At 38.6% G+C, this 288358-nt stretch overlaps 5 protein-coding genes and 1 pseudogene across 7 annotated transcripts in view; 2 read left to right on the top strand and 4 right to left on the bottom strand.

The window, feature by feature from the left end:
* LOC128526154 (uncharacterized) overlaps positions 1–15604 on the top strand; it is a 122879-nt gene extending 107275 nt beyond the window's left edge. Inside the window, exon 5 of the mRNA XM_053497747.1 lies at positions 14415–15604. Within this exon, the coding sequence (XP_053353722.1) occupies positions 14415–14601 (187 nt within the window). The 3' untranslated portion in view covers positions 14602–15604. The remainder of the gene's footprint in view (positions 1–14414) is intronic.
* Positions 15605–53222: 37618 nt separating this feature from the next.
* On the bottom strand, positions 53223–68422 carry lmo4b (LIM domain only 4b). 2 transcript variants are annotated; one of them, XM_053498919.1, is made up of 5 exons: positions 67947–68422; positions 66004–66247; positions 60350–60446; positions 59803–59958; positions 53223–54184 (listed from the first exon to the last, which is right to left on the bottom strand). In XM_053498919.1, the coding sequence occupies exons 2-5, from the start codon at positions 66237–66239 to the stop codon at positions 54176–54178; spliced, it is 498 nt and encodes a 165-aa protein (XP_053354894.1). In that variant the 5' UTR covers positions 66240–66247; positions 67947–68422; the 3' UTR covers positions 53223–54175. The 2 variants fall into 2 exon arrangements, with proteins under 2 accessions (XP_053354894.1, XP_053354895.1); XM_053498920.1 differs by having other exon boundaries at positions 66004–66244.
* A 42795-nt stretch (positions 68423–111217) lies between these two features.
* Positions 111218–226222, bottom strand: hs2st1b (heparan sulfate 2-O-sulfotransferase 1b). Its single transcript, XM_053497709.1, has 7 exons — positions 225819–226222; positions 132387–132625; positions 120139–120224; positions 118516–118654; positions 118158–118255; positions 115593–115750; positions 111218–112825 (listed from the first exon to the last, which is right to left on the bottom strand). Exons 1-7 carry the CDS (start codon positions 225940–225942, stop codon positions 112599–112601), a joined length of 1071 nt encoding a protein of 356 aa, XP_053353684.1. The 5' UTR covers positions 225943–226222; the 3' UTR covers positions 111218–112598.
* LOC128527276 (uncharacterized) lies at positions 138755–138873 on the bottom strand (annotated as a pseudogene).
* Positions 226223–246701: 20479 nt separating the features above from the next.
* On the top strand, positions 246702–269144 carry dzip1l (DAZ interacting zinc finger protein 1-like). The gene is made up of 16 exons (XM_053499092.1): positions 246702–246853; positions 251206–251738; positions 253202–253286; positions 254129–254253; positions 254359–254520; positions 256109–256228; positions 257569–257631; positions 257783–257929; positions 258047–258077; positions 258404–258469; positions 258566–258687; positions 258948–259125; positions 265236–265404; positions 267952–268163; positions 268375–268511; positions 268859–269144. The coding sequence occupies exons 2-16, from the start codon at positions 251250–251252 to the stop codon at positions 269003–269005; spliced, it is 2253 nt and encodes a 750-aa protein (XP_053355067.1). The 5' UTR covers positions 246702–246853; positions 251206–251249; the 3' UTR covers positions 269006–269144.
* Positions 269145–270672: 1528 nt separating this feature from the next.
* Positions 270673–274023, bottom strand: LOC128526796 (claudin-18-like). Of its 2 annotated transcripts, none has more exons than XM_053498949.1 (5): positions 272780–273136; positions 272186–272350; positions 271958–272090; positions 271745–271852; positions 270673–271630 (listed from the first exon to the last, which is right to left on the bottom strand). In XM_053498949.1, the coding sequence occupies exons 1-5, from the start codon at positions 272997–272999 to the stop codon at positions 271489–271491; spliced, it is 768 nt and encodes a 255-aa protein (XP_053354924.1). In that variant the 5' UTR covers positions 273000–273136; the 3' UTR covers positions 270673–271488. The 2 variants fall into 2 exon arrangements, with proteins under 2 accessions (XP_053354924.1, XP_053354923.1); XM_053498948.1 differs by lacking the exon at positions 272780–273136 and adding an exon at positions 273680–274023 and having other exon boundaries at positions 270674–271630.
* Positions 274024–288358: the final 14335 nt, after the last annotated feature.

Below are 288358 nucleotides of genomic sequence, written 5' to 3'. Positions count from 1 at the left end.
ACCTACTACATGATTGAGATGTCATCATTAGGGCGAGCATGCTGTTATAGGATATTATGAGGTGTGTAGTGTGGAGCAAAGGTTCTGTGGTGCTCGATATCAGACAATCAAGTATACATTTGAAATCACTATTCAGCCAGTGGGGAAATTAAAAGGAACATTTTAAATGAAACTGCTGTTTTCTGGCTCGACCACATATACTATATAGACACATACACTATATGACCAAAAGCTGTGTGGACACCTGACCATTTACACTCATATGTCGGTCAAAACACGGTGTTGGTGCTGATTTTATAAATATAACACTTACTTCTGAAGTTTATGGAAGTGACCAATCTTATATTTTATATAAGCCCAAGAAAAGGTAATTTTTCAGCTTTAAACTGTTATAAATATAACAAGCTACTTCTGAAGTTTATGGAAGTGACCAATCTTATATTTTATATAAGCCCAAGAAAAGGTAATTTTTCAGCGTTAAACTGTCTTGATTCAAACAGAAATTATTTAAATTGCATTATTTAAATTGGTGTAAGATTTTAGAAGCATGTGCTCAAAGTGGTTTTGAAACTTAAAAAAAAAAAAATCTGTAGTGTCCGTAACCATGTCAAATTTATTCTGTAATATCTTAACATTTTGTATTTTGTGATAATAAACTTTCAATGTCTTTTTTACGTGAAATTTTAATTGGCAAGGTTCCATCTGAAAGCCAATAAAGATAATTGAAAATGTCAATAAAAAAAAGTTAAGGATACTACATAAAAAGACATGAAATAGTATTTAGCAAATGTGTTTCTTTTCATCTGATATAAATATAAATGTGTATGCATATTTACAAAAAAAAATAGGCATTGATTGGGAGATAAGAAGTATTAAGTATAATGAAAAAAAGGTGTTATATAATCCTATCTGAAAATTTACTTTTTTTTTTTTTTTTACCCAGATGAGATGTTTAAACACTAATACAATGTTTTGGTATCATCTTTTAGAACATTCCCGATTTAGTCGCCACTTTGCTGATATACAGTAATAACCTCTATTACTCTGGAAAGGCCTTCCACTGGCTGTTGGTATTTGTGCCCATTCAGCCATTAGTGAGGTCTGTCATCAATGTCAGCTGAAAAGGACTAGTGCATAATCAATGTTCAATTCATCCCAAAGCTGCTTACCTTTAAAAAAATAAAATAAAATAAAAACACTTCTAAATCGTAATGTAGGGAAAATTAGCAGTGTGTAACAAAATGTAAAAATTTTAAGTCAGTTTATCTGCTCACTTCAGGAACTGTATTACACTGTGAAAAAAAAAAAAAGTTAAATATGTCTTCTCTAGAACTTTTCCCATGTGGCCATGCATGGACACTCTGTTTAATGAGAATTGTGCTGAGGTAATGAGGGGACAAGGGCTATATTAAGATTCCCATATTAGGCAGTTAACCGGCTGAATGCTCTGAGTGAGATAGAAGTTCTCATGAGTGTGTCAGGTCTTATACAAAGCTCAGAGATTTCCTTTCTATTGGAAAGATGGTACAAATCACCACAAAATAGGTTCTGTGTAATAACCATTAGTCAGCAGAGAGAAAAAAACTGAAGTGGAACTGGAACTATGGTAAAATTATGGCAAAAGTTTCATTTATCATAGACCAAAGCGGAACATCATTCACAAGAGGGGGAAAAAAAAGGTAGACTGCATACTATTTTTTTGCACATGCTGTATGAGTATATTGTTTTGGTGTAAATGTTGTGAAAATAATGTTTTTTTTTGTTGCTGTTGTTTTTTTTTTTTTTTTTTTTTAATAAACCCAATATATATATATATATATATATATATATATATATATATATATATATATATATATATAAATCAGCCTGCAATTTAGCATTAGTAATCTTTTAATAAAAATATAGCAAACTCGTGGTTGTGTTTTAGTGGTGAGTCACTAGGTGTGTTTATATGGACCGCACTATTCCACTAATAATGGGTATAATCGCCTATTCTGAATAAAAGTGCATCATGTAAACCACCGCAACAGTCTGAGCCAATCTGGCCCAATTAGAAGGAATTTTCAGTCAGAATGATAGTAATGTGACCACTTGATCGAATCTGGTTTCTCTCACGTTGGAATAAATAAAAATAGTAAATATTGTCTTTTTGCACATGATTGCCCAATGTGGGGGTTTTATTGGGTGATGTAATGAATTTCCAGAAAGGAAATGTTGCACCCATTCCTGATCTGTAAATGTTTGTGTTCTGTGTCTCTTTACTTTGGGCTTTTTTATACATTGGTTCTCTGGCTGAGGAAGGGGCTCAGATTGGCCCAGCACTTCATTATAAAGTAAAGTTTCTAACCAATAACACTGACTAAGTTCTTGTAATCATTCATAATGTAGAAGGCAGGATTTAACAGAGAAGATGCTTTAGAACCACCGCTCTCAGTAAAGGTATATTCTTATTTAATGCTTTGTGCGTATAAACACACATCAAGTCAGTGTCCATGTAAACAGATAAGTTGGATTAGTTTTAAATAAAGAACTGACAGTAAATTAGAACAAATTAGAAAAAATGTTGAGTTTTGCTAAACAGAGGACAACAATTTCAAAGATTGTTAAAGATCATGAGAAACTGCTTGGTCGGAACTACCTGTCATACACACTACATACAGTACATTCACACATACTATGATACTGTGTATCAAGAAGCTTTTTTTTTTACACTTTTTCTTATCAATGTGTGGGATAGAAGTGAGCAGTAAAATATGTGAGCAGTAGAAGTTTAATATATTGTGAAATTGTGTGATTTTTTTTCATGTCAGCAGTTGATTTGAAGAAATTATCTGGTCTGGTGGTTTCCTCTGAGAATGAATACATAAATGCATTTATTACACACACACACACACACACACACACACACACACACACACACACACACACACCAGATTACTCTCGCAATGTATAATGATCTGAAATAAGATGTGAGTAGATAGTCTTGCAAGAAGATAGACTTTTCCTGATTCTCAATTTTAGTGTGTATGTGCATGTTCAGGGTGGCCTTGTGTAATGACAAACTCCGAGTTACAAGTCCTATTATGCAGTTTAGTGTTCCACAGAAACCCATATCTGTGCAAAGAAATGAAGTAATCTCTGAATCATTTCAATGAAACTGAAATTGGACACACACTCACACACACACACACACACACACACACACACACACACACACACACACACAGACTATCTCCCCTGTTGGTTTTGAGTCTTTCGCAATATAAGTAATTGGAATAACACTCTGGGTGCTCTGCATCATTAGCAAATGAGCAGCCTGCTTTTATTAGTCTCCGACTTGTAAATAATGCATTAAATTCTCAGCGTAAACATGATCAACTGTTTGCCATGTTCGTGATGGAAACAGAATGTTGCTCGACTTCCCCTTAGTCCTACAGCAAGTTCAATGTGAAAGCTGATCCTTACGGAAATAGTGATACAAATACAAAATCACCCCCGGGGTGTCCTTCTCTGATAACAGGGGACATTGAAATTTGACATGAACCTTTTTTTTTTTTATTTCTTCACTGCTCTCAACTTGTTTCATTGTTTTTGAGAAAACAAACATGGGGCTGTTTTTAATCAAGGCAAAATGCTCCTATTAAACGTTTTCTTTGGGTGAAGAATGTACCTTATGAGCTGGTAATTAATATAATGGCTGCGCTGCTAATCTGCTGTTGTTCCAGCTCTCATCGTGCTCACATTAGTGAGCTGTAATTTTACGGGAGGAAATTGGTTTATGTTTAAACAACATGTTAAATAGCTGCAGAGAAATGGTTGTGCAATGCTGTGGTCAAGTAGGACTTGTAAATCCGTATACCGAGCTACCTTAAGGGGGAAAACGATGTGTGTGTGGGTTAAAGCACATTACATTTCAGACTCAGTTTAGAAGTGACTTCATCCTGTAATACTTTACTATAGTTTTCAGGCCAAGTGGTGTACTAAGGCTGTTTAAAACATGCACGCAACGTGTCCGGCAGCCTTTGCGGTTTCAATGCTTCAGATCTGCTGGAGGCCTGAGTTAACTCTGCAGTTTTCACTCAAATTTTGATGTCATTTAATAGGAACTTCTGAATCAGTAGCACTGTATTGAGTTATTAAAAACAACAAAATTAATAAAAATGATGCTTAACTCAAACCAGGACTTGTAATGAAATATCTCTTGAATAAGGGTACGGTGATGAGACTCTTACATTCTTACATTATAAAGAAGGCTGTACTGTACATTAATACAACTGTACAAAGCCAACTTTCTAAAGCATTCGGTAAAATGAGTTGTTTCGATCATTAAAGGCATTTTTTTTTGCAGGACATTGCATGGCCTCATACTGCCCACTGCACCACTTGCACATTACAGAAACTTAGCTGGGAGTTATTGCCACAACCCCCATGCAGTCCTGACTTTGCTCAAAGTGATTTCCAGACGTTTATTCCATTAAAGGGGCTTTTTGGCGGCCAATGTAAAGCAGGTAGTCCGATCATGGCTCCGGAGAAAACTTTCTACCGTGATGGTATACAAGCACTACTAAAACTCTGGGATAAGTAGTTTAGTGTGGCAGGGGATTATATGGAGAAATAAAGGTAGTTTTTACTCTGATCTGTTATTCTGCGCAATCAAAAGTCCTGGTTTGACTTGAACAACTCTCATATCTTTTGTTTATTTTCAAATTGCATATACAACTGGGACAGTGTTCAGCCTACAGTGTATGTAAATTTGTTGGCTCAGAATAGCAGATATCCATTAGTGTTTATTTTTTAGCAAGGAAAAAATTCAACCCCAAACCAGTGCCAAAACTTACAGAGGGACAAAAATCACCTTGGAATATTTTTAAAGTATACAGGTTAGGGAAGATTTCAAAAGTTATTCAATACTTGCACAGAAAATTTTAAAGGTCGGCTTATGCAGGTACTTAAGGTGATTGTCTGGGTTTCTCATTTAGATTATTTAACTTTCCTGTGTGTAGTTTATAAGTCTGAGGTTGGCAGATTGTTTTATAGAGTAAAAGCTCATGAAGCAGAGGTTTAAAATAGTATTTGATCCACACATCCAGTTATTAAACATTTAGGTTTATTTCATTGAATCCCCTAACTGTTTGTTGTACAATGCAATGATGTGTTTGTAAGATATAAGCTTTCTCTCATTATTTTACATTTTTGTGTTTCCAAATTAATGTAATAACAATTTTTTAATATGTGTTTCCCCTGTAAAGAAGACATGCCCACCCATTAATGGATATGCTCTACTTCTTTAACTTAAACTAAATCTGTAATAATTTGTAATCAACCTATTATCTCTATGACTTGATCTGTTGTGTTTTACATGAAATAAAAGCACCAGATAGCAAAGATATGAACCTGTTTTAATAATGCATTGAATATTATATTTAAAATTCATAGTCTTGTGTGTTAATTATCATTCCTTTTTATAGGTTATATAAGAGAATAAAATATGGATCACAGAGTTTTCTATGTTTTACATATGATTTATAAGTAAATAATATCTCATCTAATCTCATCTCATCGCCTAGACGGCTTTATCCTGTATTCAGGGTCGCAGGAGGGGTATATCCTGGACAGAATCCCAATCCATTGCAAGGCACACACACATGCACACAACCTTTCTCACTATGGGCAGTATGGGAACGCCAATTAGACTAATCTGCATGTTGCTGGACTGTGTGAGGAAGCCGAAGTACCCGGAGGAAACCCTCCAAGTGGAACGGGCGGAACATGCAAACGCCATGCACGCAGAAGCCAGAATCCGAATCGAACCCGGACCCTGAAGGTGTGAGGCCACAGTTCTAACCACTAAGTAAATAATATATTAACTATATTGAAGAAAATGTTACCATAGGAAATTTGTACTGTTTCTACATTTAATTTAACTGAATCTAATGATATGAAACCTCACTGAACTGGCAGTCTAGAGTAACAGTTTGTCAGCTGCCTCTGCGTCCTCTATTCCAATAAAAGCCGATCACTCTAGCATCAGGGCTGACCAGTGCAACATTTACCTTGACATGGTAGTGAGTGTATTGCCGGTATGAGTGTATCAGACACAGCATGATGTTGCTGAGATACTGCTATCAAAGTGAGATGCAGTAAGATATTTGACTCAGACTAAAAACACTTCTTTAAAAACTCTTTATTCTGTATTAAATTTGTTTATTCGACATGGTATGAATAATAACAACATACTGTAGCATCGTATACCTATAGCAGAGTAGGCCTTAAATTATATTAAACAAGCGGCGTGCCGAAAGACTGATTTTGGGATGTTTACGCTGAATGAGATCAGTGTTTGTTTTTGGAAGAAAGGGAGTTGTTTAAGCAGTGGGAACATTTGTCTTGTTTCCACCCGAATGTCTCGAAATTGATCTTGACTCATGGGTAGAGTGTAGCCTCATGAGCCAGCAATAGCAAAGTGTGAGTGTGTGTCGCTGCCGAGCTCACAGAACGGACATGCACTCACACACAGAAGCGTCTCCGCACTCCGCACATGATTCACTGCTTCGCGCTTATAGCTTTGTGCGCTCTCTATTTGCAACACCTAGCGCGCCCTGTTAATGAGCACTTTCACTAACAGTGTTATGTTCGCTCAGATCTAAGTTCTTGCACTCTTAATTAATTATGCTTTTTAAACAGCATAGGTGTGGATGTAGAAATGAGAAGTATCATTAATTGTTTTCGAATGATTGCTAATAAAGTGTTGTAACATAAAGCTTTGCTCTGATAGCAAACGTATCTAATTTCATTTGTCAGGAGCTTCTATTCAGTTTGCTTGCCCCCCACTGTGGTTTTGTCTTTGAGAGGGGGGTAAATGACCCAATACTCTCCATAAGCAGTGCCCATGTTTCTGGTACAACGTTACAGTTCAGAGGCACAGTTAATTAGAATGAACTCTGAAGGAACATATATCACAGTCCTCGGAGCGTACAGTTCTGTTTGCTCTGTATGTATTGTTTGTTTGATGGAGTGCAGTGAGTACTATCTGATGCGTTGTTCCCCAGAGGCGTTCAATGCAAATTAACAGCCATCGTAGCGTGTGCAAAAAGCTTATTTTACCTCTCCTAATTAATAGCAGGGGAGTTATTTACATGCAAGTTTTTTTTTATATGTTTTCCACTCTTTGTGTTCATGTGAACATTGGGATTAGCTAATGTCTCTATGTGACTGCAAATGTATGTGCTGGTTTAAAAGTGATGGGGTTGGGCTTGGAATGAAAATGAATTTGCCTTGCTAAAAAAAAACATGGTTACATGTAAAAAATCTACTTTGAGCTAAAGACAAATTAGCTTTTGATTTATGTTTTTTCAGATAAACTTAAAATGAATTGAAAGTCAATTTAAACACCTGACTGTTACTCCATGAGGTGAAATAAAGTACCAGTGAACTAAGCCAGTGGTGCTCAACTCCGATACTGGAGGACCACCTGTACTGCATATTTGACTGTTTCCCCTACTAATGGCTGTTAATTAGCTGATTAATTAAATAAGGTGTGTTGCTACCTGAGGAAACACTAAAGAGGGTTCTATGTCAAAGACAGGTCATATACAGTATTCACTGATATTTTAGTATTTATCAGTATTCCTCTCTAGTTTTGAGGACCCAAACCCCCTCCTGAAGTGTTCTACCCTTTCTAGAGTACTTCCTCCTGGCTCCTTCTCTTGTTGGAATAGGTGCTATAATTTGCAATTTAAGATAAGATAAGATAAGAAGTCTTTATTTGTCTCATATACACTGCAGCACAGTGAAATTCTTTTCTTCACATATCCCAGCTTGCTATGTAGCTGGGGTCAGAGAGCCGGGTCAGCAATGATATGGCACCCCAGGAGCAGATAGGGTTAAGGGCTTTGCTCAAGGGCCCACCAGTGGAAACATGGCAGTGCTGGGGCTTGAACTCTTCACCTTCTGATCAGTAACCCACAGCCTTAACCATTAAACCGTCACTTCTCTATGGTGGCCCATTTCAGGTAAAGCAACTTTTCAGACCAAAAAGCATTTTGTGCTTACCTTGTGCTTAAGTTTTTTGCATTTTTATAAATGTGTATTATCAGTTAATTTTTTTCTTTCAACGAATATGATATACCTCAAAAGGGTCTTATTGAACTATGTCTATGTCCCCTTTTCATTGCAGTAATAGAAATATGTGTGTCCAAAAAAAAGGCATTTTATGATCATTCTATTTGAATCCTACCTACAGCTTTACCTGCAGAAAGACTGAAAAACCACTGAGAAACCCAAGGTAGAAATGTCAGTACTGTCAGCATGTTCTCTAAATTTTTAGCTTTGACAGTTCCTAAAGCTCAACTACATCACTCCTGTATATAATTGGTCTCAACTAGGAAGAGCATGAAAGTAAAAACCTCCTCTTCACAGTTTGGTTGCAATCTGTGGAATCCACACCTCTAGGCAGATTCTCTGTAAACCTTCATGGTAAAGTGATTAAAAAATGACTATTTATTTGGGAAAAAATTCAATCTGTAATACTTGTAAAATGTGTTATAATCACCATGCTCCATATTGGTTTGTATTCATTAAAAAAAAAAAAAAAAAAAAGATTGCAGTTAAAATAAGTTCAGTGCTGACGATACTCATTTATTCACAAAGCCATGGTATGATTCTGGTCTTCACTCTGCAGCCTAGATTTTCTAGTAAACAGCGTTGTCTCTGCAATATCTAATATATAGTGTGTGTGTGTGTGTGTGTGTGTGTGTGCGTGTACGTGCGTGCCCCCGGAAGGGAGTTTTGCCACGCAGTGGCCATGCCGGCATTTCAATGTCCTCCTGCCGGTTGTCACAGTGTGTCTCAATCACTGTGACACACACGCACCACCCCTCTTCCTTAGCACAGCATCCTTCCCCGCTTATGACATCTTAACCTTTGGAAAAGTGCTCACAGACAAGCATTTAAGAGAAAACACGAAAACAGCCTTCCTCCTGACCTTTTCATGCTGTGTATTCTTATTCAGTTTCTTTTAGGAAGCAGAGATGCCTATTAATTTATTGTAGAAGGTTATTAATTGAGGGAAATACAATAGAGCACAGCTTTCGTCTCTAGACGGGGGATATTAAAATCGTGGCTCTGCACACAGCAGTTAAAGTTGTTCCACTTAGAACCTTTTTGGAGAATGTTACAGGTATGTTTTTTTGTCCCGTTCCTGACTGATTTTCCCACTTTCTTAATTTCTAACTTCTCCATATGTGAGACAGTAGAGGTGTTGTTTTGGTCTTTTAACTTGTGTTTAACATTGCTAGTGTCTTGTTATCACTGAATATCCAGGAACTAGGCTCCCTTGGGGCTTTTGATCATTCTGTTAGAAACTCTGTTAGAATAAACCTTGTTCCTAACAGATAAGGGCAATTAAAGATGTTACAGTACCTCTCACTAACTGTACTGTGTCATGGCTTGCTTTCAGAGACCAGATAAATCAGTTAAGTTGAATCATGTGCTTTAAGTATTTAAAATTTGTTCGCCAATTTTGCCAGAATTACATAGTCAACAATAGTCAGGGCCTTTTACAGCAGCTTCAATAATAATTTTTTTTAAAAATGGCGATAACCTTGCCAAATATTGTACAGAAATCTCATTGACCCCCACCTTTTAATGTTTTTTTTTTCTAGCAAAATAGATTAAATATAAAAAAATAGACTGAATTAAATAATTGAATTTTTTATTTAAAATAAAAAAAATAATTTTTGTTTCTCAAGTTCTCATTCATGTTGTTTTCATTGTTATTGCTGGTGGTGGACGCGGTGATGGTGTTTTAATTGCCGATGCCATTTGTGGAGCCCCGCGATAGATTGGCACCTTGTCCAGAGTGTACCCCACTTCGTCTCCTGGGATAGACTCCAGGTCCCCCTGACCCTGAAATGTACAGGATAAAGCAGTATATAAGATAAGTGAGTGCCATTTGTGGAAATGATCAATTAATATTTTAAAGTATATAGTGTGAGAATGGAGACGTATAGAGGGTGGTATGATACAAGAAGCTTCACTGGATTGTTGAGCATCTCATCAGCAATCAGCTCCTTTACAACATCTAGACCAGACCACACTACAGTAGATACACACAACACATCAATGCTTCCTCCTGTTACATTCACCCCCCACCCCCCCCCCCCCCCCCCGCCAATAATGCTCACCGCCTTATCTGTCACTGCTGCTTAAATAATGTAATTAATGAGTTAATTAACATTTCCATAATCTATTTTAATAAATCTCATGCGGCATAATGAGATATTCCAGGCTCCAGGCAATGACAATGTGCTCTGGAATGCTGCTCAGTTGGGATGGGGAGGGAAAGAGGGTGGGTGCAGGGTATTAAGAGCTCTTCTTCTTGAGTCTCGACTCACTGTGACAGTGTGGAAAAAAAGGAGGGGATGGAAGGAGGGATGAAACACTGATGAGTTGGGAAGAGAGCTCGACCCTGACAAACGTCACAGGACTTGCTGGTTATGCACAGTGAACGTCCTGTGGCAGTTTTCTGTCTCCTTCTGTCAAGCAGCCAGGCTTCTCTTATTCTAAGATTTCCAATCTCTGACGATCTGCCACATCATGTTTGCTATGCCATCATGGCTGCTGTTTGATAATGCTACTCGGGTTTGTGTAAACAAGGCAGGATATGAAGCTGAGCAACCCGTTGTAAACGACTCGAATCTGTGTGACACATATAGGGAAAAAAACAAGCAGTCAACAAGCATCTCGTGTAAGTGAGGTCACAACACAACAGATTTGGAGCGACTTTACTACAGAAGAAATGCTGTGCGCACAGGGTTTGCTGTCAAAGTGAATCCAGTTCAGGCCTGAGGGGTTACGCGGTTAGGCCAAAGAAACCCGTGGTCATCATATTAAACTTGGAAATATATTGATTGTCCACTGAATCCTCTCTATTTCAATCTTAAATAATCCTGTCATGTATATTGTCCATATATTTCCACATTATAAAGAAATAAACCACAGTAGTAATCAAGTGCGTACAAAATACACAGAATGCATAACAATGTACAGCATTAGGCATTGAAGATTCAAGAATTTTATTTGTCACATACATGATTGTGCAATTACAACAGTAGTGAAATGCAATATGAATACCAAAAACTGTATGTGTACAGTATGTATGCACAAAATAAAAAAGACTAACTAGAACAAGGGCTGATCAACACTGATTAAACACAAGTGTAGTCCAGTAAAAAATAATTTCACCTAAAAGGTCGCTTTAAATGACATGCAATTTCCTACAACAAGCCCGTTGTTAATTTGGCTTTTAACGTGACATATCCCACTGTGTCACGTGTCCATTTTAGTTAGAATTTCTTTTATTTCTATCTTTTATGGCAGCAACATTTGGAGAAATCATTGGGAGTGACATTTGGGCAAAGGCCCCGAGCCATATTTTCAAGCTGTTTGGAAAGAAAATACAAGAGGAGCGATGGTAAGATGGCAAGATGGATTACCAGCGAGGCGATACTGTGAACTTCCTTATCTGCTGACAGCTTGGTTACCGTTAAGAACACGAAATGTGTTTTTCAATTCAGCACAAATGGAGGTCTGCTTTGTCCCTGCAGACCTTCATTACAGAACTGCACGATCAGACCAGATAGCTGCAAATAACAGCTTAAAAATAACTTCAGAACATTGCCTGATTCGGTCTGTGATTCCAGTTTTATTGGCTGTTTACTTTGGCAAACACTTTCAACCAGAAATGTGAGAAAGTTCTGTTTATTGACATCCTCTTCTGGAGGACAAACGACTTTGTATTTGAATTAAATGTCCTCTTGCTCACACTAGTTGTATGTGATCTGTTATGGCCTTGAATCTCTATAAAGATGGTAGTGGTTTTTTTTTATTTTTTTTATGTAGATTATATAATTAGAAGCATTAAGAGAAAAGCATATTACAATGGCAGGATTTTTTTTTTTAACCCAAAGGTCCTTATACAGCCCTAAGACCATGTGCCTGCTAAACACTCTTCAGTTCCATCAGAACATTTCTTACTTAATCAAGTGAGAATCAATTGTTTCAAGTCACTGCACTTCCATGGCTGAGAACATCCACTGGACAGTCATTGTTCAATAAGGTGCCATGGTGTTCTTTCCCCATCAGTGTGTGTCTTGCTGGGGGTAAATGCTTCATCAAAGTGCTCAGATTGAACTGTAACCTAAGAGCGATCGTGTCCAAATGACACTCCTCCATCTCTACATCTCTATTTCTTTGTTTCGGGTTGCCTGGCAACATTGAGTGGCCCGGCTCTCTAAAAACGAGATGTTCTTGATTGCCAGAGTGAATGACTGTTGTAATGAATCTCTTTCTGAGAAATACTTAGATATGGATGCCCCCATGAGTCACCAAGGTGACTCGTGTCACTGTAACTGATGACATGACATAGCAAGTCTGTATATGACCTCAGTAATGCACTGGACCAGCTGAGCATAAAGTCACAAAAATCTGAGTCAAATAAAATAATTAATTCAAAATTTTGATTGATGATTCCTCTTCTTGTTAATTGATGCTTGTGGGGAAGCATTAGGTGGTGGACAGAACTTTTTAAACATACTGTGTATAGTATCATTAGTGGTAAAATAATAAATTGCAAATCAGTCATTTTTTAAATGTAAATGGGCAGACAGTGTATGTATTTTTACAAGACATCAATAATAACAGCTTCTTATTGTTTTTACCTGCATATATGGATTGTTTTTTCCCCTTGATGCCAAGATGTGCCTAATGAGTTTTATTTATTTAATACCTTATTCAATTCATCATCATCTTTTTATTAACTTAGTTTACAAACTTTATTTTATTATCTTGGGTAATTCGCACATTTGTACAACACTTTGGACAACATTTGTTGTTTTTAAATGAGATTTATAAAATAACTTGCCTTCCCTCTAAACTCTTTAGCATATGAATACTGATACACAGATTCATCTCTATCTACCTCACCTGTAACACATTCAATCTCTGATACATTTGCCTATGATACAAAAAAATTTAATTACTTGCAATACATAGCTATATAATCATTCACTCACTCATCATCTATACCGCTTTATCCTGTATGCAGGATCACAGGGGGCCTAGAGCCTATACCAGGAGACTTTGGGGATGATGCAGGGTACTCCCTGGATGTGGTGCCAATCCATCACAGGGCACTTACAGGGACTGTACACGCTCATTCACACATTATGGGCATTTTGGGAATGGAAATCAGCATAATCTGCATGTTTTTGGACTGTGGGAGGAAACCAGAGCAGCAGGAGGAAACCCACCAAGCACGTGGAGACTCCATGCACACAGACCCCGTGGCAGAAATTACTCCCAGACCCTGGAGGTGCAAATTGGCAGTCCTAACCACTATGCCACTGTGCCACCAACTATTTAATATAAATGTAAAAAAAAATTCTAGTACTTATTCTTATATATTTTCTTTTTATAATTTTTAATCACAAGATAAATCGAACATAATTAGAAACATGTACATTACATTTTGTAATAACATGCAGAATCAAGTGAAAATTCCAGTTTCTCAAGAATCTAGATCCAGCTTTAAGATTTGTTACATGAAAGTTAAAATGTATCATATTTATCACAGTAAAAAGAATTTGTTCAATTGTGGTAATTACAGAGAAAGTGAATGAATGAATGAATGAATGAATGAATGAATGAATGAAAAAATCTTGAAACCTTTGCCAGAGACCACCATCTCTCACACATTTGACTTTTTGTAATACTGTAGAATGCCTAATTACCTAATACTTTTTAATTAATCATAAGAATTTATCTACAGTATGATGCTGTGTAATGTAACACATTTGCTGTTTGCTTAAGGATCCAAAAGCATGCGATGTGAATAATGCATACAGTATAAATTAATATGAATTTGTTTAAATATGATTTATATAGGATTAACACTTCCATGTATGTGTGTACTAATTTTCTGCAAAGATTTTTGTCCCAAGTGTTTCCATTTTTCCAGAGGAAGAGAGCTTGGTTCAAAGTTCACACTTTAATATCACCTCATAAATGAACACCTCACCTTAAAAGTGTTTCAGTTGGATTCATTTCACTTTGCTACCTTTCTTATAATCTCAAACACCTTCCATTTGTCTTAATTATTTAACCAATTAAATGTGTCAGAGTAACCGTTTGTGTGACATTTCAAACGGATCTGCTCATTAAGCAAAACCTCTCTTCGAGCTCGGCCAGACCGAATGCTCTGTGCTGTGTTTGGGGAAATACATTTCTTAATGCATTTCCAAAACTTTCTCTAGGAGCCATAACTATGTAAAGGATATAATCTTTATTTTCCTTTATTTATATTAGGCCAAGTCTCTACAATGTTACATAAGTGTCATATTTTTTCCTCTTTTAAGGTTCTTATACTGCTATGTCGCCAACCGTTTCCAGAAAGCACAGCAGGCATCCTTTAGTCTTCAACCTCGGAACCAGGAGGCGGAGCAGGAGGCTGGGGTCAAAGTTCATAACCACAAGGCAGATGCCCTCTGGCAGTGGAAAAGCATCCCTGTGGTGGAAAAGGCAAAGCAGATTGACTCACAGTGATTCATTTAACTTCTGGACAGGATGGAGGGTCTGCGCGCTGCCCTGATGGCTGGCTGCGTGTCAGGAGTACCAACCTGGCGCGAGCAGCCGAGCATTACACACCCCGTCTCACATGGAATTCACGGGAATGTGAATAATGATTGAGAATGATTTTCATGGATTTGATTTCAGCCTTACCCTGACCTTTTAAAATGGTTAACCGTTTAAAATTTGGCATACGTGTTAAAATTGCTCCAATATTCTGTGCGTGAATGGATGAAGGAGGCTTCTGGCTTTGCCGTTTGCCTACTTCCTCTCTTGTTGCACTTGAATTGGGTAAAAGCCAAAGTCCAAAGCTATCCAAACTGGTGTGGGTCCAGAATTTCATTCCAACCAGAAGCACACCTGATTCGGCTGAGTAAACTCTTGTTTAATGAGCTGTTATTGCTTGATCAGTTGAGTCTGATGTATCCTCATTGGTAGGAGGCATGCAGTAATTTCACTCCTTGTCTTTGTACTTTAGGGCCACATGCATGTGCACATTGTATATGTCACATTTTAAATATTTTATTGGTTTATTGCACTTGTCACTTTAAAACGGGTGATTTAGCTAAATTGTACAGTAAGATGTGCAGGTGTCCATTCAGTTCTTCAGTAGTAATGATTTTGAACTCTAATGGCAAGCAAAAGAGGTTTCTTTTCTCTCTTCACTCTACAATCTGTGATTAAATAAAATTTGAATACATTTACATTTGTTGCAGGTGGTTGTGTTGTGAGATATACTCACCTGACTCAAACTGACTGTGTATTATTGATATAGATCGTTATCTTGCAGTGTATTTACTGTACTCTCATGCGATATAGGGAAGTTAAGTATGAAGTTAGATATGAGAGAAGTTTGTTGAGAGTTATCTTAAAGTTACTAAAAACTTACTATGTAAAGCTGCCAGCACAGGGTGATATATTGTTTTATTGTTGATTAAAAATGCATAATTTATTCATTCATTCATTCATTCACTAGACATGTGGGTATTGAATATGTGAATGGGTGAAGTATTCAATAGTTGTTGGTTCCATAGCCAAGTGTGTATATAAGATAAAAGGCAAATGTTAAATAATTTTAAGCACAAATCTGGTTTTGCTGACTTTTTTGTTTTTTCATTATTTGTTTATTCGTACATTTATTTTCAGTAGAAGTGCTTCATTCTGGTCAGTGTCCCTGTGGGTAACAGTAGGAATATTTTGAGAAATAGAACAAATTGTGTTTATTAGAAAATAGTACAGGCAGGATACAAACAGATGAAACTGTTCATGCCAGGGGGAATAAGAATATAAAAATGTAAATAGGGGTAGGTGCAAGCTCATAGACCTTGTAATCTGTGGTTATACCACATTCCCTGAACTACAACTGCAGGCTGGCACAACTGAGTCTCCTGTATTGTACCATGAGTTGTCTTTTGCAAGAAAACATTCTGCTTGCCTTTATTCTTACAAGAGTTATATACATTAATGGGACATCAGTCCATCACAGAGCAATATACACACATTCTACTTACACCTAGGACTATTCAACCTACTGTACAGACATGTTTTTGGGATTTGAGACGAATTCCGTGTTCACTCAGAGAGAATATGCACAGACAATAACCTGAGCTCAGGAGTAAAAATGAACATGAATTGACCATTGCTGTGAGGCAGCAATGCAATATACAGTATGTGTGTGTGTGGGTGTGTGTAATACTGTATATTCAATATATAATTATCATTATTATTATCAAAGCACACAACTCTTATATTTAGTCGAGTCCCACAGTTAATTTGTGATTATTATGACTATAAAGGGATAGTACATGAATACATCTGTTGTAGAAATTACACTTTACTTGCATAAACAATTAAAAAAAAAGATTATGTATGAGAAAAAAGAAAAAAAAGACTGGGGTTGTTTTTCAGCAGATGTGATTTGCTTCTGAACTACATTCGGTGCGCTTTGAACTTTACTCTTAATTAGATTTGCTCGGAATGATAGTAAACCGAGTGCTTTGTTGTATCTTATTATAATATTAATATTCCCACTGTTTTTGCCACTTTATGAAGAACTGTTTTTGTTTTTTGGAAACTGTCTTCATATGCTCGATATCTTGTTACATTTTTACGTTAACTAATGTAAAATTATATGCAGCATGCCTGCGATACCCAGGTGTTTGCTGTTTCGAGGTGGTTTCGAATGTTGCTTTTCTTTTAAAAACACTGATTATAGTCCTCCATGAATGCGGTCATGTAAATGTAATTTTCTGCTATTGGCAGCAGTGGAAATTAGATTTTCAGCTATTGGCAGTAAAATATATGGTGTAAGTTGTAAAGTCATATGTTTTCACTTTTATATTGCTTACCTAGTATTTGCTTGGGATGCCACTCTCATTTGACTGTGATATTGAGAAATAAATTATTATTATTATTATTATTTCATGTTGCATGGCTTTTTTCTGTTCCACAGTGACTGCAGCATAATGTAAATTAACCTATTTATCAACCACTGCTAAAATAAATGGCCTCACATGGAGAGGGTTATACAGTACATTAGAAGTCTTAGTCAGTTGTTTAATTGGCAAATGGATAAAAGAGGACGGAGGATATTTCTTTGTGTTTTGTTTCATTTCAGACTCGAGTAATACCATCCTTCAGCAGAGCGATAAGAGGGCAGGGAGAGCGGCCTGAGGGCAGTCAGCGAGCCCTTGACTTTATCTGTGTGCACTCTCAGCAGCTGCGATATAAATGGATCCTTTTTATTTGGTATCTCAGTGGCACTTCCTGTCTCAGTGGGCTTCCTCCTGTGCCAGACCTCTATGATATCCTGCACTGTGGCTCACTGTCTTTCCATGGTGAGTGTGCATGTGTGGGTGTGTATCAAGTGCCAATTGGCCACTGAGGTTGGGTAATGCCACAACAAAAACAGCAGCAGTGAGCATTAGAGGAAGAGTAAGAGTCTCCTGCTATAGAGTTTGAGTCTCCGGTGAGTCCATGCCAGCACGTGGAGTGTGTTCTCTGGGCTTAGTGTGTGCACATGGGGCCAGATGGGCACTTTTATGAGTGCATGAGTGTGGATTACTCTGCCTGCTACATCTGGGCCTCCACATGGCACAGCAGACTGTGGCCTTGCTGACGTCCATGCCCGCCGACATGGCGCTGGCACGAATGCCACCCGAAAAGGTCACATGCCCAAACTGCAGCCACGGCACTGAAAGGAAGCTTGTGCAGAACCCTGCTTGTGGTGTGGGGTCTTTATGTAAATATGGGACATTTTCTGTAGTTGACTTTTTCAAAAATCTGGCTAGATTTGGGTGTTTAATATAAAAAATGTGAGTTCCCTTTGAGCTAATTAGTATTTTCAAATATAGCCGCAGAGACCAAAACTGCATTCTGGGACAATTTTAAAGTGCCCTCATTGATGCCTTCTCACCATTAGCTCTTACTGCCATTCCAGAGACCATTTAAATACTATATTAACCCAAGTTAATATAACCCAGCTGAATTGCCACTTAAAACAGGAGGTAGGGCAAACTTCAGGCTCCAGAATATAAATAAATAAATAAGCTGGATGGCATGTATATAATGGGGTATAACCTCACTGCGAAGTGTGATTCACGTGATCTAGTTCAGCCGGGATTAGAAGATCTAGGAAAAGATAATGGGAAGTACAGTAAGTGGTTTTCAGTTAGTCTTGGGTGTCCTGATGAGCACAGTGTGTAGAAACAATGTCCCAATTCATTATACCAGATTGTACAATGGAAAGCCGAACACGTATCATTAAACCTGTTTGTCTTTAAGTAGGTGTCCTCTCTCTTTCTGTAGGCTGTCCCACCTTGCCATTCCACTCCATTACAGATGGGGTAGACTGATCGTGTGGCCAAAGTGCTTTTCAATTTACATGAAGACCAGACTCTCGTCTTCCTTCCTGGAAATGAAACAAAAATGCTCTCATTGCTTAACAGCAGTACAGATAAGTAATCTGCTTTGGCGTGGACGGACACAGACATCATAACTAGCTGTTAACCCACAGATGGCAATCTCACGAGAAACAGAACAGCTCTTGTTTCTTTCTTCTCTACCCTGCACCCCTTAGACTCTCTAAGACTCTCTCTCTCTCTCTCTTAATTCCCTTACATGTGTGTCATACTTCCTCATTACAGTGATCTAATGGTAGACTCTGATAAAAAAAAGCTGAAGTAAAAAAACAGGAATAGATAATGACACTACGAAAAAGCATCACACATCATGCATTGTGAAGGAATTCTAGTTTTAATAAAACACACTAGGTTTGGGGGTTTTTTTTGTTTTAGTTTTTTTTTTGTTTGTTTTTTTGTTTTCCAGTTTATGTGATCTTGTTATGCAGTACTGATGTTAGTCATTAGGCTACACTGCATAAAGGGACTGTTGCTTGTATGGTGTAAGATGATGAACTCCAGTGCCTTTCAATTAATATACTCTTACTTCAGGTGTGACTTAACTTAACACGTAACTTAACACTAAACGTAACAAGGTTCTCCTTCATTCTGAGCTAAAGTCTAATTTTGTGCTCTCTATGTCCCATTACTCACGGCCAGTAGGAATTGCAGCTACGGTAAAATCTATAAAACATAAGTACACTATTGAACCATGTTCTCAGTACTCAGAAAGCATTATGTGTGACTTAAAAGCTCTTACACGTGTCCGTCAGTCTCTTTTAGAGTTAGTGTCATATTAAAATTATTTTAAAATCAATTTTATTTTAAATAGATTCCATTTCCATTCTCTCTCTCTCGCTCTCTCTCTTTCTCTCTCTCTCTCTCTCTCTCTCTTGCCCTCTGTACATGTAAATAGCGAGCCATGAGATATGCCAAACAAACAAATCCAGTCCATGGAGGCACCAACCCATAACCCAAAGGATCCGCTGCTAATGTCCTGGTGTCAGACACGACAGCACACTCCCAAAAGTCTTGTGGAGTGACGCCCCAAGGGATGAGAACTGCCCAGTGAAACGAATGCAATAATTTTGTAGCATTGGTGTATGCATGAGTACGGTCCTTTTGGAACTGGTGTGGGGATGTTTTTCTTGGCTCTTTGTGTTGTGCTTGACCAACTATTTAATATAAATGTAAAACTCCAAGGTACATAAAGACATGGATAAGCAAGATTGGTGTGGAAAAACTTGACTGGCCTGGCCCGACCTCAACCTGATAGAACACCTTCGGGATGAATTAAAGTGGAGACTGCGAGCCAGGCCTTCTCATCCAACATCAGTGTCTGATCTCACAAATGCACTTCTGGAAGAATGATAAAGTTCCCATAAACACACTCCTAAAACATGTGGAAAGTCTTCTCAGAAGAGTTCAAATCTGTTATAGCTGCAGAGGGTGGGCCAACATCATAATAAACCCTATGGATTAAGAATTGGTTGTTACTCAAGATCACATGCATGTGAAGGTAAGCGAGTAAATACTTTTGACAATACAGTGTGTATATACTGTATATTTGTACAATGCTACTCATCATTCACCTTCAGTAAACACTGTGTGCTAGGCAGGGGCATGCTGGATCTGGAGCCTATTACAGGAACACTAGGTAGAGGGTTTGAATACAATTTGGCGAGAATACAAGTTAAAAATGTGCCACAATCCACAGACACATGTAAAACTCATCAATCTACATACCTGCATGTTTATTCAAATGTGTGAGGAAAGGACTTAAAATAAAGCAGAAATATATATATGTATTTTTTCATGCTCCTTGATATATTAAATCTTATGATTTTAGTATGTTACAGTGCTAACAGAATGGTGTAAAGTGTTCATTCATCCCAGGAGATAAACAGATGTATCATTCCTCTACATTTATTCTCTAGGTAAAAAGCATCATGCTGCGATTTAACTGCAGGTGGAACCGTGTTGGCTTTGAAGCACTACAGCAGGTCTGGCAGTACAGGAGTCCATGCCAAATGGCCAGTACTTTATACCATGGGGGACTTTTGATCTGTAACTCAGCACAGAGATCTAAGCGCTTGGATTACCTAAACCCTGACATCGTTTAGAATGAATATAAAAAACCTTGCAGTAAGGTGTAATATGAAACATTTATGTACAGTACTGTGCACATGTTTTAGGCCCCATTATCTTTAGTTTTATCTTTAAGTTTTGTTATATATGTTTATCATATCTCTATTACTATGTAATGTATAAAATCAATCACTAAAAAAGCAACATATGCCTGTAAAGATATTATAGCAACATAATGTATATTATATAAAATTTTTCTGATGGAAGGAAAAACCTAATGTAGGCTCCCACTGTATGTCTTTTATGGAAATAGAGTTAGTATTACAAAGTTACTTTTCATTTTGCTCAGTAAAAGATAACAGCTGTTTTACTTACAGTACTGTGTAGTGTGCAAAAGTCTTGGACACAAAAAAAAGCCAAAAGCAAAGATGCCTTTGAACACCTTTGTTCCTAAAAAAAACTTCCATAAACATGAGTAGAGTAATAAAATAAACACAAGAGTAATAAAATAAACACAGTAATTTTTTTGTGAATAATACATTTCCTGTTCCTTAAAATAAAATGTATACATTAGTAACATTTACCATTAACGACATATTATGTATGTGTGTGTGTGTGTATACACATACAGTATAAAATTTTATGTCTTATGTGTGTGTAGAATTTTTATTCCATCAATAATACAGTATGTGATAAATATAAGCACTTATCATACATGTAACAATCTAAATTGTCAATATAACTTAATGCTCAAAATTTTACACATGAAAAATAAAATCACACATATTGCCCGGCAAATGTCTCCATGTAATCCTGTGTGCAACATAGCAATGTATCATGTCAATAGTCACAATATGTACATACTGTCGAGAGGATGCCTCCCTGACTATCACTCCCTAATTATTAATATGTTTAGAAACTTTGTTGAAGGTCAAACCCATATTTCTGTAGAATCTCTGAAGCACAATAGTGTGGAGTTTTATGTACTGAGTGCACTTACAAGGACTTCTTTGCCATGATATTTATGTTTATTATCCTCTGTTTTTGCCTGATGGAAATTCTCTAAAATGCAATATATTTAGATCTGTTTTCTTGCCTTACAAAGACGCCCATCTGCTCTGAGCTGCATATGTAGATTGTTCAGCTCTGAGCATTGTGTCCTAAATGATTAAAATCACATCATGCTGTTAATGCCACAGGTATTAATATGACATCAGTCCTGATGCTAAATTTAGCCGAACTCCAGTTCCAGCTAAAACAGATGATTATAATGCATAAACAGGGGACAAGAACTAGCTGTTTATTTTGGATTTACCATTTTAGATATCATCCAAGCAAATTTTATAGAAAGCAGAAGTTGTTTATTTATTAATTTTTAAAAGTCTTTAAAAAATTAAAAATGCATTGACATGGCTGTTGCTATCTGATGGGCTGTATTTAATGTTTCAGGATACCCTGATCTCCAGGGAGGTTACACACAACAGTCTCTATACTGTAGGTTTTTTAATCTGGCCAGTTTGGTTAGAGCAGCCAGACAGGAATGAGCAATCATCATATATTTTACACTCTTTACAACTGTGGTGAGCAGAATGGAATCTCAACAGGCATAAAATATTGAACTTTGAGGTGCATGAGCTAAGACTGCAGAAGCCTCAATCTGCTTTTAGTCAACCAAGAACAGTGGTCTGAGTCTATCATGGGCACAGGCTTACCCAAACTGGACAGCTAAAGACTAGGAAAAAAAAATACAAAAAGGAAATTTTCAGTCTCCAACTGTCCAGTTTGGGTAAATCTGTGCCCATGATTTGTTTTTTCGCACCATTCTGTGTTAACTCTAGAGACCGTTGTGTGTGAAAATCGCCGTTTCTGAAAAACTCAAACCAGCCCATCTGGCACCAACACTCATACCATGGTTAAAGTAACAGATATCACACTTTTTCTTCATTATGTTTTTTAAAAAGGTAATCATAACTGATGCTCCTGACCTGTATCTGCATGCTTTTATGCACTGCAGCCCCATGATTGGCTGATTAGATAAATGCTTCAATGTCCAGGTGTTTTTATTCAATTGAATTGTGTGTGTATTTGTGTATATTTATTTAGAAATTATCAATTAGAAAATCTTATTGTGCTACATATACAATATAAAGCTGTGGTGTGGTGTGGTATTTGTCAGCAATGCAGAATAGTAAAAAAAAAGAAAAAAAAAAGTACTGTATATTAATACCAGTTCACTCCTGGCTCAAGTATATTGATGTGTAACTAGCTAAAAGATCATTAGTAATGATTCTCTTGACAAATGCTGCTTGTTACTAGGAGACATGCAACTGTCCACGCAACATGTTACTTAAAAGACCCTGTGGTTTGATTAAATAAATTACTCTTAGCCAGTATAAGGTTCTCTGATACACAGTGACACGGCAGGACTGCTGCTACACTGAAAGAGACATGGGTCTGACCTTGATTTAAGGAAATTATGCATAGCGTCATAGGTCTTTGAGATACAGGCTGACAGTCTGGCGGTCTATACTGATTTGTCTTGACATCGAACCGTGTTGGACTACTTAAGGGCCGACTCACCTGATCACCTGTCAAACCATGGCTGCCAAATAAAGCCGAGACAGAAACACAGTCCTGCTTCTTTCAGACTTGAGTTTACTTATGTAATAAAGCAGTAGTAATACAGTGTTTGCTTATACTTAATAGGAAGGTGTAAAATAATACACAGTGTCGTATCTTGCGAGCTCATCTAAGACAAATCGACAGGAGGATCTGGTGATAAACTCTTGATGTTTTCACTGTCCAGTCCGGGTGAATCTGAAAAACCCTGTCCAAAGTCAAGCATTTTATAAATACAAATAAGTTTAACACATTTGTGTGTGAGTCATGCATAAGTGACCTCTTCTTCAGCTTCGTCTTTCACCCGTAATCTGATGCGGTGATACGTAGAGGAGCGAGAACTGGCTGCAGCCCCGCTCGTGATTTATGATTGAGGACATCTTCATAAAATATCAGAACAATCAGAGCTCTGTTGGGAGAAGATACCAAAGTGTTACGTACATCATGCAAGACAGAAAGGCTGGAGGCTGGGCTGGCTGGAAGAGCATTGAGATGGAAATAAGGTGCCTGTCCTCCTCATATGTGTCCTCTCTCCCATTTTAAATAGTGTGTGAATTAGTACTATATATATATATATATATATATATATATATATATATATATATATTTTTTTTTTTTTTTTTTTTTTGGTTTAAAGAGTAGCAACATTGGTCATTTAATCCACATTAATTTTACCTGATTGTTTTGATTGTGGATTAATTTTCTGTAGCAGCAGATCTGACAATAGTGCTTAATAATGTATTACATATTATTTTCGAAGAAATGTGTAAAACATATTATGTTAACATATTAAAATGACAGGTTATTGTTTCTCTAGTAACGGCTTACACAAATTATGTATTAGCATATTTATGTTCATGGCAGTATGTCCACTCAAGTAAAATAATAATAATAAAATAATGATAAAGTGAATAATAATGATAAATAATGCCAAATAATGGCAAAATAGCTTTTTTTGTTAGACTTATTAAATAGACTTAATTAGATGTACAAAGTAAAAAAAAAATTGTAAAATTCACATAATACCAATATCTAAAAGGGACCGACAAGCTAGATCCTTTTGTCTTCAGTAAAAACTATGTAGAAGGTACATGGTACAAGACTACATGCTGTTGAAGTGAGGTGTGTTTATTGTGCCTTTAAATTAAAACATAAAGAATTAACTTGCTTTGCAGCTGTTCAACATCATTCAACATAATTACAAGTAGCATTCAAGTCAAGTCGGGACTTGCGAATGAAGGCGTAAAACTGATTGACATGTACAGAAGGCTTCAAGCACAGTCTTAGCCGCAGTAAAAGTTTTGAATGGTTTTTTAAAGAAGACTGCACATCTGTGAATTTCAGCTGTGGTGGCTTAGGGCCCACAGCGGTCGTTTCTGTGAACATTCAGCTAGAGAAACGCCTGATCATTGAAAATCAATGGATAACTTGTCACCCACTTGTGGAAGACATCTGTTTGAGGGAACCATACATTTAATCATTCAAGAACACCACTTGCACATTACAGGAACTCAGATGGGAGTTATCGACCTCCCTCAAAGCCATTTCCACATGGGACATTAAAGTAGTTCCTGAGAAGACAGCATTTTAAACTGTCTGATCAAGACTCTTACGTACTGAGAAAACTTTGTACCTTGATGGTACTCAAGCACTAGTGAAAAACTGAGATAAGTGAATTAGTGTAGCAGGGGATTATCTTGAAAAAATATAGGCAGTTTTTCTTCATATAACTGTTTTCTGCTATACTGCATAACCAAAGTCCCAGTTTGACTTGAACACCTCTTGTAAAACGTATATTTTTTTTAAAACAAAAAAAATTGCTGGCAAAATGCTGTGGTATCAGATTAATAAAACATTTCAGGATGTGCTTTTAGTAGATATTTAAGGTGGTAACAGTAACTCCACTCCACATTAAGCTACCTCACACCACCCTGTTATTGATTATTTTCTCATAACAGTACACTGTATCATGTTTTATTCTTTTAGTGTTTGACTATTAGATGTTATTATTTTATTATTTTGCCTCTTTAAAGTTTTAGAGATCTAAATTAAATTACCAATATGGTCCTGTTTTTGCATTATCCTTATACTGCATATAAGCCTATTTGTTAGGGGCTTTAGAACTTTCTAATACTGTAGGTGTGCTACCCCAGAAGGTATGATTAGGGATCCTATGGGGACATTGAAGTTATCACAGATGGCTAGACCAAAAAAACTACATAGAAAATATTAGCATTGAACAATGCTGTGTAATGGCTGAGTACTGTAAGAATCAGTTACATTTCCAGGAATGGCCACGAGATTAAGATAAGGACTGTAGCAAATGTGTCGTTTTTGAGTGAACACATCATGCTAGGTAAGATCGCTGCTTACACATGAAAGCAATGTTGATATAGATTTTTTTTTTGTTGTTAACTATTCTTCAAAATTCAAGGAAGAGGATCCTTATGTTCAGCTAATTGCCTGACAAGTGTAGCACAGATGTCATTTTTTTTTTTTAAACATCATTCTGGTATTTTCAAAAAGAAGACCAAAAGCTCCTGTGTTCAAGCAGCGTGAAACGAAAATGTGTGCGAATGAAGGACTAAAGCTAAATGTCTTTCCAGCATGGACCTCACCTGACCTTTCGAAACACATTAGCCGAAGTGAGGTGTCTTTGTTCCAGCGGCTCTTTCCCCTGCATTCCCACTGACAGTGAAGCATGGAGGGTGTAGGCCACCGAGGAAAAGCTTTTACACTCGTGTCGACAAAAGACATTTCACATGTGCTGTTATATCACTGCTGAAGCCATCACGACCGACGTCAATGTAGGAATTCTGCATCTGCTTGAAAAAACAACAAAAAAAAACAAAAACAAAAAAACAGATGATGATTGTAAATAGTGGTGTCTCGGGTGCCTCACGAACTCCGTGTCATTTTGCAGCTCGCGCTGATGGATTCGCACCAAGTGAGTGAATGGACGAACAGCAATTTATATGTTAAAAGTACCTTCAAGTGCCATGATGTAGCTTTCAACACGCACACTTAATTCCTCTTCCATCATTACTATTCCAGAAATGTCAACGATTTTCTGTCAGGTTGTCGCGCCCAAACACAGAAATCATCTCCAAGTAACACAGTGTTCTAGTGAGACAAATTTCACCTGACATGAGCAATTGTGTGCCGACACCGGCATATTTAGAGTTGTGTGAAAGTCAGAAAAGATGTGTAATTCTTTTGTTCCTAGCAATAAAAAAAAAAAAGAAAAACTTGCCAGTTGCTCAAACCCACTAGGAATGTTTTAACAGAGCGGTTAATTCTGTAATTAATTAAAGGAATCACAATTCAGTGAGCACTTCAAATTAATCTTTGGAGACTTTCTTTCACGCGTTTGACTGTGTTTTTCACATCTAGGGCATTGCAGAAATTACAGTTCATCATCATGATGATCATTTTCTTCTTCTTTGGTGCTATTTCTGGATTTGAGGTATGGCGCCGGTCTTGTCTGTACTTCTTACAACGCAGCTTGTCTCATCATGTCACATATGTGCTACATCTCATTGTGAATACGACATAAGACGTAAAGAGTGCGTGCATGCTGTTTTTCAGTTCGGCTTGTAGGGGAGTGAGAATTGTGTGTGTGTGTAGGGGGGGGGGGGGGGGGGGGTTGTTAATGAGGAAGCACAGAAGCTCGACAGACAGTGTAACATTTGTGTGCCGTGCCTCCAGGGTGTGAGCAGAGTTGTAATGTTGCATTATTTACTTTTAATGATGAAATGGCTAAGAAGGAGGATATGTGCCAGAAAGAAGCATGCTTTTGGTGAGATGTTAATTGGCAGAGCCATATTAAGCGAATCAGGGGGTCAAAAAGAATCTGCTTTCTGTTAAAATGCTGAGATGGGCATGACACAAAGACAGAGAATTCGTCTTACTTTTTATACTGTATAAGTGTAGAGAAAATAATATTTGCATTTCAGTTCACTCTGTGTGTGCATTTGTACCTGTAACTGCTTAGCCGTCTACATCAGCATGCAACTCGAAAAACTTGTGGCAAATGTTTTCTCTCAAATTGGGGGACTTTCCTGTTTCTCAGGGCTGGCAGTGCCATGAAATATTTGTACAGTGCGCTCATGGCTTTACCTCTCATTAGGCTAGAGAAGAGGCCTCGGGCCGCTCAGGAACAGGAGCCACGCTATAAATACTCGAACGGGGTGGCTCGGTGTGCAGCATGCCGCCATTTGGCGGGTGATAAGGCGCTAATTAGTGGCTCTTAGCAGGAATACCACTTGTGAGGAATGCAGCTCATGTTGGCGTTGTCACCGAATGATCATACCCAACCCCTCCCTCCTCCTCTCTCCTCCTTCCCTGCTCCAACACTTGAAAGATGTTCCTATTAACACTGGCAAGGAGAAATCTGTTTTTTCTCCCCAGCCTGACAAATGAAGCTAGTGGAGTCAGTAGATTAAGATAAGAACTTATCTTCTGCTTCGAGACAGAATTTTATGTGTTTTGCCCACCCCACCCCCCCTCCCCCCCCAGCTCACCCTCCTCCCAGTTCCCTCCCTGCAGTAATTAGGGGGCTATGTGGTCAGAATCAACTGATAGGGGTTTTAACCCTGACATATGCTGACCTTTAACAGCAAAGGGGTGGGCAAAGACAAATTCTAATCTCATTTATGCCGAAGAAAGAGTGGAGAAACTCCCTAGAGACTCTCTCTCTCTCTCTCTCTCTCTCTCTCTCCCTCCGTCCTGCTCTTTCTTCTCATCTCCCTTCAGGTAAATGTGATGAGGGTGCTCGGTCCGAAGTGCGCTTTCTCCCAGACACTCTTATTAAAGCGCACAATGGATCTTTGGGGTCAGTGAACACTGTAGCTCTTTCGTGCTTGAGAGCATCACTTAGAAATATTCAACAAGGCTTCAGTGTAGGACAGCCTCGAGATATTTAAAATGCCCTTTTCAAGTTCAGCACAAGCGGGCTGTCTTAAAACGGTATCGCCGTAGAAAGAGACAGCGGAAACACGGTCCACCTGATCATATAGAACTAAATATCAAACAGATATCATTACTTTATCCAGCAGATCAGAGCCCCAGCACAGCCTGGATGTTCTCAAACAGTGATCAGTTGCTTATTAAGTCCAAGATTTCCTATGATTTTGTGTGTGTGTGTTTAAGCGTCTGTTGAACTTATGCCAAGTTAAATATTTGATGGAACAGGCCAGGCGTGGATGCTTCTAATCTATATTTCTTACTCTTATCGCATTAATGTGTGAGTTGCTTCTGCTCTTGCACTGCAGGAAGCCCCACTCATCCGCACATTTTTTTCTGGTTAGCCTTTGTGCCTTGCTGGGTTTCATGCAAATCAACTAAACTTCAGCTTAAACTAGTGGACATAGTGGGATAGAAGATCCTTCTATCATTTCTCAGAAAATGTCATGTCATGCCATGCAAAGCGTCTTGTTGATACGTAAAGCTATGTGACCTTACTAATTACTGTAGCTGAAATCTGAAAACAACCCAACAAGCACAGAAATCTGCTTGTTTACCCCTCCATGTGGTAGCCAAACCACCCTTCTTTTTTTAATAGGGAGGGACTCCTAAATAATGAAACAAGCAGCAAAACACATTATGCTTCCCATTTTAATGGCGTTTAAGTGAGGGTTGCTACATGAAAGAGCTTCAGTGGGACCTCAGTGGCATGTGTGGCTGTTGGGCACGTTGACGTGGCTTTGATGTGAGCCCTAACAAGCTTGGCACTCAGCTCTGCGGCATATCAAACCCAGCCCGACTGATATGAGTATTCCATCTGCGTGAGGCACTCTCGGTAGTTGTGCCATCTATACCTTTAATTTGATATTCTCTAATTTCTCAGTGTGGGCACCGTTCAAAAAGAAAAAGAAAGAGAGCCCATTAGTTTGCTGTAGATCTTCTTTCTTTAATTTGTTCTTTGGTTCACTGTGCTCAGCTTGACCATCAGCCCTGTAAGAGTTGTCATATTTATCAGTGCACTATGTAATGGGATCAGAAACTATTTACATTTTGGAATCATTTAGCACCAGCGGGCATTAATAATTGAGATGGTGCAAAATCAAAAAGACTCAGCTTATTCAAATTGTGGTTTGATGTCCCTGTTGACAGAAAGGCATTTCACAAGTGGCCTTGAATGCAATTATTTCAATTCTGAAAATTTTCTGGAATATAAGGATCCATAAACAGGAATGGAGCAAAAAGGATTGTCACAAACATAAAACGGATCCCTCTGGGAAGCAAGTGGAGAAAATCTCAGTATTTTATGTTTTTTTGAAATGTCAGTCTATGGTCAATGAAATCTGAGAATAAGCTCCACTTTCAGTAATCGTAACTAAATGACAATGCAGCAGGTCTCCATTAGACCAATTCTTTTGACAAACCACATTAGTTGGGCTGTGCTCTTTGTGTCACTTGCAGCAGTTGTGTCCCTGCTACATTGATGGATTGTGGTGAACTGGGAGGAGACGGCTTACAATTGGCCAAAAGCATGGACAATTATTAGCCATAAGGCTTAGATGAGCACACAGAGGCCTTTAATACATCAAACACAATCTTGAGTAAATACCGCCTAGTCATTTATCTGTTTGCTTTGCAGCTGGGTGTGTATGTAGCATTGTTTCACACAATTTATTCACAGTTCAGCTGATGGTAAATGTAATAAAACAGGGCTCTGAATGGTGACAGATTCAAAAGAATGTCTGAGAGAAACACATTTGTCCTCTGTCTAAGACCCAGAAAGGAGATAATCTCAGGTTCTCTGGAATGGATCCATATTGTGTTTCAAGATGCTATCTATGCAAATCAGAAGTCTCCGGAAACAAAAGAGGTGCAAAAACTAGTACACTTTCTCATTTGGAAGAAGCTTTTATGCAGAGCGACTTTCCATTGAAGGTTATGGGCTGTGCTCAAGGGCCCAGCTTGGCAGTGTCAGGATTTGAACTTCCAACCTTGCAATTAGTAGCCTAGAGGCTTTAACTGCTGAGCCACCACTGCACCACTTGTCATAAGCTATCTTGTAAAGTCATCGCTTAATGGGTGCTGGTCTACAAGCATTTGCATTTGACGATGCCCTTCCAAAGGAGACATCTGAAATGTGATGGCTTCAATAAAGTGTCAGAGAGAACTATGTGGCATGGTATTAGCTAATGAAGTTTATTTTAAAGATAGGCCCGACTATATAAATTACCCATGAGGCAGTGGAATGTGGATAAACCAGATGAACAAAATACACAAAAAAGGCATATCGACCTATAGCTTGGAGCTCCCCCAACCCCCCCCCCCCCCCCCATCAGCCATTAACACTAATATAACATACATTCACACACCAGAGACATTCAGACCACTGATTTTCAAACACCAGTGTTGATGTAATCATTAACCAGATGTTTAATAACATTGCACATTACGCGATGGTAAAAAGTAAAAAAAAAAAAAAGTATATACCTAAACTGGCTTTCTTCTATTGTTAGGTTTTAGGACGAGGATGCCCTTGGCACGAATGGATCTGCATGTTCATTGGGTATATTAAGAGAGGCACACAGCTGAAGAGTCTTCATTACAATTGTAAATTTCTGCCCCAGGGCCTCCAGCCCAGTGCTAGATTACATGAGGTCTGTGCTCATGGACACAGCCTGGGTCTGATTGAGAGTCCAGCGCACCTAATTAATTTCATTAGAAAGTGAAGTCATCTTCTAGCAGGAATTAATATTTGGAGCGTCGTGCCACTAATTCATTTCCAGATTTAATTAGCTCCGAGAAGAAATGTTGCTTGGGCAAAGAGGACTTTTTAATTATCAGCTTGGATAAATTTGAAAATGTTGATGCCTGAGGGTTGAGTTAATTAAAACCTGCATTATTTTAACTTTAATTAGTTCCCATCTTTGTTTTGCTCTGCCATATGGCTATGTCCTGTAGTCAAATTTAGTTAATTAAGCTAATTAAGCTAATCATTTTAATTACTCAAGACATTGTGATTGGATAGACGATGACTACAAGTTTATAGCCCACTACTTGTTTTTCATTAAGTTGAAGGGACAGTTATTTCTGATTGCAGCTGGCAAGCTGCATGGCACTCCAGCAGACTCTGAGATATTAAGGACACAGCATAATTGCATTCCTTGATAAAAACAACATGTCACAAGCACAACTCTTTTAAATTTAGAGCACCATCTATTAGCATTCTGTAGAACTGTGTGTGCTGGTCCAGGGCTCTATCTGATTAAATGGTAAGGCAGGTTCAGTCAAGTAAGAGAAGCCCTTCTCCATCTCCTTCTCTCCGTCTCCCTCCCTTCATCTCTCTTCCCCTTTCTCTTTCTTTCTCTGTCTGTCTCTCGCCCCGCCGGCCTTGCAGTTCTCTCAATCTGTGATCTATTGCGCATGTACTGACACACACAGAGCTTTGAGATTAAACTTCATTAAATTCACTCATGTAAATTTATATGGGGTGCCATGGACCTCCAAATAACAAAGCTCTCCTGTGATTTCTCTCTCCCGACTTGAAGTCCAGTAGTATGTTAAAAGTGTCATAGGATTTCGACGTTGTGCTCATGACTTGGTAATATGGCTTATTACACTATTTATTTACATTAGGCTCTTTTCATGATGAACATACTTTGCTCTTCCACGTTATTGAGGATACACTGTAATGTAAGAGATACAAATAAATCTCAACTAAAAAACAGTCTTGCTAAAAATGTGTGCTTTTGTATCATAATGTTATTTTTTTATTTAGGAAAATTAAATATTTAATTATAAGTAGATATTAATAAATGTTATTTTTATGTTGTGAGACTGAAATCTATTTATTTCTTTTTCAGTTATATGCTATGTACATGTGTACATAGATTTTATTGTGTACCTGGAATTTCTTTCAGAATCAATCAATTATCTTGCAGTTACTGTTCCCTTCATATCAAACATCAGGGGGAGAAAGGATCCTAGTTATGGGCTGTGGCTAGGTTGTTGGGCTGTACAGTGAAACCTGGGATTACGAGCATTCCAGGATTGGGCTTCTATTCCAAAACACTTGTAAACCAAATGTAATTTTTCCATAAAAAATAATAGAAACTCAAATTATTTGTTCCACAGCCCAAAGAAATAAATACATAAAAATAATTAATACAAAATATAAAGTAAAAATAAAAAAAATAACCTGCACTTTACCTTAAATGCGCGCAGGTGCTGTTTGTGTGTGTGTGTGTGTGTGTGTGTGTGTGTGTTTGGGTCTGTCGTTATATGTGTGCGCGCACGTAAGTTGACACTGTGCTGGTTTACAAACAGAGAGAGAGAGAGAGAGAGAGAAAGTGTGTGAACCGGCACGGTGTAAAATTACACATGTGCACACACATAACGACAAGCTGAGAGAGAAAATGGATTTTTAACCATTAAATAAAAAAGTAAACATAAATCCAGACAGATAAGTGTTTCCGTTTATGCGCGCAGGTGTTGTGTGTGTGTTGGGCCTGTCGTTATATGTGTGCGTGCACGTAATTCGACACTGTGCTGGTTCACAAACACACACACTAAAGGAGGGAAAGAGAGAGTGAGAGAGTGTGTGTGTGTGTGTGAACCGGTGTCAAATTACGCGCACACACACATAGAACAGGCTGATGGAGAAAATTTTTAATCTTCTAATGAGACTTTCTTTTGCTTTACACGAGTGCACACACATGTGTCATAAGAAACAGTAAAGCGCACTGTACACACGCGTTTACAAAACAGTACACACATGCACGAATGTTGATTATACCAGTAAGAGACGTGCACTAAGACCTAGCAGGGGAGATGATTACCCACAATTCCTTAGCACAAGAGAGAGAAAAAACAATAGCTCAGTTGTGATCGCGTGATGCTCAGCATCAAAACAAAAAGCGCATGCGTGAAACATGATACTCGGTACTCGTAAACCAAGACTTGCTCATTTTTCAAGTCAAAATTGAATAAAAAAATCTTTTCCCGTCTTGAGGAACAAATATGCTCAAATGTACCCAGAACCATAAAAAAACATCCAGTAAGTGGGTGGAAACTCCTTGTTGGTAAAGAGAATGGCCGTGATGTGAAGTATGAACTAAAAAGCAGGCTACAGTAACTCAACTACTATTTTCAATCATTGTAAGGAGAAAAGCAACTCAAAATGCACAACACATTAAACCTTGAGGCGGATGGGCTACAACAGCAACAGCCCAGATCAGGTCCCACTCTTGTCAACCATCAACAGAAAAAGGCTAAAGGGCTAGTTAGGGATTAAACTAGGAACTCATTTCAGCCCATGTAGAATTTCAAGGAGCTTTGCATAAGCCTTGTATTTTCAGTAGACCCTGATTACAGAATACAGAAAAACAGCACTGCTTGAGAGACATTACAGTCCCATAGAGCAGAGGTGCAGGCTTGTTTTTGGTAACATATCAGCTTTATGCGTGTGTCAGTTCATTCCACTAAGCTAGCTCAAAAGTAACAGCTGTGTTCTGTCCTGCCATGGCGACACACACAATGTCCTGTCCACTGACATATGCAGGGGCGGAGTGGCCTAATGAAATAACACACCCAGACATCATGTCAGTGGTCTCCATTATGGTTAAAGATTTTGGTAGCCACAGTCTGCCCACTTAGGTAATTTGTTTCTGTGTATAATCCCATTGCCTGCTATTAAATTAAACCAACTGGTCATTTGGGTTTGGGGGCTATAAATAAATCCTGTTGCCATGAGACATGGGAAGTGTGTGTTTCGTCTCATTCGATTAAAGGGGAACCACTTCATAATTTCATCTGCAAAAGTGACCTTGATTGCCAGGTGACCTCAGCGGGTCTGACTTCCACCAAGTGGCCCTGGCTAATGGCTGAAAGAGGTAATGTTAGTTGCTAATGTATTTCGTACTTCAGTCATATCCATGTCCTGTGATTCCTCCTGTCATACTGGTTAAGTGAACAAACAGACGCTCAGACGCTCAAACAGACATACTTCCTTTTTATGGACTATAAAATGAAATGTAAAAGATATAAATAAATCTCGACTAAAATATGGTCTGTTTCTAAAAGGTAGTGGTTTTGTATTATATTTTTTTATAATTAAAGGTAATCGATAGTTATAAGTAGGTGGCATGGCGGCATGATGGTTAGCACCATGGCCTTGCACCTCCAGGGTCGAAAGTTTGATTCTTGCCCCGAGTCTGTGTGTGTGGAGTTTGCAGTTTAAGTTTGTTCTCTCTTTGCTTGGTGGGTACTTTCTTTGGGTACTCAGATATGCTCATTGACATTCCCAAAATGAACACTACTGAGTCCCAAATCGCCTGTAGTGTGTGTGTGTGTGCCCTGTGATAGATTGGCACCCTGTCCAGTGGATGCCAAAAGTCTGCGGGCATCAGGTCCAAGCACCTTGTGATCCTGTACAGGAAAGCAGAATGCATGATGAATTAATGTATGAATGATAGTTGTAATCTATAGTAGATTTTAGTAAATATTATTTTAAAATCAGATAAATCAAAAGTTCCTTGCTGGGAAACTAAAATCTGTGTGAACAGCTTGTTTTCTTTATCTTTACCTCTTTATTTCTTTATTTTGTTCTTTTGTTTAATTGTTGTTTATCCATTTACACTGCCAGGTTTTACAGGTACACTGCCAAAGAGTTTGAAAACTTTTATTACTTCAAACATAAATCCTTCTCAACAAACATTTCACTGGTAAAGCAATTAATCCTATATATAAAACCATAAAACACACACGCACATGTACATATAGGCTGTTTTACATTGTGTGATTCCAAAGGTCTCTTAAGATTGTTGAAAAAAAGTGATTTTATAGGGTAATATAAAGATATCTGTTTTATCTATGGAACATTCCATTTGCATGTCCCAATCGCCACAATATATTTGCTAATGGGTTTTCTATGAGTTTCATATTCATGTGACGTTTACCAACTTCTTATACATACTGTACCAAAACTTTTTTTTTTTTCCCTGCTATTCAAATTGGCACTCAATTGGCTGCAGGTAAGAAGTTGACATTGTGAACACCAATCCTGACTCGCAACTGAATCATTTCCATGTGATATTTGTCAACCAGCAAAACTATACAGTATACAGTAAATGTAGGTTAAAGTGATCAACTATAGCATAATCAGTGATAAAAATAGCATTTACACGCACTGTCAGTGATTGTTGTGGTAACTAAAATACGACATTGCCGCAGATAATACACTCTATTATGAATGTCAAAAAGTAAGAAAACAACATGCTGGGTGGTTGATAAAAATATTGCTGAAGTGTTATATTGAAACAATATATCCCTCTGGATCCTTTATATTCATTTAAAAAAGCCAATCAGAGTAAATATGCCAAAGCCAATGTTTCAGTGAGAGCCTGTAAGTGCATTTTAAATGTGACTTTGTTACAGGTTGAGAAAGGACAATGTGTGTGTCAGAGGTGCATGAAACACTAGCATAAATCACTAATGACCTAAGGCTAACTTGGTATACAATAATATCACACGAAAGCATAGGGACACTAAAAAGGGGATACCATTAGATGTAGAGCATCACATCGCTGCATATATATGTATAATCTGACATGCATGAACCAACTTAAATCCACACCACCTACATTTTTATAACATCTATTTGTAGCACTGCCTTCATGTTCCAAATAAATAATAAAACTCAACATAAGGTCACATGTGCCTTTAAATAATGCTGCAAAAGGGCACATGATGACAAGATAGTCTAGAAGGGACCAACGTGTTAATCCCAGTTTTGAAGCAGCTCCAAATCTCTCCCTTCGCTCTATCTGCCCTGCATACCCCACTAATAAAGGGCTTAATAGATTAACTAACAGAAGGCCATAACTGAGACTCCAGCTAGTTGACACCAGGAGGGGCATCTGCTCAAAGGCCACCTTTCTGTACCATGGGCCAGAATCACCACAGAGTCCCAGACATGGAGCTTTCGTCCTGAACCGCTTGCTAATTCCACTCCTCCTTTTCCTCCTCCTCCTCCTCCTCCTCCTCCATATCTCCAAGCACAGCTATGGCACAGAGGTTAATTAGATCCATGCATTTATTTATGACTATGCTCATTAAGCCTCATGTTCTCTTCGACATAAAAGAGCTCATTTTACATTTTTTACTAAAAGCAGAACAACGTACATTTTTATCCCAACAGGAAACTGTTCACGTTCTGTAACTAGCATAAAAAACGTATTTATATCATAGACTTTAGGCTTAAGCTCTGATTTTATGCTGAAAGGTACAAAGTGAATTTTTAATTTCTACCCTATAGTCAGTTTTATAGGGTTTATAGGATAATTATGAGCTCACATTGCTGGCTGTACACAGTTATGTGAGTTTTCAGTGTACAGCTGCTAGATTTGTACATTACGTGTTCCTTATGATCTTGTATTCAAGTCTGCTCTCAAGACTTGTCACAGACTGATCTCTGGCTTTGGTCTAAAAAAATTAAGGTTTGTGTTTTTTTTTTTTCTTCCTTTTGACATATGCAAAGTTTGACAAGAACAAAAAGGTTCTCTGTCTTGCTCTTGACTCTTTCATTTGGACTTGACTCTGTCTTGACCTTTAAACTCTCAAAATTTCTTTATACACTTCCATATTTTCCATATCTTTCAGTCACATGATCAGTAAAGAGAAGATACTCCCTGTGTAACACAGCAGCTGCCACAAGTGGTGTGAATGTATTCAGTAGATTTGTGGAGAATGCTGAAGCCAAGAAAAGGATGTTGACACTCTGTTACTGCCATTGCACGCACTCCAGCAGTAATGAATTGCAGGTATGTGTCACTTAACGTTCGCAATACATTCTGAGAAATAGAACATTATGCAATTTGGATGTTGTTTGAACTCCACATTACAGTATAAACTTACCAAAGCTATGAGGAATGCTGTAGTGTACGCACTGTGGTGAAGCACAGAAATAATGTTATGAAACAACGGCATGGAATACTTTGCATTCAAAGCTGTACGTTAAACTCTGCATCCCTCTATGGTGATAGGGAGCTCTCCTCATGTACTAATGAGAAGCTACATGCAAAACTGGTAGAAGAAGAGGGTGGGCCAGGGGTAGCTCAGTGGTTAAGGCATTTAGACTACGGTTCGGAAGATCCCAGGTTCAAATCCCACAACCACCAAGTTGCCGCTGTTGGGCCCTTGAGCAAGGCCCTTAACCCTCAACTGCTCAGATGTGTAATGAGATAAAAATGTAAGTCGCTCTGGATAAGAGCGTCTGCCAAATGCCTAAATGTAAATGTCTAAATGTGATGGTGCTTTAAAGTTAGGTTTTTGTATTGCTTACATTTCTCCTGATTTTCAACTATTGTTTTAATTTAAAAAGGCTTTCGTGCACCAAAACTCCTTGATCTAGTATCATTGGTACTAAACTTCACACTTAGATAACCACAAACACAGCTGCAGGCTGATTTATCCATTGTGCCAAAACCATCTGAGATGGAGTTAGAGTCTTCTGAAAAATCATGCAGAATTCACACTTATATAACCCAGACAATTTCGACAAAATATTTTGGCATTTGTGCCTTTTAACACCCTTGTGACTCAAAGAAAACATGCACACAATGTTTTTTTTTTTATCAGTTTACAATACCTATTGCTTTATTTGTAAAAAAAAAAAAATGCCCATGCTCTGAACAGGCAGAACTATAGCAAAGTAAAGACACAATCAGCTTTCTTGTGTTAGTATTTCAAGAAACCGGGCAGCATTGAAGCAGGAGCATCCGGAGAAAAAAGTGTTAATGACTAGTGTTTGGAAATCTAAAATAATGCAGTGAATGCTGTCTCGTTTTCTCCATTACTTATTTACACTCCATCTGTGCACACACCTGCCATCAGTATGGGGCGAGCTGTCTATTTCCATACATGTTTGTTTACTTTGCTAACAACTCAGAGGAACATTAGATATATTGGGTATTTCGAAGTAAACCAGAGCTTCTGCAATGCAGGACACGGATACGGGGACGTTAATATATAAATTGGAGAACTAAGCAGATGAACCATGGATAAAAAGGGAAAGCTCTTTGGGGTCCATTTGGAGCTGCTTGAACTACTTGCTTAATTATATGTAAAGGTCAATGGTGGATAGAAGGATGAAATGCCAGTGAAAGGGTCATTGGTTAAGGCTCTGTTTTCTGCCTAATAGCATATTCTACCTTTAGCATATACACAGCTTTCCCATCCATCATCCACAGAGCCATCTTAGAGAATTAAAAGCAGCAGCTAATATGCACTGACAATCATGCCAAGATAAGGCTAAACTGAGTGGGCAAGAACATGTGTCCAAGAAAGTACTTCGAAATTATTTATCTATGGGAATTTCAATCAAGGTGGCACTGTGGCGCAGCTTCAAGGTCCCTGCTTTGATTCTGACCTCAGGCGGGCCGAGTGTGTGGTTTTGTTTCCCCTTTCACTGTCTAAAACTACGTACTGTAGGTAGGTTAAATCTGAGACCAAAAAAATGCCCAATCAGGATGCAGTGTTTACTGGGAATTAATTAATTTATATGGAAAAAAATGACTCTCGCTTTGTGATTAGAAGTAGACCTGCCTATTTAAGGGACTGTTATACATACAGTATCTACTGTATATCATTATTCCAAAGTCAACCCCATTTCCCCATGACCTCTACACCAGACATGTCATCACTTTAACTTTTAGCAGCGTATTACTAATTATTTTCAATTAGCTTATAGCAAACTCCTCTGTTCAAGGATGAATATGGTGACAGACGTCTATTGCAAAATAGTCTACTTGAATCATGTATAATTTGACTGACTGATTTCTGATTTCATGATTTATGACTAGGACAGGGATTGTACTCAAACACTTGTTAATTTCATTCAATCTTGTTGTTAAGTGCTTTTAACAATGTTGCAAAGAAAAAAAATATTATTAGGAAAAATCTAAAAGATAAATTATAATCACTAATTTGTCCCTGATGAGCAAGCCGGGGCTACTTTGGTAAGAAAAAACTCCTTGCAATTAGAAGAGGAAGAAATCTTGAGAAAAGCCAAACTCAACAAGGATCGCATCCTGATTTGGTCGATATCAGATGGGTATAGCAGACATTGATTTATAATCATACTGTGTGCTCACTTACTCACTCATTGTCTGTACTGCTTTTTTCTGTATTCAGAGTTGCGGGGGACCTGGATGCCAGGAGACTTAGGACATAAGGCGGAGTAGGGGTAGACCCTGAAGGTGCAAGGCGACAGTGCTAAACACTACCCCACCGTGCTGCCATACTGTGTGCTATGAAATTTCAGTATACCAGGAAAGGTGTTTAGGTATAAAGTTCAGATACAAAGACCCATTTATTAGTGGTATTTGGTCTTAAACTATTTAGTGACTGCAGTCACAAGCCATCACAGAAAAACTCCCTGCAACAGCCCAATCCAAGACCATCTTCATGCTTATCAAGGGGAACTGTCCTGGGTCACTACATGCATCCTGAGCAGACCATACGGGGCCATTCTCTGCACCAGCCAGAGACCTCCATGTAACGAGTACTCCAACCAGAAGCAGGGCACTGGGATGTGTCAGACAGGTCCAGAGGGCAGAAGGGGTCAGGATCGCTGGCAACTCAGGAGTGCCATGTGTAGCTTGAAAGACAGGGATAGATACAGTCGAGCGAGAGAAAGAGAGAGAGAGACTAAACACTAGCACTAAGTATGCAACCAGTTAGTGAAAAACAACTTTTTTCCAGTGAAATTTGTGAAAATCTAATTGAAGTAAAAACTTTATCTGGTACATATGGCTGTTAATTGTTAATGGCATTGAACCTTGAATTTTTCTATCAATAATCACTGTTTAAAAACATTATGTGTTAAGCAATTCAGACAGGGTCAAATTCTGGCATGAGTGTAAGGCATGGCAACTACAGCAAATGAGAAACGACTACAAGTAATGGGTCTAAAGAAAACGTGTGTGTGTGTGTGTGTGTGTGTGTGTGTGGGATGGGTTGAAAATGAACAGATAGATCCACTCCCCTGGATGTAATTGCTCAGATAAGAGGAACTCACACTGCCTCTCTACGGAAGACAGCAGGCAACTTTGTGATTTAAAGCTTGCTAATGCTCCTGGCTTCAAAGCCTCAAAGAAAAATCATTAATAGATATATTTAACAATGTGAAACATTAGTCACTGCCATCACACTCTCTTTGCAGCCGCGCTTGAAAGAGAGAGATAGAGCGCCTTAAAGAACTTATTTCAAATACTTTATTAATAGGTAATGAGATTACTCTTCTTTGGCTGCTGCTTTTTCTTCTTCTTTGTTTTTGTTCATGAAACCGATATCTAATTGAATAATAACAGAGAAGTTCACTGATCATTTTTCAATTCACAGGGTTCATAATAGTGTATTCTATCAGCTTTTTTTTTTTTTTTTTTTAAAAAAACATTTTCCTACGTCCACAAGAAAAAAAAGATCATTTAGTATGAACAGCTGTAATCCTCACAATACCAGATAAATCCATCTGGGGATCGGGAGTACATTATTCAAAACTTATATCATTAAGCAAATCACAAAGAAATCAAACAGGGGTGAAGTGGCGGCTTTTCTTGCTCTTGATGTGGTTCCTCCAGCACAGAAAGAGAGATTTGCAGATTTTTTAATGAGCTCTCCTCTCGACGTCTCGCCCTGGTTTGGCTGATTAATGAAAGCATTTGGTGACCTTTCACTGTTCTTATGGAGTGTTCAGCCCTCTCCAATTCCATTCCAAGCTCAGACAAGATCATGCTCGCTGCTGCATTACTGCTGGATTCCCACTCACTTTCATAAAGTTTTCTTCCTCATTTTGTCAACACTTTTTTATACTTTGCCAAAATAATGATTTCAACTTATTTTATTCATAAAGATTTTAAACTCTCGCACCCAAGAAATAGCTGCAGTGCTACTAATTTGTTTGGACTTTCTGTTGGATTAGTTGAACAAAGTTGTTCAACTGTCATGTGTTTCTTGCAGTTGCATGATGTCCTAATTTCCCAAGCAGTCTCTCACATGGCATCAAGAGCAGTAGGAGGCAGATGATGAAGTGATCCTAAGCAAACGAAATGAGTGCCAGCCCTGCTGCTGAGGCCTTCACAATGGGCATCTAAGCTTGGTTATCACTAGCACATACTCAGCCCAATATGCCCTATTCCCTCTACTATCACTCATATGCACCAGATCCATTACACATTATAACCACAAAGTAATGTAGGAAATGAAACATAATTATTTTAGAGCAATCCTTTGTAGAGACAATACAGAATGTCTCAAAGCATCTCACAGATATCAGTGTCTTTATCTCCAGTGAGTATGCCAAAGGCATCAGTGGCAACGGAAAATTGGGTGTAGAGAATGAATCCTTGGAAGAAACCAACAATCATCAGGAGGAAGTTATCCTGCTCCTGTGAGCACAAGAAAAGTTTATAAATAACAATAAGAATGCCAATGTAAAAATTGCTGTTATAATTGTAATACTAGAATTAAAGGACACGTTAGTAATTGTCAGCTGTGAATGTGGAAAAGAAGGATGATCTTAAAGTCAGGATAATGGCTGAAGGAGTTTCTATTTAAGATCTGGTAGGATGTCATAAGCCATAGGATAAAAAATAAGACATCGTAATAACTTGAAACGGCTGGTGCAGAATTTCTGCTTTTGAAATGGTGGTAGTGGGAACTTATGGGAATCAAAATGGCTAAAGTTGAAATGTTTTATTATGGTGGGAAAAATCTCTTAGGGATCATAGAATGGCTGGGGTAGAGCTGTTGGTTATGGGAGGGTAGGAGTATGAGCTTATGGGCCTCAGCATGGCTGGTGTAAAATTGATGGCTTAAGGATGGTGGGATTAGGTGCTTGTGGGCAGCGAAATCGTTTGAGAAGAACAGTCAAGGTTAGGATAATAGAAGTAGCATTGTCATATTGTGTATAGGGAAGTCAGGTTAGAATTGTCTGGTTTTGGATTGTAGAAATAAAAATTCTTGGGTTTAGGGTGGTAAGAATAGCATTGTCAGGTTTGAGAGGAAAGAATCGGAATTGATGGTTTTAGACTGGGAAACTAGGAGTAGCATTGTTTGGGATTTGGATGGAAGGGTTTGGGATGGAAGCAGGAGACTTGTCGGGTTTGGGTTGACAGAACTAAAATTGCAGAGTTTAGCATGCCAGGGGTACTTTTGTCTAATTTTTGGTTGTATAAGTAGAATTGTCAGGATTACGGTTGTAGGAGTAGAATTGTTCAGTTTAGGATGGAAGTTATGGAATTGTCAGGTTTGAGATGGTAGAAGTAGCATTGTCAGGTTTACAAAGAAAGAAGTGGAATTGATGGGTTTATGATGGGAGGTGTAGCTATATGAGTTATGGGCTATCAGGAATAGAATTGCTGAGTTTAGGATGGCAGCAAAAGTAATGTCTGGTTTTGGATTGTAGAAGTAAAACTGTTTTAAATAATAAAAGTATTTTTGTCAGGTATAGGATGGCTGCAGTAGCATTGTTATATTTAGGATGACAGGTTTGAGATGAAAGGAGTAGAATAGATGGGTTTGGCATGATAGGAGTAGAGTTTCCAGTTTGGAATGGTAGAAGTAGAATTTTTCCGTTTTAAATGGTATGAGTAAAAAAAAAAAATTTGGGATAGAATTAGGAGTAGAAATGTCAGATTTATGCTGTCCAAAGTAGAACTGTCGGGTTTGGGATGGTAGAATTACAATTGTCGGGTTTAGGATGGTGGGAATAGAATAGATGGGTTTAGGGTGACATGGGTAGAATTGTCAAAGTTTGACATTGGAGAATTATAATTGGCATTTTTGGGATGGCACGAGTAAGGGTTGGATGGTAGAAGAAGAATATTAAATTCTTTAATTAAATTTTATTTATATAGTGTTTTTAACAACGGTTGTTGTCTCAAAGACGCTTCACAAAATAAAAATAAAAAGTGCGTAAAAGTAAGAAAAAAATGTGTTTAGATAATAAGATTTAAAATAATATATGTATTTAAGATGGTAAGAATCCTGGGTTTGGGATGTAGGAAAAGAATTGATGGGTTTATAAGGGTAGGAGTAGAATTGTAGGCTTTGGCATGGTGGAAGTACTGTAGAAGCTGGTTTGCCTTAGAATGATTGAAACAGAACTGTCTGTTTAGGGAGGTAGGTGTAATAGATTGTTGGAGGGCCACACCATCAGGAAAATCACTGAGACAACAGCCATTGTATGGCATCATTTACAAACTCAGTAGAAATAAATACATGTGAATAAAGTGGACATAGCTCCCGTATCTCACATGCTTGAAAACGATGTAGGCTTTAATTCCTAAATGCATCTTACAGCTAGTCAGCGTGTGCGCATATCTTTTTTAAGAGCTTTTTCGAGCCAGTATATTCTGTGAGTTTGGCCTCACCGCAGGTGTCCTTCCACACTCAGGCGTGCTTTCAGGCCAGCACTTAAGAGGAGACACACATGCCATGTTGTCGCAAATTGTGGCTGACTTAATGGATTATTATTGTTACTGCATTCCCTCAATGCATGGCCCGGAAGGGGGAAGAGGCTTAGAAATGTCTTTCAAAAGCCCATTCAGTCAGAACCTACTACCAGAAATAGTTATACAGTATAAGGCTTTGGTATGGATTGGTTATGTTTTTATTCTTTCATCAGTGCCCCCCTGAGGTGGTAAAAGGAAAGCGTGTCGAACCAATCTTTAGGAGGACATGTGACGTATATGTGGTCAGCCTTCAATAGCCCAGTCTTTGATCTTTGGCTTCAAATTGGATTTTTATTCTTGAACATTGATTTGTCTTAACAGTGTGAGAAGGTATTTGTGCCCATACATATATCTTGGCCTAAATATAGCGTATGTGTAATTATCCTTAATGTTAATTTAAAAATTATTATCAGCAATGTATGTACTGTAGCACTAATGGAAGGTGATGCACCACGCTAGAGTGAGTTATTTTCAGATGACACCATTAACCTTTTGTTTTAATGCTTTTGCACTTAGAAAGATAAAACCTAGCTGAGTGTTTGTGTGCATGTGTATGTGTGCGTGTAGTTAGGCTCGTACACCCAGGTGAGCTCAGAGTAAATGGGAGTAGAGTTACTAATGGGGCTGAGTCTTCCTCTTTTTGTTTGGTGAAAAAAGAATGAAGTATCCCGTAAACGCCTCCCTTCCAGGAGTCCATTGTGGCCCCCAGGGGAAAAGGAGGAGTGAAGGAAGGGAGAAAGGGAGAGAGAAACAGAGATGGGTGGTGTTTTCAATCTCATCACATTACAAGTGCATTTACACGACGGGCGAAGATGGCCGTTGGCGAAAAGTGAGCCTTCTAGTCGTCGCTAGCTAACCCTTTTAGCTGGAAGAAGCACTGGCTTTCTGGTGCCACTCACAACTACGTTAGCTGTACGCTCATAATGGCCTCGGATTGGGTTACCCCTTTACTTTAGAGCAAACAGAACTGGCCTTAATTGCCTTACCAATATTTGCATGTCCCTCTTCATGTTATCGAACACCGTGCTAAGTAACTGAGCACCTCCGTCCGACCAGGTGCTATTTCTAGTTTGTTTGCACATGCCACGGTAAAGGCTGTTGAAACAGAACAATTACTAACCAGATTTCACACCATAATGGAAGGATGAATGCTTTCTCAATTTCCCCAGACTTTCTTCCTGGCACAGGGGCACTGTGAACACAGAAAGGTCATGACCTTAATACCTGCTGATCTTGGCTCTGTGCCAAATATTGAAATTTACGTTTGTTTTGTTTTTGCATTTCATAAAAAGAAATATCAGTACATTGCTTAAAATTATATTACTAAGACTTCACCATAGTTATTATTTTTAAAAGTTCATACAGTAAATGATAAAATCTGTATGTAATTACTGAATGTGACATTTGATTTTTTTTTTTTTTTGCCAGATTTTATTACTTTTGCTAGGTTTAATATTTGCCTTAACAAACATATAATTCATATTTATATTTTATGGTTTGCCCATTTTTATTCATTTTTATTTATATATTTATTTATTTATTTATTAAATATGTTGAACCATCCAGGAGTCTCTGGGAAAAGTAAAAACTTTAAGCTTAGCATAAGCCCAGAGTTGGCTACTAGTTAGGCTACACCTACTGTATGTTTCCCCTTTATACTTCATATCTTCTATTTTGACACCACTTACTGTAACTCTGCTTCATGTCTCTTCAATTCGATTCATGGACAAAAGCGCAGCAGAGGACAGCAACTGACTAAATAATGAATTTAATTACTCTGAAAGTGTCAGTAGGAATCCCTAAAGGCTTCATCTTTGGGTTAACTTACACAAAATCTTAAATTAAAACTCTTATACAACTGATATCTATGACATTTAATTATCTTCAGGCTTAAATGAGGTAAAGGTCACGTTTACATGTATGTTAGCTTAGCTGTGTCGCAAATAATGCTAAATATTTGTAATTTGTCTACCTCCACTTAAAATTTTACTAGGTACATAATAGGATAAAACTTGTTCTAAGTAATTATAATATTAACATTTTTGTTAACAATTAATTTAAAATGTGAAAGTGCCTGTTAGTAATCATTAAAATATGCTTTTTTAAATTAATATACAGTATAACACAATAAAGACAAACATTTTGGAATAAATAGATTTTAATTTAAATAAAAAATTAAAATTAAGTACAATATATATATATATTTATATATATATATAAATATATATAATTTGCATAAATTATAAATAGATAATATCAGTTCTTGCTGTCTACATAATTCATAGACCCCCAGTTAGATGGTAGATTGCCTGTTTACAAGAGGACAAATTATTCCTTATAATGTCAAATGAGAAAATAATAAAAAATAAGAAAGCTTGGTTAAGTTAACCCAATTGCCTTGTCAACTAGCTGTCTGCTTGCATATTTATATTAGCCAAAATATATATATATATATTTTTTTATTTTAATGAGAACTCTTCAGTTAAACACTAGCGTTTATTATTTAGCTAATTCGATGTTGCTGCCGAGCAGGAGGTTGCGTCAGACATCGTTAGAGTAGGTAAAAGAGAAGACAATGTTCGGAGCCTTTAATTATTGAAACTGCAAATTAATTATTAATGTGCATTATATGAGGATGGGAATAATCTGGGGAAGATAAGCTTTTCCAGTGAGTGTGTTAAGAGCACATAGCATTGCGCAGTCACAGTAGTAATGGCAAAGTGTGTGTGTTTAGATGTGTTTAGATGTGCGCAGTTAGGCATAATGGTAAATGCATGTTAAAAAAAAAAGTAAATGTGGGAAAAGGCATTTTAAGGAATATGGGATGTCTTTACGTGATTCTGGTTAAACTCTCTATTGCTCTTTAAGTAATGACAGACTTGGACTCCTGCAGTGAGGGCTAACAGTCTTTCATAGTGTCACGTTTATTTTTTATTTTTTTTAATCCTTCATGGATTTCTTGTTTTACGCCAATTTTTCCACTCTTGCCTCTAATTTACTGCCTGTATCTGCTTATTTAGTCAAAATTGATGGCCGGGAAAATGGATGTAATCTATTTAACCTCTATTTTTTCAGCAAAAAAATGAAATATATAGGGAATATATAGGCAATCTGAAAAAAAAAAAAAATGTATATCAGGTGTTTGAAGATAAAGGGATTTCATCCGGTGGCTGTCATGTGAGACATACCTTTCCAACATGCATAAAGGTTTTAAGTGCATCTTTGAAATGGGGCTGAAATGTACCACATTCCTCCCTGATGAACAGACTGAAAGTGATGAAATGTTGACCTACATAATGACAGAGCTAAGTGCTCAGTGTTTACACCCACTCGCACACTTTCGCACAACGCCCTTGCCACCTGGCCAAACAACCAGTAATTCAAAGGACCCGAAGAGGATTCTGACTCTTTCATTAAAGATATTTTTTTTACAATGTATTTCTTTATGCTTATAATGTATGGACTTTAGGATTAAATGAGTACAACTTCATACAAGCAGAAAGAAAAAAAAATGATAACAGCATATTTACATGTGCATTGTTTATGGAGGTCCTGAGACTTTCACATTCAGTAGCTGTATGTTCTCTCTTTATCTATATGACTGTAAGCAGGCGGGTGGTAATCTGTTTAAATATCACAAAGCAACAGGCCCAAACATGCCATGGCATTCACAACTGCTCCTAGGGGGACTCTCTCTCTCTCTCTCTCTCTCTCGCTCTCTCTCTCTCTCGCTCTCTCCACACACACCTTTGAAACCTAAAAGTAATCCACTCTCCTAACTGTTGTAATTACTTTGTAGTTTGCAGAAGAAAAACAAATGATGTAGTTAATTTCTTTTTTATTATGAATAAATCAACTGAAACATAATTGTGTTATCATTAGCATAATGTCAAAGGATCTTTGTTTCTTAAATGAAATATAATAGGATTTGATTCAGATTTCATTTAGTATTCATGGCTTTTGTCCAAATGCATTACATTTAACAGAGAGCACCATTAAATTATTCTCATCCTCATTACTAATGCTTAATCATCAGAACATTACTGATACTGATGTAATGAAAACAAACTCATGTTTCTGTTAGCTCATGCTGCTTGACTTTTTTTTTTTTTTTTTTTTGGCGCAGTGTTCCAGGTTGACCTACATCCTTTGAAACATAAAACTTCTACAGCATTACCTGTTTGTAATGCCTTTACATAGAGTTACACTATATGGCCAATGTTTGTGGACACCTGACTTTCACACACTTATATGGGTCTTTCCCCAACAAAAAGTTATCTGGGATGTATTTTTATGTTGTAGCATTGTATTTCGCTTTATTGGACCCAAGAGACTTAAACCTGTTCCAGCATGGCAATAGCTGCAAAAAAAACGAGCGCCATAACAACATGTTTTGCCAAGGTTAATGCGAACGAACTCGTGTGGCCTGCACAGAACCCCGGCCTCAACCCTACCGAACACCTTCGGAATGAACTGGAATGCTAAAGGTGCCCAAGGTCTCCTTGTTTGTTATCGATACCTGACTTCACTAATGCTCTTGTGGCTGGATGAACACAAATCCCCACAGCCACACACTTTCCCAGAATGCTGGAGGTTACTGCAACCTCAAAGAGGGAATAAACACCGCAATAGGATGTTAAACATGCACATATGATTGTGATGCTTAAGTGTCTACAAAATTGTGACCATATAATGTGTAATATGTACAGTAAAGGAAAAAGGTTTTTTTGTTTTTTGGTTATCTCTTTGAACCCATAGATGTGTATTTACACGTGCACTTGGTTAAAAGACAGTATAATGGTATAACAATGAAGGCGATATGTTAAAATGACAGTAGAGCTGCTATTTGTTTGCCATCAGTACGAACTGACACAAAGATGCCATATTTAAAGCACAATAATTGACAAGTAACTTTATTAAGTATTAAATATGCAATGCACTATAATTTGTAGAGTACCCTTATGTACTTTTATGACTTATAGCATTTAGATTACACTATTACTAAAAGATCCAACAATCACAGGGCGATTTTCTGACTGAGTTTTTGCAAATATAAAATAAATGGATAGAAATTAATCAAAAAGGCCAAAATATGACTATTTGTTTTACAGTTTTAAAAAAGCAGTGAATTCTGTAAACCATTCCCTTTTAATTAAGATTAAACTGCCCTTTTTTATAATCGTCTTGTCTTTAACATCATATCAAAAACCTTGTCTCATTTTAACTACTTGATTAATAGAAGCAACACCACTGTGTCATTTTCATTAAAAACAAAATGATATTTTTGGTTTAAAATGAATTTTTTTTTGTCCAAATTTTATGTATTTAACAGATTAAATTATCCTCATCCTTTCCTAAGCCTCATCACCAGAACGATTATCATTACTCATATAATTAATACTGTTTTTCAGTACCAGCTCCAGCTGTTGTTGTCTGCTGTATCACCTGTTGTTCATCAAATTATTTAGAAATCCTCACTGTATCCATTAGACATAATGATTTGAGTACACAGTTTAAAAGAAAAAAAAAAAACAACTCTGACTTACAAAGGTTAAAAAAAAAACCTAACAAAGCATATGTTAGTTGCCTAAACCATCTCTCTCTCTCTCACACACACACACACGTGCATTTTGGTCAATATTTCTGCAGTCTGTAAGTTAAAATGCACTTTCACTTCCCATTCTAAACGTGAAAAAAGCATTCCTTGAGCGAACTGTTAAAGCACTTAGGAAGCAGGGTGTGTGTTAAAACTGATTTCATTTCCTCATGCCACTGCTAACGGCTACACCTGCTGTGACGGCATATTTCATGACTCTGATGAAGATTTTAAAAGCAACAAGTGAGCCTATATGCAGGACTGTGGTACACTTTTCGCTTAAACTTTAGTTAATTTCCTGTGCTCTCATCTGTCATCAGCCTTTTTTTTGAAATCATCATAAAGTGTTTGAAAAATGTCTAGGACTAATGTCGTTTACTATGAAAATGTTCCAGCAGTGTTAATGAAGCATGATTGAGGTCATGATACTGTAAACTACTACAGGGTCCAAGAGTATGAGTTCACTATTTTTTTTATTCCTTTTTTTATTAGGTTATTTTATTACTTTTTGATTTGAGAAATCACTGTAATCACTGTTAAGACAAGAACTCTGCTTTTCATAAATGGTGACCATGCAATGACCATAATTAAACGATCTTATTCGGTTCATGTACTGTTAAGATCCGCCTGTCTAATGAGTGCAACGTCTAAATTTTCTTAATTCTGTGATCTGCGTCTATATAAACTCTCCAACTCCGTAACTGTTCACTCCAGTCGAGAATATGTCTATTTGTTGCACAGTTGCCTTTCAATTAAAAATAAACTGCCCTGTCACAATGAAATTGCCAACACTTTGAATATTTTAAAGGAATCTATTAAGCAAATTTTTGCCACACAAAGAAAAGAAAGGAAATTCCCGTTTTCCATTTGCATTTTTTTCTTCGTATAAACACAGTTTTATTCAGTTCTGCTGATGTTTTTTTAATTTCTGATTTAAAAGATTAAAACATACTTATTTGTTAAAGACCATAATCCATGTTGCGGCTCAGCTCCACCTATTGAGGTTTTTTTTATATTTTTTTAAATTATTTTTTTATTTTTACCTATAACAGATTGTAGCTAACCACAGCATGTTTCAGCCAAAAGCAAATGACATTCAATGCTCTGTTGTTGCGTGTAAATAAAGAACACCAAACTCAGCCCCTTAGAAAAACAAGAAACAATGGCTGTCATTTATTTACAGTGGAAATATTTCGACAGCTATCCCCTAAGCTTTACCAGGATGACCCAAATGTTTACATCGGACAGCTTTCTCAATAAAGATTTTATTTTTTTAAGTTTTAGATTTTTTACTTTGACCACCAGGTTTTAATTTTTTAAATTAATGTCTTTATTCATCACATATACATTATTACACAGTCAAATTCTTAATTCTTTGCATATCCCAGCTTCTTGTTAGCAGGCTGGGGTCAGAATACAGGGTCAGCCATTAAACAGCACCCCCAGAGCAGACAGGGTTAAGGGCCTTTCTCAAGGGCCCAACAGCTGGAACCTGGCAGAGCTGGGGCTCGAACTGACGACCTTCCAATCAGTAACTCAGAGTCTTTACACACTGAGCCACCCACTGCCCCGAAATGGATCAGTTTCCACACTTGATTGTTATTAATACTGAAGCTGAAAACTGGATCAGTTCTCACTGTCCTTGACCTCAGGAGCTGTACAGTAGGTACAAACTAATATCTTGGTTTTCCTGTCCAGTTAATGTTCAGTAATTTTAGCTCTTAAGAAACAGATGGGTCAGGAGATTTAGCTCCTTATCAGTTGCATTGTAACTTTTAGGTCACTAGACAGGTTAAAATGGAGAATGGGATCATTAGATAACACTGTCCACATACAATAGATCAGCAGTTACTGAAACATGTTTTTCCCCATTTACGTCTAAAATGTCTGAAAACAAGTATTTTCTTTCCAGACCTGTTTCAGGGAAGTGCTTTCTGGTTTCTGGTTGGCTGGAATAATGTACTTTTAGAGGCCTTGGGGGGAGGGGAACTCAACTCATTCGCATTTAAAACCTGAAGACACTGAAACAGCTTGTTTGGGACAGGATTACCGAGCACATGATCCAGGTGTTTCAGCTGGAATATTAATGTAGACACGTTGTGGAGACTTGTTTGTAGATTTGTTTGAAAAGGAGTATAATTCTATGTGACCTTCGAATGTTTTGCATTTTAAATTACACACACTGCCACTGCTTATTTTACCGAGTTCCCACTCTAGGGATTGTCCAATTTAAGGATCAAGTATTAAATTGGACAAATAATTGCAAGCTGTTTAAATATGATGATAGAAAGACGTCCTTCCTGAGAGAAGGCATTACAATCTACAGCATTCAATCATACAAACTACAGCATTAGCAATCATTCTAAAGTCATATCGGACCAACATTCTTGCAGTCTGTGCAGAGAACTGATAAAATCAGGGAATGCATTAAAAAGTCAAAAGCTCCCGTACTTGTTTTAAAATATGATTGAGGAGCCTTAATACTTTGGAACTTTTCTGTGAGTGGTGTTCGGATTCCACAAAGTACTAGACATAGTTAGGTATAATTACCTCTGTCAGGAGGTTAAAGCATGGCCACAGATTTGTCAAGATTATGAACCCATTTACCCAAATCAGCTCAGAAACAGATGCACAGCAACAAAACAATTGCGATGTCTGGGATTCGAGTGCTATTTAGAACATGTGGTCTGAATTGTAGGGGAAAGGTCACAAACATAAGGACATAAAGACGCTTGTAATAATCTGCATGCAGAAGTAGAACAAAATCTTTTTAGAAATATCGCCAAATATGTAAGACCTTACAGAAAGAGGCTCACTGCCGTAACTGTACCTATAGACAGGGTTGACCAAAGGTTAACTAAAGACAAAACTGGTGTTTAGTGTCATTTTTGCTTGTTCCAATAATTTTGGAGCTGACTCTTGGGAAGAATTCTACATGCCAATTTTCAAAAAGAACATGGACTGTGAGCTCTTAAAAATCTTTCTGTAGTAAACAGGAACTGGTTATAATTCAATCTGCAAACCACAGACCTGAACCAAATGTTCCGTAATAAAAAAAATAAATGGGGGAAAAATCACTCTATTTCTCAAATCAAAATTTAGGGAAAGCGCTGTGGTTTTCATAAATAGTGACCGTGCAATGACCATGATCAAACTTGCAAAATACACGGTCACATTCGGTTCATGTACTGTTAAGATCCACCTGTCTAATGAGTGAGGCAGAACCGGCCAGGCTTTCTGTGTATTATGCTAATCAGATCCCCTTCATACCCATTAGGTCGCGCAACGGCTTCAAACGCCGATTTGTTCTGTAAATAGTCCATTCATGCTGCGCTGAAACACCTTTCTCTCTCCCAGCGGTAATTGAATCTTCAAAGGGGGCGTTTGGCCCTGCGTCCGCAGCACTAAATAGCATGTTCGTCTGAAAAGAAGGACCAAGGATACATGTTTATCCGTTTCCAATTAGCCAGCCCATCATGTGCATTCATAATTACTGCGGAGAAAAGCTGAGGAGACACAATGGAGGGCTGGATGGATGCTCGGAGATGTCTCTGCATTCAGGAAGGTTAATGGAAAAGCATAGTTTTGCTAATGAGCCCTTTTCTCGAGAGAAACTCAGAGATAAATCGCTGTGATAATACAAAGCATTCGGCTCTCCTGATGGGGGAGGAAAAAAATTTTAATTTGTAGAGCTAGAGAGCTAGCGATCAGAAAACTGTGAGCTCTAATCCCAGGACTGCTAAAGAAATACTGTTGAACCCCTGTGCAATAACCTCGAACCTCAATTACGAGCTCCATGCGGATATTGTGTGCTACCCTGGATAAACATCAGTACTATGGAAATGTATAAAACACGAACGCTATTAAACATTTCATACCGACAGGATGCAAAGAATCCTGAAATCATGAGAAGCAAGACAAATCTGAACAGGGTCACAGAAAGAAGTGCTCCCTTTCTGGAACTTTTTTTATTAATTAAATACACCATACTGGAGCCAATGTCTCTGAAAATATCACAAATAGATTTCTCTCTCATTCAGCATTTACAAGTGGACAGCTATGCGTTTCTTAGCCATGGTTTCAGGTTCCGGGGAGAAGGGGCGGGGTCACGTGGAGGATGTACGGTAGCCACGTTGGGACAAAACATTTACATGCATACATACGTGATAGTTTTACAAATACACCAAGAGTGTTCATGATTCGATTAGCACAAAAAAAGCCACGGATACCCAGTCTTTTTGATTTTTGAATCACCCGAAAAGAAAAAAGAAGAAAAAACACATTCCCTTTACAACATTTAAAATATAGAAAGTGGAGAAAGAGCATTGACGAAAAAGAGAATAGATAAGGAAGTAAGAAGGAACAAAAAAGAGGTAAAAAGGAAAAAAAAACAGTCTGTTTTGCCCCTCTTAATTATCAAACAAATGTAAGAACTGCGATACGAAACACTGCAGCTGATTAGCTTCATTTGTCTGACTCCTTTTTTTTTCTCTCTCGTTTATCCAAAATGTCCTTCTGCTTGGTTTAGTTCTCTTTTCACTCTCTGCCTCCCTCTCTCTCTCTCTTTCTTTCTTTCTCTCCCACCCTCTCTGTCTTTGAGTCCCACAGGGTCTGATCGGTCTCCTGTAAGTCATGGAGTCCTCAAATTTCCATTGAAAGCGTCGTAACGCTGGGAATCCGCCTGTGATCAGGGGTCAGGTCAGAGGGATTCTGGGATATCGTAAAGGGGGAAGCTGGGGAAGTGCTGCGACTCCGGAAGTGAATAGGAAAGGAGGGTGTGGGGGACGGCGGTCTGGTCAGGACTGAGAGATCTTCAGTGACAAATGATCGAGGGCTGGAATGAAGGCACACATCCCGCTTTGAGCAAATCCACCCTCCTAACACACCTGAAGATAGAGAGAGAGAAAGAGAGAGAGAGAGAGAGAGAGAGAGAGAGAGATCAGAACATGTATTAGACTTTCCCAGAACAGGACAAGCATTATTCCAAAGTAGGCCAGTGTGTAGCAGATGGGATGAATTACAACCACGCAGTCATAGCACCGCTCCAGTTTAAACAAAAACAACAACCTTTTTAGTTTTTAAGGTTGGAGATTTTACACCTGTGTTCGATACTTCTGAGGGTCTTGCCTTCAGAAATATAACGCATGCAAATACAAGATAATGATGAGGGTGTGAGAAAGCGTGGCAGAAATATCAGCTTTATTTTCATAACCTGTGTTTAAGGGGAATATATTAGGAAAAAGTGCAATTGTGTGTGTCTGTGTGTGTGTGCGCGCGTGTGTGTTATTGTGATATCTAATTAAATCAGTTCCCGAGTTTCCTCTCACTCCCTTTAAAAGCCCAATGTGTGTGTGTGTGTGTGTATGTGTGTGTGTGTGTGTGTGTGTGTATCACACTGACATTTTCATAATGACACACAGTTAGAATTCACTTTAAGAATATTGTGACATTTTTCTAAAATTGAACCTTCTTCGTTAGAAACTGTTAACTTAGAATTTTTTTTTTGTGAGTTTTACAATTTACAATATCCCTAATGAGGATTTCACTTTTTTTGGAAGATTAGAGGTGATCATCTCAGTGTGATAACAGGGAACAGGTGAAAACTAAGTATGCTTCACACTGAGGTCTTCATTTATTAGTAGATAATCTACATCATGTCGTTCACTTTACTATACAGTTAAATTATCTATAAGTCTAAATATGATTAAAAAATGAGCACAACGACTAATAATAATAATAATAATAATAAAGCAAAACTTGGAACAAATAGCCCTTTATATATAAGATCTTATTTCTCAGTGGTAAATCAGTAATACATGTACGACAAAAACAAGCAAATAAATAGAAGAAGTAGAAAAAGAAACTTGGAATATTCCAAAAATATCCTTGTACATATTTCTGTGTCAAATGAAGGTGGTGTTCTGTACTGGCAGCTCTGCTAAAGCAGCCGCTTAATTTATTGATCGGCGAGGCTTTGGAAACCATCTGCTGCCCTATTTCCTCCGCATTAACTCGAAAGAACGTTTTATGAAGTTAGTCTCTTTTTGTCTCGGTTTTGAGCAGCGCTTCAGCACAGCCCCCAGGGTGCACGGCTTCTGCGGAGCGGAGCAACAGGGAAAATTAGAGGCACGTCTAAGCAACAGCGCTCCGCTTTCACAGGCATTGGAGCCCAACTTCTTTTCTCTCGCTGCTGTTCCTTTTGTTTTAAACATTCTAGGGGCAATTTACTTCTCCCTTCCTTCCTCAAGTTACTAGGAGGGTTTCAGTCTATTAGTAATTGCAAACCCCCCCCTCACACACACAAACTCACACAGACACACACACACTTTCGGAGGGCTAATTAAGGAGAAGGCAGGGAAGGTTTGGCTCCCTCGGGCTCGGCCTCAGCATGAGAAAGGTAATTTGTCTGTCCTGAACAAAGAGATTAGGGAGAAGCCAGGAGGCCCACTTAATAAATGAGCATCAAATGTCCTGAGCTGCCGACATGCACGACGCCAATTATGTCGCCATGAAATCGCAAATAATAAAAACATTGGTGGCCAGACGGGACCTCATATCCGCTGAAGTAGGGGAAGCTTTCGGCTCCTCTCTCCGATCCTCCCCGTATGTTGCTTCTGCATGGATTTCACGGCGTAGTTTGCACAGTTTTTCCGGGCCGACTCGGTCACTCAGGGCTCAGGGTTCATTCAGAATGGAAGAGTTCAGTATTGAAGGGCTCAGACGTACACACTTCACTGTATCTCAACTATCAGGAACTGTACTGCTGTTGCTGAAGTCCATAATAACGCAATACTCTACGGCATTATTCATCTCAAGCATCTGCTGAAGACACTTGGCTGTGTCGCTCTTTCTTTTCTTTTTTTCTTCTCTTTCCTCTCTAGTGAGCAGGCAGAGGTGCCGGCGTGTATTTAAGACTTCTCTCCTTGCTATAATTAAAGCAGCAGAGCCAATATTCAGATTGCATTTTAGCATTAATAATTCAGCTGTTTTCACTACAATTGATGTCGCGCCATAAATAAACAATGAGGCCTCATATTTACAGCCGCAGCCGTCGAGCGAGAGGAGCGAGGGAGGGACCAACGGCTTAAGCAGACATTTCAAATTAAGCTAGATAATGCAAAGGCATTCAATTTGAGACACGCCACCCTCTTAGCACTGATTTGTAAAAGTGACGAGCTCTTAAAAGCCTTCTGACGGAATACCGAGCTTAATGGAGCTCTTTCCTTCATGCCCTCTTCATCTCTTGTCATCTCACTCTCTTCTTCCTCACTGGTCTTTTTTCCCGCTCTCCTTTTTTTCTAGGCTTTCTGCTCCCTCGGGCTGCCCTTGTTCTCAGTCCTCCCTTCTTTCCTTCCCTTTTTCCGTTCTGGAAGGTGAAATCTCACACACACAAACGAACACACAAACACACACACGCACACACTCTCTCGCACACAGACTCGCACCCACCCACACAACTGCGCTGTCTGCGTATCAATACTCATTATGTGTCACTAAGCTGCTGCTGATACAGTCGGATGGCGATGAACTCTGTGGTTACTCACTGTCCCAAAGGCCAGAGCAGGAATTACATAAATAAATCTCTCATTTTATTTATTACAAGCTTAGCATGCTGCCCGGAAGGACTGAAAACCGAGGTCATTACATTGAGATTACAAATATTACTTGCAATAATGGAAAAACGTTGGCGGAGACACTGGTGGAGAGACACTGGAACACTGTCAGCAGTTGGCGGAACACAGTTAATAATCCACCAAAAATAGATAATTAAATAAGAAATTTGTTTCGTTCTGCAGAAATCGACGGTTATTTAATAAATACCAGGTTGTTACATGAATTAAATAAAATTCGACATTTCAGATTTTTGTTACTGGGTTTCTTTATTTATGGAAGCCTATAGTGAGACTATTTATAAAAAAAAAAAAAAAACAGGGATGCTGCAATACAGTATAGTGAGTGCTCTCAGGGATATTCAGATATTATTTAACGGATTTAAAAAAATAAATCAATAACTGTGTAATACAGCTAAATCTCCCGAGAAATTCCTTCTTATTTAAATGGAGCCAGTTTAAAAATAAATATATTTCGAAATATATATTATATTATGTAAATATTAATACGAAATTTGTAGTTTAGTTTCCACACTATTTGGTTAAACGTCCTGTGTTATTTTTTTTCTAGATATAATGCAATACGTGTGTTTTTTTAAAGTTTATCTATAAATACATTAGAAGAAAAAAATTATATCCCATGTGCCTCTGTTTTTAGCACCTTTTCGCCTAGCATATAGGAAAGTGTTGTTGTTTGGCTTTTCTATTGTAAATGTGATGCATATCGAATGAAGGCGTGTAAAACAGCGACGCAGCAGGTGATATTCTGACCACGAGGCAATAAGTCAGGATCTGCTGATTGGCATCGGTGAGCGCTAAAAATTCAAACCTGTGTCATCAGAAACGAGGGCGATCCATCCGCTGTGCAAAATTACAATTTGTCTTCAGTCAATAGGATTTAATATCTATTGTGGCTCTTGAGGCAAAGCGCAAATGAATCAATGTCATCAATACATAATCAGTCTGAAATATGAAGGCTGCAGAATTACGTAGGAAAACTTTTTACTTTTTTTTTTGTTCACACACACGCACCCACACCCCCCCCACCTCCCCAATCACCCCTCCTTTCTCTCACTTAACCAACAGCGAGCTTGCGTTAGCAGTCCTCTCATTTTATGGAGCTGACATTAATTGTGACAAATTAGCTTTCACCGAGACTGAATTGCTCTTGTCTTGCAGGCCTGACCTTGGGCCTGAGGGGCTTTCGGCGAGCGAGTTAAAGTGCTTTTAGATCCGCTGTCATTTTTCCCCCTTTAAAAAGCAATTCTGCTGCTGTCACGCTTCCTGTGTCGTCCTCTCCGGATAACAACCAGACGTTTAGTTACTCGCAGCGACTGTAGATAAATATACATGCTAAGCTACAGGCTTAGTGACAAACAGCAGTCGGGTTCGTACGCGGCGAGCGTATGTTGGGAATGTAAATCCATTACACCACTATGAATGACACGGGACGGGGACGGGGACGGAGACGGGCGTGGCGAACGAGAAGACGACGCTGCCACGAGAGATCGTGTTTCAGAACGACGGTCGCGCCGGAGGACTAACGAGAAACGTGAAATCTGTTATGCAAGTCTGCAGCACTCAGTGAAGAGATTTCGTCAAATTAAATGATAAATTATAGCTTTTTAATGAGCGCCAGATGTCAGATGTGGGCGACATGCCAAAAAAATTGAACAGCGTGAAAGTTAGAGATAATAATGAAAAATATCACAACTGATAAACAAACACGGCTGCAAAATTGTAGATTTACACTGAAAAGTCATATTTCATGTATATAGTTTTTTTTTAACGAAATGATTACAGCTATTTAATAATACATTTGCAAGGAAATTAAATTGTTGCTTTAAAGGAAGAGTTCAGCCAAAAATGAAAAGTGCATAATTTTTAGTAAATTTGATCCCTAATATAATCAATCAGCCAAGACCTGGCTGATCAGCTCAAGTTAGATTTTTTTTTTGTTTTGTTGTTAATAATAACGCTATAATCGCAACTCAGATGAAGCTAATGAGTAAGAAAAGTGTACAGCTACTAAGAGACATCGTGCAAAACGTACGTTTAAATCATAACACATCTTCCTCGACATGTGATTCGGACCGGTAACGTCATTATACAATACAATAAATAAATTTGTATAATAACAAGATTACTTCATATTAAAAATATACAAATAAAAACTATATTGTTATCAAACTTTACTAACATAAAATTAAAATCCATAGGTTTGTGCGGAGTTATTCAGGATTCACAATGGCTACTGACTTTAACTTAAAAAAAATAATAAATAATTTTCATAAATGCGATGAGAAATTATATACTCTGAGGCAACTGTGTTATGATTTATATAAAAACTGCATGCAAGGAAACTTTCCTTATTTAAAAAATTAGCCTCATGGACCAACCTTAAACAGGCAAACTTAGGATAGTTACACACACACACACACACACACACATACACACACACACTGTTTACATTTACTGCTCAAAAAAATTAAGGGAACAATTAGTCCCGGTTTGACTTGAACACCCCTCATATGTATGTGTATGTAAGGTTCAAGTCAAACCAGGATTAAGTGTTCCCTTAATTTTTTTGAGCAGTAAATATAAACAGTGTGTGTGTGTGTGTGTGTGTGTGCAGTATATATATATATATATATATATATATATATATATATACACTGTTATTGTTCTTGTTAGAGTAAAAGGATGTATTAGTCCTATTGTACAAAATATTATCACATGTTTTATATCGGTTATGAGAAAAGTATGGCGAAAGTGTCGTAATCTCAAAGGCTTCCTGGACAAATGCTGACATTACAAAAGCCGATCTGTCTGGTTTGTATTTCCGAGTGTGTTTATGAGACGACGGAGTCTGAAGCAGGGGAGCTGGTGTTTACCTTCTGGTCAGGAAGTAGCGGGTTCGTCTGCAGTGAACTCAAGTGGCCGTTCATGAGCGCTGTTGGTCTATCGTGTTCGCAGAACAAGCTGCCGTTGATGTAGTGGAACCGGTCTCCGGGGACAAGCCGGTTCCGGCAGGTAGAACACGTGAAACACTGCCAGAGAATGTGACAATAGGCTCTCGTTACCCATAATGCAACAGTGTAACTTTCACTCCCGCGCACAGAATCATCATTTGGTCCACATCTGATTGTTTAGTACAAACTTTATAATCATAATAAAGTATTAAAAAAATTATAATTAACGAGCACAATAGTTAGAAATAAGCAAATTATTTGTAATTTTTTTTTAAATATTAATAGGCTTCCTAAAAGTATGAGAAAGAATCTGTTATGTTGGTTATTATATAAATTGTATTTATGATATCAATTTTATAGCTAATGATATCAAATCTCAACAGGTTATTAGACTCTTTTGAGGTTTATTTGTGTGGATGATGTAATGACCTCCAGCATGTGGGGGGGGTGCAGGGTGAGGGGGGGTTACCTTGAGGTGGTACACGTTGCCCTGCGCCCTCATGACCAGTTCACTGGCTGGGATGGATTGGCCACAAGCACTGCACGCCCCGCTGTTTCCGAATAACCTACAAACACACACACACACACATTGACAAAAAAGTTAGCAACAGCGCAGGCAGAGACAGATGGCAAAACATTTAAACACGGATACATGTATGGCCTGTAGCTACTGATATCCAAGACAAACATACACACACACACACACACATTCGCAAAGTGAGAGATTGAGTAAATGAGTGAGTGAGAGAGAGAGAGAGACTCCAGCAAAAATAGAAATTACAAATGAAAGAAAAAGTAGCTACGAAGTTCAACAATCTCACAAACAGTTCTGAAATATAAGTCTTTATTGCGAAATGTACACCATGCTTATTGAAGTGAACTTTATTACAGTATTTATTATAACTTTGGATGGAATAAAGCAGAATTAATATACGCACGGCGTCTGTTTGACTGCCTGTTTACACTTGACTGTGATAATAAAATCCTGCAGTGAGGCTTAGCTTATATCATTGCAATCCTGTGCCTGCAGCAATAGCTACACACACACACACAGACAGGCACACACACAGAGAGAAACAAATGGCATCTTCAATTTTTCTGATATTGGAAAATGTAAAATGGTTGTAATGCCAGCCGTCCAAATGAAAAAATCCTGTCGTGTCCTCCAAAAGCTTGTAGCGCTGCCGCTCGCCTACGTATTACCTTCAGCACTCGTTTTTTTTCACTACCTATAATAACCTGGAACATAAGCAATCAGGACCTAAGAGCATTTGATTGTACATCTAGGGGAAGACGTAGTGCTTTAGCCATTAGGAGCGCGGCGCGTGCTCCGTTTCCATTAGAAACCCTCGGCCAGCCTGGCTTGATATATAATGTGCATGGGTTAACCTTTTCAATCACGGTGTCAACACTTTAGATTTGCTGGCGCTCATCTCTTTCATCCCTAACCCTCTCTCCCTCTCTCTCTCGGCCTCTTGATAATGAAATGCTTGCTCCTGCTTCTCTTCTATCTGCCTTCAGAGTCCACAATTTAGATTACTTCATCTCGCCGAGCAACAAACTGAATGAAATTTCGATTTGAGCCGAAAGTAATTTACTGGGATCTGGACCCATTTGTCATCATATCTCACTGGTGTTTGCTCTATCAGTGCACTTTTCCTATGCAATCAAATAAGACCACAGCATCTGACAAGCTCTGGCGGGAGGGAGGGAGGGAGGGAGGTAGGGAGGGAGGGAGAAGGAGGAGTGAGCGAGATAGAAAATGTGGAAGGGATGAAACGAGTGGAAGGAAGGGGGGGGCAGATATTCAACGGGAGCGCGAGGCAAAAGAGGTGCGGGGACGGAAAAAGCGCAACACTTTTAGAAAGCTGGCGAAACTTGCACCGAAGAAATAATGAGGGAAAAAAATCTGACGGATATTAAATAGTAGACGTAAGTGCTGAATCGCACCTGGGTGTAATTGAATTTCTTATAAACTTAGTATGCGCATTCCTAACGTGAGAAAAGCAGCATGCTTTCACAACTCTGCGCTGTTTCTGGAAATCTCCCTACGCTTTGCATGTTTCGCAGGGGTGTGCTCTGGTGGAAAAAGGAAAACGGAAAAAAAGAAAGCATGTCGCTTTAATATCGGCGCTCAGATAGCTGCTCATAGGCAAGCAGAGAAACAAATTTTGCTGTGGCATCGATTGGGGAGGCTCAATCAAAACTCAATTTCAAAAGTAATTAGCTCCAGGCCTGTGACAACGGCGCGCCTTCGACGGCGTAAATTGAACGGACGAGCCGTGGAAAATGTCAGAGGGATATCTTTAAATGCTGCCATTCTCCTCAACTGCCAAATGACATCTACCTTAATCTTCCGATAGCGCTTCTGCTCGGAAAAGCTTTTCCACACACTCAACCCGTCAGCACTCAACACACATTCCACTGTTTACAGTCTTGCCATAGTTGGGTAGGGTTGGTGTCGTCGTTGCTGGGTTTTTTTTGTTTTGTTTTTTGTTTTTTTAATTTCCCATGTGTGGACATCTTTAGGAAAAAACGAGAAGACACAAGGAAGCAGGATTTCATTTTATCAGTCTGAGCTATACGTGGTGGGTTAATGATTTGACCAGGGGTTGGCTCCTGATAGTATTTGATTTAAGGGCCTGAAGGCGTTAGGTGCTCAATTAAGTCGCTATCAGTCTGCCCTTGGCCTCTAATGGTCTCTCTCTCTCACCATTGAGCTGCAGTGTTAGGGAGAGGCGGGTAGAGCAAGCCTGGGTCAGTATAATTAAAGCCTGGGGACTCTTTAATTGCAGTGACACCGCTGGTTTTCGCCTCCTCCTCCTCCTCCTCCCCGAACCGTGCCGTTCTCTGCCTTAGTTGTTGTTCTCTTTCTTTTTGCTTTTTTCCTCCAGGCTATTCGCTTGGCGATCAATCACACATAACGAAAAGATGGTCTTGTCAACGAGACATCACGCAATGTTGATTTATTAAGGTTTTTCCATTGCGGAGCAGAAGGCTAAAAACAGACGGTCCCGACCACGTCTGTCTTTCATAAGAGAAATATTTGGAGCTGTCTACACTCCATCGAACGATGTCTACTGGATTTAATTTGGACGCTGGCTGTGAGGTGAATTACAACCTAGTGGAGCAATTTAGGGCCATCTGGCAAATGCTGGCCTCTTAGGCAGAACCTTTTGAGCAGAGTGATGTAAGGTAGTACAACAATGATTTCGGCATCACAGTCCATTATAAAAATGCCTCTCAACATTAGCAGCCAAAGAACCTTAAAAGCACCGAGTTTGATACTTAAGCCCGGCTTTGCATAATGGCAAGGCTACATTAGAGGAAGAGATGGTGAGGGGGGGGGACTGAGAGTGGAAAGGGGAAAACGAGAGAGGCAGGGAAAGGAAAGGGAAGAGACGGAAAGGGAAGAGAAGAGAGGGAGGGGGGGCAAAAAAAAAAAGGCAGCCAAATTACACTTGGTTAATTCAGAGTAACAGATCTAGTCCCTGGTGGATTGAAGTCCTTGAATTAATTCTGTTATGACAAATCAAGATAAACGTTTCCCCTAAATTGCATGCGATTTAATTAATTTCTGAGATCCCAGGTTTTTTTTTTTTTTCTCTCCTCTCTCACAGCCTAATAGTTCACATGCTCATGTGCTGTCACTGTGCTCGAGTGGGCTAACTTCAAAGTGATATTAAATAACCAACTATTAGATTTACCTAGCACGTTCTATTGGAAAAGTGCCATTTAATTACCTAGGCCTATTCAATTAAAGAGACAGTGCCCCCTCTCCCTCCACCCGCCTCTTACGGTCATGTGATTATTCAGTAGCGAAATTAATTCTCTCTCCATCACTTTATACTCTGTTGCCTGAACATATAACACACACCCGGAGCTTAGAGGAACATCATGGACAAAGCTTGTAGAAATAGTCGAACATATCTATATTTGTGCAATTCTACCTAATGAGTTGAAGAATATCCGTAAAATATTATCAAGTAAATACATTTATTTATTTATTTTTTTTAAAAAGGCTGAATACTTTCTGCGCACAACTTTTCATTGTTTCTGTAACTCACTCAGTTCCAGATGTTTACCTTCTGTAAAGTAAAGTTCCCGTTTCCATTTAACGGTCTCCTGTCTGACTGGGTTAAATGTGTAGCGATGGCGCCCGCTGGTTTCATCTCCCGGACTGAAATTAGATGGCCATCATCCCAGGCCGTTCACCTCATCTCCCATTAGAGGAAATGTGATGCATTTTCACTCACAGTGTCCCAATCAATTGGCTGAGTGTTTCTGCGTAGGCGGTATTAATATAAGTCAGTCGGGATATATAACTCCATTATTTACACTGCAAGGCCAATTTAATAATCCATTACAAAAATAAGACAGGCCCCTTTAAATCCCCCTCCCTCCCAGAGGGGACTGGTCTTCGTAATAATCCCCCCTTCATCTCTCTCTCTTTCTCTCTCTCTCTCTCTCTCTCTCAAAAGCCAATTTGGTTAATTAAATGTTTTGTTTGCGATGCGGCTCTCGTTCATTTCGGACACGTCATTGGGAGCGGATCGGAGCCAGGGACTAGATCTCATTAGATAAAACCCATCAGGACTAAAGGAAAATGGAGGGGGACTCTAATTAAAGCTTTTAATTGTGTGCACTCGCTGTCAGATGTTTTTCTCTCTCTCTCTTTCTCTCTCTCTCTCTCACTCTCTTGTCCTTTCCTCTTATCTCTCCTCAGATCATCACAGGCCTGTGTGAGCTACACACTAATTACAAAAAGAAAGGTGCAGGCACTTTTCCCCCTCCCTGTTCTTTTTAATTAGGGCTGGAGGCCAGGGTCGGCTAGCACTCGATCCCTCCAGATCAGGTGCAGTGGAAAGAGTGGAGGCTCTCGCCGTTTGCACCCGTCCTCTCACTTTTTTTCTTTCTTTCTTTTTTTTTGCCCTGCCGCACACCTGCGCGTCGCGGCCTAGCTTTTCTCAGGAAAGCAGCACTTGATCCGACTCACATCACGAGCCAAGGTAAACACTCGCTAATGACTAGATTGCCAAAGACTCTCTCCCTCTCTCTCTCTCAACAGTAGCCTGGAAGATCAGCACCCATCACAGATGACATGTCAATGTTATTTTTGCACTCCCACTTTATGAAAAACATCCAAATCAGATTAAGTAAAAAAATTTTTTTTTAAAAGCTCATCAGTTTTAAGATGCTATAAATATATCTCATGAGTAAACTAACTTTAGTGCTTAGTTTAAAACCTAAACAATTCTAGGAACATTTCCAGAAATCAAAAAGGCTAAACTTCCCGAGTTCAAGTGCACTTTACTTGCCCTTGCTGAGGTCAAACTGTTGAATGATTGCCCTGTCAAATCAGGCAACACCAGGTGAGTGAGACTACAGTGACCTAGCCTTCACTCCAAGTGTCAGACGGCCTTGTGTAAATATTTAAAAAGGCCCTTTTTACTAATTAAATTGTCTAAATTCCTGCACACGTCAAACTCGGCCTAGCACTTGAGTCTTCTAGTATCTTTTGAAGCAAGCACCGCTGTGGTTCCCTTCTTTCTATGATGAAAAACAAGCCCGGCAGATGTTCAGCAGAAAGAAGAATCCCTTTCGTCTCAGGCTCAGCCAGCATGTCAATTGCTTGACCTCTTTCAGCAAGGGGACTTTACCCACAACGGTTTAACGAGCGCCGCTGTGGCAGAATCCGAGACACACGTTTTCAATGGAAAAATCGGCCGCTCTCCCTGGGACGCCCAACACCTTACAACTTTTCCCATAATGTCCTGCACTCCTTCACATCATTACATTCCAAATGTTATTTCACATGGCAATCAAACGGCCTTGACGCCCAGCTGGACGTCTTCAGAGATCTAAGACACACTTAGATTAAGAGGCACTCAGTCCATTAGACTGCAATATAATATCTTATATACTGCCTACATGCAAACATTTGCCACTCTTCATCAGATGAAATAATACACGCCCCATCATGTATTCCGCTGAAATCTCTCCATGCGGACTTCTGTGATCTTATACCGGAGTATCTCGACATGGACGGTAACACACACACACACATACAGAGAGAAAAAGAGAGGCATGTGAACTATTAGGCTGTTAAGAGTCAGGTCTGACCTGATGTAGTCGTTTCTGCACAGGATCATGCCGCTCTTGGTGTAGCATGAGGTGCCGATCTCTCCGAGCTGGGCTTGGCAGCACGAGCATTTGAGGCAGCGGCTGTGCCAGTAGCTGTCCATGGCGTAAAGGAGGAAGCGATCGGCGATCTTCCCCCCACATCCCGCGCAGCGCTTCCACGACATGGTACCGGCTCCAACTGGTGCGGACTGAGCACTGCCTCCTGGGTTTACCATCGTCTCTGCTGGGACACAAACAAACACATGTTAATGCTTATTTGGGGGACTTTTTATCTAAACTGCAGGTGCGCCGCTTCTCAGAAGAGGGTCCATAACCAGCCGTCAATGATAAGGAAAAAACTTTCTGGTTGCAGTGAGGATCTTATCCGCCATTTTAGCAGAACGACATGTAATCCAACAACAACAGCAAATATAACAATAAAAAAGTCATTAAAAAATTGACTTGCTGGCCTAATTTTTTTACTAACTTACTTTTCAAAACAAACTGGATCCAAAGTGATGCCCCTTCAAAGATCATTTTGATTATAAGGACCTTTTTGGATGTCATAACACACGTGCGTGTCTCAACCTCGTCTGAAGCACTAATCTGCCCTTGATCCTTATCTAAATGCTGAGGTCGGCTCTTTGGTGATGAATGTCTGCTCGCCTGATAACATTGGGGCTGCTGGAACAATTAAAGAGGCGCTGCATGGCTTTTGTCGAGCTCCTTAAATTGCTTTTAAATAGCACATTACCCTGAGCTGAGCCATTCTTCATGCCGGGTCAATGTTTTCTCTCTGGCTAAGAGAGTGTTATTATTGCAAGCGGAGCTGGAGCCGATCATGGCCATTATTAAAGGTGCATGAGCCGTTCACTAGTGCACATATTGGATTGGATAGGATTGGATTGGGTGAGTTTTGTTTTATTACACAGGAGCCCAAAGGTGTGTTGTATTAACACCTGCATGAAACAGTGCAAACAAACACTGAACACTGTAAGAAGGCATTAAACACTCAAACAGTTTATTAGAACCTTATTAGGAATGCTCTCTCTCTCTCTCTCTCTCTCTCTCTCTCTTAGAAATACGGGTCCAATTAACCAAACTAATTCTGTGCCTGGGCATCATGTGAGAACGTACAGTTTGTTAAAGTCCGTTAAACCCTTATGAGAGGGGATCGCGATCGTGCGGCATCCGCGCATGCGCATTTCCGCGCTCGCGCCCGACGCGCGCGCTTCTACTTCTTCTCGTGCTTCGCCTCCTTTCCAACTAATTGGTGCAATTTTCATTCACTTTAATCTTCTCCAATTTCATTCTCCAGTCTAAGAGCAAGTATTTACTGAAAGGTAATGAGAGAGAGAGGGAGAGAGAGAGAGAGAGAGAGAGAGAGAGAGCTGCATTCAGTCTAAAGCCCATTAGTGGAGGCTCTTTTAGCAATACCTCAGTGCTGATCAGATCTAAGAGCAGATGAATGGGAAGCAGGGGAGGAAGATAAAGCAGATCAGACCACAGGCAACTTTCATTCCGGCTTGAACAAGAAGGAGGGCGGGGGGGTAGCAATTCATTTAAACACAAAGTTATACATAAGACATATCAGGCACATCATAGATCCGATTAATTAATGCACGGATTATTTACTAGACTTCACATGCACGCAGCCTGGGCACAGAAAAATAACATGCTACAGAAAAATATTAACGTGTTTACATGATAAACAGATCTGCACGAAGTGCTTATAATTACACCAACCATATGCTCAGTTGTAATGTCACGTTTTCGAGAGCAAAGTGAAGTGCACTGTGGCTTACATTAACTCTAATCACTGGACATGAAGCAGCCATCTGCGACCTGCCTATTAATTGTTTTGATTATTACTCCATTAATTAATCGATCCCGTTACAAAATTCTCTGGTGTCTAAGTTGAGAAAGAAAAGCGTCAAACTCACCTCTTGTCTTTCTTTCAGATGGAAAAACGCAGATCTTTTCGCCCGATGATATTGCAACGTGTGTTCTTCAAAATAAAAATAATAATAATAATCTCAGAAAGTGCTGGAGGACAGAGAAAAGTCCCGATTTTAAAGTCCAATGTAGTGAAGCTTTTCTGTGCAAACACACACACAGAGTCAGGCGCGTGCGTGCGCCCGTGCGCGCACACACACACACACACACACACACACACCAACACAGAGGATCAAATGGAGTTTTCAGATTATATTTCCACTGGTGTCGTCACGTTTTTGTTCAGGGATTCTTTCCTCTCGCGATGATTAAAATGTCCGAGCTGTCCGTTAAATGCGATCCAAGGAAGTCTTGATCATTGCGTGTGAAGCTGTGCGTCTTGTCTCTCTGCGTCTCTCTGTGCGTGTCTCTGCGTCTCTGCGTGTCCCGCGCTCCTCCGTCTCCTCCAGCTCTCTGTCCTGCTCAGCGCTCCGACTCACGCTTTTGCTCTACATGTGTCACTGACAGGCGAGGGGGGAAAAATGAGAGCCCATGCCTAAACTCTGGTTGCCAGGTTGGTCCAGATAACCGTGTTTAAATCTCTGTGATAATTCATGTAAAAACATCATAATATTGTAGTACATTTACATTAATACATTATAATGCGTTTTTAAATATAGTAAACCTACAATATAATGATTTTATATAAAGTATATGCAACGCACATTTCCTTCTTTATAAATATTTTACAGTACACAATCTGGCAACACGACGCAAACGCGACCCACCTCTCATTATGACGCCGATCCACAGTAGCCAATCAGAGCGCGCGCTTTTCTTCGAGTGAAATAACAAATTGGGCCAACCAAGACACACTGAAGTTGGCTCTTAGATGCTCCTTCTTGAAGGAGTTAGAAAAAGGAAAACAGTTCAGAAAATATTTATTTTGGATTATATTCTGTATTTTTCAATGTGATTGATTTTTTTTATTGCATTGTATAATTGTGCACAGTGTGTGGACAGGTTTCTGTCAGTACTCTGCCAAACCGTGGTTTAATGAACGTTCAAATGAATTGCTACGCAGGACTGCCAGACTGCGTCCAAAGATTTTCCGACCAAAACACGGTTTATGTTCCTCCAAATGCACAAACTTGCCAAACTTTATATTAAACTAAACCAAGAAAACCAAATGAATAGACAACTTTTTTAGTCAGGCAATGCTGTTGAGGAAAATAATAGCATTTAATTTTAGCACTTGGCGGCGCAGTGGCTTAGTGGTTAGCACTGTCGCCTTGCACCTTCAGGGTCAGTGTTCGATTCCTGCCTCGGGGTCTGTGTGCATAAGGTTTGCATGTTCTCCCTGTGCTTGGTTTCCTCTCACATTCCAAAAGATATGCAGATTAGACTAAGTGGCATTGCCCTTTGTGTGTTAATGAGCATGTGAGCCCTGCGATGGATTGGCACCCCAACCAGGGTCAGTCTGTACCCCACTTTGTGCTCTATGTCTCCTGAATAAGCCCCTGTATAAAAGACCATAAGTGTGTGAGTCAAACACTTTTTGACATCTTAAAATGTCTCTGCCTGAGATTAAAATTCTATTTAATTAATGCATTCTATCAGGTTATATCTACACTCTACATTTAAGTAAACAAGTGAAGGCCCAATGCTAGTGCTGGTCCACACACACCATCTTCATCAGATCTTCACACCAACATGCAACGATGGAAATGAATTCATCTGAATCTGGCTGCCATGACACATCCCTAATGTGTCCAATTCCAAACATTCATTCATTTATTTATTCATACAATCAATCCTTTTTACTAACCACTTCACTGATTAGGGTTATGGTGAATCCAGAGCTTTAACACTGGGTGCATGGTAAGTACATAGGTACCTAAATGAGATGCCAGTCTATCACAAGGAATTCCAAAAGGCCAGGAAAACCACAATGAGAACCGTACACTCTTGACTGAAGAGCTGAGTCACCGTGCATCTTCAAACGAAGACTGAAGACCAAACTCTTCATTAAACACTTAAACAAGCACTAAATCCACACTGCTTGTTTAAATAAAACCACTTGTACTGTATTGCTGCTGTGGAACATGGTTTAGCCTCATAGTATTCTTGAATACTGAACTTTTTGTACTAGGGTAAGTAAATAGTTTAACAAAAACTACGAAACTCTTCTGGAAGTGTTCCCGGATAATTGTAAATTTTGTGACTTTTGTCCTACAAATTCAGTTTTTATAGTCTTTACTGATCCTTATTTGACTATGCTCAAATATATTTAGCCACTCATTTTTTTCCTTCTCTGGTCAAAGTGGTCATAAGAATCACTAAACTAAACGTGGCCCTGTTTGTGACTGTATGTGAATACTGTTTGAAGCTTTCACACACATGTTCTTACACAGTGGCACCATCATCTGTCCATAAAAGAAATTACAAGTGAAACTGAAAGTAGGTGAACAGCCTGTTTCCAGGTCTTGCACCTGGACCTGTCATGCAGTGAACATTTTAATCTGTTTTCCTGATGCATCACATCTGATATACCTTATCATTAATAACCTTTTTTATAAATGTCCGAGCAGGACACACTAAAATGCACAATGCACTGGGACCATAGAAATAACATTGAATACATCTTTACTTGTCACTTACATTATAGTACAGTCAAATCATTTTTTTCTTACATATCCTATCTTGTTGTTTGGATCAGAGCACAGGGTCAGCCATCACACATGCTGCCTAACAGTGGAAGATTGACTTAATCTTAAAAAAAATAGTCTTAATCTCTGAGTCACAACTGCCCTGAGATGCTAGCCGCCAGTGGCACCATGATAAGTCTGATTGTAAGACACCTAAGTTACACTATGACTAGTAATGAGTGAAGTGTTTCTAATAAAAAAGTTTGCTGCTATCAAAAGTCATGTATTTTTTCATCCTTAGACAATCCCACACTATCTAAAATAAAGAGTGAATCCTATGACAGATATCCAGAGAAGCAGTTAGCGCTGGCCTTTCTCAGAATATTTAATAGTTTAATTCATGTCTGTCTGTGAAAATCTATTTAAGCATTAAATAAAAAAACAAATCTAAAATATAGTTGCAAGCACCAGAAAGACAGTGGGCGTTTTGTAAACAACCCAAAATAACTGATTTCCTGTTGAGCAGAAAGAAAGTAATGAAAATCAGCACACAGGTTGGAATCTGCTACCATCAGGATGCTTGAGCATCTGTGCCATCGCCACCCGTGCGCACCAGAAAGACAGTGGGCACATGCATTTAAAGGGGAACTACCAATAGCATTACAACATAATATATTCTTTATCATTATTTATAACTAAGGAAGTTATCAGCCACATTGCTGCTGAGCGCACCACACATGTGCTATTTAAGCATGTTAAGACCTCCAAAAATCTCCGGATGCTGGAAAAAAAAACCTCACACTATGATGTCATTCAATGTGATGTCACTCAATAAAAATGCCACTCAGGACGTTACAAATCTAAATGAACTATGTATTAAAATAAAGTAGAGGAAATTGTCCGCCCCTTGCACTTGAAAACGATGAATGATATAACAAATATAAACTGTACATAAATAGGCAAGTATTTCAAATAATTTGCGACCTTGCCAAAAAAGAATCTATTTCATCCATAACATTTTGTGCCAGTTAAGAAAAACTCCATCACCCCTTCACAGCATGTTTGCGCTACAATCCAATCCAAAATCAAAAGCCATCATAAAGCATTTAAGCAACACTAAAATAGGAATGGTCATGAGTGAAAACAGATTAAAGTAGATCAACATTCCAGTATAATTTATGTATTCAGACCACATGCACTTTGAAAGAGCAAAAGGCGTGTGTATTGTTCTGGATATTAAGCACTGATACTGAAATGAATCAGAAAACAATTTGTCATGTAGAAATGCTGCTATTTTAAGGACCGTTTAGCTTTCCAACTTCTTTGTTCTAGCTTGAAAGGAGAGGATCTGCTTATTGTTCTAGCACGTGGTACACACTTGCTGGCGCAAAAATAAATCTGCTGAAGCAACCACTCATATATCACGACAAGTTTTTGCTTGTGTTTGTGCAAAGTAAAAAGGAGCAGACATTTATAGAGAATGGCGATGAAGTTGCAGCTCTTACTTTAAGAAAACCATGTAAAATCATGGACACACTCTTCCACTTACGGCCCTACTTCCATCTGATTTTGAACTCTGCAAGCTGTGTTTTCTTGGAGAAATGTTTTGATGCTGCAGGAAGTAAGAAAGTTTGGTGACATTCAGCGATGAGTTTCAGTTTCTGTGGGCACTTAATCAGTTCGGGAACAAAACCACATAATTATGAGTTGCTTCTGGCTTCATTAGTAAGACATACAGTGTGTAAAGAGTCTCCTGCAGCATGTCTTAATGGTTTAATTGTGCCCAGTCCTAGTTGATTGCAAAGCTCTGTTTGATTTCCCTGCTGGAAAGGTAACTCTATTCCACCCAGGATTAGCCCCCATTCTCTTCTCCTAGAACAATAATTAATTTATCTCAACTATTAAAACTAGAGGGAAATTAAGAGACGACTCTGAATGGGTGCCTCGAAGGAAAAGCATTCTTTGTTCTTTGGCAGGTTTTAATGAGCTTTGCATAGATGCGGAAGGAAAAATTATTCTTTCTTTTTTTTTTTTTTTGAAATATGATATTCACTGGATAAAGGAGGGAGAGAGGGTGTTGTGGAGATCCCCAGGGAAAACAGAACCCTACCCCACCTCACCCCACCACCATACTATAGTGACTCTTCATAGAGCAGATGGGGAAAGAAATGCAACAATGTGCAATAAAAGAGTGTAAATGATTCAACTGCCCTGACATAGAAGACATCAAGCCGCACCGATACCCGAGAGGAGTGACATCAAAATGAAGTTTGTGTCCTTAGTTGGAAACTATATTAGAGAAATTGCTATAAGACACTCTGAACGAATAAAACTACTTTTCTCCTTGTTTCATAAAGCTATGTTCTGAATAATTGAGGCTATAAACCTAATAGAGACAAAACATCTCTCTACAGCACAGAAACTTCTTTGAATATATCACTTTTTAAATAAATGCGGACATTGGTGGCTTATTAGTTGGTTTCTCATCTAGCAGGCAGAAGGCCCGGGTTCAATTCCCACCCAATGCCCAAACCCCAGCCACTGGATGCAGTGTTGGTCCAAAGCCCGGATAAAAATGGGAGGGTTCCGTCAAAAAACCTGTGCCAAGCTGTGTGCGGATAGGATGGTCCATTGTGTCGATCTCTCGATGGGAGCAGCCGAAAGACTAACAACAACAACTACAAATTAAATACATGAAATGGTAAATTTAATCCCTCCATCCATGAGCCTTTTTAGTACAACTAGTCATCGTGGAAGCCACTGGTGACCACTGCATTTTTGTACGTCCGGGGAACCCGGAGGAAACCCACCAAGCCTGAGGAGAACGTGCAAACTCCATGCACACAAACCTGACACTGGAATCGAACCCAGGACCCTGGAGGTGCAAGGCGACAGTAATGGTAAATTACTCTATATCTATTGTGATTTCTAAATCAATCATGGTGTCTGTGCAGGAAGATCAGAATCGAGCATACACAAGAGTGTCCATGAACCTGAGAATGATGGCTTTAAAATGATTTGTTAAGCCATGAATTTATTTAGTATAGAACATCCTTCCAAATCATTTGCTTTATTATTTTTTTTCTTGCTTTCAATTACACACCGAGTGAATCCAGGAGCTGCTCCTTGCAGGTAAAACAGCTTTTCTTACACCATCTTGATGTGCTGTGTGACACAAAAACATCTAATGACAAGATGGATCAGTTGTTTCTCAGCTCACCAGGCTGAAAAAAAAATACTGAAGTCATTTCTGTAATAGGTTGTTATCGATCGCTTTGTCAATCTGGTGTCAGCTGAGAGCAAATAAGTGAGCTTAATTAAATACTAATAGATAATGGCCTTATAAATAGTCTGGATGACCTGAAAAACAGATGAAGTAACAGAATGAATCGGGTGGCGTTTACAAACTTAAACATAGTCTTCATCAAGGATTGTACTCTGCATCCTCGATGTGCAATTATACATTATGCATGTCATTAAAGCACGATTAGACTCTGTCATACTTTACTCTCTCAGTCCATTTATTTGGGGGAGAAAAAAGCTTGTTTGTAATTAGATTGTTGTAAACAATGATAAAACTGTGTTTTCATGCATGCAGTTGGATAATTGGCTACTCACAACAGTGCAGATTAATTTGTTAAGCTACCCTGAAAGTATTCATATTCAGTGTTTTTCAAACTGGGTTGTCAGGACTCCCAGGGGCATGAGAGGCATTTTTTATTTTATCAATTAAAGTGCTTTTATTATAACCATTTGTTATTAAGATTAATAAATAATTCAATAATACATCTTTAGACAGCATTTTATACTGGTCAAGGATGCAAGGGATCACAGAAACACTGGGGATGAGTGGGAAAACACCCTCGGTTAAATGCCAGTCACTCGCATGGCACTCATTTCCACCCACACTTACACCTAGGGACAATTTAACATATCAAATCTACCAGAGGTATAATTTTACGAGCAAGGAAAAAACTGGAGAACCCAGAGGAAATACACACACACACACACACACATAAACACAGAAGATTCACAAAAAACTGCTTTATAAAATGTTAATAATGTTAGTGGTCTGTGCTCCCCTTTAATAATACATTGGTGCTCGATGTTTATGCAAATATATCTTTTTGGGCTAACCAAATAAAAAATAACAGTGAAATGATGTATTATTGGACATGGTGTTAAAGGCATTAGCTGGGATAGTAAGTGCTCCATTATTGTATGTGATTAACAGCCAATTTCCATCATGGATAATTATTGGTGTAATCATGAGACCTAAGAAAATTATACAGAACAAGAAAAAATACTTAACCTTACCCTTAAGATTAAGATTTTAACATTAAATAAGAATTGTGTGTTTAAAATTGGTATTTATTTGCATGTGTGGCACCGTTTGTGATTGGCAGTGTGCCCTGATAGACAGTGAGAGCTTATATCAAATCATATCAATAATTTGCCAAATGCAGTGTTTAGCATGCATAGCAATAGTATCAGTGTTTGGTAAAGGGGTCAGAGCATATGGAAAATGTAAGCAATCTCTGGCTAGTGGCTGTTAATGGCCTGCTTAATAAGATGTCTGGCTCTGTTATTTATGTGTAATTATTGTAGAGGGTAATTGTTTGTCCCTTAAACAGTCATAAATACTTTTATTATTTCCTACGAGCAGTTAGAAAACTACAGCACCAGGTTTTAGGATACAATCCTAGGACTATGCTACTAAATTCAAAATAATAATGATAATAATTTTAAAAATAATAGTATAAAAAAATAATAAATAGTAATAATAGTAATAATATAAATAATAATAATAATAATAATAATAGGTAGTTAATATCATGACTTATCAACATACACCAACCAGTCCCCAAGTGTCTAATTGTATATCTGGAACCAAAAATTGGACAGACTTGCTTAGCACAGGTGACAGATTCTTGATCAGAGATCTGAAGAATTTTTAGGTAAAGTCGACTTGAACACTTTTTCATGTTCCTCAAATGTTCTTGAACATTTTTTTTTGCAGGATCCTTGGGTTCATTATCCTATTAAAAGAGACCACTGCCATGAAGGTATGTCCTTGGCATGCAACAATGTTTAGGTAGGTGGTAAATGTAAAAATAACATTTACATGAATGGCAGCATCCAAGGTTGCCCAGGAGAACATTGCCCAGAGCTTCACACTGCCATCCGCAGGCTCGCCTACTTTCTATAGTGCATCCTGGTGGCATCTCTTCCATAGGTAAGTGACTCACACACCAAACACAAGACGAGGCTACCTTCTTCCAGTGTTTCATGGTTCTGTTCCAGTGCCCATTGTAAGGGTCAGCATGGGAACTCTGACTTATCTGCAGCTACAAAGTCCCATACACAGCACCTTTCATAACCATCATTAACATTCTTTTAATAAAGAGCTAGCCTTAACTCCAGATGTGCATCAGTAAGCCTTGAGTGACCATGAATCTGATGCTGGTTCACTGGTTGTGTCCTGGGAACTCCCCACAAGCCTTGCTGTTCTGGAGATACTCTGATCTCCTGGTCTTGCCATCACAACTTGGAAGTCTCTGAGATGCCTACACTAATAAATTTCTGCTTTCAACACATCAACTTTAAAAACCGACTGTTTTATATTTGATTATTAGGGTTACATATTGGCAAGAGATAGCTAGATCTCCTGGATTGAACAAAAACAATCCTTATAAAAGGTAATTTGGTGTTTTAAGGGTACAGCTGTTTGGTGTCGCATTAATTCCACACATGCATACACACACTCACACACAAACACACACACATTGCTGAGCCCCCTCTAATTATGTTGATCAGAAAAGGTGCAGCCTCTGAAACAACATCGCTCTAATGAAAGCATACCAATCCTTAATGAGTCACTATGTCTTGAGAAAAAATTTCATAATTATTCAACCCAGCACAACGGGAGACTAAAATTCATCAGTCAAAGCAAATTAGCCCGGCTCCATTACAGAGCAGCGGCATCTTGCAGCGACGCTCACATTATTAGGCCTGTACACCCATCTCAGTAATTGGGGGCATATTTTATTTGGCTTTGGACCCACTTCATTCAAGGACTGCTTTTATCGGTTTTATTCACCCTGACACCTTGCAGCGTGCTTTGCTGCCTCAGAAAACAGAGAAAAACTGTTGAGTGGCTTTCGAACAGGGGAAAGCAGCGACAGACAAAAATGCAATTTTCTCCGCGGATTATTGACAAGAACAAAATTGAAATGATTGCGGATCAGTGCACATCTGTATCACCAGGCGTGCTTCAATATCAAATGTCAATGACTTTCCAATACTATTCATTTTAAAGACACTTATTCGCAGACGAGCGATTGTAATACATTCTGAGACCTATGATTTATGGCACCATATAAATAAAGTCTGTGCTCCATGTGTTATACGAATGAGTATGTTTGCTTCACATAACATAAATGTCTGCTAGACAAACAGCGTGGCCTCTTTTTCCAGCATGTGAACAGATACTGAATGCAGTTTCAATAAGGAAATGTGTTCACATCCACAAGAATCAGCTTAGCTGAAGGTCTGAGAATGTTTGCGCCAGCTTAAGTCTTTTTGTTAACAAGGCCTAAGGACATCAGCCTGCAAGACTCCATGCTGACTACCTCCTCTCATCTCCTCTCATCCTTTTTTTCACTCCGGCCTGTCACCGAGAGCCTCGACAGCAGGAAAGGATGAGAAAATATGACTTCCTCCGCTCTTTAATGCCCATCAAATGAGGGAGGAATGAAAGAGGTATATTGTCCGGTCAGGAGAGGGGGTTTGCTCTGAGCGTCACTGCTGCTGTAGCTCGGTGGCTAAGGGCAGGGAAGATCATTTCAGAAGGATGATAGACGTTCGGCGCCCCTCACACACAGTCCCTGTTTGTCTTTGTTAGTTGTGTGATGGTCTTTGTGTCTGTCTCATACAATCTGTGGACCGACAGATCATCGGACTTGCTGACACGAGTGACTTTAATCACAGCAAAGAATCTATGGGTCAATCAGTGAATCTGATCAAAAAAACAGTGTTACTATGTGCATATGTGGGAGAGATGTTTTCAATCATTGGATTAACACATCCAACTAAGGAGGAGGGAGAATAAGCCAAGGAATTCGCTTTAATCTGGCTTTTTTCCAAAATAGATTAAAAGTGCCTAACTAGGGGTTTTTTTTTGTGTGTGAAATATAACTTATTTTATAACTTGACAAAACATAACACCGATCTATTTTAAGAAATTTTCACATCTCATAGACATAAAACAATATTAATTCATTATATTGAATAATAATTATTATTGAACAATAATTATTCAAAATAATTTTTTCAATACCTGCTTTCTCAGCACTTTTTTGCCATCTTTACACTCAGCAGGAGACAATTTTAAACTTAAACTATTCATTCTAGTTTGTCAGAGCTTATCTGAACTATTCACAATTAGAGTTTTTGAATGGTAGCATCATGAAATTTCTGTGAGTGTTCTATTGAACAATGCGTTCCTGCACTGTGACAAGCCCTTATGGAAAAATATCACATGAACATGTTTTAACTTTTTTTTACATTAGTAATACTGTATGTGGAAGTGTAATATCCTAAAAATGCCTGATTTGCATGGACATAAATCCCTGTAGATGGCACTTCCAGGGTCTAGGTTCAATTCCCATCTCTGTGTGCACAAAGTTTGCATGTTCTCTCCGGTGCTTGGTGGGTTTCCCCTTAAAGACATGCAAATTGGCGTTCCCAAATTGCCCGGAGTGTGTGCATGTGTGTGCCCTGCGATGGATTGGCATCCTGTCCAGGGTGTACCCTGTTTCATGCCCTAAGTCTCCTGGGATAGGGTCCAGGCCCTCCACGACCCTGAATACAAGATTAAGTATATATATGATGAGTAAATCCCTGTGATTAAGTGATAACAAAATGTTTAAATATTAATATTTTTACATATAAATATACAGATAATTTGTTAGGAAAGTTACAAAAAAAAAAAAAAAAAACAATATGCCATACATAAGAAAATTTTTTGGGAACATTAAAAAATTTGTGTTTATGGGAAAGGATAAACTGACAGATTTTAGATTAACAGGAGAGAAATTCCCCATGAACTCAAAAACAGTAGAGTAAAATTGTTTATAACTACGTGTCTAACACCTAAATTAAGACTGAAAAGCATATTCAAACAATAAGACCTAAACATACAGCATTGTCCAAATATCTTGTGTCATCTTAAATTTCTTGTATTTTGATGTAGTCTTGAGAAATCATTCCCCAGACTTCCTGAAGGACGTTTTTGGCTCTCATTTTCAGCCTAGTCCCTGTACCCGATTATTTTGGAGGATTTTGTTTTTGTTGGTTAAGCCGCACAGCGCCTTATAAATCATTCAAGCGAGGGAAAAAAAAAAACTCAAGGCATGAACTAGTTGAAAAACAGGGGCAGATGATGACAGATGATCAGGCCGGTGATTAGTGCACTGGTGATGTTGAATGCTGAGTAGTTGGAACAGATGAGAGGGGAAATGAGGTTGCTGCTAAGGTTACATAAACAACCAATTTAGAAATACTTCAGGTGCTTTGTAGCCTGTCTGAGTAAAGCATTTTTTTTCCATTTCTTTAACTTGGTCCACATCATTTAATTTATTTTATATGAAAAACTTGACGGGAGGTTCAAGACTTTTGCACAGTCCTGTATATAAAGTCATACAGAAGATGAGGTGAAGTTTAGGACGAGAAACATCTTCATTGTCTAATTCAATTCCAGAATGCATTAATTAACTATTAATGATTTTATCCTCAATTGTTTTTTTTAACATATTTCATAATATGTCATCCCTGTGAGAGGAAAAAGAAATGAGACATGTTCAAGGCTAATGACCTGACCTGTTTGGACAAGTGAGTTCATGAGAAACAATGTGGTCTGAGCTCTAATGGGCTCTAGTTACACAGCAGCTCAATCAAGGCCAGAGATGAGCATATGAACCCGATCCTCCTAACAGGCCACAATGCCCATGAAGATGAAAAACACCTTGCAGCCCCGGTATAAAGTGCCATCTAATCTTGCCCTATTCTATTATCGATAGACACTTAACACTAAAAATGAACTTATTTCAAGCTACAATGGTTATTTGTAATGAGGTATCGGGTAACAATTGGACAAGAAGAGTTTTACCTTCTTTAAACGTTGACGAAAGCAACTTACTGGGAGCCCAACACTATTAAATAAAGGTCATGCAAATATTTATTTATCAGTTTTCTCCTGGTTTATAGCCCTGTAATTTCCAGCAAACATTAAATGTTTAATGAGCTAGAAGATTGGAGAGGTGATGATGAGGAGGAGGAGGATGAAGCCGGGGCCTAGGCATACCACACAGCACTGCACTTGGTGTGTGTGTGTGTGTGTCTGTTTGTGTGGGTTTGAAATCTCTTCAATCAGACCGTGTCATTTGACCAGGCTAATCTCCTCTTCTTACAGCTCATTACAACTGTGTTTGTCCAAAACAATGGCTCAAAGTAATGAAAAAGACTGCTGGGAGCCTGAGCTGATTGGAAGGTAATAAAAAATCAGGGAAGAGTGAAAATGGCATCACACACACATACACACGAGTGTATTTTCTCTCTCTCTCTCTCTCTCTCTCTCTCTCTCATACACACACACGGCCTGAAAATAGCAGCCTTATCATCCCTGTTTCATTTAGATTTGATTACTGACGGATTATAATGCAATCACAACACAGTGTGAGAGGTAGCTATGGGAACGGGTCTTAAGCGTGTATCTTGCCACAGATCTTAATTTGAGTTTGAACACTTTAGATCACTCAGATACAAGAGACGAGAGGGGGATGCATGGAAACTAACACGAGAGAGGCACAGAGAGGCTAGCAGTAATGGGAACGAGAGATGGAGAGGGCGGAAAGAATGCTAAGACAGACTCTTTCTTGTCCGTCCTGTTGTATTTCATATGTGATTCAATTTGTCTTTCAGAGAGAAAATCAATTTCTGATGACAATCCCGTGTGCCGAAATGAAAGGCTCCGAGTTCCAGAGTCTTGGGAAAGTTGCCTCTGGAGACGGACGCTAATCTCGGCAGAATGAATCATTCACACTCTTATTTGGACATCTGTGTTAACTTTTTCTCCCCCTCCTCCTTTTCTTTTCCCTGCCAAAGTTTCCCTCATCCATGATGGTTTTATTAGAAGTTGTCGCAGGTGGCTGAAAGTTCAGCAGTTCAGTTGGACTGAAGGTTTCCTCATAAAGAAAAACCTGGTCTCATGTCCCATCAAGATTGTGTTGTTGCCTTTGACATCCTAATACACACCATTGTATGGGCACTGGGGAGGACTGACCTCACAAGGACAAAGGGCATTCTTTTACTTAATAGTTTGACTATTTAAATGAGATTTTTACATTAGAGTAAATCTTATTCCTTTGTTTATGTATAGGTGTGGATTTATATTCTAGAACAGCAGCTCAGACTACTGAAGTTGTGGATTAAAAGTGAGTTGTCCACTAGAAAAGAGTCTTCAGTCTTCAGTAACATGATGCTGACTTATCAATTTCAAGAGAAAGGAACAAGAAAGAGGCTGGTGACGGAATGGAGCAAACACATAAACAAAAAAAACAAAAAAATCCCAGATCATCTAATAGTGGTTCCCTACAAATACCCCTAAAGTCATTGTGTATGGATCCATTTACATCCCCAAAATGTTATGGGGACGTTCCCTGGACGTCCTTGGGACATTTGGGGGACTAAATGCCAACATTCACATAATGTCCTGTGGACATTTTATTTAGGACCAAAAATCTATACAAAATGAGAGCTCTTCATTGTGTTATTGTTTCTCTTCTCATACTTTTCCTTGCCTTTTTCCTGTGGATGGCTGCAACAACCGCCAGGATTTGGGCTCGTACTGTATCTCCAGATGATAGGGCGAACGCATTGCACCTTTGGGGACCATATGGTAAATTACTGCAGTGTCTTAATTAATACCATGTGCAGCTGGTACAAACAATAAATCTAATGCACAGCGGTAGTAACCAGGGGAACGTCCCAGAAACGTCCTGTGGAAAGCTATACTGTCTCGTCCCTGTCACGTTACAGAACTAATGTTAAATACGTTTTCTGTGGGACCACATGGAACTGTTCCATACCATCAGATTAGGTATGTTAGACCCTTTAATAAAGGTAAATGAGGTCCTAATAATGTTGACCAGAGAATGCTCGTATGGGAACCAAATATAAAAGTCACTGCAATGTAAGAGATACAGTAGCACTGCATGACATGCTGTTATTGGAAAATAACTAACTTTGGGGCAGGAATGCTCTACTGTTTTGTGTAAGGCTGCATCACACATTTAACACATTTGGCATCTCACCACCCTATTGTTGGATACTTTTCTCTAATAGCACGACCCATTATTTAGGAATATAGACACCTGAATCATTCCTTATTTGATTAAACTTGGTACATTTTCCCATCCTATCCGTGGGACAGAATTTAAGGAAGCTTACCGCTTTTAAACGTTGCCATGGTAAATGGGTTAAACTTGATGGAACATCAGTCAGATCAGCCTTTTCACAAATACACATGTCCACTGGAATAATACAAACCCTGTAATGGAATTACTACAGCGAGAGAAAAGCACTGAAGGCAGTGAGCTGAAAAACAAAAGCGCGCAGTGTATGATCAATAGAAAGGTAATTAATGAAGTGAGTAGGATCCCTGGCTGCTATAGATTTCAATGGGACACATGACAGAGCTCCAAGCACACAACTGTCACTGCTACACTGCGTGTCATAAAGGATGTTGTGTCCTTTGCTGATGATTATGTTTATTTGAAATGAATTAACACATGAAAATCAATGCCCATCATTTTCGCTCATGAATAGCGACGTCCATCATTGTCAGGCCTGAACAGTTTTCGTTTTTCGTTTGTGTCCCGTTAAAAGGAACATGAATATTGAGAACTGAAGTGTTACAATTGAGAAAGGGTATTAAATCTCTAACAGAGGGGAATATATGTTTTCTCAGATGCTTTGTTAGGCATATATACTTGTTACTAGCTGAAGTCTGTGTAGTTGACAGTAAAAGAGTTTGTAGAAATAGTTAAAAAGTTAAAGCTAAAATTGAAGCTCATATACATGCCTTTCTGTCTGTGTGGCAGAACTCGCTGTATAACTTTTTAATACAAGGTTGAGTATTTAATTAATACTAATACTCATACTCAACCTTTAATTATAAGGTCGAGTGTCTTACGCCTTGTTGTACTTCTTTCATCGTCAACCAAATACACTCCCTGTTTGGTAATTGGAAAGTGAATCACAGATGAGAAATCGCAAATTTTTCTCCCTAATTTAGAAATTGTGTCCAATTCCTCCCCGTCACTAGGGGGCTCCCACATTAAGGCTACTACTACCACCCAGTCGGGAGGGCTAAAGACTATGACATGTTTCCTCCCAACCGCATCTTTTCAAACTGCTCGCCCACACACCATTGTGGGCGGCGTAACACACTCAGTGGACAGCACTATCCGCTCCTTCCGCTTGCGTGAGCTCACAAACGCCCCTGATTGGCTGTAGAGCAATGATTAATGTGGGAGCACTAAGTACCTCTCATCCCTCCCCTCTGAGAGAGCACGGTCAATCAGCTCTCTCTAGACCTCCGGCTGCAAGAGGTTACAGCATCACCCGGGAACCCAACCAGCGATCTCCGGGTGATAGGGCAAGCACTTTACCACTGCGCCACTTGGAGGCCTCATTAGTAGTATTAATTTTAAAGTAAATTATTTTTTTAAGTAAGTTAATTAAGTCCAGCCAGTCTTGTGTGATGCCGTGTACAGTCGCGTACAGTCATTACAGACAGGTTTGGGTGTAACGCGTTAGGTCCGCCATTTAAGTACTTAGTTACTTTTTCAAAAATGTAATCCGTTATTTAGATAATTTATGTAATCCGTGAGCCAGACAGCAGTCATTCCCAATCCCTTAGTGTGTGTGTAAAATACATCCTATAGTAAAAGCCCCACCCCCGATAACCCGTCCCCTCTGTTATTCCTGCTGTTATACCCCTATCTCACCTATGATGTTTGACAATGAAAGGACTGATGCACGGAAAGATGGAAACCTAATCATAGAGCCAAAACTTGCGGTGAATCATGATGAACCATACTTATGGCCACTGCGCGAAACCACATAGGTGAGATAGAGGTATTAGTAGTTAACAAATTATGAGCCAAACTTGATGATGGTAGAATATTTATAAAGGTCTTGACGAAAACAACATGCATGAGGAATCACAAAGTCATGAATGTTTTATACATATTACATGTTTTATAGTTCCTACTAACTTACCTCTTTCAGTTCTTTAAGACTACTATTTTCACTGGTTGCCATCTGCCCATAGATTAGAAATTTAATGATAAAATATGTCCCAATAAAGAAACTGAGTATTTAATGAACTTGGTATTATAAGGTTATACCTGGGTTAAGAAATAATGTGACATATAGCATTATAAGGCTAATGTTATCCTTACTTAAGGTTTGTATTCCACTATCAGAGATTTGTTACAATTTGACCTCAATTTGGTCATAGTCTGGACTCAATAACATTTCCTGATTTGCAAGTGATTTATAAAATATCTCAAATTTTATCTGTAAAACTTGCAAATGAATATCCATTAAAAAGAACTTGACCAGTGCACTGCTCTGATTAGGCATTAGTAACTGCACTTCAAGTGTGTATTTGATTGACTATTAATGAGGGTGTATTGTGCAGGCAGAAGCTTTTAGTTCTTCATGCTATCACATGAAGCAAGAGTGGAAGACCTTAGCTCATCCAGAGCCATGCAATTAACAGGAAGTGTAATGCCACTGCTATGCTGTTAAGGCTCAAAGTTTGCACAGCAAGGAAGTTAGGTTTTAAAATAGAGCTGCTCAGCAACACTGAACACTGGCTCTGATTACAATTACAGATTACATGTGGCACTTTGCTGATTCAAAATCAATGAGGCCAAATTTTATGGGGGCCCCCGTCAAACGGTGGCAATGAGCATCCCAGAGCCATTCCTCCCAATCAAAAGTTTCTGCTCTGTATAATTTCACGCAATCAGATTTCTCCACAGTCATCCAGTGCAATCAGGTAATCAGTGGGACACATTAACAAGATAAATGGGGTTTAAAAAGTGGGTGCGCTCTGTTTGCAGGAACTTCCCATGGAGAAAGCCCCCCTTCCGCCACAGACGGAGGAACCGCCATCTCATATATGCCACAGCAGCTGCTTAGGCAACCATAGAAAAATGAAATATATTGAAAATATATTATGATATATTCTATTTAGAGATTGCAATATATCATCAGCATACTGTAATAAATTTCATTTGACAGTTTTGGGCTTGGAAAAAAAGTTATTGCTTTTTATTGGTTTACTGTTTATTGTTTATTATAGTGTGCTTAATATTGCTTCATTCAAAGTCATGTTGATAACTTTGGAAACAAATTACAAGAATCAAATATGACTAATTTGAAGTCTAAATGTCAAGTAGAAAAATTATTTGATTTAATGGCTAAACAAATATTATGGAGGTTCAATGTCATGCTGTGGGAGTAAATATATACATCGGGCCTTGGACTAATCATGATCTAATTATGGTTCATCTAAAAGCCTCGCTAATGATTTGAATAAGGATCCTGAGATGATTCACTGAGATAAACACTATTTCTTTCCAGCAGCCATGCAAAACGCAGACTGCATCGACAACAATGCTGCATCAAATGACTGTCAGTCTTTTCCCAGGAGCTCTTTCATACGTAATTTCCAGCTCATCTCTTTCTTCAAAAAGTTAAAAACCAACAGTCAATCAACTGGATGTCTTTTTGTTGCCCTTTTCAAGCTGAGTGGGGTGATATTTTGAACTAAACTGCCATTTCTCTCAGTGGACACACACTACCATTATCACCATTTAGACTGGCTCTGGAAATAATGAGACAAAACAATATGAACACAACAAAAGCACCAACAACAGAAGGGCAAAAAAAAAAAAAAGAGGCTCTCTTTAGCTCTTGGGGGAATTTAACCAGGATTCTAATTAAGCCCTTCCTGAAACTGAATACTCAGGTCACACCAGTTTCTAATTTGAGCCCCTCTACTTCCTCTGTCTTTATGTGAGACCTACAGTCAATAACAATGCTCAGTAATAGAGAGTTAAGTTGCTCTCAATTCCACAATTGACCGTTAGGAACCGCAGACGAGATGGCAAAGTAACCATAATGAATAGGCTGAAGAGGGAGAATAGTTTCTGCTGTCCTGATCGCATGTATAAAACACTGAGGGCTGGGGCTGATGGTTCCTGTGGTGGATCCAGAGCATAATTAAACACAGACTTCACAGAGGGAGCCAAGCTTTATTAATTTCATCTAGCCGAAAACTTGAATATTACACACCTAATATATCTTATTTATTTGCCAATATACTTATCTGCACGAGTAATATCTGATCTCCTGGCCCTTATCTACAATTTTCCAGACATCCGATCATTGGGCTATCTTTCATTTTATTCATTGTGTGCATGTGGGAGGGTAATTGCCCAGAGATAAGTGTGCTCTCTCTCTCTCTCTTTCAGCTTGAATGGATATGGGTGCTCTCCGTGGTCATTTGGATGATCAGGGGAGTCTAAAACCTTTTTGGATGCCTGACTTTGGGGCAGCTCCGCCACTCATGACCAGACGCCCCAATCTTTCAATCAGCCAACCTATTTACTTCCGTAAAGCACCACTGGCTGGCATCACACACCAGTAGCAATGCCGCAGCCTGAATTTTGAGCTTTATGCTCACATAACCCTCGGCATTCAGCCTAATAACTATTCTTCCACCACATGAAAAATGAGACTTGCGTGTGTGTGTGTGTGTGTGTGTGTGTGTGTGTGTGTGCCTGTCAAGCAACAAGACTACAGATAGCCATGTGAATTATACATAATATAGACTTATAATATAGGGGGATATTATCAGCAGCATAACTTTATGATTTGGGACATAATTACAATTTTGGGATGTAGTAATTTGTATGAGGATAACAAATTCAAGGTTTATTTTACTTTATCATTTGGATAAACAATGACATTTTTATTTCTTACATTACATTAAGTCATAGCACAAACATTTCAGGAAAGCTTGTTTACATAACATTTTGTTAATATTTCATTTGAGCATTTGGCAGATGCCATTATCCAAAGTGACTTACATTTGAGCAGTTGGGGGTTCAAGGGCCTTGCTCAAGGGCCCAACAGTGGCGACTTGATGGAGCTGGGGTTCGAACCTGGAACCTTTTGATCACTAGTTTAATGCCTTATCCACTAAGGTACCCCTAACCTGGTTAATTGGGGAGAATCATGTACCAGAAGTAAATTACAAAATGACAAAATGAAATGTGATGAAAGGTTGCATGTAACGAGTCATTGACTTAACATAAAACAACTCTTGCGCATACTTCTTTGATTGCAAAAAAAATAAAAATAAAATGCCCTGAACGTGCCTTAGTATACAAACTTGACCGGCCAGGATTTTCTTCACCATAAAGGCAAGGGTTTTTTTTTCACTGAGAGGCCTGACTTGTAATGCAGCTGCCATGTTAAGTGTTACATGCTGCCTGTTTTTTTTTCAAGCCATTGCCCCTCTGTATATATGCCATCAATTCACATTTTCTGTTCTAAATTACATTAGTAATTTGAGACAGATATTCATAGTGTATAGGAAGGTTTTATATAACTATAAAAAAAAAAATCAATGAGTTTATTTTTGGTTAGTCTTCCAGTATTTGCTAGCTACATATTCCCTGCAGGCCCAGTTAAGATTAAAGGAACAATTTTCAAAAAATGAACATAACTGGATTTATTGACTACTGTAGATTTGATCGAGTGGAAAATTTGTAGAGTAGAGTATTTTTTTTTTTTTTTTTTTTGCCAAACTATATGATTAACACTCAAGACCAATTTCATCCATCAGTATAAAAAAAGCACAAGAAATCATCAAACTGGAATGAACAGTAAAAGAGCATTTCAAGGAAAGACCTCTTTTCAGACCAGGCAGGCATGCTGGAATCAACAACAGAAAATTAATTGCAGACAAAATCAATATAGACTGACGCATTAACACTAGAAAATAGAAGAGCTAAATGTGTGTATGTATGGGTCACATAGTGTAGCATATATGATGAATGTTCTGGCACTGATTTGCTAAGTCAAATCCATGTGAACACTTAAATACCCACAAAGACAAACTCGAAACAAAAGAGGGGGGAAAAGATGCACACTTGATCCAAATTGCACTCAGATAAATGTTCAGAAGATATATGGGGATGTCAGGGTAACAAATTAGTCTAGGTGTATTAGCAAGACAATGCTTATTTAGAACATAAAAAGGAGGAGAAATAATGGAGGGGAAAGTTGTAGATCATTTGTCATCACCAGTCTAACATGTTTTGATATTTGCTCCATATTTCATTTGCATTTTTAATTTGCCAGCAGATGATGCTCTCCCTGATTAATGTGCAGTTAATTACTGACAGTCAGACTGCTATCAGATATGGAAAGCGTCACTGGCATGATGGTAAACAAGCTTGAACTTGTAGACAGCATTAATGAATTGCAGAATACGACCAATTCTGTACTGTAGAATCACATAAAAATCTAACAATGTATACTTTATGTACATTAGACCAGGCCTAGGGTCAGATTTGATGTGTTTGAGCTCATCCTAAATCCCATTGCAGTGGCACTGATGTTTCACCGATACTTTGTGTGCTTTTAACCTGAAATAATATATACTGTACAGTAATATCTTTTTACTGGACAGTGGCGTGATGCCAGAATCAAGGGGGATGCAAATACTTAGTCATTTCTGGTCATTTTGTGTTTCTAGATTTTAAGTAAAATATTTCAAGCTTTTTTGTCTTTTTATTTTGATGAATATGGTTTACAGCTCAAGAGAAAAATAAATGAAAAAAATGTATATTACATTCAAGTTTGAGTAAATTACTATTTATACAGTACAGTATAAATATTTCAGTACACATTTGGAAGACAAATGACCTGATAGTTGTCTAGAAGATAATCATCCAAGCCATCCACAAGAAGGATAAGCCACAGAAGGTGCTGTATTGGTGCATATTCATGAGAAGTTGACTGGAAGGCAAAAATGTGGTAGTAAAATGTCCACAAGGCAAGAGGGATGACCATCACCTCAAGATGATTGTCAAGCAAATCTGATTTAAGAACTTGGGAGAGTTTCACCAGGAGTAGAGTGAGTCTGAAGTCAGTGCATCAAGAGCCACCATGCACAGATGTACAGTATTCAGGAAATGGCCACCAACTGTTGCCCTCTTAAAATTTGCTAAGGAGGAAAAGTCCTGAACCATTGCTTAGTGGTCAAAAGTCCTATTTTGTGTTCAAGGTAAATTTCTGCATTTCATTTAGAAATCAGGGTCCCAGAGTCTACAGGAGAAGTGGAGAAGCAAATAATCCAAGCTGCTTGAAGTCCAGTTTCTTATGAGGCACAGCAGGCAAAGAGCCCAAAACTGCCGACCCGGCCTCCAGATTCCAATCCAATCAAATGGTTCTGGGATTTCCACTGGACAACAAGTCTAATCCACGCTGGCACAACCCAGCAACCAACAGCACCCACACATCTACTGTCAAAGTCCTGGTGCCAGACACCACAGCACATCCCTAAAGGACATGTGGAGTCATGCACCAAGAAGACAGAGCCTACGGAACCTACACAATACATGACACAATACATTATTTTTTACATATATAAGATTATATTACATTTATAAGAGATACTATATTCACAATGCCATTTACCATTTAGCCATTTGACAGACACTTTTATCCAGAGTGACTTACAAAAGTGCTTTGTAGTTTCCATCAACAGATAGATCTTTACATTGGGTTACTAGGTTACTAAGTACCATTAGTCTAACACTGTTGGGAAAGTTTGTTTTTGGCATGGGGGAAGATTAGTCCAAGTACTGAAGAAACAGATATGTCTTAAGTCATCATTTAAATATTGCCAAACATTCAGCTGTACGGACATCTTGAGTTCCACCCTTTCCACCACTTAAGTGCCAAAACAGTTCAGCCATTGTTACTTTTAAGAATAAAACTTTCAATGTTTCTTCCCTTACAATCTCTGTATTGGGTAACAGGTAATTTTATACGAATGACTTGGGGAATATTAAAAATGTTTCCTAATGGTGAATGTGTTCAGGTAACGCACAGTGAATGTTGTGGCGCACAACTAAAGTTTCTAATAGGTGACTTACAGGAAACAGTTTCACATTGTTTATGTTTAATGGATTCAAAAGGTAATGTAAGACTAATATAATTTTTTAAATAATTTATTGTAAAGTGTAGTTAGAGTTGGCTTTAACAAACAAACCATAGGTTTTCTAAGTGGGATATATCAGCTTGTAGTGAAGAACTTTTTTCTTATGTTTCCAACGTCTTTTACTGTACAGTATATATTTCCAAATGAAATATCAACAAGGTACTAATGGTACCCGGGTTATGAAATTACTCTTAAATGTAGATCCATGGATTTCCAAATATTGCAGTGCCAAGGCACCATGACTCCAGGTTTTTTCAAAAAGCAATGTTTGAGCACAGTCACAAGCATAAGAACAGCTACACATGTACTGTATGTATTTATTGAAACAACAATTTGGTGGCAGTAAACTATTCAGCCAGATACAGGAAGATTATGGGAGGTATCATTTACTATTTGTACTTCATTGTTTCCAGTCTAAAAGAAAAACAATGAACATAATAGAAAGAACTGAAATCCTGGAAAAACCTAATTGAGGTGCTTCACATAATATCATTTCACAATGACAAATTGTGATTGTTACATTTCATTTTTTCCTGCAATTTTAAACTTAAAATCACTCTTCGTCTTTCCTGTTTAAAATGGCTTAGTCCAATTTCTACGAGGGCTTTTTCCGGTGTACAATGAGGTAATGGAAATAAATAGGACTTGTATGTCTAATAGGATAAAAGAGAGAAAATAGGACTGTAAGTACCATTTTTATAATGGCTTATGCAGAGTAAGAGCCTCTGATTGCAGGAAATGGAGATCTTATCTGTTGCATTAGTGCATTGAAAGCCTGTCCTTTGTAATCTGGATTATTCAACAGACCCTATATTTTGCCTTTTAGACTGCATATATTAGTCTTTCCATATGTGTGTGCTGACTCCACTCTGCATATTCATTAAAACTGAGTTTCACTGAACTTTAAGTATGGTACATAATGCAAACACTGATATAATGTAATCTTGACCAAACGAGAGTGACACAAACCATCAGCATTCATAGTTTTTCCCCAAGAAACTGAGGAGAGCAGAACTGTACACAATACTGTATATTACATAAGACATAAGCAAATTCCAGGGCAATTCCATGCAAATGTCACTCTTACCATACGACACAAAATTAGAAATATTTTATGGGGTTCCTACAAACCTATTTTACTAATGTGCTAAAATATTGCATCTGATTTAGATTGACTAAATTTACTCACTTACCCTGACTTAAACCCTATACCATTTATCCTGTACAGGTTTGCAGGAATCCTGGACCCTGTCCCAGAGACTAAGGGCACAAGGTTGAATACACCCTGGATGAGATGCCAGTCTGTTGCAGGGCACAAAAGCAACACACTCAGTCACATACTACGGTGAATTTGGAAATGCCAGTTAGCCTAATCTGCATGTTTTTGGTCTGTAGGGGGAAACCAAAAGTACCTGAAAGAGGCCCATGAAGCATGAGGAGAAACCCCTTACATACAGACATGAGGCGGAAATTGAACCCTAGACTCTGAAGATGCAACGCCACATAACCAACCAATATTTCTGTGCCACCTAATAACTAAACTCTTTTGACAATTTTTTTTTAATGAAACAAAAAATGTCCAACATTGGGCATCAAAAAGCACCAAAGCGGCACTAAAATTATGAAAACTACAAAGAAAAAGCAAGAAAAAAGAAAGAGTGATAAAAGGAGCGTAAAAATGTCTATTTGCTGATTTAATTATCTCACGACTAAATCAATCATTTCATGATTACTTTTGTCATAATTACTTTTCCAAATGTTTCATGGAAAATTCACTATTCAAGCATGTTCTTTATATAGTTTGCAGATGACTGATTCAGACATTCACTTCCATAAAATGATAAATGTCACATCCATAGTGTTAGTTTATATAAAGTCATTTACACAAACAATTACCGTGTTTATTTAAACTACTTTCATGGTACAAGTGTTATGCTTTATGCATTTCTCTTTAAAATTCAGTAATTTTGCAGAAAACCTGTACACTCTCTCATAAAGGTTTGTCCATTTAATGTCACGTCCATATAAAGTATATTTTCATGATGTAAATAATGATAGGAATTTTAAGGATTGAAGAGATTACTGTACATTAAACATTATGCAAATTATTTCACTGATACTAATCTTGTCCATGCTTTGAGGCTTTTGTTTACCAAAGTGAGTCCACTTGTCACATCTATAACAATAGAATCACCCTCCACCTTGTTATGGTGAAATGAATATTAAAGCTATGTAAACTGTGTTGTGTTAAACACTCTTCTTCATCCATACTATAGGTTCAAAGCCTCTTAAACTTTGACAGAAATGCATTGTAAATAATTACATTTAAGTTTACCGAATGGAGAAAGTGCACAATCTCCCCGTGCTTGGTGGGTTTTCTTTGGGTACTCCGGTTTCCTCCCACGGTCTAAAGACCTGCAGATTACGCTAATTGGTGTTCCCAAATTGCCCATAGTTTGTGAATGAGTGCGGGAGTGTGTGTGTGTGTGCGTGCGTGCGTGCGTGCCCTGCGAAGGATTGGCACCCTGTCTAAGGTGTACCCCGCCTAGTGCCCTAAGCTTCCTGAAATGGGCTCCTGCCCCCCGCGGTGTATAAATAAGAAAGTACATAATATTCAACTTATTAGTACATCCCTTACAACTTTTATTCCTAGATCACTTCACGTATAGAAAAGAAAAAATGGCCCAAATTCCAAGAAACAAGTAAAGGTCACATCAGAATACACAGTTTGGTTAGCCATGGAGGTCAACCAATTAATTCCTCTAGCCACCCCTAATGAACAGCTGCCAAAGTGTACAATCAAAGGGCAATTGGGAGGCAGGACTGGAGGTCAGGGTGCCCCTGCCAGTTCTGCACTGCTCAAGGGGAGACCTGTGCCATGGTTCTGCATGTGGCCTAAAATATAGAGGCAGACTGAACCAGGGATGTAAACTATGTTTGTACGGATGTCTTGCTCTTGTATACAAGGATAGGATTGTAAGCTAAAACAATAACAGAAAAAGGACTAGGGCTTTAAACAGAGATAAAGCAAGATGCTTTGGCAGGTTAGAGGTCAGAGACAAAGACCAGCTCAGGGTCAGGAGATAAGAACCAGATCAGGGTTTGAGACAGACACTGCAAAGGGAACAGGGCCTGATACAGTGGAACATATGTTACATCTAAAAGAGGAAAATAAAGAGACTAAAGGGCGGGATGGATTGTGGATTGTGAATTAAAACCACAAAGGAAACAAATGTGTATTAATAGACTGGAACGTAATTGGTGAAAAGAGATAACAACCAATCACAAGAGGGATTGTATGCGCAAGGACAAGATTATCATTATACTATTACCAAATAGGGAACAGGAAACAGGTGGAATCCACATGCAGTAAGTGCTAGCCAGAACAGGATACAATGACCAAAAAAGGGAAAGCTGTAAAGATCCAAAAAGTGTCTGACACTGTAGGTAAAGAACAATTTCACAATATACAGAAAAAACAATGAATATGAGGTATACAAGATAGGTTTAGACAGAATATCATAGACCTTTTAGCGTGATGCTGATAAGATCAGTCTGGATACAAAACATGTTGCTTTTATTATGGCTAAAGTTTCTCTCTGAAAGCCTTATTACCCATAATGCTCCATGCCAAAACAGCAGGAATTGATCTACTTTAAGCTCGCACTACATACAGTAACACTTTCTCTTCTAAATGCCCATTGTCAAAAACTTAAAAATAAGTAATGCAATTCGATCTATACAACAGCAGGTATTGGCTTCCATTCACTGATTGATTCTTTACTTTAGGCATGTGTATCAAACCCTATATTTTGAAAGCACATAATGTCTTACACGCATGCCTCCATTACCCACCACACACTGGTCACAGCACTGTCAGCCCATGGACACTCACAGGACTTTTATTCACACATTGTTGTCACTTTTGCATCAGGATGTAAAAGTTCTAATGATTCTACAGTATATCCTTTTCAGTGCGATTAAGGACTAAGTGCTGTTCCATTGCAGTGTATTGGATTTTAATGGATTTTATTTACTTTATATTTTACCACTCATCCCACATTAAGTTCCTTACATATGAACATTCGGGTTATGAACTTTCCAAGATACGAACATGTCTTAACGTGTGTTCAATTACGAAAGTTAGATCACATATCTGGTGTACATGGTCACATGCATGCAGCGTGCATCCCAGGATGACTTATGAACTTGCTTCAGGAACGAAACTTGAGAACTACATGTATACTCCTACTGTATATAACACAGCTGTAGTATACCTAAACCTACATCACTGACATTTTGTGCACATGACAAACAAACTTGGAGGCTAGACACTAATACTGCAATTTTCAGCACTTACACTAAACAGAAATGGGAAATGTAGGATTCCAATTGGTTAATTCTATTCATCACCACTGCAGCTGCGAGCCAATAAAATGCGGTTAAACAAACTGAGGCAGTTGTTTGTTTGCTATTGTGGCCAAACAAATATAGATTCATAATTTCACAATGTCTTGATTGTTACTCTATTTCTGTCCAAAACATGTTATTTAACACACGTAGTATAATCATCTGCTTTGCATGTGTGTTATATTAACCTGCCACAAATAAGCATTTCGAAATGTAGTAAAATGTTTCAAGGAGATTCGAACACCAGATCCCCCCTTTAACTATGCCTCTAATTGTAGGACAAAGACACATCTGCTTTCTGAAAATATACAGTATTCCATCCCTTATTAAATTTTAATTAACATGATGATTGCTTGTTTTTCCTTTGAAAATCCTACCTTCCATAGTCCATCGGTAAACAGCCTGCCAGAAGAAACAAATGTTGAAACACTCATGAATGCAGGCGATTGTTTTCACGGTTAGCACTGAACCACATGTTTTTGCATGCTTAGAGCCCAGAGAAATTATTTGGTTTAGACTCCACTAACACACATACAGTCCATTCATTCTTTTACATACCACAGTATCTTTATGGTAGCTTTTTCTCTCTCTCTCTATCATTTTGACATAAACATGTTTAGGATACAAAGAGACTTGCGCTAGATTTTGCTTACATGAACATTTTGTTAACCAGAATTCAAACCATTTTAAAACCTTATTCCTATTATTGTCCCAAATTCAATAAACATATTCTTTCAGAAGGATAGATTTTTGACATAATTTCAAAGGGAGCAATAAACTTAGTTTGACAATGTCCCCCTTCAGACCAAAATAATAAAAGCTCATTTATACCTCCTTAAATATGTCAAAATGAAACATGAGCAGGAAGATAAGCTCATCTGTGTGGCATTTTAGCACTGATTCAAGCAGGAATGAGTGGGTCTTTGTTTCAAGGCAGGCTAACAGGAAGTGGTGGCAGAGGGACAGCGAGGGACACTCATCTCCTGGATTGAAGGAATGCTTGGAGATGCAGGATCCCTTTTTGATCAGAGCTCGCTGATGGATCAGTCGGAGAAAGGCAAATTAGGATCAGGCTGGCGCTTGCTGACAACAGGGCCAATTCTGATATCCTTTCTTCTCTCAATGCGGTTTGTCTCTTTCATGATGACTTTTTTCGGATAGCATGAGAAACTGGCCTCTAACCCTGGTCGTTGACCACCGAGTCCGTAGCACAAGGCCAGAATTCAGCGTGGACCTTTTTAGGAAGGGGATACGGGGGCTGATTGAAAATGAGGACTACTTTCCCAACAGTACTACAGAATGTTTCCTTTGAGCAGTGTGAGCTATGGGAGCTTTCACAGAGGAAAGGGAGGCTGATTGATCTGAGGAGGGTTTTTTTCCTCTCTGCTTGTTAAACAAGATAAAGCTTTCATTAGGAACGGAGCAGAGGGCACTGGGGCCTGTCCAGTAGCTGGAAAGCAAGTTTCCTTGTTGGGCTGAAACGGTGGCTGTGATTAATGTGTGTGCTGTCCACATTTGGGAAAAGCAAAGTGGAAAAAAAAAGAGAATAAGACAAAATGTGTGTGAGAATAAAAGAGCGGGGCATTGTGTAAACAAATGTCCGTCTCAGCAGTGGTTAAATGGTGGTATAATAACTGGGTATAGGACCTATCCACGTGCCATCGGGTACATTGGGCAACAAATAATCCCCTCCCTGGAGATGTTTCCATCATTTCAGTGGCAGTTTCTTGTAGTGTCAGGTTGCCAGCTTGAAGCTCGATTGTATCTGAGCCATTAAGGGTGAAGGACCGTGGCTCAACAGTGCCAGCAAATAATAAGAAGAAGATGAAGAAGAAGAAGAAGAAGACAATACGTACTTCAATTATAGTAGATCTTTTATCATCTACAACTGCTTTTAATACCATTAGTAGTAGTATTACTAGCAGCAGTAGTAGTAGTAGCAGTAGAATTAGTAATAGGAGGAGGAGGAGGAGAAGCAGAAACATCAGTTTTACAGCATTTGATTAGCCATTTGTGATGGTTGAACCGACAACACAGCACTGTTAAATCTACAGCAAACCTGATAAAAGTGAGCATCATAAAGACAGACTGGGAAAAGGAAATTGTGCATAATAGACAAAAAAAAAGAATGAAAGAAACAGTGTGTGCTTAAAGAAAGAGAGAGAGAGAGAGAGAGAGAGAGAGAGAGACCCTGCACAGAAAGAATTTATGTCCCTGTCAGGTTTCTTTTTCCTCACATTGCTGAAAACAGTAAGGCTGTGGAATGAGGCAAATCAAAGATGGCTACCGACAGGACAAGGACGCCGTTATTTCATCTCGAAACAATAAATTCCAAAATACAGAGACACTTACAAAGGGCTGATTTGGTGCACACAGTTCTCTCCATACTGTTAGCATAGCATAGTGTAGCATCAAGGTCATCTCTGTTTATAATACTGTACCTACAGAAGCAGAACCGTCTGCTCACTGAGTAATTGAGTTATACACCTCAACATGCCACAAGTAGCTATAGATCCATCCCATTGATTAAGCTATCAAGAATCGAATTAATGTTAATACAATCGGTGTTCAAGTTAAACTGGAACTGATGATGAGAATCTTAGCCGCGGTAAAACATTTGAATGGTGCAAAGGTTTTAAAGGAGGCTGTATGTCCGTGAATGATGATGCTGAAAATTGAAAATTTATGAACAACTTATCACCAACAGAGACACTTGTTTGTGGGAACTGTACACATAATCATTCACAAACACCACTTTCACATTACAGGAACTCAGCTGGGTGTTATTGCAACATCCCCCGTACAGTCATATGAGTTCCTAGGAGGTCAGTGTTTTAGACGGGATCATCGATCCAGCATATTGAGAAAACTTCCTAACTTTTAAAATACTGGGATAAGTGCATTAGTTGTAGCAGCGGATTATATACAGCAATAAAGGTAGTTTTGGCTCTCATAACTGATTCAGGGCACAAAAGTATTACAGATTTGAATTAGGTCACAGGATGCTAAAACATGTCTTCAGACTCATTTCCTCTGATTTACTCACACTATCATTCACTTACTTACTTATTCTCTGTAACGCTTATCCTGTACAGGGCTGTGGGGCCCTGGAGCCTATCCCAGAAGACATTGGGCAGAAGGCAGGATAGACCCTGGAATGGATGCCAACCCATGACAGGGCACACAAGCTCACACATACTTACACAATAGTCCATATTTGGGAATGTCAATTGGCCTAATCTGTATGTCTTTGGACTGTAGGAGATAACCAGAGTACTCGGAGAAAACCCACCGAGCACAGGGAACACAAGCAAACTCCATGCACACAAATCTGAGGCAAGGATCAAACCCTTAACCATAGAGGCTTGAGGATCACTACACATATGTGCCACATCTGGTTTACTCATCAAACACTATTAAAAAATAAACATGTGTTGTGGTAAAAATAGATATGTATTGAATTAATCATTAATATAAAACCCATATAATTGTAATTTAGCTTAGTTTTAATTAAATTGTGTGTGAGAACCAGAGACAAAGAGAGAGAGAGAGAGAGAGAGAGAGAGAGAGAGAGAGGTGATAGCATCAAATGCCAAATGCACCAATGCTACCATGCTGTAGAGCAAACAGAGTACGCACTGGATACCAACATATCAGGTAAGTATAGTATATAAAGAAATCTTCAACCTAAAGATAATAAAACCTGTAAAATCATCTTTTTCCTTTTCTCTCAGGCAGCATGTTCTGGCTTTCCATCAGACATATGACTGCCCCAATGCTGGCAGCTTAATGGATATAGGGGCACTATGTGTGTGCGTTGGGCACTTGGATGCATTAGGATCATACCAGCTGTCACTCTGTACACAATAAAAGAGTAAAATACACCAAGCATGGCACTCAAAAAGACTCAACTCCACTCCTCTGTCCATCCTGAAACCAGAAAGATGATAAAGGAAAGAATTGCAGACAATTGTTTCATTCAAAATCCTCATCGTACAGCTATACTTTAAATATATATATAAATAATGTGACTCAGAATTATAAAAGAATGCAATAAAATGTCCAAAACAAACTATTCTAAAGACTGTCTACTAAATATTTTTTAAAGCTTCTCAAAAGCCCATGATACTGCTCAAATGAATATTTATTGTTTTCCCAAGTTCAACATTATCTTCTCATTAGAGTTCTAATATATGAAAATGAAGTGTACGAGAACATCGGCCAGACAGTTGTCATTCTGTGCTCCCATTCTTCGGGATGAATGAGTCTGTATGTGCTGATTCTTCATCAGTCAGGCTAAAATGAGGAGCAGGTGAAGGCTTAAGTCTGAGTGGGAGAGAGGAGTTTGTTGGGGTTGGATTTGCTCACTGGGCCTGTTCCCTCTCCTGGGAGCCTGATTTCACTCACTAACACACAGCTTAGGCAGTCATGAGCGGAAACAGGAAACATACACATTGGCTGAGGACCAGTGGTTGAGGAGAATACAGGTCACGCTGACCCATAGCTGATGAATCTGTTGTCTTGACGTCTGTGTTTTTTTTTACTGTGGAATGTGCTGAGTAATGCCTGATAGCTTTGCCCATGTAAATGTGTAATACTGGATTATTTGATGTAATGTTATCACATGGTTGTTACTGTACTTTTAATAAAGGTATGCTATGCAGGGAATCAAACATCACAGCATGTTATCACGAAGCTGTAATCAAGCTGATTATTTTCCAATAGCATTACTGGAGTGTTTTATTTTCCTTACATCACAGCAATTTGTACATTATATTGCTAAAATAAAATAAATGTAAAAAAAAAAAAAAAAAGTATAATAAACAACACATTGTACACTGCATGGCCAAGATAATTTGCTTGTCTAAAAGCTTGGCCTACTTTAAACTAAGGCAATAACTAAGGAGGTTGCTGTTGGTGTTGTTGTGTTAAGTATAGTCGAATGCAAGTTAAACTTCATGGAAGAAAAATAGATCACTTAATGGAGGTCACTTAAAAAACAATAGTAAAAATCACAGCCATGTTTAACAGTGAAGGTATGAGCATTTCCAAATGCACAATGTGATGAGAACTCACAGGACTGGGACTAAACAGCTGTGGTCATGAGAAAACCTCTTGTTTGTCAGACTTATCAGAAAATAAAGGCTTCAGCTTGCTAGGGAGAACAAAGATTGGACTTTGAAGCAATAACAAAAAGATCACGTGGTCTGATGAGTTCTGATTATTCCAGAATGATTTGTGCATCAAGATAAGAACGTATCTTGAGCCTTAAGGCCTCATGCCCTAAGTCTCCTGGGATAGGCTCCAGGCCTCCCGCAACCATGATGCTGTAGATGATGGGTGAATGACTAAGTGAGTGACATGAGAAAATATGTGCAAAAAAAAAAAAAAATCCGTTTAGGTTATATAAAATAGAAATTTTCAGTAGTCAAATTTTCACCACGTGAAGGGTTTTCCAAGGTCACCACACATATGCATGTAATTGTCTTCCTAACGAACATTAATCAGCTCAAATGAAAACAACATGCTAAGAAGACGTCTAAAACTGGGCAAACATCTATACAGAAACAGCCTCGTATTTCTTAAACATTCTGGGGGAATCTGTGAGGGAAAACATTGCTTATAGAATCGTAATTACTAAGCGATCTGCAGATGCCTGAGGGCCAAATGTCCATCAATAATTTAGAAACGGATTGTCCGTACAAAATGTTTTTGGCTTTCACGGCACCACTCATGCATATTTTTCACTCGTTCCATTGTCACAACTGTGGCATTTCACCAAAATGGAAATCCCTGCCCTGCTGAACAGTAGGGTCAGCTCTTTATACTCGTTCTGAAAAATCTGTAACTGATTTCGAGCTAGGGTTTATGTTGCCTGATTTAAGCACTTCCAGACACAATGTATTATTGTTTGTGAGTAGCTTAACTTTTCACATGATTTATCTATACACACTTGGCTGTTCACCTCGACACCAAATTCCTACTGTCAGGCAAAGCGGGAGGACACGTGGACATAAATAATCCCCCCAAATTTATATGTGCTGCGTCTCAGGGGCATGAAAAATCTCCCTGATATCAGGCCGCTGCTGGAAAAGTCCCAGTCAGTGTTCTGGTTTTAAGCATCTTCACACTCCCTTAACTTCTTTGCCCGGATATAAAAATGGCTCACCAACTGAGAGATTGGATTTCACAATTTCTTTTTCCAAAAGACTGTGAAGTCGTTTTGAGCATGCTGCATTCTTCTAGCACGAAATGAAGCTCTGATTAGAGACACCTGTCATGGAGCGGCCTTTCATAGCTCACTTCTGATCTGGGTGCATTTTTGGATTCCAGTAAATGTTACATACAGTTTATAGTTGCCCCGCTACCACACACACACACACACACACACACACACACACTAAGCCTTAGGTAAACACCCCTGATATTGGCTTACCCTCCATGACAGGATTGTAGTTATAGAGCTCCGTAGTGGGGGAGGACTGAACCTGACACCCGCGGCCACTGTCGGTCACACCTTTATGTTTTATGGGTGTGATGGGAAGGGCAGGTTCAAAACCCCCTGTATTTTCAGCAGCTGCAGGGAACGAGAAGGCAGCGCAAATGCCTACAGAGTTGTAATTCGTTACGAATTATAAAACATATTTGACAAAAGCAGGCCATTCTCCTTTGTGTGTGTGTGTGTGTGTGTGTGTGTGTGTATTTTATCCATTGCCAGTAATGCATCTGCTCCGTACCAAAATCCAACACTGGAACACAGAAGTCACAAAGTTACACATTAACCCATTTCCCCCTCTTTCTTAAGCAATCTTAGGGTTGAAAAATCTGTTGGAAAAGATAGATCTGTAAAAGATAGAGCTAAAACCGCAGACTTTTCAGAGAGCACTAAATCAACATAGCGACTACACAATTTGCAAGAATTCCTCTGCATGTTTGGCCTTTTTAGCTGTCACAGGCCTTGATCCATGGTGCACGCCGCTCCGACAAATATATACTGCGTGTATTATATTTGGCTGTTGGAACAGTGTTAACTCGACAGATTCATACATCAAATTACATCTAGCAACTGTTAATGCAACTAAAGGTCTGTTTTTAACTTTGAGGTTGGAAGAGAGAGACCGGATCTTCCGTCTGAGCCCCTAGAAAACTGGCTCGATGCAAACTGAATCCTCTGAAAGGGAAAAGTGGAAGTGGGATAAGGAGGGAGAACGAACTAGTGCCAGGACTGTGGACTGTTGTAATTAGTTGCACCTGTTTTCTTTAGCACTGCTCTGGTTTCTCTGTACAAATGCTTGTAGAGGAGTCATCAAAGTTTCACTAGGCTGATCCTCCTCAATACACTCTTTGTTGCAAGTTAACAAGGAAGCAGCCGGCTAAAATGTGTGACCAAAAGTTTTGGCAGTGTGATGAGTGGCAGTGTGATGTGTACAAATTGTGGTGTAGTGGTTAGCAAAGCTGCCTTCCAAGCAGTTGACCCGGGTTTGATGACCGGCCAGCATAGCAAACTTCGTGGGGTAGGGGTAGCTCAGTGATTAAGGCACTGGACAACATTTTGGAAGGTCAAAGGTTCAAACCCTAGTTGCACCCCCAACAAGTTGCTGATGTTTGGCCCTTGAGCATTGCCCTTTACCCTTAACTGCACAAATTTATAATGAGATAAAAATGGTAGGGCACCTGCCAAAAGACATGAATGTAACTATAAAAGTCTAAAACAATAAAACAATATAGATATATACAGTAAGGTAAATAATTTAAACAGGAATACTGTTAGAACGCATTAAAGGTTGTGTCTCGACCAAAACTAGAAAAGGTAAAACTTTAAGGTAAATGTGAAGGCAGTGCTACCTAGTGGCTAGTAGTGATTACTGCACCCCCTGACCATTGGATAACTTTATTAACTTTTTCTGGGGGAAAAATAATAATAATAAATTGTTTTAAATGAGAAGTATTTAAGGACTTGTTTTAATGAGATTTTGATGATTCAACCTCACAGTTTTATGTAACTCTGGCAATAACATCAATAGGGGTTAAGCCAGTTGCTGCACCATTGATATGTTCTGTCCGGTGTCTATTGATGAAAACTCTGAATAAACTTTTCTGGTCACAGTTATTTATTTATTTATTTATTTATTTGTTTATTTATTGCAGCTTTAATAGACATGATTGTCATTATTAATAAGGCATCATTAAATGCATCATATTTTACAATTTCTTTAACAACACAGGACTCAGAGCTCCCACAATCTGTGTCTGTTCAAACTCAAGCTAAAATACTTCTCAGAAAATACTTTAATATAATATTACTTTAATATAATATTATATATAATGTATCTATAATATATATAATATATATATACCCCCAGTTATTTATTTGACTCCTCTTCCAAACATGCCATTTTAGTGTCTATGTAAATTAGTTACTGCTGAGCCGCACCTACAGTACCAGAGAACAGCAGAGCTGAGCAACAAGGCAGGGAATGGTGTCTACGTATATGAGGTCACAATAGTGGAACAATCTAATTGGCTTGCTTAAGCCCCGCCCCATAGAGAAATGAAAAAAAAACAAAGATTTTTGCCCATTGTTTGTTTATTTGCTTGTTAATATGGACACACACACACACACACACACACACTGTAGAGCTGAATGACTAAAAGGGAATTTTGCTTAAAAGGTCCCATTTAATGCCTAAAAGTGTTTATACTACAACACTATTCAATGTTTATTGCTGACTGTAGATAAGGGATTTATTAATTTTCCAAAAGAAGCTCTGAAAGTACTTGCACTAGTTATTATATTAACTAACCCAACATTAACCATACCTATAACATAAAAAATTGCTTTGGCCCAAGAGGAGTAAACCACTTCAGGATGTAACTGATCATCTTGGTGCTTTGCAGTGGGCGGCATTACATCAGCACATCACTGATTATTTTCATATTACAACACGATAATACTGTACCATGGTGCTGTACTTCTTATAGGGCTATAACAATCTAGTCCCCTATGCAACAAATTATGCTGCGGTTGCTTAATTTATAGTTTATTAATTTTCTGGTCTGGAAATTAGCTCTGCCCCCAGCCAGAAGAAAGTTTTTCAGTTCTGCTTGGCATGTACTGAATAGTTTCAACAGAGAGGATGTATTCGGTTGAGGAAGGGCAGAGAGTCACTGTTTCATTGCAGTTGCAAATTGCTGGCAACATTACAAACTGGCCCTTTAATGGTCACCCACTCGAAGTTTTTCCCCAAACACTCATCTAAGTTTATGTTGTGTGTAATATAAATAACAGCAGAGGGGAACAGAGGAGGATTAAATTTAGTCATTGCTGATAAGTAAGCATTCGTAATCATTGAAGCATTTTCATAATGAGTTGGGGAGAATTGAATTTACAGTTAATCACACTTAGTGTGTAGTCTTATTAAATGCAACACTCATTATACAGAAACTTAAGAGTTAAAAAGGATGTGATTCAGGTAAAGTATTTAACCTGCTAAGACCCGAACTCTAACGATGTGTGCCTTGCATGTTTTTTTACAGTTTCTAATTATCAGCACTTCTAATTATTAAACTGGAAATTATTATTGAACGTTAAGAGAACGGTGAGGACGGTCGGGTCTCATGTTAGGTCTAAGATGGCACTTAAAATCTGGCATTGTGTGACATGCAATTGAAGTGTGGCACGTTTTTAGAGAAAGACTCGCAGCCAGAAGAGATACATGTGTGTCAATCAGAAAGGAAAATAATTTGGAAAAAGAAACCCTTTGAGTAAAATGGCAGTTCAAATGAAGTATGACACATGGAGCGGGCTGATAATGTAGGCCTTCAACTTGTAACCTCTAAAAGAGCACAATGCCAAATGAGAGGAGAGTCAGTAGAGCGTAGGAGAGGAGCGGGTAAATAATGTAAACCTACACCATTATCTGCTTGGCAAAGCTCATCAGTGAGCCTCTACAATAGCTACAATTGAATTGCTGATTGCATCTCTCTCTTTCTCTCGCTCAGGCTCTGTGTCTAATTGGTACAAAAGGTAAGCAAGCCAATACAGAGAGAGAGAGAGAGAGAGAGAGAGAGAGAGAGAGAGAATGTCTGTGGCCTACAGTATGTCAAGGTCAGACCGATGCCACATATTATTTAGGGGCAGACTGTCACTAACAGATTTTATATATATATATATATATATATATATATATATATATATATATATATATGAAGAATGTTTTCAAAAGCATCTTTTGCTTACGACATATTTTTGTATGTGCCCAAGACTTTTGCACAGGACTATAAGTAAAAAAGTTATTAGGTTTTACTGAGTGTGCTGGAGAATATGAGCTCTTCTGGTAACACTCGCCTCTTTCTATTTTTATGCAAATCCCAGGAGCGTACATTAGGTTTTTTGCTTCCATCTGAAAACTGGTCTGTCTTGTACTATATATTTCTTTTTTTTACAGCCATGCATATATTCTCCTGTAATGTTATTTATTTATTAATTTTTAAGTTATATAGGAAAATACTGCATGGTTTTGTACATACTTATCAGACATGATAAACATAAATAACAAAATTGGTACAACTTATATGGTGCCTAAGACTTTTGCACAGTACTATGTATGTACAGTAATTACATCAGCACATGCGTGTACTGTAGCTTCATAAGATCCCCATAAAGTTAACCATTAAAGTGATGCCATGTTAAAAATCCAAAAGAAAGTGGAATTTTTAGATCACATCTTTCTTTCCATGTCTATGTTCTACAGCAGCTACAGACTTCTGATATAAATAAATGAATATACGTACACTGTTATAGCAGGTTTCATTTATGTCTCGCTAAGTGTATTAATAGTTTAACTGTACACGTCCTTATTTCTAGGGAAATAACTTTTCAGCTAAAATAGTTGCAGTGTAGTCAGTAATTGTTTTTTAATTGTTTTAAAAGAACAGTTCTAAAATGAAATATCCTTACATTTCATTAAGCATTCATCAGGACCCTAATCATGGAATTAAAAAGACCCAGCACTCACATTATTGCTTGTTTAGTCAACTTTGATGCCCAGCAGAGTGGTCAGTACTGCACCATTTGGTAATTTGGACTGCATCAAGAAGCAAAGAACAACCATTTTAAGCTTTCTGTGCTTCTTTTCACTCAGCAGGCCTGCTTTCCGCTTTCTTGCACACTGAAGCTAGATTGCCTAAAAAACTGAAAAGAACCTGAGCATTTTCTTTGGCTTGACATCGCATTTAAACTTTAGTTTAATCCCAATCATCACAGTGCCATGTTTCCACCGGACACCAGTGTTTTCATAGCAGCCGTAATGACTGCTCTTGGCCACGAGCTGGCCATGATCTTCATCCTTCTGTCCTGCAGGTGGGGGGTCTCTGCTTTTACAGTCTGCTCTCTCTCTGCTGTATAAAATAGCGGATTTTTCCAGTTCGTCCTTCACCGCCCACGCAGGAGAGCCACTTTTTGTCCAGGTTCCAGAAGGTTGCGGTCATCGCGCCAGGCCAGACTTCATTAGTTAAATGAGGTTGTTATTTTCACTCTGATTTAAAAGCTATTTCTGCAAGAACACAGCACCACTATTGGGTAACGAGTGCAGTAAAGAACACAGGCTTATGTGCCGTTTAAGGCTCAGATGTGGTTGCAGAGTTGTCGGAACGACTCTAGAACCACATCTAAGACATAAATTCTAAAGAGGGCCGAGCTTGAAAGACTTGGGCCTGAAATGACAGATACATGGCCAATCTTTTTTACAGACGTTTTCCAGTTTACCGATGGCCATTAGAGTGCTTAGCCCGCTCCAGGGACTTTATGGGTGCGATGTGTAAATTGCTGGTACAAGTCAGACCTTTTCTTACGGAGGTCATTGAGGGGGAAAAAAAGGCCTCTCTGAAGCACTCAGCTTGTCCTCTGGAACAAAAAGTCACGTCTGCGGCCCACCATTTGCACATGGTGAATTAAGCAGTGCTGCGTCATTATGCGAGAGCACTGAGAGAGAGCCACAAATTGCCCAGAACAGAGTAAAGAGCCTTATTTATAGTCACCACCAGAGCTGAAAGCCAGTGCTACACTAATAGAGCAATCTGTATTCTTAATGGTAATGCCTCAGTTCGTTTGTTCCATTTGGCTTGGTACAGGTGCATTAAAGGGTCTCGTTGAACAGATCCAGCTGAGCGGGTACAGAGTGTGAGCGCAGCACGCCCTCTGCTGAACACAAAGCCAGGAGCACTGAGAGATGACATGGAAAATAACCGTTATGTACTTTTTGGGTCAAAATGAAATATTTTCTGTTATTCTTATGTGATTTGTCTAGTGTGAAGCTTTCTATGCTTTTCTCCATTGAAAAAATTTATAAATCTTCCCAAAAAAATTCTAAAAAGGTACAGTGTGCTACAGAACATTTAGTCATTTAAAATAATTGGCACAATATTACAGTATAATATTATTATAAAATGAATTAATAAAAAAGATGGGTGTTAAAGTCATAAGAACATACAAATTAAATGTTTTTTTAACAACAAAAAATATTTGGCTTGAAATTCTAAAATAAGGAACAATAGTACATTATTAATAATACATACATATACATACAGTACATGTACATACATAGCCTATATATATATATATATATATATATATATATATATATATATATATATATATATATATATATAATCCATTATGTTTCTGCTACGTTTTTTAAAAAGGAACTAAAAACATTTCGAGCTTTACTTTAGTTATTTAAGTACCATTTTTAAATAAACATGTTTAAGGGTGTAATTTTTAAGGGCAAATGATGGAACCAGCTTCACAGCCATTCAACATTACCTGTAAATATAGTTGCAAACTTTGATTATTGCCAGATTCATGGGGTGTATAAGGAATAAAACACTGCAAGACATACTGCTATAGTAAGCTAATCATCTTCAGGGTAATACACACGTTACACCACCGCATATGTAGATCATTTTCCTTTAAGAGCAAGCACAAAAGTGTTTTATTCTCAACTCATTTGACATGCTGATGTGAGGTTTTTTCTTGAGTGAATGTGTGTGATTATAAATGTTGAAAAAGTCTTGAATAAGACATTGTTGCTTTGGCATCAGTGCATAAAATCTAATTTATGTTGAGAATAAAAGCCTAAGGTTTGATGGCTGTGAGAACCTAAACTCGACTACCATCAGAGTTTGAACAGCCTAAACTTTGAGATTGATGTTGTGGAATTTTCTGCTCCCAATTAGCCTCGAAGCTCATCAGTCACGATCAATATAGCACACAGCCTTTTTTTAATTGAGAAGCAATAATTATCAGCCTGTTTTAACAGACTAATGAAACAATGCTCCAATATGCCTGCAGCGACAAAAAGGGAAAACAGTTAATTAAAGTTCTATTTCATGAGACCAGTGGTTTCTCTTAGCTCTCATTTGTTGGACCTCCAGCAGAATCCCAGCATTCTCTGAGCTCGGCAATGTGGGCTGACCACCATGAAGGTACATTTTTCATTCCTCCCATTTATAACTGCGATGAGGTAAAGTCTGTAAAGTGTAAGGCTGTAATGTGGTCTTGGGTCTAAAGGCTCAGCACCTTGTCATCTGCTTTTCTGCACTGAAAACCACTAATGAAGCTTTTTTTTTTTAAAAGAGAGTATATTTAAAGGTGGTACGTGTACTACATCTTTTAGAATATAATGGTTGTAGAAGATATAGTATCTATATAAATAAAAGAAAGGTTTTGTCTGTACGTTGGTCAGAACTCGTTCTTTCAATGACATCATACGTTTCATATATTGGAGGACCCGAAACCAGTCTCAGAAAATCTAAATGTTGAATAGAGGGTAAGTTGCGCATGCGTTAATCTGTGGTTGCGTCTTAAATCGACCACTGAACAGAACTTAATGAAACTTTTGCAGTTAGATATTTGCCTAAAGTTTAACCTGCACCATAAGTGATTATGGAAAATGTTGAGTAAAAATTATGTTATGAACAGTTATGCGGATTTAATCATCTAATTTAAAATAGGCTAATAATGGGCTACATTTTCAGTGTAAAAAAATAATAACTTTAACAGATATTAATTAGAAAATCTAAACGGAATATTTTTACTGAAATACTTAATTTTATCAAAGCAGACAGTGCTAAAGTGGTACAAGTGAATTTTAACGTGCTGGAATAAAATTTTTGGTCTGGCTGACGATGACTGTGCGTAAGAATACTTACTCAACCTTAAAAAACAAAGCGTAAGAATACTTACTCAACCTTAAAAAAATATATATTTTTTGTATTAATAAGTTAGGAGAGAGTACAGAAAGACAGAGACATGTACATGGGCTTCAACCTACTAATAATATCACCGATTATAATAAAGCTGATCATCTTATTTTTAGCTTTAACCTTTTAACTACTTCTACAAACTCTCTACCTGTCAACAACTGGTGATTATTAGGACTTGTTTATTTGCACTGTGTATTCCTCGATTGGTTCCAGGCTGGTGACTGGAACTGGATGTGGAAAAAAAAAATGCCCACCCTAATGTGTTCAGCCTAGATTTGCATTCATGTAAATATAATTCCCCTTGTCTTTAAAGCATACTTAACATATTACATTCTCACTTAAATTTTTGTTTCTGATGCATGAGTCATTTATGACCTTTATCCATCCAGTATCAAAGAGAACTGTTCTAAGATCAGGTATTTCACTGCTTGCATTCATTAATGACCCAGAAATGCACCCTGTTACCTGTAAACCGAAATTCAGTGTTTTGGTGACGGTCAACACCATAGCTTTCTAGATGAACAGGCTTTAAAATGTCAACTAATATTTATAGCCTGCATCAGCCATCAACCATCTGTCTAACAGCTCAGTTTGTGCATGTCAGGGAGCTTCAGCGAAGCCCAAAAGTCCAGGGACTCAGCAGTTTGTTCCACTCCTTCAGGCCAGGAAACAAGGCCAAACCCTTCCCGCTTCACACCGCCACAGAGATCCATCATCAGGATTTATTTCAGGTGCGTCTCCTGCTATGAGATCAGCGATTTCTACATGTGCAGCAGTCAAGAGGTGCATGTTAACCTGGAAGGCAAAGAACACAGGCTGGCCAGACTGTGAAATTATAGACAATGAAACTTAGCAATGTGTTCAACCCACCTGAGGATGCAAGACTGGACTTTTATGTCACAAGTCTTTATTTTATAGGATCTAGGAAATAAAGTTGGGGAAATTACAGCTTCTCAGAGAGGTCACGCTTGTTTTCTTTTCTGACGGCTGAACCCACGTGTCTGTAAGTTTTTCCAACATTACACTAGAAGCATTCAGCATGATCTTTACAGTTATTGGTATAGTAGTTTAAGGTCTAAGAATAACACTAAGCTAAAAACCCTGTTAAAGGAGGTTGGCCAGAGGACACATGAGTTAAGGGATCTGTCTTTAAACTTATGGCTCAGTTTTTCAGCCAGTACAGTCTGGATGCATGCCCCCATTTTGTACCTTGTTGGATGCTGCATTAAGTCAAACCATGCTGAAGGCTTGAACTGAAAACGATGCAGAGTAGGATTTGATAAGTGCCAGCTGGTAGGTGGGGAAGGGCTGCGTTTTGTCAGCAATCATCAGTGTTTTAAATCTGATCTGGGTAGTTACAGGACGCCAGTGGAGAGAATGCAGCAACTGGGTGGGAGAACTTGGAGAGATTCAGGATCATTTGAAAAGATTTAAAAGATTTTTCTCTTATTTTTACACTTTCGTTGGGGAGGGGGAGTGGTGGTGCACCTTTAGCTTTGATTACAGTAAGATCTTGTGGCCTCTCCAGCACATCCCAAAGATTTCTAATGGAGTTAAAGTCAGGACTCTTTTTATGTAACTTGTAACTCCACCAAGCATTTAAGTGATCACAGTCCCTCATGGTACTGTATTTCCAACCATGTTTTTTTCCCTCACAAAGTTAACAGTTCAGCACTATGCTTTAAGGTTTAAAAAACAACTTGGACGGCTCTTAAACCAATTAATGTAATGCAAGCAGTCAGTTTTGATTAAGCAGTCAGATTGCATAATTTTGATATTCCTTGTTTCTAAGAGTTTTCTTTAATTGAAAATTCAATTCTATGTTTATAATAAAGCATGGACTATTACAGTACAAAAATTGTCCTTGAAAACTTTTCTTTACAAACTACACAAGGTCACAAAACAAATCTCTAACATCAAACAAATCTTTAATTTAAAATGCTTTTGAAGGTAATAGAGACCAGACAGGGAGGTTAAATGCTGTCAGGAGAAAAGCACTTCAGACCTTCAAAAAATATTTTTCAGACCCCAAAACCAAGCTTTTAAAAAGTGTATAATAAGATTTAAAGTCAATTTGCCAGCCCTAGTACTAAACATTAAGATTAATGCATAAAGATTGTTATCAAGGAGATCAGGAAAATCTCTATCTATATCTCAGACTCCGTTATCTCATTAGTTTGCCGCAACCTTATTTATCCAGTTCCTCAAGGGAATGCGCCCTGCACTCTCTATTGTGTATGAGAAGAGGTATTATGTATCAAATGGAAAATAAACATTCAATTTTATTATATTCTAGGTTAAGCTGCTATCTATAGGTTCGGTGTAACTTTACAGTCTCTGTAGTTTACCATCCATCTCAAGCTAAAAGTTCCACACTGCATACTCTTATTGCTTTTACACCCCACTCAGTATTGCCAAAAATAACCAAAAGGTTGGTATAAATCTTTGTTATGAAACATGTCAGCCTGTGTTCACCAGCCAACACTTTCGTAATGGTTTGGAGAAGATTTGTCTAAATTTAAAAAATAATAATAAAAAGGAAATCTCTCCAAATGTCCCGAAAAGACTCAAAGGCTTTACCTCAATGACAGTTCAGAATTTATTAAAATGCATTAAAGACAATTTTCACCAAGAAAACTTGAACAACATAAACTCAAAAAAAAAAAAAAAAAGGAAGGAAAGAAAGAAAAAAAGCTGGTATCGGAAAAACACATGGCCTAGAAAAAGTGAGTGATGCTTTTGACCATTAAGTGAATGAATGCTGTCGGGTTGCTTATGAAGGCACTATCGAACGTGGAGCTAGTTACTATCCGAGTGTGTGATGTCACAGTCAGGGAAACGACAGAGTTTAGATCTTTTTTTTTTTAGTATATTCTGTTCCAGGCTGTCAAAGCGGCTCGTCTTTACAGATACAGTAGCAAAAACACAAAGTAAAAAAAAAACAAACAAAAAAAACAGCACTGACTAAACATTTAGGTCTTCTTGTTTGTTATTTTCCTGGATGATCGAGGGCTTCCAACAAGCACAAGGTCACCAGAAAAATCCTCTCCAGTCAGTGTTCAGCTAGTGTTCCTCTGAGGAGCTACAGGAACTCAGTGCAAGCTGAAGGCAGAGTTACATTCCTCTTCTCTCCCTCATCACTACTTGCACTCTGATGCTAAAAAAAAGTTACTTCTTGAATTTCTTCAGTAGTCCACCTGCTTTAAAAACACTTTAAAAAACGAACAAGAATATTTGGGATTCTGAAGCGCAACACTTCAAGTATTGTTTTTTTTCAGCACTACAAAGTTGAAGGTTAGCGGGTTCTTTTGAAGCCATTTGGTCCGACTGTGTAAAATATGCTGATATGTACATTATGTATGAGTTTTACATGACCTTTTGTTGGGGCATAATACTCACACTAAACACCATACATGGCATTCTATCATAAAAAAGGACAAAATGCTAAGGAGAAAAGAAAAGGTTGAGAATACTTAATAATAAAATGGAAGGTGCATTTAACGTGCCACTGGCAGGTACAAAAAAAATCAAATCAAATAAAAGTAGCCCCATTTTCACCCTGTTGTGTTTCTCTTTTAATGCACCCATTATGTCTTCTTCAGGAAAGAAATGAATTATAAAAGAAAAATAATAATAATGAAATCATGTGATAAATTTGTCCAGGATGCCATAAGGTCTGAGAAAGAAGAGCACTGGACATCAAAGTACCTGGACTACAAATTTCCGCCACTCGCGGCTTAGTTTACTATTCTTCATCTCTACAATAAAGAGTGATATGTAATCTACTGTATAGCATATATACAGTAAGATTCCACTGTACTATGCCTGAGGAGGTCATGAATCATCTTGTATTTCCACAGACAACATCTATGTCCACTCCAGATGTTCTACTCTCCTTGTCCTCCTCCATGGTGAAGATGGAAATTACAAAGGTTAAAAAGTCACGAGATCTCACTCCAGTTTCAGTTCACTTTCGGGTAGATCTTCTCGTAGAAGTAGTTCTGCGCCAGAACAACGAGCTCCCCGTCCTTCTCTCGGACACCATGAGCACGGACGAACTGGAACTGCTCGAGCGCGAACTCGTAAAACTCGTTCTCCATCTTCCACACGTCCGACTGCTGCAGCTTGGAGATGGATTCTTTCATCGGAGGCTTCTTCTCACTTGTCTTCCTTAGGTGGGATTTCTTACCTGTCAGACAAAGACACTCTATTACAGTGTGTCTGAGGTTACCAAATATTAACGATTGCTCATTCCGATAAAAAATGTATGATTCATGTCTTGACGGCGCTTCTTCATTGAATAGTAATTTTTTTTTACATTACGACCAATAAATGGTTTCAATATAATAACCAAAATAAATTTACCAACTGAATAGAATTCAATTTTTTATATCTAATCCATTTATTGGGTATAATGTGAAAAAAATACTATTTAATGATGAAGCTTTTAAACTGATTCACATTACAACCAATGAACGTTTTAGATATAATAAATAGAATAGAATAATAAAAGAATAGAATAAATAGAAGAGTGTGATTTACTTTACATTATTTTAAACTATGTGATGAAAAAAGCTGAGTTTATGGAAACTTAGCATCGCATAACAGAGACTGCGTAAACATGAGATAATAGATACATGTATGTTAAATGATTTTAAATAAGTCAGTTTTTGTTTGGCAATGCATGTATTGCCACACTGAATCTGAAATCAATTTTTTAAAATAGATTTTTAATTTGTATATGTTTGCATTTAACATCATCAACTGTTGACCTTTCTCCATACTCCTACAGGTTGTACACCATAAACTATTGTTTAAAATTGCTAAAAAAAATAAATAAAATCTGTATATTTATAAAATTCCAGTACTTTCAGAATCGTAATACAAATTGACATCTAGGTATTGTGAAAATATTGTATTGTATTGGTAAGGTTTAACTTTGTTAACCGAAATTGTGTTGTGGTTAAGTGCGACACCTCAAAAAGGCTACGTAAAGGCACAGTAAAAAGGCACAGTAATCCTCGCTGGTCCAAATTGCAACAATGCAACAGAGAAAATTCTCTACTGGATTTTAATAAACAATCTGTTTGACAGAATATGGGGCGAGTTTAAGAAATCCACAGGACTTACCAAAGTGCAAATGATTTTAGCATATGAATACAATTGTACAATAAAAATCTGGACAACTGGAGAGTAGCAGACAGCTTATGCCAGTGGGAGAAATGTTTGTGAAAGGTGGCATTTTGGCCTGGCTGAATCTTGGTTAAAAAATCCAGTAGACATACATTTAACTCCTTTAATCAGGAGGCAACAAACATTTGCACTAATTGCACTGAAACTAATTGAGAAATCGAAAATAAGGACAGATAAATTGGACAATGGTTTAAGGATGAAGCATTCCATTAAATACAATTTGTTTTGTTAAAGAAACAAGAGATAAGCTGCAGACTAATGCAATACAGAATTTTGAAATTAGACATCTAATTGTAGCAAAATATGCTACGCATACATGAGGTTTACTGTAAATATGGATTGTAGCCACATCAATTGTCTGTCAGACTATAAAATAAAACTTGGTACAAAAACAGATCCGAATGAAAACTATGCTTTGCCAAGGGGATACAGAGCTTCTGATAGCTTTTGTACACTTTTCTGGCCATGAGCTTCAGAATCCTTCAGGATACATCTTTATGTACACACTTCTGTACACTGCTTTCCAGAAAAAAAAAAAGAACATGGAGCTAGTTTTGAATACCACAGCATGTTATCTTTTCAAAGAAATATCTAAACTTGGACTGGAAAAGTTTTGATCCTTAAACTTGGTTTTTATCAGTTAGTGGTGAGTAAATAAAATAATCCAGTGCAGTAAGAGATCCGCAGCATCACTTTCCAGGAAAGTATGGAGTTCTCTGACACGGTTACTGATGAGGCATACTAGAAAGCCCAAGGATGCTAGAGGTCTGCTTGCAGGTTAAATTTGAACAGCACATTTAAGAGACAATATATGTCCACTGTCCAAGTGCTGGAGATCATAGTCATCATGCTGTACATCATCTATGTATGCAATGAGATAAAAGATGAAATGATACATTTGTAACAAGTGAAAATAGCAACAATTTAGGACAATTAAACGTGGTGTATAAGACAAGCCTAACATCATGATCTCTAGTAGACCAACTGGCACCAAAGTGAAAAAACATTAAAAAATGGATTTCTAACATTAAAACTGTAATAAAATCTACACTGATTAGCCACAACATTAAAACCACCTAGGTTTTCGGTTCTCTTTGTGCCGTGTGGGCAGGTCTGGTGCATTACTCCACAAGACCTCATTGGCAGTGCTGTGGGTTGTGGGGTGGGGCCTCTGTGGATCAGACTTGTTTTTCCAGCGTGGACCCAGACTGGAGTTAGATTGAGATCTATGGAGTCTGGAGGCAGGGTTGGCAGTCTTGAGCTCTTCACATGCTGAGCTCCATGTGCAGCCTGTGGTACACTGAGTGACTTAGTCTAGTGCCTTTTTATTATGGCCAGCATTGACTTCTTGTAATTTGTGCTGAATCGGCTTTTCTGTGGGATCGGACCAGACTGGCTGGCCTTTGATCCCTGCGGGCATGGGTGAACCTCTGGTGCTCAGGAGCCCATAACCAGTTTACTAGTATATACTTGATAATTAGTGTTAATGGGTTAATGCTACAGTATGTGGTGTCAATGGTTTATGGCTGAACAGTGTATATTCACTTAATATTTGTAATATTATACCAAACATTATTTAATATAGAAATGCATTTTAATTATAAAAAGAATCCTTTTGGGTACATGATACTCCATGGTAATATTTTACACGCTTGAAATTTCTGACTCCTCCATTGTGATTCGTATGTTATACAATCATTTGCTTATTTTTAGGAACCGTGTTCATATTTCTTGACCTTAGAAACTGTCTAGTACAGTGTTACCTGTGCGGTAGAGATCAGTGGCACCTCTGAAGAAACGGGGCAGTGCTGCCTCCAGCATCATGATAAAGTCCTCCAGCTCCTCCGTCACTCCCACCAGCAGATACTCATTCACTAGGTTGTACTTGGCCTGCTCTAGAGCCCAGCGACTGCCTACGTTCCTACACACACACACACCACATAATAAATAGGAGACCTACAGTAACACCACTTGTATTTGGCATATTGATATTTGATTTGTACTGGAGACTCCTTCAAATAAATTCCTGTTCACAGAAACCTTCAACTTCTCTACTGTTACATATGTATTCTACTGTATACCAACATGGTTTGTGTTCATTTTTATTAGTCTTAAATTATGTGAAGCATTTACCCTGCATGTCCCTGTGAATTGCTAGTTACTATGGAAACAATAATACATAATAATAGAGAGTGAGTGTATCGTAAGAAATGTCTGATTTGTCTTACAGCCAAAGCTACTGCCAGAGCCGCTGTTAGAGAAAGAGAATCAACACCTTCGGAGCAATTACAGTCGTATTGACAATGTGGTGTAACGAAAGAAACAAAGCATGCTAGGGAAAATAACCTTCAAGGAACAGACCATTTAGAGAGATTAGTAGGAGGAATAAAGTTAATCAATATTCTGTAAATATGCAACTTATATATATATTTAATAAATATGCAACTTATATATATATTTAATAAATATGCAACTTATATATATATATATATATATATAAGTTGCATATTTACAGAATATTGATAAACTTTATTCCTCCTACTAATCTCTCTCTCTCTCTCTCTAAAAGAAAGGTTTTGCCCATTGTACATTGGTAAGAACTCCTTTTTCAATTATATCTTTACGTTTCATACATTGGGGGATCCAAAACCAGTCTCATTAAATTTACTGTCTGTCTGTCATGTGTCCCGTCTGTCATGTGTCCCGTCTGTCTGTCCGTCATGTGTCCCGTCTGTCTGTCCGTCATGGGTCCCGTCTGTCTGTCCGTCATGGGTCCCGTCTGTCTGTCCGTCATGGGTCCCGTCCGTCATGGGTCCCGTCCGTCATGGGTCCCGTCCGTCATGGGTCCCGTCCGTCATGGGTCCCGTCCGTCATGGGTCCCGTCCGTCATGGGTCCCGTCCGTCATGGGTCCCGTCCGTCATGGGTCCCGTCCGTCATGGGTCCCGTCCGTCATGGGTCCCGTCCGTCATGGGTCCCGTCTGTCTGTCCGTCATGGGTCCCGTCTGTCTGTCCGTCATGGGTCCCGTCTGTCTGTCCGTCATGGGTCCCGTCTGTCTGTCCGTCATGGGTCCCGTCTGTCTGTCCGTCATGGGTCCCGTCTGTCTGTCCGTCATGGGTCCCGTCTGTCTGTCCGTCATGGGTCCCGTCTGTCTGTCCGTCATGGGTCCCGTCTGTCTGTCCGTCATGGGTCCCGTCTGTCTGTCCGTCATGGGTCCCGTCTGTCTGTCCGTCATGGGTCCCGTCTGTCTGTCCGTCATGGGTCCCGTCTGTCTGTCCGTCATGGGTCCCGTCTGTCTGTCCGTCATGGGTCCCGTCTGTCTGTCCGTCATGGGTCCTGTCTGTCTGTCTCTCATGGGTCCTGTCTGTCTGTCCGTCATGGGTCCTGTCTGTCTGTCTGTCATGGGTCCTGTCTCTCATGGGTCCTGTCTGTCTAGATTATGTCACAGCATCACACAAAACTGCCAGGACAGAATTGAATGAGAATTTATTGAAACCTGTGCCAAATAAAATCCAAATGTTGTGTAAAACTGAAGTTATAAGTAGTTATGTCCCAGATTAGAAACCGCAAATTTAGACGGCGTACTCGATGCGTCAAACTCGACCGCTGGACAGAATTTAATGTACCCTTTCAGTTCTTTGATATCTGCCTGAATGAAATGAAAATGTTGAACAAAAGTGATGTTACAGTATGAACAGGTAACCAGATTTAATAATCTACCTTAAAATGGGCTACTAATAAACTACTTGATTAACGTAAACAAACACTTGCACCAATACGTATTAATTAGAAAATCAAAACGGGATATTTTTACCGGGAAATAAGTGAATTTTATTATCTAATCTTCATTATATCTACTTTTTTGATCTCTCATCTGTGATTCACTCTCCGACTGGCGTGTGTGTAGTGTAACTGGCTGACGATGAAAGAAGTACAACTTGGGGTAAACAAGGCATAAGATACTCAACCTTCCAAAAGTTGTATTAATAAGTTAGACAGCGAGTTCTACTTTACAGAACGACAGGCAGACATGCACGTGTGCTTCAAACTGGAATAATGATATCACCAAATATATAATAAAGCTGATCAGATTATTTTTCGCTTTAGCTTTTGAACTTTTTCTACAAACCCTTTACACCTCAATGATGTTAAACAATCGCACGCTAGTATTCTATAAAATAAAAATAACTAAAAAAAACAAACAAACAAAAAAAAACAAGACATATAAGATGATCATCATGTACTCATGCTCCATTTGTTCCGGTGTCTTATTAAAAAAAAGCAAAAGCAGCATCTGGTGTAAAAAAAAAACAATAATAAAACTCATACCAGCACTCGGAGGAATGGCCGCAGAAAAAAGGAATCTGCAGCCAGAGTTTCTCTGGGGCACAGTCAGATCCCCCTGATGCCACACACTCATCAAACGTCTGAAAACAGCAAGAAAATGCACACACGCACACACACAGAAAGAAATACAGATACAGTCCATTACAAAAAAAATAAATCTCTCTTCCTGCACTCATCTTGCACACAGACTGAACTTTAAAGATCCAATAAACTGTTGAAAAACTCGTAGGAAAATCAAGCACCAAAATTGGAACTTTCTCAGAGAATCAAATGTCAAACATTCTGTACAGTTACTTTCCTCTCTAGCACATCAAAATTCAGGGGGAAAAAAAAGTCTCACCTTTTTGTCTCCTTGCTTTCTCCGCCTCAGACCGGGCCTGTAGTCGTCCCCGAAGCGCAGGAAGTAGTAGTAGGACACCAGGCGCTCGATAGGGTCACGCACCACATTAATATAGATGGGCTTTGCTCTCACGCTAAATCTGCAGCACAAAACACACAAAGTGGAACAGACCTGTGAGAACTGAGAAATCCATGCTTTTCAAGTTAAAGGTCCAATACTTGCCTGCATCTGTGAAAAGTTAATACAGATCTCAGAGCTCCCCCAAATGTGTGCGTTTTAACACTGCAGTTCAAATATCCTGCTGACTTTTTTTTTATGCACACCTTTCATACCTCTCTTTATTTCACTCCTTTACCAAATGCACTATTTTAGTGTTAATGAAAGTGAGCTACCACTGAGTCATGCTCTCAAAAAACACAGCAGAGCTGAACAACATGTATGGGGAAGGGGATCTTCTTATATGAGGTCACAAAAGATGGAAAATCTAATAGTTTTTTTTTCAAACCCCAGCCAATATTCATCTATCTGCTTACCCCTATACAGGGTCACTGGTGCCCGAAGCCTATTCCAGGAGTGTACAGATCCAATGCAGGGCACACACACCCTAAAACACACACCATGGGCAATCTCGGAACTCCAATTAGCCAGATCTACATGTCTTTAGCCTCTGGGAGGCAACCAGAGTGCCTGGAGGAAGCCCACAGGTAGAACACACAGATCTGAGGTGAGAATCGAACCCTTGGCCCTGGAGATGCGAGGCTACAGAGCTACCCACTACGCCACCATGATGCTGTCTACCCCAGCCAATATAAAAAAAAAGTAAAAAGCAAGCAAGACACGCACACTGGAGACACATCTCAAAGTCTAATTCGTCTAAATGTCTTAATTGAATTCTGCAAAATCAGACACAGTAGTTTCTGTCATGAGTTAGAACTGTTTTTTTTTGTTTTGCAGCATGGTGCCAGCTTCAGCAGCCAATGTGTACAAAATAAAAAAAGTATCAGTAATCACACTAATTACTCTAAATTTCCACTCTCATTTAAATGATGAACAAAGGTAATCAGAAGCATTGTGAGCTCAACCAAGGCAATATATATTTGCAGCATGTAGAATTCAGTTTCAAATAAACCTTTGTTTCATTGCTGCTATTTTCAGAAGTAAATTAGGTATCCATTCAAAGCAACGTTCTCAGGACTGGCACAGGCACACAGGGATTAGACAGAATTAGAAGACCTGCGTCCTATACTGCATTATTGAAATAATTAGCCTTATATAGCATTCTTCAGCACCGATTTGTCTCCCTCTTAGTAGATTGACGTGTGCCTTGTTGGAGGTGTGGAATAGCTTAACGTGACTCTGTACGTTCTTTCTAATACAATAAGGCAAGATGTACTGCGATATCATCGTTAGCCACTAGAGTGCAGCAACACCTCTGAAATCAGAGCTCCTGTCCTACAGCCCTAACAAAATCATAAGCATTGTACTGCTTCATTTCTAGTAGTATATATATATATATATATATATACACACACAAACACACACTTTTTTTTTTTAAATGTAGCAATCAATATTTAGTATTACATTGTGCGTCACATTTTATTAGAAAAAACCTAAAATACTCACTTGGTGAAATCCAGGTATGCAACATGTCCATGGTAAAACCCCGGTTTCATCTCCTTCCAGGAGGTCACATTCCGAACAAATCTCACCTGAAAAACACACAAACTGACAAATAAGTAAAGACACAAACACATTGTACATACTCAATTTATGTTATTATACCAAATTATTCCATACACATCATAAAAAGGTAAAACAGACATAGGTTGTACGTGCTGAACTTAAGCAGAATCACCACACACCTACACACACCACACCTGCACGCTCGTTTCCACACATCTCTTGCCTCGGCACCGAGTCTCGGCTCAGCGAGCAGCTCAGAGAGTGTGGAGACGAAGTCGACTAGATATTACCTCAGCAAAGCCTTCCACTAATGACATCTTCCTTCTATCCATCACAGCCGCTTATTTTTCGTGTTAGGGACAGAGGTGACAGGAATATAAATGCAGAGACACACACCGAACGACCCAGCACACAAACACACAGACACGCACGCGCACACACACACCTAGGTCAAATATGCCCACAAGATTTGAGAGTTGTGTGGTGTGGGAGCATGCGCTCCCTATAGATATATATCCGTCTTAAATATTCAACGTGTCAATCACAGGCGGTCACCATGGACTGCCTACATCTTGCAATACCAACATTCACCCCAACGTAATGATCCCTGAAAAACTGATACACACACACACACGTTTCTGACATATTACCATTATTATTACGTCTTTCTCAGTTTTGCTGCTAAATTGTAAACAAACTTCAAAACCCAATTTCCATATTATATTAATTATCTATATACCACGAATACGATAAATCTTGTCAGCTACAACAAATTTTGTAACAATGGAAGCATATGATTATTTTGAGTACTCCCATAGCACTTATTTTATAAATTATCAGTTCCGACTTCACACATTTTGCTATAGATTGCAACAAATTTACAAATCGCAGAGCACATGGCTGATTAGGGCGTGTCAGGGTGTCCAGTAGTCTTTATGACTCGTGGGTCAATTGTATATTCCACAAGCCTATCCATAGTTATTTGTGGACTTTCATCTCGTGCCACCTGCCTCACTAAAGAATGCACCAATACCAAAGACTGTACACAATTTAACAATGCAAATCCACAAACATCCCAAATCTGGTTAGAATTCTAAAAATGTCAAACTGGTCTCAGGTAGAAAAAAGGAAATACAGCTTATTGTGCATGTGAAAGAAATAACCCAATAAATGAATTCTTGCATGTATACAGCCTCGGCACACTGCGCGGCCAATCAAAGTCACCACCGAGATTTTCCTTCAAAAAAATAATGAAGTCTTCCATTAGATTACTGCAGTGACTATTACGGTTCAGCTGGCAACAAGTTATTTAATCCTAACTGCTGTAAGTTTGCATGTTCTCCCCGTGCTTGGTGGGTTTCCTCCGGGTACTCCGGTATCCACCCACAGTCCAAAGATCTGATTAGGCTAAATGGCGTTCCCAAATTGCCCATAGTGTGAGATATCCTGTACATGTGGCACAGATGTTACGCTGTTTCAGAAGAGTCAAATTATTGGCCTGCATCAAGCAAAGAAAACAACTAATGAGATTGTTTAAACTGTTAACTATGGATTAAGAACTTGAAAAATGCATTATTAAAACCTGGAAAGATAGGGAGAACCATCATCTTTGAGGCAGATGTGGTGTGTGGATGTGGTCGGAAAAACATTCTGAACAGGTGTAATGTAAGATTACTGACACTTAAGCACTTTGTGAAATCGAACAGTAAAAAACAACAACAGTAGAACTCACAATTATTGAGCATAATAGTGAAAAGTGAAAAGTATGAGGATTTGAACACAATGAGAAGAGAACTCAGGGGATTGGGACTAAACAGCTGCGTAACCTTAAGAAAACCACTTACAGTATTAGTGAGGACAACTAAGGCCAATTAGGTAAAAAGTTAAGAGACCTCCATTGGATAATTACCGCAGTGATAAACATGAATCAGTGGGGCTAATCAGAAAAAAAAAGGCCTTAAATTTGCTTGGAGTAGACTGTGGAGCATTGAGAAAAGGTCATGTGGTCTGATGATGGCACATCAGGGTCTAAAGAGAGGCAAATAAAGTGATGCACCCATCATGCCATGTCGGTCAGGTCTCGGCCTAGCAACGATATTTGCCGCAAAAATAAGCCCATTCTGCTGACTACCTGAATGACCAGGTTTTTCCATTAAGGGATAATGGATTTTTCCTTCTCAGTGTCATGAGCATGAGATAACGATGCCAGGATTCACCAGGCTCTAATTGTGAAAGAGTGGTTCAGGGAGCATGAGACATCATTTTCACACATGGCTTGGCCACCACAGAGGCCGCATTGAGAATCTTTGGGTTGTGCTGGAGAAGATATTATGCAGCGGTCAGACTCCCCCATCAATATGAAAACAAGAAAACAAAGAGAAATTAATCTTATACAGACCCCTCTTAGCAGAAATGTGTTTTATAGACATATTATACAACTATTAGGCACACTATGTAATTGTGAATGTTATATTGGCTGTGTACGGTGCCACACTGTAGCCATTCAAATTAGCGACAACTTAAATGAGCAAGATCCAATTTTGAGAACTAGGGGATATGGGACTTCATTTAGATTTATAATCAGTAAAAATACACTTTTTTTTGAGCCTCATTATTATTTTCTGTTATTTATTCCTGTTACATATTTCTGCAGGGAATCCTACAAAGTGTAAGCAGTAAAACAACAACAACAACAACAACAACAACAACAACAACAAAAAAGAGACTTCAACACTGAAACAAAAGAAACGACAGATACGATTTTTTTCAGTCAGTCAGTGTGCAGGAAACAGACAGGTCATCTCCCTGCACATTAAAACAGCTCTGTACAAATCAGAAAAACTGTCCAGGTTCCGCGCAGTTGACTTAACCTGCAGCTGCTACTGCCTCTCAATCAAACAGCAGCTCTTTCTTTGCTGCACTCCCGCTTTCATGGGCTCTTTATTCACCATGGAGATGGAATCAGCGATAAGGAATGTGTGACACAGAAAGCAGCAGAAACAAAATGATAACCGCGCTTTTATGACCCATTGAGGCTGAACATGACACACACAGTCTAATAAACACCCACTCTGGGAATAGACGCTCCTGCTCCTGACCACAGGCCTGCTGACGGACCAACCTGCCTTTTTTATGTGCCAAACCCTGACCCCAGTGATTAATCATTCTATCACCACCTACTGACTAGAGCATTACTATATGCACTAGAATGATATGTTGCCCCTTGCATGGACAGTGGGTATGGGGTGGGGGGTTAGGGAATGGGGGATAAGTCACTGATAACTAAAGTAAATATGCAGTGCTGATAAAGAAATTTGAATCTTAGTAAAGATTTTTTTTCAAGGTAAAACAAAAAAAAGAAAAACCAATAACCAGTGGACTGTCTACAAGTGACCGCTACTCCATACTAAGAAAGTCACTCCTCCATTTTTTTGTACCACTAAAACCACAATCTCACCCACATGCTTTCTACTGGCTCTCAAGTCTAAAGGTCACGAGTCTGAAAACCATTGCTCTATACAGTATATATATATAGTGTGTCAAAAAGTAAAAAATATCAGAGGCCAATAAACATCATAAACTCATCCGTTTTCCACTTCTGTGAACTGCATTTTCCTCCAGATGATTTTATCTGATTTGAGTCTCATCGCTGCTTCAACAGCAAAAACAGAAAGGCTTAGTGCTCAGGCATCACTGTACCACTGTAGCTAGGCATTGAAAAAATCTAATTCTGGAGTTCAGCTGTACATACCGCACTGTCGTCAAAGACATTTGAATGTTTCTTTCAGAAACACTGTAACGATGTTGCGGTGACGTCCTCCTTTGAGACAGTGTTGCATTTGAATGTTAAATGACTTTGACAGAATGTCTTTAAGATTGAGCAACCCAAACACTGGACTTCAAATGCAACCTTAAAACAACAAAATTTTAACCTTTATTTGGAGGTTATATTTTAATTAATTAACATCCATTTGCATAACATCCTGACCACACCCATTCTCCCTTAAGTTTCTAACATGGTTGGAATTCCGATTGGCGATCGCAAAACTCTGGACTCTTGGTAGTTCCCAAAATTTTAAAATCTACAAAAGGGGGTAGGGCATTTTCATATTTAGCTCCAAAACTTTGAAATAGCCTTCCAGACAGTGTTCGGGAAGCAGACACAGTTTCCCAGTTTAAAAGTAGACTCAAGACGCATCTCTTTAATCTGGCATACATGTACTGTAACTCATCCCATGACCTCATACTCCAGTGCATCTATCCTGAATGGCAACTACGCTTCTTTCCAGCTTTTCTACCCATACCGAGCTGGAGATTGTGCCAGCTTTAGTAGACAAAGGCCGACCCTGCAAGGTTTCTGAGGCATCCAGAGAAGGACCAGCTCCAGCTGAATTCTGCTTCATGATGGTTGGAGCTACACATCCTGCTCCTGTGCTTCCAGTGATCCAGACCCCATCTGCCCTCTGCACCTACTGACTCCCTGTGCTGAACTGGACTTCATGTTAATCCACACAACTTCTGTTATATTCAACTTTCACCTGAACAAAACACATAATGTTATTTCTATCTGTTATCACCCAAATGAGGATGGGTTCCCTGATTGAGTCTGGTTTCTCTCAAGGTTTCTTCCTATTGCCATCTCAGGGAGTTTTTCCTTGCCACCGTCGCCGTCACCCTTGGCTTACTCATTAAAGACATTTCATTCATCATTCATTCATCTAATTATTATCTAGACACATTTTTCTCACACATGCACACTTCCAAATATTCTTTTCTTAAAAAAAATAAATAAATAATTTTTGTGAAGCTGCTTTGAGACAATGACCATTGTTAAAAGCGCTATATAAATAAAATTGAATTGAACTGAATTGAACTGAATTGAATTGAGTTGGACACAACAGTTCCCACACGCAGTGTCGGCCAAAACAGTACTGGTGCTTGATTAAATAAACGTTATTATAATAATTAAAAAAAGTGTTTGCCAATGCTCTAGGATGGATTGGCACTCTGTTCAAGGTGTACCCCACCTCATGCCCTAAGCCTCCTGGGATAGGCTCCAAGTCCCTGCGACACTGAATACAGGATAAAGCGGTACAGAAGATGAGTGAGTGAGTGAGTGAGTGAGTGAGAGTGTATGCCAATAAAGCTACAGTGAAACCTCGGATTCGAGTAACGCGGTTTACGAGTGTTCCGCAAGATGAGCAAAGATTGTTAATAAATTTTGACTTGAAAAACGGGCATTGTCTTGGTTTACTAGCACGGAGTATCATGTATCACGCATGCACTTCTTGTTTTGACGCAGAGAGACATGTGATCACAACTGAGCCATCGGTTTTTCTCTCTCTTGCGCTGCGGATTCGTCTCTCCTGCTGGGTCTTGGTGCTCGTTTCTTACTGGTATAATCAACATCCGTGCACGCGTATAACACTGTATTTACTATAACACTGTGACCACGTGTGTGTGTGTGTGTGTGTGTGTGTGTGTGTGTGAAAAACATATTTAATGTTGTGTTCGGAAGCGCATGTGTACAGCGAGTGTACTATTTCACACGTGTGCATGCGAGTAAAGCAAAAGAAATTCTCAGCGTAATTTGACACTGTGCCGCCTGTGTGTGTGTGTGTGTGTGTGTGTGTGTGTGTGTGTGTGAGAGAGTGAGTGAGTGAAACTCCCTTCACAAACACACACGCGCACAGAAATTAAGGCGAGAGACACACACTCTGCTCTCCAAAGAAACTTGCTAATTTTTACAGAGGTAAGGTGCTGGATAATTTGTTTGTTTGTTTTACTTTACAACAGTGATTCTGTTAGTTTGTGCTCACACGAGTGTCATTAGCGATGTTCGTTGCTAATTTTCAGATAAAACAGTGTAGCAGGAGAGAGACGTTGATTTATGACTGCTGTTTACGGTGGTGTAGTCCAGTGCGAGATGCATTGTGGGTAAAGCAGTCCAGTGTGCGAGAATGCAAATGTGAGATGTAAGCTAGGAAATAGAGCGCGAGTTTTGTTCTTTATAGGGATGCACCGAAATGAAAATACTGGGCCGAAAACGAAACCGAAATTTTTGGATGCACTTGGCCGAAAACCGATACCGAAACCGAAAATGGCTTTATTAAAAAACATGTTTAAAATATTTTCTTTTTGTTTGTATTAAAAAAATGTTGCATATTGCAACTTTGCTGTCCTCATCTGAAACTTTGAAGTGCTTCCTAACCGCCGACATACTCCGTGTTTGATGCGTAATGACAGCGCGAACGAGACGGGAGGATGGGAGAGGCGTGGCGACAATTTCGGCTTTTATTTTTCGGCGCTTTCTTACGTTTCGGCCGAAACCAATAATGCTATTTCGGCCGAAAATTTTCGGTGCATCCCTAGTTCTTTAGTAGTTTTTTTTGTTGGAATTAAGAGCAGGATTCACTCGAAAGTTTGTACTATAACCTGATAATGTAGCAAATAAAAGAACGGAGGCATCGACCAGTTTGTCTCATCATTACACGAGCATGGATTAACAGGCTGTTACGCTGTCGCGAGCAACATCAAAATAAAGCGGAGAAGCTTAAATAATAAATTTAGAAGAGAACAATGTGTGAACTCTTCTAGTTCCGTTAATGTGTGTGTGTGTGTTTAAATGAGAGGAGGAAGTTCTTATGTGTAAGATGAGGAGGGGGAGACAAATGGGGCTGAAAGCAAGAGTCTACACTTACTCTAGCCTCGCACGCACACACGCACGCTGTAGGGCTGTAAAACGAATAATTTAAGTTTCTATTATTTCTTATGGGAAAAGTAAATTTGGTTTAGGAGTGTTTTGGAATGCCCACTTCCGGACAAATTATGCTCGTAATGCGAGGTTCCACTTTACTTCTGAAGTTTATGCAACATGGAAGTGGCCAATTTTACTTTCCTAAAAATTTTAAGTGGCTAACCTCAGTTGGTTTAAAGAGATAATTTACATTTTATATGTATTATCTTACACTGTTGTACATTTCGCTTTAATCAATAATTATTTCAAATGCAAATTCTTTCTTTATGAGTCATGATAGTAAAAATTAATGCAAGTTTATCGAAGCATATAACCTGTAAAAATTGTTGCCTAAATGAAAGCATAACATGCAAAATTTAGGGTCCCCCCCCCAAAAAAAACAACAAAAAAAAACAAAACTGTTGTGTTCGAAACCATGGCAAATTCATGTTGTTATACTGTAGCTTAACAATTTCGCGTTTTAGAATAATACACTTTTTATGCTCATGTCTTTTCATGTGAAATCTAATTGACAAAACTGGCAAAGGTTCATCTAAATGACAGTTATTATTAAAAAAAAAAGTTACATCGACTACATAAAAGGGCATGAAATTGTATTTAGCAAATGTGTTTCTTTTATAGGATAAAAATATAAATGTGTAAAAATATAAAAAAAAAGAAGAAATGTATGGATCGGGAGATAAGAAGCATTATGTAATTTATATATAAATTATATACATATTTTTTTCCATGTGCAGGCGTATACCTCATGTCGGGCATCTCTTAGTGTGGTAATGTTATCTCTCTGGTTAATTTTCTTTCTGAAATATTCCCGTGAGGTGCAGCTTACTGTAGCTCCCAAATTATTGTAAAATGGCACCCAAACTGTACCACGTCCTGTTTCACGGAACAGATTCTCAGACGTTAAATATGCAAATTGCTGTCGTCTGGGTTCATATTGTGGTGTTCATTGATATGTACATACATTTACTAGAATTAAAAGCATGATCCCAAGTGGTATAGTGGTTAGCGCACCATGCTCCAACTGGAGCGACCAGAGTTTGACTTACGCTTCATTTTAATATTAATAGTGTTTGAAGTTGTTATTGCAACATTGTGTTAGGGGCAATGGTTACTCCATCATCGTGTAGTTAAATTCTTCATTTTATTAAAGTAATTTTAACTTTCAAAAACCACCACATACCAACGTTGTCCCAACATCTACAACTCGGCCAAATGAACGTCTCTACAATGTTTATTCAACAGCAAAAAAAACCCCAAAAACCTAGGCATCACAATGCAACACAAGATACAACTGCATACCCCAATACTCTTACTAAACACAAGTTATACGCTCTGATAGACTACTTCTTAAAGGTTAAAGCATCTGACACCAAGATAAACATAACTGTACTCATGACTTTGTTTAGTCATGCTCGAAAACAAACAACACTTGTGCTCTCTTAATAATCAACCAGGTGTGAGCTTAACACACACAGACACACACACACAAAAAGTCAGTCTATTTATCTTTTTATATATACATCTATACACGAAGTACCCTAACCTTGGCCGTTTTAGGTCACATTAATATACAGTAACTAAGGAGGCAACAAAATCTTTACTAAGGTGATCCATCTAAATGTTTCACTTTCTGCTAAAATACATTATGCTCCCAGTTTGCTACAGTCTAAAAAAATGCACTCCTAGTATTTCCTTACAGTTTTGCCCTGAAGTCATTATATTTTTGTCCAAGATCTTTTTTGATGCATTTCTTCTAACTCCTTATCGAACAACAATGAGCTTCTCTAGTGAACTAGTGTCTAGCGTGCACCACTCTCACCGCCATGGCCATGGTTCAATTCCCAGTCACAGAACCAGCCCCAGATACTGGAAGGTGTACAAGGCTGTACACGGCCTGCATCTTTAATGCCTGACCCAAGCCCAGCTAAACTGGGGAGGGTTGTATAAGGTAGGACATCTGCTATAAAACCTGAGCCACATTACATACTGTACATGTGGACCCAGTGATCCGATGCGGTGACTTCTTGCAAACTAAAAGCGGCTGAAAGAAGACGAAGAAAAATAAAATATAAAATAGCAGTGAACCAATGATGACCTTGCAACACTTCCCGCTGGGCATGCTTTCTCTCAGTATAAATGCTAAGCCCAGTTGATCATAAGATGCCTTGGCACCAAATGTGTGGAAAAACCATGAGATGAGATTGTGAGAAAACTTTATAAAACATTGCTGCAGGGTTTGGTGTGTTGATAGTTTAATGCCCCAGGAAAGAAAGAAGGATAAAGGTTAATGCATAGGAGTTGAGTAATGAGAACTAAGGCTTAAACACTTTCTATATACTATTATAGGCACTGTACCTACAACAAGGTATGGATGAACGATGAATGATTTGGTTTATACAATGGTAATTCAGTTAAGTTTTGCTTGAATATATTACCCCAGTAATAGCTAGCTAGATAGCTATATGAGCTTATATATTATATTAGTATACTATATAATATAATAATAATAATAATAATAATAATAATAATAATAATGTATAATATAATTTATAATATATCTAACCATTATAAATATAATGTATTATAATGATTATATATATTATATATTGTAATATATACAATATTAATATATATAATATATTATATAATGATATAATTATTATATGATATGATATTATATTGTATATATAATAATATAATATTGGCTGTACCACTCGCATTTCCTTTTGTCTTAACAGCTTAAAATGGATTTCATCAGCCGTACAAATCTTTTTTTTATTGGGGAAAAAATTAATACAAATTTACAAACAAATCCCGACTGATCAGTTATGATCAATTTCAATAATCCTTGTTGTGAGCTAATCCTAGAGCATGAATGCAGGACCTAAATGCAGCACATGTTTAGTGCAGTTAAGCACCATATCATTCAGCGTCCCAGTAACCATAAGTGTAGCTGCACTTTCATCTGCTCTTTTTTTTTAAGGAATAAAAAAAGTCGATGTGGTTCCGTGCTGAACTTCTTTAGGCTACAAATAATATCACACAGAGTGAGCAACCAAGTTGATTATTTTAAAAAAATATTGAAAGAGGATAAAGCTACTGTAGCAATACTAGGAATAAAATCGCAGCTGGAAAGGACTGCATGCCCGGAAGGAGAGTTTCCATTCCACTCACTCAATCCGCATGGGTTTTTGGTAATACAGTATATTCCCGTTTAGAAATCCAAGCGCTAAAAAAAACCATCCATAGCACAAACTAACTAGTGACAACTACAACCCCAAATTACAAAAAGTTGGGACAGTATGGAAAACATACATAAAAGATAGATGAAATGAAAAAAGAAAGTAGTGATTTCTAAATTTATTTGACTTGTATTTCATTGCAGACAATACAACTGCACATTATTTAATATGTGTTCATTATAAATTTTATTTATTTAAAAAAAAATAAACATATTACCATTTTTGTTTCTTGCAACACATTTTTTTTAAAAAGTTGGAACAGTAAAGCATTTCAACAAGTCTTAAGGTGGGAAACCGTACGGGGTCTTCGTTGTCGGATTTTGCGCTTCAAAATGCGCCACACATTCTCTATTGGAGACTGGAGGTCGGGACTGCAGGCAGGCTGGTCGTGTACCTGTATCCTCCTTCTCCGTAGTCAGGTCTCTGTAATGTGTGCAGAATGTGGTTTTGCATTGTCTTGTTGAAATATGCATGGGTGTCCCTGGAAAAGATGTCTTCTTGAAGGCAGCATATTGTGCTCCTCTAAGTAGTAATCTCTATGTACTTTTCAGAATTAATGGTGCAATCAAAAAAGTGCAAGTTACCTTTGCCAAGGACACTGACACAACCCCATAACCAGTTGCTGGTAACAGTCTGGATGATCCTTTTTTTTCTTTGGTCCGGAGCACACGGCGTCCATTTCTCCCCAAAAATACCTTAAATACTGATTAATCTCACCACAAAACACGTTTCCACTGTGTGATGGTCCATCCCAGATGCCTCCGAGCCCAGAGAGAATCAACAGCGCTTCTGGAACCTGTTAACACAGGGCTTCCTTTTGGCAAAGTACAGTTTTAACTGGTTTTCCGGATGTAAATATGTATTGTGGTACTTGAAAAAGGTTTGCCAAAGTAGTCCTGAGTCCATGTCATGATATCGTCCATTGTTTTTAAACATTTTAATAATTTTGTCACGTATTTGTTAGCAAACTGGCAATCCTTGGCCCATCTTCTCTCCTAAAAGACTAGACCTTTCTTGAATGCTGCTCTGGTACCAAATCATAATTACAATCACCTGCTGACATCACCTGTCTGAAATCACATCATTATCTAACCAATTAACCTGATTACTTGCCCTTAATTGCTCCGGTCCCAACCTTTTTTGGAATGCGTTGCAGGTCTGAATGTCAGGAAAGGATGCATATTTACAAATGAAATGAAGTTAACCAGATAGAACAAGACATATTTTGTGTTTATATTGTCTGCAATGAAATACAAGTCAAAGTAAATCCAGAAATCACTACTTTCTTTTTTTATTTGCGTTTTCCATACTGTCCTAACTTTTTCTGATTTGGGGTTATAACTGCTGGTGTCCTCCTCACTAATATTCAAAACTTATACATTTCACACACTTGTAAAACCCAGTGCATTTTTCATACCTGTAACTGTTTTTATAAGTCCAGCATTTTATACAGTAGCTTAACATTGTAATCATTTTGAATTTGATGCTCATGCTTAAGCAGTGGCTTGAAATAAATGTAGCACAATCCAGTATGGCAGCACTGCTCAACCACTGACATAACGCAATAGGCCGGCTATGATCTTATAGATATCTATAACATTGCCATTGCAATAAACACTAGCTTTATTTTATGTATTTACTTTCATTATTCAAACTGTTGGGTAGCTTTTTGTTTGGGGGAGGAAACACAATCCCTGCATCTTCTCTTATTATTCAGTTACAAATAAGAACATTTCATCAGGAACTATAATGCATTTTTTTTCTTAATCACAAATACTTTGTAGCTTACATCTCTATATTTTCTTATTTCTGTCCTGATTACATATTATTATTATTATTACCATTAATAGTATTATTATGATTATTAGATAGTCTTGGGAACATTGGACGAAAGGCACCACAGGGCAGACAGACATTTCTATTGTTGTTTAACTGCATCAATAAATTCTCACTTCAGTTTTTCGCTTGGCACTGCTGTCAGTATTGTAACTCTAAATTGCAGGTTGTCACATTATCACCGAGCAGGTTTACAGAACACAGGGTGTAGATTAAAATCCCTTGTGAAAAGGCCAGAGACATCAAAAGCAAGGAAAAACTTAAAGGGATAAACCTTGAGAAAACGGTGAAGTCAGAAAGCGAATGAACGATGTTCAGACGCTTAGTGTCTATGAAATGCGTGTCCTCACCTGATCCTGCAGGGACATGACTGGATTGTTCTTGGTGGTATTGATATGCAGAACGTGGTAGCGGTTCTTGGCGCAAAGGTCGTAGGCGATGTTTGTGAAGGACGTGCTGCCAGTTTTGGGCACACGGTTGTAGATGATGAGCAAATCATCACTGTCTGCGAGCGCAGGGGATTCGCGGACTGCGTTATGATTCTGCTTCTGTTCAACCTCATGCAGCTCCAGCCTGGCCATAGTGCGCTCTGAGAGAGAAAGAGAGAATAGAATAGAAAAAGATGTGTCAAACACACAAAAATTACTCAGTCTCACTTATTATCCAAATTGCTTATCCTGTTGCAGGATGTGGAAGGCTTGGAGTTTCTTAGGGAATTCGGGGTATGAGGTACAGGATCTGGACAGGATAAGCAATTTGGAAAAAGTTTTTTGCCAAACTAGCATGTCATTTGTCTATAGAAGAAAACCTGGATCACCTGGAGAAATCCCAGCATGCATAGATCCTAGGTGGGATTTAAACCCTTGACCCTGGAGGTCCACAGTTCTAATATCTATACTATACCATCGTACCCCTCGTATAGAGATCAGCTCACAGATTAATCTAAAAAAATGTAAAGATATAAAGAAAAACAAATAAAGTGAAATTCCAAAGTTGTCCCATGTCACCGCGCGTTTCCTCAAACCAGCACTGACCGCGGAAAACGCTTGATTTAGGGTCCAGTGACCACGAATAGACATGTATATAAAGAGGCCGAAATATTAAGTAGTTTAGTACAGTAGCTTGTTCACTGTGTAGCTGGTGAGAGCTTGCCGGCTTGTTAAATTACTATTTGTTTTGCATAATGTTTTACAGGCGTCCCGAAATGATGTGGAACAAAATAAGGAAACAAAAAGGACAAGGAACATGAAGAGAATAGGTAAACGTATTAGAAAGTGAAGGAGAGTTTGAGAACATACAGTAAGCTATAAATCAGGAGAGGCTGCAGGTGTGTTAAAGACTTCCCAGAGGCATGTTCACCACCTGCATTTAAAGAAACCTTACTCAGAGAGTGGTGGCAGGATGAAAAACAGCAGTAATGGAAAAGGGAATGAGAAGAAATCAAGCAGCTGGGATTGTAGACCGACCATAAGGCTTCTGTACTGGCTACGAACACCAGCACTTGGCTTAATGGACTTCAACACTTTTCTGTTCTAGAACGTTTTCTTTTGATGTATTAACATTTATTTTTACGGTTTGTTTAAAGTGCCCTTAATGTGTCCTTAAAACATGTATGCAAGGCCAAAAAACACTTTAGTTTTCTCCAAAAATAGATTTAATTTTACCCCATTTCTAAATGATTCGTAAACGACTCGTGTGAAGCAGTTTAAAGATTCAGTCTGTCTAAACCCCTCCTTTCCGTGAGCCTTCACGGCTGTGATTGGTCAGATGGCGCGGTAATTTATGACTGGTCTACCGCTACAGCGTGTGTCGGAAAACGAAACGCCCATGACCATAACTGAACGACGGCTCTGGAGACCCGTTAATACATCGAAAATACATAGATGGCGTCGGTTTTACTGTGTAACGACCAGCTAATTTTATATGAACTGTGGCTACAAAAAATCAAGAGGTCTTTGTGTCGGTGTTGCGTTGAAAGGCCGGTGAGCAAAAAGGACAAACACAAACATGTAGATAAAGCAAACGTGTATTATACAAAACTAAATAAAGTAAATGCAAAAGGTGCACCATAACCAAAAAAAGATATAAACAATATTTACAAACTACATATAATAAACGGTATGTGCATTGGGCGAGTGAGTGGAGAATGCCCGAAGTCCGTGTTTATCGTATGTGTGTTACAGGAGTATGGTTCAGTCTCACCGGGGTTAATAAAGTCCAAGAGGCCGATGCCGGAGGGTGAGAAGTCCGGGAAATATGCCCAGTCAAAAAAATCTTCGAAAGAAAATGATCCACAACAATCTCTCCATCTGTCGTCCAAACAAATAACGGAAGCGCTAGGCCACCATTACTACTCATGCATTTTCCCGTGGACTTACACATCGCGCGCACACAAGTGCGCATGCTCCGTGCCTGTAGGCATTCGCACTTCGCGAGTGTTACAGTTAAGTTTTTATGAATGGTGAGAATAAACAGTTAAAAAGGATTTCGTGTGCTCACGTTTTTTTATATTACAAAGTGTTTAAGCGAACCTGGCATGAATGCTCGGTCACATTAACAAGAGTGTGGTAACGTTAATTGTAAGATGGCGGGCAAGTTGTTCGTGATGTAGAACGTGGGCGGACATAATGCATATATGTCACGGAGTGACATGGATACTTAACAGAGTAAAAATAGATTTGCTAACAACTCGTTTAGGCGAATGTAAGCTGATTATTTTTTTTAATAGACAAAAACTCCATTTATCGTGCACCGTCAGCGTCACAGATAGTGCAGATAGTTTATGTTCACATCCAGCTACAGTACATGACAAACTGCATAAAAGGAAATATTTGAAAAAGCATAATATTGGCACTTGAAACACTTGGATTTCCTGCAACTTTCGCGAACTTAATTGCAGTAAGACAAAGGGTGTCCTCATAGGGTCAAAATCTACAAACTCTCAGTTTCTTCCTCTCCTCAGGTCAAAACTTGGGGTCATCTTTGATACGGTGATGTCATTAAAGTCCCATAATAACAGAGTATTTGCAGATCGTGTTACGTTCAGCTACTTAATATTTCTCGCCTCCTTCATTGACTCACTTTTAACTGGTCTACCACAAATACTCATCATAAACCTCAACTCATTCAGAACCTGAACTATATCATAACCCGAATACCCATCATGCATCACATCACCCCTACCCTTTAATGACTTCTCAGTCTCCTTTAAGCGCTTCAGAATCTTGCTCCGCCTTAACTTTCAGAGCTCATACAGCTTTACACCCTCTCACACACTCTTCGCCCTTCCTCATTAAAGCTCCTCTTTATACCCCCTGCCCGCTTGACCACCACTGACTCCAGGCTGCACTCAAATCTTTATACGTCTTTATATGCTATTATATGATAACACTGACTTCGTTTTTACCAAACATTATTTTCTTGTTTTTTTAATTGCTGTTATTTATTGCTTATTTGGATTTTGGAAGGGGACCTCAGATGACTAGAAAGAGTCTATATAAATACAATGTATTATTATTATTATTATTATTAATAATAATAATAATAATAATATTAACAAAACTACCAATTCCCTTTAATCCTGTGGTTCTTTGTGCCAAATAATCTTAAAATCTCTTAACAGGTCCAGTGTGTTGTTGATGTTTATATTTGTGTTAATTTCTACCCATTATATAATTTACAGGGGTTATTGCAGCTGTTGCCAAAATTATGTCAGCTCTCTCTCTCTCTCACACACACACACACACTTATTATAACAAAAAAAAGGGGGAAAGAAATCTGACATGGTTTGCTGATGATTAATCATGCCTAATTTTATCTTTAACGACATACTTAAATCAAGCCCAAATTAAGTATTCCCATTAAGGATGCCTATTAAATCCCTTAAACATAATTTCTCTCAAATTAATGGGCCTAATACAGCATGAAGGCATCATTCGTGGATTTAGTGGCCCATTGCTGGTTTTCTTGAGCGAAAGAATCAAGTGCATCTCAGATTTTGAGACGGATAGATGCAACCCTGAATGGGAAAGTTACTCTTAAAGCCATGTCTGCTCATCTCTATAGTTGGATTATGCATCTGTTCTAAAGGTCTGCTGAGAGAATACTTGTAAATGTATGTTATATAGAATAGCTGTTCATGATCCGGAAAGCTCACAAAAAATCCTTAGCTGGCATTTAACCATTAATGCCTTGTTCAGCATCAAATGCTATAATAATGGCGGGAAAAAGTAAGCAATGACGTATGAATAGTGTCTCCTGAGTCAAAGGAAATAAAGAAATAAAGGTGAATACGTATATTGGTTGAAATTCATAAAGAGTCACACAAAAATAAATGGAAAAGATATTAAAGGTGAAAATTAATTAATCTGTCTAATTGCTATCTGGCACGTCAGGCGACACAGACACAAAGAGCAGGCTGATACAGAGAGAGAAAATGGATCTTTAACCTCTCTAATGAGACTTGCTTTTGCTTTCCACGCGCGCTGTACACACGCATACAGACAAAATAAAATATGTTTTACGCACACATGCGGTCACATTATTATAGCAAACAGTACACGCGTGGAGGGATGTTGATTATACCAATAAGAGACGCGCACTAAGACCCAGCAGGGGAGACAATTACCCACAATTCCGCAGCGCAAAAGAGAGAAAAAACATTGGCTAAGTTGCAATCACGTGACGCTCAACGTCGAAACAAGAAGCGCATGAGTGATGCATGATACCCGATACTAGTAAACCAAGGCTTGTTCGTTTTGCAAGTCAAAATTTATTAAAATCTTTGCTCGTCTTGCAAAACACCCGCAAACTGTGTTATCTATGTGTAAACCTTAACTGTGTTGTCCAAGGTTTCACTGTACTTATGGGAGTCCTTCAAACAAGATCCTTCACACTTGGTGACACTAGTGTCCAAAAGTGGCAGCATCAAGGCTTAAACCATGTCATTAGCAGTCCAACACCTCACCACCAATAGGTAAGGATTGTTTTAAGTTCTGAAATGTTTTTTTTATTATTATTTTTTTAATCAATCTACAAATTCTGGGACATTAAAACAAAGCCTCATTTACCTTAATTTTAAAAAACCCTTCTGAAAATGTTATACTCCTAAGTAGATTTTACTATATTACTGTTTAGTGTAGAGCTGGACATTTTTAAAATACAACAAATATTACCAAAATTATTATTTCTTTAATTGTTACTGTCAAGGGTCTCACTGGAGCTGCAATGAAAAGAACTGTAAAAATTCTAAACTTAAGTGAAGCATAAAAAAAATATTAGTAGTAGTACATTAAGGCTTAGTGCATTTTGTTAGCATGAACATAACGTTAAAGGTCATCTAGACAAAGTTTATTAGAAAATATCAACGCTAAAAAATATGACGCAGAGGTTCTTTTAAAAAGGTCCCATATTTTACCATTTCTTAAACAAATTATCACAGGTCTCAAAAAGTGTTTGTGTTAATGCTCCAGCTGAAATGCACATAAATAATGCTTTTTTAAATAATGCATACCTTAAACTCCCTGTATTTCAGTCCTCTTGCATACGTGTTGCTTTTTCTCCCCTCATGCTTGTTTTTTATTTTTATACACACATTTGAGATCAATCTGAAGAGTTAAAAATGACTAAAAAGCACATCTGGCATAGCAGGCCCGCTTTAAAGCATTGTCACTTAAGATCAAAGACAAAGAAGCAGCACATCTTTGAGCACGCTTGAGCCAAGGTTTATTTACTTTAGAAGATTTTCCATTTATCCTGACAGACTCCAGGAGCAGTTGTGACAGGAGCAGCATTCATTTCTGTTAAGCTCAGAGCAGAAACGCTCACACTCACAGTGGTAGCTCAGTGCTTAGGATGTTGGACAAGTGATCATGTGGACAGAAGCGAAGATCTAAGCGTTGCAAAGCTGCCGCCGCTTCCCCCTTAAGTCCTTGACCCTCTAATTCTCAAGTCATTTTTGATGTGTCCATGAGTGTAAATGTCACAGGAGGAGATTTACTAAACAAAACTAAATGCATGGTGTGTGAATGAAACAGTCCTTTACTTACGCAGTGACATTTGAACACTTGCCAGAGAACATCTCTTCATATTTCAAAACATGGTCATTCATCTACATTAGGACCTGGAACACAGCAGTGTGCAGCTATGGCACCGGTGCCATTCAAGTGCAATTACTCACAAGAGCGTCATTCCTTCACCTGCGTCCTCAAGTCGCTCTAATGCTGCTCGCTATCAAAAGTTTATTCGCTAGTCGCCATGCAAACAAGCTATACAAAACCACAGCTTCCTGTTTATTGGGTGAAAAAAAATATCCACCACCATATTGCACTCCCATTACCATCACTCCATCCACCACTTTTGTGACTCTAATGGTTGCCATGTTTCCCTAGTGCTGTTCATTACTGGGTCTTTTTCTTTTTTATCATACATTTTTATGCAGATTTGTATATGCTTATATGCTGTATATGCACAATACATACAATTATATATATACACATACATACACACATATATAAATTTTATCGTCTAACCTACGAGTGGAAAATCTTTCATTTTTAATTAGCCCTTATGTGTCACACATACATTAAAGCACAGTGAAATTCATTGTAGCGCAGGGTCATCCATGATACAGAGCCTATGGAGCAGAAAGGCTCAACAATGCCATGGTGATGGCGCTGAGGCTTGAACCGTCAACCTTACGATCACTATAAAAAGAAAACCCTCACAGCACCTGGTATTCCCCGGCCATCTCCCATTCAAGTACTAACCAGGCCCAAGCGTGCTTGGCTTCCAAGATCAGACAAGATTGGGTGCTTTCAGACTGGTATGACTTTAACCCATATTTTACATAAAAAGCTTATTTTAAAACTTTTTTCATGTTGCCATCAGGGTGGCTTAGTGGTTAGCACTATTGCCCTACACCTTGAGAGCTGGTGGTTCATATCTGGCCTCAGTCTGTGTGCATACACCTGGCATGTTCTTTCAGTACTTTGCGGGTTTCCTCTGGGCACTCAGGTTTCCTCCCACAGTCCAAGACGTGTGTTGCAGGGTGACTGGTGTTTCCAAATTGCCCGTAGTGTATGACTGTGTGTGTGTTTGGGCACTGAGATGAGTTGGCACCTCCCCAACCAGGGTGCCCTGGGATACTCTCCAGGTCCTCCACAACCCCATAAAGGATGGGCGTGTAGACATTGGATGAACAGATGAAATACTTTTCCACTCCTATTGCTGAGTCTTTTTTTTTTTTTTCTTCTGCATGCTGTCCAAAAATCTTCTGCATTGGAAACATCACCTTTAGAGTATACGGACTATATGTATAGGCTTTTAATGAACACATTTACACAAGCGGCAAAAAAAAATTTTTAAAAAAATCGGACGACAGCTCATCTAGATCATCTGTCTGTATCATTTTCCGCTTGTTCCCTCGCTCCCTCCCAATCCAGCAATTACCCCAAGCCCAGGCTGATAACACTCTCATCCGTCTTCGGCAGCGGTGCATAAAATAACCCACTTCAAATATTGATCAGACCTTAACAAGCCGCCATACATCAGTCTCAGTCCCACACACACCCTCAAAGCCAGCTTCTCCCTGAGGTGAAGGTACAGAGCCCCGGCCTTGGCGGAGGCGAAGGAGGAAGACGGATGAAAGGAGAGAGAGCGAAGGCGCGTGGGAGTCTGTTTATCCTGTGGAGGTGAAGACAGACAGCTCAGGTTGCTCTCTCGTGAAGGAATTACGCTGCTTCGGTTTTCAGAGTGCTGGGAGACTCTCTCCTCCTTCTCCATCTCTGTCCATTTGTTTGTGTACTCCTGACTGTTCCCATTTTCTACATCTTAGTTTCACAGTGCTCGCAGCAAAGATAAAGAAGAAAAAAAAAAGAATGGACACTTCTCTAAATAAATCACGGTGAGAGGAGAGGAATTGTGCGTGGGTGTCCTGCTGCGTAATTAGCGCTCTCCCTGTCTCGGTCTTCAAGACGAAAACTCATTTCCAGGTGATTAAGCCTTCGATGATGTTGTGAAGACGTGGCCTAATTACGAGTGAAGTTTGTGTGTTTTGCTTTTAAGCACAGTCCTGCGGGAGTTAATTAGGCTAAAGGCTTAAAAGGGTTTTTCTCTTTTGAATATGTAAAAAGGAGTTCGCATATAGATCCGTGCTCCAGATTCTCAATCATATCGCATAATAACGCGATGTTCAGATACGCCATTCATTCCCTGAGAAGGGAAAAGATGAATCTGTAGCTTGTGTTACAGAAAATAAAGCACAAGAAATATAAATTATACAGTGCAGCAACCACAGTCCTTATAAAGTACACTTTATCATGAAATCATGAATTTGGTTATTTTCCTTGCCCCTAGCCCAACTTGGTCAAGGTTTCCATACCAAAGTACTGTATGGTAAATCCGAGTCAAAATAGACTAGATTCTTTTCTCCTTATTTTAGTTCTACGTTCACGTGTACCTGTCACCATTCACAGCATTTTGGCAGAGCGACTTTGTCTCTCATTATATAGCTAAACAGTTGAGGGTTGAGGGCCTTGCTCACGGGCCTAACAGTGGCAACTTGGTGGAACCTTCCATACCATAGTCCACTGCCTTAACCACTGAGCTACCCGTCCTCTACATAGTCCAGTGACGGCTAGCCTATAGCAAACAACCTTTTTTTTTTTAATTACTGACCATAGCCATTTGTTATTGTCATTTTGTCAGCTCTCATCCACCCTTTCCATCAATAGAAAAAGACCTACACAGGACCGCTGTAAATCACTCCAGCTGCTGGCTGACCGTTTTCATTTCACACTTCATGTTTTTATGTCCAATTTGTTTCTCAACCCAGCACAGACACAACTGTGTTTAAAACTTGAACAATCAGGACTGTAAATCATCTATAAAATACATAAATACAAATTATTGATTAATTCGAAATAATGGGTCATGTCGATGGTAAAAATTTTAAATAGATTTGACAATTTCGCTTTGGTACAGTATGGCACCGCAAGCGTCCGTAGTTCTGCGACAAACACCGTTGAATCAGAGGATTGTTTGGCGCTGCGATCTTAACAAGACAGCAAGACAGGCAAAAATAGCAGACTCGTTTTCCCACTGTATCCCATATGATAAGCAGCGGCCTCGATGGAAAGGTATTACTGATGTTGTGGTGCATTATATCGCTGAAGATATTGTGCCCATATACATACATAGTTGAAAAGCCTGGATTTATTCATATGCTCAAAATAATCGACCCTCGGTATGAGCTTCTAAGCCGAAAGTATTTTTCAGGAACATGAACAAACTTTCCAAGGTTTAGTAATCTGGCCAAGAAGTACCTCTTTATTCCTGCTACAAGTGCCCCATCAAAGAGGGTCTTTAGTGTGGGTTGGGGCATTGCCTATTTATTTTATAAAAAGTAATTTGGGTCTGCAGCTTGCACTTTTCCAATTTTCCACATATTGCTAGAATAACCAGAACTTGTGAAGACTGGTGAAAGTTTGCATTTTATCAATCCCCAAAATAGGTATGTATGTTGTACTGTGTTTTTTCTAAAACAAGAAGACAAAAGAAGAAAAGTAAGTTTGCACTTTGCATTTTTAGTCCAAATAAGCAGTTCATCTTGGTTTTATTGTTTTTGCTTAAATAAAATAAAATCCTGGAACCTCTAGGGTTTTCATGTCATTCGTTTAAAAAAAAATTATCATTTCGAAATTTAAAATCTTGAATTTTGTCTTAAAAAAAAAAAAATCGGAGATTCAATTTATAGGACATATCTAATACAAATAAATTCATGCAAAAAAACCTTTAAACCGCTAATCATGTACAGAGTCGTGTACGGTGCCCAAGGCGGGAGACACCCTGAATGGGGTGTTGCAGGGCACAAACGCACACTATGGGCAATTTGCAAACACCAGTTACCCTAATTTGCATGTCTTTGGGTTGTGGGAGGAAACCTGCCGGAAACCCACCAGCGAATAAGCAAACCACACACACACACAAGACTGTCAGGACTCAAACACAATAGCCCACCCATACAAAGCAATGTTTTAAATACTGATTTAGAGGAGATGCATTTTTCACTGCCACAGAATAATAAAAAAAATCAGTTTGTTGAAAGGATGCGCAAAGTGAGTAAGAGTTCTGTGATGAGCGCAGGAAAGCATATGTAGGATATACAGTAAGCCTTGCATACAAATGGTATTCCGGCAAAATTTACAACTGAAGGATTAGACAGGAAACTAATTTTGAGAAGTGCATATCTTCAGGGTGGGTGTCCATATGGAACCACTGGTAACAGCAGAAGGTGCGTCACACATGGAAAAGCGTTAGGGTAAATCTGGCAGGACCGGGTGGGTGTGGGTATTGGGGGAGGTGGGGATGAGCATGGACACAATGGCAACAATAGAAATATCCTCAAAGGGGAAATGCCTAATCAAACAACAGATGGAAACGATCCATCACTCTCCTTCACTTTCTGTCTATACAGATCTACCCAGTGGAGAATGAGGTCAGGAGCAGATTTGTTGTAAGCAGCACGAGAGGATGAATCATTTCATTATGAGACACGTCACAACCGGAGCAGAAGAGATTTTGTTCCAATATTTATGATTAACCTTATGTGTTTCAAAATAAATAAAACTGTCACTATTCCAAGTGAGTTGAAGGAGAATACGATCAAAGAACAAAGCAGATGAACCTTAATGGCCTTGTTAAAGGGCCGTACAGTTCCAGGAGCACTGTGACGGAATGAAGTGAAGCTTTAGTTTTGATCTTAAGATGAAAAGAATGCAAAGACAATGATGCTTCTGTCAGAACTGAAATTCTCTTCCCAATTTGGTCTGGCCAATTCCCGTCCACTAGCCCAGTCTGGGTTAAACGTGGTTTTCTGAGACATGAAACAAACTTTTGCATCTTTTCAAACTGCTGCACAGGGAAGTATAATAGACTGAGAAAAAGCACAAAGTGCCTCAACCTGCTTTGAGCCAATTAGCTATTAATTGCATTTTTTAAGTATATAGAAGTATAAGATGCAAGATGTCGATCAGTACATGCCATTTAGTATGAAGCTCATTCCATCTTTTGAGCATTCAACAATAACACAGTGGGAATGTACAGAAATACAAACACTGTATTTGGAATCCCATCACTTCTTGCTTGGCTTCTTAATACTAGAATTAATAGTCATCATGAACAAAGATTTCTTTTAGTAATCTCATGAAATATCTGTCAAGCTTTTTAATCTTTAAATCAATAGGTTTCGATCACATGATCCGAGTGAGGGTTAACAATAATAGAATTACAGTAACTATATTTACATGAACAATATTCTTTATTCTGATTGAAATCATTCTGATTAAAGGTTTCAGCTTAGCTGTTTACATGGATGCTGATCTGATACAGGTATTGTTTACTCACTCAAAGCATTTAATTTAAATGTGATTTTTTTTTTACATAAAGGCAAATTGGTTCTGCCTGTTGGGAAATCTTATTATGATAAAGAAGAGTTTTGACTTTCCATCTTTTCCAACAAATCTTGCCTTCTACTGTATGATGATTAGTTGCAGGAATTCAGTCTCATCTATGATTGGTTGGATCCTTTACTATTGTAGGTATTTTTTTTTGTTTATATTTTTATTCCAGTGTTTTATTTTCATAGTTTTTATTGGTGTACAATATGTAAATTTAAAGGTCCTTTACATCTATAGTTTATTTACATATTTCTTATATTTCTAACTTGTCTCTTATTTTCACACTGAAACTTTCCTTTTGAATCTTGAGGTCACCAGCAGTCATATAAGCATTTCACTTTATATCACACTGTGTATGATAAAATTTGAAATGGCGAGCCAATAAGTCCCTCTCGGTCAGAGCACAGTGGATAAAAGTAAAGACTACTGGGACAGAGTTGGTCCTTTTGCAGGCTGCCAGCCACAGACAGAAGCAAAAAATTTTTCCCGGAAACTTCCCAAATCACCTAAATGTACCCCTCACCTGGGGCAAACATGCAGCAAAAGGGAAGCAATCAGATCAAGTATTTACATGGTAATTATTTACCTGTTAAATGGTTTATCAAAGCTTTACAGTACACTCCCCTCTCATTTCTATTGCAAATTCATTTGGATCAGGCTGGATCGGGTCAGGTTGAGATGGTTACATAAGCAGCATCTTATTCACGCTTTCACAAAATCACCATCAGAACATCACTAAAGCTTGTTTTATTAAGTTTACCTCAGATCATATCATGTGATCTTATATGACAAGTTTGCTAACGAGCTACCGACTACAGCAAAGGCACTGAAATGAACATGAAACAGCATTTCTCACACATACAGTACACAAAAATCTAACTCATTTTTCTCAAACAGCTTTCCGTACATAAGAATATCTTGGATGTTGTTCTTGATCTACAAGGTTTCTCACTTTACTTTAGAAATAACGCTAAGTGTTCCAGATGAAGTGGCTTCCATTAACAGTCTATAACAAATGACATACTGATTGAATGTTCAGCACAGCCTGACTGGTAAAACACACTGGCTGGACAAACTACAATCCAGGTTTAAATTATGTCTATAACATACTTTGACATCTCGACTTTTAAAAAGCTAAAGAATTCTTTAGTTTTTGTCTTTAGCTCTGCGCACTGGAGGCTGATTAGAGGGCGAGACAAACACCAACAAAGTCAGGACAGTCTGAGAAATGTTTTCATTAACATGTCTGATGATTCAGGGCTTCAAAAACAAAGAAGTGACAAACAGAATGCAGTAATTTTCTTTAATCAAAGATTTATCATCAGATGATCTCCGTATAATCTAATGCTGAGAATGTCTTCGCAGTCCGTAATAAAGTTCAGCGAAGATGTTATTGGGATCTCAATCAGTGTCAGTATTGCTGTAACTAAAACCTTCTTTCAGGTTTTACGCCAGATGCCTTTCCTAACACAACCCTCCCATTTTACTCGGACTTGGGCTGACGCTGCATGCAGTGGCTGGGTAGTGTGCGGGCTGGCAACCCACCAACAATGGGGCTTGACCCTGGATCTTCAGATCCCAAATTAACAACCAAGAGCCTTAGCCATACAGTCTAAAACTGGTTTTAAGAACTTCCCTAAACTTTCCTTAAAAAAAAAAAAAATAAAATAAAAACTTAACTTAAAGGTTACTAGATGATGGGGCCGACGGAAAGAAGTGCAATGTGAAGGGAACAGGGTCACGGATTTTCTCTAGTCTAGTGGCCAAGGTACTGACTGACTCGCCCGCAGAGGACTAGCGCGTACAGTATGTGAGTGTAACAATAGATAAGCTCTGTGAGAAATGGAGTAGAGAGACTGCAGTGCTTTAAATGCACTGAGCAGCAGCTTGTAGCGAAGAGATCTGCAGTCAGTGTAATTTATTTATGGATTTACTAGAGATGCCAATAAAGTGTGAGGTTATGAAAGTATGATCCAAAGCTTTAGAATCTTTCAAAAGGAGATAAAGATGGAGCAGAGGTAACAGAGTGGGCTTTTTCATAAATGGCACAGTATTGGGATTAAAAGACAAGATGGAGTCAAAGACTATTCAAAAATTGGCAACGCCACAAGCAAACGTGATATCCTTTGTTTTAGGCTTTTGTACTTTTTTTTTTCTCTCACTCAGTGAACAGAACCTATTTAAGATGGTTTTGCTAAGCTAGCTAGTTTAAGTACACACAACTTGGATGCCCTTCCTGACGCAGCCCTCCAATTTTTTCCAGGCTTGGGACCGGCACTGCATTCAGAGACTGGGATTTGAGCATTGGGTGGGAATCAAACCAGGGCCTTCCTCGTGGCAGGGTAAAAACCTAACCGTGAGCCACCAATGCCCTATGCTGACTTATTATCCTGACTTGTTGGTGTCAGATTTAAATTTAAATTAGTGGTAGTACTTCTTTAACAAAAAAACAGGGCACTGGTGGCTCAGTGTTAGGTGTTTCGCTTGCCATGAGACATGCCCGGGTTCGATTCCCAGCCAGTCCCCAAACCCCAGCCACTGGCTTAGTCCCAAGCCCGGATAAAAGGGAAAGGTTGCATCAGGAAGCTTGTACGGTATGTGCGGAGCGAATGGTCCGCTGTGGTGACCCCTTGCCAGGAGCAGCCAAAAGACCAACAACAACTACTTCATCTGAAACCAAACTGGTATTACCAAGTTGCAAGTGTTTGGATTTGCATCATCATTACCCATGATGTTTGGCTTTTCTCTGGATTCTTAAATTTTTCCTCCACTTTGTAAAGCATACAGCTAGCCAGACTGTCCATGTTAAATTGTTAGCAAATGTGTAAATAAGTGTGTGCATGTTGCGCTGGTGCTCCATCATGGTTAAAATCCCCCCTTACGAACACTATTCCTGAAATAGGTAGATCAAGATCAGAACATACACACACACACAAATGTTTGGTATATACATTTGTGACCTTTCCCCATTTGCTGTTTAACAGTACTATAGTGAGGCTTCTACGACACCAAGTGTCCCTTGTTCTTAAAAGTGTGTATGTGTGCGTGTGCGCGCGCGCGCGTGTGTGTGTGTGTGTGTGTGTGTGTGTGTGTAAGAAAGAGAGTCATGGACTAACGACTCTTTATTTAATGAAATGCATGCAGATTCATCACTACTCTGTCAGAGATGCGGGGGGAGGTTAAAGGTCAGAAAGGAGGCGGGTTCCTCGCTCCAACACAGCCCTGCCATGCTCAACATAGAGACTAGCAGCTCACATTCTCCTCGACCGAAGACTAAAATTTATCACACGTAACAGCCCAGCTGCCACTATAATGCACGTTTTTTCAGCCAGGCCTCCCACATTCAGCTCGCTGAGATATGAGCTGAGACTATTTTACAAGCACAGTATATATATATATATATATATATTTAAAAAAAAACAATAGACTGAGTGACTGTCTATGCTTATGCATTTATAAAAGAGGATAAGTGTGATCTATTTAGTCTCTGCCAGAAAACCCCTCCCCTAAGACAGGAGAATGCTTTCCAAAAGCAGCACACTGTGACAGCACTTGGTGTTTTCATGAGCTTTTAATGAGCATGGCTGGTTCCTGTTGATAGAAATTTCTCAAAATGACACTGAAGGGAAGAATAGCAAGCAAGGAAGCTATAAAGGGGTTACGAACAAGAGGAAGGATTCTGGTTACATCTGGTCTAGACCCAGTCTCTGTCTCAGCACTTTATCCACAACCTCACTCCATCTGAGGTTGAAAACTGATTGGCTAGTTGGACTTTCATGCATACTGTATACACTTGCAAGCTCTGGTTTACAAGACAAAATGCTTTAGAGCACAACCTGATGTTTAAAGCCTGTATTCAAATCTCTAAAGTGATAGGTGAGCATTTTGCCCTGAGCTTTGCCATTAATGATTCGTTCTAAACTCGGACATACATGCACACATACATACATACAGTACACACACACAAGCAGGTCCACCTCTGAATGAGAAAAAAGAAATGATGGTTTTGCAGGGGCCTGATCAAAGTCCGGACATAAAGCCAAATTGAAATTAGTTTGACGATATCAGTCATTCAAGTGTGACAAATATGCAAAAAAAGATTTTCAATACTTCTTTTGCAGCTCTGTATATAAACATATTGGGAATTTCACAAGAAAAACAATGGTGCGCTTGGTTTTAACGTAAATTTATTCTTTCATGAGTTATTTACAAGTTTCTCTTCGTTGTCACAGAGGTTAACAAGTGAGGAGCGGATAGGAATTGTGTTGATGTCTGGTGAACGCAGTAACCGAGTCATTGCGGCAGATTTCAATGCAAGACACCCTACGAGACCACCCATCTCCCATGCTACAGTTAGCAAACCCTCCAAGACTGTTGGAACAAAAAAAATGATAGTATGGTGTGGTATATGGGAAACAAAGATAGTGGGGCCATTCTTCATCAATGAAAAACTCAAGGCCACTGGATATGCGAAATTGCTACATTATGATGCGTTTCCATCTTTATTAACTGAAGCCGGTACGTTCCCTGAGTCTTTCCAGCAAGATGGTGCACCACCACATTATGGGTGTCAGGTCCGAGCATTCCTAGATGAACTGTTTCCTGGAAAGTGGATTGGTCGTCGTGGACCAGTTGAATGGCCCCCGAGGTCTCCCGATCTGACCCCCTTAGACTTTTATCTTTAGGGTCATCTAAAGGCAAATGTCTCTGCTGTGAAGATACGGGATGTGCAGCACCTACGGATACTGAAAGCCTGTGCTAGCATTTCTCCTGCGGTGTTGCTTCACAGTATGTTAAGAGTGGGAGAAGAGGGTTGCATTGACAATCCAACACAATGGGCAGTACATTAAACACATTTTATAAGTGGTCAGAAACTTGTAAATAACTCATGAAAGAATAAAGATATGTTAAAACCAAGCACGCCATTGTTTTTTTTTTGTAAAATTCCCAATAAGTTTGATGTGTCACATGACCCTCTTCATATTGAAAAAACAAAAGTAGAATCCAAAATGGCCGACTTCAAAATGGCCACCATGGTCACCACCCATCTTGAACAGTTTTTCCCCTCACATATACTAATGTGCCACAAACAGGAAGTTAATATCACCAACCATTCCCATTTTATTAAGGTGTATCCATATAAATGGCCCACCCTGTATACTGTATATATATATATATATATATATATATATATATATATATATATATATATATATATATAGTTGTGGCCAAAAGTTTTGAGAATTACATAAATATTGGAAATTGGAAAAGTTGCTGCTTATTGCTATAATAGCAATTTGCATATACTCCAGAATGTTATGAAGAGTGATCAGATGAATTGCAAAGTCCTTCTTTGCCATGAAAATTAACTTAATCCCAAAAAAACCTTTTCACTGCATTTCATTGCTGTCATTAAAGGACCTGCTGAGATCATTTCAGTAATCGTCTTGTTAACTCAGGTGAGAATGTTGATGAGTACAAGGCTGGAGATCATTATGTCAGGCTGATTGGGTTAAAATGGCAGACTTGACATATTAAAAGGAGGGTGATGCTTAAAATCATTGTTCTTCCATTGTTAACCATGGTGACCTGCAAAAAAACGCATGCAGCCATCATTGCGTTGCCTAAAAATGGCTTCACAGGCAAGGATATTGTGGCTAATAAGATTGCACCTAAATCAACAATTTATAGGATCATCAAGAACTTCAAGAAAAGAGGTTCAATTCTTGTTATGAAGGCTTCAGGGCGTCCAAGAAAGTCCAGCAAGTGCCAGGCTCGTCTCCTAAAGAGGATTCAGCTGCAGGATCGGAGTGCCACCAGTGCAGAGCTTGCTCAGGAATGGCAGCAGGCAGGTGTGAGCGCATCTGCACGCACCGTGAGGCGAAGACTTTTGGAAGATGGCCTGGTGTCAAGAAGGGCAGCAAAGAAGCCACTTCTCTCCAAAAAAAACATCAGGGACAGATCGATCTTCTGCAGAAAGTATGGTGAATGGACTGCTGAGGACTGGGGTAAAGTCATATTCTCCAATAAAGCCTCTTTCCGATTGTTTGGGGCATCTGGAAAAGGCTTGTCTGGAAAAGAAAAGGTGAGCGCTACCCTCAGTGCTGTGTCATGCCAACAGTAAAGCATCCCGAGACCATTCATGTGTAGGGTTGCTTCTCATCCAAGGGAGTGGGCTCACTCACAATTTTGCCCAAAAACACAGCCATGAATAAAGAATGGTACCAAAACACCCTCCAACAGCAACTTCTTCCAACAATCCAACAACAGTTTGGTGAAGAACAATGCATTTTCCAGCACGATGGAGCATCGTGCCATAAGGCAAAAGTAATAACTAAGTGGCTCGGGGACTAAAACGTTGAAATTTTAGGTCCATGGCCTGGAAACTCCCCAGATCTCAATCCCAATGAGAACTTGTGGTCAATCCTCAAGAGGCGAGTGGACAAACAAAAACCCACTAATTCTGACAAACTCCAAGAAGTGTGTATAAAAGAATGGGTTGCTATCAGTCAGGATTTGGCCCAGAAGTTGATTGAGAGCATTCCCAGTTAAATTGCAGAGGTCCTGAAAAAGAAGAGCCAACACTGCAAATACTGACTCTTTGCATAAATGTCATGTAATTGTTGATAAAAACCTTTGAAACGTATGAAGTGCTTGTAATTATATTTCAGTACATCACAGAAACAACTGAAACAAAGATCTTAAAGCAGTTTAGCAGCAAACTTTGTGAAAACTAATATTTGTGTCATTCTCAAAACTTTTGGCCACGACTGTACACTTATGTATGTACATACATATACACATACATACATACATTCACACACACACACTGTATATCTGTATGTGTGTGTATATATATATATATATATATATATATATACAGTCATGTGAAAAAATTAGGACACCCTTTGAAAGCATGTGGTTTTTTGTAACATTTTTAATAAATGGTTATTTCATCTCCGTTTCAACAATACAGATAGATTAAAGTAATCCAACTAAACAAAGAAAACTGAAGAAAAGTCTTTTCAAGATCTTCTGTAAATGTCATTCTACAAAAATGCCTATTCTAACTGAGGAAAAAGATAGGACACCCTTGCCCCTAATAGCGAGTGTTACCTCCTTTGGCTGAAATAACTGCAGTGAGACGGTTCTTGTAGCCATCTACCAGTCTTCGACATCGGTCTGAGGAAATTTTACCCCACTCCTCAATGCAGAACTTTTTCAGCTGTGAGATGTTTGAGGGGTTTCTTGCGCGTGCAGCCCTTTTCAAGTCACCCCACAGCATCTCAATGGGATTCAAATCTGGACTTTGACTTGGCCATTCCAGGACTCTCCATTTCTTCTTTTTCAGCCAATCTTTGGTTGATTTACTAGTATGTTTTGGGTCATTGTCATGTTGCATGGTCCAGTTCCGCTTCAGCTTTAATTTTCTAACTGATGGTCTCACATGTTCTTCAAGCACCTTCTGATACACAGTAGAATTCATCGTGGATTCTATGATGGTGAGCTGACCAGGTCCTGCTGCAGCAAAGCAGCCCCAAACCATGACACTTCCACCTCCATGCTTCACAGTTGGTATGAGGTTCTTTTCTTGGAATGCTGTGTTTGGTTTACGCCAAACATGTCCTCTGCTGTTGTGTCCAAATAATTCAATTTTGGACTCATCTGTCCAAAGAACATTATTCCAGAAGTCCTGGTCTTTGTCAACTTTATCTCTGGCAAATGTCAGTCTGGCCTCGATGTTTCTCTTGGAAAGCAAAGGTTTCCTCCTTGCACACCTCCCATGCAAGTTAAACTTGTACAGTCTCTTTCTGATTGTAGAGGCATGTACTTCTACATCAACAGTAGTCAGAGCCTGCTGTAGTTCTCGAGATGACACTTTAGGGTTTTTGGAGACCTCTTTTAGCATCTTGCGGTCTGCTCTTGGGGTGAACTTGCTGGGGCGACCAGTCCTGGGCATGTTGGCAGTTGTTTTGAAAGCCCTCCACTTGTAGACTATCTTCCGGACAGTGGAATGGCTGATTTCAAAATCTTTTGAGATCTTTTTAAATCCCTTCCCAGACTCATAGGCTGCTACAATCTTTTTTCTGAAGTCCTCTGACAGCTCTTTTGTTCTCACCATGGTGCTCACTCTCACTTCAACAGTCAGGAGCACACCAAACTAAATGTCTGAGGTTTAAATAGGGCAAGCCTCATTCAACATGCAGAGTAACGATCTACTAATTATGTGCACCTGGTGTGATATACCTGTGTGAGATCTGAGCCAATTTAAGAGGGAATACATGTGAGGGTGTCCTATCTTTTTCCTCAGTTAGAATAGGCATTTTTGTAGAATGACATTTACAGAAGATCTTGAAAAGACTTTTCTTCAGTTTTCTTTGTTTAGTTGGATTACTTTAATCTCTCTGTATTGTTGAAACGGAGATGAAATAACCATTTATTAAAAATGTTACAAAAAACCACATGCTTTCAAAGGGTGTCCTAATTTTTTCACATGACTGTATATATACATACACACACACATTTATATATATATATATATATATATATATATATATATACACACATTATATATATATATATATATATATCATATATATATATATATATATATATATATATATATATATATATATATATATGAACATGAGTAAAATATTAATTTTCAATGGTGAAAAAATCTTAGCACTAATATAATATTCAAGGAGACACTGTTGCATGTTTAAAGACACACTACTTGGCAAGGTCTTTGACCTAAGTCTGGGTGAAATTGTCAGTGCAACAAAGTCACACATATTTAACCTTGACTTGATTCCTCCCTGTCTTGCTCTACCATGCTTGACCTCAATTCAGTCCTTTCCTGTTTTTATGATCCTGCATCACATTTTAATGTCTTCCCCTGCCATGCCCTTAGCTCAACCTCCCATGATCTATTCGTGAGCCGTCCCTTCCATAAAGCTTGATGGGGCAATTTAGCTTCATCCCTTATTACCGATTATGATGTGATTGAAAACAGCGTATACTTCTTGATCGCGCTCATAAAACAAAAATCTGTTCGTCACACAGACCAGGTTAATAGCGTTTGAGCGCTTACGGCCCGCCGACTTCAAATGACTTGCCCTAACGCCGGCGATAAACATCACAGACAACGAGCAGAACGGCGCAGGACACTCACTCGAGATTATCGACGTCCTCGAGGTTTGATTTAGCGAGACAAACAAGACAGGTGACTGAAGGATGAGAAATGTAGCATGAAGGGCAGAGGAGGTTCTGAAAAGATTTAAACAGAGAAAAAACAACTCCTGAGACGATGCCTAGGCGCAGGAGAACGCTGAAAGAACTCCAGAGAGGAAAAATGCAAGCGTAAACACATCTTCACCAAACAACTTGGCACCAAACAAACCAAACTGATCAAAAAAAGTTAATCTGGGAGTTTCTTGCTTATTTCATCATTTCTCCCAGCTGCAGATCTGTACAGCAGAGGATTACCTTGCAGTGAAGCCTCGAGAAGAAAATAAGTTACGAAACAAAAGCAGTAATTAATGAGATGCAAGACATCCCCAGAAACTAAATTAGACTTTACCTTTCTCACTGGTGTTTAAATTCCAGGTTTGTGTTCATCCATTCTACAAGAAAGGACGGCACACTGTCTTTTCTAATCGGAAAGCATATTTTATTCCGAATCCTACCTCAATAACAAAAAGCAAACAGGAAAGGTTCAGGCACAAAATATTTTAATACCCTGCTCGAAGATTGAAAAAGATTTCCCTGGCAAATCATTTCTCTCGAGGACAATGCAACACCAATAAGCGCTGCATGTATGCGCGGTGAGTCCAAGCTAGTTTTACAAGAGACCACACAACTGGCCTGCCACTCAAACATCCAGGAGAACATCGGCTCTAAACTCGATGTTTCGAGATCCCTGGAGAGGAGTCACGCCGAAGCCGAGGGAATAAATAAATGAACATCTTAAGCAGGCTTCACATCACTCGGGTATTCATTTCACCCTTTCAGAGCCATTATAAGCTTTCATCACTCTTTCAGGAATTTTTGAGTTTGTTGAATTTAACATGGCCTTTGTGTGAGTGATGATAACCTGTCACCGTCATTCCAACCATGTCCTCTGATGGGGCCTTAAATGTCATTCTTTGCATCTTAAATGCAGTCAAACATTTTTTATTAACTAAATATTACAAACTGCATGTCATTTTCTTTTGAAAAATTTGAATTAACTCAGTATTACCCTTCCTGTTTTCAGTTCATCTCAGAGCTGTACTGTACACACCAGGTACAAACTTCATGCCGAATAAGTCTCATTTCGTCGTCTGTCAGCGTCCTGTAGAGGAGTCTGATGTCTTTCTCCAGTATTCTTTCCCGGATCTGGCAAATCCTCCTGTCCCAATTAGTGCTCACCCAGTGCATTTTACAGTAAATCCCGCTAGCCTCGAGTACTTCAAATCTTCCAGGCAAAAGCTTCTATCAGCCTTGCCAACCCTTACCATGTTCTAACTCAAGATTAGACAAGACTTCACTAATTCTTGTTCCCAATTAGGGAGCGTGATGTTTCCTGCTGTCTAGTTTAAAAAAAATAAAAATAAGAAAGAAAAAAAATTTTTTTTTGCTTAATAAATTACAGCCATGAGGCAGCGTGTTAAAAGGGCTAGAACAGCGACTGAGGCAGTCATAGCAATCTGTACACTTACACATCATAAACCACATCAAAAGCTTTACTGAGCAAATACAGAGCCGGCAAAGTGTTCCAGGGTCTTAAACAGAAGACTTGAGAAAAACAGCACAGCCAAGTAGATCAGTAAAACTATACTTCCGTAAAACTAAAACTTCGGCAAAGCAGCTCAGTTTATGTGGCCAAAAGTTTTAAGACGAACGTAAAATTTGTTGCTTTAACAATGTCAAGACTATAAGAATATATATATAATTTCTTTGCAGTGAAATTGACAGACAACAATCAATATTTTTTCAAAAAAAACGTCTGCTGTACTCCAGTGTCACTCGCTCAACCCGTGCATGCTTGATTACTTCCTGAAGGTCATTAAAGATCATAGAAGTGCAAAGTTCTATAAAATTAACTACATGAACCTAATAACACTCATCAACAGTAGCACATTTACATCAACATTATTTCTTTCATTTAAATAATTCTGATTAGAGAATCCTTCTTAACTGTTTACATAAATGTTGATCTGTTGAAGCATTTCATCAAAATGTAACTTCCTTAACACGCATAAAGTGGCACTGCCCGCGGTGAAGTGTTTAATCACATGGAAAATAAGAAAAGGGTTTTTTTTTTATCCAGATGTTGAAGTTAGGTTAGACTTCCCATCTTTTATGATAAATCCTGCTTTTAAAATGATTATGGTTACAAGGATTCAATATTATCTATGATGGGTTAGATACTTTATTCTGTATGAAACAACCAGCCAGTCAGTGCTCATTATTCAGCCAGAGACCCAGTGCATGAAAGTAAAGACTGTTGGAAGAGAGTTGTGTCCATGTAAAACACACCTAATGTTTAAAGATGAATGTTTCAAACATTAAATAGTCGCGTCTTATCTAATATTATTCAGAGCCTATGGGTAAATCCCGCTTTTTACATTTTACAGTAAATCCCGCTAGCCTCGAGTACTTTAAATCTTCCAGGCAAAAACTTCTATTAGCCTTGCCAACCCTTACCATGTTCTAACTCAAGATTAGCCAAAAGCGGGATTTACTGTAAAATGCACAGTAAGTAGTAACAATTTATTTTCTTAGTTATGACTATATTCTAATAATTTATTTGGTTATTGAAATAACCATTCAGGCTTGTTTTTTTTTGTTTGTTTTGTTTATCTTATTTATACTTATTCATAAATGGTTCAGCATTAAGGAATAACTTTAGAATCAGTCATGCTGCTTGTTTGACCAGGATTTTTTTATGGAAAATGTTTTGTAACGCAACATTCACAAAATCTATCAAAGTATCAAAGAGTTTACATTGTAGTGCAATAGGACGTCTAAAACCATTTAACAGCAGTGATACTATACTACCCAAAAGGATCGATGTTAAAAATAATGAAGCCTTGAAGCATCAGAAATCACTAGGAAAGCCGAGCTCATGGTTACTCATCCCCAGGATTTCAGTCACACTTCATACCAAGCCACGCTGTTGAAAGCAAGAGTTTCCAGAGGAAAAGATTAAGTGACATCGTCCCCATCGACTACCCAGAGGGACTCGGATAAATGACCAGACACCACTCTCAAGCCGCAAGAAGTCACAATGCAGATTCTCCTGTCGCCTTGAGCAAAAGAGGTGAAAGATAGTGTTTTCACTTCGAGGTAGGTCTGAAAACTATCGACCTACTGGGATACATCATAAGAGCTGCTTTCACAGAAATCAAGTCCTGACAGCATGTGATCTGAATCCCTTTTTCACGCTTTTTTTTTCTTTGTGGACTCACTTCTTTAAACTGTTTTAAGAAACTTAGTTGCACAAAACTGTGATTTTGAAGAAGTCGACGATGCATTAAAAAAAAAAAACACTCTTTCCTCCTGTTAGTTGAAAAAAGGAAGATCCAATGAAAAATATTGATTTCTCTGTTGTGAGCCTGAAGGTTTAAGAGACAGGCACTCCGGATACAACAATCCAATCCTGACAGTGGGAAGAAAGAGCCTTCATGGCAACAGACTCTCTCTCCCAGCGTTGTTTTACGAGCGCAGGCACCATGCACCATCGTTAGCAGACGGGACTGTCATCATTCAGCAGCGAGCTGCCAGAAATAAAAGTCCCTTTCTTCGTTTTTACGACTTGCGAACGAGTGCAAATCGTTTGTCAGCTTCTCATTGTGCATTGCAGCTGGTGTTCAGGGCAGTTCAAATTCCTCATCACAGCTGGTTTAATGGGGAAGAGAAAGGTCACATACACTAGTTATAAAACGACCACGCAAATAACTCTAAGGGTTTCATAGAAAGCCTGCCACTTTAACGCACAGCCGGATTTTCTCACTAATCTGTCAAATATAGCCTTGCATTTAATTACTGCATAGGGCAAATCAGCGGCGGGCTAAAAAGGTCAATCCTGGCCTGCGTATGGCCGACGGGAAAACAATCTGTACTATAGTGCTTAAAAGTTAAAGCATTCCAAGTCAGGTTAAAATGATAAACAAGAAGGGGTTATGGGGTTGCATTTAAAGGTTCTATTCTGACTGTAAAACTTTTGAAAGCTGATGACGCCAAGTTGAAGCTAGGTTTGTCATATACGTATAAATTACTGCAATGGGAATGTTTTTTTTTTTTTGCATATTTTAGCTTGTTAGGAAGTTCGGGTCAAAGTGCAGGGCCAGCCTAGGGTTAAGGGTCATGCTCTAGGGCCCAACAGCAGCCCACAAAGCTGGGGCTTGAACTGCCGACCTTCTGATCAGTAACCTGAAGTCTTAACACAATGAGCTAACTTCGCCTCATTAGGCTTTTGTCCGTTTCATTATGGCATGCACTGTAACTATCCAACAACTTAATCAAAGTATAGTATTTACTGTAAGAGGGGAAAAAAATGCTTTTACAAGCTCTGACATCTTCAGGCAGATTGGCCTCCATATTTTTTTCTTTTACATTTCAATCCAATATAATTCTTGCAGTAAGCCTAAGCAAGGTCCATATACTGGTCATATATAGACATGAGACTTGGATCAAAAAGTCTGACTAAATAAAAACTTTTGAGCTTCTGAGCTTCTTCACTAACCTTTTCCAGCTTCACTGCCTAGTTTTGCTTTTTATGTTTCTGACAAATCTCCCATGTGGCTAGACGTTACAGGACTGTTCCTCATTGTCCTGCTGCTTTTGGGCAATTAATACAGGACTGCATCCTACTTGTAGTTGGATCCAGACCAAGACATTAAAGCTGACATATTGTGACCCTTTAAAAACAAGTCTTAGAGATCTCCAAAATGTTTTGTGTATGTCCCAGCTGAAATACAACTCGGATCCTGCATTTCCTTTTCATTTACTCATACCTTAGTGTCTGTAACCTTAAATTAGCCGCCCCTTCCCTGAAATCCCCCTTCCTTTATGGTGGCAGGGTGGCTTAGTGGTCATCACTGTCCAGGGTCTGGGTTTGATTCTGTGTGTATGGAGTGTGCATGTTCTTCCCTAAGCTGGGTGGGTTTTCTTTAGGTTCTCTGGTTTTCTCCCACAATCAAAAGACATGTAGATTAGGCTAATCGTATTGTTCCCAAAATCGCCCATAGTGTGTGAATGTGCGTGTAAATGATGACCGGATGTCCAACCACGGTTGTACAAAATGGGAATAAATACAATCACTGGTCACCACTGGCCTTCGCGGTACCTGATTGGACTACAGGGGTTTCTACATGGATGGATGGGAAAATTTAAATTTTATAGGAGTTCACTGTGAAACATGTGGCATGGTAGCTTAGTGGTTAGCACTGTGCCCTTGCACCTCCAGGGTCCAAATTCGGTCCATGTTCTCCCTGTTCATGGTGGATTTCCTTCTGGTTCTCCAACAGTACAAACCACCAACACTCCAAAGACATGCAGAATAGCCTTACCAGCATTCCTAAATTGCCCATAATGTGCAAATGAGTGCATGTGTGTGTGTGTGCCCAGTGATGGATTGGCACCCGTCCAGGGTGTACCCCATCTCGTGCCCTGCAGACATGCAGATTAGACTAACTGGCGCTCCCAAATTGCCTATAGTGTGTGTGTGTGTGTGTGTGTGTGTGTGCGCGCTGCGCGATTGATTACCACTCCTTCCAGAATGTACTGTCTCCTGGCATAGGCTTCTTCAGTATATATGTATAAAGCGGTATAAAGTAAGTGTAAGAACGTTATGAATCAGTACAACAACCTCTTATATCCAGACACAACAGATCTGTTGCTACTGTGAAATCCTGTGAAATCTGCTTTAAAGGTTTCACACTGCTTCTCTGGGATGTTATCAGTAACCCAGAAAATTACTATTCTCAAGATTTATCCTGCTTCAGCATGCAATACAAGCCATCATTAGCAATATTACCCTAAACGTATGCCTAAATTAAATAAACAAGCTCAACAGAAAAAAAACTTTTGTTATTTATATTTAATACTTATAGCTTCAGGATCTGAAGTTGAGTCACAAAGAGTCAGAATAGATCCACGCGATATTTTCGAAAATTCTTTTCGGAATCATGGCTCTTTGAGAAAGCTGTCTGATGTGAAATGTTTAACACACGTACGACCTTTCTGATGGCTGTCAGAACATTTTCACTGTAAACAAGTGATGCGTACGTTCTGCTGCTTCACTCAGAAACAACTGGCTAAAATGAAGACTCCTGGGTGAAGCTGAGCCTAGAGCCAGTGGTGGGTCTTATCACTTTATTTCCCCTTAGAAATATTGTAAATGTCATGGTTAAAAGATGAATATGAAGAATGGGAATGTCAGAAAAGATATGCAAATTTGAAGCAGAGAATTGGAGGGAATGGGTTTTTATGTACACACTACAAAATATACATACACAAACATTATATACATATATATATATATATATATATATATATATATATATACCACACACACACACACACACACACACACACACACACACACACACAGACCTAAAGGATTATTAGGAAAACCTGTTCAATTTCCCATTAATGCGAATATCTAATCAACCCATCACATGAAAGTTTCTTTAATGCATTTAGGGGTGTGGTCCTGGTCAAGACAATCTCCTAAACTCCAAACTGAATGTCAGAATGGGAAAGAAAGGTGATTTAAGCAATTTTGAGCGTGGCATGGTTGTTGGTGCCAGACAGGTGGTCTGAGTATTTCACAATCTGCTCAGTTACTGGGATTTTCACGCACAACCATTTCTAGGGTTTACAAAGAATGGTGTGAAAAGAGAAAAACATCCAGTATGCAAATGGTGGAGTCAGAATTTGGCGAAACCAGAATGAGAACATGGATCCATCATGCCTTGTTACCACTGTGTAGGCTGGTGGTGGTGTAATGGTGTGGGGGATGTTTTCTTGGCACACTTTAGTGCCAATTGAGCATTGTTTAAATTCCACAAGCTACCTGAGCATTGTTTCTGACCATGTCCATCCCTTTATGACCACCATATACCCATTCTCTAATGGCTACTTCCAGTAGGATTATGCACCATGTCACAAAGCTCGAATCATTTCAAATTGGTTTCTTGAACATGAGCACCTTGTTGAATCAATGGCATGTAGAATTAAGGCAGTTCTGAAGGGGTCAAACACCGTATTAGTATGGTGTTCCTAATAATCCTTTAGGTGAGTGTGTATAGATGTATATACACACACAAATATATACACATATATACACATACACACTGTATATATATATATGTATATATATATATATATATATATATATATATATATATATGTTTTATTAAATATTATATACTGTATACATAAAAACACAATATAAACACACACGGCTGAGTCAGGAAGGCAGTCTCTGTGGACCTTAAATTGCTGACGAAACCCTCTTTTGCAGCATATGTGTGTGGTAATATATATTCATGCGTGATTAAGAGGCAGGGGATTAATCACTGCAGAGATTATTCATGAGACACTTCAAGTATAGAGCACTTTAACTTGTTCTCTGCAACAGACTCAGGCTAACAACAGAATAATATGCGAAAAGTCAAACACAACGGTTGACATTTATTTCCATATTTTCCCTTTAAGAGAATTTAAGAATGAATATAAAGGTTGTTGAAAAATACAGCACTGCTGTAAATGTTTTATCCCAGGCCTGAATAAAAGGTTTGTATCTTGACAGCAGCATGATGAGTCAATCGAAGAAAAAAACATTCTGGTATGAAGTGCAGCACAGCTGCCAACCCTGAGCAATCCCCATGGCCAAGCTCTTAATTATGAGAAAAAAGAAGAGTCCAAAGCTCCGACCACAGCTTTACCCAGCATTACCAATTCCATCAAGTGATATTAGCACTGTGTGTCACAAAGCACTGATTAAAAAAACTCATCAAGTGCGAGCTGAGAATTCACATGGGAAATGAATCACAATATGCCTCCTGAACTGCTTCAGAAAAATTCGAGTCAGAGGGTGGATACATTTATTTTTCACGTTTTGGTTGGCCAAACCGATGAGGCTAGAAAGCAGCAATTAAAATAATTTAATAGCGAATGGAACATTAGCTAGCTAGTGCGCAATTATAAGATTGTTCTATGTTATTATGCAGAACATTATATTTGTGCACCCCAGCAATATTTATATTTATATATTTAGCATATGGATACAGATATTGTCCTAGGAGGAGAGTTATAGTGCATAACTGAACGCTTTGTACTGAACTTGAACTAAACTGAATTTGGCTTGGTTCGTCACTTTCCCTTATATCTGTGTTTTTCTGAAAATATTGTATTCAATTTAATACAATTTTATTTGCATAGCACTTTTTAACAATTGACAGCTTTACACAATCAAAAGAATTCCTTAAGTTTGTATGAGATGTGAACGTGTATGAATCAAAAAGATAAGTGTCCCTGATGAGCAGGCCTAGACAGTGGCAAGGAAAAAACTCCCTGAGATGGCAGTAGGAAGAAACCTTGAGAGGAACCAGACTCAACAGGAAACCCATCCTCATTTGGGTAAACGAATAGCTGGGATTGATCTGCATTATACTGTGTGAGACTGGAAGTTCAGAATAACAGCAGATGTGTTTAAGTTCAAATGGAGTCCAGTTCATTATTGGAGGCAAACATACTGTAGACTGTAGGAAACTCCAGTCCTGAACTATTGAGCGACTTAAGTCACAAGTCCTTAGAGAACATCTGCATCAGCCGAGGACAGGAGCGTCTTCGTGGAAAAGTGGAACCGTCCCCAGTCACCACACGCATCCCAGGCAGACCACACGGGGCATCCATGCAACGAGATCTCCAAGCAGAAGCAGGACACTAGGACGAGTCAGACAGCTCCAGGGGGCAGAGGGGGTCTGGATCACTGGCAGCTCAGGAGCAACATGACAGAGTATAATAATGTATGTAATTCATGAATACTAAGCAACTGATAAAACGTTTTATATCGAAAAGCCACATCTTGGCTGATGTGTATAGTGGTATATGTTATATAGGTTTCCTGGTTGTTGAAACTACATGTCTATGCCAAGAGACGTCAAACACAAAGCAAAGAGCTCGGACACTTAAGCTGCTTGTGATGGCACAGAAGCCTGCTGATCTATCCTTTTTAGATAACTGTACATCACGTCTCTGTAATAAGAGAGGCATGTAGGGAGGTAAAAGAGAACCGTCAGTTCAAGAAACCTCAGCACAATATATATATGAAGCATAGTACAGTATTAAACTGCGTTGCGTCATAGCGAAATCTTTTTTTTTTTTTTTACCTGCGGTTGAAAGAATAAGCATCTAGTATGCATACAAAAGAAAAAATAAAAGTACATTAGATGTACGGTATGTAGGTACTGATGACTCTCATGCTATTGCACTTGAATCTCACACCTAATGGATAATTAAAGCCAGTGGTTGAATAAAGCGGTTTTTATAACCTAGCCATCAAACAGTGGGTGCCTCTAACAATAGCTATTACACTTACCTAAGCAAGCAATTAAATGAATATATTCCTGGCATAATGTGATTAGTTAATGAACTGAACACGTTTATAGAGACAGCGATGGTGATCTACTTCGGCTAACTGTTTCAGTTTGCTTTTGCAGCACTAATAAGCCATTTCCAAGCGGCTGTTACCGAGTCTGAAATGTTACTGACCCTCATCAGGAGTTAGCAATAATCTCAAGACGCCACTGAAACACTGATCAAAATTAAGGGCTGGCTTTCATATCGTTAGACGGAAACATAATCGAGCACATCAAATTAAAAAGCCAGAGGACATCTATTGTCGGAAGTGGCTTTCATTAAAACTGAATTCGTGTGAGGTGCATGGAACAGACACGCAAAGCGAAATGAAGCTAGACACAAAATGTCCTATAGACCCAATCTGATCATACAATGAACATCCCCGCGTATCGTTATTACAGGTTCACTAAGAGCGCCCCAGACAAGCCAACTAGGGGTTAAACTTAGCGGGTGTGATAGAATGGTCTCTCATCATTATATTACACTGTCTTTTGAATTCTAACAGTCTGCAACTTTCCTTTTTTAATTAGTACGGCCTACAACACAAGGACAAAATCCTTATACATTACCAAACATGACCATGTTCTGAGAGCTGTATCATCACACTGAATAAAGATGTAACCGGCTTGTATACACCAATTAGCTATAGCAATAACACAACTTTAAAAGAACTAACAATGATTGTCTGTTTTTTGCCTGTAAACTGGTGACTCATCTATGCCTGTGGGGACCAAAGGCTAGTCTGTCTAGTCCAATCCCACCGAAAAGCCAATGTAGAACAAACTGCTAAAAAAAAAAAAAAAGGGGTCATCGCCGGTACTTTTTTTTTTTTTTTTTTTCCATGGTACACCATAGTCCTCGAGCCACTCATGGGGCTCAGCAGGCAAAGAGCTTAAACTTAGGCAAAGAACTCAAGTCTGCCAACCTAGCCTCCAAACTTTCCAGATCCCAATCCGATTAAACACCCATGGGATACACCAGACGAACATTCGATCCACAGAGGCTTCACCCCGCAACCCAGAGCAACCAAAGGATCCATTGCCAACATCCTGGTGCCGTCATGCCCCGGGGGATCAGAGCCGTCCTGGTGGCACAAGGGAACCCTACACAATATTGTGCTTAATTTTTGGCCCTGTAATGTTATGCTTAATCGGTGTATGATACCAAGAAGTATCTCAAAGTTAAAAAAAAGAAATATTTCCCAAAATACTATATTTTTGTATAATGTGCTCCATGTGTACCGTGCACAGTTCGGAAACAGCACCATGCAGGACAGATGAGCTCTACAGAGGGTGGTGCGATCAGCTGAGCGCATCATCCGCACCGAGCTCCCTGACCTGCACTCAATCTACAGCAAGCGGAGCTGGACCAAGGCCAGGAAGATCGTGAAGGACCCCAAATACTGTATATTTGTATTATGTGCTCCATGTGTATATTTATTCATTTCTACCTGAAAATCAGATGCTGTTTCGTATCAGCTTTCATATCTGTATTACAACTAAAATGATCAGCAGCAACAATAATAAAAATCCCATCTACAATCCCCTTTATAATCAACATACTTAATTTTCTCATCTAACCCTTGCAGCCACTAAAACAACGACAGAACTGCACATCTTGCCTTCCTCGGGCTAAGGGGCCATGGGACTCATCTTTGAGACGCGCAATTGAGAGATCAATGGAGGGTGAAGGATAAAAAAAGGAACGTCAATGGCAGAAACGTACGCATGATTTCTCCGGCCAGCAGGGTGTAGAGTCCTCTGGGCCTAATTAAAGCAGTGGCATTTAACACCAGCCTACATTCACCCTGCTGTCTTCCTCTAGGTGCTTAATGAACTGCAAGCACATCTCTCTCAGCAAGACAGACAGATAAAAACATATAACTCCAAATCACACTGTGATGGCCTTGCGAACTCTCCTTCTTCTTTCTCACTGAATAAAAGTCTGACACTAGGCGTCTGAAAAAGTTTTTGGTCCTTCAGTCCATTCTGAACGTCTAGCAGTCAAGGGCGAATGGGGCTGAGTTATGTGTGCTAGATTTAGAGGCATGCAGTACAATGCTGTTATAAATTTATCCTCCTGCTCTGGGTGTGAACGTGTTTTGATGGTTGTAAATTTAAGCTTACCAAAAAAAAAAACACTTAAGACACTTTAATAGGAACACAATATGGTAATGCAATTGCAAAGAGAGCTTCAGTTACCCTTCACTTCAAGCAGAATGATAGGAGATGATGTGATCTTAGTGACTTTCTGGGCATTTTAGAAACTGAAATAACTTTTTTTTCGGCTCCCCCGCCCCCCATCATCTTCACAGAGGACAATACTAACCGCACATACTGTAACTTGAGAACTTTATTGCGCAAGCCTCCCAATTTTCTAAATGGGCTTGGGACCGGTACTGCATCCAGCGGCTGTGGAGTATGAGGTGTAGCAAGCTATCGGTGGCAGGGGTCGAACCTGGATCCCTGGATCCTAAGATCCCCAAAAATACAGCCTAGATCCTCAGCCACCTGAGCCACCTCTACCCCCGAAACTGAAATAATTATGTCCAGATATTCACAATCGCTACTAGAGATGCACTGATTGCAATTTTCTTGGCTGATTCCATTATTCATTTATTAATTTTTTTTTAATGGACTGGCGATTTCAGTCTGGATGGCTTTAATTTTCTATTTAAAATCAGAGTTCTGTGGTTCATTTATTTGTTCATACATTTATATATTTATTCATTCATTTTGCACATTCTTGTTCAGTTCATCGATCTTCATTATGTGTGGCAAGCACCATGTCATTTCTACACATCCCATTTATGACCAATATTTCGCAATATCTCCTTGTTTTTTTACTCTCATCAGAACTTTGTACTCTTTTTTTTTTTTTTTTCCTACACTGTTTTCAACTGTACCCGTTGTGTTGCACATTGTTCTGTCTTGCAAGTTCTGTTTTATGTGTTTTAGTACAATTCTAGTCAAATCTGATTCCTGTACCCCTGGCAACAACATGCCGAGAACAGGCATGGCCCACACATTTTTCATTTTATACTCCATGTTTCACTCATACTGCAGCTATTATACTTACACACCATATCTTTAACCTACTATACCCTTTATATTGCACATTCCGTATAATTGTATATATTTCTTATTTTATCTTTCCTGTAAAATTCTCTTCTCTTATTGCGGAAATTTTTTTTCTATCTCAATATCTTCTTATTATATTGTATCTTCTCTTTCACTGCATATACTACTGTTTATGGTTGCCACTCACTCATCATCTATACCGCTTTATCCAGCGTACAGGGTTGCAGGGACCTGGAGTCTATCCCAGGAGACTTTGGGCACGAGACGGGGTAACCCCTAGATGGGGTGCCAATTCCTCACAGGGCACACACTCATTCGCATAGTATTGGAGACGCCAATAAGCCTAATCTGAATGTCTTTGGACTGTTGGAGGTTTGTACTGTGAGTACTCGGAGGAAACCCACCAAGCACAGAGAGAACATGCAAACTCCATGCACACAGACCTGAGGCAGGAATCGAACCCAGACCCTGGAGGGGCAAGGCTACAGTGCTAACCTCTAAGCCACAGTGCTGACTGTGTATGGTTGTGCACATGACAAATACAATTGAAATTTTAGTGTAACTCAAATACCCACGGTGGTAAGCCGCAATACTTTAAAATATAAGAGGTAACAGGCGATACACTGAACACTGCACACCTGGCTGTGATAATGGCACAGGACTCTGGTTTGATTATTATTATTGATTATTATTATTACTACTAGTAGTATTAGCAAATTGGCGGCTTGTACTCTAGACCAAAGTGACTCTCTCTACTCCCGCTGGTAAACACCACATCCAGCAGAAGTACAAACAGACTGAGGGAAAGGTAAAGAGACTGACAAACTGCAAGATCTGAAGTGGGTGTTTCATCCTGTCTGTCCGGGAAGTTCTTCATCTCCACCAGCTCTACACTCAAACAAAGCTCTGTTCTCCACTCGAACTCTCCAAAGACTCCAGGGTAGAGGGTAAGCACTGCAGGAAATGCTACTGCAGTGCAGCATGCTGGGTCTTGACAAAGATTAAACGGCTTTGCTGGACCCAGGTTTCTTAAAGTCGTACCATGAAGGATGGCGCTACTTTATTTTAGAGTTCTCCTTGCTCCAGCGTGATGGCAATTCATCATCAGTTAATTATTAAGACATATCAGTACTCCTTTAACAGGACAGAACTGCAGCCCTACAGCAGCATGCATTTCCTTTTTTTTATTTACAAAATCCCATCTTTCATCCGTTTCTGCACAGAAAAAAAAGCAACACGCTTAATAACACGATGCTGCAGCCAGCTGGCAAGTAAAACAAGGCATGCAAATCTGTTTATGCTGTTCGATGATTACTCCACCAATCAATCTGGTGGAATTGCAAAGGCCGGATACGTTTTGTGATCAATGTGCAAGCTGCTTTACTCTAATGGCTCATTTGAGAACGCTACGAATTACTCACACGTGATGCGAAAGGAAGGAAATTCAAAGAAAATCTAATCTGAACCATAAAAACTATAAACCAAGCTAGTAACCATAAGCCACAAACACAGCTGCATTTTGTTGAAACTATACAACACTAGTGGATTTAACCCTGGACTTTAAGCATTTACCTTAATCATGGCATTAAATAAAAACTAGGAGCCCTAAAAAATCATAATGAAAGCCATCACCTACAATAATAAACCAAGTCAGTCTTTCCAAGAGGGTTAAGGTTAACAGGACTAACAAGAAAGCCCAATAGCAAACAGAATAATGACCCGAGTAGGCCAAAGTTATTGGGCATGGGACTCTTGTATTAGCTCTAATTATGCCTTATTTTAGAGTAAAATCCAATAAAATTGGAAAAACAGCCAAAAGTGTAGAAATACAGGAGTATTAAAACAATTTGACCACTTCATTTACACAATGTTAATATTCAACAACCGTTAAACCAACCAAACATCAATCACATGGATGTACTGTAATTAGTTTTTCAGACACAGGCAAAGTAACACTTTCACAATCTGGTTCCCTGCAGGAGAGTTTCCAGTCAGCCTTAGCAGCACCGACTTAATTGGCACCTTGGTGATTCCAAGGTGTATTCCTGCCTTGAGCCTAATATTCCTAGGATAGGATCTGGATACATCATGAGGAGTCATTCACTCCCCGTCTAGATCTCTTAATCCTGTAATCAGGGTAGCGGGAGGCCTGGAGCCTATCCCAGGAGACTGGGAGAACGAGGCGGGGAACAACCTAGACAGGGGCCAATCCATCACAGGGCACACGCATACACACACTCGTTTTACACACAACAACAATGATGGAGCAACAATGCATGTTATGTATAAAAAGTCATGCTGAAAGAGCGACTTTACCTTTTTGAGGAATTGGCATGTTTTGAACTTCTATTTAAACTTTTGCAGGTTTTGCATTTTTGATTTTGTTTTGGGGGTTAAAATGTGGTTGCTGCTGCAATGAATGCTGGTTTTGCCTTTTTTTCTATCTAAGTGTAATTAGTCCTGGATGTTTCTGTCTTGACTTTTAAACATTAATAGTACCTACTGGCGATACATAGAGACGTTACAATTTAGTTACAATAAGCCCAGTATTCCTGGGATAGGCTCTGGATGTATGACGATAATTATGACAATAAACTCTCTGGTAGACATTTCAAAGCAAAACCTTCCACCTTCAACTATGTGGAGAGGTTTTAGTTGGTTACCTTATTTGTTTATTAGGGCTGCACGATTTGGGGAAAATGTCACATTGTGATTATTAAGGTCAAAATTGCGATTTACGATTGCGATCCAATAAACAAGTGGTATGACTCAACTTGCTTGTTATCAAGAAAAATGCACCCACATTACTAATAATGCTGAAATTTGAATTTCTCAACTGAGATATAGTATACAGTGCAAATTTAGCAACTAGAAATAAACAATGTTTTCAAATGTCAACAATGCCGTTGTCTGTTGTGACTGCGACCAAACCATCCTTACAGAGGTCCCATGCAGTCAGCTCTTAGAATGAATGTCTTGTTACGTCCGCGAACGCATTTGTTTGTTTAATATAATCGCAACAGTTGCTGTAATGTAATTGCATAGGCTGACATCGCGAATGCGATATGATTAATCGTGCAGCACTACTGTCTATACTGTCCATCGGTCCCAATAAGATTGAATTATTTTGCCATTACGTACCTTACAGTCACAGTTAGGAAGCTGGGGTCAGAGTGCACGGTCAGGCAGGGTACAGCGCCCCCTTGTGCAGAAAAGGTTAAGGCTCTTGCTCAAGGTCAACATTGGCAAATTGGCACTGCTGGGGTTTGAACCCCGGACATTTTCGTTAGGAACCCTGTAACCCACAGTCTTAACTGTTTGAGCCACCACTACCCGGGCACAGCTGTTATGCAACAGTAACAAAGAGTTTTGAATTTAATAAACAAATGTTCAATTTGATGCTTTAAATGCATTCTACCTTAAATACCTATGAACCTTTGAGAGTTTTCAAAAATAGGTTTGGGATATAATTGTGCAATTAATTTCTGCATATAACACTTTTATTCTTATTTTTCAGAACACTGTACTAGCTAACTATATTCTGGGTGGCTGCATTGCCAACAGACATTTAGTGACCTAAGTAAAATATAGTAAAATGCTACATTCCCACCAACACTTAAAAGGGAGGATGAGTTGATTTGAAGTTCAGCCCAAAGTGCTTGTTTTTCTCCAGTTATGCTGAGAGAGGTGATTTCAATGTTAACAAGAAGAATGTTCATAGGAAGGAATCTAAATCTGAGTATCCTTTGATACCAGATTTGCAGAAAGCGTGAATGTAAATCATTGTTTTCTAAGATCCATGACCAAAAACAAACGTAACAAGTCTTGACAGATTATAGGAGTTGGAGTTCTTGATGTGACTTGACGATTCATGGCAAATCATGCCGTGTCCTAGGTAAGTGCACATACCTGTGATATGCGCTAAATGCATTACTTTATGTCCTGATTTGGTGTGTGATGTTAGAATAAACGATATGTTACAGTGGTCCAGGTCCTCACGTGCAGCTAGGTTTGTAAATGTAAATGGTTTCCATAAAGCAGATAAATAAGTTCCTGATCACAATAGTTAAGGCCGGTTAAGTTTAGGTGACTAAAGACACAGATTGTCCTCTTTGCATCAGGTCCGCCAGCGGTACGCATGGCTGATCGCGCTACCCTTTTGGTACAACAGTCAGTTTGTCTAAAGAGGTCTAATACCCTGCTAAGTGTGTTTTCCGCACATAGTGGATGTCAGCCTTTAATCAAGTTGATGCATAGCTACAGACATAAACCTAACCAATTCAATTTGTAATCAGACACTGGCTGGAAAAATGTCTGATGCTCGTGTGCTGCAGCGGGAATGAAATCTTTAAATTGAATTTCTTCCTTCCCACCCCATAATCCACAGCAGCCAACGGAGCCTCCCCCAAAGGTTTTAGTGCCAGACGCCACAGCAAACTCCCATAGGCTGGTTCACAGAGGAAACTTTATATCTACAACAGGGGTAGCTCAGTGGTTAAGGCATTGGACTAGGGTTCGGAAGGTCAAGGTCCTACTGTAGGTTGAGCAAGACCCTCAACCCCCAACTTCTCAGATGTAAGGTATAATGCAATAAAAATGTAAGTTGCTCTTAAGGATAAGGACGTCTGCCAAATGCCATATTGTAAAAGTAAAACTATGTCTATTTGGTGTACATGCACTGGAGAAACATTTTTGTATTGTAGGGTTTAAAGATTTGAAAAGGTCAAAACAGATGAGTTTTCTCAGGCTGCCACATAAATTCCAAAAAAAAGGCAAGAAATGGCATCTTGGCATATCCAATCCCTAGCACAGTTCCTACAGACTTAGTGTATTGTTTGCAAACCCAATGCACCAGGCATGTCCATCACAAGCACCATTGATTTTTCAGACCCAATAGTGGACTACAGTCCAATAGTTTAACTAAAATCACTGCAGAGGTCAAATAAAAAAAAAAGTTTCATCAAAGTGCTTATACAAGACAGCACCACTATCATCATAAGTTCTACAGAAAGTCACTTTTTACATTTTTAAGTAATGACATACTGTACATCTGTTTAATTTAAGAAGGACACACTATGATGAACGCATGTTGATCTTCCATACAGAAACTGCGAATCGTTCATCAATTATTAAGCCAGAGTGCACTAAAAAAAAAAAAAAAGCCATCTCTTCAAAGATGACATCTACCCTTCATAATGGTGTTTGTCTTCAATGAAACACTTTGGTCTTCTCGGCAAATTTGATTCCAGCTGGTGAATTATGCAAGAGGTAGAATTTTAGTTGCTTTGCTTGGTCTTTGTACATTTCGGAGATACCACCATCTTTGGAATCACACCTGACTTCAGATTAGTCTCTTTACCTCCAACTCCGTCTGATGCGTTTTTTGAGTATATTATCAAAAGACAAAATTATCAGGAAGACAAAATTGTCATTCCAGCCAACACCTATTTCAATTACCTTTGATTAAAACCAACTTCATGTCACGCATCCAATGATTTCCATGTGAGGACGTGCAGATGGAGGTTAAACAGTGAACGCACCAGCCAACTCTGCAGTAGTACAGATTCGCCCGAAGCGCTTCGCAATAAAAGAACAGACAGAATTGTACTTCGTGCCTTCCTCGAGCTAAGGGGCTCAGGGACACATCTTTGGGAAGCACCAGTAAGATCAATAGAGGATGAAGGAGAAGGAAGGATCAATGGCAGAATGTACTTGTGATTTCTCTGGCCAGCAGGCTGTACACTCCTCCAGGTCTAATTAGAGCTGTGGCATTTAATGCCAGCCTACATTCACCCTGCTGTCTTGCTTTGGCCATGACACTAGGACTAATTTTCTCACTGCCTCATGCTTATGTTGTGACATGAGAAGGGTTTTTAGTCTTTTATGTTATTGTGAATCTAGAAAGTAAATGCACATATATTACTACTGTAGTATTACCTTTTATTATAAACTTGGAACAGAGTTATACCCTTACATTTAACCTGTTCTTATGCTGTATGAAGAGAGGCAGATAAAATTATGCACCTAACGTGCCTGGTGCCAACTGTACAAGCCTGTGGGGGCAAGTGTTATGATCTGGGGTTGATCTAGGTTCAGCAACATTATGCGTCCATCAATGGTTTTTTTTCCTTCCCTTACGGCACGGGCATATTACTAGATGACAATGCCAGAATTCATCAGGCTTAAAAATGCGTGGAAGAGTGGTTCAGGGAGCATGAGACATCATTTTCACCCATGGATTGGCCACCACAGAGTCCAGACCATAACCCCCTGAGAATCATGGGGATGTGCTGAGAAGAAGACTTTACACAAAGGTCAGACTCTCCCATAAATAATACAAGATACAGGATAGAAATGAATGCGATTCTGGATGAAAGTAAATTTTGTGTCATAAGTGTATTGAAACAATGCACGTACAGTATGTTTGTATGTGTATGGTTAAAAAAATATCCACACTCTAAAATTTCATTTATCTACCTTTAGCTTTAATTACAGCACACAGTTCATGTGTGAAAATGATTTCCTCATGCTCTAGGAACTACTGTTTGCCACACACGTGCGCACACACACACACACACACCGATCAGCCATAAAATTATATCCACAACATGACATCTCTGATGACACAAAATAGCTGAATGATAATAGCTAGATGTCACAATAGAGCAGCAGAATTTCACTGTGACATCTGTTCAAATTTATCTCTGTTAGGAATTTTGATCAACACCAGATGTTGGGGGGGGGGGGGCGCGGATATCACCTTGTGACTGAAATGTAGTAGGGTAGTACATGAAAATGCAGAAAGGCAAGAATTTTAAAGAGTGAGAGTAAAAGTGTTACATGAAAGAACAGATATTAAAAGATGACAGAAGTACAGTAACAAGGTAGAACGCTTATAGATTCTAACCTCTCAGGCAAAACATGGTGTTGGTGCTACAGTAAAAACTCTCACCTAGGTGAGAGAGTGAATTTTCACATAAGAACAAAACACCATTTTTAATTTTAAAACTTAATGCCTCCCAGTCCATGCTTTTTTTTTGTTGTAAATATGCATATATATTTATATTTTTATTAAATAAAAAGAAACATTTGCTAACAACTATTTCATGCCCTTTTAGGTAGTGTCTGTTCCTTTTTTAAATTCAAATTTTTCAATGATCTTATGAAACTTGGCCAATATAGATTTCACATGAAAATACATTAACCTTAAAATGTTATTTTTTTAAAATGCTAAATTGTAAAGATATTGCAACATGAATTTGATATGGTTACAGACACTACAGATTTTTTTGCTTTTAAGCCTTTACCAAAAAACAATTTAAGCGACAATTTTTACAGGACATGTGCTTTTAGAAGCGTATATCAATTTAAAGAATTATAAATAATTTTAATTTTAACTTATTATTGTTTGAAGCAAGACAGTATAACACTAAAAAATGTCAATTTCTGCAGCACAAGTTAGCAACTTGAAATTTTTAGGGAGCCAAGGTTGCTCACTTCCATGTTGCATAAACTTCTAATGTTGATTTTTTTTTTTGGCACACGCACACTTCCTTACGAATACTTTCTGTATTATTTGTATAACAAAAAAAATTATATAATCACCAACCATGTTTTGGGCATCAGCAACAATTAATAAAAAGGTTATAATGTTTATATTATAGTCTTAGTCTTTAAATATAACCTAGTTGACTTATTATTATAATTATATTAGTTCTTATTTATTTACAGTACTTCGCTAACCTCTCAAAATACCTTCTGAAAAAAATCACCTTCCATGATCAAGTTAATCCAGCCCTTTATGATTAACTTCCTCTACCATGTCTCGACTCCCTCGTGTTTGATGTTTACTCCTGAATTTTGTGCTGTGAAATCCACAAGTCTTAAGTTTCTTTTGTTAAAACACTGACCCTATAGAGACTGATCCCTAGAGACCAGAGCTGTGCTAAATACTGCTCGCTCATCATCACATATCAACACAGGCATTACTAAGCCCAATTCTCATTGCTATAAATAGTTGTAGCTCTTATCTCTGTGGACCAAGGTGAAGCCTTCATTAATTTCTCCAGTAATTAGCAAAAGCCAACATTTCTCCCTAGCTCCCTTATCTTCCGTTTACTCTGAATCTTCCAGTACTGCGCTCTTTTTGACTTACGCCACCCACTGACTCAAATTCTGCCTTCTAAATTTAATGCCTCTACCTGCCAGCTTGATCCTGCCCCAACCGCCCTCATCAACCCTGCTCATTTATGATCTCACGCTGATAAAGTGGGAGATCAGAACATTCCTTTGAATCTGAATCTCCTGCTCTGCTCCTTCAAACTACTGGGGGGCCACCAAAGCAAAGAAAAAAATAACCTCGACCTTTCAAAACATCCGTCTATTAAGAGTTCAGCTACAGAACCATGTCTTTGAGGCTTTCTTCACTGTATAGCCCTGAAACAGCCCTTGGAGGGGACACTAATGATCTCACTTCTGACTCCGGTGCCCTCTTCTTGTCCGTTAGACCACAGAGGAGCCTTTGTTACAGTAAATCAAGAGGTCCTTTTTTCACCGATCTAGCAGGGGAATTTTCACCATCGACCTCATATGAGTCACATCCTATCTCTTTGGCAGCGGTTAGGTTCCTTATTTTATTAAATTTTTTAATGATAAACATGGATCCTCTATCCACCCATGTAACATGTAGTTCATTAGGGCTTGGTATTACAGTAGATCTCTGCCACCAGTGGGGCAAAGAAGTATTTAGTCAGCCACCTATTGTGCAAGTCTTCCCACTTAAAAAGATAAGAGAGGCCTGTAATTTTCATCATAGGTATACCTCAACTATGAGAGACAAAATAAGAAAAAATATCCAGAAAATCACATTGATTTTTAAATGAATTTATTTGCAAATTATGGTGGAATACAAATATTTGATCAATATCTAAATTTCATCTCAATACTTTGTTATACACCCTTTGTTGGCAATGACAGAGGTCAAACGTTTTCTGTAAGTCTTCATAAACTCTTGCTGGTATTTTGGCCCATTCCTCCATGCAGATCTTCTCTGGAGCAGTAATGTTTGTGGCTGTCGCTAGGCAACAAAGGCTTTCAACTTCCTTCAAATGTTTTCTATGGGGTTGAGATCTGGAGACTGGCTAGGCCATTCCAGGACCTTGAAATGCTTTCCAGAACCTTGAGAAGCTACTAATTTTTGTTGCCCGGTCAGTGTGTTTGGGATCAGTGTCATGCTGAAAGACCCAGCCACGTTTCATCTTCAGTGCCCTTGCTAACGGAAGGAGGTTTTTACTCAAAATCTCACGATACATGAACTTGTACTGGCCTTTGTTACTTTGGTCCCAGCTCTCTCCCTAGACTTTTTTTTGCTTTAGACTCCAGTCCAGGACGTGGTGGTAATAACCTTAAAATAAGAAATGATACTCCTGCAAAATGCGAGTATCTGCAGGTCTTTCACTAGGTCCCCCTGTGTGGTTCTGGGATTTTTACTTACAGTTCTTGTGATCATTTTGACTCCACGGGGTGAGATCTCGTGTGGAGCCCCAGATCGAGAGAGATTATCAGTGGTCTTGTATGTCTTACATTTCCTAATAATTACTTCCACAGCTTCTTTATACCAAGCTGCTTACCTACTGCAGATTCAGTCTTCCCAGCAGGTCTACAAATCTGGTGCGGGTCTACAATTTCTGTTTCTTGTTTCTGGTGTCCTTTGACAGCTCTTTGGTCTTGGCCATAGTGGAGTTTGGAGTGTGACTGTTTGAGGTTGAGTTCAAACCGATGCATACTGTCCAGGTAACTAGTGGAGGACAAAGGAGCCTCTTAAAGGAGAAGTTACAGGTCTGTGAGAGCCAGAAATCTTGCTTGTTTGTAGGTGACCAAATACTTATTTTACCCTACAAATGTGATTTTCTGGATTTCTTTTTTTCTTATTTTGTCCTTCATTATTGAGGTATACCTATAATGAGAGTTACAGGCTTCTCTCATCTTTTTAAGAGGGAGAACTTGCACAGTTGGGGGCTGACTAAATACTTTTTTGCGCCAATGTACATTATCATTGAAAAAAAAAACTCATTCTTAATTTCTACAGTTATATTCTTGACGCATCACTTTATAGTATATCATCATCACAGCTTTGCCATCAACATAAAATATGCATGTGTTTATGCTTTGCCTCTCGCATAGAGAGCACGGTCAAGTTTGCCATTATGGTCTCCTGGTCGGAATTGAAACACAGATCTTCATCAGAGAAGCACTTTTCAGTTGCATCCCTAAGGAACCCCAAATCAATCTCTTTTAAAATAAACTTCTCAATCTGTAACAATACTTACAAGAGGTGTGAATTAGAGATACTGTTGATACTGTATGATTCAAATGCAATTTCCAATATGATTCACTAAAGTTGACTGTATGATTTATTTTAAAACTATAATCCGTAAAGATTTGAAAGCATTATAAACTTCTTGAAGTATTTAAAGGCATAATACTTTTATTATAGGCATTTAAACACTGTGTAACGTGTTGTTGGTTGGTTTAATATGTTTTAACAAAATTTAGACTTTTTTTTGCTTTAGACTCCAGTCCAGGACGTGGTGGTAATAACCTTAAAAGAAGAAATAATACTCCTGCAAAATGCGAGTATTTGCAGAAAATGCAAGCGGCTTACATGTTCTGCAAAAGCGGTGGTAATAAATTAATACATTTAAGACCATTTAACATTTGTTACTTTACCTAAATTGGTTCAGTTAACCAACTCAACCAACAAAGGAAAAATTGTATGATCGATTCAACCATGCTACTACCAACTTTGCACTTAAATTTTAAGTTTGAGGTTTTGATGCAGGCGGTCTGATAGCCAGGACGTTATCTGACTAGTGTAATCTCACAGCAATCATGTTAAAGGCATTTCTCCACTTTCTTTGACAAAGAAACATCTATCATTGCATCTCCCAGCCTGTCTACTTCACACCAGCTTGCTTTGTTCTATACCCATTATAACCTCTTGCCATCGAACCAGTCAGCAGATAGCACAGATGTAAGCCTAACACTCTGCTCTTTGTCTCTGTGACAGCTGGAATAATACTGCCAAATCTTCAATAAAGCAACATGGTGCTGATCTTTACTGAAATACACTTCCTGGTGAATCGCACATAGAGAAAATCTGCAATCTAACAGCACTGACATTGATGTCATCACTGTTAGGCGCCTGTTTTTGTGTGTGTTTTCAGCCCTGGTATTACATTTGGTTCAACCTTGAAGCCAGCATTAAACAGTCTTTGTAAATGCACTTTTCTTTATCTGTACGACATTGACCAATTTCAGTTTAAAATAAGCCCAAACCGAGCTCCATGTTTTCATAACTTTGTGGTTAGATTCCCATTGTATATTGGCAATTCTGAGTCGTAATCCTGACAATTAGATAAATTCAGCTTGAGGCAGGAACAGAGGGATCATAAGGCTCTGTGTGTGTGTGGTGTTTGATGCTGTCACACTGGACATCTTTGAATTTCCAGTGACTCTTTTCTCATGCAGAGCGCCCAAACTCCACTACGAGACTCCAGGGTAGAGGGTGAGTACTGCAGGAAACACTACTGCACTGCAGCAGTTCACTGTGGATTATCCAAGATTAAAGAGTAAAGTTTCTTTACATCCCATCATTAAGGACAAATCAACTTCAGTTCAGCATTCTCTCTATTCGGCAATTCATTTATCATCATCTGGCCATTCCTATATTCATCAAGAAGTGAATTCAAGACTTGTTTTAGTGTCGTAACATTCAGGGGTGCTCCGATCGATTGGCCTCGGACAGGAATCGGCTGATAATCACTTGGTTTTTAGTGATCCGTTGTCACTCAACCGGCCGAACACAAACAGATATTAGTGTGATGACACAAAATGAGTCGACAGCCACATGCACAGTCACCAGTCCGGGAAGATTACCAAGTCTCTTGAAAAGATGTCAAAGCAAAACTACGCAGGTTAACATCTGTCAAAAGCTTTAACACGACAAACCTTAATTTCCACTTACAGAACAATGCACCGTGAATAATTTGAGTATGGAAAGTTATCTGCAAAGTCAGCAGCTATATCTTGTAAGTTGTAATTTCCCCTCACTCAACCACCTACTGTATAGCAGAAGCGCTGAAAGTTTGAGCCTTATTCTTACCACAAAAACAATAATAAAGAAACTAATTAAAGACTGGTTCTCAACTCTGTATCCGTGCATGCGGGCTGATGGTGAGAGACTATTCAGCATGGCTGCACACACTATGGATGATAGGAGGAATAGACTGTCTCTTAAACGTGCAGAAATTGATATTTATTAAAAAATGTCTTCCCTCGCTGCTTTCTAATACTTTATAAATACAAAGTGACTTTTGTCTGCATTTATTTAAAATCGTTCCGAGGTAAAATTTAGTGTTCTTTGATGCAGCTTTGTTCCATGTGCTGCAAGTTATAGCAAGTGAGTATAGTAGGACGGTCACATTTTAGGTAAGCATTTCTGAAAGCTCCTTAAAGCTAGTTGAGAAATGTCATTTTTTAGACTTTTCTATAGGGTTCTTTTTTTTGCAAATCTACATGAAATAAGAGAATGGAATATGTTGCATGCTGCCCCCAATAAATAAAAAGTTTAAATTCATGGTACTTTTTCAGGTCTGTACTTGCTGTTGTATCACTAAGGTTATCAGGTTTATTTATTTTGATAAAAACGCATATAGTGTAATGAGAAGTTTCTTGTTTGTGGAATGGAATTGTGTTATAAAATCTTATGCTGATCATAAATCAGCCATTTTTTATACTGTATAAACATATTGCAAAGTACAGAAAGATATATAACAAATTGATTTGTTCTGACAAGAATTTATACAAGAATTGTAGTACTCATGAAAAACACCTCCTTCAGAAGCTGTTGCATAAAAGTAATATAAACAAGCATGGCTTTTACTAAAATATGCGAGCAAGTATGAAAAAAAATAGCATTACTGAAACATTTATTTGCATTTATGGCATTTGGCAGACACCCTCCTCCAAAGTAACTTCTCATTATAGATATGAGCAGTTGAAGGTTAGAGGCCTTGCACAAGAGCCCGACAGGGATTTGAACCCTGGACCTTCCACTCAGTAGTCCACCCAACCACCGAGCTAACCCTGCCCTTATAAATCCACATATATACAGTACTGTGCAAAAGTCTTAGGTACCATATTATAAGCTGTACCAACGTTGTTATATATGTTTATCATGTCTGCATAATTATATACAAAACCATTCAGTATTTTTATATATATAGCTAAAAGTTTAATAAATTAACATTACAGGAGAATATACTGTACAGTATGCATGGCTGTAAAGAAAGAAATATAGTACAAGACAGACCAGTTTTCAGATGGAAACAAAAAACCTAATGTACGCTCCTGGGATTTGCATAAAAATAGAAAGGAGCGAGTGTGACAAAGTTACCAGAAGAACTCATTCTCCAGCAAGCTCAGTACACTAGCGTACATTAGGTTTTTTTGCTTCCATCTGAAAATAGGTCTGTCTTGTACTATATATTTTTGTTTTTACAGCCAGGCATATATTCTCCTGTAATGTTATTTATTTATTAATTTTAAACTTATATATGAAAATACTAAATGATTTTGTACATAATTATGCAGACATGATAAACATATTTAACATAATCGGTACAGCATATAATATGGTGCCTAAGACTTTTGCACAGTACTGTATATTTTGTAATATTCTGTCAGGAAGTTTCAATTAGGTTTGATCTACTGTAGAAAACCATTTTCACACAACTTTACTGAAAAACGAGACAGATTGAAATGGACTGCAATGGATTTTGCTGTAACAAGTCATTTTTGAACATTGAAGATGCCAAGCCTCTAAACTTTCACTTCCAGCCACAGTACAAGTTACAGAATAGAGGATCTGGTTGAATGTTTTCTTCAAAGTAAAACTTCAGACAAGTATCAAAAAACCTTGGCAACAATGTATGAGGCTTTCTGCCAATGATATTCTATACATGTTGCAATATTTACTTTGATCTATTGTCCTTGATGAGATGGTGAAAAAGCACTAAGATGTTGTTTGATTTAGGAAACACATCATTAACTAATCAAGCCCATTAAAAAAAAGAAATTAACAACTCTGTGGTTCCACTCAAAGTTGTTATAATTTTGAACTTGAGGTGACTGTAAATGTTAACCCTTGTTAGAATTCTTGTAATCGTGAAACAGGCAGAGAACAAAGAGATTTTTTTTATTATTATTTACAAGATTATAGAACTGCATGAAACAGACCAGTGGCCTAAAAACCTGAGGAACAGTTGATCTCACCTACACATTATATTTAGTCTGGGTGAACATTTTTTCCATCCTGAAGCATTCCTTTTTGCTAATTTTCTACACGCAGTTCTAAACTGAACACATCATCTCCAACATCTCTAAAGCAAAAGAAGATAACTTCTAGAGATGGGATGCTTAGTCAGACAGTGTCAAAAGGTTTGTTTTCCAGTCAGAACCAGTGCAAGGAAGTGCAGCTCATAATCCTGCATTATCACTATGCTTGTGGCCAGAAAAGTGTACCATAGGCACAATAATGAGTGTACTGTAATGCATGGGCTGTGGGTGAAAAAGTTACAAGTCAATTTTTATAATTGGTGCCAAATCCAAATCGTACTTTCCCTCTTTCAATATCTTGCCGTTTCATAGAGTGGAGGACCTGAAACCAGTCTCAGAAAAATTACTGTAAAAATTCTGTATGTCTGTCTGTCTGTTCAGACAGATTTTGTCACAGCATCACGCAAAACAAAGAAAATTTAATGAAACTTTACCTGTAGTTTAGTATTTGCCTTGCCTGAAGTTAAACCTATACGACAAATTAAATCAAAATGTTAAGTAGAAGTGAAGTTGAGCCTGTTTTTTTTTTTTTTTTTTTTTTTTTTTAATATAACGCTTTTTCCTTCGAGGTGGGTGTGACTATACGTGCCGAACCATGCAATATTTTACTGTGTATAGAAAGAGTATACTGCACATAATGCACCTACAAGTCAACCAAATCCTCACGAAACACAAACAAAAGCATGACACGGCATGGCTTACTCCAAAATAAAGGCAAGTACACTATGAAAACTGAATCATCAAAAATGAATGGACAGATTTTTATTCCAAACCAGTTTGTCTCATATGTTCCAAAACGGTGATGCTAATGAACAAGCAATGAAGAATGAGATAAAACACAGGTTGTTAGGGCAAACATATCTGCAGCAGTCCGCTGTAAGGTGAGAAGATAAGGAGCAGTGGAGCAGATTACGTCACAGCATCATGCAAATCTGGCTGGAAAGAATAAAAAAATTTTTTTTGCATTACCTGAATAGCTGCCTGAAGTGTAACCTGCACCATAATTAAAATGTTAAGTAAAAGCTATTTTATAAAACTGTTATGTGCCAGATTTAATAATCTACCTTAAAATAAAGCTAGTTGCTCAATGTAAACAAACATGACCCATAGAATATTAATAAGCAGAGATAAACTAAATATTTTTATAGGGATTAGTTTACTATTATCATTTTTACTGCTGAAATAACAGTGCTAAAGTGGTATACAGTAAGTGATTTTCAACGTGCTGGAGACGCTCTGAAGCAAAACCTAATGTTTGTAAAACCTAATGTTCATGCTTTTATCCTTTAATCTGTTTAACTCTTTTACCTCCTTATCGGTTTACTCTGCTGCAACAGATACAATTTTAAAGGTCACATAAGTGAAATTCACTTTTTAATTATTATAGAAATTCAGATGAGTCTCCAGTACATGTATACGAAAAAAGTGTAATGGCACAGTAGGTGCTTAAACCAGGCCAGAAAGACAATTATATTTTTCCCCCTATTGTGACCTCATAAAAACAGACCCTCAAAAGCAAACACTGAAACTGCAGATTTGGAGAAGGAGTGAATTAAATAGAAATAAAAAATGCATTACATGAAACTGTTACAGCTGAAGTGTTAACACACATACTTTGTTGGGTATCTGAGACCTGTGTTCATTTGTTAAAAAAATAATATATAGGACCTTCAGAGCTTAATGCTTTTGGCATCAGAGACGGTTTTATGTCAGTCATTCTGTATTCGTTGCTGGCTATATCACCTAAACCAGCACAAGTGCAGATAAAGTTTTTTTTTTTTTTTTAGAACTTTGAGTTTTATTTTCATCTGTGTTTACTACATCTGCCCTAGCTCTCTCTTCAATACAGTGTGACTTTGATTAGAAATATTGAGTGAGAAAACAGTTCTGGATGTCTTGTTTTTAGGAGCTAACAACAAAACCTGGCTGAAAGCTTCACTCCTATGAGACATCATTGTAATTGTGCTCACAATGTCCCCCGTGTGATGTCAAAGTAGCACTAACTTGGTACAAGAATAAAACAACACAAACCAACAAATCAGCACTTTTCACAGTAGGTGGACCTTTCCTTTAACACACACTTTCTTCAACAGGAACTGAAACGTCAAATATTTTCCTCTTAAACTCTTTATGCAAAATAGATGAGTAATGTAAATGTAGGTCAGTAGTAGGTCAGTGGATATTTCTAGACTCCAACTCATCTTTACTGTAGAGAAAGTGCAGGAATAGTGGGTGATTCAGTTATTTGACCCAAATGCACAGTGACAGCTTCTTCATACAAGCCTGTTACTTTTGCAGTTCCCTTGCATCCTTATGACTAATTAATGACCTTCCAAAGACCTTGGCTTTACAGAGAGACGGAAAGAAAAATAGTACATACCAAAACGCAGCACTGACAGGATTAAATAAAACACCACCTCAAGATAAAACCTCCATTTCTTAGTCCTTATCTTTAGAACCCTTAAGTACCCAAACCCAAGTTAAATGGCTCCTGCTGCTAGATCTCACGTCATGCACCAGTTTAAAAAAAAAAAAAAAGCTACTTGATGTTTTTACATTTACACGTCTTTTCTAAATGTTTTAATTGTTTTTCTGAAAATGGTAATACGCGTCATATTTTTGGGTAGCTGGAACGGATTATAGCATTTACATTATTTCCTATGTGAAAATATGTTTCGCAGTACAAAATTTCGTCTTAAGAACTCGCCTTCTGAAAGGATTCAATTCTTATGCTAAGGTACCACGGTATGGTCTAAACAGTGTATTAGTGATTTTAGTCACTAAGCAAAGTCAGTGAGCAAGAACCAGAGAGACAGGAAACTAGATCATCTCTTTCATAATGTTATACATGTTAGAAAATGTTAGAAAACTTTAATCAGTTCCGTAAGTCCCAGACTAAGACCAACAATCGATGACATCATCCAGGGCTCGCTTTAAAATTACATTTCAGTATTAAACCTATTAATAAGTCAGCCACTGTAACATACCACCAACTGAAGCAAAATCCAAAATCTGATGAGAATTTTATGGATTTTCTTGCCTTTGTGCATCTGTTGGTACTAAAACAGAATGAGCTAAAAGCCTTCCTGGATATATTCGTACTAAATCTCCTGTCTCGTTAAAAGATGAAGGAGGGAAAAATGACTTCCGATCAGCATGATTAACACGGCTAACTGGAAACTGTCAGTAGTTCCTGCGTAGAAGGAGTCCGACAGCTCCCCCAGGCAACAAGCAGAAAAATGAATTGAGACTTCAAAGGCTACTGTACATGCTTAATATTCAACGTCTACTGTACACACACTACATTTCTCCTCCACTGGGGCCAAGATGATGAAATAGCTGATTCATTCTTATTAAAAACCCTCCTGGAACATATCATCACACCAAAAAAACCTCTTGTGAAGATCCACAAATTTGTATCCAAGGTGACTAAAATGTAGATCAAGGACATACATAAAGAACGATTCAACGATAAAATAAAATAAAAATGAGTCGTGGGAAAGTACGTAATGATGTTGAATACGACATTTTAGAACCTGATGAACAAGGTTGCTGTTTCACTAAATTTGCACTGGCCACGTCATCAAGTACACCTTACTAGAACTGGGTTTGATGGCTTGTGCCTTCAGAGCTGCCTTAATTCTTTTAGCGAATGCGAATATATCCTGTTCCACCACGTCCCAAAAGTGCTCTGCTAGATTGAGATCTGGTGACTGTTGAAGCCATTTGAGTACAGTGGATTCACTGTCATGGTCAAGAAACTGGTTTAAAATGATTTTACGGTTGTGGTACGCCACATAATCTTGCTCAATTGGTACTAACAAGTTAAAAATGTGCCATGAAAATATCCTCCGCACCATCACATCCCCACCACCAGCCTGAACCACTGAAACAAGGCAGGATGAATCCATGCTTTCATGTCGCTTAGATCAAATTCTGACCCCACAATCACAGTGTTTTAGCAGAAACCGAGACTCATCAGACCAGGTAAGGTTCCTTCTATTGTTTGATTTTGGTGAGCCCATGAAAATTGTAGCATCAGTTTCCTGTTTCTAGCTGATTAGCACTTGTTGTGCTCCTCTGTAGCGTTTTCCCATCTGCTTTAAGGTTTGGCTTGTTGTTCGTTCAGAGATGTTCTGTGGAATCGCTCAGCTTTAACAAGATGTTTACTGCTGCCTTTTTATCAGCTCAAACTACTCTGGCTATTCTAGTCTGACCTCTGGCACCAACAAGGCATTTTCGCCTGGAAAACTGCTCCTCACTGGATATGTTCTCTTTTTCAGATCATTCTTGGTAAACCCTAGAAATGGCTGTGTGTAAAAAATCCCAGTAGATTAAAAGTCTGAAATACTCAGTCTAGTCCGTTTGGCACCAACAACCATGCCATGTTCAAAGTTAAAATCACTCTTCACTCCCATTCTAATGCTTAAAGAATATAATATAGTTAATAACCTTCATGCATCTTCTTGATTCCTTTTAGCCTTTTAATCCACAACGGAATCAAGAAAAAAAAATCCCAATTGTTTTGAAAGAGCATGCTTCCTGGTACAGCTTAAGGCAAAAAAAAGAAAATCCCAGTTCCCAAAACTCCTGGCTGCCAATATCAGCCCATAAACTCTCAACAGGATCAGCTATTCTTTTGGATGCCTATATTCGGAATGTCATCTTAAGAAGTTCCATTGTGTCTGCACCACCTTAGCTTGGAGCCAGTTAAATTGTTACCCCTTTTACACTCTGATTCACCCTCCTCGACTCTGTTGCCTTTTTTATAACCAGACGAACCAAGCTCATGTTACATCCTTGGCTGTGATCTCAGACAAGAGCACCATATTAAATAGAAAACAAAGATAATGTACCGCTGGGATTTTATTATCTTTTACAAGATTTTTTTAAACTGCCTGTCTTTCGGAAAGGTGTAAAATAGACAGGGGGTAAAAAAAAAATGTTTTAGGATGAAATGCATTAAACAACTGTGGATCTTAACTTACTACTGCTCCTCATTTGAGCCAGTAAGTGAAGCTTGCGTTAAAAAGGCACACTTAAGTCTGTTATTAACATGTTTACACGTCAATACCTACAGCATGCTTAGAGCTACTCTGAAGCGCTATATCCACATCCATTTTTCCTATTCTCTACTTGCATTACTGTATGAAGAGACCATTATGTGTAGTCGACTGGAGACGGGGAGAAGCACAGACAACCTGAAAACACAAACCTAAAAGCGGAGGTGTAAAACCTATTGAGACAAACCATGTCTTTTCTGTGAAATAGATATTTTGCACTAGTAGAAATGCTGCTGGACAGTGAAATCGGAGTATAGTGTTTGAAAGGGAAAAATCGATCAAACAGAAAAAAAAGAATAGTAGAGGTGTCATTAAGCGCTGATGCATGTATAGGATTTTATTACGGAAAATAAGGATAATAAACAAGGAAAGTGAATGATGTGAATGAGATTTACTGTACCTCGAACTAAATTGCACCTACTGCTCTCACAGGTGCAAGCAAATGGGCACATCAAGCTTCACTGTCAGCCAAGAACTGGAACACGAGGCCAGTGTGGACATGGGCTCACTAAAACCGGACAGTTATAGATTGTAAAAACCATCACCTGGTCTTTCTGTAATCTTCAGCTGTCCAGTTTGGATGGACTGTGGAACAACAATGCTAAGATCAAAGTGAATGGCAGTTACTTTTTGTCTGTTCTGATGTCTAGCAGGAACATCATTGGAAGTTTTTGACCTGTATGTTCATGTGGCATAAGCAAAATGGATATAATCATGACCAACCGATGGCGGAAGAGCATGAATGAGCAGGTCCCACTTTATTTTTCTGATAAATGGATTTTGTCCACCATTTGATCAGTCCAACAACATGGACTTGCAATGATTTTAAAAGAGCAGTAACAATGCCAGTAAAAAAAAACGGTAACGATGCAAGTGAGGAAAAAATGCATACATAAATAATAAACCAATGTTGCGAATATTATTTCAGGGCTAGCCCTAGCATAGGATTTCAGCTATGCTTATTCCTTTTATGCTGTTCCGTTTCCATCTTACCTTGATATCACATTTCATATTTTACCTACTTTTTTACCACTACAGCCCTTGTGGGCATTTTAATAAAAAATAAATAAATAAATAAATATTAAAAAAAACATGCTTTAGTCAGCAAAATATTTTTTAACCCTGTCAGCACTTCAACATACACAACATGACAAGAACTCACATGATTGGGGACTGCAAGAAAAGTACGGCTAATCAGAAAAAAAATCTATTTGCTACAGTAAGAGAGCACAAACATTGGCTTTTGGAACAAAAGGTTTTAAATTAAATTAATAATAAATTACTATTAATCTATTGTCAAGATTAGGGTTGTTAGGCATTAAACAATTCCACAATTCCAGCAAATGTGCGCTGTAATCAAAGCTCAAGTCTGTCTAACACAATATTCGAGTGTGCTCCTTTTTTTGGCCAGCCAGTCTATAATATCCTAAAGTGCAGAAACACAACACAAAACTGCTCCTGTATTGCAGACTGCTGTGTATTATGCTGTGATCCTGTTTCAGGAATGCAGTACAGTATATGCGGTGACATCACTTGACTAATATTTAGCCGTGATTAACTGGAACGATCTCGCTTATGTTTCGCATTGAGTAATTATTGTGCACAACAGCCTGAATGCCCGACTCGCACTCTTTAAAGATTTTCTAATGCAGATTGTCCATTAGCAACGGTACTTTTAATCAATGCTGCTTTCAAAAACTGAAGAATGCCATTGTCTCGGAGAGTGTAAGTGACAAAGCCTATTTATCTCACATCCGTAAGCAGGATCACATTAGCAACAAGATCGATAAGAACACAACAAATTGATCCTCATTATACACAATGTGGAGGACGAAAATGCCATTAAACATGCTTAGTAATCACATTTGTATGTATATGTCTGTGTGTGTAAGTGGGTTTTTTGTTTTGGTCATCAGTGGCTTACTAAGTAGTCCGACAAGGGCTTTATATAAATGCAAATTACACACTGTGTGCAAGGCAGCATCTCTCTGCTGGTGTCTCCAAAGCTCAATTAAGTTTTAAAAGATTATATTGTACATTTACTGTATGTTTTTTTTTTTTACAGTGTTTAAAAGAATGGTTAATCTATTCAATCCATCCATCAGCCCAGATGCCCAGACATCCCTCTCTCTCAAGCCCCTAGGGCTCATGCACAGGGATACCCAGGGCCAGACGAGAGATATAACCCTCCCCCATCCCCCCATCAAACACCTCTCTAGGTAGGCGTCCAGGAGGCATCCTTGTCAGATCCCTGACCCACCTCAGTTATCTCGAAGGCTGAACCCAGCCAACCTACCAAAAGAAGCTATTTTGTGCCGCTTGTATATGCGACCTCAATCTTTCAGTCACTACCCAAAGCTTGTGACCATAGGTGAGGGTTGGGACATGGTGTGGCCAGTAAATTGAAATCTTTGCCTTTCGACTTTGCCTGCTTTCTCTTCATCGCAACAGACTGGTAAATGAATGTTCTCAATCATTATTAATAAAATAAATTCTTTCTGCTATGGAACAAATCCCAAAACTAAAGTAAATATGATGAAATATCACTAGATATTACCAGAAATCTCCAGAAAGTTTGTGCGGTCGCCAGAACTTGGGGTTGACTCTCGCCTCTCTGCGTGTATGACATTTACATGTTCACCCTGTGTTTTATATTTTTTCCAGATAGTCCGGTTTCCCTCCCACTCACTGTCCAAAGACATGCAATGTGGGCTGATTCGCATTTCCAAACTGTGCGTGTGAATGAATAATTTAAATGTTAATCCATGTATCACAGAGCTAGTAGCATTTGTTTTTCAATAAAGATATGTATATACAGTACGTGTAGCTGTGCGAGGAAAAACTTGTACATTCTTAAAATCCTCTATTCCCAAACCGAGCATTTTACTTCGATTTTTCAACAATAGGATCAGGGTGGCAACAGACTCCAGCAGAGATTACAGTTCTTCATGAAGAACCCCCAGACAATTCCAGGTCAACTGGGAAATATAATCTCTTCAACAAATCCTGGGGACTGCCCCAGGGTTTCCATCCAATCAGACATGGATGTAGCTCTAGCAACATTGACTTCCCTCAATACTGAGTACTGAAGAGCAGCAGATCTACTACACCTTCTCAACCTGTATTTGGAACATTATTCCTTCAGGAACTACCCACAGCTTACGACCAGACATGGCCAGACACCAGAACACATGCATACAAATATTATTATAAAAGCAACATATTAGGTTTTACTGAGTGTGCTGGAGAATAGGAGTTCCTCTGGTAATTTTGACGAAACAAACAAAAAGCATCATCCACAAACGGAGCTCCTTCTTCACCATAACAGACTAGTACAGGAATTGTAATTATAACTGATGACTTCCATCGAAAGAGAGAAGGAGTTCAGGTGTGTAAAGAGAGAGAAAGTTAATAAAATAAATAAATAAATCTAACATGTATTGATAAAACTGCCCATGCCATCTACCTAAAGGAAGCACTTAGACACTAAAAACCATGAAAACTTAATGTGCTGGGTGTCGCAAAAGTTACTGTGCAGTAAATAACTGCTTTATAGTCCAGTGCACATTAAGGTCAGTCTGTCGCAGATCTAGTCCAGGCGTTGTTGCAGTGTTTTGGCTACTGCTCCTGTGTTGCCGTTTCCACCCCAGTGGTTGACATCATTAAATGATCACATAGAGTACAAGCTGTGACAGAAGCCAGCACAGACAGCTTTCTTTAATGCGCACTTGCTTGGTAACATTATTATTATTCTTGATACATTTCATGATACATTCTTGATGCATTCTAACTTTTTTTATACAGCGATTTGTGCTGTATTGGCCGGCCTTTGGTCCATACGAGTAGGGGGGAGCCTTGGGTGCCCAGGATCCTCTCACCAGTTCACTGATATTTAATTGATAATCCATGTTAATGTTATGGCTAATCAGTGTATATTATCGGTTTAGGACAATATACTGCATCACTGTAAGCTTTAAACCCTGTGTCTTGTTCCGGTCACCATTATGGCACTCAATACTACTTCTCTTCCTCCTCACATAGAACCCTGACCCTTCACGCACACTGTATGGCCTAACCCTGGTTTACATTATTAGACCAGACAGATCAATCAATTATAACAATATGCTTAGTTATAAGTGATGTATACTGTACTATAAGGCTCCACGTTATAGGATTCTATTTAAGAAAATGTTTAAAGAGTCTGTGCTTACAAGCTATTGGCATACAATTGTTTTTTTTTTTGGCAAAAAAAATAAAAATAATAATGTAATAAAAACGAATGTTGGCCATCTAAAGCGACACACAGCTGGTGGGAACAATCTTTGAAGAAGCCTTCTTTTTGGCTCTTGAGAAAAAGTTCTACCTCGGTAATAACCTGATTGTCATCAAACCCCTGCCACAAAGTGCTTGAAGTACCTGGGTGCGAGGACGGGGGAGTGGAGGGGATGAGGCAGAAAGTCGCCCGCTAATTTCAGCATTTAGTGAGCTGAGCTGATTGGGCTGGCGCTGTGTCATGAGGAAAGCGCATACAGTATAAATTTTTCTTAACCTGGTGCATTCAAACCCGACCTGAAAACCAGCTAGAACTACTTTCCAATTTAAAGGGGGTTTAATAACAAAACAAGATATTCATAATCCATCATACATTATGTACAGTGACAGCAGAGAGATGCAACTAGGTAAGCACTTGAACACATCTACAACAAGTACAAGTATCTTATTATCTAAAAAAGACAAAAAATTATGGTACTAATGAAGTGTGCAAACAGAATCTATATCATATTTATAACTAGAGAAATGAATGAATAAATGAATAAAAACTGAGCAAAATCATTCAACAGACAAGAGCAAAGCAAAACTAACAAGCTGCTGCGAGTGCCAAAAGTCCCCAGCCTTGCATTTCATTAAGTGACTCACTGGACTGGGATACCAAAGCCTTGCAAAAGTAAAACTAAGGATCCATGTGGCTTTTGTGTCGTTTTACAAAGCTCCTTTTATAGCAATAATCAAGACAGTGACGCCTCTGTAACGCCAATAATTAGATGTAAAATTAGCCTGATTATAAGTCCCATACCAATGAGGCTGCATCAAAGGAGACAATACAGCAGAAACCCAAGCAGACATCTTGGATATTAATAGTGTCTAACCTCAGATGGCCCTGAAAGATGGGGCATGAATAATACAAATGAGATCTCTAAAGAGGTTTTGGACACCAGCCTGTAAGTAATTTTTACCAAGGGACTGTGGGGGACACACACACACACACTCAAAGCCATTTTCACTTTACCCACAGATCAAGCTATTGCAGACGCTACCCTGGTCTTCTAAAAAGTGGGAGGACGAGAGTGTGAATGGAAGAATAATTATTCTTCAAGACCAGGGTAGCGTCTGCAATAGAAGTGCAGGACACTTGAGAACAGTTGTTATCTCAAAAGCTAAATGCATCTTTGTTTGCTTTTGATGGATTGGGTGCAGCTTTCTGACACCAAGATGGTATTCCCATAAAGTCAGTTAAAAACTACTCGGATCAAACGATAAAAGGATTTTCATGTCACTATAACTTGACTGGTGGATCCGTGGACTGGTGCAAGGTTCCAAAGACAATGGTGTGGATAAAGAGCTCTTTAAATGCGAGTTATTTTTAAAAAGGAAACATGTAAAGATACAAACATTATTTTTGATCTCTGGTTGATTGCTTTTGTTTACTTTAGTGCATGTAAATCCTCTATTACTGTAGGGTACAATTTAATAGTTCATAAGAGGTACTGTAAATAGGCTAGAGTCATTAACTCAAAAGATGAAGAAAAGATACTCTCACAAAATGCGAGTATTTGTGGAACATAGAAAATGATTGGCATTTTCTGCAAAAGCTATGTTATACTTTCAAAGAATTTGACATTTTAGACCATTTAACAGTTATAGGTAGTTACTCTCTCTCACTCATTCACTCATTCTCTATACCGCTTATCCTGTACAGGGTCAAGGGAGACCTAAAGCTTATCCCAGGGAACTCGGTCACCATGGAGGGGATGATAATCTACTGTATTGCAGACACGCACAATGCACACACTTACACACTATAGGCAATTTGGAAATGACAATTTGCTTAATCTCTGAATGCATTTGGTTTGTAAAAGGAAACCAGAGTACATGAGGAAAGCCATTATGCCAATTCCACACACACACGTACCCAAGGCAGGAATCCTCGCCTTCCTAACCCTAAGCCTGTTCTCTCTGTTAGGTCAGGAAAGCGATTTTGCTCCCTAAAGGATAACACGGAGAGACTGAGAAGGAGCTTCTTACCGCAGGCGATAAGGTCTCTCAACCAAAACACCACACAGGACCAAACCATTTTTAAACATGCACAATTATGACATTGTGTCTTTGCACTCATCCTGGACATTCATGGACACTTATGGGCATCTGCGCATTCTTTAATTAGACACTTTCATGCATATTTTCACACTCCCCAGTCAAGTTCCATTTTTTTTATTTTAATTTCTATATTGTACAGAATATTTTTAATTTTTATTCTAGCTAAATTTATTTTCTATTGTATTTCTTTTTTATTCATATTTATTTTCTATTAATAAGCTTTATTTCTAAGGTCACGGGTGGTCGTATAAGCATTTCACTGCATATCATACTGTGTATTACTGTGTATGTGACAAAATTTTAATCTAGAGCTCTGAAGGCGTGATTCCGCAGTGCTAAGCACTATGCCACGTTGCCACTCATTTGTTTATCATTTATCTTTTTTTTTTTTATAAAGCTAAATTATTAGAAAATCGATTCTGAATAAAAAAACTGATCCATCAATTAATTCATCTAATTTGGGCAACAAAAGATCACAAACTTCCTCTCCATGATTTTGTATCAATGATAGGAGTGTAGGACCATTGCCTGAAGCCTTCTTCAGCACCTCCCTTAGATCTGCGGTGGACAATCCATAAAAATGATGTCTCATGCTCCCTGAACCACTCTTTCACCCTTTTTTTGAGCCTGATGAATTCTGCCATTGTCATCTTGGAATATGGAATTATTCAGAATTTACATTGTGGTTTCAGAGAAGAAAAGAAATCCATTGATGGAAAACCTGGTCATCAGCTGGCCTCATTTTTTGGGCATATAAGCAACCATAGATCATCGCACTGCGTCCATAGGCCTGTATGGTGGGCACTATGCATGATGGGTACATGACTATTTGCCTCTCTTCTTGTTTCGTTTTTCTTAAGACTACACAACTGTTTATTCCCAACCCTTTGAGTTCTCGTCACATTGTGCGTGGAAAATGCTTTTACTTTCACTATTAAACATAAGAAGCTTCTCTGTTGGTTAAGTGTTTAAGTAATCTCCAATCACAGTCTTACAGGACGTTTTTCCAACTAAATTTCCTCCTCGAAAATGATGGGTCAGCACTTGGACAGTTCTTAGACCAATTTCAATGGTTTCAGCATTAATCCAAGTTGTTTTCTTTACTTGGTGCAAGACATACCTGTACAGTAAAGTTGACCCTTCTGAAACAGAGTAACATCTTTGCCACAACCCTGGTTGCCGGCTGAGCCATATACAGTAAAGTCACTGCAGTAATCATTTAAGGGATGGCTCTTACCTATTTGCTTAGTTAAATCCAGACGGTGACCTTTTTTTGGCCAGACAGTGTATGTTAAAGATTCAAAACTGTCATGTTTTTTTAAATCACAGAACTTGATTCCCACGATTGTAACTGTTCTGATTTTTTAAAAAGTAATAATAAAAAAAAAAAAATCAATACCTACAAAACAAGAACACAAAATTATATTATGACAATGTCAATATTGTGATACATTTTCCTTATACAACAGCCCTATTTTATAAACCTTGGTGGCTTGCTGTGAGATCCATTTCAGGTAAAATGGCTCAAAATGACCTGCCACCACCATCAAGCTGCCACTGTTGAGCCCTCGAGCAAGGACTTTATCCAGGGGCGCTGTATCCTGGATACCCAACTGGTGTATGCGGGTGGGGAAAAAAAAAATCACTGTAAAGTACGGTACATGTGACAAATAAGTGAATCTTAATCTCTAAAGCTTAATAGACCTGTGCACACTCTGACACACTGCCAAACTGAAGATCACATTGAGCTGCCCTTATAGATCTTTAGCTCTGGATCGCACTGCTCTGCACTGAATGTGAACCGACAACTGCAATTTGCTTTCCATTCATCTTCCTCAACATCAGAATGAATGACGGAGGCCTTGCCCTGACAGTACTCAGGTGGCTGAAGATGCAGCTATATCAGGAGTGTGTGACATCAAAAGTACATTTCTGGTAAATTTTAATATTTGATGGAGAGTAATGTTTAAACAACGGCAGACAGTAACAAAGTCACTGCCATCATTCTCGCATAAGGCGAATTAATATTAACATTTAATACATAGTCTTTTTTTCATTTAGATTTTTATAGATATTTATTCATTTAAGAATACACGATACATCAATACTGAGGTACCCGATGCACGACACTACGATATGCTACAGCTGTACAAGATTACATGGGGTTCCACTCCAGCCAAGAACAGAAATATCTGGCCATAATAAACAATGGTTTATAGGAATTGAGCAATAGTGCCAATAGTTCAGGCTTGTGGTGGGATTTTTTTTTTAACCAATCGTGCATACTGTACCATGAAAGCTATAGTCTCTCTCCATAAATTGTTGTGGAACATCCCATTAAGACCCACAATTTGCCACTTTTATAATTGCTGATGAGGTCTTAAATGATTCTATGAACACTCATTGGACTTCAATAACCTCCCCAGACATTGTGTGTGCAATCATGTGAACATGGATAAGATTTAGCCTTTTTTGAGTTTTACCCAGTGTTAGTGTAGTGTTCCTATGGAAGTTGCTGGTAAGTGTAAATTCAATGCGAAGGATTTTTGAAAAAAACGTTTAAATAAACAGAAAAAAAACAGGCTATGATGAAATTTTTACAACACTGTCAATCATGATGATTAATTTTTCATGCGTTCCCTGGCAGTTAACTCAAATTCCTTGACTGCCAGAAAGCCGTTCCTAGGGCCTTAAACAAGACCAACAACTGTTAAGCCCGGCGCTTATACTGGATTTTCTCCCTGCTAGTAGGCAATGCCTGCCAAATTAATAAATGCTAATGTGTGCTTTCCCGAGTGCTTCTTCTCACAAACATCTTTTTATAGAGAAATACTTGCATCATTTCAAGAACTGGTCTATACTAAGTGAATGAGAAAAAAAAAAACTTCATGATTCAACAGAAAAAAGGACAAGTTACCCAAAATAACTGAAGACAAACCAGCAGAACAGGTCCTACTAGAGGCATGAAGGCAACAAGGAAAAAGTAAGAGTCAACAAGATGGATGTAAGACATTACCATATAGTGACCAGCTCCAAAATGTAATCCAGAGCAAAAAAACAAAAAGGGACATAAAATCAAGTCACAAATCACAAAAACTGATGGTCACGTACTAATTTTTTTACACAGGCTTGTTTCCCATATTGTTGGGTTTTTCTAATATTGTGTAAACTCTCCCAAACCGCCATCTCTTACATCTTTCTTAGTTCTGTTATATGTACATAAACCTCATTCACTTCTCACATACTCATACACACACCTTCAGGTCTCCATATGACTTATATGTTAGTGACTTTTTCATGCATGGCATATAGTAACTGGAGAAAAGGTTAAACATTCTCCCTTTTTTTTGTCAGTCGATGTATTGGGGCTTAACAGACGCTCAAGCCATAATTCTTCCTTTAATTCATTACAAACTCAACACCCATGTTTTCATTCTTTTCTTTCCCTGACATTTTCTATTGCCTAATTCTTACCTTTACTGTATGTTTCCATTTCCTATGTAGTCCAACGTATACGTACGTACAGTACCTACACCCATGCAACATATGGTGTGTAACACATAGGCTCTACAGTATGTAAATGGCCCTATGTAAAAACGTAACTTGAATAATCCTATTCAATTCAATATCATTTTTGATGCAGGAAAAATTAGCAGCACTTTTAATACAAAAGGTGCAACAATACGAATAAAACTGGCCAGGTGTGTTGTATTAGTACTGGTACGTGGCAAATTCATGACACTGTAAATCATTGATCCAACAATCACTAGACGTCTGCACTGTAACATACCGGGACACCAGAATATAGTCTTCCAGGTCCTGCTTGCTGAAAACATAATAGCTTCTTTTCTTTTAAACATGTTGATGCACTAATAGGCTTGCCACTCGCTCCACACTGTGCACACAAGCATGATGGCCTCTTCTGATTCAGATAAAGAGGCTGTTGATTGTTCTGAGCAGAGCATACAGGCTTGATTAAGGTCAAATATCTTTGTCATAATTATGACAAAATTATCGACTTTATTATGCAGTAGTGATGAGAAAATCCATTCAGTTATGTATTATTTTGTGCCTCAATACATGTAGGTTTTTTTTATACAGTATATGTACAATATGTATTTGATCTGGTGAAATGTTGCTGTTCCTCGATCATACCTACAGATACAGTACCTACTATTCACATATTGGCAGGTGGCACAGTGTCCAGTGTGGGAGGAGCCAATGATTTGCCAAGATTGTAGATTGAATTGGGCTATTTATAAATTCATAATAATAAATCGAACCGTACATACTGTAGGTATTGTGATACTATTGTATCTGGTGGTGCTGGTGATTCCCATCCCGATCATGCAGTCTGTTGAATGTTATGCAAAAATATAACATTTGTCTCCTTGTCTTGGATAATACAATACTCTGTTCCCGTACACCACACTCTTGGCACCCTGGGGTAACTTTTTCTGCTTTGCAACCAGGGGTACCAGGACCACTGCCAGACTGACGAAGCAGTTACTGAACATAAATAAAGGTTACTCTATTGTATTAAAGAAGAAAAAAACCTTTATTAGTCTGATCATCAAAATTATTTATTTACACATTCATATGCCAGTTAGGAAGTAGGGGTAAGAGTGCAGAGTCAGAGACTTGCTCACGGCCATTAGATGGTATGGGTACTAAAAAGTGTCGAAAGAAAGTGGATTTTCTGATAGGATCATAAAACACCATTTTTCATTATACTTTATGCTTCTTATCTCCCGATCCATGCTTCGTTTTTGTTGTAAATATGCATACACATTTAGATTTATCAGATAAAAGGAACACATTTGCTAAACACAATTTCATGCCCTTTTATGTAGTGGATTCATTCAGATGAAACTTGGCTAATTTAAATGTCACTTGAAAAGACAAACCTGAAAAGTCTATTATTTTAAAATGAAATTTTTTAAAAATATGTTGGGAACTTTTTTTCCTTTGTCGAATCAGAGACCAGGACACGTTGGGGATATCTTTCAAGCTGAAGTTACTCTTTATTGACAACTCGCCATCGCTGTAGTCATCCAAGTCTGACGGCCAAGTCTGTACACATGTGGCCATTAGAAAACTAACCATTTTGGGGGACAATAAAATAATTTCTCCAAAACGGAGAAATTTTGCAACATGAAATTTTAAGGGAAGCAAGATTGGTCACGTCAATGTTGCATAAACGTCAGAAGTAGCTTCATTTTTACACACATGTTCTGTATTACATGTACCTCATTTTACCCTTCCCTTTTCACCCAAATTCCCTTTCCCTACGTACCTGTTCTCCATGCTCACACTTATTTCCCATGTTCATGTTTCCCATTTTCAGCTTTTCAAGAGACATTATGCTTTTCATCTTTACTGTCGATCTAACCCATAAATAATGAAAATGGTTGGTTCTGTCTGACTTTACAGGACATGAATCATAGTACCTGAACGATTCAAAAGGTCTGAGACGACGTGATGAGACACAAGCTGTGCTTTTCTGCGCGAATAATTCAGTCAGGTGAGAGAGTGATTTAAATTATTTACGACCGTCCTCTGCCAGAGCTAATTCAGCATATTCTGAGCTTTCTCTGAGCCAGACCTATTGTGAGTTTCATCGCTGAGGGTCAGGGAGTCAGCTTAAGTTTACAAATGTGAAAAAAAGATACCAGTGATCTCACTCACCACTCGAATCAACAGCAGCACAACAACAATGAAGCTATCTGCCACACACACACACACACACCACTGCTAATGCATGCATTTAGCATATTCCTCCGACGATCGTTTCCTATAAGATTAACAGCAGCAAAGCACAGAATTGAAAAAACAAACAGGGAAAAAAAAAAAAAAACGTGTATGACTGACACATTGAAACGGAAGTATTTCCACAGAAGCAAACATGCATGTGATTGGATACGACAAGCACAATTTGCAAGGTTATCCAAAGCATAACCGCTCTTTCTTTCCTCAGAATTACAGTCAGAATTACAGGGATGTTTTTTAGACTTTAGACAAACGAAGGCCCCGAGGTTGGTGATGAGGGTGGGGGTTGCGGATGTGTACGAGTGGGGAGCGGTGAATGGGTGCAGGAGCGCATGTCAGAGCACATTCATGCCCACACACAGACACCAGCAGCAGGTCGCCAGCGTGACAGGAATGGAGATGAACGGCTGTCTCAGATGAGCACGATTTCCAATTCTGATGTTCATGCTCATCCTGCCATGTTCTGAGCAAAATTCTGAATGTTAACCTTGGATACTAGCTTCGTGGGATGCGAGAGAGAATATATATATGAAAAAATGTCAAAGTCTTTCCAGGTAGATTATACCAGTCAGGTAATCTAAACCTCATGGCTGTAATGATCAGGGATGGCTGGTGTCTCTGAGGTGTGGGTTGGCATGATCGAGCCACTTGGCTCATAGAGTCTGGGCAGAACAATTTATCACTAGAGTATTTTATATATAAAAAATACTCGTGATGTATAAGCTACATCTTTATTTTCAACACCAGACAAAAGCATGTCAATCTCTTTCTCTATAAGTAAAAAAAAATAAATAAATAAAATAAACAGCCCTCTCAAAGTATCCTTCTCAGTGTTTTTTGTAGTATTTTTAGCCCAGTCTCACTATATATGCAAGAAACCATAGAGAAATATTTCAGTACAGGAAAGACTTTTTATTTCAAAACTTCATATAGCAGAAATTGTCAAAATTTCACTCTGCAAAGGGTTTTCTCACGCTGTAAACTTTACAATGAAACAAAGACTATTTTTCCGCCATGCCAGTACAGCATAGTCACGTCTCACTTCACACCTCGTACAGCGGTTTGTCTTTAGGGAAGTGAAAGACACTGTCAAAATGAAATCTGATGAAATTTTAATTATAGTTGTAAGGCATGAAAATCCAAAGCAGGACTAATCAATTTGCCTATTAAAAAAATTGTGGTTTAGTCAGTGGAAAGTGGCGTTACAGTAGCAGTCATCTTTATGCACCCATTAAGGGGTTGATGTTTTGGTATGAAAACCTCCCTCGAAGCATGATTTCAAATGTCAAAAGATTTTCCTTAAGTAAGCATTTACCAGAGGTACAGTAAAAAAAAATATGTCAAACTATGAATGAATTATTGACCCGAATTAAGTTAAGAAAAAAAAAACAAATAAACACATAGGCTTCGTGGTTAGCACTGTTGCCTTGTACCACTAGGTCCTGAGTTCATTTGTGAACGTGCTTTGTGGGTTTCCTCCGGGTTCTCTGGTTTCCTCCCACAGTTCAAAGACCTGCAGATTAGGCTAATCGGCGTTCCCAAATTGACCGGAGTTGTGTGAATGTGCGTGTGAATGCTGACCGGGGGTTCAACGGTCATACAAAAGGCGAATAAATACAATGGTGACCATTGGCCACCCCGGTCCCTAGTTGGTTCCTAAATTACGTTCCTTCTCAAAACAAAAGGTGGCCTGCTTGAACAACACACAATCAATTTTTGGTTAAACATATAAAGAGAAGATAAAGGTGCTAGCAAGGCATTAGTAATAACCTTTGTTATGATTAAAGTGAAGTGAAAAAAACGTAGCTAAAATTCTACACTGGTCACAAACTTGCTGAGGTTCTGTGACGGGTGAAAACTCAATGTGCTACATCAGACACTTTCTTAGGGGAAAAAAAGAAAAGAAAAAAAAAAGTGTAATCTACAGTACAATGACTTAGACTTCCCAGTCGTACTTATGACTGGTTAAAATGCCTCTCTAACATGGTCAAGCATGGGGAAAATCCAGCGTGGTGCTTTTACTTCTTTACTTTTCATTTTCAAAGACCAACATACAGTAAATCCAGACACAACCGAGTCAGGCATCAGCAACACCCGAAGAGGTGTGGGACAAATATCCATTAGCCCTTTCGCTTCGGCAGACAGTCGTTTAAAGGTTGTTTAAACACGATTCGCAGTCGGCCTGGGTCTGGCAGTCCTTGTGATAAGGCAGAAGAGAAAAATCTAGTGGTCAGGAATTAGCTTTCTTTAACAGGCAGCTGTCAATCACTGGCTCTCCGCAGAAAGCCCTTTCTCTCAAAGCACACTTTGCCAAGGAGATCCCCCTACTGAGCAGAGAATCCACTCCAAAACAAGCAGCTTACTAGAGTTAGGGTATATAAGGAGGGAGCAAGAAAGAGAGCCAGTTAAAAAAGGCACCAATTTGTTCCCACACTGCTCTCTAAAGGTTTGTGGCTTTCAGCTCTAGTCTCCAAGCAGCCACTAGCCACTTCACCCATACAAAATCTCAAAACCTCAGTCAAGGGATTGAAGAGCACAGTGTCTTTGTTCAGAACCGAGCTAACAAGGGTCTAAACACTCTCAGAGCTTAAAGTTCCCAAATAAAGATACACTGTATACTTTTTACTTATATATACACATACGTTCAAGTGTGCACCGTATGTAGCCCAGGTTGTCCTTAAATTAGTAACAACTACAGCTAAGTGACTACCAGTGCATTGAATGGGAAAGAGGGGAAATGAACACGTGATCAGAACTGACTAAAGATCTGAATCATTAATCTATGAGGCTGATCAGTGGTGCTGTATCTCAAATCTTTAGGCAATGCCTTTTCTATGTTCTTTATTCAAGCTTGAAGAAAAAAAAGAAAGAAAAAAAAAAAAAAAAACACAGCGCCACAATCACTAATCAAGATGGCTGCCTCTGCATCTGCACTTCCACCATTAACTCATCCTTCAGAGAGCTCCCTCTGCCTGACTTACACACAACATACCAAAAAGACTCTGGGAACCAACCAAGATTAAGTATAAACACACACAGTGTGGCTTTAAAGTATACAGAAGACTTGTGTGTAGAGTAATGATTTATAATAGTGTGGCACAAAAGAGGATGCACTGCATTCAGAGTCTGGTTTCTCTCAAGGTTTCTTCCACTCATCATCTCTGGGATCATCTCTTTTCCTCCCGTCATCGTTTATGGTTTCTCATTCATATTTTTCAATTCACAAGGATTAGTCAAAATAGGATCCACACTCTCGCTGTAGAATTTATTTTAATAAACTTATAGAAAAAAACAATTACATTATTTTTTATATAATTGCTTTGCTTTTCAATACACTTAAAGCCCAATCCCAATTCTATTTTCTACCCCTTTCCCTACCCCTCACCTCTTCCCCTTGTCCCTTGAAACGAAGTGGAAAGGGGAAGGGTTTAAGTATTTCCCCTAAGAAATGGGACACCACTACAACACTGTTATACGTTATCCTACGTATCCGTTCATTTACATGTACACATACAGTATGGCCGTAAGCAAAACAAACAATGCGTTATCAAATGCTCAGCAAACTGCCGTGCTACTGAACTTTCATATTTGTTTGTAGCATGCAGTAAAGTGTATATGACATAAAAATATTTTTTTGTAATATCGGTGCTATCCGCTAGCAAACTTTAGCGATTTTTTTGCAAACATTTCTTTACAGAACATCACCATAAAACAAACACAATACTCAAGGTAATATACATATAATGAAAACTTGTCATAAAAATCCTTATTAATGGCAAAAATTACTTAGATTTATGGGTCTGCTTGCTCGAGTAAGCAGCCATCTTGAAAATTTCGTTAGCCCTTCGTTTGAAGTGAGGTCCCAAAAAATCTTCGTTTGGAGGCCTATCTGGCCCTTACCCTTACCCCTACCCCTCCAACCAAAAGAGAAATGAGACACCCCTACCCCTTCACGTGAACGCGCCAAACGGAGGGGTAGAGCTAAGTGTAGGGGGGTAAGAGGTAGAATTGGGATTGGGCTTTAGTCCGTCTGTTAACAAGCTTTCATATTCCCCTTATTAAAAAATTTTTCATCTGAGCCTTGAGCCCCAAATGCACCGCTGTCTTCGATTCTTCATCAGAAGTGAATCTTTATCCCTTTGTCAGTTTTACAAAAACAGACCCCAAAAACCAAATCACTGCACTCTGCTCTTCTTTCGCGCAAATCACAAGTGGAGGAGTTACAAATGAACTGATGTAACACATTCACACCTGCACAGCAGTGACTGGGGAGACAGAAGTCTTGAATGGAAAGCGCTGATGTGTGTCGAGTCGAGTGCGGGCTACAGAAGTAATATGACTGGATATTTTGACTCGTCCTCATAAAACGATATCCTGATTTCTGTAAAACCATTTTATGAAGATGTCTATAGTTAAAAGCACTATAAATTATCTTTACAGATCATCTCCCAAATTGGTCTTCTCTAGACAAATCAGCACATCTTTAGCTTTGGTTCAAACTGGATAAGGCAGCACCGTCACAAATCCCATGAAAAAAAAGGGAGCCAAACATTAGCCTCCCAACGATCTGTTCCCAAGTTTGTTGTAAACACACCACTAATTGCAGCTGGCACTGGTACTTCCTCCATCGATGAATCAGAGAGACAGTTGAGAGCTATGGATTAGTTTCCTCATTTGTACACAGAAGTCACTACTGAGGTTTGCAATCAATGTCTTTTGTGCAGCTGAACTGTCCACATTAGCTGTCTAAGGATCACGTTCAAAGCTAATCAATACACTTTGAATACAGATAAATGTAGCGTATGTCACCAAGCAGAATTTAATTCCGTTTCATTTTAACGTGAAGATCAATTCACCCCAGGCCGTCTAGCAGTCGCGTAGGAGAGACGTTAGGATCATCAAAGACAGAACGAGAACAACAGCATACTGGGACATAGTAACTGTAAGTCAATAAATAGCTTAATTGGGTGCTTTAGGCTTGGGAGAGTTCAGGTTATCATAGTTTTATAGCCAAGGAGCCCTTAAAAGAAAACCCTCTCTGTACAGCTTTCTCTCATAAACATAATCCGACTAACGTCAGGCTCATTACATCGGTGTGTATAACATGTGGCTATTTATATTATTAGAGCCCTGGAGCTTTTTATTCTGCAACGTTTCACCAAGAGAAGACATTTTTATAAAAATTCATTAAAAACAAATTTATATTACATATAACACTACTTTTGTTTTTTTAATTTAATGAAGCTCAAATTAAATCTATTATCATTTAAAACACTACTGTAAAAACTTAAATCTATCTTTGGTAACTGAGCATCATACATTTCCCCCAATCATGGTTAAATAAAAAGACAAGTGTTAATAAACCTCCTCCAAAATCTAATTTTCTCCCAAATCTGTTAAACAAGTTTCTGAATGTTGCACAATATTCAGTTATCATTCATGCACCAAGTTTGTATGATAAAGGAGTCAAATACGGCAATAGTTTGATGACAAGAGCATACCTGTCATTTCATGCAAGTTAGAGCTGTGAAGAAAGTCTCATCAGCAGGGGGTTTCTACTGACAGACTGGAACAGGCAGCAAGATCGAAGTTCACAAGACAAAAAAGGTGATAATGAATTTACAATAATGATAAATGAACAGATATGCACACTCCACAGGAGAGAAGAACTTGGTGTAAAATTAAAATCGTCTTGAAGTGAATCCTGCCGTGCACATACCAGAACTTCAGGTGGAAAATGGCCTTAATCTACAAACCCAGGGACCTGATTAGTACCCATTTGACCTCTTAGTGGAGCAGGTGTATGTGTAATTGAGCACAGTGCTAGACTCTATTGATGCATCCCCGGGTTGAACCATTTCAACAGTACTCAATTTTGAAAACCTGTGGAGGGTGTCGATGATCTTTTGGAAAACTGTTAAGTCAGCAATCTTACCCTGTGCATGTACAGAACTACACTGAGAGATTCATCATATTATAACTGTATTAGTAATAATTTACTCAAGCTCAATGAAATATTCTAATATTTTGGGATACTACATCTGTGATTTTCATGAGCTGTAAGCCTTAATAATTGAAATAAAAGGTTTGAATACTGTCTCTAATAAATCTATTAAAACTACATGTACAATACGAGTCTCACTTTGTAAAGTAGGACTGGTCTCCCCTCCAGGGTGTACCCTGCCTCGTGCCCCGAGCATCTGGGATAGGACCCAGGTTTCCCGACCAGGATAAGGGATAAAGAGAATGAGTGAGTGAATTTTGTCCTCCGAAATCAAATTACACAATGAGGATGATGCAATAATTAGATACTTTAGCCAACAAAATCTCCATTCCATAAAAAACTACCGGATACAGCAGACGAAGAACCTGAACAAGTTATTAAAAGATCAAGGAAGGATGAAGGAGCTTTAAGAGGCCGGGAAGACGAGGAAGAATGAGCCCTACAGTTGGCAGAAATGTAACCTACTGGATTCTGACTATTGCTAAACAACAAAGAAGACAAAACTTGAAATTGCTTAATGAAACAGCACATCAACCCTTACAAACCCTGAATTGCATTGAGTCTCTTTAACCGTGGGCTTAAACTGACCAGTACACTTACTTTGGCCTGTTAAGGTAAAGTTGGGGATAACCGAGTCTCAGGAGAGATATGATTCTTTTGTTACCCAGCGTTGTGTCCTGATGCAAAGCATTCACCCCTCTCCGGTCATTGTGTGCGTTTGCCTCTCTTTGCGCGATTTACTCTTTGTACGACTTCTGGTGTCTCAAGGATCTACCTTCCAGCAGAATTTCTTTTTATTTTAAACCTTAATCCTAAACACCCGCACCACAGGCCTGCTAGCAGAGTATTTCATTAGACAGATCAGATCTGTTGGATTAGAGCTGGAAATGAATTCTATTGAAATGTAAATGTCCAGAAACGGGTTTAGTGATACCTGATTTGCAAAAGAAAGTGATTATTTGATTGTCAGTGTTACTTGCCGTTGTCATGGCTGTTGGTTGTACACTGCGATGAACTACTGAATAAGAAAAATATTTTCACTGGTGTTTGCAATCACTTTCGGCAAGATTTTTTTGGGGTACTTAAGCAAATGTATATCCATCAATAGCTTCTTGCAATGAATATTTTACAAGGGACACTCAAGTTGAACCGTTTTTTTTTTTTTTTCACTGTGCAGATTAACAGAAAACAGTTCTCTCTATATATAATCCCCTGATACATCAATGCACTTATCCCAGCATTTCACAGGTGCTTAGATACTGTACCATCAAGGTCGAAAGTTTTCCCAGTACACCGAAGCCATGATCAAACTGCCTGCTTCATGTTCAAAACACTGGCCTCTCAGGAACTCCTTTATTTGCTCAAACATGTAATAATCCCTTGGAGCCAGGTGAGGACTGTATGTATCAATAACTCCTAGGTAAGTTCCAATAATGTGCAAGTGGTGTTTCTGAATGATCATGTGTACAGTTCCCACAGTCTCTTCTATTTGGTGACAAGTTACCCTCCGATTTTCAAGACTCAGGCATTCCACTCGTTGAATGTTCAGGAAACAAGATCATTATCCACAAATCCATGGCCTTCCTTAAACCATTTGCACAATTTAAAATGTTTTACTGTGGCTGAGAGACTCCTCACCATGCTGTGCTTCAAGTCTTCTTTAAATGTCAATCGGTTTTACTCCATCATTTACAAGAAATGACTTGTTGTTTGACTTAACAACTGAAAATTGTATTATATCGAACAGTTTCATGCTAAACCATATTAAAAGCTAAAGTTTTAACGTTCAGATTGCGACTCAGCATCTCCCTCTTCCTTACGGTGAAATATTTATTACAATGCACACCAGTCTTGGCACCAGTTTCAGTGCTCCATTTAGGACAGAAGGCGAACAGATTTCCTCACCAACACAGTAGCACCAGGTTTCCTCTGCAAACAGCGTGCCATAAAATGGTAACAGATTTATCAAACTTAAAAATAAATAAATAAAAAAAAAAAAGAGAGAGATGATGTTTTTGAAGGAAGGTATTCTACACCACAAGAGACGACATTACCCCTTGAGCAATGCTGAGTGGAAAAAAAGCCTTGACAGCTGCTCCAGGTGCCAAAAGTTATGGCGTAAATGCTAATTTTCACACTGTAGCTCAAGCATCAGGTGCATGAATAAAGAAAAGAAACGTATTTTCCATAGCTCTACTTGCTGCATGAGGGAGCTATTCTGAGCTGCAGTTTTATAACTATAACTGCAATAACTTATACATTGGTATATGTTTTTCTTAGGAGAAAGAGCCTTTCAGATTTGGACCAGGCCAACAGCCGCATGAGTCACTTGCCCGCACTATACAGCTCCGACACATGATTTGACAATGTACTAAATGGGACTATGTTTGAAATATTCAGCTACACCAGTGGAACATTTCATGATGGGGGGGAATCATGGGGGGCCCAAAGCCTAACACAGGAGACGTAGGGCACAAGGCAAGGTAAACCCTGGACAGGGTGCCAATCTATCGCAGGGCACACACACACACAAGCTCATCCACATGCTACGGGTAGTTTGCGAACGCCTATTAGCCTATTAATCTGCAGGTCTTTGGACTGTGGGAGGAAACCAGAGTACCCAGAGGAAACCCACCAAGCATAGAAAGGACATGCACACTGATGCCTGGTGGGAATCAAACTCGGGGCCCTAAAGGTGCAAGGCGACAGAGCCAGCCACTAAATCACTGTGCCACCTTAGTAACATAGAAGCTTTCTCTGATAATTAAATGGCTTCATATCAGAAGTAAATGTGGATTTCTTTGTATCCAAATCTGTACTGTATGTTGATCACTCTAAAAATGTTAGATTTCACAAAGCAGAGAGCACAAAAATCTTTATTGATGCCCAAAAGAAGAGGAACATCTCTGAGGCAGAAGTTGAAGCATTTTTAAATCACATTTATGAGAATAAAATGACCTTGTAAAAATATTTTACAGCATATGCAGTGCAGAGACAGCACTGGAAAGGACCAAATTATGGAGAGAAACTATGAGGAAAAATTCAATGTCAGGCACAACAGAATACAGGTGAGGTCAAAAGAAAATGGTTTTATACAAAAAGTAATAAAAAAAAAAAAAAAAATGTATTGCAGCTAATCGATAACATTTCTTGACGCTGTGGCAAACAGAAGGCAGATGCCTCCTAAGGTCATATTCTGCCAACTTTTCTAGTAATGTCAATTCTGCTATGTGGACTGTTTTGACTTAGTCATCATCTGCACAGACCAACATGCTCTCCTTTTATAAGACATACAGTAGGCTGCACTCAGTTACGCAAGTTGTACTCCATACTCCCTGCTGCCAGATGAGCATATACTGTACATGTCTTTATATGTGTATATACACAGCATCAAATGTTTGGACACTTCCTCAATGCATTTATTTGTATCGTTTCCAGTCGACTCAAAAAAAAAATGTTTTAAATAACAATTAGTATTCAATTTTTCTTTCTTCAAAGTAGTCACCTTTTGCTTTGATGACAGCTTTGTACACTTTTGGCATTCTCTCAGTCAGCCTCATGAGGTAGTTTCCTGGGAATTCCCTGGGAATTCGGCAATCTTGAAAGAGTTCCCAGAGGTGTTGAGTACTACTTGGCTACGATTACTTCACTCTTTATTCCAACTCCTCCCAAACCATCTCAGTTATATTTAGATCGGGTAGTTGTGATATTCTGATGCAGCACTCCATCACTTCTTCTTGGACATAACTTACATAGCCTAGAGGTGTGTTTGGGGGTCATGTCCTGGTAAAAAACAAATGATGGACCAACAAATGGATGAACCAAAATCACCAACAATATCACCAGCAGAGAAGCCCCACACTCTAGACCTGGCACTTATTTAGTAAACAGACACAATTTTAGCCAATAAAACATTTATTTAGTTCAAAATGTGGATGCAGAGCCTGTCCGTGTTTCGTCTCACGGTAATGTGTGTCTGTCGACAACAATTAAACGAACAATTAAATGACGAAAATAAAGAAAAAAATTATTTATATTGTCTTACCACACCAGGCCTTACCCCCACCATGTTCTTCCACGCTAAACTAAAGGTACTTATATATAAATAGGAATACCGCTGATTGAAGCTCCTTTCACCAATGAGAACCCTTTCGGCACACCTTGACCTTTCGGCACGCTTATTGCTCCAGCCTGCAGTTATCCCTACTTAGAAGAACGTGACTGGCTCCCACAGAGCCCTGACCTCGACCCGTCAAGCACCTTTGGCATGAACTGGAATAGAGATTGTGAGCCAGGCCTTGTCGTCCAACACCAGTGCCTGACCTCATCTGCTCAACAGAATGAATGGACAAGAATTCCCAAAGAAACACTCCAAAATCTTGTGGACTGCCTTCCAAGAAGAGTGAAAGATGGTATAGCTGCAAAAGGGGGACCAACTTCATTTTGAAGTATATGTATTTGGATACAATGTCATTGCAGGTCCTGGAGGAAAGTTGTTTCGTTTCACTGTGTACTAACTGTATATGGTTGAAGTGACAATAAAGCTCACTTGAACTTGAAGGTTTGGCCAAATACTTTATCCATTTTGCCACAACTCCCAGAAGCATTTATGTGTTGCTCTAATCTGGGGTGCTGTAGCTGACTGTGCCAAGCTGTCATCAAAGCTAAATGTAGCTACTTCCACTGAAGGAGAAGGTGTGTCCAAACTTTTGACTGGTCGTGTGTGTCTGTAAAAGTAAGTGTTAATTCTATGTGTTTTGGGTAAATACCTTTTAATTATCTAATCATAGTGTATCTAGGCAAATACAACCTCAGACAAATAACTTTTTAAAATCGAACCAAAAAATGTGAAATAATAAAGTACCTCCATGATTTAATTCCTTGTAGATCCACCTTTAGCAGCAATAACTTGAAGTAACTAGTGACTTTCATTTTCCCCCTCTAAAACCTCTATCCTTTTATTAAAAATAAGAATGATAATTATAAATCTCACACATGAAATGCATTTCTTTTTTTTTCGACCCAGCACCTGAGGCAGCACATTACTGGATCCTAGATTCAGATTTATGGGCTGGACTTAGACACATTGCCTCGTTCGCTTCACTGGACATTATTCACGGGCCTCTGGTAATAAGGAGCAGAGAAATTGAACCATTAAGGGAAAGTTTAGCTAATCAGCAGTGTAATATGTAGGTAAGAGGTGTCCAGGTAAACCTTTACATTTGGATGGAGGCACGAATATGCGTATATATGTATATATAATTCTTTGGTGTGTCGATTCATGTATCACCACACTGACTACAGAATCGATTTACATTTATAATTACTACATTAATGTACCAGTCAAACAGCCAGGGAGCTTGGTCAGCCATGGCCGATCAATTTTGACAATTAATTCTGTTACATTTTCTCTTTCCATTTACTCTTACACCAGTCTTTAAACACTGCGAGCACCAATTAGTCTAGAAACGCAAATGTTAAAAGCTGCAGGAGCCCTGATTTGGACACTCAGTATCACAAAAGTATAATGCGGAACCAAACACCAAACCTGTGTTTTTATGCTTTACACTGTATATTTGTGCCAAAGGTGTACAAGACTCACTTTACCCACTTTGTCAGACTTGTGAACAAATCTGACTTATGAACGAGCTTCAAGACCAGAACTTGTTTGTAAGTCGGGGACTTACTGTAATAATAGTGAACGAATGCTAAGATAAAAACACTTTAGAAATATGACCTTTTTTGTTAAAGGTTATCAAAAGGGTCTTAAAATTGTAATACATTTTTATATCGAATCTGGATACTTACAGAATCACAATATTAATAAAATCTTAGGTACTGGTAGCTGATAATATTGGTGACCAGTGATTCGCATCCCTAAAACATATCATACAAATGGAGAATCACAATTTACTTATGAAAGTGATTAATTAATTAATTAATTAATTAATTAAATACAAATCACAAGTCCCAGGTTAGGTATACTCTCTAGCACAAAGCAAAGAAACATGGGAATAGAAAAGCATTTTGCTTAGAAATCATCAGAGCAAGTACACCCAATGAAGACTGTGTCCCTGTGTCTTGTTTACAGCCACCCCATGGGCTCCTGGGTAATGAGTTTATCTCCCAGGCCTGCCAGCTCAGTGTGTCCAACCTGGGAATTCACCTTCTGCTAACAAGGACATCAGTTAGGTAAAGTTTACGCAGCCATATATGAAGGTCAGAAAATTTAAAGTACTGAGATGCATTTAACTCAACTTAGACTGCAACACAGTAAAACTGCAATGCTTCAGAAATTATTTAGGTCTCTTTTTCTTGTCTGATGCAATTCTTATTCCCTACTTTGTTAAAACCACAGGTCAAGATTTATTTATCACCATTGTTATCGTCATCACCACATTTTGTAAAACAAGCTTGAAATTCATCGTCAATAGACAGACACCAAAATGCAAAAGTTCTGCTATTCAGTTGCACCCAGTCAGAAACAAGAAGCCATGCAAATATTTGATTACTCATGGCAGCCTAAAATAAAAGAATATTAAAATAAATACAACAAATATAAATAATACAATAATTTGTTATCAGAATAATGCTTTATACACCTAGGCTGCATGATCATAATGTGATATTGTATGTGCTGCTATTAGATTATACAATTAATACAGTTAATATAACAAATATATATAAAAAAGAAAAACCTAAATATTTGATAGTATTATGGACTCTAAGCTAAATTTTACTGCCAGAAACTTGTCAATCTCAACTATAATATAACCATGATGCAGGCAAACATGCAGAAAGAATATATTTATTCCGAAAAAAGATAAACATATTTTATCAACATGTGTTTACATGGATAATATTTATCTACAGAATGGATTATTAAAAGGTTTACACCCACTGCTCTTATTCCAAATGAAAAATCATTCCAATTGGGCCAGATCAAGTCAGATTATTTTGACTAAAGGTTATATAAGGGGAATTTTATTCTGATTGGGCAATTATTCCCATTTTTAGTAGAATATTAGGGTTCATGGAAATGAACTCATTTACACATTAACAACAAGCTATATTACAGGGGTTTAGAGTCTGGTTCACCCAAAAGTGGGGAAAAGACAGAAACTTGCATATTCAATTCTAACAGCAGCATACTAGTTGTTTTTTCTAAATCTGTGGTGTAAGTGTGTTATAAGCAGCAAAAACCCAACATTTTTTGGTTTTAGTTTTGCCAAAATTTAGCCACAGCAACATCTTACGGATTTTCCCAAACCACCACACACATGCAACTGATTTTCTTGTTATGAGCTTCATACTGTTGTAAGTCTGTACTGTAACTGACTGATGTGTGTTGTAAAAATCAACAACAAGTTCTGTTATTGCATCCAATTCTGGGTCAAAATAGAGAAACACTGCCTCATGCTGTAACAGCTCTATTGCTGGACTGTTATCAGATGCATGTGTAAGTCACTCAGGGAAAAAAAGCAGCTGAATAAATGTAAATGTAAAAATAAAAAAAAAAATTCCAGCAGCTCGAGTGTTTGTGGGGGACTGAAAAGCCTGTCTGTGACACGTACACCAACTGGTTTCTGGCACACGCAAGTGTGCCTGCTGTGCTAACAAAAATATTTTAGTGGTAACGCTCACGCATTCAAGCTGAGGTTGAGTACTGCAGTGAGATACGGCCCGAAATACATCAGAGAAACGTTTGATTGTGTACGACGTGTTTGAAGTGTCCAACAGTTACAGGGGTTTGCATTAAACATATGTCCAATATACAAGTAAATGCTTTCTGGAAGCATGCTGAATTTTTCATTCTTGCCATTGTTGAGAAATAGAATGTTAAAAATAAAAAAAAAACGAGCCTCAATGTACTCTCTTAAACAATTTACAAGAAATGATTCCCCCTTCAGAAAAGGTTAGAAGTAGATGGATATAACCATCTGAATTATCCTTACAGAAGCATTTTTATTAGAATACAAGTCTCAGACGAGGCTTGGCATTTGTAGCTGAATGTCAGCTATTATACTGTAAAACCATATATAACCAGTGTGCGCCACTGAAACTTTAGCTAGACCATAAGTCAGGGTGCAAAGCCTGTCCTTAAACCATGTGTTCAGTTTAGTTTATGGATTTTTAGGTTGACCACAGGCATAACATATCACTTACAGTAAGTACTGTACTAGAGTGCAAGTCTTTCAATGTCTTTTTTTCTCTGCATTCACTGAATCATAGATATATATATATTTTTTTTTAAATTTACATTAGGTTTATATGTACTGTACTTCACATTAGGCTTCCATGCAATACAGCGTGAAGACCTAACCATTATTAGTGGATGATGGCTTCATCTGTGGCTTTGACATGGTACAATGTTTACCCTTTTATATTATACAGTAGCTGAAACTCACTCGGTCGGTCACCCGGTCACGCTCAGCCAGGATCCCATCCCAGGAGAGATTAGCCACGAGGCGGGGTAGACCATGGATGGGGTTTTGAAAGCAATTTGGGAACACCGATTACAGTAGCCTAATCTGCATGTCTTAGAACTGTGGAAGAGAACAAGATCACCTGGTGGAAACTCCATGCACACAGACTAAAATTTATGGAACAAAATCATAAACGTTTTTAGATGGTGAGAGATTTATGCTGGATGTTTCAGATGTTGATGTAAAATATGCTTTTCATTAGCCATGTTTCCATAGACAATATTTCTTTAAGCAGATTGAAATCATTCTGATTAAAGAATCCAACTGAACTGTTTTAATGGACGCTTAACCAATAGGATGTGTGTTTATTGGATCAAAGCATTTAATCAGAATAAACGTTATTATCATCTGCCAAGTGGTTTTGCCTGCTCTGAAGTGTTTAATCAACCATAAAAATAAAAAAAGAAGAAGAAAAAAAAGAAGACTGCTTTCTTCCACTTTGGGGTTTGGTTAGGCTTACCATCTTCTTCTTTCGGCTGTTCCCTTTCAGTGGTCACCCCAGCAAATCATCTGCCTCCATATAACCCTATCCTCTGCCTTCTCTTCACTCACACCAACTTACTTCATGACCTCTCTCTCTTCTCTTTGGTCTTCCTTTAGACCTCCAGACTAGCAGTTCCAATGTCAACATCCGTCTTCCAATATATTTACAATCTCTCCTTTGAACATGTCCAAACCACCTCAATCTGGCCTCTCTGACTTTATTTCCAAAACAGCTAACATGGGTTGTCCCTCTGATGAACTCATTCTTGATCCTATCCATCTTTCCTATCCACTTCCAAGGAGAACCTCAATTTCGTTTTCGCTGATACTCTTGTCACACCTGACACTTTTCTTCACCTATTCCAACCTGCCTGTACCCGCCTCTTTACCTCCTTTCCACACTCTCCATTGCTCTAGACCATTAACCCTAAGTACTTAAAGTCCTGCACCTTCTTTACCTCTGCTCCCTGTAGCCTCACCGTTCCTTTTAGGTTTCTCTCATTCACACACATGTATTCTATACATGTATTGCTACACCTAACCTTCAATCCTCTGCTTTCCAGCATGTACCTCCATCTCTCTAGATTTTCCTTCATCTGTTCCCACTACAAAGCACAATGTTATCTGCAAACATCACCTCCACCTTAAACTCTTCTGTCACACCTACAGCACATCTCACCACTGATGCAGCTTTCATACATGTCCTGCATTACTCTAACACACTTCTCTGCCACTCCAGACTTCCTCATACAATACCACAGCTCCTCACTCGGCACCCTGTCATACACTTTCTCTAAATCTACAAAGACACAATGAAACTCCCTGTTACCTTCTCTGTACTTCTCTATCAGCATCCTCAAAGCAAATACTGCATCTGTGGTACTCTTTCTAGGCATGAAACCATATTGCTGCTCACAATTGCTCACCTCTGCCCTTAACTAGGGTTGGGTATCGTTGGTTTTTTTCCGATACCGGTGCCATTTACATATAGATACTTTTAAAACGGTACCTGTGCCATAATGGTGCCTGAACCGATACTTTACAAAAGCCACAAAAAGATGGTGGATGACTCAAGAATACATTTTTATTGAACAAAAAATTGAAGGCTTAAAATTAAACAATATATTAAAAGTTTAATATTACTGTTGTACTACTAATACTAGCTGGAAAACCATAATTATAAACAGAATCCACGTTACATTAGTATTTTACAAATCGTTTGACCATTTGTTAGCATGAATGCAAGATTTGCATTTGCGATTAACATTACATTAGCCTACTACTAACCTGCGGGAAGGCTGCTGTCATCATAATCGTCGAACTCCTTTTTGCTACGGTTGGTATGATCAAGGCTGGGGTCGTCCACACCGATAGTGCCAGCTGTTGTCCGCAAGCTGTCAAACACGGTGCATCCCTCTGCTTTTAACTTTATTCCGCATCAAATGTTTCATTAGATTTTACGTGTTTCCCCCTTTGCACGCAACTGCTGTAAAACATTTGCTGCACGTCGTGGTGTCGGAATCCTTTCTTGTAAAATATAGCCATACTTTCGACTGTTTAGTTTTGGGCATTTTAACGAAAGTTGATTAATTTAGCAAGCTAAGATAGCGGTAGACCATCTGCTGCCATCAAAGCAAGTGTAACGTTAGTTGCTGCATTCACGCGCATCTCAGATGGTCTCTCATTTCCTGATAATTTGTGCTTTTATTATTATCTAATCTAATAAACTTTTAATCTACAAAAATAAAATGGATAGTAACATTACTGCAACAATGTTTTGGATTTGTATTGTCTAAGCTTTCAGAAGTTCTCAAGATCATTCTAATTAAGGAAATCATTTATTTTTCCAATCATTTCTGAGACCCCATGAATGCAGTATTTAAATTTTACTAGCGACCATGTGTGTTGATAAATCTGATGCTTATTACGACTGTGTCATCATAGCCCCAGAGAACAAATATTCCAATCGACAGTTTAGGCTTTTAAATGGCACCAAAATGAGGCACCAAAATTCGCGTTCTGTTTTGGTCCGGTATATACCGGTTATATAGGTACCGGTGCCGTTTTGGCACCGGTTTTCGGTACCCAACCCTACCCTAAACCTAGCTTCCACTACTTTTTCCCAAAGCTTCATTGTATGGCTCATCAGCTTTATTCCTCTTTAGTTGCCACAGCTCTCCACATCCCCTGTGTTCTTAAAGATCGGCACTAATACACTTCTCCTCCATTCCTCTGGGATTCTCTCAATCTCCAAAATCTTGTTAAACAGACTAGTCAGAAACTCTACTGCCACCTTTCCTAACTACCTCCACAGGTATGTCATCAGGACCAACTGCCCTTTTACTCTTCATCCTCTTTAACGCCCTCCTCACCTTCCTCTTACTGAGACAGTCACGTCTTCTACTCTTTGTTCCCTTTCATTTTCCTCATTCATCAACTCTTCAAAGTACTCCTTCAATCTTCCCATCACCCTCCTAGTACTTTCAGTATATGTTCATCCCTATCTTTAATCACCAACATGCTGCACATCTCTACTGTATCTCTTTGCCTCGCCAACCTGTACAGATCCACCTCTCCCTCCTTACTGTCCAACCAAGCATACAAGTCCTCATATGCTCTTTGTTTGGCCTTTGCCACCTCCACCTTACGCTGCATCTCCCTGTACTTCTATCTACTCTCTTCAGTCCTCTCAGAGTTCCACTTCTTCTTAGCTAGCCTCTTTCCCTGTATACACTCCTGGACTTCATCGTTCCACCACCAAGTCTCCTTGTACACTTTTCCCTTTCCTAATGATGCACCAAGTATCCTTCTACCTGTCTCCCTGGTACCTTAGCTGCAGTGTCTAGTCAACTGGAAGCACCTCCTGACAACCCAGAGCCTGTCTCAACTCCTCCCTGAAAACTGCACAACATTCTTCCTTTTTTAACTTTCTCTACTTTGTCCTCTGCTTTGCCTTTGTGCAGCACCTCATCTAACTCACTCCAAAATTTCTCCTTCTCTTCTAAGTTACATATTACCTGTGGGGCATAACCACTAACACTGCATATCAAACCATCAGTTTCTAGCTTCAGACTCATCAACCTGTCTGATTCTCTTTTCACCTCTAGAACGTTCCTTACCAACTCTTCTTTCAGGATAACTCCTACTCCATTTCTTTTCCTATCCGCACCATGGTAAAACAACTTGAACCCTGATCCTAAGCTTTTAGCCTTGCTACTTTTCCACCTCTCCACTTCTCCTGGACACATCGTATATCTACCTTCCCTCTCTGCATCATGTCAACCAACTCTCTTGCCTTCCCTGTCAAAGTCCCAACATTCAAAGTCCCTACTGTCACTCCTAAAGTCTTGCCTTTCCTCTTCTCTTCCTGCCTACGAACACGCCTTCTTCCTCTTCTACCAACAGTAGCCCAATTTCCACCAGCACCCTGCAGGTCAACAGCACCGGTGACGGTCGTTGTTAACCGAGGCCACGACCGATCTGGTATGAAAATCCTGTTAATGATTCGCATCATTTGATTTGGCAATTGTTTTATGTTGGCTGCCCTTCCTGCTACAACCCTGTGCATTTATCCAGACTTGGGACTGGCACAAGAAGATGCTGGATTGTGCCCCCCTGTGGTAGCAATTGGTTAGGCTTACCATCTTTCCGATAGATCCTGCCTTGATTGGTTACAAGAATTCAGTCTCATCTATAATCGATTAGATGTTTATTATGTATAACACTACTCTCCCGTCTTCATTTGGAATAAAACTTTCAAGTAACTCAACACGTGCAAAGGCAATTACAAGCGCGGTAGAATGCGACCTTATTCAGTGGTAAAAAACTCAGTGGTTTTAGGCATTTAATTAGCGTGCTAGAACCGCGCTACGAAATCCCAAGTAGGACGCATCTCACAGCTACGGTGATAACCTCCATGTACAATAATGTGAAGGAGAAAGTTATTGAAGGTCTTAGCAGTGCACATTTAGTAGCCTTGACTACAGATTGCTGGACCTCCAGAGCAACACAGAGCTTCATGACTGTCACAGCGCATTACATTAATGATGACTGGGAAACTGATAATGCAAAGAACATTGTCAATGCAGCTGGATTGTCTCCACACATTGGATTTTTTGCCCACACTGTGAATCTGGCCTCCCAGAAGGGTTTGGGAGTAAACCAGATTTCTTTTGGGTAGAGTCAGGAGGGTGGTCACTTTTTTCCACAGAAGCACCACTGCAGCAGCGGTCTTAAAGTCAAAACAAGACATGCCTTAGTTTCCTCCTCACACGCTGGTTCAAGATGTCATTACAAGGTAGTCACCAGGTAGTGGAACACTCAGTTATGACATGATCACACACTATTTAGAGCAACAAGCTGCTATCTATTCTGCACTTGCAGAAAAAGACAAAAAAAAAATGCTAAAGACCTCATCACTCTCTCTGATCAAGATGTGACTGTTCTGGAAGATGTATGTCAGGTACTGAAGCCCCTGAAAACAGTTACAACCTTGATGAGTTCCGAACAGCAGCCTACTGTGTCTATGGTCATGCCCCTACAACACACCATCCTGACATCTTTGAAACACAGTGACACAGATTCAACAATTGTAAAGGATGTTAAATCTGCTATAGAGGCAAATTTTGAAGAGAGGTATTCAGACCCAAGACTTCAACAGTTCCTGAATGAGAGCACTGCCTTGGATCCTAGGTTTAAAACTTTACCCCGCCGGGATGACATATCTCGGAATGAGATCTTCAATCGTCTGGAGGAGAAAATCTTGCAAGAGCACTCCACACAGGTATGTGATTCTAATAGGCTAATGTGATTAAGTTAAATTAGTTTGTTTTTTGTATTTACATAATTTCACATTCATAATATTTCATGAATAGGACTAATCACAATATCCTTTCTGTTTGTTGTTGTCCACTTAAATATAATTTCTGCCTGTTTATTACCTTAAACAACAGTGTTTTGTGTGTGACTATTTCAGTCTCATGCCTCAGGAGAAGGATCCAGCCAAAACCCTGCAGAGGATACAGACACTGTAGAAACCAGTGGAGGCAGCCCCCCAACAAAGAGAACCACACTCAGTGAACTGTTTGGTGATTTTTTCAGCACAGCCTCCACTGCATCATCATCAGAAACCAAACCATGGCCTGATGTTGTAAAAGATGAGATTGAGCTATACAAAATGGTTAAAGTAATTTCTGTGGATTCAAATCCACTGAAATGGTGGAAAGAATGAGAACCAGTACCCAAATTCGTCCAAGCTTGCCAAACGTTATCTTGCTGTACAAGCAACAAGTGTGGCAAGTAAAAGAGTGTTCTCAACAGCTGGGGACATTGTGACATCTCAAAAAGCAGCCCTCTTCACAGAGAATGTGGACATTCTCATTTTCTTAAAGAAGAACATGAAACTACATATAAAAAAAAATCTGCCCATATAAATGTAAATAGTTCATATTTTTGACAGTATTTTTGCAATATTTTTAGCAGTTCTCTTTTCATATTCCTCTTTAACAAGAACTTGAAACTGCTATTTTTTCGTGAACTTGAACGTCATCATCTGTGAAGAAAACTGCAGTTACAAAAGCGAAATTAGATGGCAGTGGCAGGTTATTTTGTATAAGTTTCCAATTGACTGACGATATAAGTTATTGTTACATTATATCGTGAATAAACATTTTAAATTTTACAATGTAGTGTGTGGTACATTGCGAACAAAGGTCAGTTATTATTATATTGCATAAAAGTCTTAAAATGGCATAGCTTGTGCTTTCAAATTTTTCTTTTTTAAATCGAGAATCAAATCGAACCGTGACTTTAGAATCGAAAATGTAATCGAATCGAGGATTTGGAGGATCGTGACACCCTTATTGTAATGTGAACGTGGCCTTAGGTTCTGCTGAATGCAACTTTTTATCAAATTAATTGGCAAGAAAAACATGGGAAGTAGTGCTGCGTATTTTATATTACTTAAAACATACAACAGCTTTTCCAAAAAATACAAACCGTTTCTATCTTTTGCAAATACTCATTTCGCAAGAGTATCGTTTGTTCTTCGTTTGGAAAGTGGAAAAGACTACTGGTAGTGAAAAAAAAAAAAAAAAAAAAAAAATGCTCGTTTTGTATCAGCATTGCAATGTTTAAATACTTTTAGCAACTTTTTTTTATTTATAAAGACTTTAAAACTTGATAATATAGCTGGTTATGTAATGTCAATCATCATTAGTGGTGTTGAACTGATAATGGCAATGGAACAAAAATCGAATCGAAACGACAGCTATTATTCAGAGCTCTCCTGGGAACGGGGATCATGTTGGAGCTTTTATTTGCTCAGAGGGACAGTGAATGTATTTATGATTTGTCCATCCCTGTGGCTGTCATTGTTTATTTGAATCACACATATGACGGATAGACAGCACTGCATAAGTTCAAAAACTGATTCAACATTGCTCAATAATTTCTGATTATCCACTGGAGCGTACTGTTCCCAAAACATATTCGACTGACTACACTACACGTTATTTGCATCAAACTGATTGAATTCCACGCCTCAGTTGTTTAATCTCTTTGCAAATAACATGGAGCTCAAGCAGCGTGCGTTTTAACTGGCTTTTCTCCTTATCATTTTAATCACAAAGTCTTCTGCCTGTGTACATTACAGAGATTTATACCCAACTCGTGTCTGCTTTTCATCCAAAAATACAATGCCCACTTTAGTTTATTTGAGAGTATTGTACATCACTTGCCTTACCAAACATACTTTAGGTTAATCAAGATCATTCAAGTTTTTTTCTAATAAATAAACCACATACTTGTTAAATGAAATAGGACATGTATGAAAAAAAAAAATCAGAAAATGTATATTCCATAAGATCAAACCCAATCCATTCAGCATAGCTGAACGACTGTGTGTGCAATACTGCTTAATTTAAAAATATTCCTTTTAATACACAACAGGTAATATTCAACAACACTTGACTGAATGCTCTAAATGATCCTAGTCTGCACATTCCACAGTAGCATTGTGTGAAGACAAGAAAAGACAACCTGATTGTAAATGTAACATTGCTTTATTGTATAGGTCACAAACTGGTAGAGAAATTTGATAACTGCAATCCAACACATTGCACGAGTTTAGCAGGTCTTAAATCAGAAGCATCAAATCTTATCCCCAAATAGCTGGCGTGATAACAGGTTTTCATTGCAGCCAAGCAGGAGACATAGCTGCTAGTCAGTTGCAGACCAAGATCAGCCAGGGGGCAACCCTCCAGTTCTGAGAAACGTGCCAAAACGTGAAGTTTATTGAATGACCACTAGGAGATGGCTCCTAAAATAAGCCAATAGAAATAAAACCTTTGCAGCCTGGCGCCCCCCCCCAAAAAAAAAAAAAATGGTTTCACTCTCTATTGGTAGATTTCTCATTTATGACAACTGTACAAGGGTGAATTTACATCTAACTCATTTCAGTTGAAATTATACTAAGCCACAAAATGAAGCATAATTAGGGGCATGGTTAATTTGAGTAACAGCTGTCAGATGTCAAACCGCTGGCTGTCTGCTATGCATTACTTTAACTAACCAGCTAACAGATCATTGCAGTTTAACTTGTAGGAGTCGACAAGACAATGCGCAGGGTGTGAATGAGTGAGTGAACCGCCTATACCGCTTTATCCTGTCTACAGGGTCGCAGGGGTCTGGAGCCTATCCCAGGAGACTTGGAGCATGAAGCAGGGTACTCCCTGGACAGGATGCCAATCACACACGGTCATTTACATACTATGGACAAGTTGGGAATGTCAATTAGAATAATATGCATGTCTTTCACTACACAGAGACCCTAAGAGTGAACCCGGAGTGCAATGCCACTATGCCACCTGGCCGCCTGATGGAGTGCAATCAAATGCAAAGTAACATTAGCGTATAAATTAACATTAGATACCTTAGCATTATAACCAAGTTAAAGCTAAGCTATCTAGTCTTGAGGTAGCTCAGGATAGTAAGCATGTTCCAACAGCCAAGCTCCACTTACTCCACCCATTTGCCCATTGATGCATTTACCAGGGTTTAGGCAGAGTCAGCTTCAACCAAGATGGCAATGAAAAGAGCTCCCACAGTCAGCTTCGAAACTGCTCTTAAACATAAAATTAAATAAAAAATCTATAGATGATTTAATGGAGGGATTGTCTGGTTCTTTGCGAGATTAAACAGACTTTCTTTGTGGATAAAATTCTGCATCGCTGTTTTACAAAGATCACATACCTACAGCAAATAAAATCTGTTTTGTACATCATCACAGGACTGGAACTTTTCATCGAGATGTTTGACTAATACCAAGAAATCTATTTCCCCTTAAAAAGGCAGCGAGTCTACAGTGACCCACTAAACAATGTTGTTTATTAGCAATGTCTGACAATGAAATGGCCAGTCGCTGGTGTAGGTACATGGAGAAAGAGGGAAGCTAAGAGCTTTTCATCTCCTAATGAAGTACGCTATGTGGGAGAAATCTAATACAGTCTAAAGTCTAGTGACTATAAAATCAAAACCATAGAAGGCAAATATTTCAGTCAGATTTCATTTGTGTCATCTGTGAGGCTGCACGTGTGAGAAGGCTCTATGCTCATCCATCAATGCAGTCTGCCCTCAATTGGCTCTGCTCCATTCGATTTAATTAACTCCCGTCTTAATAGAGTGATTCATATCTCCATACACATTCTGTACATGGTTGGTACTGCTAGCATATGACGGTGGCTTAAATAAAAATCTACTTACTCGAATTAAAAGAAGCATTGCGTGCACCATTCGGAATTAAACAAGGTAATTGGATTAACGTGGCCAGCCGTCCAAAATGCCACTTCATCTGATTGCGTAAAATGCTCCAAGTGGAAACAACTGCATAATAATACGCAACTTAGTCTGTGGAACCCCAGCTAAAATCAGATGAACTTAATGTAGTAAAGAGTGAACCACAAAATATTACTTTAACTGGGTTTTGACACACATATTTTCACCATCTACTAACAGAGACCTATATATTTTTAAAAATTGTGTTTTTTTTTCCAAAAGTATTATCCTGATTTCTATTTTTCGCATATTTTTCAAAGTTAAACAAATTTTAATATTACACAAAGATAACCCAAGTAAATATAAACTATTACTTCCAGAGCAGAACGATAGCACATCCATAAGTTCATAAAGAACCCAGAACGACATCTCAAGAACTGCAAGCCTCACTTGCCTCAGTTAAGGTCTGTGTTTATGATACCAACATAGGAAAGAGCCTGGACAAAAGTGACATCAATGGGAAAGTTCCAAGGCAAAAACTAATACTGACCAAAAAAAAAAAAAAAACAAAGGCATTTGTCAAAAACATCTTGATTGAAACAAAAGTTTTATCTTTTTGCAAAGTGTGCGTCCCGTTACATTTGGCGTAAAACTAACAGCATTTAATAAAAAGAACTTCATACCAACAGTCAAACATGGTGTTGATGGTGTGATGGTCTGGGCTTCAGGATCTAGATGCCATAAATAATGGAACCATGAATTCTGCGCTCTAATAAATGAAATCATTTAAAACTTGCATTTTGTATCTACTTGGGATATTTTGTTTTTGTTTTTTGAGGATCTGAATGAAAAGTGTGGCAAACACACACACAGAAAAACAAAAAAAAAATACTTCTTTACCAAATACTTTTTCCCAGCACTGTCTAGAACGGAGTTCCTGTTATCGCTTATGTTACAGCAGCTGTAAGCACTTTACCCCTCACTTGTGTCACCAAGAAAGCACATTATCCATCAATCGACTTAAAGTTGGTTTTTAAATTGTGTAAAAGATTAACAGATATCAAAGTTAAGTCTTGACATTGAGTTGTTGGAAAATGCAGTTATGGTAGATTGAGTGGTTACAAGTGGTGGGTAATTGTATTAATTTCTTTATTTTCATCATAAATTAATAGAGTTGGATTTGCAGACCACTGAAACAAGGCCAAGACCAGAGCCAATGAAGCCAAGCTAAGATCGAGAATGACAACCAACACCAAGACAAGATCAATGCCACACACAAGGGCAATGATCTATGTCAAGATCAAAGTAAGAGTGATCAAAGTGAGACAGGACCAAGTAAAAATTTACTTCAGTTTATGATAAAATGCAAAACTATACATTTATGCACTCAATACAGTTATCCAGAAGCACAACACTACAATTTTGTCATTGCTCTATAATTTGACATAAAGTACTAGTTCTATTTCTATCCTTATTGATAAGGACATTTTTAGCTGTTTCAACATTCTATTATTTACTAAATTTCTCATAAACCCAACCTTAATCATTTTCTCCACACGTTTGGTTACAAAACATGATATTATCCTTCTCGTGAGCGAGACTGATGCTAGAAAATCTTTCATGTATACCTAAAAAGAAATGTGTGCTCACCTATGACTTTTCATTTAATAGAGTAAATAATAATCAACATCAGTAGAAACATATAGAACTGGGAGGCACAGTCATAATAAACCCGTAGCAGAATTCACATTAGCAGGACATAGTACAAGGTACTACAGTAAATCCATATTTTTTTCAATGCAAATCAAGCATTCAGTGTTGAGCATGCTGATTCCTCTTCACAGGGTAGCGCTAATGCAAAAGAAAAGCAATACAAAATGAGGCTAAAATTACAGTGGAAAATGCACACACAGTACAATCAAAAAGAACTGTTCGGTCCTTAAAAGGAAATTACACACCCTACTCGATACGATCAGACCAAGTCATATTACTCTCAGCAACACGGTGTGTCTCTCCCCGACATATTTATGAAGAGAAAAATCACCCAATCTCTGTTGTTCTCCTCCACGGAATTGGCAGCTCCGATGACGTTCCCCACTTTGTTAAATGCTCAATGAATTCAGCAGAAGCTTTTAGACTTCATCTGGTCCATTCTACAATAGGCGCCGAGCCAAAAAAGCACAGGCATGCCAGTTCCAGCAGTGTGCACCTGCACTGCAAAGCCTCCATCATCTCGCACACCATTACAGGACATGTGCAATTACCAGGAGCCGGTCTCATACAAGCCAATGGGGAAAAAGGGCCATTTTCTGAGTGCTATTTCTGTTGATTCTGACTGTGTGCCCATTTCAGCTGGTTATTTTATACTCTACACTTGCACAGCTATAAGACATAAATACATAATTCTTTTTATAGAAAACATAGGATTAGGATTATACTTTGACCACAAATATGACCACAGGCTATGTGTTGAAATAAATGATAAAAATGATCAAAACCACAAAGCCAAAGAGTCTCCATTCAACAACAACAACAACAAAAAATGTCCAGGAAATGGCAAATCCAAACAGCAGATTTGGATCTTTGGGTGCCAAATTGCTTGTCAAGTACAATGACCGTGTTCCTAGAGCCAACAGCATCTTTATTACCATACAGGTGCATTGCTTAGGTCTATTAGATTCAAATCAATTCAATTTAATTGTATTTAGATAGAGCTTTTAACAATAATAATAATCAGAATGTTCCTGTCGAGCAAGGCAGGGGTGACGGTGTCAATTTGTTGGAATTTCAGTCCTAAACTACTGAGCGACTGTAGTCACAAGCCATCAGAGAAAAACCTTTTATTAATGGCTGTATCCCATTGTGAGGCACAAAGTATTGGAAATCCAATCCTTTTTAATACCGCAACAAGCTCACAGTTATTCCTTCAACTTCCAATACTGTTTTATTTATGGGCCAACATGACCGTGCATGCTAATTTGACTTGGCTTGGCAAACCTGCTCAAGACATTAACATCTTGTAAAGCTTGAGAGCACCTAAGCACTTACCTTTTCGCGAATGTAATGGTATGGTAAAATGGCTGTAGCCTATTATTTATGTAGACTGTTATGAAACAGAACATGTGGTGTTCAGTTGTGCTAAATATAGCAAATTGCAGCATAACCTAAAATACTGATTGATTTCATTTAAGGCAGGGTAAAGTAAGGGTGGTAAACTGACAACAAATTCCAAATTAATTTAGGGCCTTTAGTATGAAACATGAACCATACAAGTAAGGCATTTTGTTCAGTACCATACGTCAGCATAACCTTCTAGAAACAAATGCAACATGGTATTACCCAACAGCATGATGCACATCAGACCAAAACAAGTGTTAATATTTTTATGTTTTTCATTTTTTTTTAGCTTTGTTGTTAGAATACAGTTCTTTTTATTAAAGTGTGTTATTGCAAGAACCTTATATCAGTTTGGCAGTGGAAAGGGACCGTGATAGGATCGCTGCTGTGTCTGATACATTTGTAATGGAACAACCATACTGCTATCACATCAGGGTTATTACTTGCTGAGAAAAATCCATCTGCTTAACTCCGGTCCTTTTTCCACTTATCCATGGGGTAAAGGAAGACTTATTCTTCATAGCAAAAAAAAAAAAAAAAGGCTAGATCACCGATAACATAAAGACAAATTATTGTAGAGATGGGGGGGATCGATTCAGTGATGTATGGCAATTCTTTTGTGTATCGCCCCACCGACTCCAAAATCTTTTTCCATTTTTAAATTAAGGTTTGCATTTGAGGCAGTAAAATGTTGGGATGACACTATAATCCAATATGTTGTCTTGTGAGTTTAGATCGCCACAAGTGTAGAGCAAGGATTTCAGGTCAACCATTTCGAACTCTTTACCTGCTAAGCTTCAAACATGGCTAGCTGTGATGCACTGGATGTTTTGGTATCTGTCCATCATAGCTAGCAATCTTTTTTTTTTTTTCCATCTGAAAATTGCTTCCCACATATGAGACTTGGGTGCCAATGATCGTGTCACCAGTGTACTTTTATATAATTAAACATCAATGTTATTCAATTTACCTGGCAGGGGCGATCGTGTTGTGGCTGTTTGCTTTATATGATGAGCCTACTTATGAAATTATAATTAAGTGTATACATCACCTGATGAGAGGTTTGCAGTTATAGCTACAAATTCCAGTTACTTCAACACAACTTTTTTTTTTTTCATTTTTTAAAATGCTACACAGAAATTCAGCAGTGTATTAAAATTAAAGTATAAAGGTTATACTTTTTAATTATCTATGTAGAAACATTGCCGTTCTATTATTTAAAAACAGAAGGATCATCAACCTTACAACTATTTTCAGGTCTTCATTAAAAACATCTTTTCCATGTGTGTTCACAAGTGTTAAAGCTTTGAACACTGTTAAGCTTCTATAGTGTAAAGTTAAAAAATATATATATTTTTTTTTAAGTTACCTAATCAGCCTTAGTCTATAATGCTTTATTCTGTATACAGGGTCACAGGGTGGCCTGGAGCCTATCCCTGGAGACTTGGGGCATAATGCAGGATACACCCTGGATGGGGTGCCAATCCATTGTAGCGCACACACACACACACAATCACACACTTATTCACACACTACGGCCAATTTGGAACGCCAATCAGCCTAATCTGTAGTCTTAGAAATGTGGGGTAAACCGAGCACCTGGAGGAAACACTGGAAGAACATGCAAACTCCTTGCACACAGACCCTGAGACGGGAATGGAACCTAGAGGTGGGAAGCCACAAAACTAATCAGTAAGCCAATGCGCTGCCCCTTCAAAAACTTATTGAACAAAATAATAATAATAATAATAATAATAAATATTTTTAGACCTTGGACACTATCTGTAACCAGCCTGTAGATACACTGCATGCATTAATGAAGATTTATTTATTTATTTATTTATTTAATAGCTATTTTCAGCTCAGTTATTCAAGTGTAGATTTTGGTTACTGTCAGACAGGAGGATGGAAAACTAGAAAGCAAGGAAAAAAGCTTAGCATCAGTTACTCTGCACCTGCCTGAAGACATGCATTTCTAAGATCTTTGGAGAGCTGATCAGATGATGCACTGCCTCTGCTTCAGGCAAAATGTAAACTTGTGCACAAAATGTGAACACGTGTTTGGAAAAAGACGAATGAAAAAATAAATAATTTTAAAAAGAGAGAGAGAGAGAGAGAGAGAGATGCGCGATTGATGGTCTTACCCAGCTTCGCTCGGGACTCCTCCAGTTTGCGGATCTGGTTCTCGATGAAGAGCATGGCCAGCGCGAACAGCACCAGCGCCAGGAGCTGAAACTTGGGCGGCATCATGATCCTTAGGAGCCCCATTAAAACCACACTACAGGAGGAAGATGACGGTGGCGGTGCTGATGAGGATGTGATCTATCTGCATGTCATGCCGCAAGTCGCTGAGCAGAGACACACGCGCGAGCTGCTTTTTCTACAAAAAGTGCAGAAACCCGAGGATCAGTCTGCACGCCGGCTTCATCAAGTGCATCGCATTTCAGTTCCGCCTTTAGGGATGCACGTGTGGGTGCGCGCGCGCGAGCGATTTGCTTGGCTGAAGTGCTCCACAGTTGTGAGCTCTCCCAAATGCTACTACCTCTCCGTGTGTGTGTGTGCGGTTTCCTCTGGTTCTCGGGCTTTATTCCTCGGTGTACTGTCGCTGTGTGAAGTCAGGCTGAGATGCATCTCCTACAGTGCCATCTACAGTACTGGAGAAAGCCACCCGAGGGGGGGAGAACTGAAGGATTTTTTAAACTCCAGGCCATTGTTCTCCTTTTGTCATGTCCCTGTGGTCAAACACCATCTGCATCATCAGCTGCGGAGAATCCGAAGAACCTGCAATGTCCATGTGTATATGTGAAATCCTTGTAAAATGTAATATTTTGGATTAAATCTACAGTGGCGTCTGAGTGCACTAGTGAGAATGTGATATTTATATGTATAGATCAACCATAGCATTATGTGGGTAGCACGGTCACCGTGCACCTCCAGGGTCCTGGTTCGAGTTCCACCATGGGGTCTGTGTACACATGTGTTCTGACACCTTTCTATTACAAACAGCATTTTCATCAATTTGATCTACACTAGTGCTTTTAATGAATCAGACCACACAGGCCAGCCTTTGCTCCCCATGTGCATCAGTAAGCCCCGGCCACCCATGACCTTGTCGCCAATTCACCGTTTTTTTCCTTCCTTGGATCACTTTTGGAATGTCCTGACCACTGCAGACCAGGAACATCCGCTGAGATTTGCAGTTATATATATTTCAGAGTTTTTTAGTATGTGCTAGATCCCCTTTTTTGCTTCAGTGGCAGAGTGCACTCAAGCTATTTAAAACCTTATCAACTCCATCAGATTGTCTGAACATAAGCATTAATAGAAAAGATTATACATGAAAGCTAACTGCTGAGGTACAAAGCAGTTAACATGGTCAGTATCATCACATTTGATTACAATTGAACAGGGACAAAGAATGAATGCAGATTATTTGATTACATTTTCAAGATATTGAACATTTACTTTCTTTTTTTCAAAATTCTAAAACCCTCTGTTTATTTCTATTTTTAAATAAATAAATAAATAAAAATAAAAAAATCCAGGTCCCCCATCTCAACCCCAAATTATACTATCCAGATTTTCAAGTAATCCCATTAATTTGTCCTGTGATTTTTAAAAAATCAGGAATTTCTAGTTAGTGCACTTTTAGCCTTATGGATCCACACAAGATTAAAATATACTTTAGACCACTTTTTACCAAAGATGGCTTTAGTAAATATTTGTGGTTATATTTGACATTTAATACAATAGACCAGGGGTGTTCAATTCAAACTGGTACTTTTTAATTGTGAAGAATAAGAGAAAACACTTATGAAAGTAAAACCTACTTTCATTTCTCTGTATAATACGCTCATACACTAATGTACGTATTAAAGGGTTTCACTAGTGACTGGACATTCGCAAAGATAGAAAGTGTTCTTAAGATGCCAACCCATGATCAGACTGCCTCCCCCCAGGATCTCCTTTTACCTGTACACCACACCACCTGGTGGCCAAAAAAGTCACCACCTGGATATAAATAAGCAAATAGGCAAGAGCCTCCCATTGGATAATTACTGCTGTGATTAATATGTTTTAGTTAAGTTATTTAACTGATACAGTGAGTAGCTTTTTATTTTTTATAAAAATATGTCAGAAGACATATCCTGTGGTCATGGCAAAGATGTTACCGTTTCAGAATGTTTCAGAAGGATCAAATTATTGGCAAGCATAGAAAACTATTTAGGAGACTGCTGCAAATACTAAAATTGGGTCAAGAACTGTAAAATGCATTGTTAAAACCTGGAAGGATAGTGGTAAACCATCATCTTTAAGAGAGAAATGTGTTCGAAAAAACATCCTGAATGAATATAATAGGAGATCACATAAATATAAGTGAAATCAAATCAGGGGAAAAAAACAGTAGAACTCACAGCTATGTTTACATGTGAAAGTAAAAGCATTTCCACATATACAGTGTGAGAAAAACTCAAGTAATTGGGACTAAACATCTGTCTAGCCTTAAGAAAAGCACTTATCAGTGAGACTAATCTGAAAAAAAGACCCCAGTTTGTTAGGAAGCATAAAGACTGGAATGCTGAGCATTGGAAAAGGTCAATAATTAAATTGTATTTTACTAAATGACATTTAAGTCAGCAGTTCATGGTGCATCAGTTGATTATATTCTGGAGAGTTCTACAGTTCACAATTTGGGCTATTTTTTTCCTTCTCAAATCAGTGTGCAAAGCAGCAACAAAGATACATCAATACCCTCTTGTTCTGATCTTTTCAGTTTTAAATTTCTGTTTCCAGCTGGTTAAGACTGGAAGATATGTCTTGTGCCATTGGAATCATCAGGCCTGTTCATTAGTCTGATAAAGAGAATGGACATTTTTCATGATTAGATAAGTACGTAAATGTAGTTGCAGCTTATGTTTCAGCAGACTTTTTCATTTGCATGGATTGCTATACCCTACCATCCATGAGCTGTATTTTACCTCCATACAGATAAGAGCTTTTGTTTGGGCATCACAAAACTCTGTCATCACTTTAAGCCTCCACAGCAAGTCGTCTATAAGGTGGTCCATGCTTACCTGCAAGTGTGGGGTGAAAAATGCTTTTTTTACTCTCCCTATGGTGATGCAGGCTCAGTGTCAGTGGAAACCTACAGTATATAAAAAGTGTTGTGGAATATTCCATTGCTCCTGGCACTGCATGAGAGACTTACTCAACGAAGAGCTTCTATTTATCAGCTATGATCATTCTCACATGTTAATGAGAGCAAAAAAGAAAAAGGGACAAGTTACTTCATTTGATGCTATGTTGTATGCATTGGGGTTATTCATATTGTTTCGAAGCTTGATACCCTCTGTAAGGCGAAATAATAATTTTTTCCTCAGCCAGTTCTTCTGATTACCTTCTCAGTACACATGTAGATTTCATTCTGCCTTGTGTTTCCCAGCATCCTCAACTAAAACTTTGTGTATACTGAATGGGAGAAGCTTCTGATGTGCCTGGTAGTAGCCAACAAACAAGTGACTATGGTTAAGGCCCAGTTACCTCAATATGACATTCTTTTACAAAGCAGTGAGAACTAACAAGCTGACATGTTCATACACAGGAACTCCAGCCTTCACGCTTTTGTCCCCAAGGCTGAGTTCTTGAAGGATGCACACATACACAACCACATCTCCCTTATAGAAGATTCTTTACATTGGCTTGAGGTTCACTACAGGATTAATTTTAAGATCTTTATGTTTAAGTTACTTAATGGTTGACTATATTCTCAACTCTTTGAGCTTTTACACTGTCAAACACCCTCTGGGTCACTGACTGTAGATACTCTAACCAGATGCTCTTGGGTGTTTTGTGGTCTTGACTAAAGCTTAAAGGAGATCGTGCCTTTGTGGTTATGGCACTAAATGTGTGGAACAGTCTACTCCTCAATATTAGGGCTGCACCAATTTTTGCAACCTTTAAGAAAAAGAAAAAAATGATGATGATGATGATGATGATGATAAGTAAGCTTTGGGCTTACTGTAGGTTAAATGTCCTGTCTTTTCTGATAAATCCCACCTTCTGTGTTATGATTGATCATAAAAATTCAGTCTCACCACTTATTGATTTGATGCTATATTACATATAAAACAGTGAACCTATCAGTGCTGCTTCCTTAGCCAGAGACTTAGTAGATGAAAGGAAATACTGGTGGAAGACATTTTTTTCTTTACTGATCATGAATAGAATTCATTTTACCTTCCAGAAACTCAAGTTACCTAATGTTACCCACAGCATGGACAGAAGAATATATTTATTCCAACAAAAGAGACATGATCGGATCAAGTATCATGCCTAATATTTATCTGCTGAACTGATTATCAAAGCTTCTTTCCACTGTTCTCATTCTGATTCTGAAAATTCAGGCTGACCGTGGTGTTTGCTTAATGTATTTTTATTTAGGTTGGACTATTATTTAGAATATTAGTGGAATTTTAGGGGGTTCATGTAAACACACCTATTGTCTTTTTAATCTGGTTGAAATATACTTGCTTTACTTCCAATACTGTGTTGTTATGATTGTCTCTTTCATGTATTGTGTAATTATTTCTTTATTTATTTTAATGTTGGTTTAATTCTGTTGTTTTAAAATCATCCATCAAACTTTATTTATGAACAAGTTACAGGCAGTGTCCGGCTGGCTTCTGACGTCCTTATTCCTGTCCTGAAAGGGCTATTCAAACAGAAATGAATTATGATGGAATTTCTTCATGAATGATGTTTCATAAGTAAAGGCAATTTTTCCCCCCTAAGCTTTGCAGCTGTACCATCTGAACTTCCCTGATGTATTCCAGGGATTTATGCTGTTTGGCTGCTTTATAAACAGCTATGCTACTGAAATCAGCACTTTTAAAGGTGACGATTAGTTCTTAATTTACAGCCTGGAACTTTTGGCTAAATATTTTCCCACAGTTGAAGATCCATTACTGTATTAGTCCAAAAGGTCATGACCATGACAGTGTGTCTTGTCTTTGCTTTCCCGAAGTCAGAGGGTGGATTCTTGGAGTTTGTCTATATCGGTCATCATGTGGGACCTTGACATCTGGGAGCCTGCTGCTGAGCTGTACTGTAATTCACAACACTTGTCATGAGTGCAAAATCTCTTCTGTAGCAGTTGCACACACATACCAGGTCTACTCTAATTCTCAAATTTGTATGTCTGTGATACAAAATTGCTCACACCTTGAGAACACAGTGTACACAGTAAAACATGATAATGGTAGGTGTTCACAATGCCATGACCCTGGGAATAATGCCATGATTTTTGGTAATGTACATTGCAAGTATTTGGCCTTTTGAATAAAAACCACCGAGCACGGGGACAGACCTGAGGTGAGATTTAAACCCCTTACTCTGGAGACGTGAGGTGATGGTGCTAACCCCTGAATCACTGTGCCATCGATTTAACTATATTTTTGTTGCTTTATTGTACAACTAAAAATCAGTTTTAAACAAAAAAAAGGGCATTTAGGCCAAAAGATGAAGTTCCCTGACAACATACAGTACGTGCTCATATCATAGTCTCTTATCACTGGAGACTACTTTATATGGAAATACAAAGGACAAGTTATGTAGAGAGAGAGAGACATTCTTTGTGGTTTGTCCCTGGTGTGCAGTGTCCCTTGACTCCCTTAACACTGAGCATAGAGGGATGAAGGATATAAGACTCCAGCTGTGCATGAAATTGCTGCCTGCCAAATCGGCTGTGTTTTGCTGCTGCTTAAAATAGCCTCATTCACCTTCTGTCACCAATCAGGTGCAACACAGCAGCAACATGTAAAAGTCTTAGCTGTTCGCACCACATTGTAATACGATCTTTAAAAAAAACGTTGCTTTCGTGGAAGATACAGTCATTAAAGAAACAGTTCAGCCATTTTTTAAACCTGTCTGGGCTGCAGGGCTAATGTTATTAGCTGTCATTTTTATACTCCATGTCTAAATCCTTTTACGCTTACTTTAATACACAAGTAGTAGAATTAAAGTGTTTTTTTATTAAAAAAATAAAATAAAAGATTGTAATTAAATGAAAATTATATCATCTCTATAATTTCCTCAGATGACACAGTGGCTTAGTGGTTAGAACTGTTGCCTTGCACAGTCAGGGTCTGGATTTGATTCCAGGCCAGGTTCGATTTCTGCCTCTGTGTGCATGGAGTTTTCATGTTCTCCCCGTGTTTGATGGGTTTCCTCCAGGTACTCTGGTTCCTTCCCACAGTCCAAAGACATGCAGATTGGGCTAATTGGCAAGATAAAGTAGTATTGATGATCAGTGAGTAAATGAGTAGACAAAAATGTAATGTGGAATAGATTAAAAAAAACAGCTGGAAATAGAAGCACAAGTACAAGCACAAGTTTGAGCTCTATTGAGGGAAAAACTGAAAGAAAAATCTGAAAAAAGATCATCCGACCCTCAAAAAAACCAGCAAAGTTTAACCGCAAATTTATGTGTCATTTCTTTTTTCCTTATCAGCTGCTAAGATCTAACCCTGGCTAAAGCATTCGTCATTCATACTATGAGTGTTAATGCTCAATCAATTACTCATACAGGTAGTTAATTTAAAAAAAATAAAATAAATAAATACTGTACTAAAATGCCAAAAACATTTTCATCCTACCTAGAACCTTTAAAGTTATAGCAATTAACAGACTATAATTTGTGCATTTTTCTGTTATATAGTATGTTCTGTCATGGTGTTCATGGTGTTCATGATGTCAATTTGGCATCTTTATGAGGAAATGTTAATCCATATAAAATAATAAAGTAGCCGGTACACATTATGTGAAATTTTTATTTAAAAAAAAATCCCTTGTACTGACTACATTTACGGCATATGGCAGACACTCTTATCCAGAGCAACTTGCTATTTTTTCTGAGCAGTTTTAGGATAAAGTGTCTTGCTCAAGGGCCCAACAATAGAAACAGCCCAATACCTTAACCACTGACCTACCCCTGCCTTGACCATGCCTGTTATGAGAAAAAAAACTGGATTGACTAAAGTAAAATGTAAAATGAAGACTTTGGGAATGATTAAATGACACATAATGATCTCCATGGCAGTACTAGAATCATCTTTACTGTAGGTTGATATAATGTAGCCAATGTCAGCAGCTTCGATCCAGAGATAGCACCTCTCTTATTACCTCACAAGGGCAGACAATTTTCTTTTATGTAGCAGCAGCAGGTTTTCTAAAAAAGAAAGCAATCACCAGTGCACCCTTTCTAACATTTAGAACAGGGGGGCACAATCCTGTGTCTTCTTTTCCAGTCCCAAGTCTGGATATATGCAGAGGGTTGAGGCAGGAAGAGCATCAGTGTAAATCATTTGCCTAATCAAATGATGTGAATCACTAAGAGGACCTCCATACCTGATCGGTCGTGGCCCGGGTTAACAATGACCGCCACCGGTGCGTTTGACCTACAAGGTGAGTTAGATGAAGTGATGCAGAGCATCACCATAGGTGAGAAAGTGGTGATTGGTGCAGATTTTAATTCTAGTGGTGGACTTTGCAAAGAGAATGGAAATGGCTGTAGTAAATACTTTCTTCAAGAAGAGGCAGGACATATAAGGGTGATATATAAGAGTGGAGGCAGAAGCACTCAGGTGGACAACATCTTGTGTCAACATTGTAATCTGAAGGAGATCAGTGACTGCAGAGTATTGGTAGGGGAAGTGTAGCCAGACAACACAGGATGGTGGTGTGTAAAATGACCCTTGTGGTGAGGAAGGTGAAAAGGACAAAGGCAGAGCAGAGGACAAAGTGGTGGAAGTTGAAAAAGGAAGAATGTTGTCCAGTTTTCAGGGCGAAGTTAAGACAGGTTCTGGGTTATTAGGAGGTGCTTTCAGTTGACTGAACAACTACAGCTAAGGTAATCAGGGAGACAGGTAGGAGGGTACTTGGTGTATCATCAGGAAAGGGAAAAGTGGACAAGGAGTCTAGGAGTGTATACAGGGAAACAGTATATAGAATAGCTAGCTAAGAAGAAGTGGGAGACTTAAAGGACTGAAGAGAGTAGACAGGAGTACAGGGAGATGCAGAGTAAGGTGAAGGTAGAGGTGGCAAAGGCCAAACAAAGAGCATATGAGGACTTGTGTGCTAGGTTGGACAGTAAGGAGGGAGAGGTGGATTTGTACAGGTTGCAGAGGCAAAGAGATAGAGATGGGAAGGATGTGCAGCATGTTCGAGTGATCAAAGATAGGGATGGAAATGTACTGACAGGTACCATGAGGGTGATGGTAGGATAGAAGGAGTACTTTGAAGAGTTAATGAATGAGGAAAATGAAAGAGAACGAAGAGTAGGAGTCGTGACTGTTGTGGAGCAGGAAGTAGCAAAAATGATGACATACCTGTGGAGGTATGGAAGTGCTTAGGAGGGGTTGCAGTAGATGGAGATGGGTCTGCATCAAGGATCGGCTCTGAGCCCCTTCTTGTTTGCTATGGTGATGGACAGGATGAGAGATGAGGTTAGACAAGAGTCTTCATGGACAATGATGTTTGCAAATGACATTGTGCTGTGTAGCAAGAGCAGGGAACAGCTCAAGGAAAATCCAGAGAGATGAAGATACACTCTGGAAAGCAGAGGAATGAAGGTTAGCTGTAGCAAGACAGAATACATGTGTGTGAATGAGAGGAACCTAAAGAGGGTGCAGGACTTTAAGTACTTAGTGTCAACGGTACAGAGCAATGGAGAGTCTGGAAAGGAGGTGAAGAGGCGGGTACAGGCAGGTTGGAATGGGTGAAGAAAAGTGTCAGGTGTGCTGTGCGATAAAAGAGTATCAGAGAGAGTGAAAGGAAAGGTGTTCGAGACAGTGGTAAAACAAGCGATGCTCTACGGCTTAGAGGAGGCAGAGTTGGATGTCGCAGAGATGAAGATGTTGAGGTTCTCTTTGGGAGTGACAAGGATAGGATAAAAAATGAGTTAATCAGAGGGACAACCCATGTTATATGTTTTGGAGATAAGGTCAAAGAGGCCAGATTGAGGTGGTTTGGACGTGTTCAGAGGAGAGATTTTGAGCATATTGATAAAAGGGTGCTGAGGCTGGCCAGGCAGGAGGTCTAGAGGAAGACCAAAGAGGGGATTTATGGATGCAGTGAGAGAGGACATAAAGTTAGTTGGGGTGAGAAAAGAGGAAGCAGAGGATAGGGTTAGATGGAGGCAGATGATTTGCTGTGGTGACCCCTGAGAGGGAACAGCCGAAAGACAAAGAAGATAACTGTGAAAGAATATAAATTACACATCCAGCTACTTATTATTACTGACATAAATTAATTAAATATACCTCATCCTACTTGTCATGTCCACTATAAATAATCTTTCACCAGATCACCAGATGTCACTAGCAAATGTATTTATTTAATTGTTTGTTTGTTTATTTGTTTGTTGTCTCATTTCCCTTTTTTTCATTATTTCACATGCTTTTGGTTCGCTAATGAATAACCTTATTCCATGTTTTTTTGTCATTGGTTGCTTGGCAATGGTTTTGCGTTTTTATATTAATTTGTTTTTGCTAGTTCTTGGGTCCTGTCTTGTTTATTAATTATGTCCTTTATAAAGTCATATTTTGGAACATTTTTTTCTGCAACTGCATTTTGTGCCCTATAGAGAAAGTTACACTGAAAGCTATGAATTAATTTTCTTCTTTACTCGGCATGGATTCCTGGCTGAGTCAGCAACATTCACAAGGATGTCTTGAAAAAAAACGTTCTATTGTGAGTAACGGGAAGAGTAATGCTTAGTCACAATCCTTTTCTCCTGTATCTACTTACTTCTTTCTTCTTGTTGTTTGTCTTACTTCTTTTTTTTTTGGTGTTTGCTTGTTTTTCAAATGGTGTCAAATAATATGGATATACTGTTTCTATGTAAACGTGCATTATGATTGTATATACAGGTGGGAATAAGATTTTACATAAGGTTCACTTCCAAGTTGAAATAGTAATAGAGAGAAAAGTTTATACACACTTGATCATCAATTCTATTGTGCTTTTTTTTATTTTATTTTTAGTTTCAATCCCTGCTATATTTATATTGTTATAAAAGCCTCCAATCTTCTGTGAATGATTTTACAAGTTTCTGGAACGAGGCTGAAGGGATTTGCTTGTTCAGCTTCAAGAGCATTAGTAAGGTCTGGCATTGATGTTGTGTAAGGAGACCTGGGGCACATTCCAGCTCATCTCAGTTGGTGATCCAGTTCATCAGAAAAGGTTTTCAGTGGAGTTAAGGTCAGGGCTCTGTGCAGTACACTTAATCAGACAAAATGTTGACAACATTTGGATTATTTCAAAAATTCCTTAAAATATTTGTTCTTTCCGCTCTTTCCTGTGCTTATTCTATCACTATTGTTTATAATATGCTCATACTGAAAACCCTTTCAAGACCCTTATTACTGTTTGACTTTTCAGTATACATTTATAGAAGAGTAATGATTCGTAATTCCACTATCCGGCGCCTTTAAGAAGAGGATGTCATCCCCTTTGAGACTGGTTCTTTTCAACATTTCTTACTCAGTTTTTGCCACTGTTGTTTCTGGTTTGTTTATTAGGGATCTTAATTTTTTATTTGGTAGGCTCGGAGCCTACCAAACACTTAGCAAGCGGAATGCATAACCCTTGAGAATCAACAGATAACCTGTCACCAACTTGCAGAAGAGACGCATCTGTCTGTGGAAACTGTTCACACAATCATTTACCAACACCACATTACATGAACTTGGCTGGTAGTTACTGCCACATCCATGTGTATAGTGCTGACCCCACGCCAAGCCATTTCCACATGTTTGGGCCATTAAAGGAGTTCCTGGAAAGCTGGAATTTTAGGCACAAAGCAGGCAGTCCTATCATGGCTCCAGCATGCAAAGAAACCTTGATGATATCCAAGCACTAGTAATAAGTGCATTAGTGTAGCAGGAGATTATGTAAAGAAAGAAAGGTAGTATTTACGTCCTTAATGTAACTGTGTTCTGCAGAATCAAATGTACCAGTTTGACTTGAACACCTCTCCTACATTTAATTTCTATAGTAATTGTGTAAAAAAACAACAACCTGTATTCATAAATGTCTAGACCAAGGTAATAGATAAGATTGGATGAAAAAAGTGACATTAGAAAGAAACAGTAAGAAAAAATGAAGAAGAGAAACACTTTATGAGTGATGAATAACACAGAGCAAAGAGATTCAAGTGTTTGGAAAAAGGAGAGAGATGAAGCTTCAGAGAGGCGATGTGGAAGGAAATTCCAAGGTTTGGATTCTGCAGCACTGAAAGGAAAGGAAGTGTAAATCTGGTGGACACAACTGAACCAGAGTGAAGGACGGCACTGATTTGGCATATTCATTAGATTTACAGTGTAAAATGAACTGTATATTTCTGGCATTGTCCGAGCGCATTTAGTAATGTCTAATGGCATTCAGAGTCTTTGTAGTTGCAGAAATTGGAGTGGATAACAACAAGATCCATTATATAAGATTTTCTGAGGCTGACCCACAAACACAAGCCTGTCAGCACTTTCTCTGCCATCCACCATCGTTGCCTTCCCCTTCAGTGTTTTGTGTGTATGTAATTGCTGTGCTGCACTGCATTTATTGACTGTCTGAAATTGCTTCCATTTAAAAGCAGTACGCATGTATTTACAATCTGTGGAGCAGTATGCATGTATTTACAAAACCTCTGTCACCAGTCACGTACACTTTTCAGAAAAAAACAGGTGCGAGATTGCTTCCAGAATTATTGGTCATCCTGATCATAACACATGGTTAACAATTTCTCGAGGTCACCTGAACCACCTTGACACATTCAGAGCCTGGCAGGATGCCTGTGTTTTTAAAAAATATTCGCTGTATATCATTTTAAGGATTTATTGCCATGCCTTCTCAATAATGTCTCACATAGGAGGGATTTATAAAATGCAAAAACTTTAAGGTTATAATTACAGTATGTTATTTGAATGAGTGCAAATATTTACAGATAAGGATACGATTTCAGTGACTTCCCAACTAAAATTTCATCTCTAATATGCCCCCTCAAACACACTAAATGAGAGTGCTTTCTGCCACCCTTTTCATTTGCTGTCTGTAAATGAAAAGGTTTTGAAAACACTTGGTTTCAATTCCATTCCAGCATGCCCTTGTCTACTTTCCCCTCATAATTTCTTCTTGATTGAATCTCAGTTGCTATCTAAAGATCACCGACGCTAGTTTAACAGCGTCGTGCACACATAGGCAACTATTTAGTAATGCATAAATCAGGCACATGCTCATAGTAACACATTAATCATGCACAATCAGTCTGTGCATGATTAATCTAATGAGGGCTAATGAAGGCTTTGCACTAAATATTGTAATTAAATACTGTAATTAAAACCTAAAATCTAATCCCTCATTGATTAAGTTATGTAAATTTACATATTTAAAAAATCTGTCAGTCAAAAGTAAAAAAACAAAAAACAAAAATAAAAACCTTATACTACAGGTAATTTGGGAGCACCAATTAACCTTATCCACAAGTCTTTGGACTCGAGCAGGAAAATTGAGTACCGAAGAGGAACCCACAGGGAGAACGTGCAAACGTCACACACACAGACCCGAGGCAGGAATCAAACCCTGGACCCTGGAGGTGCAAGGCAACAGTGTTGCAACAGTATCCACTATACCACCCTGCCAGATAACTTAAAAATACTTAAGTTTACAGTACAAACATAATGAAGGCCTTCATTTTTTTGGAACAACCTACAGTAGAGCTAATATCCAAAGTGCAAAATATTTATTGCTCCAATTAGGTGTCTTAAATGTATCATACATTTTCATTTTACAATTACAAATGTACAATTTTACAAATGTCCATAAACAAATACTTATTTTGAGTGACTCAAGGGATGGATGGATGGATGGATGGATGGATGGATGGATGGATGGATGGATGGATGGATGGATGGATGGATGGATGGATGGATGGATAGATAGATAGATAGATAGATAGACATCCCACACATACATATATTAGCAAACATTATAAAAATAATAGGCTGAAATTGCAAGATTTAAAAACAAAAGCTCAGCTCAACACAAGACATCGGCCAGATCGCCAACATCAAGAGTGCAAATCTTTAAATCCTACGAGACGTAGCCAGTCAAAGATGCACTTCATCAACAGATTAAAAGAAGTCTCACCTCTGAGGACATCAATTAGAGAAAAGCACACAATCAGTTAGACCCTACACCAAAGTTTGACATGCATTAGGACAAAGAAGAAGAAGAGCAAAGGTCAGTAAATTAAATCTGATATTATTTAGTAAGAATTTTAGAAAGCATTCCAATAGTTTTAAGGTATTAGAGCATATTCGTCACAAAATTTATAAATGCAATAGAAATGGTGTGTGTGTGTGTGTGTGTGTGTGTGTGTGTGTGTGTGTGTGTGTGTGTGTGTGCGTGCGTGCGTGCGCGTGTTTGCTTCTAAAAAATAATACCTTGCCTAAGGCCATACTCATTTGCACATGCAGTTGCTTTTCCCAAATCACTTTAATGCTGCAGTAAATCATATTGGTGGGGAAAAAATTTGTCTAATTGTGTAAATACCTCCTAGTAATTTGCACCTTTAGCTAGAAATACTCTAAATTGCAAATTTATTAAGGCAAACACATAATGGAAAGACATGATCTTTTGCCCCCAAAAAGAATTGCAATCATATTACAGTGGTACCTCGGCATATAAACTTTTCGCTCTAAGCACAAAAATTTTGCAAAGAATTTGCCTTGTCATGCAGAGCATTTTGGGTATATGAGCAAATGAGCCAGTTGTCCGTACATCTGTTTGATCAACACTGGTTTGGATCAGTGGAAAGCCAAGTATATTTATTAATTAGCCAGGATCACACAAACACGAGAGGTTTATCTCATCTGCTGGTGTTAACAAAACCCAGGAAATCTGTGCATAAGGAATACACCCTGAATGAGACAGCAGTCCATTTTAATCACAGCGGTTAGAATTTTAAACCACAGAAAAACAAGGGTGAAATTGTGATTAAATGTTTTTATACCACAGTGATTTCGAATAATGCATTGTGATTGGTCAAAATGTGTTAATTTAGATTCGGACATTTTACAAAGTCACTGATATATAACCCTTGGCCTAAACAAATAAAAATACATATACGTAATTGTTGATATAAAGCTTTCTGGAAGGAAAGGTTTAGTTACATTTTTGAAAGTTTGGAATTGTAGGCAAAACGTTTTCAGGGCTTTGCTGTTTCTTGGTAATGAATTTCATGGTCATGACAAACTACATCTTTTTTTTTATCTCATTATAGTGTATGATAATATCCAGCTGCCTTCAGATGTTTACATACATATCATGACCATCAACATACCATGGCAATATTGTTTTTTTTTTGTGATTTTTATGAAGTGGTGTTTTTTTTCAAGCAAAAGGTAAACAATCATTCTTTTTGTGTTTTCTGATATCAGCACATGACTAAATTTACCCTTGCAGGTACTTCAACATCCTGTTAGTGATTATAATTGACAACATCATTTGCGCAAACATAAACAAAAACAAATTATTGGATTGACATCACCAGAGGTGGAAAATAACCAATTAAAATTACTTCCTACTGTACATATTTAAAATATATGTTCACATGAGTAGTTTTATTAGAAGATACCTTTTTTACTTTTACTCCACTACATTTTAAGACAAATATCTGCACTTTTACTTCACTATATTTTTATAGCATTGTATTACATAAACTCAGTATGTAATTGCATTACTTTTATCTTATTTAATAATCTACTTTAAACAAAAGCTTATAATAAGCTACTTGCTCAAATTAAACAAACACCTGGACCAATAGATATTAATTAGAAAAGCTGAACTAAATATTTTTTAATGGCATTACTTAATATTTTCACCACTGACAGTGCTGAAGTGGTATAAGTGAATTTTAATGGGCTAGAGTCATTTTATTCTACTTTTTCGATTTCTTATCTGTGATTCAATTTCTGATTACCGAACAGGGAGTGTAATTGTCTTACGATAAAAGAAGTACAACTAAGGGTAAACAAGGCGTAAGATACTCAACCATACAAAATTTTGTTTCTTTGTATTAATAGGTTAGGCAAAGAGTTCTGATAATAATATCACTGATATCATTAAAGCTGATCAGCATATATTTAGTGTTTAATTTTTTTCTTTTTTTAATAATTTTCTAATAATTTTAAGTTTTAATATGAAAATGTCTATAAGCTCAGTACTTTTGATGCTTGAGTACATTTAAAGATGAAAAAAAAACAAAACCCAGGAAATCTGTGCATAAGGAATACACCCTGAATGAGACAGCAGTCCATTTCAATCAAAGCGTTTTTACTTGTACTCAAGCTAACATGTAAATGGAGCACTTCTACTGTACTTGAGCAATATTTGACCTAGGGTATTGCTCCTATTACTCAAGTACACAATTTGTTGCGCACCACCTATCAAAACACTGTGGAATGAGAAACATTAAGGAACTCTGAGAAAGAGGATAGTAGATTTACATGAGTCAGAAATGCCCATTGGAGCAATTTCTAAACAACTGCTGATTTCAAGGTCAGTTTAAAATTTTTACATAAGTTATTGTAAGATTTCTTTTAGGGAAGGTATGGACCCAGGCTGTTACCCTCAGCTAAAAGGAAATTGATTTGGATGGTCAGGAACAACCCAGGAAACACCAAGTCCCAGGCCTGTCATAAAATGAAATCTGCTGGAACATCAGTTTCACTGCTGTTCGCAGCTGATTTGCTGCCAGTGGGACTGGTGAATTGCACAACATGAATGGAATAATGAAGAAGGAGGACTCCATTGCAAATGTTCAGCATAACCTTAAAGAATCCGCTAGCTAAAACAAAATTGAGTTTTTTAACATCACGGCAAACACACATCAAAACTGGTTGTGAAATAAATAAAGTAATCTAACTTAAGGCTTTTGGGAACTTAACACTATTGAAATTTGTGAATTGTGCTTAAAAGCCAGGTCCATGCCAGGAAACCAACAAATGTGAATAAACACTATGAGATTACTATGAAGAGTAAACAAATATCCAGTCAAAATTTTGCTAAAATTTGCTAATTTTGTTAATGGCTACTTTAGTTAATGGACATTAAACCAAATAATGCATGTTCTGAATAAATAATTCTGACTCTATGTTGATTTAATTTATTCATTTATTCATTTATTCATCTTTAATACTGCTTATTTTGCACAGGGTCACAGGGGGCCTGGAGCCTATTCCAGGAGACACAGGCCCCTGGGCACACACACACACACACACACACACACACACACACACACACACACACACATACACACACCCACACACTATAACCAATTTGGAAATGCCAATTAGTCTAATCTGCATGTTTTTGGACTGTCCCAGGAAACCGGATAATGTGGGGGAAACCCACCAAGCACGGGAGAACATGCAAAACCCATGCACACAGATCTGAGGCGGGAATCAAAATACTTGTGTGACCGTGTTGGTTTAAGAAAACCCCAAAATAAATCTTGTGCACTAAATTCTTGGGGTTTGTACAACATTCTGCACCAGAAAAAGACCAGAAAAACAGTTTAAAAGTTATTTAAAAGTCCAATATTGGCATGACATGATGTAAAAATTTAAAAAAAATTAAATTCAGACTGCAACTGTAAGTGATTACAGAATTTCATAGACTTGCTTTTATAGACATCACTAAATGCAAATTTAAATATTGGTAAACTGTTGGAGTAAAGAATGAAATACTCTGGCAAATGCTGTTATTGGGGGGGGGGGGTCGGGGGGGGTTGCGGCTTTAATGGCACAAACCTTGCCTGTTGTTGATAAATTTCCTTTAATCACATTCCTTTGTTTATTCCTTATCTACTGTATTTGGTGTAAAATTCTCATTAAAAATTATTCCAACACCCTCAGTTTTATTCCAAGTCAAAAGTCTAAGCTGGATTCACAGCAGTGTGTTGTCTAATAAACCACAGAAGGATTCACAGCCTCTTGTTAAATCATTTTTTTTCTTTTTTACATAGGAATGTACTCTGTCCATGGGGAGCCATCCATTGCAGGCACGAAGAAATGTAACACACTTTATGGGATTGCGGTTTTCCAAGCATAATTGCAGTTTTGATAGTGAGAAGGTAGTAGTAGGTGTAGCGAGTGAGAGAGAAAGTCTCTCATCACTGTGCTGCAGGGAAGGTGAACTGCTCGTTAAACAGACAGTGAAGGATGGACTTGTTCACCAGGATTGGACGAGGCACTGAGGCAGAGCGAATTCATGCTGATAGATCTATTTAAACACACCAAAGTAAGAGCAGAGCAGGCTGGAATACTGCTCCCAAGAGACTGAAGAAACCACTGACGTTAGCTTAAAATAGAGTTGGAAAAGTCAAAGTAGTGAGGGAAATTAATCTAATGCTTATGTAACAAGCTGATTTGACATGCTTGATGATTCTTTTGAGCAAGTTCTCTTCATGCATTGAAATACTTTCATCACTACTTTTGTTTGTGCTGTATTTTGGCACCAATAGACGGGTATGTGTTGTGTCAAATGTGGCAGGAATGAGATCTTCTGAAACTTTTAGCATTTTGGTAGAGTGGGCTAGTTCCATGAAATTTCTATTCAATCCTAGGCACAATGTGCAGGATGTTTAACAGACTAGACTGGTTTTGTTGGATTACATTATGAATGAGGCCATAAAAAACTATGAACACTGCCCACATAAACTTGTACTATTTTTAACACAAGTTGGCTCGCGCAAACTGTTGCAAATCCTTTTAACAAGGCTATGTTGAAATTCTGCATTCTGAGCTTAGGAGTCATGGGGGTAGATTGTTTTTAGCTTCATTCAGACAAGCCAGTGAGGTAATGAACAAAATTAAGGGGCAACATCCTGGGCATGGATTCTGTGCTGGTCTATTTTAAGTGTCTAACATTCGTTGTAGAATCATTAACACATGCTAAATGACCCTCTGAGTCAAATAACATGTTGCTGTTTTTTTATTGACCTTTATTGAATTAATTTTACTGCATGTGAAATGCTAAACTTTATGTGAACATGTTAAATGTCTATACTGGTCAATGGCTCCCCCGTGTGTTGGCTCAACGTCTTGCATAATCAAAGTCTTTATGAATGAGATTTTAGTCATTTAGTCAAGAACTTCTATCCAAAGCAACTCAAATAATGCAGAATTTAATCCAAATACAAAGTACCCAATACTCAGTAGTAACTCTCAGGCAGTAGGTACTGTATAAGAGACCCAACAATCCAATAAGTAAACAACTTTACTGTCCCAAATACTGACATTTTATTAGGCACGTTTTTAAATCTCTTTACTTTAGTACATAACAACTCATATATCGGTCTTTACTAAAATAATTATTGGATTCCAGTTACCATTTAAATAAAAAATAACAAAACCCACCTCCCTTTATTTCTATTAAAGATTGTCTTTATTAATTTTTTGAAAGACACACATTATACATAAATTACTGTTATACATCAAATTTATTTTATTAATGAAAACCATAACAATCTAAAACACGTATTGATCAATTTGTGTAAAGTAGCTTTATGTTCTTTGCTGACAGGAGTGGAACCAAATGTGGTATGCTTCTGTAGCAGCCCATCCTCCTGTAGGTGGTGTGCATTTTGAGATGCTTTTCCGTTCACCACTGATGTACAGAGAGTTTATTTAAGTTACTGTACTTCAGACTTCCTACTGTATGAACTCAGATTAGTCTTTATCATTATCCTTTTTTTTATTAACAAAGTATCTTCAGTCTTTGAGATCAGCAGTTTGTAAAATGGGCTCATACTAGATGGGCCAGGGGTAGCTCAGTGGTTAAGGCATTCAGAAGATTCAGAAGATCCCAGGTTCAAACCCCACAACCACCAAGTTGCCACTGTTGGGCCCTTGAGCAAGGCCCTTAACCCTCAACTGCTCAGATGTATATATAATAAGATGTAAGTCGCTCTGGATAAGAGCGTCTGCTGAATGCGTAAATGTACTAGTCCATCTAACAGCCATGCAGGAGCCAAAGTCACTGGGATAACTTAAAAAAAACTTCATTCTGATATTTAATAAAGATGAATAGACTTAGAAATCAAGATTATTTTGCATCCTGATTTATGTATCAGCACACTGACGCCAAAATCAATTTTAAATGATTTTTTTATTTATTTACATTTATAATAGAGATTCACCAGTCAATCAGCCAGTGACCAGAATTTGCCTTTTTCAGCTTGATCATGACTGATCATGTTAGACATAATCTATTTTGTGCAGAGTGTACAAGCTTTTGTGTGGTACAACAAAAACACATTTTTATGGTGTTACATTATCAAAAGTATTATTAAAAGGAAATTATAATAGACCTGCATTTTCACAATAGCTCAACATGCTCTCAAGACTACTCAAGGCATTAATGGCAGTAGAACATTGCTGTTTCTTTAAATGCTAAAGGTAGTACTCTCCAAACCTTTCAGAAGTTAGTATCCCGCGCAATCTGAGTGAATAAACGTTGTTTAAAAATATTAATTATGGCAGATGATAGAGATATGTTGTTGGTCGATATGTACTTGTTTAATTTAACCTACACACCGGCCACCGGTGTGTGTGTGTGTGCATGTGTCACAGGCGTGTCAGAGGCGTTCCTGAAATATTGTAACAGTAGGCAGCATCATCATCATCAACTTTTATGCCTCATTGTGAGGTAATAATAATAATCTTCATTTAAATACTAAATAACTTTTAGGAAGATGTGCGCCGATGGTTATCTCTCATTTTAAATTAAATGATAAACTCTTATATTTGAAGTAATTTCATATTGTTTAAATGCCGTCTTTGGATTTTAAGTGAGAAAACTAAAAATATGGAATCTATATAATTACTCATATTCAATTCAGTTGTAAAGCTATTGAATAAAGCTAAGGTACAAAACTGTCCAGTTAGTTTATGAGAAGGTTCCAGGTAAAAAAATTGTAACACATCTGAAAAAAAAAATAATACTCCATTAAAATATTTCACTTAATCAGGATATAAATCGTGATTAATATATATATATCGCTACTAAAACGTAATATTTAATAAAGATGATTCTTGAAAAAAAATATGATACAGAATACAATATTAAATAAATTGGCACCTAGGTATTGTGATAATATCCTATCAGGTGGTGAATGGTGTTTTTTACTTATATTTAAGGTTAACATTAACTTAATTGTTTAACTTGTATTTGCATGATTTGCACTGATGATGCACAGCACTGATGCCACATGATTTGATTTGAAAAGTGCTTAAATGAGCAGGGGTACTGGTGTTCCTATTAAAATAGTCAATGTATGTATGTGGCGTGTGCAAAAGGTTAATATTCGCTTTTACAGCTTATTTCTATTGCTAGATAAAAGCTGACCAACCTGCTAACACAAACATCCTAGGCCTCATCGAGTCCAGTTACAGGAAGCTGATCAAAAACATTGTTGTCTATGGAGAGCAAAACCCACAGTGTTTCTATAACAGCTTTCCAGCCACAGTCAGACTGATGGCGAATGAACCAAGGGAAGAAAATAGCATGTCTCTCTTTGGCCTCTTTGGGTCAATTCCCACCATTGGGTCTGTGTGCATTAAGTTCGCACGTTCACCCCGTGGGTTTCATCCGGGTATTCTGGTCTCCTCCCACAGTTAACTAATCGTGCAGATTAGGTTAATTGTCCTACTATTTACTCTAGTATTATACAGTATGTTTATCCTTTTGTTGTCTTCCTTTTTTATCACTGTCTCAGAGAGCTTCTGGACAAAAAATGCAATGCACTCGTTTGTACAAATGGCAAATACAATCTTTCAAATCTTGAACCGCGACCGTGGCACCTAGCTAGTGTACACTACGCGGGAAACACCCCTGGCAAAAGGAACACAGCCTCTTGGACGCGGTGGTGTCCAAGGAAACGGTTTGTGCTTCTCGCTGCTTCCTGACCGGCTGTTAGAGACACAACACACTGCTGATTTACATTTAAACCTGTATAAATGTTACGTCTCTCTCTCGGAGCTGCTCGGCTGAGAGTCGCCGCTGGTCCGGTTGGTGTTCAGCGGAGAGCCGGAGCTGAGGTGAGACCCCGAGCTGGGCAGTAACGGTAAGTTAGCCGGTCAGAAACTTTACCCGGTTGCCAGATGATGCATTTGTTAACATTAGCAATTATTTGACTCCGTTTGTTTTGTTAAAATGTTCCTAGCTTTAATAAATACACCAGCATTCGAAAATATATTTTCTCCGATAATGTGAAATATTTCGGTTGCAAGTACGCTGAAAAACGGAACAGTGGTTAGCATGTAGCTTAGCACTGGCAGTGCTGAATATACAGTAATGAAGCATCAGTTGGAGCTGTGACTGTGTTTACTGTGTGAATGAAACACTGCAGGCGATCATCAATCACACTGTCAGTTCCAGAATTATTGGCACCCTTCATGAAATAAACATCCAAAGAGTGATTCGAGCTTAAACGTATTTTATTTATTTATATGTTTATTATTTTATTTTATTATTAAAGTACCCGTCGTTGACAGGAAAAGAGTTTAAAGATTACATCTAAATATAAGCTGATAAGCTTTAAAATGTAATCAGTAATATTACTGTTTCAGGTTGAAGCCCCCATACAGTACATCTGTCTGCAACAAAGTTGAATCCCTTAATTATTTAAAACTGTAATTTCTCCACAGTTAATTTGGTGTAACAACATTGTATGGTATTGGTTTCTGAATATTAGGAAATTGCACAGCTTTTTACAGTACCTACAGTAGTTAACTGCAATATTTTGAATCTACTGTCATTTCATCTTATTACAATCAATAGAAAAAAGAGAATATAGAAAAGTTTATATTTATATCTTGTTTACGTTAAGTTGTACTTCATACGTTGTCAGCCAAAAGACGTCAGCCAAAAAATATTTGCTGCTGGCTGCGGTTTAGCTTTAGTGCTTGGGCCCTAACAATTGATTTTGGAGTCAGTGTAGCGATACATAAATTAACACTCAGAATACATAACTGAATCGATTTTTCCCTATCTTCACTGTCCGTCTTCACAAGACCTGCTGGACCACAAGACACAAAATAGTAAATTTATCTGTATGCACTCCCTTTTTATATTAAACATGCTGAGTGCAGCTTAAAAGGTTGCCTTTGGTTTCCTAAACACAAGATGTTCCCAACGTCCAAGTAACAGAACTTACCTTCTGTTTAACCGATTGTCTTGTCATCTATTTAACAACTGATGTTAAATATTGATTCAGGCACTCTTTATCAATTTTAAATAAATAAACTATCTATTTTAAAAATAAATACTTAATTATAATTCATTATACAATAATAAAATATATTAAACTACTTTTTTGCTACCTATTTGAATTATCAGCAGGATACAGTAAACAACATTTATATTAGACATACAAACTTAATATGTTAAATTCTGTAGGTGAGCTTTTTTAAATTTTTTATTTATGTTTATGTCATTGTTATAAAATATGCTGTTTTTTAATGCCAGGGTGGTCAAACTGGGACTTCTGATTGTGTAGAATAACCAAAAACAATCATTAGAGTAAAAGCTACCTTTATTTTTCTATATAATCCCCTGCTACACTAATGCACTTATCACAAAATGAGTAAATCACTGGTGCTTTTATAATATCAAGGTAGAATTTTTGTCAGTACACTGAAACTGGAATTCGATGCCCTCATCAAATCTGAAATGCTGGCCCTCCAGGAACTCCTTCAGTGGCCCAAATATGTAAAGGTGCTTGGACTGTGTGGGGAATGTGGCAATAACCCCCAGAGTTCCTGTAACATGCAAGCGGTGTTTGTAAATGATGGTGTGTACAGTTCCCACAGTCAGATGCTTCTGTTCTGCAAGCTGGCGGCAAGTTATTTGTAGATTTTTAAAGATCAGGGATTAGCTGAATGTTCACAGGAACGACTGCAGTGGGGATTGCCATTCATGGACATATGGCCTTCTTAAAAATGTTTTTGCCATTCAAGTGGTTTACTGTGGCTACTGTATTACTCTCACCTTAATGAGCTTGACTTCATCTGTAAATATTAATTGTTTTTACACCTTCATTCACAAAAAATTTCAACACAATTCCTGGTTTGACTTGAACACTGCTCAAATATTTGATTTTAAGCAAAATGGTGAGATTTTCTTCCTGCAAGATGACAACATGCTGCTTGGCATGCCTCAGGCCTACACACAGCTTTTAAGATTGTAAATCCAAGTGGTCTAAGAAACCCTGCTAAAACAATGTTAAAGCCTGAACCCTCAGTTATAGTGTAGAAGTATATTTTAAAAGCAATTTTAAACTGAAGGAGTGACATTTGTTTGGTTGTTTAGAAATGAGAGTCACTGGGGTGAAACGATGCAGTGGTGCTTAGGAACGGTTGAGTGTTTGTGTACACTCCAGGGAAACAGAAATGTGTTCAGCTTCAGTGCTAGATATTGAAAAACAGAATTTTACTAATTTGGTTTGGGGTAAATAAGGCTTGAACTAATTTTGCTTGTATCAAAGAGTAATATATGGAAGTTTATGTGTCTGCTTTTATCACCTTTCCTCTCACCTTATTTAATACAATCTCTGAAACAATGCGGACGCAGGAGGGGTGCACTGCTTTTTATACTGCTTAGATACCATGCTTTTTTCCTCTATGTGTATTTGGCTTATTTGGTGAAGGTATGCTCAGTGTTTATAATCAGTTAATTAATGAATTATCTCACAAGCAAGATCAAACCATGATGTTATATAAAAACACTGTCTGACTAAAAACACCCCACCTATTTTACATGCCTGTATGTTTAGCTACATTTGAGTTTCCTTCCTTTTTTAAGCTGTAAATGTTGGAGCTTCTAGAGACCTCATCATCTACCCCACTGGTTGTCAGACATTGCAGAAAGTGCCACCAAAATGTCATGGTATTAAATGATTAAGTGATTCACTGGAACTGTCATGGCAGTATTTACATGGATAATATGTTTCAGTTGAGCTACATTTAGGTTGACTGAGGCATTGTTCAGACTGAAGCCAAATCAGATTTGTCTTGTGCTGTTTCTTTAAATTCTTCATAGCTTTGCCTGATTTATCAGACATTTCACTTCATCCACTGTCCAGGGACTATTGTTGTCCATTTTTATACTGCAGTTCCTCCCCATACATTTTTACATCGATAATAGCCCCAAAAGCAGAAAATTAGCTCCTTCACAACCTCCTAAAGCATGGCAACTTAACTTTTTCCAATATTATAATTTTGTATTTCATTGTCTCCGTGCTGATTTTATAACCATGGATTCAAGTCCTGTAATGTGTAATGTGATCATGTGGACTTCCTTGTCGAATTGTGAGGGAAGTAATGTACAGTATAAAATCTGATTTGGGCGGGTAGAGCATCCAGACTTGAACCTGATTTTAAACTACCTCTGGATCAGCAATCTAATTCTAAACTGATACCAATCTGGGTCGCAGTCTAAACAATACCTACTGCTGACAGACCTACAACCGCATCAGATAATGTTATTAACGTTAACACAGTGACTTTTATTGAATTGCAGTCATAGACTAATAGGGAACAAATCAGTTAAATTTTCAGTTAGATGGGACTGTTATTGGCCGTCAGTATTCATCCTCCCCTTTGTCTTTTCCATCTGCACATATTACTGTACATAATTAAGAAGATTATGCCGGGCCAACTTTCGGCCTGTATATCCTAGACCTTCTCAGTCCCTTTAAATAATTTTGAATTATCTTTTAGATAATTAATTTTTAGAGTCTTAGATTTTAGAATGTCCTTTATTTATAAATAATTTGCATAGACACATATACACTATACTGTATTTCCAAAAGCATTCACATGCATATGAACTTGAGTAACATCCAATTCTCAATCAATAGGGTTTAATATGATGTTGGCCCACCCTTTGCAACTATAACAGCCTCAACTCTTCTATGAAGTCTTTCCCCAAGTTTAAGGAGTGTTTTTAGGGGAATGTTTGACCAGAAGCGCTTTTCTGAGGTCAGACACTGATGTTGGATGAGAAGGCCTGGCCCTGCTCATCCATGTCTTTATGAACCGAGCTTTGTGCACTGGTGTCCACTCATGTTAGAACTGTTGTGGGGTTGTTTTTCAGTAGTTGGGCCCATACTTCCAGTGTAAAGACCTCTTAATGCTTCAACATACCAAGACATTTTGGACAAATTTATGCTCCCAACTTCATCAGTGCACAAAGCTAGGTCCAGTAAACACACTCCTAAACCTTGTGAAAAGCCTTCCCTGCTGCAAAGAGTGGGTCAACATCAAATTAAACCCTATGGATTAAAAATGTTACTCAAGTTTATATGGATGTGAAGGCAGGCGAGAGAATACTTTGAGCAATATAGTGAATAATGTCAGCTATATCTTCTGTCTGTCTGATCTGTTTTTTCTTAATTTTTTCTTTTCTTCATAAGAGGTCAATCACCATCATCTCTTCACTCTATGCCTTGACCTCTAATCATGCCAGGACATATCTCCCCAACCGGCCCTTCCTGGAGTGCCTCAATCCCCACTCAGCCATTCCACTTCCGTCTCCGTATTGAGCCGATGGACTGGCGCCGTATGGCAGCACTGGATGTGGACCGTGTTGAGAGAGAAACAGACATAAACGTGCTGCAGGAGTTCATCAGTGCTGTCACTTTTTGTGCTGTGGAGAGCGAACGGTGTCCGCAGTGCCGCTGTCCAATTGACACGACACTGCTCAAAGTTCTGCGGATGTCACAGCTCAGCACAGAGTACCTGCTGCACTGCCAGAACTATCTGAGCTCACAGGTGGCAGCACTGGAGGAGCGGCTACAGGGAACGCTGTCTCAGGTAGTGCGAGAGGAAGAGGAGAGAGCACGACTCGAGAAAGAGCTGCAGGAAGTCAGGCTGGAGAGCCGGCGCAGGAAGAAGCTTATCGCCACTCAACAGCTCCTCCTGCAGTCCAGTGCTAATAACTACCACAAGGTGTGTTCATTAAAGTGAAAAACTATTATAATGTGATATGAGACTTTTTAATTAATTAATTAATTTTTATTATGGTCAGAGCCCTTGACAGATTTACACACATAGACTAAAATTAAATCCTGAAACTAAAATAACAGCTGGGCACATATAATAAAAAGCACATGATAAATAAAGCTACTGTAGGCATCCAAGATATCGTTACTCCTTTTGTTTTTGCTTCAGTGAAAACAGGTAGTAGGAAGCTGTTGCTCTTAAGATAAAGTCTGTTCTATTTGGCAGCATAAGAACAGAATATTAAGGTATTTCATGGTATGGTATATTCCCTTATGGAATAAAAAAAACACATCCTGTTCACCAGATGAGGATTCCTTAGACACTAATAAAGCAGCCAAAAAACTGTCTCTCTGCAAGCCAACTTTAAATAGTACCAGACTTCTATTCAATAAAAGTCTGTCAGCTTAATAAATGGCCACTTGCATAAAGCCAAACCATCAAATAAAAGCAGATGATTATATACTTTATAACACACACACACACACACACACACACACACACACACACACACTGCAATGCCATGGTGTCCAAATACATATACTTCAATATGGAGTTGGTCTCCCTTGGAAGGCTGTCCCAAAGATTTTGGAGTGTTTCTGTGAGAATTCATGTCCATTACTCTATGAGGTCAGGCACCAGGTATGTTGGCTGAGAAGGCCTGGCTTGCAATCTCCGTTCCAGTTAATCCCAAAGGTACTCGATGGGGTTAAGGTTAGTGCTCTGAGCGGGCCAGTCAAGTTCTTCAACACCAAACTCATCAAACTCATCAAACCATTAAACCATGTATTTATAGTCTTTATAGTCTTTGTTTTGTGCAAATAGAAAAGGGCCTTCACTTCAACTGTTGCCACAAAGTTAGGAGCATAGCATATTGACATTACAATATTTGCTATTTTGAGAAAAAAAAATCACCTTAAGAACTCAGAACTTGGAACTATATATAGTGGTAACTCAGCAAACGAATTTAATCCGTTCCGAGTTAAGGTGAATTTTTTTCCGAATAGCAAATATTGTAATGTAAATGCAGGTAATCATTCCAGCCACCCAAAAATACTACCAAATTAACAATTTCCAACGCCATAATTATATGTTCGGATTTAAAAAATATTTATTTTTTATATTTTACCATTGGGACAGTTTCACAGGACAGGGTTTTTTCATCATTGTGCTCACCGATTTACTCATAAAGCCGGAGAGGCCGATACAGTACTCCCACACCCCCACACACGTTAATTGTGTGGAACACAGGGAGTTCCGTCGCAGGCATGCCACAGACATGTTTCTCAAAAGTAACTGTAGGCACATTTGAAGTATAGTTCCACATGTGCCAACAAGAATGTCTTAAAATTTAAATTAAATTTAATTAAAATTATAAGTAATGCAACCTGTTGATCTTCCTATCGTTTCAGTGCCAGCTCTGTGAAAAGTCTTTCGTCAATTACTCTTATTTACAGTCTCATGTTCAGCGCAGACACCCTGAGATCACTGATGCAGGTATAAATACTATTTTGTTTGTCCACTGCATAATTTTGGTCAGTCAAAGAAAGTCTTGACAGTGAGTATCAAGACAACATTTTAAAAGACAAAAGGTGGGCTAAATATTTTTCCATTGATAATTATCCATATGTTTTACAGTAATGATAAGAAACAATAAACAATAAGAGTTGATATAGAATGCATGCATACAGTAAATACACCTGTTTGTGGGTCCAGTTTTTAGGAAATGCCTAGTTACAAAATTTTTGGGCTGCGATTTGGCGCCTCCTAGTGGGAAAAGCGCCCACGTGCAGTGACGTCTACCAGTTGTACACTTTTGCAAAATCTTAATGGTAGAACAATTCTATATTTAATCTTGTTAAAATATTTAAACTTGTTGAAATATTTGAACCTGTTGATCTAATTTACTATAAATTTCTTCAGCTCCTCCAACCCATCTAACATGTAGGACCTGCTTAGAAATGAATTTGGGATGGAAAAACTTTTCAGACCGATTCTGTAGGAATTTACTGTATGACTGTGTATGTGACAATTAAAATTCGAATTTGAATTTCTTTGCATAAAAATTTCTTTGGATGGCTGTTTTGCAATTAAAGCAATTCCCTTTATGTTATTTCCTAACATTATTTGATTACAATGTAACTGGTCAGGCTCAGTGAGTTAAGGATCTGAAGTTTGTATCTGTATAGAGCTGAAATGCCCCCTTCATAATTAACTCCATCAATGTACACTTTATTTAAAATACACAAAATGTTTTAAATAAAACAAATGCACTTGTAGTTGGGCTGGTATTTCTATTCCCATTTGATGAAAAGTTCTCTCTCTGTGATGTTGGTCAGAGAAGCAGAAGAAGATACAGGTGGAGCAGATGAAGGATGGGTTGGAGGAGCTGAAGGAGAAACTTAGACTCACTCAGAGTCGGCTTGAAGCAGAGAGAGAGGCAGATGTGTATAGGAGACAGCAGGTGGGTTTGGGCTGCAGAAAGCTGTGCAGTGTGTTTGTGTGTGTGTATATATATATAGGAAAACACACACACACACATAAACATATTTCTGTTGATGTATACCAGGAGCTGGAGGAGCAGCGGAAAAGAGAGGCATCTGACCGAGAGATGATGGAGAGATGCAAGGAGGAGGAGAAGAGGACATTTCAGGATGAAATCGATGGCCTGAGACAGCTCCTTCACCAAGAATTTGCACAAATTAAAAATAAGAGCATCTCCATAGAGACTGTGAGTGTGTACCAGGCTTGAGCATTACACATTGCAGGCCATAGATGGAGACATATCCTCAGATCTTGAAAAAGACTGAATTGTTTACGGTCAGTGCTTTACAAAGAGAACTTGAACATAACACACATTTAATATTGTATCTCTGATGGCTAGATCAAATGTCCAGTCAGTTCATCAGTTGGTGCAACATCACAGCAAACTGGGTAAATATAGAATAAAAAGATAAACAAGAGACAATATTATCTTGCAGTTTCAATTAAAATTGGGCATAGCCGTTAAACCATGTAAAAAATAATCAGTTACAATGTAATATCGCACTTAAGCTCTATATTTATATTACATACACTGCCTTTGAACACCAAGAATTTCTTCTGAGGAATAAGTGGGCTGAATCCCAAGCTTCGCCAATTTCTATGTCATACAGTATTATTGTTTTTCAGGCCCAATAATTGCCGCATACCACTATTGACTACAAATGGGGGCCCTTCACACACTTTGATGACACAGAGCTGATGTCTTAGAGCTTGGGCCCTAAAGATTAGTCTTATGTTCATTTTGTGATGAGATGTACTGTAGGTATCTAACAACTACTGTAGTTGAGAATCATGACTTGTCTTGTTTGAAGGACATTTCTACACAGCTAGCAAGCTTTTAGGCATTTTATACATCTTTATAAACTTTCCCCTTACATAACATGATCCTACAGGAGAGACGGCATCATTGAGATATTTATTGGCAATACAGGTGGTACCCAACTTACGAACAAGTTCAGCAAAAAGAGTCTTAGACACCTTTCACACAAATAAACAGTAAAGCATACCAATCCACTTGACTATATCTCTGTCCCCTTTCCCCACACTGACATCAAATGGCCAAAAAACGAAAAAATTTATCTAACACAAATGTAAATTGTAATGTAAATTGTAACAGTGTTGTTGCTGCACCTTTAAATCGAGAGGGAAATCCCGGACGGCATTTTGCCTTAGAGCTGTTTTTCACTTTATTGAACAGTGAACTAGGTTTTGTTGAGGATTTTCCAAAATTAGGATTATTCACCATCAGGACAGTTTTACAGGACAGCCATATTCTGTCATTGTGCTTCCAGACTGATTCATTGAAATCGGTGAGGCCGACTTATTTCTCCCCTACCCCTGCACGCACACACAAATACAATACTGTATACTGGACTTTTTGTACAATTCACATGAGCTACTTCTGTGATTAAACGAAAACGGCAACTTAATTTTGGTCAAAACATGGGTTTTCTTGATGTTTTTCCAGGCTACATCACACATATTTTATAAATTAATAATGCTGGTAATTTCATTTGATTGCTTCTTGTACAGTAACTGTACACAAAGAAACTGCAAACAGTACAATTTGAGTTTTAAAAAAGAATAATGCCTAATACATTATAGTACTATGTGAAGAGTCTACTGAAACCTGAAAACATATTGTAAGACATTACTTTGGCTTTCACATTTTTTAGAAGCATAGCAATATATATATATATATATATATATATAATATCAACAAAATATATATATACAAAATATTCTGCATTGTGTATGTTGTTCTGTATGTGCAGAAACTGCATGAGTTGGAGAACAGAGATAAAAACATGCCTAATCTAAGAAGCGAGGATGAATTTGAAAAAGAACGGATGAGGATCAGAGAGACAGAGCTGAAAGAACAAATGGTTGAGGAGGTTTGTTTTCTTTTTGTTTTCTTTATTTGCCTACTGCTTGCTTTTTCAATCAAAAAATTGTTGTAAATTTTAGGGGGAAAGAATACTAATATCATTTGTGCAAATTTGATCATTAAGCACCACCCAGGTAAAGAAAAGAAAACCCCTTCTCAAATGCGCAAGTGGTTATCTTTGGGTTCTTTACTTCTTTACGAGCATTAGGGTGAGGTGATCTATGAGCCCTTGCTGTTCTGAAAAATGCTCGTACAAAGCTATCAGTTTGCTTGCTATGGCTGTGTTCTGTTCCACAGTGTAGTTTAAAATATTCTCAGATCCCCTTGTTCCCTGTGCAGGGAATGTCTTTTAAAGCACCTTACCTGAATAAAATCCATTCATTGCCAAAACCTTAATTATTTTATTTGTTTTGTGCTTGACAGTGGATTTAAGGTGTTTCTGCTGAAATTATGTTTGGTTTTCACCAAAAATTGCACTTGCCCTTATGCTAAACTCCATTTTGGTTTCATTTGTCCATAGGACATTGTTTCAGACGTTTTCTGGTTCGTTCAGATGCAGTTTTAAAAACCTTAGTCATGCTTCCGTTTTTCTTTTAGCCAGAAAAGTCTCCATTAACCCCTCCAAACAAACTGTACTTGTTCAGTCCTCTTCTAATTGTGCCATCATGGACGTGTAATGGATTGTGCTGATGATCAATTTATCAGTGGCTGATGATTAGAAGCACCTAGCTAAAACTTGTATAGGGGGTACTTGGTATTGCCCACATATTCATTTGGGCATCTTCATTCGTGTTAAATAAATAATTGCACAGTGACACAATTTATATGTTGTTGACCCACTATGATCAGAAGATTTTTATTATGTTTTTAAACTAAAACACATAAAATTTAAAGAGGCATACTAACTTCTAAACAATTAATGTAAATAATATTTTTTTTAATTTTCTAGCACCACTGGCATTCCTAAAGAGGCTAACATTATGCAGATTAATAGAATATGTAATGCTGATATATTCCTTTACAATTTGATGTAAATTGATTACATATATTTTGGGAAGACAGTATTGAATGATGCATAAAATTAATGTCAGGTCTTGTGTAGTTCTATGTCAAGTTCTATGTCTTTGTGTGCTTCAGTGACAAGCAGTGACTAATACGTATTTTTGCTGGTTCACTTCTGGAGATAAACCATGGTCCACTTGTTCCCTACATCGTTTACAGTGAAACTGATCAGTATTGCTTCCTGAAGTTTGGAATCTTATCTAGGATGGCTGAATTGCCAGTGCAGTCTACTTCACAGGAAACTGATCGTGTATGATCATGTCTCCTATGTTCTGTGACTTTTAGAAGAATAAATGGAAGAAGAAAGTGAAAGAGCTGCATGATAGACACCAGCATGAAAAAGAGAAGGTGAGAGTAAATGATTGTACCTGTTTTGTGAAATTACCAGCAATTATGAGAAAATTAGCCAAGTGTTATAACAACACTGTCTCTCAGAAACTGAAAGTTTATAGCATTGGGACTATGTGTCATAATTGCACTCTGTATGCATGTGTAATAGCTGGAAAGTGAAAATATGAGGCTACAGAGGGCTTTGACTGTGGAGGAAAGCACTAGTTCTAGTGTGCACTCACTGAAGCAGCAGGTTGTGTCTCTCTCCTCTCAGCTCAGAGAGAGAGACACACTCATCCATTCCCAAAAAAAGAAGGTAGGGGGTCTTATTTTAAGCCAAGCTAGCATCACTAATATCCTGTCTTTTCATATGATGTTTTGTCTTAAAGTTTCATTCTACAAGATCTGTTTTTTTTTTTATTCTTCATTACAGATAAAGACGCTGATGTCTAGATCACTGTCAGGTAACTGACCACTGATATTTTAGCTATTCTGATTTAGATCAGAAGCATGATAAATGCCAACCTTCATGAAGAAATACACTACAGTACAAAATCACCACTGTTGAATTAACACCTAGAGAGTTGAATTAACGCAGTGCAGTCTTTATATAGCATGGACATGGAACATCCCCGGGGGTTTTACTGTGCATCATTTTTATTATTTTTTTTTTTTTTTAATCTTACAGTATCTACCTAAATACTACTATGTGGAAATATCTGTAAAACATAACACTACAACTACAGTATGAGACTGGAGCATAAGCATTGTTCACCTTCCTGTTTTGTAGAATCCATTTCAAAAATGGCTGCTCAGAATTGTCCAGAAGAAGAAGAGAGTAATGAAAAGGAAGAAAGTATGATTTTGCAATATATTAATCACATAAACTAGGAAATACTGTACTATTTTTTTTTAAACGCACTAAAGCAGTTCTGTGTTCATGTCCTGTCAGTTGAAGAATTAGTGGCAGCCCAAGTGGAACCAGCAAGAGGAGTTCCAGTGCAGAGGAAGAATTTTAGACCTGTTGTGAAGAAAAGACTGCAGAAGAGACTGGAGGAAATAGGACTCAGAAAGGTATGTTAAAATAATTTAAAAAGTAATCCAAACAAGTACAATTTACTCCTCATTTATCTATCTTCAAGTGTTTCATCCCAGTCAGGGTCATGGTGGATCTGTTGTAGATCACAGAACATGTTCACATGCTCATTGGCACACAATTGTTCACACATAGGCCAAAGAGCTTGATAAATATTCATCCGGTCATCTGTTAGTATCACACTTTGCTGTTGGCTAAAGACATGTCATGTTGTTCTATTCATTGCTGTTTTGTTCAGGGCACTAAGGGGATCTCTACTCAGACCCTGAGAAGTCTAATCTATGAGCGAGGACAGACATTTAGGAGTCAGACACAGCTGCACGATTTGAGAAACAACCTTGAGGCCCAGCTAAAGCTAAGAGTAAGAGAGCTGCAGAGGAGCCAGGGAACGCCTACAGCTAGCACACGTGTGTTGTGTAAGAATACACCTACCACTTATACTACAGCATATACACACACGCAGGTACTTACTAAGTCAGTTACATCACACACAGTACCATACAGTACACCAGTCAAAGTCTGTCAGACAGTCTGTCATTGCAAAAGTGTATACCTATGTACAGTGACTTGCAAAAGTATTTGGCCTTCTTGAACTTTTCCACATTTTGTCACATTACAGCCACAAACATGAATCAATTTCATTGAAATTCCACGTGAAAGACCAATACAAAGTGCTGTACACTTGAAAGGTGGAACGAAAATCATACATGATTCCAAACTTTTATTTTTTTTTACAAATAAATAACTTCAAAGTGGGGTGTGCGTAATTATTCAGCCCTTCTTTGGTCTGAGTGCAGTCAGTTGCCCATAAACATTGCCTGATGAGTGCTAATGACTAAATAGAGTGCACCTGTGTGTAATCTAATGTCAGTACAAATACAGCTGCTCTGTGACGGCCTCAGAGGTTGTCTAAGAGAATATTGGGAGCAACAACACCATGAAGTTCAAAGAACACACCAGACAGATCAGGGATAAAGTTATTTAGAAATTTAAAGCAGGCTTAGGCTACAAAAAGATTTCCAAAGCCTTGAACATCCCACGGAGCACTGTTCAAGCGATCATTTAGAAATGGAAGGAGTATGGCACAACTGTAAACCTACCAAGACAAGGCCGTCCACCTAGCGCACTCACAGGCCGAACAAGGAGAGCGCTGATCAAAAATGCAGCCAAGAGGCCCATGGTGACTGGATGAGCTGCAGAGATCTACAGCTCAGGTGGGGGAATCTGTCCATAGGACAACTATTAGTCGTGCACTGCACAAAGTTGGCCTTTATGGAAGAGTGGCAAGATGAAAGCCATTGTTAACAGAAAACCATAAGAAGTCCCGTTTGCAGTTTGCCACAAGCCATGTGGAGGACACAGCAGACATGTGGAAGAAGGTGCTCTGGTCAGATGAGACCAAAATGGAACTTTTTGGCCAAAATGCAAAACGCTATGAGTGGCGAAAAACTAACACTGCACATCACTCTGAACACACCATCCCCACTGTCAAATATGGTGGTGGCAGCATCATGCTCTGGGGGTGCTTCTCTTCAGCGTGGACAGGAAAGCTGGTCAGAGTTGATGGGAAGATGGATGGACCCAAATACAGGGCAATCTTGGAAGAACCTCCTGGAGTCTGCAAAAGACTTGAGACTGGGGCGGAGGTTCACCTTCCAGCAGGACAACGACTCTAAACATAAAGCCAGGGCAACAATGGAATGGTTTAAAACAAAACATATCCATATGTTAGAATGGCCCAGTCAAAGTCCAGATTCAAATCTAATCGAGAATTTGTGGCAAGATCTGAAAACTGCTGTTCACAAACACTGTCCATCTAATCTGACTGAGCTGGAGCTGTTTTGCAAAGAAGAATAGGCAAGGATTTCAGTCTCTAGATGTGCAAAGCTGGTAGAGACATACCCGAAAAGACTGGCAGCTGTAATTGCAGCAAAAGGTGGTTCTACAAAGTATTGACTCAATAGGCTGAATAATTACGCACACCCCACTTTTCAGTTATTTATTTGTAAAAAATGTTTGGAACTATGTATGATTTTCATTCCACTTCTCATATGTACACCACTTTGTATTGGTCTTTCACGTGGAATTCCAATAAAATTGATTCATGTTTGTGGCTGTAATGTGACAAAATGTGAAAAGTTCAAGGAGGCCGAATACTTTTGCAAGCCAGTGCCACATATTCATACACTTACCATCGACTTCATTAGGTGCACCTTGCTAGTATTGGACCCTTTTGTCTTCAGAACTGTCTTGATTTTTTGTGGCATAGATGCACCAAGGTGCTGGAAACATTTCTAACAGATTTTGGTCTATATTGATATACAGTAAGAGCTTAACACAATTGCTGACGATTTATTAGCTGCACATCCATGATGTGAATCTTCTGTTACACCACATCCCGAAGATGGTCTGTTGGATTGAGAGCTTGTGACTCTGAAGACCATTCAATTATCGTGATCTATTATCATATTCAAGAAATCTGTTGAAGATAATCATGTGGCATTATTCTGTGGTCATAAAGATATGGACATGGTCAGCAACAGTACTGAGGTAGACATTGTGGAATTTAAACAATGCTCTGTTGGTACTAAGAGGCCCAAAGTGTGCCAAGAAAATATCACCTGCACCATTACGCCAACTGTTGACACAAGGCAGGATGGATCCGTTTTTATTAAGTTGTTTACTCAAATTTCTGACCCTACCATCCAGAAATTGAGAATCATCACACCAGGTATGGTTTTTCCAATCTCCTTTTGTCAAATTTTAGTGAGCCTATTTGAACTTTAGGCTCTCTTTTCTATTCTTATCTGACAGAAGCGTCACCTAGTGTGGCCTTCTACTGCTGCAGCCCATCTGTTTCAAGGTTCAACGTGTTGTGCGTATAGAAATGCTCTTCAGTTGAAACGAGATGTTATTTAATTTACTATTGCATTTCTATAAGCTCGAACCAGTCTGCACTGACCATTCTTCTCTGACCTTTGGCATCAACAAGGCATTTTCGCTGCTGCACACTGAATATTTTCTCTTGCAGACTATTCTCAATAAACTCTAGAGATGGGTTGTGCGTGAAAATCAACAGTGTGAAGATCAAAAGTTTTGGAAATACTCTGACCTGTCACGATCTGGATGTATTGGCAGGTGTTGACGCCGTGGGCGGAAGGAGCAGGCATAGATGCAGAGGGGTGGTGTAACCAAAAAAAAAAAGAGTCTTTTTAATGATAGTTAAACAAAGTATAAATAAAGATACAAACAAAGAAACAAACAAACTTAAACGATACTTAACTTTGTGCTAACAGGGGCTCTCTGGCAAGACACAGACAAGGGGAGACACCTAACACGCCCCGCGGCGAGACACCTAACACGCCCCGCGGCGAGACACCTAACACGCCCCGCGGCGAGACACCTAACACGCCCCGCGGCGAGACACCTAACACGCCCCGCGGCGAGACACCTAACACGCCCCGCGGCGAGACACCTAACACGCCCCGCGGCGAGACACCTAACACGCCCCGCGGCGAGACACCTAACACGCCCCGCGGCGAGACACCTAACACGCCCCGCGGCGAGACACCTAACACGCCCCGCGGCGAGACACCTAACACGCCCCGCGGCGAGACACCTAACACGCCCCGCGGCGAGACACCTAACACGCCCCGCGGCGAGACACCTAACACGCCCCGCGGCGAGACACCTAACACGCCCCGCGGCGAGACACCTAACACGCCCCGCGGCGAGACACCTAACACGCCCCGCGGCGAGACACCTAACACGCCCCGCGGCGAGACACCTAACACGCCCCGCGGCGAGACACCTAACACGCCCCGCGGCGAGACACCTAACACGCCCCGCGGCGAGACACCTAACACGCCCCGCGGCGAGACACCTAACACGCCCCGCGGCGAGACACCTAACACGCCCCGCGGCGAGACACCTAACACGCCCCGCGGCGAGACACCTAACACGCCCCGCGGCGAGACACCTAACACGCCCCGCGGCGAGACACCTAACACGCCCCGCGGCGAGACACCTAACACGCCCCGCGGCGAGACACCTAACACGCCCCGCGGCGAGACACCTAACACGCCCCGCGGCGAGACACCTAACACGCCCCGCGGCGAGACACCTAACACGCCCCGCGGCGAGACACCTAACACGCCCCGCGGCGAGACACCTAACACGCCCCGCGGCGAGACACCTAACACGCCCCGCGGCGAGACACCTAACACGCCCCGCGGCGAGACACCTAACACGCCCCGCGGCGAGACACCTAACACGCCCCGCGGCGAGACACCTAACACGCCCCGCGGCGAGACACCTAACACGCCCCGCGGCGAGACACCTAACACGCCCCGCGGCGAGACACCTAACACGCCCCGCGGCGAGACACCTAACACGCCCCGCGGCGAGACACCTAACACGCCCCGCGGCGAGACACCTAACACGCCCCGCGGCGAGACACATAACACGCCCCGCGGCGAGACACATAACAGGGGGACAAACACAACAGGACATAAACAAGGTGTGGAGCTGAAACGAGACACTAGGGAGAACGGGAGACACTAGAGACACGGGAGACACTAGAGACACAGGAGACACAGGAGACACAGGAGAGGACAGGAGACACGTAAAGACGAGACGAGAGACCAAGAGAGGGACAGGACAAGGGCTAAAGACATGGCAATCAGCTAGGCATGGCTTCTAGCTAAACATGGTTAAGCATTGCTTAACCATGGCAGTTAGCTACACATACACCTAGCTAAGCATGTCTTCAGCCCCAACATGCACTAAGCTATACTTACCTACTAGCTTAAACACACTAGGGAATAGGGGCACAGAAACACAGACAAAGACTACCCAGTGGCTAGGCGAGGCAACCCTCCAAGGCTAAGCGAGGCAGCACTCACAAGCTAGTCGTTACTCCGAAGCCCGGAGGGACCGCACTCTAAACCTAGGCACACTGGGACGCTAGGGGGAGAGGAAACACAGACAAGGGATACCCAGTGGCTAGGCTAGGGGACCCTCAAAGGCTAGGCTAGGGGACCATCATAGGCTAGGCTAGGGGACCATCATAGGCTAGGCTAGGGGACCAGCAAAGGCTAAGCTAGGCTCAGGACACAAGCAAAGGCTAAGCTAGGCTCAGGACACAAGCAAAGGCTAAGCTAGGCTCAGGACACAAGCAAAGGCTAAGCTAGGCTCAGGACACAAGCAAAGGCTAAGCTAGGCTCAGGACACAAGCAAAGGCTAAGCTAGGCTCAGGACACAAGCAAAGGCTAAGCTAGGCTCAGGACACAAGCAAAGGCTAAGCTAGGCTCAGGACACAAGCAAAGGCTAAGCTAGGCTCAGGACACAAGCAAAGGCTAAGCTAGGCTCAGGACACAAGCAAAGGCTAGGCTCAGGACACATCAAAGGCTAGGCTCAGGACACATCAAAGGCTAGGCTCAGGACACATCAAAGGCTAGGCTCAGGACACATCAAAGGCTAGGCTGAGGACACATCAAAGGCTAGGCTGAGGACACATCAAAGGCTAGGCTGAGGACACATCAAAGGCTAGGCTCAGGACACATCAAAGGCTAGGCTCAGGACACATCAAAGGCTAGGCTCAGGACACATCAAAGGCTAGGCTCAGGACACATCAAAGGCTAGGCTCAGGACACATCAAAGGCTAGGCTCAGGACACATCAAAGGCTAGGCTAGGGGACACCTAAAGGCTAGGCTCACTGGGCAACTCGGGGGAGAGGAAACACAGGATAGCTAGAGACACAGAGGGGCTATGGCTAGAAGCATGCTAGTACTGTAACTGTACTATAAACTCAACATAGCATTTAGCTAATCATGCTCCTAGCCACACATACACCTAACTGCTTACCTGCTCTAGTTAACCACAAGAACACAGGAGGACAGGACTGAATCAGCTCCACTAACACAGACACACAAAACATACACAGAGACATTGCCAATAAGAGAGCCCAAGTTAACACAACTAAAATCAAAGTACAAATTAAACAGATAAAAACAAACCAAAATGCCCACATAACTGACAGTGGTTTTACCAAAAAATGCTCGACCCAGTTTCCCAGTCTAAACAGCTATTTATAGATTAATTGATGGCTACCTCGGTTCAGGTGTGCACTGCATCACCTGACCGAGGTGCCTGCTGGGAAACTGAGTCGGCCAACAAAAACTACAAAATAAAAACAGTGACCTCTAGTGGAGGACCCTTACATGACCAGCCTGTCTGGCACCATCAATCCTGTTCAAAGTCACATAAATCACATTTCTTCCAGCTCAGTTTGAACTTGAGCAGATTCAAAGTTGCTGCCATGTAATTAGTGGATTAGATATATTTTAAACAAGGAGCTGAACGGGTAAACCTAATGAATTGGCCAATAAGAGTGTATGTTTTGTCACATGTTTGCTTTTACTCTTAACTGTGGCTGTGTTACAGACAAAAATCACATTACCATAAGAACTTGGTAAGGATTTGGTCCTATCACTTTAAAGGTTTTTATTAATGTTTTTTCTCCAGCAAGAAAGAAGGTTTATAGTCCAGTCATGCAACAGAGCCCAAGACGCAGGCGGTTCAGTCCCAAAAACTCTCCACAGAAACATGAGCTTCATCAGCCTCCTGCACCTGCACCACGCTCCAAAGCTCCTTCACTCACACCAATTCTGCCAGCACAGCAAAAGAAGAGCAGGTGCTTCCTTGCACACACACACACACACACACACACACACACACACACACACACACACACACATATATATAACTAAGATAAATTTGTAACATAAACATCTTAAACTTGCCTTACCCTTGTTCCTTAGAAGATTTGTTCTATTCTGTTTTGTTGAAATTTTAGGTGTTACTTGTATGTAGGAGTTCTCAGAAGGGTAGCACAGTGACAGTTTGTTCAAGGCCAGTGTCATTATAAAGATCCCCACAGTAATGTGCTCGAATACTGTCTAGTTCACATGCATGCTGTGTGTGATTCACAGATTGAAGAAAAAAAATGGTTAAAAAAGAATCACATAAAAAGAACAAGAGTCAGAAAAGGTGGAGACGTAGAAGGTGTGGAATGCATTAGAAAACTAAAAATCTAATCTGTATAAGATGAATAGCTGATATATCAAGTCTGTAGATTAAAATACAAGTTTAATAAATGATTAGGAATCAAAGAAAGACAACGACCCTGACCAAGATAAAGTGATAAAGCAGTAACCGAAAATAAATGAAATAGCAAATAGCAATCTGATCCTGGCCATCACTCATATATAGACATTTCTACAACCTGAATTCTGGAAATGTTGGGATTTTTTTTTTCAGTTTGAATAAAATGAAAACTAAAAGACTTACAAAATACCTGAACCAATATTTTATTTAAAATAGAACATGACCAATCTCTAAACAGAGAAAGTGTACTCTTCTATGCCTGCCACAGGTTTAAAAAAAAATGGCACAGGGGCAACAAAGGGCTGACAAACATCTACCAACTAATTAAATTATTTGACATCAGGTCTGTGACATGATTAGCTATAAAAGGGATGTCTTAGAGAGATGGAGTCTCTCTGGAACTGTTAATGGAGATTGAGAGAAACTGGAGGAATCTCAGTTCTTAAGGGACAAGGCCGAAGACCTTGTGTTGGATAAATAATTATTTTGATTGTGTAAAGCTGCTTTGCGACAATGTCAATTGTTAAAGGCGCTATATAAATAAATTTGAATTGAAGTTGATTTAAATTGAATTAGATGCCTATGGTCTTTGGGCCCTCAGACAACATTGCATCACTCATCGGCATGATTGTGTTATTGACATTAATGAATGAGTCCAGAAATACTTCCAGAAAACACTGAATAAATTATTGGCTCATTTTAAATTTTAATTCTTTTAGGTTTTAAAATTTTATTTAAAAAAAAAAAAAAAAAAACGTACCAACATTTCCAGAATTTGGGTCGTATGATACATTTCGATCTGACTTCCTTATTGTTACTCTATAAATAAACCAATACAATAAAACTATATATAAGACATTTCTACATTGGTAATTGTCAGTACAAAATTCAGTTCATAATTTAAATTGTATGTTTATTATATTTTTATATTTCTTATTTAGCTATTGTGTTTTCCTTAAAAAGATTATTTAAGAATTATCCAGTCATTAATCATGATTATAACACTTACGTCTGTTAATTGTGCCATCTAGTGTTAATATTATAAAAGGTATTTTTATATATATTGCATTTACACTGATCAGCCATACCATTAATACCTTCACCAGGTGAATTAAATAACTTAAATTCTAAATTATATACCAGTGAACCAGTATACCAGGAACATGGGCACCATGGTGAAACTGGAGCGTATTCCAGGAGATACACATACATGTGCACACACTTACATGCTCATTCACACACTACATTAATTTAAGAATGCTGTAATCTGCATATCTTTGGAAATAAACTGGAATAGCCAGAGGAAACCCACCAAGCACAGGTAGAACATGACATCTCGGAATCGAACCTGGCCCCTGGAGTTGCAAGGAGATAGTGCTGCCCATTAAGCTGTCTGATCTCACCTGTCTGATCTCACAGAAAAGCCAATGTACTGTTACACAAGATGCTGTGTATGACAGGCTTAAAAGAGTCCCTATAGTCTGGGTCCCTTTTATTTCCCAGATCGCAGTCTGATCGAGCATTCATGGAATGTGCTGGACAAACAGGTCTGGGCCATGGAGGCCTTTCCATGCAATTTACACTGTAGCACCTAAGGGATCTGATGCTAATGTCCTGGTACGTCCTGGTACCAGACACCACAACACACTTTCAGAGGTCTTCTGTTATCATGTCTTGATAGGGGGTCAGAGCTGTTTTGGTGGCACAAGGGGCACCTAATTGGTGTTATTGTTACTGGTTTTAATGTCATGGCTGATCAGTTTTTTTTTTTTTCTTTGTGTGTGTAACAGTTTTTTTTTTACCAATTCTATTTTGTTGCAGGTTGCTTAAAAGATAAAACAAATTGTCAATGTTATTTATAGGTTTTATAACAGCTTTTACGGTAGGTCCATCTAACACAATCGTCTCCTCATAACACTGAATCACTAAGAGGAAATGCAAATGAGTTGACTTTTTTGTTTGTTTCTTTTCATTGTTCTCCCACATACTACACATATGCCAGACCTAGATAAATATAAAATTTTCTTATCAACAAGTGCTGATGTGTGTTTAACATACGTTTTCCATCTCTCAGTACTCCACCCTTCAGCTCAGAAGAGGAGGACAGCGATGGGTCAGGTGAGGACAGCGCCTACATCACCAACTCCCGGGACAAACCGTCCACCTCTGTCCACCTCACAGCAACAAAGCAACAGCAGAGAGCACAACAGGAGCTCAGCTGGTCAGACAGTGACGATTCAGATGAATTAAACACACAAAAACCACAACAGTTTTTTAGTACACATGGTGAGAAAACTGAAATAGTCTATTCTCTATATGTTGAAAGAAGAGGTTGGGTTCTATTAGTCTTAAACATTCATATTCATAGTGACCTGAGGTTTGTTTTGGAAGACAAATCCTAACGTGCGTTCAGGTTAAAAGCTGAGAGGTCACTGATTTGCCTCCAGTTTTCCTCTTCAGAAAGTTGACCTGACTTTCATGTGCACTTTGGTCTCAGGTTCTGTTGTTCAAACGCTGACACAAAGTTTAGAAAAGCAGCTGAGCAGCAGCAGTGCTACTCCAGTAGGCGGAATACGTGTGCTGCCTCCAGCCTCTCAGCCTTCACCTCGACCGTCCATCATCAAACAACATGCGGTACAGAAAACAAAACAAATCAACACCATTATCAACACCAAGAAAGTAACTCTCATGCTCTTATGGCATTTAGTGACATTGTAGTAATGTAGTTATAAAATGCATTACATAAAATGCATCTAAGATTTAGAAAAAGAGAAATGCACATTTTTTTTTTTTTACTGGCTTACATCTAGTACAGATATTTTTTACAGATGGCATGTGGTAAATTGTATTTAAGAAAGTCTTTTTGCCAGGTTGGTCCTAACCCAGCACACTAAAAAGCTCATCAGACTCTTCCTTTTTTCCAACTGGTGTAAATTATTGTTGAGGCTGAAACCCACATCATGCCACGTATTTCCCTGCAGGTGTCTGAGGAAGAGAGCGATGTGGACTTGTCCTCCATCGAGGAGCTCACTGCTCCACCAACAGCCGGGCCCAGGAGCACAGATGTGGGCGGCACCTCAGGCACTAGCTTATGGAGCTCAGCTGCTAGCAGAGCAGGAGCATGGTAAAGGGCTTCAATACTGTTGAATACTAAATACTTCAATGCTCTCTTCAGAACTAAGTTAACTCTTTAATTGAAATGTATATATAATGGATCTAAAGTCTTAAAATTTCACTTACCTTCTTTATTTGACAATTTACTATGGGAATGTGCCTTAAATTAAATTATATTATATTACTGTATACTTACATGAAATGCAATTTAAGGGCTATTTGATGACACTTTCTTAAAGAGAAATAATATATATGATTTAATCATGCTCATTCTACATTGCATACAATAGTTTATATAATGCAGTTGTTTGTATGATAAACATTTGTGTATTTATTTTAATATTTTATGGTTTGTGGTTTTTCCATAAACAATTATTATCACTTTTTTTAATGAAAAAAGGGGAACAAGTCACTTAAAATCCTTAAGTGCTTAACATGCTTAGTCTGAAATAACATGTAATGATTTAATTATTGAAATACAGTAACAACTATTAATAAATAGTAGGAACAATGTCAGCCTTAAATGGCTTAAATGATTTAATAAATTAGAGAATACTTTATTAAGCATTTTTATTAGCCATTTGAGGATAAGAAAAATAATTTAACAATAATGGGTAAAATAGCTGCCCTAAATGGCTAATAGAATTATTGAGTTACAGTACTTGCAAAATGAAAGGATGTGAAAAGTTATAACACAAAACCTAAAGATGAAATTTTCATTTATTTAATCAGTGTTGCACGAGCAAGTAAAGAGTAGAGTGTCGTATTAAATGTCGGCATGGCTGTCGTTGGGCTACAGGAATGATGCCACAGCTTAACACACCTGTGCTGATGTTCAGCAAAACAGCCTGTAGAGTGTGATATTGATTTTATACAACAATTTTTACAAGTAGGAAATAAAATTTTCCCAAAGAAACTGCAGCTGGATAGAGGATTGTGGGTTGCCTCGAATGACTGACAGCCTGTATTTAAACATAGCAAACTTTTGCCAGAACTGGATTTTATAATAACAAACATAGGTAAGTGGAAATGCACCAGTGAGGTTACAGTAAACATTAGCAATCCTGAAATAACACTAGTCTAATCAAATTAGTGGACTGGAACTATTAGTTATAATTGTTTTATTAAACTGCTAGCTAAGAACTTTTATTAATTTCATTTATTTTTATTGATTTTGGTGCATTAAGACAGCTGCTTTTCCACTGTCTTTGTGTTTAACTTTTAATGTTCTCTATTTTGAAGTCTGTTGTCATTTTAAAATAGTTATTAGTTCCTTTTGTAATTTGTTTTTGTGTGATAAATTAGAAACTGTTTCTCAGGTACAGAACACTTTTATCACTTAGGGATTTTAATGTTTTCATTTAAGAATAATGCTTTTATTCTTAACTCCTGCATTGATCGATGGAGTCACCATGAAGGCGTGCACTTTTGGCTTTGATTTGGTGCCAAAAAGGAATTTTAATTTGTCCTTTTTTAGATTGGTATTTTAGTAGGTGAAATAGTATAGGGAAGTGTATATTCATGCGTGTTGTATGAGGAAAATTTTGTAACTAAACTATAAAATATATTTATTGAAGTTATGTGAATTGCAATAAGCCTCCATTAATTGTATGATTAATGAGACATTAAATTGAATAATAAATGGTTGTTTTGTAGCATTTTATTTATTAAATGTAAGCAACGCATAGCTGCAGAAGATAAAATGTAAAACAAATGTAAAAAGAATGTTGTATATGGAATTGTATAGTTTTATTTTACTAACAGAAAATGTTACTTAGTTTAAACATAGTAAATAAGATTGTAGATATCAAACTCTCAAATAGAAAATAAGCAAAGAGCTGGCCTGTCCCACATGTCCCTATAGAATGATAAAAATATGATAATCCTAGTCTAAAGGCCAGAGCACAGTAGTATCTCAACAATGATTTAAACCAAAACATACAGAGGACACATTTGGCCCAAACCTGAAAAGCCATAATTTTTAGTCAGGTTAAATAATGCACTTCTGTACTTATGTGTTGCTACAGTATATGTTGCATGATTTCATTCCTGTCAAAAATCACTGGCTAGAATAAAACTCACATTTAAACAGAAAAATAACTGACATATCATAAACTAAAATAAAACCTACTAAAACAGAAATTTCTAATAACCCAGAAACACAACTAGAGCGAACAGTAGAAAATACACTCTTTACAAAAAAAAGGATGAGGAAACGTTTTTCTAATTAGACCTGGGTACTGAGTAAACTTCAGTCTATAAAACCAAAATATTTTTTTCAACCAGGGGTTTAACTCTACTACAAACTTTATTATTATGTTTATGGATGTTTTATACAGTAAATATATAAATGTTACACAATTGTTATGGGCTACATATTGTATATGCTATTACAATTACAGGCATACTGCTGCGTCATTGTGTCGCTTCTGTTTCTCTTTACACCAGTAGTATAAATATCCCATGGTCATCAATCCAGCAAGCCCTTTAGCAACTTTCACACATAGTCAAATCTTTGGTTAGATTGTCTGCCTTCCATGCTGTGTGCCTTGTAGGAGCTGTTGGGATAAGGCTTGTTGTAGCCTTCTGATCTGTAGATAGCACTCTGGCTAGCAGGTTTGTATGCCGTTCCTTCATAGCTAAAACCAAGATCATGACAGTTGTTTTAACAATAAATATAACTAGTAATTTATTTTCCATTGTGTAATGTCCGAGATGGTAAAGAGATTACTGTAACTGGAGTTAAAACTCACCGTTTCTCAGGCATCAGTCCACGACAGGCCAAACACAGCATAATTCCACCGACAAACAGAACACCTCCTCCGATCCAACCAACAAATAGGGCCGAGCCGAATGTGTATCTGACAGACGCATCAGTAATCAAGACATTATAATGATGGTAATACTAGGGATTAAACATAATTAACAGAATTGTACCAATTACTTAAAGTGTCTCATTCCTCTACCTTGGAGTAAGAGGTGAGCCAACGAGACCAGAGCCAACTAGACCCAACCCATTAGGTGAGGTAAAGGTAGTGAGCGCAAAGTTGGTCACGATCAAATTCGCAAAGATGGAAACTCCAGCAATGCCACAAACCCCTGGAGAGAAGAAATTGTAACGTGCATTAACAATTTATGAATTCATAATAGGTTGGAGAATAAAATATTGATGCCTGGAAATAAACATTTCTCACCAGCAATAACAAACATGACCCCTGAAGTCAGCGTCATGGTCGCTTTCACACGGTCCTCCATGTTGCCCATTCTGAGGCACTTAAGGGCAAAAATGGCAATGAGGGCTCCGATAACCCCGAGAACGATGGCCACAATCATGAGCGCTCTCACCCCTTGGAAGAGGCCTGAGGATCAATTAGGGGACAAAGATTGAAACTAGAGTTAATATTATAATAAAACATGTAATTATCCCTCGTTACATCATATACCAGAAAGCCATTGAAAACTGTTCTGCCTCCTGAAACACAAATTCTATTCATGTTATGTATGAAATGACTTTTTAAATAAAATTAATAACATATGACACAAATACATAGAGCCCTAAAAATAAGAAACAATTTTAATATAGTTCCAGGCTTTAATATGTTTAAACTTTTTTATTCTGTACATGTAAAACAAAAGTATCTTATCTAGGGTCACACCCAGAAAGGAAAATGTTCAACAGAAAAATGGCGCCGTTAATTTGTGCTCCTTCTGTCTTTCTACAAGTTTTTAAATTATACTATTCTTTGATATTTCTTTACCCTTGTTTTTTTTTTTTTTTTTTAACTCACCGGGCAACCCCAAAATAGTAAAATATGGCCGACATTGAGTGGTACCATACTCTGTCCCCACACATGAATTCCACAGTCCATGGTATGCATAAACACTGGTTACTAGAGTAAATGCACGGTCTTCAATAGTCCACATGTCCAAAGCTGTTGCAGAGCTGATCAGAAATGTCCCCAGTATAGACAACATGAATCCCACTAGCTGTAACATTAATGTAGCCATTTGTGACTTGGCCCTGATGCCCGTCTGTCCAGTCTCTGCCCACCACTAAGCACTTGGTTAAAACAGGAACAGCAGCTTCTTATCAGTGTGTATCTAATGGCCGTATCATATGTTTGCACAAAATTTTCATGTGTGCCTTTCCCAGATTGAGGTATGGGGTGACAGTTCTGGGTCACTGTTTCCGCAAATGAACCATTATGGGTGTGTCTTTTTTCTTAATACTTAATAGTGTCATTTTTCACCGCTTTATGGTTGTCAGTTGACCACACGGGACTTTTTTTTTTTGCCTTAAATAATTGGGGCAAATGCACCGACCCAAAAAATATAGATAGCAATTACTTTTTTAAAATGAAAATGTCAGATAATTTTATGTAAAATTTTATAGGATTTGAATTTAGGACTATTTGATATGTAGGTTGTTATTAATTATAATATTATTGGCCATGCCTGATAATTTAATCGTTAGATGATATTCTTTTTAAAAAATATTAAAACCTGTAAATGTTTTAATTCTTTTGACACATGGACAATGTTACATACATCAATACTTAATGGCATAGTGTAAGCAATATATCCAACAATACTGTATACATTTTTAGAGTATAATTTCCTAGTCAGAGTGCCTCAAATGTGTCCCAGCATTTAAAATGTTCTGAATTTAAGGAGTTGTAAAACATTACCTGGAAGTCCCAGGATAGTGAAATAGGGTCTGCACTCAGTGAATCCTGAGCTTTGTCTTACACACGACCTCCACAGTCCCGAGTAGCTGTAGACGGATGTAACGGGGTTGTCGTACAGATCCTCCGTACTCCACATGTCCATGCCAGTAGCTGCAATAACACCCCCCAGTCCCAAAAGGCCCAGCACAAAGCCCATCACCTGGCACAATGTCACCGCCATGGTGTCTGCTCACAATTCTCAAAGGTTGTACAGTTAAAGCTAAAAGCTAGCACAGCTGCTGCTAAACCCAGCCTTAGTCTATGTAAAATGTTCTAACTCTGATTACGTTGACCTTAGTTATGACTACACCTCTTTGTCAGGTTGTGTGTTTTTCCACCTCCATCGGGGATAGGGTGGGACTTGTGGGGTAACAGTTAGAAAAAGGCTGCACGGAACAATGTCAAACCGTATCGAAACTCAGATAAGCAAAAGTGCGAAGTAATTTTACTCGGGAGGAAGTTTCTATGTTTATGATACTTCTTGTCTGCAATTTTGTTCCTTCATGAAAAAACAAACAAATCAACGTGGCATTTAAAAAAATTTAAATAAAGAAATTGAAGAATCAATTCCGAATATACAGAGAATGAATACAAAATTTTGAAAAAATCTAAGAGTTGTAATCTTAGATTATTCTACAACAAGTTATAAGTTATAATCGTTTCTAAATTTTAGGTACTGTATAAACACATAGAGTCATTGGTATTAACTGCTGTTTGCTGTTTTTCATTTTGTTTTAAACTTTATAACTATACATTTTGATTTTTTTTTTCATTATTATATCACTATGTTGTAAGCGCTGTTCCTTTTTTTGCCATAATCTTTACACATCACAAAGAAGAAATATTTTTTCCCCTCTTTAGGCAATCAGAGTGCAATGTTTAACAGTTTAAAAACCATCTGCTCCGAAACTAGAGCTTAAAACATTGAAACATGTTCAGTTATAAATAGCTTAATTTATTAATATTCATAGAATATATTATAATAGTAAAGGGGAGCGTTATTGTACAAAGTGTAGCAAAGAGTAGTAGTGTTCTTTCACTATATCACCTAACCTAGTTACAGAAATGGACGTTTGCTGGTGAGGTGTGGCATAGAGTCATATCAGCTTCATGAAAAAAAGCAATGCTTTCTCACATGCAACAAATGTAAACACAGATGTCATTGTTGTGAACTGAAACCAACACTGGTCGATACTACATTACTCACTCACAAGAGCACAAGTGATGCATTGCATGTTATTCCCCAGCAACCTTCTGAGAAGTTGTTACGTTTCAAAAAACAAAACTTCAATTTTGTGATAAAACTTCAAATTTGTGCTTTTGGCGAACAATGATTTTAGTGTTATTTCTTATAATCAAGGTGGTTAGATAATTAGTGCTAATGTCAGAAATGCTTCCTTAGCTAATGTAGCTTAAAAAGATGTTTGTGAGATTCTTGGGTTATAAATAAAGATAAAGGCCCACAGCACATTGCAGATTAGCTTTACACCACCGTGCACTGCACAACAGATTACATCAATTTTTCCACCACTTCTTATGTTTCCACAGACTTGAATTTAATGAAAGCTTAGCTTTTTCAGCAGATAGGGACTTTTGGATAGACCCCTGGACCTGGAAGTTGAGTTGGCAGGACTACCTGCTGTGCCACTCTGCATTCAATCATTTATTAGCTGCCTTAAGCTGCGTTAAATAAGTAGATTTTTGTGCAGTGGTGGATTTAAATAGTGGATGTACAGTAAACTAGTGACTGTGTTAACGTTGCTTACTGGACTTTTTACATGCGTGTACATACACATGCAGTTACTCGCAAATTACGTTACAGAGGTGCCTAAATGAACTACAAAGCGCTCCTACTGTAACAGCACATAACAGGGTGTTTAACGTTTTTCATGTGGACGAAGATATTTTTTTAACGTAGGTTGTGTGGACAGAATTATTTTAAAAAACTAAGTAGAAAAATCTCAGTTTTAAAAAAAAATTGTCAACAAAAGGTATGGGACTAGTTATGCGGCAAACTTTGGTATGTAAGAAGAAACAAAAAATAAAATAGAGAGCCTGAGAGATATTAATAGTAGTACTTTACTTGGCAAGCACTATTCATAAAGTATAGTTTTTATAACTGTTTTCTGTTATTCTAAACATTTAAAAGTCCTAGTTTAATTTAAAGCCCCCTATATTGTATACATTGTTTTCAATCAATATCAAGTCTGTTGACTTTGATCTAAACTACATTGGTCTAAATTTACTATATGTTTAAAAGTGGACACCTGGTCAGATTGGTAGATGATGATGATAAAGGCTTTCAGATGCAGTGTTTGGAACATATGGCTATACAGTATGTGGGCCTTCCTAAACTGTTGCCACAGAGGACACAATTGTCTAGGTGGTATTTCTTTTAGGAATAGGAATAAGAGCTATTTATCAAAATTCTTAAAATATGAAATCACTTCCATCTCCACCAAAATGTAGGAGAGCTCCGAATAGGTCATAAATTGTTAGGAGTAGTGAGGAAATGGCGTTCCGCCAGACACTCGCACAGGAAAGATGTTTTAGTAACATCGAGTGATACAGAGATTAGGGATTAAGGCTATTAGACTCCTGATTAAAAGGTCACAGGTTCAAACCCCAGCACCACCAGGATGCCACTGTTTTGCCCCTGATGAAGGCCTTTAACTCTCATCTGCTTAGATGTATAATAAGATGAAATGTAAGTTGCCCTGAATTAGGGCTTCTCGCAAATGTTGTAAATATAAATGTAGTAATAATGCCCCAGAGTGGAGGTTACTTAAGACTAAATCTGGAATCGGATGTTCAGCCAGCATAAATGATTGTGATGGTCAACTGGTGTATGTTTTGTTAATAGAGTTGCTTAATAATAGCTACCATGTTGAAACAATTTAAGAAATCTAATGTTTTTTAAAATTCAAATTTGTTTCACATTCTGGAGAAAACTTTTTAAATCCTTTGATTTATTATCACTGTGTGATATTTAGCAATCTCTTAAACCACAAAGATTGGATTTAGCCATTGAACTGTTGATGGAAAATAGCATTTAGTTAAGAAAAAAATACAAATAAACAAGATGATTATTGGTCCAGTATGACAATTTTGATTCCATCCATCCAGGTCCAGACGAACTGAAATGAATAATAGAATTGATCATTTTCAGGGGTAACTGAAACCGAGTGAGCAGCCCTGCCCTTTAGCTGAGTAATTACACAAGCTGAACACAGAAACCTCAAAGCAGAAGGATCAGGTCCTGTGCATACAGTGAATACTGTACCGGTTCTTATCACTCTGTCAACAGAACAGGTTACCTTGCCATTCTTATCGGTGTCAATTCATCTCAAAATGAGATTAAATATTGAATTATACATTTCCCCTTTCTCACACAAAACACATCCCGCCTACTGCCACCCTTTCAGCAGCTGCCGCTTGTTTGTCCTGCTACACCTCTGAACAGCTTCTTACACCCCTACAAAGGAAAATAAAAAAAGTTTCTGGGCTAAAGATTCAGTGTGTCCTTTCTCGCTCTCATACTTTGGGCGCCTGCAATCACTGTTGGACGTCCATTAGCGATGGCAGCAGAGAGAGGATCAAGATGAAAGGATCTCTGGGAAAATGGTGACAAATGGGGGGCATTTAGAGCCCTTCACCTTCAGATATGCGTCCTACTTCCTTAATGACTCCCCTTCACAATACTCACAGAGTCATTTGTATTATTCCTCCATTTCCACTAGAGGGCACAGTCATTACAGAACACATGGTAACAGGGAGTGCATTTTCATTTCCCTGTAAGTAGCTCTAAGCAATGTATGATTGTATTTTGGGTGTTGGAAGATCCTCACTCAGGATGGACTGGTTATAAAACCAACATACAGGATAATGGCACATGTTGTGCTTTGCAACAAACAAATCCATCTTTAAAGTGTTATTTTTATCCTCCCCTGACTTTAGAATTGGTCCTTATTTTTTTATATTTTCAGCAAATGTAATTTTTTTTATCCTGATGACCCATACTCTCACTGCTTTCTGCTTGACTTCATCATGTCTGAACTTCAGGAAAAGTTATACAACTTTGAGAACAACTAGAAAATCTGGGAATTTACTGATGGTTATAACTATAAAATAGGAGGCTCTCTATGTTCTTCATTTAGTTTTGGAAGAAGGCCACTTTGACTTAAAGAATTTTTGGTGAAATTTTTTTCTATTCATGATGTGGACTGTAAGGAATGTTCACACAGCCTGTAGAAAAGTCGTTGAGTCGGCTAATATACACTGGAAGCTGACTCACACACACACTTGTACTCAAAATGATTTCACCGCATGAGATACCAATTTATGAATTAACACTTTTTTGAAGACATTAAATATTTGACAAATATTCCACATATGCATTTCTGGCAAAGAGAAAAAAATTACCTGAAGAAAAAAAAACTGAAAGAAGAAATAATTTAGTTACATTAAAAAGTTATTGGCTACACTAAAAATTCCAGATGTTCCTAGATTTCCTGGACCAGCATGGAGATCTCATTCTGTGGTGTAGAAGTAATAGCAAGAAGTTTACCAAGAGAAATACGTCATTTGAACAGAACAGCTAAGAAAAACTGCTGCATAATATGACCTGAAGAAAGTATACAAAGGAATTGATGGACACTAAAATGTTTAAGCTATTGTTTAGACACCTTGTCACACACCAGTCTCCACCAAGAAGCACATAAAGAGTAATGACACCAAACTGGAAATCATGGATAAACTATGTCTTACAAAGTTAAATCTAATGACAAAATAACACCATTCCAAGCATGCATGAAGGTGGCTTAGTCCTTTTATAGGAATGTTTTTTCCACTGTAGAGAGTTTTAAGCGTGTGATTCTTAAAAATTTTAAGGTATTTTGGAGAAGAATCTGACTGTGATGTCTTCAGTTTGTAGCTTGATACTTAATTACCACTCGAAATTCCAGCAAGACAATAATCCCAAGCATGTGCTCAAGAGAACTGCTGTAATGTCTCCTGAGAACTCCTTTAATGGCCCAAACATGAGGAAATGGCTTGGAGCGAGGTCTGGACTGTAGGGGGATGTTGCAATAACTCCCAGTCGAGTTCCCGTAATGTGCAAGTGGTGTTTGTGAATGATTATGTGTACAGTTCTCACAGATTCTTTTCTGCAGGTTGGCGAAAACTCATCTGGTGTTTATTAAGGATCAGGTGTTACCCTTGCTGAATGTTCAGAAAACAACTGCAACAGACTCTGAGCCACCTCAGCTGGAATCGTCATAAATGGACATACAGCCTTTTTTAAAAGTTTGCACTATTTAAATGCTTTACTGCGGCTAAAAGTCTCATCACTTTACAAATTCTCATTTGTAACCACCAACTTAATGCCTTCATTTAAGAGAAATCTTATCACAAGTACAGGTTTGACTTGAACGCCGCTCATACAATAATTTTAAAGCAGGAATGTTTACTGTATTTATACAGTTGAATTAAACTGAGTTGAGTTAACTTGAGTTGAATTGAATTAAACTGTGTAAATCAAGTACATCATGACTTAGTAATGTCATTTAGCTAATCAGAAGCAACAGACGAATGTAAATGAACAGTTTAGGCAGAAGTTAGGCAAAAGCCATCAACAAGGCAAGGGTATAAAATACTTGTAGGGATAAATTTTAGAGCTTCTAATAGTACAATAAGCGATGTGCTCTGAATTACTGAATGCAAAGTTCTCATCAATAAAAATTACATTCTTAGAGTGAAAAAAACCCCAAAACATTTAAATTCCTAAGGGTTCTGCAGTTGTCCAGAGCCCTACAGCACAATGTATCCCTACTGTAGCTAAGTGGCTTTCATGTTAGAATCATTTGAGGACAATAACAAACAACAGCAAAAATCTTTTGAAGAACCGTTCATAAATGTAGCTGATCTCTATAGGCTACAGCTGAAAAGGTTCCATCTAGTGGTAATGTTGTGTTAAGACTTGCTTCAGAAAAAGAAATGTACTGTACAGTACTATGTTCACTGTTTTGTATTTTTATGTTTCTTTGTATATGAACGGGGAAATCATAAAAAGCACTAAACCTAAACAGAATCATCAGAAATAAAATAAAAACTAAATATTTTAAAACTTGATTTACTTCTCGGTCAGCTATAAAAGTGCACGAAGGAATAAAATGACAGTGCACATGTATTTTTATTTAATGGTGACCATTGTTTGTCTGTTCAAGTCACATATAGTAGTCAACTATTGTTTTGTGTATTTTTCCGATTGCTTTATTTCAAAATATTCAGCATTCATCCATGACACAACCTGAACTTCATGGCAAGTAAATAAAAAATGCACCAGTTAGTGTGATCTTAGGTAAATTCTTACTTCAATGGATCCACTTTTAGTCCAATGAAAAATACATTGTTTTGATACAATGCTATAAGCAAAACTAAGACAGCAAGGAAAATGAACTATACTCCTGTATCCAGATGTAAAAAAAAAAAAAAAAAAGTGTTTTTAATACATGCTTGCACAAATGAACGGCATGTTTTTTTAGGCAAATGCCTATGCTCATTGTTTTGGCTTTCCAGAAGACCTGGAGAGAGGCTTTGTGAATTAATTTTTGTATCAATGAGTCACCTTCGAAACTGATGATATGAGGCCTGCTGGTTAGTTTTGTAATGCGTCTGTTTACATGTGGAATACTTACCGGCCTAGACAAAACTTATCTCAGTCTCATATACCAATAGCAACACCTTATTGTAAAAATATTGTTAATGGAAATACACAAGCAGTCTTGGTTCACTGGTCCTGAGTACCATGTATTGCATCATGTATGTTTTTCTCTCGCTTGCGCTGCGGAATTATGGGTAATTGTCTTCCCTGCTGGGTCTTAGTGCGCGTCTCTCACTGGTATAATCAACATCCGTGCACGCATGTACTGTTTACTATAACACTGTGACCACGTGTGAGCACGTATAACACATTGTATTTTGTGTCTGTACAGTATGCGCGTGTGTAAAGCAAAAGCAAGTCTCATTAGAGACGTTAAAAATCCACTTTCTCTCTTTGCTCAAGGCTCAGCCTGCTCATTGGACACCGTGCCACACACACAGGCCCCTCCTACTTTTGCCTTCACAGACAAATACACACACATACATTCTCTCTGCTCTACACAGAAACACTGCTCTGTAGTGATTCTTTTCAAAGGTAAAGTGCAGGTTAATTTGTTTTAATTTTAACTTTACAGCAGTGACTCCGTTAGTGTGTCGCTCATTCAAATATCATTAGAGAAATTTCTTGTTTATTTTTTCGATAAAACAGTGTTTCCGTTGTGGAGGAGAGGTACTGTGTAAGACAAGAAGGGGGAGAGGGGAGCTTACTTTCGATTCACACACACACAAACACACACAGCGTCTGCACGCACAGGCGAACAGAAACACTTATCTGTCAGGATTTATTTTTACATTTTTTTTAAAGTAAAGTGCAGGTTAATTTATGAATTTTATGAATTTATTTTTTTGGGCTGTGGAATGAATAATTTGAGTTTTCATTTTTTTAAATGGAAAAATTCAATTTGGTTTACAACTGTTTTGAAATACAGGCCCACTTTCAGAAAGAATTATGCTCGTAATACAAGGTTCAATTGCTATCACACAAGCTGACAGATCTTGCTGTCAATGACAAAAAATGCATTATTGGTTCACTGTAGTGTTCTAGTATCTATTGTACTGGCTGATACTCATGACATCCATAGGTAATCATCTCTTGCTTTAACTGCTAACTAATTAATGTTTTTACAATATTACTCTTTAAATACTTTGGCTTAGTGCTAACAATAACACCTTTAATAATACCCTAAAATAAAAAGACCCAATATTTTGCTTCCTTTAAGAATGATTGGGCAAAATATGAAAAATATTGAACCCAAAAGAAACCAACATGGACATTGAGAGAGCAAATGCATTCCCAAACAGATAATAACCTAAGATCAGGATCAAATCAGGAGTCCTGGAGGTACAGTATGCAGAATCAACACTACTCACTGCACTGTTGTACCACACTCATAAGATGCGTGTGTGAACATCAATAATTAGAAATGTGATTACTCCGAGGTCAGAATGAAAACATTGATGTATACATATCGTCTTAAAAATTCTAAACTAAGGTCTAAAGTCTTATATATATATATATATATATATATATATATATATCCCCTGCATGACTCAGGTTTTTCAAATAACTGTGACAAATGCTTGGAAGAAGACAACATTTTGTGACACAAAGTAAAAAGTTGCTAGAAGATGCCAAAATGCTCTGTCTTTTGAAGGATGGGCCACAAACTTTGCAGATTCCTGAGCAATTAACCAATCAGAGTACAGCAGTATGGAGTGACAGAGTGAGCCCATCATGGGACACTGCAGCTCCCATCCATTATGCATTCAGCCAGGCCAGATCTAAATTAGAGAGCCAATTAACTCCACTAATGGCCCCTCTCCAATTTAATCTGGAAGACAATAGGGGATTGAAGACGAACGCTTTATTAAAGGCTGCAGCTTGCACAATATCCTCTTTCTGCTGCCATTCGGAGGGCCTCCACTCGGCGCCTTGTTTTTTCCTTTTTGTCGCTTCAATTAGCATGCCACTTCCCATGATTAAGTGCCCATAATTATTTTTCAATTAAGCCTTTGATCTGCTGTGTACTGTATACAGCTTCCTGGTAAAGCGTGAAGAATGAACCAGTGAATCTGTTGCCTTTCTGTCTGGAATTGATGCGGAGAGCTGGCGAGATTATGTTTTGCAATAGGGAACCAGTACAAGACTGGATGAAAGTAAGGCTTATTTTTAACGCCCTGGTTTCCTGTTTGTGCTACGACCCTGGATCAAGCGGTTCAGGATTAGGGGAGATAATGGACCAGCAGGGTTGGCAGCAAAGCTGTGGTGGTGGAGTAATAACTTCTGGCCTTGGAGGAAGAACAATAGCCCCATAACAAAAGCCTTATCTTGACCACAAGCTTTTAATTACCTCATAGGATGGATTTTTTTATAATAGCAATTATTACTCATTATTGTGTGAATCAGTGGTGACATTTTGCTTTATGGTCCAATTCTTCCTGGACTTTTTAAATATCACGTACAGTAGAGTGTCATAAAGCATTTACAACCCACTGACATCTCATCCTGAGAATAATGCAGAATTAAACATTTTATTATACCATTCATAAATAAAGTAAATAAAGCCCATTTAGGAAACAATGTTCAAAAACAGACCTAGATTCTAAATCTAAAATTTTATTGTCAATCTGTTTGGGAAATTCTTACTAACCCAGGGTTTAGGACACTTGCTTAGTGAAGGTTACAGAGCTCCAGACAGTAGATTTTAGGAAAAGTGGACATACTGTAGTAGGATTACTGTGAGAACCGGACTTAAAAGTCTGCAAAATTCAAAACAAACCATGAAGGAAAAAAAAAACAATCGGAGGAAAGAAAACCATTTAAAAAGTTTTCTGTAATTCATGGTGTATTTACACTTTGCATTCAGTGCTTCTGGGAAAAGCTCCAGATTCCTTGTGACTTTGACCAGAATGAAGTAATCACTGAAAATTAATGAATGCATTATAAAAGGAATATGAGTCAATGTATGTATACTCGTAAAAGTGGAGTAAACAAACTCTTATCTTTAAAATAAAAGATTATCTGTAGTGTACATCATGGCTCGTGTTTAACTTCCACAGTATCTATGGGTAAAAAGGAATTTAATAACAGCACAAATCGTGTACGTGTGTGTGTCTGTGTGTGTGTGCGTGTGTGTGTGTGTGTGTGCATTTTCCTGACAGCCTGCATCCATTCACTATAGCTGCAGGGATTATAAGCGATCACAGAAAGATGGCATTTTTGTGGTTGTGTGTAAGAGACAGCTACCGTAGTCCCAGAAACCTGAACTAGTAGGACCCACGGCCACGTTTCAGATACTGTGCTATTAAATCTTTCTCACACACAGAATGCCGGATCACAGAACAAAAAGCTATCAAGTTTGACTGCATTTTCCCCCCATTTTTAAGGCAACAGTTGCACAATTATAAACCTCCCCATAATCAACTAAGAGGTTCATCCAGTTGTATCAGAGCAGATAAAGTCAGATATTTGGAGTTTGGGGAAATGATGATGAGAGGTTTGATGTGAACAACTGTGAATTAATAATTTAGCACATGTAATCTATTTTGCGTCATATCTTAAATGAACTGCTAATTAACATACTGGAGAATGTGATATTTCTATGGTATGCCAGGACATCACAAGACATGATACACATTGATCTCTAGGATGAATTTAGAGTCACCAATCCACCCTACATCATGTATTTGGAAGGAATGAGGAAGACATCTAAAGATTATCTGGAGAGTATTTGGAGGAAACTCACATGGACATAAAGAGAGCAAGCAAACCCCCAAATGTACAAAAATCTAAATTCAGAACTAAATTCCTCCCGACCCCAAGCTGAAAAGATATTGACTGACTAGTATCTGTATATTAATGTTGATATTGAATTATATTGGTCAAAAATGCTGTTGCAAAATCCTTGGTGTATTTTTCAGGCCACCGGGGGCCACAACTAGGTTGTACTGATTCTGGCGGCACAATGGTGTAGTGGTGATGTAACTGTTGCCTTGCACCTCCAGTGTCCGGGTTCGATTCCCAGCTCATGTGTTCATGGAGTTTGTATGTTCTCCCCGTGTTTGTGTATAAATGAGTGTGTATATGTGCCCAAAGTATTCTGGGATAAACTCCAGGCTCCCTGTGACCCTGAATATAGGATAAAGTGGCATGGACAGTGAGTGTACTGATTCTAGTAATTTGCTACTTTGACACAAATGCTACCATGACTTCAGCACTTTAAGAGCCGTGTTCAAGCCAAATAAGTCAAATTTTGTGTTTATACAGAATGACAGAACGTAGTTATGAGAGTAAAAACTCCCTTTATTTCTCTATACTGTATAATCCCCTGCTACACTAATTTACTCATCCCAGTGTTTCACTAGTGCTTGAATACCATCAAGGTAGAATGATTTCTTAGTGCACCTGAGCCATGATCGGACTGTCTGCTTCACGTCTTAAACCCTAAATTGCTGTAATGTCCTGTAGTGTTCATGAATGGTTGCGTGTACAGTTCCTATAGACAGATGCTAATATCACAGATGAAGTTATCCATCAATTTTTAAGGATCAGACATTCAATTCACTGAATGTTCACTGGGCTCTGAGCCATCTAAGCCAGGATCATCATTCATAGAGATGTAGTCTTTAAAACTTTCCATTCAAATGTTTGGTTTTACACCTTTATTCATAGGAAATTCCCGGTTTGACTTGAACGCACCTCATATTCTACAGAATTTCTTCAGCCAAATCCTCTTTAGTGCTTGTCACAATAGTCTTTGTGTATTCCAGCTAAGCTTGAGATCAGAGCACCTTTTCAGAGTAAACATGCAGATCACTCCATAGTTAAGTGGTTTTCCATGTAGCAGTTCACATGTAAAGAAAGCTAAACGCTGGACTGCAGCACAAAGTCTGAACCAGGGTGTGTCAACATTCCTGCTCATATACCTTTCATTCCGAAGATAATTATTCCTGACTGACATGTAGTAGGTTATAGCTCAAACTGAGGTTAAAGAGCTGTTCATTTTCGTAATGACACACTTCTAAAATAACATACACTGTTGACTCGCCCCAGCAGAGTGTTCAGAAATAAACCTGATGCCGAAGGCATGGCAAGGGAGCACAGATTAAACCTTTTTTCCCATCTGGGGTTTCGAGAACCACTCTCGTAAGGTAAATTAAAGCTTGTTAACGCAATACTGCTATTAAAGACATGTTGTGTCAGGCAGAGGAGTTAAACACGTAACGGAGTGTATGAGAATACAGAGCTCAGTGCTGTTTAGCTTTCTGAAGGGAACATGGGTTTAAAAGGAGTTTTTTTTTTTGCTTTGTGAATGTATGATGATTAAGATCAGCGTGAAGCTCTTATTCATACAGTAGACTGCACTTTGGACTATAGGATCCGATGCTTCAGATGCTGCAAATGTTGAACAAAGTGACATATGCTATTCCTGCAATGCATTCAATATATAAACCTTTCTAGAAAAAAAAAATACATACTACTGGTACAAAAGGTTTTCCTTTGAAGGTAACCTCAGCGAGAAGAAAAAGTACTCTAATAGTTTTCTCTCTCTGGTAGGTGACAGAAGTACATTCCTGCTGAGTGATTGCACAAAGACACACTGCAAAGCAACATTTAATTGCCACTTCATAATTAAAGCTCAAGCAGGATTGAAAGTGCAGTACTCTAATGAGGCGTGACATTGGATATATCCTGTCTACCTACTGGTGTCTGATACATGCCGGCACACACGCACGCACACACACACACACACGCACACGCACACACAGAGTCTCCGTAATAAGAAAGACAGGAGACGGCAGTTGACCAAAACAGTGCCATATAAATAAAAAAGACAAGCAATGATAGAAGAAAGAAAGAAAGAAAAGCACATCCTGCACCTGATAAGTAGTGAAGCGGAAAGAGAGAGAGAGAGAGAGAGAGAGAGAGAGAGAGAGAGAGCTTAGCATTTTAATAAAACACAGAAGAAAGGAGAAGTGGCTAAAGCAGGAGGTGGTGATATTGGGGGAAAATGTAAGGAGGGGAGGAGTGTCAGGTTTGGATTGCGTCTCAGACATTTTGTATGACCTCCTCTCCTGGCCATCCATCAGCGAGGCTGCCTCATTATTCTAAGTAGCCGGCTCTTTTCTTCTGTTGCAGGACGCCATCAGTAGCAATCTGCATGCCAATTATCGGCCAGACCCCCTGATACCCCACATGAAAATGATCTGTCAAAGAGTAAAAAAGCAGAAAAAAAAGGAAAATGGGCAAAAAAGGCTTTCGCACCATAGCCCCAATATCTACCCACCCTTCCTTTTGTACTTTCTCTCTCTCTCTCTCTCTCTCTCTCTCTCAGTATGGGTAGTGACAGGCCTTCCTGGAAAATTAATCTATGGAGAACGAGGGGAAAAAAATTATAAATGTAGCTATTCTCCATCTCCGATCAGCTTCATTCTGGAGGCTCCGTGGGGCACGGGGAAGTGGAGAGGGTGATCATTTCCACAGAAAGTGGAAAGATAACAAAGGGATATTCCTCTCGTCTGTTATACGAGAGGGGCAAGGGCAGCTGGGCCGATGACGGCCATCTTTAACAGCCTAGTGCCCTTGCAGGCATCCTTCTTTCTTTGCCTTTCATTCTACTCTCAAATTACAGATGGGAATCCGACATTATGTCAAGGTTTCGATTACGCTTGAATGAAACTCCTTCCTCATCTGTGTGTTGGGAAAAAGCACATTTATATAATGAAAGAGAGCAAATAATAATCTATGCTGGACCACATTACTGTGGGCAGTGGTTAAATGTAGATGTAGATGTTAATGTTTGTTTAAACACAACACTTTGCAAGCTCTGATTTATCAGCTGTTTTTGGAAATATATTACCTGAGCCTAAAATGTAGTGATAAACACAATATACCCCAATCAGCCATGACTTTAACATGTTAAAATTGATTATCAAATACAGTATATACCAGTGGACTGGTGACAGGATCATGGGCACCCAAGGCTCACCCATGTCCGTGGAGACCAAAGGCCAGCCTGTCTGATCCAATCTCACAGAAAAGCCAGTGCAATAAATAAATATCAGTGCTTGCCATGATAGAAAGGTATCAGTGCCCAGTGCACACAGCCTACATCATATCAGGTCCAGCAGGTGAGGAATTCAAGTCTGCTGCCCCAGCTTCCAAATCCCAGATACCAATCCGATCAAGCACCCATGGGATGCACTGTACAAACAAGTCCAATCCATGGAGGCCCCCTGTAACCCTTTAGCACCCAAAGAATCACCAATCTTGTGGAGGCTTGCCACATGGGGCCAGATCCACCCCTGGTGGCACAAAGGAAACCTAAAACCTAAGTAATTATAACGTTAATGTTTTTAATGTTATGATTTATTGATGTATACCTATACAGGTTGTTAATGCTTTAAAGTTGAAATTTTTCTCCAAGCAAAATCAATTTCACATTCATCCCAGCAAATAGTATTAAGATTAGTATGATGTTTCAGGACAGCTTCATTCTCAAAACACTTAAAAATATATATATTCTGTGTTTTATTAGTGTTTCATAAGCTGTAAATGTTCATGCACTAAAATTATTTGTTAATTAATTAATTCATTTTCAGTAATGCTTTATCCAGAACCTAGGGGCAGTGTTGGCTCAGTGTGTTAAGGCTTTGAGTTACAGATTGGAAGATCAGCGGTTCGAGCTCCAGCTCCGCCAGTTGTCGCTGTTGGGCCCTTAAACAAGGCCCTTAACCATGTCTGTCCGGGCGCCGTAAAATGGCTGATGCGCTCTGACCCCTGCCTGCTAACAAGAAGCTGGAATATGCAAAAAATAAAGAATTTCACTGTGCAGTAATGTATGTGTGACGAATAAAGGCTAAACTGAACTCTCCTGGGAACAGAAACAGTATTCTGGATGGCTGGTATACTATCTTCATACGATGACAGTCCATTGGAGGGAAGCACGTGAACAAACACCTGGACAATTTCACATGTGC

Source organism: Clarias gariepinus, chromosome 6 (genome assembly GCF_024256425.1).
Source record: "Clarias gariepinus isolate MV-2021 ecotype Netherlands chromosome 6, CGAR_prim_01v2, whole genome shotgun sequence".
Taxonomy (NCBI): domain Eukaryota; kingdom Metazoa; phylum Chordata; class Actinopteri; order Siluriformes; family Clariidae; genus Clarias; species Clarias gariepinus.
The sequence above is the reverse complement of the archived record's forward strand: the minus strand, read 5'-3'. Positions and strand labels throughout refer to the sequence as shown.

Bases quoted from the DNA above. Each gene is read 5' to 3' on its own strand.
- lmo4b (XM_053498919.1), bottom strand. From the start codon at position 66,239: ATGGTAAACCCAGGAGGCAGTGCTCAGTCCGCACCAGTTGGAGCCGGT. The intron at 60,447-66,003 runs GTCAGACCTGAC...GTGTGTTTGTAG, and splicing joins TGCAGAAACGACTACATCAG to GTTATTCGGAAACAGCGGGG. The intron at 59,959-60,349 runs GTAACCCCCCCT...ATTCTCTGGCAG, and splicing joins GCAACGTGTACCACCTCAAG to TGTTTCACGTGTTCTACCTG.
- hs2st1b (XM_053497709.1), bottom strand. From the start codon at position 225,942: ATGGGGCTCCTAAGGATCATGATGCCGCCCAAGTTTCAGCTCCTGGCG. The intron at 118,655-120,138 runs GTGAGTATTTTA...TTTGTGCTGCAG, and splicing joins GCATACCTGGATTTCACCAA to ATTTAGCGTGAGAGCAAAGC. The intron at 115,751-118,157 runs GTATGAGTTTTA...GTGTGTGTGTAG, and splicing joins GGCCATTCCTCCGAGTGCTG to GAACGTAGGCAGTCGCTGGG.
- dzip1l (XM_053499092.1), top strand. From the start codon at position 251,250: ATGCCAGGACATATCTCCCCAACCGGCCCTTCCTGGAGTGCCTCAATC. The intron at 257,930-258,046 runs GTAGGGGGTCTT...TCTTCATTACAG, and splicing joins TCCATTCCCAAAAAAAGAAG to ATAAAGACGCTGATGTCTAG. The intron at 259,126-265,235 runs GTAAGAATACAC...TTTTTTCTCCAG, and splicing joins AGCTAGCACACGTGTGTTGT to CAAGAAAGAAGGTTTATAGT.
- LOC128526796 (XM_053498948.1), bottom strand. From the start codon at position 273,899: ATGGCGGTGACATTGTGCCAGGTGATGGGCTTTGTGCTGGGCCTTTTG. The intron at 272,091-272,185 runs GTGAGAAATGTT...TCTTCTCTCCAG, and splicing joins GGTCATGTTTGTTATTGCTG to GGGTTTGTGGCATTGCTGGA. The intron at 271,631-271,744 runs GTGAGTTTTAAC...TCTTGGTTTTAG, and splicing joins GGACTGATGCCTGAGAAACG to CTATGAAGGAACGGCATACA.